This window comes from Myotis daubentonii, chromosome 18, assembly GCF_963259705.1.
Source record: "Myotis daubentonii chromosome 18, mMyoDau2.1, whole genome shotgun sequence".
In the NCBI taxonomy this organism is placed as follows: Eukaryota; Metazoa; Chordata; class Mammalia; order Chiroptera; family Vespertilionidae; genus Myotis; species Myotis daubentonii.
Window position 1 is genome coordinate 43100156 of NC_081857.1, and position 216589 is coordinate 43316744.

Below are 216589 nucleotides of genomic sequence, written 5' to 3' on the forward strand. Positions count from 1 at the left end.
TGTGGTGCAGAAGCTGACCGTGGTGCACTGTGAAACCCAGGTCCCAGCGGGCTGCGCGCCTGCACGGTCCGCGACCCACCACTTCCTGGCCGTGTCAGCGTCCGAGGCACCTTCAGAGTCGGCACCATGGAGCCGAGCCCTCCTCCCACGGCACCCCGGGCCCTGTCCTCTGCCCCCCTCTCCCACTCTCACGGCCTCTCGGATGACACGGGCCTCACCTGGATGACCTCCTGAGTGTGAGGTCAGCTGACCACCTGCAGGCTCCATCCTCTGCCAGGGAACCTGACCTGTGCCCGGGCTGCAGGGTGGGACATGGGCCTCCTGGGAGACGGTTTCCTCCCTGCTGCAGGGCACGTCCCTAACGGGGACTCACAAGTCGTCGGCACCTGTGGGGACAGTGTCACTCGGGAAACGTAAATTGAAGCCACAAATATGTGCCACTGTCCCCCCACCAGAATGGCTGATCCTGGAAAGCCTGGTGAGGAGGTCGAAACCATCATCTGGGACAGTGCTGGTGACCTCCATGCTCACGTACCAGCAACCTCACCCCTAGGCCTGCCCTCCTGAGAGCGGTTTGTTTCTATCTGTTTGCACCAAATGACGGACATGCACACAGCTGTTCAAAGCAGCATTAATTTTGACAGCCGCAGACAAAAACCACCGCCGCGCCTACATTAAGTGGCACGAATCTATACTAATAATAGAGGAATATGCAAATTGTCCAGGACGCCGTCACAGTAACGACTGAACAGCAGGCTGTGTGGGGTGACTAGGCCAGCAGGGGGAGGGGGGGGAGTTGGGGGAGGGCAGTTGGGGGTGACCAGGCCAGCAAGGGGGCAGTTAAGGGCAATCAGGCCAGCAGGCAGATGCAGTTAGGGGTGATCAGGCAGGCAGGGGGGCAGTTAGGGGCGATCAGGCAGGCAGGCAGGTGAGCAGTTAGGAGCCAGTGGTCCCCGATTGTGAGAGGGATGTCCAACTGCCGTCAGACATCCCCCAAGGGGTACCAGATTGGAGAAGGTGCAGGCCGGGCTGTGGGAAACCACCCCCCCCCACACACACACACACACACACATGAATTTCATGCACCAGGCCTCTAGTTAAGAAATAAATTGTGTCTATTCAAATGACGGAGAAACAAATCGTGGTCTATTCAAACGATGGACTATTCCACAGCCCACAGGTGAACCTCACGTCCGTGGAGTAACGGAGCCAGCCCCCAAAGGCACCTGTCACAGGATCCTGCTGCCGTTCGCATGAAGGTCAAAAGCAAATGAGACTGATCCCTTTTCATAGAAATCCGAGCGGCGGACCCCTCTGTGCCTGGCGAACGTGAGAGACAGGCGAACGAGGCTGCGGGGCCCGCGTAATGACCTGTTTTGTAAAAATACACTTAAAATCCTGCAATCTCCCCTGACATGTCTCAGCGAGAGTTCCAGGAACGCTGTCGAAATGGCCTGTGTGCTTTGCGCCAGGACCTGGGGGCTGGCTTGGCCTCCGAGGACACGTGGAGACAGTTCCGTCCGGGCAGACGCTCCCGTCAGAGGAGCCAAACGCCAAAGGGCAGGAGGTCAAACCGCATTCAAACGCTGCCGCCCTCGAACCCGAGGAAACGTTCAGCCCCGGGGACTGCTCTTCACCGGGACTTTCCCGTGACCTGCGCGTCGCCCTTTGAAAGTAGTTCAGTCACATTAGACTCAACCTTTGGAAACGGGAGGTTTTGCCTTTTTGTGAGAAATTGGCCTTTTCCTCATCTGGGAGGCACACGACCTCCTGACACAGCGATTCCCTGACGAAGCCATTTCCTTTTTTAAAAAGATGATGTGCTTATCAGGAGCCCCACCAGGTTCACAGACAGAAAACGGGAGCGGGGGGGGGGATACCTCCCCAAACCAGGGCTGTGCCGCGTGCCGAGAGCTCCCCTCCGTACAGCCAAATGCCTCCCAGGACTCGAAAACAGGGGTCCCGGCCTGTTTTCACAGCACCATCCGCAGATACGGGTAACAGTGGCAGTAAATAAAATTTCTATTGATCTTTCTGTTTGTCAAGAACTTTACTATCACCAAGCCAGTGTGGCTCAGTGGTTGAGCGCCGACCTATGAACCAGGAGGTCACAGTTCGATTCCTGGTCAGGGCACGTGCCCAGGTTGTGGCTGGATCCCCCATGTGGAGCATGCAGGAGGCAGCCAATCCATGATTCTCTCATCATGGATGTTTCTCTCTCTCCCTCTCCCTTCCTCTCTGAAATCATGAAAAAAAACATATATTTTTAAAAAGAACTTTTGTATGGGTGGCCATTGCACCCTTCCAGGGGTGAGTAAACGTGACCTTCACTTTGACCTGGGGGCCCAGGGAGGCAGCCCAGAGCCCACGTGCGCCCAGCCCACCCAGAGGCCCGTCAGCGACCTGCAGACAACTTGGAAATCTGCATGTCTGTGCAAAGGTATAAAATATTCATGCCTCGGATTAAAATATTTTATTGAATTCATATTGGTTTACGATGAATTTTTAAATAGATTCATATTTCATAATGCGCTCAAGGCGGACCCGCCGATCAGGCCTCCGTGAGTGAAACCAAGGACAGGAATCACGGGGATCGGCCAGGAGAGCACGCTCAGCACCGGGAGAGCCGGGAGAAAGCGGCATCGCGTCAGGACGACAGGTGCAGCGCCCCACCTGACCGCACCCGCTCCTGCTCTGTGACGGCGCCCACGGCGTCCTGGTTTTGGGGTCTTTTTAGGGTGATTTCCGCGTTTGGCCTCGCGTTTGCAAACTTCACTAAAGCGACTTTTTTCCCGAGATTGCAACTCATTCTCCCCTCCCCAGGGGAGGCTGTGACAACATCCCAGCTGCGGGAGCACCACTTCCTGCGGGTCCTCTCGGCCGGGACTGGCCAGAGCAGCTCACAACGTGCTGGGAGCAAAAGGCATTGATGGCGAGCCTACAACCCGGGCCTGTGCCCTGACCAGGACTCGAACCATGACCTCCTGGTTCATAGGTCGACACTCAACCCCTGAGCCACGCCGGCCGGGGCTGGGCTTTAGTAAAAGTGTGGCTCAGCACCTGTGTCTACAACCCGTGCTCAGGACGTCGTCCTATATCCACACCTAACCTCAAGGGGGAAATTTGACGTCGCTAAATTGCCAAGGAAGGTGGGGAAAACGGGTTTAGCGAGCCGATAGCCAGATCGCCACAACTAGGGGACTCGTCAGAGGTGTGAGGACAAAGACTATGACATGTTTGCCCTGTGGCCAGGCCCTGGCTCAGCCCCCTCGCCCTGTGTAGTTTGCAAGGAGCTGGAAATGAGGCTTTGACATCTCTGCTTCCTGGCCGTCCCTTGCGTGGGAGGTGTTGGAGGAAACCTGGGGAAGTTAATTTACTTACTTAGCTTCCAGGGGCAAAGGCAGAGGAATGCCGCGACCAGCATGAGCCACAGCCTCCTTCCTCAATGAGGGGACCAGGCCGCGTGCTGCTGAACCGAGGGTATGTTTCTTAAAATGCCCACAACGCGGCGGACCCGCCACCGGTTAGTCCAAATACCAGCTGCGTTGGTGAGCTTCAGCATCTGCTTGGTTGTCGGGGTGCAAACCCCGGGTTTTCCTCAGGGCGAGCCACACCCCCAGGAAGTGGTCCCCGACACCGTGGGCGGCTGATTTCCTAATGGGCTGCCAAGAAGAAGCATTTGCCAGGTGGTGTCATGGCCCCATCGCACGGCTCAGTGGCTGAGCGTCGACCTATGAACCAGGAGGTCACGGTTCCATTCCCGGTCAGGGCACAGGCCTGGGTTGCAGGCTTGATCCTCAGTGTGGGGCGTGCAGGAGGCAGCCGGTCCATGATTCTCTCTCGTCATTGATGTTTCTCTCTCTCTCTCTCCCTCTTCCTTCCTTTCTGAAATCAATAAAAATACATTTTTTTAAAAAAAATGTCGTGAAGAGAAGTGGGCTTCCTTTAAAGGCACCGGAAGATATAAATATTGCTTCAAACTTAAGTCCAACACACGGGGAATGAGGAGGGGTTCTGGGTCAGAGTTAATAATGAGGCACGGGCCCTGACCGGTGTGGCTCAATGGATAGAGCGTCGGCCTGCAGACTGAAGGGTCCCAGGTTCGATTCCAGTCAAGGGCATGTACCTTGGTTGCAGGCACATCCCCAGTAGGGGGTGTGCAGGAGGCAGCTGATCAATGTTTCTAACTCTCTATCCTTCTCCCTTCCTCTCTGTAAAAATAAATAAATAAAATATATTTTTTTAAACAAATAGCCAGACACAGGGGGCCTGTTTGTACCTCTCCTTTTCCCCTCTCCTTCAATGCAAAGATATTGTAACAAATAAAAGTTTAATAAGTAAAAAAAAAAAAATCACATTTTAAATGAAAAACCCATGATTAACTTATTAGGAACCATTAAGTACATAATTACCAGGATCCTATTACATGAAGATGCCCATTTCTTTAAAGCCAGAAATAATACCTCCTGAAACTTTAATTATTTAAATGAGAAGACAGGGCGGCCTGTTATCTTCTCTGACGAAGATGAAAATCAATTTAATTGCTTCTCTGTGGCCCTGACGCGCCTCTTGCTGGGAGTCAAGCAACCAGAAAGGGAAATTAATACCTCGGCGGTGAACCAAGTGAGGCCCGCACCCCGGGTGGGGCTGCGCGGGCTGAGGCTGGCTCGCGGGAGGGGCGGCCCCCTCCGTGTTGCGGGAAGCAGGGAGCCGGGGACATGCTGGGGCGGGAGTTCGTCTTCAGGGCCTGGGCTGGGGGGCGAGGCTGGGCCCCCGGAAACCGCAGGCGCTGTGTTTGCGCCCCGGCCAAGGCGGGTCCACCTGCTCCATCTCAGCCCACCCCCTGCGCCTGCTCTGCTGCCTGCGGTGAGAGTACAAGGAGACACGAGGTTCCCGGCCAGGGTGGCTCAGTGGTTGAGCATCGACCTATGAACCAGGAGGTCAGGGTTCGATTCCTGGTCAGGGCACAGGCCCCAGGTTGTGGGCTTGATCCCCAGTCGGGGGGGCGTGCAGGAGGCGGCCGATCCATGATTCTCTCTCATCATTGATGTTTGCATCTCTCTCCCTCTCCTTCCTCTCTGAGACCAATAAAAATATGTAAGAAGGAAGGAAGGCAGGAAAAAGGAAAGAAAGAAAGAAAAGAAGGAAAGGAAGGAAGGAGGGAGGGAGGGAAGGAAGGAGACAGAGAAAGAAAGAAAGAAAGAAAGAGAGAGAGAGAGGGAGGGAGGGAGGGAGGGAGGGAGGGAGGGAGGGAGGGAGAGAGAGAGAAAGAAAGAAAGAAAGAAAGAAAGAAAGAAAGAAAGAAAGAAAGAAAGAAAGAAAGAAAAGAAGAAAGGAAGAAAGAAGAGAAAAAAAGAAGAAAGAAAGACTAGGGCGCCACAGGGCTGGCGAGGGAGGCGGGAGGTGGGTGGGGACGCGGGGGCTGAGACGGAGCTTTGGGGCCGTGGCGCATTACACGGCCGTTACCAGCAGCAGTTTCTATAGGTCAGAGGGCAGCTCACTCATCCGAGTCAGGCCTGCGTTGGGAAGCAGGTGCAGTCGGAAGCCACGTGCTCCCCCGCCCCCCAAAGGCCCCCCAAGGCCCCAGGCTGCTGCCGGGAGGCTGGGCTTTTGTTAAACACAGGGCTGGAGGCATATCAAAGCCCTGGCCCTCAGGCACATGGCGACCATGACCGCAGTGTCCTCGAGGTCTCTCTTCCAAGAGTTCTCACCCCCCCCCCCACTTCCTTCCTGTCCCCCTTCTCTGACTGGAGACAGCGCTGGATTTTTTAAATATATATTTTTTTATTTTAGAGAGAGAAAGGGAGAGGGAGAGAGATAGAAACATTGATTTGGTTGGCTGCCCCTCACACCCTCCCCTGGGGATTGAGCCCCAAACCTGGCCTGTGCCCCGACTGGGACTTGAACCTGCGACCTCCTGGTGCCCAGGCTGAGGCCCCCCCAGCCGGGCTGTGCTGGCTGCTGGCAGTCTCAGGCGTCTCCACTGAGAGGAGAAAATCCTCCCGAGACCTCCCCTCCCCGGAAGGAGGGGCCTTGGGTGGGAAGTTGGGGGGCTGGGGTTTAAGGCCCTCGTGTGACCTGGGATGACCCTGGGGGAAGCGTCCAGCCAGGCCGGGGAGAGGAGAAGCTTTTACTGAGCAGGGTTTGCAGAAAACCTCGCAAGGTAACTGAACAATGTTTATGTTTCAAAACAAGAACCGTTGGCTGGAGCCTTGCCCCGGGCCAGGGTCCGACTCCCGCCAGCTGTGACTGTCCGAGCCGCCACCTGTCCCCGGGACCCGCGCACGACCTCGCCTGGCTGTTTCATCAAAGACCCGCATCCTGCGGTGTGGAACCGCTGCTGTGCGCCAGGCCCTGGCCGTCCCCCCCCACTCTCCATCGGACCCAATGGAGACATGCCCGAGGCCGGCCGACCGAGGCGGCGTGACCCGACGCAGAGCCCGTGTCCGGCTCCATCAACACGGAACGGCGCGCTGCCCTCTTCCCCCGCTTCCCGGCAGGCTTCCCTGCACACCCGCTGGCCCCGGAGCCAGGAGCCTTCACCAGCAGGGCCGCCCGGCTGTCTTCTGAAGGAACAGCCACTCCTTAGACAAGACGACCTGGAGCTTAAGGAATGGCGGCCCCGGGAGAAAGGCGAGAGGGGTGCAGCTCCTCTCAGCTGCAGGGTGTTTAACTGCCGGCCTCAGGCAGCAGAGACGTTCAGGCGGGAGGGAAAGCCGGCGCTGCCCGGACCCCAGGCCCACGCCCGAGACGCTGTGCCCAAGACACAAGGCTGCCCGCTGTGCCCGAGACATAAGGCTGCCCGCTGTGCCCGAGACACAAGGCTGCCCGCTGTGCCCGAGAGGAACACCGTGAGGGTCCTGAGATGCGGATTCAGACAGAGCTGAGTTCCGATTCAGCCCCATCACTCATCCGCTGCATGCGCTTCATCAACTCGGCCCTGGGCCTCAACTTTCTAGTCTGTGAAATGGGCATAACTATAACAATAGCCTGAGGGGATATGTGGGCTTGAAGGCCGAGTTTGTTCAGGGGCCGGCCCACAGTGAGATGGCACTTGTCACTGTTACTATGTTTGTTCCTTGAGCTGAACTGTCGGGCAGGGCCCTTTGAGGAATGAGACTCCCTCCTATAAAGAGAGGACCATTCATCAGGGCATCCCAGCCCGGGGGCCGGCCCTGGGTGTGAACACAGGCGTTTTCCGGAGGCCCAGCCGGCCCGGCTCAGTGGCTGAGCGTCGACCTATGAACCAGGCGGTCAGGGTTCCATTCCTGGTCAAGGGCACAGGCCGGGGTTGCGGGCTCCATCCCCAGGGGACGTGCAGGAGGCAGGTGATCAATGATTCTCTCTCATCGTTGATGTTTCTCTCTCTCCCCCTCTCCCTTCCTCTCTCTGAAATCAATAGAAATATATTTAAATAATAATAATAAAGAAAGTGATCCGATGAGGGCAATGCCGCTCCAGAGCCACCTCAGAGCAGCTGCCATGGGCGCCCGCTGTCGGTTTCTCGTTTTCTTAGGGGACTTTTTTCTCACTTGAAAGTTTTCCGTTTTAAAGCTCTAACTTGACTACCAGCGTCTTCAAAGATTAGAGACTCTTCAGACTTCCCAGATTGTGTGAAACGTGGTGGGAGTGTTTCACGTGCCTGTGGAAGGGAGAGAAAGAAATCGCAGCTGAGACGCGCTCCCGCGAGACTGGCAAACAGGCTGGGAAGTTGGCTTGATGGGCAGAGCCAGGCATCCAGGGGTGCGGAGTGCGGAGTGCGGAGTTGGCCGGGGAAGGGGGGAGCAGGCGGAGTCCTGCTTCTGCGGGGCGAACCCCTGTGCTCTGGGCAGGGCTGAGCGTGACCAGCACCCTGGACAGCTCACACTGCAGCCCGCAGTCTTGGCGGGGGATCCAGCTCCCAGGAAGGCTGGGCAGAGAGCCCAGCAGGCTTGTTGGGGGAGAGGGGCCTCCACTGTGCCCGCCACAAGCCTTCTGCACCCTCTGCCCAGCTCACCGCCAGCTGCCTGGCTGCACTCTCACAACGTCTCCATTGGGGGCTCAGGATCTACAGGGGCCCCACAGACATGCCCCCACCTTCCTCCCGCTCCCAGAAAGACAAGTATGTGGGGGGATCCCCGCCCTGAGCAGCCCTGGGTGCTCCATCACCGATGAAGAAGACGTGAAACTGCACTTCTCAGAGAGCCCACTTCTCTGGAAAGAGCAGGGGTCCCCCGAGCACCTCGGCACCATCAATGGTCCGGGGCACCCCAAGTTTACTGCTCAGCCCTCCGCCCATCGTGGCGGGAGCAGCTGTCTCTCTCCCTCCCCCGGGAGAAACCTCGGGCGCAGCGTCCCAGGCTCAGACCCCCAGGGCGGGAACGTGAGCTGAGGTGCAGATGTTCCATGAAACCTGCCAGGGAGCACGAGGCGCGCGGGGCTGCGAAGGGGCCGGGAGGGCGGGGCGCGCGGCCAGCTCCTTGCACGGGGGCTGCGTGCGGGAGCGAAGGGGGCTGCTCCGGCCCGTGGGTCACAGGGGCGGAGAGCAGCTTCCCCACCCGGCGCGGTCGGTCGGTCTCTGAACCTCAGAGTTAAGCAGCTCGCGCAGCTGCAGGTGGACAGCTGTCTGTCTGCCCAGGAGCCGCACCAGCTGGAGCCGCCGCCGGGAGGGCCGGGCACGCGTGGCCGCGTCTCTCCGTGGCCGTGTGGACACATCTGTCGGCAGCTGCCCTTCACTCCCGAGCTCAGCAGATGGCTGCGCGGCCGGCCGTGCCCCTTCAGATGTGGGGGGCCCAGTGCCCCAGCAGCTGGGCTCTCAGCTGCAGAGCAGAGCGGCCCGGGGGCGAGGCCTTGGAGGGGGTGTGGGAGGCGCTGCTGCTCGGAGCAGCCCCAGGCCCCCAGCCGGAGGGACCGCAAACAGCCCCGCCCGGGCATTGCTCCTTCCTCCCCCGCGTGGGGCTCACACACAGAGCAGGCGGCACGGATGCCCAGCTCACACTCACTGCAGGAGGGCATGTAGGTGAATTCCTTTCTCACATACAGGCGCACGCGCACGCACACGCACACGCGCGCGCACACACACACAGGCGCACACACACGCACAGGCGCATGCACACACAGGCATGCACACAGGGGCACACACACAGGCCCACGCATACACACACACGCACACAGGCGCCATGCGGTCACGGGCTCCTCTCTAAGTGTTTACTCACGGGCTGAAAAGAGGTGTAAATGAGCATCAGATAGAAGCGAGAGGCGCTGGCTCCGTGCATGACTCATGGTTCCCCAAACCTACGTTCCGGGGAAGCACCAGGTGTTTGTAGAGCGTCACGCTTGGTCTCCCCGCGGGGGCCGGGCAGCCTCAGGGACACTGCGAGGCCAGGGCCCGGGCTGCGGGCTCCCCTGGTTGCGCCCGTAACTGGGAGACGCTGGGGGGACCCGCGGTTTCCTGAGCCCAGGGTCGGCCTCCGCCCGCGGCCCTGCCAGGTCGCTAGTCACAGGGCCTGGCTGGGGGCCGGGCAAGGGATGGCACCTTGTCGGTGGCTCGTCTGCTGCCTGTAAAGTGCGAGGGACGGGGGAGCCCTGGGGCCTCCTGCACTGAGTCCCCAGATGTGTGAGCGTCCACCACGCTCCCGAGGGCCTGCAGCCCCGTGATGCAGGGGCCGCCCTCCGGCCGAGGGGGTGACGGTCACTGTGAGTAACATACCGGCCGCCCGCAGCCACCACTGTGGTTGTGCCCATCCCCCCTCGGACACTGGCTGCTCGGACCCGGGGAGGAGCCCAGCCCGCACGGCTGGGGCCCAGCAGGCGACCCCGGGGGGCCCGGGGGAAATGGGGAGGCAGGTGCCCCCACTCACCTCACTCCCAGGAAGTCGGGCGCCTGGCCCGCCCTCATCGCCTCCGGCCGCATCCTCTGATTGCGCCAGGGCTTGCTCTTAGGGGTCATTAGGGATGGGAATGGGGGCCCCGGCCTGAACCCGGCCCATTTCTGACCCTTCTTCTAACCGACCTGAAGATCGGCTCGCCTTGGCCTTAACAGTGTTTAAAAACAGCCACGGGGCTCAGTGGTGAGCGTTGACCTATGACCCAGGAGGTCAGGGTTCGATTCCTGGGGAACAGGCGCTGACGCTGGGGAAGAGGCCTCCTGTTCGGCGAAGTCCTGCTGGACGGGCGGGTCCGGGCCGCGGCCGGTGGAGCGGCGCCCACTGCCCCGCGAGAGGCAGGTTCAAGCCCTGGCCTCCGTCCAGGTGCGTGCACGAGGCAACCGATCGATGAGTTTCTCTCACATCGATGTCTCTCTCTCTCTCTCTCTCTAAAAATGAATCAGTGGGAAACAAATGCCCTCTGGCGAGGATGAACAAAACACGCTGACCTCTGCCCCCAAAGCCCAGGCTCCTGCCTTCCAGAACCTTCCTCGTGGAGGCAGCACCTGTGTGTCCTTCTTGTCACCTGCAGCCTGGCCAGGGGGCCGAGACGCCCGCACAGGAGCCTGTCCCCCACCCCAGGCCCTCCTGCCTGCTCCCCAGCCCACAGATAAGATTCATCTTCTTACCTGACGACCACTGTTTTCCTGGCTGCCTGATTGACACGCTAATAATCTTTCCTTGGAACAATCAAATTGTTGTAATTTTTTAATATAAAATGATTTTGTTCCAGGGGCTCTGATCAAATTAAACAGAATCCTAATTAACTCGTCATCAAGTTGCACGGCCGGCAATGTTCCGTGACAGCGGGGAGTATTAGTAAACACGTGGCTCTCGGGGGACCGGCGGCCGGGAGGTCGAGGGACAGGAGCGGGAGAAAAGCAAACGGACAGAACAACCAAGAACAGAGCAGAGGCGCCCGCGGGGAAGGGTGGGGCGAGCGGGTGAGTCCAGAGTGAGTATCAGGTGCTGACGTGGAAGTAGGGATTTTATAGGACCGGAGAGGGAACCGGACACAAAGGGGCAAATGGCATCTGAGGCCCCGGCCGGGCGGGGCGACACGGATTAGAAAGGTGAGCGCACCGGCCCCGGTCAGAGCGGCGTCTGTCTGTACACACGGCCTCCCGCAGGGAGGACACGGGGACGGAGAAGGGGCTCCGTGGGGACGTGCCCCACCCCCGCGGTGGGTGGGGGGCTCTGGCTGCCGTGTTTTAGAGGAACAGGTCAGTGTCCGCTGGAAAATGAGACATTTTTTTGCCACTGAGCCAGGAGGTCCCGGTTCGATTCCCGGTCAGGGCACAGGCCCGGGTTGCGGGCTCCATCCCCAGTGGGGGGCGTGCAGGAGGCAGCCGACCCGTGATCCTCTCTCATCATTGATGCTTCTCTCTCTCTCTCTCCCTCTTGCTTCCTCCCTCTCTAAAAATCAATACTTTCAAACACGTATTGATAAAAACTTGAAGACTCGGGTGGGACCTGGCTGTCCCTGGGGCGTGGACTGGCACGGGGGTGTGCATGGACAGAATGTTGTGCTCGGGGCCTCCCGCGGTCCTTCTCCCTGAGCCTAACGCAGGGGCTCACGTCAGCTGAACAAAGGAGAGGAGCAGGCCGGCGTGACTTTCTTACCGATCCGCGGCCGTATTTCCTTGCGAGACATTCATTTCCTGGATTAGACGCGGGGACTTACGCTGCCGCCCTGTGTTATTTATTCTGCGCATCTGTGGGGGGCAGGGGTAGATTGGGGTTCGGTATGAGGCTCGGGAAGGGCCCTTCGGAGGAAGTACTAAATGAATCCCCATCCCTCTTCATCTCCCCGCTGCATGCAGACGGCAACCGGGGCACCAAGAGCGATTATTTTTAATGTCAAATGCCTAACTCGCCCGGTGGAAGGGGGAGAGATATTAAACTTCTTATACAAGAACCAGATAGGGCATATCTTCCAGAAACACATCTTCATCAGAGCGAACATAGGAAATTAAAAAGCGGCGGCTGAGTGAAGGCATCCATCCTCAGTTAATTTAAAAGTTTCTGAAGAGCCCTGGCAACTCTTATGAACAAGACAGCGTGTAGCTCTCCCCTTATTCCTCTCAGAGGGACAGTGGGGATTCATTCTGGTTCAGAAGGTTCGGAAAAGAACACCTGGAAATCAATCCTAGTTCTCCAGTGACAGGGGACGGTCCCACCCGGCCCGCATGGCTCAGCGGTTGAGCATCGACCTATGAACCAGGAGGTCACGGTTCGATTCCGGTCAGGGCACAGGCCCAGGTTGGGGGCTCGATCCCCGTGGGGAGCGTGCAGGAGCAGCCAGCCGATCTATGATTCTCTCTCATCACGGATGTTTCTATCTCTCCCTCTCCCTTCCTCTCTGAAATCAATAAAATATATTAAAAACGGGAAACGCCTCCTGCACTGTGGTTCCGACGGCCCGTGCTCTCCTAACAGACAACGCTCTGCCGGCCCTGTGAGTGCCCCCCCTCCCCCTTAGGGCTCCGCACAGGTTCCCTTCCTCCTGGCTCTGCCCCCTGGTGGCCACTGGGTACCGACTGCAGGGTGCCTGCAGGTAGGAAGGGCCAGGGCGGAGCCTGCAGCCTCACCTGGTTCCCAGGCCCCCTCCCATCCCCTGACACAACCTGGGCCCCCAACCAGCTTCTTCGTGGACAAACGTGTTGATCTCAATACACAGAAAGTCTCCTCATTTTTAGTATCTATTTCTATTGACTTCAGAGAGGAAAGGAGAGAGAGAGAGAAACATCAATAATGAGGGAGAATCATGGATCGGCTGCCTCCTGCTCGCCCCACACTGGAGATCGAGCCCACAACCCGGGCCTGTGCCCTGACCGGGAACTGAACCCTGACCTCCTGGTTCATAGGTCGACGCTCCACCCCTGAGCCAGGCCACCGGGCCTTCCCGTCTCTTTTACATTTACTGGAATGCTGCTCTGAAGATCATAATTCTAGTTCGCAGTGTCCTGGCTGGAGCAAAAGTTCTGTCAAGTTCACGTGAAGCAGAAATTCACACAAGTCAGCGCTGCCCATCGACGCCGCAAATGACCCAGATGGAGAAGGCGATGAGACTGCGAGAGGGCGGGGGCCGGGCTGAGGGCCCCTCCCCACCCCTCTGGGTACAGGACTCTCGGGCACCGGCCTCTAGTTTAAGAATAACAATGGTCCTGGTTTTCTGAGCCGACACACCCAGCCTGGAGCCCACTCGCTTCTCGGCTGTGGTGTGCCGGGCTGATCACCGAGAACGGCTGCTCTGTGGCTGCGTGGAGCCCGTAATGCAATTAAACCCTATTAGCACGTCAACAAGAAAGCCCTTGAACGGGCACCCACGGCTTCCGAGAGGCGGCTCTTCCCGGGCAGATCTAATCGCCTTAAACTACGCAAGTGCGAGTGGGGAGATGAATCTTATTAGAAGCGTAAATCTGATTATATTTGAAAATGATGGGTGTCTTAATGGGATAAATGACCCAGGACACACCAGGACGAATAATACGTCCTCACGTCCCATCACTCCTCTCAATAACGAGGGGCCAAAGAAATGAGGTGCAAACGACGGTGGGCAAAAAGGAAAGGTCTTCCTGTGAACGTCGCTTTGCGTAAGCAAATATCTAACTCATGGTCATACACGGTGGGGGGAGGGGGGAGCACAAACGCTGCTGGAGAGAGACTCGTCAGGCTCTTGAGGAAGGGGTGCGCGGACAGGGATGCGAGCGTGTGTGTGTGCGCGCACGTGTGTGTGTATGTGTGTGCGTGCATGTGTGCGCGTGCATGTGTGTGTGTGCGTGTGTGTGTGCGCGTGCGTGTGCGTGCGTGTAAGTGTGTGTGTGTGCTTGTGTGTGTGTGCGTGTGTGTGCGCGTGCGTGTGCGTGTGTGTGCGTGTAAGTGTGTGTGTGCTTGTGTGTGCGTGTGTGTGCGTGTAAGTGTGTGTGTGCGCGCGTAAGTGTATGTGTGTGTATGTGTGTGTGTGTGCGCGTGCGTGTGTGTGCGTGTACGTGTGTGTGTGTGCTCGTGTGTGTGCGCGTGCGTGCATGTTTCGGTTGCCATCCTGGCCCATTGCGGGGAAGTTCTGAAGACAAAGCTTCGGTTTCTGTGGTTGGGCCGCGAGCCTTCCCCAGGAGGCGATGCCAGTGCCCGCCAGCTGCCCGCGGAGGAAGCCGGTGGCACGCAGCAGGCCGACCAGCTCTGATGCCAACGCGCCCTCCACGGGCAGCGGCCTGGACGCCTTCCCCACAGGTGCACGGGCCTCGCCTCCTGGCCGTGGCCTTGGGGACGGAGGGCACCTCCCGCCCAGGCCAGCTGGCCCCGGGCACCTCAGCGAGGAGAGCCCCCCGGGGGAGGCCTTTCTGTTGAAGCAACTGAAGGAGGAATGCCGGGCCTGCTCAGTTACCGGCGATGCTTCCCGCGGGCGTGCCCTGACGGCAGCCTCTTCCAGCAGAGCCTGGCCTGGCCCGCGGCCCTGCGCCGGGCGCAGCGTGGGGCTTTCTCCTTCAATGGCGCACCTGGCAGGGCCTGGGCACAGTCCTCGGCTCCCGTCAGGGCCTCGGGGTCACCCGTGCAGACACAGTTAACGTTGGCCGTTGCCTCCCGTTTCCCTGTCGCATCTCTAATTAGTGGACCAGCCGGAGGACCGAGCCGGGTGGGGCAATAGTTTCTCCTCGGCGGCCCCGTAAGGCACAGCGAGGGGCTGTCCGCGGGGAAAGGGCTTCCGGGTGTGGACGGGACGCGGAGCAACTGGACCTGTTCGTGCGCCGGGAGGCACATCGCCTCGCTGACCGCGGAGAACCACTTTGCAAGATCAAGTACAGCCAAGCCCCCGCCTGCCCCGTGGCCCAGGGACCCACTGTTTCATATGGAGCCACGGAACAGGCATGATTATACTCACACCAGGACGTGGGAGCAATGTTCACAGACCCTGACGCGGAACAGCCTCACCCCTGAACCCACAAATACCCGCAGGAAAGGGTCAGAGAGGTGCCTGGACATTCGCCACTGAAATCCTCCCCTCCAGCTCTGGACGGTGCAGGTTTGCTTTTCTCAATCACGAGGTCAAACGTGCATCGCAGATCGAGGCCTTTCCGTGGTCGTGGGTCCTCACTCGGGGATATTTTTCCACTGATGTTTAGAGAGAGTGGGAGGGAGGGGGGAGAGAAAGAGAGAGAAGCATCGACGTGAGAGAGACACATGGATTGGCTGCCGCCCACATGCGCCGGGACCAGGGCCAGGGAGGGAGCCTGCAACCAAGACGAGACTCATGCCCTTGACCAGAATCAAACCTGAGACCCTTCAGTCCACAGGTCGATGCTCTATCCACTGAGCCACACCGGTCAGGGCAAATGGGAGCCTTTTCTAAGGCGGAAACCTGGGAATTCCACCGAGGGGTTCAGGTTCTCTGGTCTCACTCCTCTCCCACTTACTCTCCCCGCCCCCCACACTCAGGGTGGGGGCCCAGGATTGGCCCCTCCCACGGAAGGAACCACAGTGCGATCTGCGTTATTGAGAAACCCGGTCTGGAGACACTGACTCCCGGGAGGGTTCCGCATGAGGCGCGGCCACGGGGCCTCATTCATGAGGCAGGAGGAGATGAAGCGGGGTCTCAGGGAGCGGAGGCGGCTCCCACCGCGCACCCCGAAGGCAGAGCGACCGGGTTCCGGTGCAGACACCCTGAAGGGCCCGCCTGCCCGTGCACACCGCGTGCAGAGAAACCCCACGGCTGCGTCTTCATCGTGAACCAGCCTTGGACCCGATGGCCACCGGGGTGCTCCTTGTCCGTCCTCACACCCAGACGGAATCGCTCGACTCTCAGCGAAACCAGCGCAGAAACAAAACGGGCTCTCTGGCCGGCACAGCTCAGGGGTTGAGCGTCAGCCTGTGAACCAGGTCAGGGCACAGGCCCGGGTTGTGGGCTCCATCCCCAGTAGGGGGCGTGCAGGAGGCAGCCGGTCCATGATTCTCTCTCATCATTGATGTTTCTCTCTCTCCCCGTCTCCCTTCTTCTGTGAAATCAATAGCAATCGATTTGTTTAGCAATGGGAGCTTTCGAACATGGACCAAGTCCCACCTCGAGAAACCTCACGGCCGCCCCCCACCCCACGCTGTGCTCCTTGTTGATGATCAGAAACGACTCGCCCCGGATGCTTGCACAGTCTCGTGGAAACAAGCAAACACGGTGCATATGTATTTTTTAATTTTGCCCACATCTGCCGTTTCCCTCGGAAGCAGAGAGGGCGAGAGAGAGTCCTCGTGGCGTGTATGATGGATGACAGATCTCGATCTAATTAATCCAGAGCCCTGTGTACGGAGTGACTGCAAAGCAAACATGTTTATTAACCAAAAGCAGTGATTACGGTTGGCGCCGGGCCAGGCGCTCTGCAGCCGCGAGGAGCCGCCGCCCACGCTGCTCCCAGCCATATGGGCTCCTCGCAGGACGCGCCTGTCCCAGGGAGGGGAGGAGGGGGCAGGTGTGACGGGGCTTAATTGATATCCGCACGAGTTTCCAAAGGAAGAAGCGGTGTGTGCCCCGCCCGAGCCCGGCCACGGCCCAGCTCTCTCCTCACAGCCAGGCGCTCAGATCCGCTTCCAAACTCGACTTTTTCAAAGGCTGTGTATTTTTTAAAATATGTTTCTATCGATTTCAGAGAGGAAGGGAGAGGGAGAGAGAGAGAAGCATCCACGATGAGAGAGAATCATGGATCGGCTGCCTCCTGCACGCCCCCCACTGGGGATGGAGCCCGCAACCGGGGCCTGTGCCCTGGCCGGGAATGGAACCCTGACCTCCTAGTTCATAGTTAGATGCTCAACCCGTGAGCCACCTCACATGGGGCCCTGCTTCCCACCTCCAGTGCCCCGCCGGCCGCAGTGGGACGGGACGGGGCAGGTCCATTCCTGGAGGATGGCACGGGGTGGGGGGGGCATCCCTTCGAACCCTGAGCCCCACTGCTCCGTGCCTTCCAGGGAAGCTGCCCTCCTCCCCAGCGTCCCTTGTTCTTATTCCAACAAACGATCAGACAAAGCCCCGCCCTCACACACCCGCCTGTGGAAAACCAAGGCCCAGCCAGTATGCTCAGTGGTTGAGCCTCGACCTACGACAGGGGGCCGTGGGTAAGAGGTGTCAGATTTAACATCCCCAGCAGGGGGCGTGCGGCAGGCAGCGGATCCATGATTCTCTCTCATCAGCAATGTTTCGATCTCTCTCTCCCTCTCCCTTCCTCTCTCTCTAAAAATCAATAGGGATATATTTAAAGAGGAGGAAAGAAGAACTAACTAAGGGCGTGCAGTGGAAAACGGAGAAGAAAGTCCCGCGTCTCCTTGCACCCGGCAGCCCCGGCCGTCCGGCCGTCCAGCTGACTTTCAAATCACAGCCCGGACGAGCCGGAAGCGCTCCCTGCTGCTCGGCAATTGTCACATTTTCTGTGTTTCAGAGCCTGCAATTTTGAGGCCAGGCCTGTCACACAGTCCTATCAGGTCCAGGGGGAGGGAGGCGAACCTGTTGGAAAATAAATCGAGTTCTCAGCGAGCAGCCGCCTCCGCCGTGCGGCAGCCAGCGCGCGGGTAGTTTAAGCTCTGCGGGCGCAGTCTGTCCCAGGGGCGACCATCCGGGTCAGCCTCCTGCCGGGGGCGCGGTGTTCCCTGGGAGGCGAGCAGGAGGGCAGCGGGGAGCGGGGAGCCGGCTCCAGGTCCGGAGGTCGGCCTCGCGGCGTCTGTGAATCCGGCCTTTCCACTAAACAGCAGGGCAGGGAGAGGTCACACGCACACGGACTTGACCATGACCACGGCGCTGACAGGGGCATTAGCTCACTTGGTCCTTGGAAAAAGCCTGGGGAGACAAATGGAGCGGAGTAGCCGCGTGTCACAGCAGCAGGCCGGCCGGGGCATCAGCATGCAAACCTCCGGCCGTCGCAGCCCCGCCCTCCGGGTCCGGGGCAGGTGCGGGAGGGGCCGGTCGGTCGGGAGGCGCGGTCCTGGGTCCCACGTAGGCACATGGGACGGCAACGGGTTTCCTGTGTCTTTGATTTTTTTCTTTGCTTACAAATAGGCCAGTTTATTAAGTTAATTTTTTAAACACATTTTTATTGATTTCAGAGGGAAAGGAAGAGGGAGATAGAAACATCAGTGATGAGAGAGAATCATGGACCGGCTGCCTCCTGCAGGCCCCCCACTGGGGATCGAGCCCACAACCCGGGGCCTGTGCCTTTGACCGGGAATCAAACCGTGACCTCCTGGTTCCTAGGTCAACGCTCAGCCACTGAGCTATACACCGACTTCTTGTTCCAAGGGGCCAGGTGTGTGTACAACCAATGCTTCTTTCACTCTCGGCTAATGTTCCCTACGTGGCTTCCTCAAGTGGCGTCTTCACCGAAAACGGAAAACCCACGGTTTCTGTTTGCGGAGCGGTTGGAAACGCAGGACGCGGAGCACAGGGTCGCACGCCGCCTCCTGTCCCTGCTCCCTGTGGTCGGCTCACCCCCCACAGCAGGGCTGCGGGGCCCACGTCCCCGGCGTCCAGGGGCCTGGGACTCCCAGCCCTAGTCTGTCCGTCTGTCTGCCTTCCCCGTCTCTGCGTGGTCTGTTCACAAACCGTCTGCAGGACCTTGTCCCCGAAGCGTGTCCCTTCTCCGCCACCACCTCCCAGCCTCCGCGCACCCCGAGGCCGGCGAACCGCCCAGGCCCAGGCCCGCAGCCCAGCCCGGTTCAGCTGCAGGAAGCTGCCGTGGGCGCCCCCATCCCGTGCGGGTGAGCGGGCGCTGTAATCTGAGGCGCATGTGAGTCGCACAGCCGGGAGGTCGCAATCGCACAGTCACAGTCAAAGGGGAGAAGGGAACCACCAACGTTCAACGGAACTGAGCGGTTCCCACACGCTCCTGGGGCGCCCCCTCCCCGCCGGCGTCCCTTTGTCGGAATCTCGGAGGTGAATTCACCCCCGAACCCCAACCACCGGTCGCCAGCACGGAGCACCCGAGATCCAAGGCCCTGACTGTTTTCTAAGCGGTTTCCACCTCCTCGACGACGGGCGGTTCACGAACATTGGCCTCTTCCCGTGTTTCTGAGAACGAGGCGGCACCCGTGGTCGCTGTGTCGCCCTCGGGCGGCTGAGCCTGCGACGGTCACTAGTTTCTCTCCCTTTCTCTCAGGTCCGAGGCCTTTGGCTACCTCCCGGACCTCGTGTCCCTCGGGGCACAGTCTCTGGAAGGGCTCTCCCTCCTTCACTACACGTCTTATTCTGGTCACGCCCCCCAGGCCCCGGCTGGGCGAGGTGCCCGCGCACCTGGCCCGTGTTTGCTTGTTTGGGGGATTTCTTTGTCCAAGAAGCAAAGGAATCCTTTGCTTAACCCTCAAATGTGAGCATCAAAATGTTCATAGAACACCTTGTCCAGCATGTGTACCTGACACCTGCTTCCCCGAGGGAGGGAGCTGCCATCGCCTGGCGACGTGCTTCCTGTCCCCTCAGTGAGTTTGAGAACAAGGGGAAATGATTTCATTCAATCTTTCTCAGGAAAAAAAAGGCAATATGCTAGCCATACAGCAGGTACCTGCCTCTACGTGACATTTCGACGTGTGTAGGGAGTTAAAACCACCATGGCTGTGCGAGACGACGCTGTGACACCCTAGAGGGCCAGCTCACACCTCCACGTCCCGTGTTCCCAGGCACATCGCCCGGTGTGCTCACGGCAGCTGCAGCTGTCCTCGCCACACGCAAGTTGCTACAGCAAAAGAAATCAACTAGAGCCCTGGCCTGGGTGGCTCAGTGGATAGAGTGCCGGCCCGCGGACTAAAGGGTCCCGGGTTCGATTCTGGTCAAGGACACGTCCCTTGGTTGCAGGCTCCTCCTTGGCCTGGACCCTGGTCAGGGCTCGTGCAGGAGGCAACCAATCGATGTGTTTCTCTCACATCAATGTTTCTCTCTGTCTTTCCCTCTCTTTCCCACCCTCTCTGAAGAACAATGGAAAAATATCCTCGGGTGAGGATTAAAAAATAATAAAAATAAATCAACCAGCATTTGTTTAAAATGAACAAGATAAGACTGGGTGAGGACTTACCCAGGCTTATCAGCAGAGCAGACACACTCTGAAGCTATGAGGACCAAAAAATAAAGAATATCCTATATCATAAAAGCTTAATATGCTAAGTGTCCGGTCATCTGGTCGGCCATTCAACCAATCAAAGCATAATATGCTAATGATATGCTAAGGCCGCTCAACTGCTCTCTATGACATGCACTGACCACCAGGGGGCAGATACTCTGACTGGTAGGTGAGCTTGCTGCTGGGGTCCGGACGATTGGGACTGAGCAGGATGGGCCAGACACACCCTGGAGCCCTCCCACGGTCCCTTCTGGGCTGGCCAGCCTCCCATGTCCCTCCCCAGCCCCGGTTGTGCACTGGTGGGGTCCCTTGGCCTGGCCTGCACCCTCTTGTAATCCAGGCTGAGGGACCCCCCCCCTTGAGTGCATGGATTTTGTGCACTGAGCCTTTAGTATCCTATCTAATAAAAGAGTAATATGCAAATTAACTGTCACTTCACGATAAAGATGGTGGCGCCCACAGCAATAAGGAGGGAATATGCAAATTGATGTGACAACGATGGCAGCACTGGCCAGAGCAATGGAGCCAAGCCGGCCAGAGAGTGGGTGCGGGAGGCTTGGTTTCCTTGGTCGCCACAGCCGGCTCCGTGGCTGCCACCCAGACAAAGCCATAGTGGCAGGGCCGAGGCAGAGGCGGTTGGGGTGGTCAGGCCAGCAGGGGGCGCAGTTGGGGTGGTCAGGCCAGCAGGGGGGGCAGTTGGGGGTGAGCAGGCTGGAAGGCAGAGTGGTTAGGGGCAATCAGGCAGGCAGGCAGGTGAGCGGTTAGGAGCCAGTGGTCCGGGATTGCGAGAGGGATGTCCGGCTGCCAACTTAGGCCCAATCCCTGTGGGACATCCCCACAGGGGGCAGTCGGACATCCCCCAAGGGGTCCCAAATTGGAGAGGGTGCAGGCCGGGCTGAGGGTACCGGGCCACTAGTTTAAAATAATAGAACATTGAAGAGAATCCCTTAGAATGGCAAAGAAAAGGTAGAATGTACAAATCCTTGAAACAGCAGAGCACAGCCATGGGGAGGGAGTTTGTGTGTATATGTGTGTATATGTGGTATGGTGTGTGTGTGGTGTGTGTGTGTGTGTGTGTGGTATGTGTATGTGTGTGTGTGTGTGGTGTGTGTGGGTGTGTGTGTTTTAACATAAAGCCTGGCATCTCACAAACAACGTGTGTTTCATAGTCGGTGGCAGTTGCTATGGTAACAACCTTTATTTGCTGAAACCGTACGCAGCTGTGGACCACATACTAACTCACTGGTTATAAATGCCGGCTTTTCCCCCGCACAGGTCAGGGACTTAGGAATTCCACGTCTGGGAATCTCGGAAGTTCTGTTGCTATTACGGTTCCTTACGAGATGGTTCCGTGCACTTTCACAGGGAGCGTGTCCCCGGAGAGGCCGGGAGAGAGGAGGGCGAGGCCGGGGCACCCACAGCAGCGGCCAAGCGCGGCTCTCGCCGGGTCTGGAAGGGACCATGGAGGGGGGAAAGGGCGTCACGGCCAGGCGTGAGGCGGCACGTGCAATGGCGAGAAGCAGCCGCCGGTGAAACGCTGCTGAGATAAAGCCGCACACTGGCTGCTGGCTGCGAGGGCCCTGCTTGCAGTTTTAAAAATGCGGGAAGACCCGTTCTCAGGAGCTGCGAGCATGGATACCGAGTTACAGGCGGCAACGGGGCGGGGGGCGGGGGTGAGCTGGCCCGGTTACAGGCTTCCGGCGACGTTCGTGACGTCCTGAAGGCTGGGCCCGGGGGACGCTGCCGTGACGGCATTTCATGAGGGTGAGCATCCCCGGGCAGGAGGGTTCTATGATTGGGGTGTTTCCCTTCTGATACTTTAACCTTTTAAAATATATTATTAACTTCTGAGAGGGAGAGAGGGAGAGAGATAGAAGCATCAATGATGAGAGGGACCCATCAGCACCCAGAGTCAGGCTCCGAGAAAGCTGTGGTTTTACGTCTGGAAAACAGCCTCGGATGCCGAGTCCGGGAAGTCAGGATGGAGGGCAAGCGAAGAGCCGCCGGAGAGCCGTTCCGTGAGGACGCGGTTCCAGGCCGTGCTCGGGAGTCACGGGGGCACACCCGTCGGGACCCCTGGGGGGGCACAGCCTCGAGGACAGAAAACATGCCCATGACCGACAGCCGGGGACCTGCCCTCCTTCCTCATGGATGGGTGTTGGGTGTGAGACTTCCCGCCTGGGTCTGGGGGGCCGGGGGGGGGGAAGGGGGGCCATGTGGACGGCGGGGGGCGGGGGGAGGAAGACCCCTCAGGCAGAATGCAACGTCACAACGTCACAGGCGGCGGCGCCTCGGGAACCTGACGCTCGAGGCCACGGGAAAGGCTGGGAGGAGGCCGAGGGCCTGCCTTGCCTGCCCTGGTGTCCGCACGTCCTTCCCGGGGAGATAACGATCCCTCCAGCGACTGCCCGCCGCCATCAAACCCTTAAGGTGAATCGCGAAGGGAAGTCTGTGACATCTGAGGGAAGCTTTCCGCTCAGAGCACAGTATGCAGGAAACGTAAGCCTTGCCCAAGACCCATGAAACGCTCCCAACGTGCCCCCTTGTCGTGGAGACACACGGTCGCTTCCACCCATTTTAAAAATGTGCCGTTTTATACACAGACGTCGTCACTCCGACCGACCCCGCCGTGGGCTTCGGTGACGTGATGCCTCCCGTCCCACCGTCCGCTGAGGGGGTGCTGGGCCGGGAGAGAGGGGGGCTCCATCGCCGCCCCCCCCATTCCGATGTTTTAGGAAAGGCCCCTCAATGGGCCACTTCTGGTCCCTTTATCGGAGAAACGAGGCGAGTTTCTTCGAAGGGGACACTTAGAGAGTGACCCGCCCTCCTCGTCACCAGCACGGGTCTGAGGCCAGTCTCCCAGGAGAAGAGGGAGCGGCCGGAGCACTGCCCGTCAGGGAGGAACCCAGCCCAAGCCGCTCAGCGGTTCCCCACGGACTGCACGGGGGCCTCTGCCGAGACGGACAGGGGGCGGCGCGACGTCATCGCCCCGAAACCCAGGAGCTGCAGCTCATCGAGGCCACGGAACACCCCGGAGCCTCCCCTGCTCGTCAGCCACCAGCCTGCCTCTGCGGCAGGTTTAAGTCGTATTGATGTACTGGAGGCCCCGGGCACGATGCGTGCATGGGGGGGGGGGGGGGGGGCGGGGGCAGGGCCGGCCGGCCCACCCCCTGGTCGAACTCCCAGTCGAGGGGACAATTTGCATATTAGCCTTTTATTCTATAGGATGGGGGGGCGATATTATCATGAGAGACCCTGGGAAATTAATTAAAGACCCTGCCCTCGGTCAGTTTGGGAAAGAAGAGAAACATCACACTTGGGAACAGCCGCCCGACAGCCGCCCTGGTTTTCGGTCCAAACTCAGACCCACGGCCCTGTCTCTGTGGGGCCGTCTGGGTGGGGCGGCCGCGGGGAGGGCAGGCAGGTTTCCCACGCGGCGGCAGCCATGCCCGCTCCAGGCCCGCCCAGCCTCGGGCGCCAGCCTTCTCCCCGTGTGCCCGTCCTCTTCCCTCCCCATCCACCCCCTTCGCCTCCAAACATTTTTTTTTTTGGCAGTTCAACAGCAGCCCCTGGTGGAACTCCGCTGCCGGTTCAGCCTGAGCACAACTGTTCCAGAAACTCCATCCAGCCGGTCGGTGAAGGAAAAGGGGTCCAGGTGGAGGACCCGCAGGGGCTGTCCCCCAGGTCAGAGGGCGGGGCCAGCCGCACAGACAGACGCTGGGGGGGGGGGGTCATTCCCGCCAGTCTCAGTGGCTGGAGGTTTTGTTGTTGTTCGTTTTGTATATTTTATTGATTTCAGAAGCATCATTGATAGAGAGAATCATGGATTAGCCGCCTCCTGCACGCCCCCACTGGGGATGGAGCCCACAACCTGGGCCTGTGCCCTGACAGGGAATCGAACCCTGACCTCCTGGTCCATGGGATGATGCTCAGTCCATTGAGCCACGCAGGCTGGGCTGCGTGTGTGTGTGTGTGTGTGTGTGTGTGCATGTGTGTATACACAGAAATCATAAACCTCTGTCTCCAACGTCCCTTCGCTTTGTGCATGAAGACCCATCACAAACTGCTCGCGAGCAATGCTCACCAGGACCCACTGCGCCAAAACGCACGCGCCGCAGTCACCAATTCCACACACAGAGGGTAGCGCCTGCTGTCTGACCCCACGGAACCGGCAACAGCTTCGCAGGGAGGCCGCCCTCCTGTTCTCCCACGAGCGCGTGGCTGGCCCCTCCCTGCGGGGTGCGCGGCCTCAGTGACCACTGGGAGGCCGTGTGGCCCTGCACCAGGCCGGGCAACTGCGTGGAGAAGTGGGAATCCGGCCCCATCCTGTGGCCTGTGCCTGGGGATGGCCCCTTCTCCTAGCACCAGGCACAGGCCACAGGGAGGGAGTGGGGAGGGGTGGGGAGGGGGCGCTGGGCATGGAGAACTGGGTGTGGCTGGGAAACACCAGGGGGCAGGGCGCAGAGCCTCAGGGGCAAGGCTGTTAAAAGAGCCCAAACCAACCCGGCCAGTGTGGCTCACTGGCTAGAGCGTGGGCCTGTGCGCCGAAGGGTCTCAGGTTCGATTCCCAGTCAAGGGCACGTGCCTGGGTTGCAAAGTCCATCCCTGGCCCCGGTCAGGGCAGGATGGGGAGGTAACCGATTGCTGCGTCTCCTCTGTGTCCCTCTCTCCCCCTCCCTCCACTCTCTAAAATCAGTGGGAAAATGTCCTCTAGGGAGGGTTTTTTAAAAATATTTTATTCTAAATTGAAAAATCATCTGCTTACAGTCTTTGCTTCTACGAAGTTGCGCCTCCTTCGTGGAGATAGAGCTGTCCCTCCTGTCACTTAACTCTCGCTCCACGTCGACCAATTCCCCCGAAGACTTCACAGCAGGGACGTCTCAGAAGCCGGTGCCAACGCGCTGCCCAACCTGCGCCCGTGAGGGAGTCGGGGGCGGGGGGGGGGGGGCGGCGGGCGGTGCTGCCAAGCTGCCTCCTGGTCCAGGAGAGCAAAGGGCGGTGTCACCCCTGCCGCCCTCCGTGCGGTCAGCCCGGCCCCGCGCTGGCTCCCAGGGTCCCGGCAGCGCCGCTGACACCCGGGGTCCGACTTGGGGGCGCGTTCGTGGGGCTCGCTTCGCCAACGGGCTTTTAGAAACCGATGACCCTGCTACACACCTGTGCCCTGGAGAGATGGGCCGTGGAGATCGGGGGCTACGGCGCGGGCCCCAGGCGCCCACTGGACGGTCTCGCACGGACAGCCGAGGCTGTGGAGGGGCCACAGCATGAGCCGCCCCCCTGTGGACGGCGGAGCCAGCCAGGCGACGAGCAGTCCATCACCCGGCGGGACAGTGCCTCCTGGACCGTGTCTGTGGCATCGCCGGCCCCAGTGAAGCTGAAATCATCCCACAGGACCAGCCGGGTGGCTCAGTGGGTGATGAACTCTGCGTCGACCTATGAACCAGAGGTCATGGTTCAATTCCGGTCCAGGGCACAGGCCTGGGTTTCGGGCTCCATCCCCAGTGTGGGGTGTGCAGGGGGCAGCTAATCCATGATTCTCTCTCATCATGAATGTTTCTCTCTCTCTCTCGCTCCCTCTCCCTTCCTCTCTGAAATCAATAAACATATTTTTTTTTTAAAAAAAGAAAAGAAAAGAGAAGGCTGAGCTGCCGCTAACAGCCCTGATGCCGGATGGCTGGGCGGCACTGGCCGGTGGAGGAGTCAGGGAGGAAGGAGGCGCAGAGAGAGCAGCGCCTTTCGGTGCAGAGAACCCCAGGAAACCCGGATGTCGCCCCAAATCTACTCACACCAACAACAGAGCTCCAAAGAAGAGCAAGCCAGGAAAGCAATGGTTTTCACTGATACCAACAGCAATCCGATGGAAACTGTAATAGGAAAAAATAGCCCACTCTTAATAGGAATTTAAAAGAGGGGGGAAGCATGCAAAAGAAAAGTAGGCAAATAAGCAATTAAGAGAAATATGCAAATAGCCAATTAACATAGGAACAGATGTTCAAACTCAATAATAAACAGAAAACTATAAATTAAAACAAGAGGCCGTTTTCCCCTTTCTGAGCCTGGAAATATAAAAACATGGAGTAACGTGTGCACATTGAGATAAAATAAAACGTAATGCCTTGCCCGGCCGGCGTGGCTCAGTGGCTGAGCTTTGACCTATGAATAGGGAGGTTAGGGTTCGATTCCCGGTCAGGGCACAGGCCCAGATTGTGGGCTCCATCCCCAGTGTGGGGCGCACAGGAGGCAGTCAATCCATAATTCTCTCTCATCATTGATGTTTCTATCTCTCTCTCCCTCTCCCTTCCTCTCTGAAATCAATAAAAACATATTTTTAAAAAGCATAACCTTCCACATCGCCACGTGTCTGTTACGCTGCCCTCCCCATGAGACAGGCCAGTGAGCCCGGACGAGTGGAACAGGGAAACTGAGGCAGAGATCTGAACGAACTGGCAGAACAACTGACAGCCAACGCAGAGGTCCCCTCCTGGAGAGAACACCCAGGCCCCGTCCGGTGACACCGGCAGAGGCGGAGAAGCACATGGCGCCGTGCTTCTCGCTGGGGTAAATGTCGTCGAGTTAGGCGCACAGTAGGCCAGCGACTCCTCCTGCTGAGAAGGTGTTTTCTGTTCAGAATCAGCTCCGGAATCAGCCCTCCTGCCTTCCCATGAACTGTGGCATCGAGAGAGGAAGCGATTCTTAAAAGAGAAAGGTGGCCCGTAGCCTAGAACCCTGAGTGTGAGTCCCTGCCTGCAGCGGGTGTCTCCATTCACTCACCAGCCGTGGGAATAGAGGTTTACAAGGCAGCGCCCACAGGCCTGACTATCGATCGGGAAGCCGTCCGCCAGGCTCTGCCCATGCTGGGGCGGATTATCTGCATGAAATTATCTTCAGGAAAACAAACAACACAAAGGAAAATGTAAAGCTTGTTGCATTATTAGCATAAAATTAAACTCCTTGAATGCATAACGTTCCATACCCAAAGCATGAACGGATTTTATCCTTAGAGTTCAAAGACCTCCTAATTAATATGCAAAACGGCCTCATTTTACAAGCAAGTGTGTTGGGGTTTTTTCTTCTCAGAAAAGAGACAGTTCTTTGCTGCAAGAAAACGCTAGGAAGTTTAGAAACATGAACTCATCTATAATAATAAAAGGGTAATATGAATATGCTAATTAGACCGGACAGCCGGCTGTCCTTCCAGACGAAGCCGTGGTGGAGGGGGCTGAGGCAGAGGTGGTTGGGGTGATCAGTCAGGCAGGTAAGCATTTAAGGGCAATCAGACAGGCAGGCAGAGTGGTTAGGGGTGATCAGGCAGGCAGGTAAGCATTTAAGGGCGATCAGACAGGCAGGCAGAGTGGTTAGGGGTGATCAGGCAGGCAGGTAAGCATTTAGGGGCGATCAGACAGGCAGGCAGAGTGGTTAGGGGTGATCAGGCAGGCAGGCAAGCATTTAGGGGCGATCAGACAGGCAGGCAGAGTGGTTAGGGGTGATCAGGCAGGCAGGCGAAGCCGCGGTGGCGGGGGCAGAGGCAGAGGCAGTTAGGAGCCAGCGGGCCTGCATTGCGAGAGGGATTTCTGACTGCCAGTTTAGGCCCGATCCCCTAAACCGGCAGTCGGACATCCCCCAAAGGGGCCCGGAATGTGAGAGGGTGCAGGCCAGGCTGAGGGACTCCCCCACCCCACCCCACCCCTGTGCATGAATTTCGTGCACCGGGCCTCTAGTATTGATGTAAAAGCCAACACGTCCACATAGCCCAAAACAGCAACGACTAGGCACTGTGAGAATGTGTCTGTCTCTTCAGGCTGCACAGCTGCGAGCTGTATGTTTAGCCAAACAACGCCTAGCTTAGGGAGGTTAAGTTTACAAACTGTAAAGAGAAAGCACGCACAGCCCTTCTCTAGAAAGGTTTACCTAAGAGTTTAACTACTAAAAAGAAAGAAAACCCAATAGGAAAAGAAACTCTATGCCTCCAACTTTAATTTTAAAAGCAGGCTCCTACCCAGCCGTGTCCCAGACCTATGAACCAGGAGGTCACGGTTCGATTCCCAGTCATGAGTACATGCCCAGGTTGGGGGCTCGATCCCAGTAGGGGGTATGCAGGAGGCAGCCAATAAGTGATTCCCTCTCATCCTTGATGTTTCTACCTCTCTCTCCCTCTCCCTTCCTCTCTGACATCAATACAAATGTATTTTTAAGAAAGATGTATCTAGTGCAGGTCCACCAACCCTTTCCATAATTCTAAAATCCGAACATTCTAAAAACCAAAATATGGGTGGTGGTTTGGGGTTTTTTTTATCATTTACTTGGAGACAACGGCAATCTGATCTGAACTCATCTGGCATTAAAGTTTAATGTGAAAAATAAGAGACCATTTATATTCTTTATCTTAATGGCGAATATTCATCCATTTCACAGCAAAATAATGACGTTTGATTACAGGATGCTGCCCCCCATGGGGGTGGGGGGAAATGTAATATCACAGTGTTTTCTCTTTATTACCTTTCTGAAACTCTAAGAACTCAAAGAGAGACCCTCTAGGACACCTCTGGGCCGGGAGTTTTAAATGAGAGAGTGTGACCTGCAGCCAAGTGTAGGGCGCGGCGGGGACAGAGGTGAGAGACCCTCCGGGGCCTCCCAGGAGTCCCGGCCGGAAAGAATGAGGATCTGAGGAACAGTGGCCGCGCTGACAGCGGGGAAATGGGTGGAAGAACCGCCGGGAATTAGGGAATTAGACGTGGCAGCTCCCCGGAGGCCGGCGAGAGGGTCGGGTCGGAGGAAGGTCCACGGTGAACCGGGGAGCCTGGGGATGGTTCTGGTGACAGCGCGACAGCGGAACTGGGATGGATGGCACTGAGTCTGCTCCGCGGCACTGGCAACGGGGGGTTGGCGGAACCCCTGGGCGTGGCCTCGGGTGGAGCGTGAGAACAGGCCGAGTCTGGACCGGCCAGCACCGGAGCCATAAGTGGAGGCCCAGTGACAGGCAGATCCGAGGAGGGGCTGGCGGCGGGGAAGCAGCAGCTCTTTGCAGCAGCGCGTGCGCACGTGCACCTACGGCCCAGCGCTGAGGCCAGCGGGTGGGCTGACACCTCCAAGGGCCCAGCTGGGGTTCACCTCGGAGGGAGCACCATTCCAGAACCCCCTCCTGGCCTCACTTCGGGGTGTCACTTGCCAACACTGAGCTGAGAAAACGCCAGCTTAGGGCTCTGGAAAGATGCCCCAAAGCAAGGGAGTTCACTTTAAAAAAAAGAAAAAAATCAATATATGTCCTCGGGCCCATGTTTACCCTCCTGCGCCAGCGGAACGTAACCTTCTAGCACGATCTATCGCTGCGGCCCGTCCGACTCGACTCGAGAGAAACCACACGGGCCAGCGAACCGCCGTGTGCCGAGCTGCTGAGGTTCGGAAGCGGTGCTTTCTTCCCGGTGCCGCCGCGTTCCCGTGGCGTTTGCTGTTCTGCGGGCGGAGCCTGGGAGGACGGCCCCGGACTGCGGCAGCTGCGACCTGCCAGGCACACGCCTCACCCCTAACGGTGACCCTGCAGGCGGGACGTGTCCTGAGAGATGGCGGCGACCTTTGTGTCCACTCGGCCGGGCCGCACGTGGTCTCGCATCCTTCCGGATGCTCCCGGAGGGCGCGCTGGGGTGAGATGCACGTGTCAGTCAGTGGACTTGGAGGAAAGCAGATTGCCCTCCCCGTAGGGTGGGCCTCGTCCAATCAGGCGTGACCAGAACCAGAGGCCCATCTCCTGCAAAGGAGAGCATTCTGCCAGCGCAGAGCCCTCCGGCCTCCGGGGCAGCCCCGTTCCAGTCTCCAGCCTCCTGCCCACTCTGAAGTCTGGGATGTGCCGGCCTCCATCACCACTAACGCCAATTCCTTAGTGGGAATAAATGCACATCCTGTTGGCTGCTTCTCTGGGAAACCTAGGCTGCACCAGAGGGGCGAGGAGTAAAGCTACACCCCTTCAGTGACCTAAGGAGCTGAGACCTACGATCCTGATTGTTGGGGAAAAGCAATTTAGTAAAAAAAAAATTTTTTTTAAAAAAGGGAGGCAGCCAAAACCGGTTTGGCTCAGTGGATAGAGCGTCGGCCTGCGGACTGAGAGGTCCCAGGTTCGATTCCGGTCAAGGGCATGTACCTGGGTTGCGGGCATATCCCCAGTAGGAGATGTGCAGGAGGCAGCTGATCGATGATTCTCTCTCATCGATGTTTCTAACTCTCTATCTCTCTCCCTTCCTCTCTGTAAAAAATCAATAAAATATATATATATATTAAATAAATAAATAAATAAATAAATAAATAAATAAATAAATAAATAAGGGAGGCAAACTGACTGAGTGAGGCTTTATGAGCTGAAAGGACAAAACACTTTTTATCTCAAAGGACTGTGTAGTCCTTGGTTGGTTAGCAAGTGCCGCGATGGTCTGGGCCCCACAGAAGCCACCGTAACTCAATCCCACGCGCTCTGGTTGGTGTTTAACCTCACGACGGAGGCAACGCAGCAAAGGAGTCCGTGTGACGTGTCCTTACCGTTCACCTGGGAGCATCAGATGGAACGAGGTAAACGGGGGAAACCATGAGCAAATGCTGACAATGTGAACGTGAGAGAAGGAAGCGACGAAACACATTTCTTTTCAAGCATCATTTCATCACAGGAACATTGCCGGCGGCAAACACCCTCCCTGTGAGCTCAGGGCTCATTTACATCGGCTGCTCATCGTCTCACAAAGAATATCCCCTCCCCGGAACCCAGCCTTTACTGTCACAAATTAGCGCGCACAGCCCGGCCGGCGGGGCTCAGTGGTTGAGTGTCGACCTGTGAACCAGGAGGTCAGGGTTCGGTTCCCAGTCGGGGCACAGGCCGGGTTTGCGGGCTTGATCCCCAGTGAGGGGCGTGCAGGAGGCAACCAATCGATGATTCTCTTGCATCATGGATGTTTTTTTCTCTCTCTCTCCCTCTCTCTTCCTCTCTGAAACCAATGAAAACATATTATTTAAAAAAAAAAAAGAACAGCATGGGTGTGTTTACTGTGTATTATTCCACAAACAGAATCGGCTTTTGTTCCTGAAGACAGGATGGTACCTCCCATCTTGCCTCACAGACACTTTAAAATCATTCCTTTATGAGTTCTTCCAGTTGTCCACCCCCAAAATCCAATGCAAATCCAACAACAGAAATGAACAAACTCAGCTGTTTAACAACAAAAAAAACCCGTCTCCCATTTCACTTCACCAGCCCGAGGACGAACTCGGGGAACAGCGCCTCCAGTCCCGCAGTTTCAAACTCCTTCCGCAGCTCGTCCAGCGATGAAAACTCTTTGACTTCAAATGCCAGGAACCTGCGTGGCACGGGAGAAACCGGGGTAAGCCGGACGCCGGAGGGAAGCCCCGGCCGGTGGCGCGGGTGCCGCGATGGCGCTGCCATACCTGGCGTGTCCCGGCGGCGCCCTGGCCTCCCACAGCACGCTGGCCATCCTCTCGCGGCACTTCTTCCCACTCGAGTCCACGTCGACCTTGGAGGTTTTCTGAAGCACCAGGTACTCCTGAGGGACAAGCAGGAAGTTATCCGCAGGCGTCCTGAGCTCTGGGTCCCAAATTTTCTCTTTTTTTGTTTAAAAAATACAGAGGAAGAGAGAGATAGAAGCATCAAAGATCAGAGAGAACCATGGATCAGCTGCCTCCTGCACGCCCCCCACTGGGGATCAAGCCCACCACCCGGGCCTGTGCCCTGACTGGGAACCGAACCGTAACCTCCTGGTTCATAGATCAACGCTCAACCGCTGAGCCCCGCCGGCCGGGCACCGGGCTCATGTCTGCAAGTAGCCAGGCACCTGCAGGCCGAGCTTTCTGCCTCGTCTCCGTGGGAGTCGGTGGTGGGAGAGCGCGCGTTTTTGCTCGCTGGGTGGTGTGACGGGCCGGCCGGGGACCAGGTCAGAGGGAGGCCATCTCGGGCTTCGTCCTGGCCTGGGGGGCTGGTTCCCCACGCCCTCTGGGCCTCAGGAGCTGCCCCTGCTGTACGGGGGGATCTCCGGACTCAGTGAGTCCGCACAGGCCACGCGCTGACGGCAGGAGCCACGGGCACTGCTGCTGCTGCTCCAGCGTCTGCGTGGCGTCCCGGCGCACAGCGCCCACTTCTGCACGCGGGCGGCGTCTGTGACGAGCTGCACCCGCTCTGAGCTGGGTGACCAGCTCCTGCGACTCTCAGTCCTCACCTGCGACCCGTGACGACCCAGCAGGCATGTTGACATTGGACGGCCTTTCAGGGACAGGTGGTAAACAAGGAAGAACTCCTGCCCCGGCCGGTGTGGCTCAGGTCAAGGGCATGTCCCTCGGTTGCAGGTTCATCCCTGGCCATTCAGGGCAGGCGCAGGAGACAACCAATCCATGTGCCTCTCTCACACTGGCCTCTCTCTCTCTCTCTCTCTCTCTCTCTCTCTCTCTCTCTCTCTCTCTCTCTCTATCTTTCTGTCTCTCTCTCTCTCAAAGTCAATGGGAAAAATACCCTCAGGTGAGGATTTTAAGAGAAGGAACTCCTTAAAAAGTGCAGTTTCTCTGCAGCAGCCAAGCTCCAGCCACAAGAACAAACACTTGTTAATGAACTGACGTCCCGTCTCACATCCGAAAAGCAGCCGCCTCCCCGAGCGCCTTCCGAAGCCGGAGCCGCTGGGGAAGCACGAGCCGGGAGCGTGCCCTGCGTGCCTCCTGCCGCCGGGTCTGCCCGGAAGGCTCGGCGTCTCCATAAACCGCCTTCGCGGCGTGTTCCTAGGTCAGGCCCCAGTCCAGGGCCTGCATGAAACTGGATGACTCGTCGTCGCTACGTGCTACGCCTGGCACGGAGCTGGGTAACCAGACGCCAGACAAGCTTGGAGGCGAGAGCCCTCGTAGGAAAGGCTCGCAGTCAGTGCCCCGATCTTTAGGATGACAGGCTGCGCGTTTGATTGCAATGACCAACCCACCTGGACGCACAAAGCCTAACGGTGGCCTGCGGCTCCCCGGAGAGGTGAGCTGTGACAGGCACTTCCCTCGCCGGGTCCCACGGGAAACACGTCAGACAAGTCCAGGATGAGAACCTGAAAACTCGGAAGGCGGGAAGCTGACCGCCTAAGGCTCCCCCACTCACAGGACCTCGAGGTTGGGAGGTCGGGCTCCTCCTTCCAGGCGCTACAGGAGCAAAGCAAAGTGTGAGCTGGCCCGGCCCGCATGGCTCAGTGGTTAAGCGTCCACCTAGGAGCCAGGAGGTCCCGGTTCGATTCCCGGTCAGGGCACAGGCCCGGATTGTGGGCTCCATCCCCAGTGTGGGGTGTGCAGGAGGCAGCTGGTCCATGATGCTCTCTCATCATGGATGTTTCTGTCTCCCTTCCTCTCTGAAATCATTAAAACTATAAATATATTTTTTTAAAAAAAACAACTGGTGGCACCTTGACGCGGTCCCTGTGCCCTTGCAGTAGGAGCAGGATGATGCTACCCATGAACAGGAGCCTCCCCGTCAGCCCCAGGGCGGACGCCCACTGCCGCACCGTCCGCACGTATCTGGTCTTCGCTCTCATGTGGTCCAAGTGCAGGAGGGTCATCCACGGCCCCTCGGCCTCCGTGGCGCTCGCCGCAGGGCACGTGCCAGGGCCAGCTCCCGACCCCGGTGCGGCGAGGAGGTGCCGGAGGTTCTGCTGGACCCAGACGACCAGCTGGTGGACCATCGGTTCCGGCAGGAAGCCCTGTGCCTGCTCCAGCAGCTTGTCCCTCACGGCCGCGCACTGGGCCCTGGTCAGGCGCTCGGAGCTGATGGAGACGCCCGGCAGGCACGCGGGGTAGCCGGCCGGTAAGTGGAACACCAGCTCCAGGGGGGTGTCCGCCCCCGACGGGCCTTCGGCTTTGGTGAGGACTCTGCACACGGCGCCCTGGGTCCCTGGAAGGCACCGAAGACACCCGTTAGCCGCACGGCACCCATCGCAACGCAACACCGGCCGGGGAGCACCTGTTTCCCGTGTCGGTGCTTTTCAGGTGAAAACTGGGTTCTGTTCGGAAGAGACACATGGAAGTGGGGTCACACCCGTCTCTGTCCGTCCCCCTCTCCCTGCCCGGCCTCTTAGGGAGCGCGACGCAGGGCCCACATGCTCCGGAGCTGGCGGCTGCCGGTCCAGCTGAGCCCCCGTCATCTCCTCTGCAGGACGAAGCTAAGGGGCATCTAAAGTTTCGGGCACCAAGCAGGTGACCCCTGAAACCTGGCACCTGGGCGGCCTGGATGGCGACAGGAGGGCCGAGATCAGACTCGGTCTCCCCACGGACCCCCCGGTGCGCGCGCGGCTCACGTAACTGTGCCCAGGAGTGGTGGTTACTCACCTTGTACGCCGCCGCTGTAAAGAGGCCAAAATGCACGGACGCCCCCAGACATCCCCAGCACCAACCAGCCCGGCTGAGCTGATGCCAACCCTTGGGTGGCAGCCTGGGCCACCTCCTACCTGAAGGGCCCGCGTCACGGTGCCCTCCTGGCTGCAGGCAGCAAGGGGCCAGGAGGAACCGGTGGCGTCAGAATGTCCCGGCAGCCCCTGGCCAGGCTTCCGGGGGCCGTGGGGGCCAGCAGCCCAGCGGCGGTGAACGAGTCCTCACCTCACCCTCCGCCCCAGCTGGGACCACCCCACGGCCCCTTTCAATCCCTGGATTGTTCTCTTCTCGCAGCAACACAATGTCCTGAGCAGCTACACTGCATGCCTTTATAATTCAATTACCCATTGATGGGAGAACACAGAATTAAATTAATTAGGAGGCCTGGCTTCAGAGTCACGCTTAATTAAACAGCAGACAGAGGGCCACGGTGTTCCGGAAGTCAAGAAGCGGCGCCTCCTTCTACACTTACTTTCTCGGGTTTTCTCGGACCCCTCGGCCGTGGCTTTGGCTCAGCCAGGCAGTCACAACCAGCGCTGCCCCTGGGCCTGTTTCAGGGGTGGTTGAAATCACGGGTTCCTTTTTCCGGCATATTCCCAGCTGAGCCAGAGGATCCCACCGGCCAGAAGGCAGGAACCGGGGAAATCCAATGGCCTCTGAGCCCGGCCGGCGTGGTGCAGCGATTGAGCATCCGACCCAGGAACTAAGGGGGTGGGTTCGAGTCCAGGTCAGGGCACGTACCTGGGTGCAGGCTCGATCCCCAGTGGGGGCATGTGCAGGAGGCAGCCGATCCATGATGTTTCTCTCTCATTGATGTTTCCATCTCTCTCTCCCTCTCCCTTCCTCTCACTCTAAAGACCAATAAAAACATTTTAAAAAAAGAAATCCGATGGCTGCCTCCAGTGAAGTGACTGCCATGGAGACAGGGAGTGAGGATGAACTGGGGGTGCCGCCCATCAGAACAGGGGTGACCAGGACACACGGGAGGGACCAAGCCTTGCGTGTGGACTGTAAACGACTGTGTGCAGAAGACGCAGGCAGGCTCGCTCTGCAGAGAAGCAGGTCCGTGACACCGACGGGTCCCCGTGCCTGGGACACGGGTGCCGGTGAGCCCGAGTGGTGGGGGACGACGGAACCGTGAGGAGCCAAGCACAGGCCCCGTGGAGGCGGGAAGCAGGCGGCTCCTCACCACCCAGCACATCCTGCATGGCCTTGGGGTCAGCGGTGTGCAGCCGGGAAGCCAACTGGCCTAGGAGCTGCCGCGGAAAAGCAGGCCGAATCCACAGAAAACGTCCGCGATGCGTCTGCCAGTGCAGCGAGAACGGGCGTTCCTGCAGCCGGCTCCCTTTCCGCGCCCTTTCCTGCTGCAGAGGCCGCGGGCGGGACAGAGGAAGTCTCGCGCCACCACACCGGCCGCCAGAATTTTCTAGGCCGTAAGCTCAGAGGACGCGCTGTGTGCACCCAGGGAACCAACACGTGTGGGCTGAACAAGGCACACGCCCCGGAGCCACGACGGACACCTACCTTTCCGGGGACCAGACAAAGCAATCAGCTTGGAAACGTAACAGGGAAAAGTTCAGGGCGAGCCCTGCCCGAATTCAAAAACTAAGCAAACAGCCCTGGCCGGGTGGCTCAGTGGATAGAGCGTCAGCCTGCGGACTGAAGGGTTCCGGGTTCGATTCCGGTCAAGGGCACGTACCTCATACCTCAGTTGCAGGCTCCTCCCCGGCCTGGGCCCTGGCCGGGGCGCATGCAGGAGGCAACCCATCGATGTGTTTCTCTAACATCAATGTTTCTCTCGGTCATTCCCTCTCTCTTCCCCTCTCCCTGAAAATCAATGGGAAAAATATTATCGGGTGAGAATTAACAAAGAAAAAGAAAATTAAGCAAACATTTATTGACCACCTACTGTGTGCAGGTGATTACAAAGCCAGAGTCCCTGCCCTCAAGCTCCGGGAGAGGACCACGCACCATACAGAGCGCACCCGGCAATTGACTGGGGCGCCGATTCAGACAAGGGCACGCGCCCCCCAGCCCCGCGGGGCAATGTGATGTTTAAGGGGGCAACTCGAGAATGAGTTATTCGCCGTGAGTTTTTTGCATTTCTGATGGTTCTAGGGGCCTCATACAGGATGTAAATATATATTGTGACACATTTATGCATTTCAGCTCTCTATGGTATGTTTCGGAACTTTGTTATATTTTCATAGCACTTCCTATTATTACTTTTTTAACGAGTTCACGGCCCTCTAGGCTTCCTCCACGTGGACAGTTCACTTTCTGAATGAGAAGTCTGGGGGGAGGGGCAGCAGGACGTTGGCGACGCTCAGCGGGGCGGGGCCGTGAAAGGCTGGGAGCCCGGGACCAGGGCTCAGGTCGGCCCCTTTGTAAGGCGGGAGCTGGAGTAAGTGCGGGGAGCGCCCTCCAGGAGGGACCCCCCCAGCACCGGGCTGGGCGCTTCCCGAGTTTGGGGAGCAGAGCGGGCGCGTGGGACGCGGGTGGCCGGGACCCGCCGGAGGGGGCGCCCGAGCCGGGCCTCCGATTCCCCACTCGCAGCCGGGGAGAGACCCTGGCCGCTCCGGCGTGACCCCCGCTCCCGCTGCCCCGCGGCTCCCCTCCCCGGCGGGGCCCCCTCCGCGCGCGGTCACCTGAGCGGCTGAGCACCTCCCACTCGCCGGGGCCGCAGAAGATCGCCGCCAGCGCCTCCAGCTCCTCCTGCGCCGGCGCCGCCATCCCCTCCGCCAGCTCCTCCTGCGCCGGCCCCGCCCTCCCCCCGCCGGCCCCGCCCCCTCCGCCGGCCCCGCCCCCCTCCGCCAGCTCCTCCTGCGCTGGCACCGCCCCCCTCCGCCGGCCCCGCCTTCCCCTCCGCCGGCCCCGCCTTCCCCTCCGCCGGCCCCGCCCTCCCCTCCGCTGGCGCCGCCAACCACCGCCCCTTCCGCCCCGCGACCACCGGGGGGCGCGTGTCTTCGCCGCGTGGCGGGCGGGACGGGCCCGAGGTTCCCCCCCCCGCCCCGCTCCTGCGCCCGGGAGGCCGCGTCTGGTCTGGGCGGGACGTCCCTGGAGGCGGAGGCCCGGACCTTGCGCGCTCGCGGCCTCGGGGGGCGGGGGCCCTGCGCGAGGGAGCTCGGTCGCGAGGAGCGGGAGCGGGAGGTGCCGGCGGCGGCCGCGTGGGGCTCGGTCGAGCTGCGCGTGGGGGGACGGGACCCCGCGCCCTCCCTCCCGGCCGCCGGGGCTGCAGCGGACCCTCCCGCGTCCCCGCGGAAGGCGGGCTGGGCCTCAGGCCTGGCACCCGGGGGTCCCTGCGGCGCCCGGCCGTGGGCAGCTCCGCGCCAGGTGCCCGCTTGCCCCTCCCCCGGGGACCCCTCGGCCTTGGGGGGCAGTCCCGGGTGTGAGCGCGGCCGCCGCCGGCTTCCCTTCATCGACTGATCGACTGTGAGATCCGAGGACGAGCAGGGGCTGGGGCCCGGGAAGGACGTGGATTCCAGAACCTGCGCTTCGGGGTGGGGATGGGAGCGCTCCGACCCCCCTCCAGCTCGGCCTCACGCAGGAGGTTAGGGACCCGCCCTGACAACTCCCTCTGCCACCTGCTCGGCCAGGACCTTTGGTTTGTTTTTTTTTAGTTTGTTTTGTTGTAATTGATTTTTAGAGAAACTTCCGTGAGAGCCTGCCATCCATCTGCCTCCTGCAGGCCCCCTGCCGCCCTGGGATGGAGCCCCCCCAACCCCCCACCCACACAGACAGACAGACACGCACACACAGAGACACACACAGACAGACACAGAGACACAGACAGACACACAGAGACACAGACAGACACAGACACACACACAGACACAGACAGACACACACGCACGTGTCCTGATGGGAGTGGAATCGGCAAGCTTTTCAGGAGCCCAACCAACTGAGCCACACCTGCCCCGCAAAACCTTTTGGGTTTGTTTTGTTGTTGTTTTAGAGTTTATTTTTTTTAAAAGAATAAACCGTTTTGAGAGGTGAGCGGAGGAGTTTGGACGGCTGCACGGTGACCCTGTCACTGGCCCGCACAGGTCAGCACAGCGGCCGCTGTGAAGCTGAACCCGTGTTCCGCCCTGAGAGGGACTGAGGGAGGGCGAGGCTGCGTCCAGAGCAGGGGGACTCGCCGGAGGCCTGGAGACGCCCCCGCCGCTGGGCTTCCGCGACCGAGCCCCTGGGAGCCCGGCGGTGCCCATCTTGGAAAGCGGTTTATTCACTCGCGGAGCCGCCTGGGACCCTTTGTTTCTAAACGCCTTTGAGTTGTTTCCGTCAGCAGCAGTGACGTGGGTTCGAATTAGCTGCTAAGGAGCCGGGTGAACAAAATAATACATTTTCCATTTAAGATATCACTAGGTGCCCTGGCTGGCGTGGCTCCGTGGCTAAAGCGTCGGCCGCCCACCCAAGGGTGTCTGTTCGATTCCCCATCAGGGCACAGGCCCGGGTCGCGGGCTCGATCCCAGTGTGGAGCGAGCAGGAGGCAACTGATCCATGATTCTCGCTCATCATTGATGTCTCTCTCCCTCTCCCTTCCTCTCTGAGATCAATGAAAACATGTTGTTTTTTAAAAGAAGCATTATCCCCGGACCAGAACCGAACCCAGGACCCTCCAGTCCAGGGGCAGATGCTCTATCCACTGAGCCACACTGGCCAGGGCAACTTTGTGCATGTTTCAGGGACCCCCTCGCAAGTGAGGGAACCACAGTGAGCTCTGGTGAGGACCAGGGGTGGGCTGAAGGTGAGGCATCGGGGAGACAGCGGGGTCTCTGGTCGGTTCACCTGTGCCCGCTCCCCGCGGCTGGGCTGCTATTTTAATTGAGGCTCAGCCTCTCCTTGCCAGGCCTCGCGCAGCCTTCCCATGTCCCCGGCGCGGTCTCCGCGTGACTCAGGCTCCCTGCTCTCCAAAGGGCAAACCACTTCCCACTCTGCTTCGATCGCTGCTGCTCTCATCACTGGACGTTCTGGGACAGTCCGGCCGGGCGAGGACCAGGCCACCTGAGAAGCCAGGAGCCTCGGCCAAGCCTGGCAGACAGCACCCGAGACCACGTGAGGTCCAGGGCGAGGAGACGAAAGATGGGGCTGCCAAGGTTTTACTTAATCTGCCAGGCCTGTGACTAGAGAGCACCATTCCTCCTGATGGAGGGCTGAAAGGAGGCCGGCGCGGTGCCAGGCTGGGCTGAGGGGAGGGCAGGGGGGAGGGGAGGAGAGGGGAGGGCAGGGGGCTGACAAGCTCTAAAGGGCCTTGAAGGGTAAACACTGACTTTGGGATCAGGGACTAGGACATTACCTTGATTTGAGTAAAGTCACTTTTCCCATCGTCTGTTTATTAAATGCTATTAAGATGTGCAGACTCAGACTTTTGCACTAAAGAACTGACTTTTCTCCCACAAAATACAAAGCTTTGCACCATGTCCGCACCCTAACACAGGAAACCCACGGCTTCATGGGGGGGGGGGGGGTATGTCCTTCATGAGAACATTAAGTGAAATTCCTGGGCAGAGTCGTGCCCTCTGTGTAGTGTGCAGATTCCTGCTGGGAGCTCCCGGGCGCTTTCACGCGGCCCACGTCCCAGTAAAGACCACACGCGTTTCAGACACCGAGGGGCCCAGAGACCTCGCCCATCCCTCCGCGGCGAGCACCGGGGCCCAGGACAGAGACCTGCAGCGCGGTCAGCGCTGACTCAGCGGGGTGACGCTGGCCTGTCAGCACCAGCTCACCAGTTCGGAAGGAAAGCACAGGTTCTGCTGGGATCGAGGAGAAGGCGTGGTCTCAAATGCTAGATTTATTCTGAAAGACTCCCAAACGCTTTCTGATCATTAAATATTAACGACGCACATTCTCTGTGACTCTCGTCCTGGCTACTGCACTGACTGCGGTTTTCAAGTAGCTTTTGCAGATGAGATCACATCTACAATCATGACAGTGCTCATTATTGCCCCAAATTTCACCTCATCCTCAACGAGAAGCCAGCTGAGCAGGGAATGAAAACACAGCACATCCTGTGCATGTCCTTAGGCTCCATCAACCACGACATAGCCAACCCCTCCACGCACAGAAGGAATTACATAAATACAGAAAGACTGACAGGCAGGAGAGAGACGAGCTGCAGCCAGAGGTCCTGGAGCTGCGCCTCTGAGTCAGAAACACCCCTCGTTGCGTTTGGCCTTAAACGTGGAGCCTGGTGTGAAAGCTGTCCTGTTCTCCACGATCCACAACACGTCCCGGCACCGGGAGGGGCGGCTGCGGCCTGGCACGGACAGGACCGGCTCAGCTCCGCGGGCCTCGTACTCGGGGAAACCCCGGGTGAGCCGTTTGCTGGCAAGTGTGTTTTGAAAAGAAATGGGGAGTCAGTAAGTTGGCAGATGAAAGAGCAGGGCTCCCCGAGGCTGCCGGCCCCCCCCCCCCCCGCAACCACAGCCAGCTCACCCGGGTCCCAGGGAGACGCGCAGGAACGCCCACAGCGGCTCCCCCCACCCCCCCAGCCGGGTCGGACGCTCTGATCGCTAAACCGGTTTAGGGACAAAGAGAAGCTACAGATGTGGCCCAATAAAACCATAACATGCGCTTTGCTCCGTGTTGTAAACGGGTTAGTAAATGCCTTCCTACCGCCTCTTCATGCAGTGCAGTTTGTCTGATCGCTGTTTAAACTTCTGCAATGCTTTCTTTTTTAAAAAAATATTTTTATTGATCAAAGAGGAAGGGAGAGGGAGAGAAACATCAATGATGAGAGAATCACTGATAAGCTGACTCCTGCACACCCCACACTGGGGATCAAGCCCTCAACCCAGGCCTGTGCCCTGACCAGGAATCGAACTGTGACCTGGTTCCTAGGTTGATGCTCAACCACTGAGCCACACCGGCCGGGCTGAACATGTGTTTTAATCGTGTCTTTTGGGACGTGTTTATTTCCCTTAAAAAGGAAACAACAAACATGAATAGTGCAACACTCTCCCCCAGATCTCCACGCAGACTGTTTCTGAGCGTGGGACGGGGTGGGCAGCATGGAGCAGAGGGGCGGTGGGCGAGAACTGCTCTGAGCAAGTGCACGGCTTCAGGCCGCCGTGGAAAGCAAAACCCAACCGCACCCTCGAGGCAGGAGCTGAGGGTTCGGCGGATACCCGACCCCGCTCTGAGTTTGGAACAAATGCAAACAATCCTGATGTAGAAGCTTCGAGACACAAGAACGCAAACTCTAGAAACTCACGCTCACCATCACTACATTCTCCCCACGAAGCCCGACCTCCTCAGGCAGAGCGGACGCAGCCGTGTGCTTTAGTTGGTTTTCGTTCATTCTCAACGTTTTGTAAGAATTTTTCGTTTTTCTCGACGACCACGCATGCACAGAGCAGGCTGCGACGCGTCGTGTTCCACAGAAACAGAGCTGCTTAAAAATGTGTGCCAAGCGGCTTTTTATTTTCTGTAAACATTTTAACAGGAGTTAACGTCGACTGCCCAATAGACTCGCTGGAATTGATCCATGCTGTCAAAATACTTCACATGTCAAATTCTAGCAGGAAAGTCCGTCACTTCGGCCACGAAGCGCCCGTTTAGTCACTGTCGTGCTCTGTCTCTAGAGCTTCGGGGGTGGCGACCGTGGCTGCACAGCAAGGCCTGAAGCAGCAGCGAGCAGCGAGCAGGGAGCGGCGTCCCCTCCCTCCAGGCCTCCTGCCCGCAGACACACAGCGTCCGCGTCATCGGATGCGAGGGATCCCAGACGGCAGTTCGAAGCACTTACGTCCTAACTGCGCCGGCCCTGGCGCTGCCCCGCGAGCGAACGGGGTTTTCAGCCGGTGGAGACCTGCGCTTCGTGCGCCCGCCCGCGGGGTGACAACCTGCGTCTGGAAACTGCAGGGACATTCAGAGTCAAAAATATGTATTTCAAGTTTTAGTTCTTTCTAAAGGAACTCATTTCCAACACAGTTCTCTCATATAAGTGTTTTCCTTTAAAAAAAAAAAAAAAAGCCAGTTTCCTTGCCAAAGAGCAAGAAAAGAGTAAGAGAAACCGCTGTTTTCGCTCCCCCGTACTTAGTGCCTGGGACTTGGTAACACGCATTCCTGTCACACGAGCAGCTTTCAAGACAAGCGCCTAGAGTTCGCCTTCCTTTACGTCTTTCAAAAATAAGCCAGACAACCTCATGTTATCATGTGGTTATGACTGAGATTTCAATTACCTTCTTCAAACGTTCACACACTTGAGCCCAAGCCAGCCCAGCCCAACCCAACCCAACCCCAAGCCTCCCCCTCTCCAGCCGCCTCCCTCCGCCACAGACGCACGAAAAGGAGGCCGACGGAGGAAGGGACTGGAGCTTTGGGTTTGGGTTCGATTAAATGCGAGTATTCGCCCCTGTGACGTCGAGTTTCCGCTGCTCTCAGGTAGGAACACGCGTGACAGGCAAGTCCTGGAGGAGAACCCGGAAAGGCCACGAGAGGGGCCATCGTCCTTCTATGTCTGTGCTGCCAGGACCAAAGCAAACTCATCCTGAGAGGAACACAGCGGGAAGCCACGGCCCAGCCCTGGCCAGGCCTCGCCCGCTTGGTCAGGAGGGAGCGGGAGGAGCCTCTGGGTCCCTGCCCTCAGGAGAGGGGCGTCCAGGACCCACCCATTCCGGGCCGAGGCTGCATGCGGACTTTTCCGTCACGTCCGTCACATCAGAACGAGGCCCGCTTTGGTGCGGGACACACGTCACCTCGGACGTCGGTACTGCTGCTCATGGGCTCTGAACGCTGGGCTCGTTGTGCCAATAAAAACAGTCTGGTTTTCAGAGAGACACGCAAGGGGAGCCGAGAGACAGCAGGGCGGGAGCTGCTTCTCGGGGTGCCTCCCGCGGGTTTCGGGGCGTCTGGCCGAGCATCTGGGAGGAGGCATTCACAGCAAAGGAGCTCGGTAAGACCTGCCTTACACCCACTGCGCAACGGAAAAGGCAGTGATTTGATAAAATGCTAAAAATAGAAATGAAGTGACGTCGAGGAACCTACACATGCAGAGGGACTGCCCACGCCTGAACTCACCCACGGCCCGAAGGAGTAGACGGCTCCGTCGGGAGTCAGTGTCGCGTCCACGGGAAGCAGGAGGAGCAGCCTCCGGAAGGGGACACGGCCGCTCAGGAACCGCCGCGCAGCCGCAGCGGGCAGGGCGCGGTGCAGACGCTGAGCCGCACACGCTCACAGGCGGCTCCCCTCCCCCCGCAGAGCTGTGGCGGGAAAGCAAGCGGGTGGCGGCCCGCCAGCCTCGCGGGGGAGATGCGAGGCAGGTCTCGGAGCCCTGGAAAGACCCACACTCCGTGTGTAACCTTTTATTTAAACCTTCACGCTTCGTCCATGCTTAGGATGCACAAGAAAATCAAGAAAGAAATCTCAGGATTAAAAACAAAATTTTAGTTTCTCTTTCCTACAGGTAAAAATTTAGAGAGAGAGAGAGAGAGAGGGAGAGAGAGGCTGGAACCCTGGATAACGTGTAACTGATACGGAAGCGGGAGAACATGCCAGGAGCGCACCCGCCGGCCCCGCTGTCCACCTCAGTCCAGCTTCCCGTTCCGAAGGCTGCTGCTGGCTTTCTCGCGCCTCATGAGCGCAATGACTTTGAGGCAGCCCTTGGAGATCTTGACCATCCATATGACGTTCATCACGTCCAGCACCACGCACGAGAGGGCCCAGGAGCACTGCGTCAGCAGCCCCAGGCGGGCGTAGGCCTCGGTGCCCGTCACGGAGAGCATGAAGCTGTAGAAGGACGGGATGGGCGCGATCCGCACCACGAAGAAGACCAGCGTCATGAGCAGGCCGTTGAGGACGTTGGCCGTGGAAAACTTGGAGTACTGCAGGGCTTCCAGGAACCACCTGGAAGACGTAAGAACATCACATTGTCCGGGCTGGTGTGGCTCAGTGGACAGAGCGTCGGCCTGCGGACGGAAGGGTCCTGGGTTCGATTCCCAGGCAGGGCCTGGGCCTCGGCTGTGGGCTCAATTCCCAGTGGGGGGGCGTGCAGGAGGCAGCCGATCCATGATTCTCTCTCATCACTGATGTTTCTCCCGCTCCCTTCCTCTCTGACATCAATAAAAATACATTAAAAAAAGAAAAAAAATAAGAAATGTCTTTTAAAAATAAGATGCATTGCTTTGCATCCCTGGGGAGTAACTGTTTTAATTTCAGTTCTTACAGTTCAGTGAACACACCCCTAAGCTGTACATCAGGCCAAGGGCAGATGTAGAAACAATGACAGATGCGTGTGCGTGCCCACGGGGTAGTACACGTCCAGCTGTCAGTGGGGAGGGTGCGGGACACAGCTGCCCAGCGGCCCCGGGCCATGGTCTCTAACTCCCTTCTCCCACGAAAGGGACCAGGGGGCCGGAGGAGTCGCTGGTCCTGGGGCTGGGACACAGAGCTCACAACACAACACACCCTATAGGTGTGTCGTCTTTTAACAAACATGTCTTTTATCAAAAGACAAAAGGATGAGGTTGTGTCAAAGGGACATAAAGACCAACTTAAATTGCCCCCAAAGGCAGAAACGGTAACAATTCAACTGCCACGTAGATCATGTCAGATCATGTCGCACTGGCTTGTTCCTGGGGGTTAACTGTGGGGGGCAGGCGTGCCGCTATTTACAAACAGAAACACTTTGTGAGTGTTTTTGTTTTTTTGTGTGTTTGTTTTTTTAATATATTTTTATTGATTTCAGAGAGAAAGGAGAGGGAGAGAGAGAGAAACATCCATGATGAGAAAGAATCACTGATCAGCTGCCTCCTGCCCGCCTCCCACTGGGAATGGAGCCCGCCACCCGGGCCTGTGCCCTGACTGGGAATCGAACTGTGTCAATGTTCAACCCCTGAGCCGCCGGCCAGGCTCTGTGGGTTTCTTTAATTTTCCAGCCTAATTTGTTGGTATTAGCTCAGCGGTTCTCAACCTGTGGGTCGCGAGCCTTTTGGCGGTCGAACAACCCTTTCACAGGGGTCGCCTAAGACCATCCTGCATATCAGATATTTACATGGCGATTCATAACAGTAGCAACATGACAGTTATGAAGTAGCAACGAAAATAATGTTATGGTTGGGTCACAACATGCACAACTGTATTGAAAGGGCCAGAAGGTGGAGAACCGCTGTATTAGCTGCTCTAATTCCCATTTGGGGAGGGGTGAGGCTCACTTGCAGGGAGAGAAAGAAGGGAAGTGAGGGACAAGGACCAAGGACGGGAGAGGAAACAGGCCCGGAGCTGGGGGCTGGCCAGGGGCTGTGGGCTGGACACTGTGAGCTGATGAGCCAATGGGTGGGGAGAGCTGCACTGAGGGGGGAGGGGGAGAGAGCTGCACTGAGGGGCAGGGAGCAGCCGCTGTGAGCCGCCAATGGGTGGGGGGAGCTGCACCGAGGGGGGAGGGGGCGGCCGCTGTGAGCACAAGCGGGACCTTTGTTGGGACCCTGGAGAGCGTCCAGCAAGACTCTGGGGCTGAGCTGTGCCTGGGCCGGACCCAGAGGAGCATTAACACCGGAGGCGCGGGAGCGGGGCCACGTAGAGCAGGTCTCCCCGCAGCCGTGTTGGTTGAAACACAGAGACCAACAAGCACCAGAGCAAAGGAGACCGAGCTGCAGGAGGAGACGTGTCCGTCCCAGTGGGGGCGTGGGGGGGGGGGGGGTGCAGGCAGCGGGGGGCGGGGGGGGGCTGTCGCTCTGATGAGCAGGGCGAGGGGCCGAGCCCAGAAAGGCAGCCCCGCCCGGAGGGGCTGTCCTGGGGGGAACACCCAGGGCTGCGTCCTGAGCAATGAGCCAGGAGGCCTCCGGCCGGCCGGACGCGCTGGGTGAGAAGAGGCCTGGGAGGGAAGAAGCCGCAGAAGGAGAGGACGGCGCTGCCCGCCCGGCTCTGTGCCCGAGGCGCCCACGGGCTGTGCCTGAGCGCTGGAGCCGCGGGGGCTGAGCAGGCGCACGCATTAGTCTGTGTTCCGAGGACAACGGGGAAGAGAGAGGGAGGACCCACAGCCGGCGGGGAGGCCGCCCTGGGCGCGGGCAGCCTGGTGCCCCCGGGACTTCCCTGTGAGAGAGGGCGGTGCGCGGCAATTGCACGCCCGCCCACACGCTCGTTTCACCCGAGCTCTGGGGCCCGGGAACGAATCCCCGGCTGCAAATCCAAGCTCAACCTCACAACACCCGCGCGGTCAGTCACCTACCGCTGGTTCACGCAGGGGCTGGAGAGCTCGGCCAGCAGGCGGAAGTTGGCAATGTACTGCAGCGGGCCGTCTTTCTGGGTGAGGAACACGAGACGCGGTCAGGCGTGACGTTCTCGCAGTCTCCCGCACGGAGACGCACTGGCGAGCCCGCAGCGGACGTCACCCCCACCTCCGCGCCGGGTCTGCTAACGCATCTCTTCCTGATGGGCCTTAGCGGTCACCAGGGGCCGAAATATTGTAAAAGACAAAAGTGGCCCGGCCGGCGCTCCTCAGGGGCTGAGCCTTGACCTATGAACCAGGAGGTCACGGTGCGATTCCCGGTCAGGGCACAGGCCCGGGTTGTGGGCTCCATCCCCAGTGTGGGGCGTGCAGGCGGCAGCCGATCCATGATTCTCTCTCATCACTGATGTGTCTCTCTCCCTCTCCCTTCCTCTCTGACATCAGTGAGAATATAATCACATAAAGTCACGGCTCACTCTGGCCAACGTGGTGCAGCCACGTGCCTTTGAGAGCTCTGCGGAGGAGACTCCGAGTTGCCAGGGTGAGGGGTGGATTAACCTACCCTGCATCTAGGAAGATGGGCAAACACCAAGAGCTGCACAGTCCCGAAGGTTTTCAGTGAAAATTCAAGAAATGGGGGCCATCTGCCTTCCTCAGAGTGTGTGAATCCACGCCCGTGCCCTGCAGACCCCGCGTGAAGGTGTGGCTTTGTGCACGGACGAGCTGACACATCGCGGGCAGGACCCCGATGCGGCTGGAGTTGGTCTGCAGGGCCTGAGGGCCGGGGGTTCGCCTGGGTGCCCCTGGGCGCCTCCCGCCCGCCCGTGGCCAGGCAGCCTGCACTCACCAGCACTAAGAAGAAGGCGTACAGCGAGGCACAGTGGTGAATCAGGAAGTACTTGTCGCCGATCACCTCCCAGTGCAGAACGATGATCAGCAGGTCTGCGAGGAGGAGAGAAGGCGGAGGTCGCACAGGACAGCGCTGCCCAGTGCGTGTACAGGTCACTCCCGCGCACGGAGCCCACACGCTCTGCTCCCGCCTCCGCGGCTCCCACATCGCTGTGCCCCACACCTGGGGCTGCCCGGCATGAGGACCCCGAGTGTGCGCACTGTTAAAGCGTGAGTGAGCCCTGGCCCGTGTGGCTCAGTGGGCAGAGCCTTGGCCTGTGGACTGAAGGGTCCCGGGTTCTCGTCCAGTCGGGCTTCGACGGCCAGGGCACGAGCCAGCTCCCGCTGGCCTCAGGGTCCGGGGCCACTCCAGTCCCGCCCGGCACAGGAAGTGGGACCAGGAAGATCCAGAAGGGAAGGAGCCAGGATCCTCCCTGGTGGCAGCGCTCGTAGCCAGACTTTTGCAAATGTCCCCTCACCCCACACCACGGCCTTGGGCGCCCGCTTCGGGCCCGTGCAGGCGACTCGGAGGACAAAACTGCAGGAATTCTCTAACCCCACCCGGGAGCTCTGCAGGCCACAGAGGGACCCTGACTAACCCGACGCGCCCAGGTCTCGGGGGGCCCCTCCCGCAGCTCTGCTCCCCTCGGGGCCGATAGGAAACGCTCTCCGCTGTGTGGGTCCTAAAGCTGCTTCTCAGATCAGCCATCAGCCCGAAGCGCAGACCACGGACGCCGGGTACAGCCCCACGGGGAGCTCCTCAAGGACGCGAGGAACACGGCACGTACCAGAGATGAGGTAGCCGGAAGCAATAGCCACGTTCACCTTCGCCAGCAGCGAGTCGCCCCTAAGACAGTTTTGGAAGAAAGTTCCTTTTTAGCGCACGGGCTACGGACGACACGGCTTCTTCCTACTGGGACAGAAAGACGATCAAGGTGCTCCCCACAGTCTCGACCGGTAGCTTCCTCTGCACAAAGCACCGTGTTAGCGTGATAACACCCCTGCCTGCACGAGTAGTCATGATTTCCCCTACGATCAGCTCCGTTTCAGGAAAACAGTTTTACCAAAAGACAGCTTTTCATACGTGTGTCCTCGTGCGAGTTGTTTGAGAAAGGGTTCGAATGGGACTCGGACGCTGATTGTGATGATGTTTGGGTCCTTACTGTGAATCAGAGACTCAGACAACCTCAGGAAATGGTCTCGCCCGCCGCCTGGAGGCGGCCCGTCAGCGCCTGGTGGGAACAGGACAGGGCCCTCCTCCTAGCGAGACCCTACCCGCCCCGTTAATGCTCCTCACTCCCATCAGCAAGCACCAGGGACCAGTCCTCCGCCCTCTGGTTTGTAACGTGAATGGCGACATGCACACAGCGAAGTGAGGAACCGCGAAGCCAGCGTGGGAAAGACTGGGCAGTGCCGACGTCCGGCCGGCCGCACACAGGACCCAGGGAAGCCGGGCCGGGCGCGAGGCAGCAAAGAAAATGCAGACACGCCAGCCGTTATGATGGCGGAAGTCTGATGAGGACAAAAGCTGCCCATGAATCGATTCTTTGTTATGAGATTCCTGGTGCTGTGGACAAGCGTGTTTATAAAATTAAAAATATGAAAAGAAAAAGCACTGGACTTTGTTGCGGCAGATTCCACGGGAACCTGGTCAGGGAACTGATTCACTAAACGGACTTGCTTCCGAGAACACCTTCCCAGGGAAAGTGTGGGTGGTGGGGTGGCTCTGATGGGCGTCATTTCGTATCGATGAATTTTCTTAAAAGCCGAGCCTTGGCTGGTGTGCTCAGTGGTTAGAGTGCTGGGTGACCCACACACCACAGGGTCCTGGGCACGGACCTGGTTGCAGGTTCAGTCCCGGGCCCTGGTCGGGGCAGGTGCGGGAGGCAACCAGTCCACGTGTCTCTCTGATCAATGTTTCTCACTCTTCCCCCACTTCCTTCCACTCTCTCTCAAAATCAATGGGGAAAGACCCTCGGATGAGGATTAACAAACATGAAAAACAAAAACCCAGCGAGATAGAAGTTGAAGGAGCTGCCCCGGTGGCCGCAGCCCGTGCAGTGCTCTCTCAGAACACGCCTGCGCCCTCACCCTGCGCGGGAGGGACGTGCACCTCCCAGGGGAGCCGCCTGCCAATGGCCGTCAGCGCCGGGCACGTCCCCATCGGGTGGCACAGCCTCGCTGTGGAACCGCCTCCCCGCAGGGACGGCCGGTCCTCCTGGCGCAGCTGTGGTGTCGGGTGAGCGGTCAGAAGTCACTCTGAGGACTGTCCTGCCTCAGAGACGACTCGTGGCTGCTCAGCGCAGTGGCTCCGGACGTGGCTCCGCTCCCTGGCACAGACCGCACCGCTCCGCACGCTCCCTGCTCAGCACGCACCGCTCAGCGCGCTCCCCGCCCTCCGTGGGGAGAGCCCGGCGACGCACAGGCCAACTCCCCTCTGGCTGAAGCCAGACCAAGCCCAGCCCCAAGGCGCGTTCCGTGTCAGTGTCAGCGACGCCGACTGACCGTCAACCCCGAACCACGGCACCGCGGCGGGAGGAGGCTTACCAGAGTGGGTCCGCGATGGCAGCCTCGTCGAACAAGGACACGGACAGGCTCAGAGCCCCGACCACCAGGGAATGGCAGGTGGAGACCACCCTGAAACGAAAGGAACGGACCACGTGAGGAGCCGTCCCACGGCGGCAGCGGCGCGAGGCTGGCAGCACGTGGACGCGGGCGAAGAGGCGTCCGGACCAGCTCGGCCTGATTCACAGTTTCCTCCTGGACGTTCGCAAGTCACCTGCTGGGGGGGCTCTGACGCAGGAGCGGAGCCGGGTGCACCCAGTGCCGAGAGGGGTGCCCCCAGGGCCGAGGGGGCCGCCCGCCCTGCGTGTCCGGGTTCTGGACTCCTTCCTGCCCCAACAGCTGGAATGACTCCAAGTCCACTGGCGACGACGCGGATCCTGAATCAGAATTCGCACGGCCCCAGGGGCACTCGGATTCCTGGGCTGTGTCTGTGGGAACCTGTCACCGATACGAAAGCGCTTCTGGGCAGAAAACCGGCCCCGAGAACTTACACAGAAAACCTGTGTTTGAAGGAAACGAACGCCCACGGGAGAGCTCACAGCTCCAGGTCTCCTTCGGTGGAAGGAATCAGGTCTAGAGGGAAAACTCAGTGTCCAGGAGCGAGTCTCGCTGAGAATGGAGCGACTCAACCCACAGCCACGCTCCAGGGCGTGCGAACAAGAAATGTCGATTGTTTTATTCTCCGTCAGAACAAAGGGCGGAAGGAACAGCACAGTCATCTCTTTAGAGGTTCACGGCGGGCAACGGCTTGCTCTCCACCCGGCCCCCCATCCGTAAAGGTGAGTGAGACAGACCAGCCAACACACGTCTCGATGTTAGAAAAGACCATTGTAGCCCGAGAAACCAGTGTGCCAGACCGAGCAGAGAACGTGGTCCTGAACAGACACGTCACGTGGAACCCAATCGCGCGTCCAGTGCTCCAAGGGTCACACCCACGTAAGACAGCGACCAGGAAGCCTGCGTGAGAAATGCCGAAGGGGCATTCTGAAGTGAGATCCACCTGCCCAGCCCGTCTGGGGACTGGCGCGCCCCGCGCCCCTGTATTCCACGTGGACACAGCAGGATGAAAGGGTTAAGATGCTAACGTCCGAGAAGCCCTCGTCTAAACAAGCATCGTGCAGCCAAAACCGAAATAAAAAACAATCGCGCGGCCAGCTTTCTGTCGCCGTGTGAAAATTCTGTGAAAAGGAAAAAACGAACATCAAGAAAGTGTCTTTCAGACAAATTGTAACATTTTGTCCCCGAGGCCAGGCGGCGGGCCCGGCTTCGCTGAGCAGCCTGTGCGGGGGAGGAACTGGCAGACACGTCGGGGAAAGTTCAGCGTCACCGGCCCGGTGCTCCGGCCGCGCAGGGCAGGGCCCGCGGACAGCCTGGGCCGCTGCGTGTGGGTCCACAGCCCGTGTGCTCAGAGCTGCTGCGGGTCAGACTTCACAGTTAACTCTTTAGGGCAAAGCAAGACGGAGGCTCCTCCGTGTCTACAAAGAAACGCCAAAATGCCACCCGGTAAGACATTGCCATTTTCTCCGGGAGAGGGGCGAGGCGTGGCGTTGAGACGGCGCTCTGCTTTCCAGGAGACAGTGACCGCAGTGACCGTGTTAGAACAGCAGCTGGCGTTCCCGACGGGGTCGCCCACCAGCCCTGTGCGTGCTGGAAGGAACCGTGCGGCTCAGACAGAAGGGCTCGGCCCTGCAGAAGCCGGGTTACCTCCAGGAGCACAAACACAAGAGGCCCGTCTCCCCCAGGAGCCGCGTGGATGGACGAGGACAGACATGGCAGCTCTCGGCATGTTTTCAGAAAGAGCCACAACTGAGTACAGCCATGCCCCTCGCACTAATGAAACGCGCTCTCTCCGCGAGAATGGCCTGGCGTTTCTCCGCCTGCCCCTCGGCGGACGGCCCAGACCCGGTTCCTCGGAGACTATCCCCATCGGCAGGGAGGGGCAGGGCGCGGTCACCTGTCTGCGTCCAGACGGGACGCTGGGTGTCAGGACGTGCGTGTGTGCACTTTACTCAAAACACAGCCATTTTTTCTCCTCCTCTGCACTCTCCGCCTCTCAGCGTTAAGCCGTGTAAACCCAGCGCAGGTGGGGACGGACGGACAGAGAGCGGGAGCAGGGGGCGCGGGAGCAGGGGGCGTGCACCTGAACAGCACGCTGAGCCGAGTCATTATCCCGACTCCTCTTTCCCGCAGAAACCGAGGGGCGGGCGGTGCCCAGAAGGGCCAGGGTAACGCTGACCAGACAAGTGCTGTCAATTGCGTCGCACGTTCATCCATCTCTGCTCTCCTGGCCTGGCCCTCCCCTCGCTCTTGGGCTAGCAGCTCGCCAAGGTTCCTGGCCTGTGGCTCCTCTAACCGTGGAGAAAGGGAACGAAGACAGACACACAGCCGCGCTCTCTCTCCCCGTCCGTCTTCCTGTCAGTAGAGTCTGGAAACGGCTACTACCTCCTGGTTCCTCGCTGTCCTTCAGACAAGCCACAGTCATTTTTCCGAAAGCCCCGGGGAAGAGTGCTCACCTGGGGGAAGAGCTGCAGCATGGAGGAGCCAGACCAGCCTCTGCGTTTGTGCCGATAATTCGGCCGTTTCAGAGACCTGCTGGCTGTTTGACAGTTAGCGTTCACTCCAGCTGAACAACAACAGAAAGCGTCCGTCACGCACACCCAACCTCGCAACTGATAAAACTGACACAACTTTCTATCTTCTTAGATGTCTGTTCACTTTCCACTTATTTTTGTTTAAAAAAAAACCTAAAAGCAGCTTTTACTTTAGAATTATATAACAACAGGGTAGATGCTGGAGGGCTCTGGGTCGCAACCAAGAGTTCACCGAGGGAGACAGCCTGTTCCCCGGGCCGGCGGTCAGCTGCCGCGGGCGGAGCGGCCAGGACTATATATAGGCTCTGTCGGCCGGCTCGTGTTTGCTGCTGCTCGCGTCTCGCTGCCAGGACTTGGGCTGGTTATCGTAAACGTTTCAGAGAGGAATGCAAGACCGTCCTCTCCACCGCCAGCTGCCGGCGGCTCCCCCGCACGAACCCGGGAAGCTGATGCGTTTTCCGACCATCTCTCAGCGTTGGAAATGGTTCAACGTTCCTTGTATGAGAGCCAGCAACTTGTCTCCTCTCTTTGTCCTACAGTCACAATTTTGAGCTTAGATTTTCTTAGATCCGAAACGAAAGATTATTCTTTCATTGGTTTTCAGAGGGACAGGAAGGGAAAGGGGGTGAGAGAGAGAGAGAGACATCGATGGGAGAGAGAGAAATGCCGGTGGGCTGCCTCCCCCACGCACCCCAACCAGGGATCAAACCTGCAACCTGGGCGTGTGCCCCGACTGGGAATCGAACCGGCGACCTGGTGGGTGCACGGACGGTGCTCAACCAACCGAGACCCACACAGGCCGGGGCTAAGTGAAAGGCTTTTGAGAAACATTTTAAATAATTTTATTTCACAAAACTAGCTTTCGGGAGAAAGCCCCTGACGGCTTGTAAGCGTTACCTTGAGTTCCATTCGATCTTCTTCTCGGAGCTGAGGCTGTTGAAGCCAGGAGACACCCTCCTGGAGAACCAGTAGCTGACGAAGTGGAAGAGGAGCTGGAAGGCGCACAGGCTGGCGAGGACGGTGCCCAGGACCAGCGCGTCGCCCGCATCCATGGCTCCCCCGCCTGCGGAGGGAAGCGAGGGCTCTCAGTGGCTTTCGGCAGCTCACGGAGAACCTACATTAACGCTTTAATTTTAAAAGCGTGTGACTGCCCTTTTAGCCATTGATTTTAATTTGGCGCAAGTGTGGGGCTACCAAGAAACGGTAAGAGTTTGAAGCTTTTGCCAGCGATCGGGCGTATAACCTTATGTTTACATTTAAAATAAAAGAGGGGCAGCCCCGTGTCTCAAGGAGCTCAACCATCCTTCCTACAATCTTTCCATGTCAGGAGACAAATGTAACCTGGCGACGTGAAAAAACTTCCAAGTCTTGGCGTTTACCATTAAACGGGAATTTCAAGGGCTATCGCTAAAGTATTCTTTTAGTAATATTTTCAATTCAACTTAGGACAAATCACCTGATTTCTCCATGCCTCAGTTTCCTCGTTTATAAAATGAGAGTTGGTTAGATGATTTCTAAGAAACAATTAAACCCCCCAAAATCATAACAGAACCAACATTACCTACCACAGCAAAACAACAAAGTAATTGCATAATCAAAACTAATTTTACAGTAGGACAAACAACATTGAAAACAAAATATAAATCCTAAGAAGAAGACGACCATCTGGGAAATTAACCAGACCACTGCTGCTACCTAAATTAGTATTGAACTTGAAAAAAAACAAAATCCTGCAATCACACATATCCCCGGACCAAAAACCCTCCGCGCACAGCTTTTCATCACTAAAATAACGGGGTTTTCGTGAAAGAGCTCCGGGTTTTAAGGGGAGGGTTAGGGGAAAGAACGCAGGAAGCACTTTCAAAGTATGTTTTCTGTCTCATCGAGCTGACCTATTTTGGCTCCTAAAAATCTTAGGAACATTTAGACAAAAAAAAGGAGACGGGAGCATTTGTTCGCGTCCAGCAAACCAGCCTCCCCCCCCCCCCCCCCCGGGAGAGAGGGCTGACCCAACAGTGAAAAGGGAATGAATCAACAGAAGCCAGCTCAGCCTCCCCTCATCCCCTTCCAACCAGGGCGTCTGGGCAGCATCACCCCCCCCGTCCCCCCCCCCCCGCCCCCGGGTCCCTGACGAACTCCCTCCTCTCTCTAGTGTGCGCTCGGCAAAAAGGCTGACGCTACAACGCTCTCTGCGATTCACTGACGTGACTGCTCATCCACCTTTTTAAAAAATGTGTTTGTTGTGTATTAGAAGTTTCATTGGTGGTCTTTCAGTTGAATATTAACCCAATGACACATAAAAGTAGGTTTTGTGGATACATCACACACCGCTATGACTTTCTCAGTGAGACAGAAAAGGGAGAATGTTTTTCTAAGATCCAAGCAAACAGGGGCCAAGTGGGCAGGTAAGTGAAGAAAATGACGCCAGGAACCGGGAGAGACTGCAACGTCCGGCTTCACCGCGATCCGATGAGTAACGTGAATAACCTTAGACAGGAAGGAGGTTTACCCGGGGGTCTGTGCCCTCCCGCTGGCCCTGGAGGGTGGCCGGGCCCTGGCCACGCGGGTGCTTTGGTTACGATGCAGCGGGTACGAAGAGCATCCGTCTCACGCATGTCGGCCGGTTACACCATAGAGCACGCCGGGAACCAGGCGGCATGACCCAGCTGGTGAGCTGTTGGCGCGCTGACCCGTCTTTCAAACACGCCATTAAGGAGTCATCGTTCCTTAAAAAGCTGCTTTGGATTAAGAGTGCGTCCTACTGGGCAGTGGTGTTTCCCGCAGGCACTCCCGCTCACTGGGAGGTGGGGTGTGTGTTGCGTCCCCTTTGCAAACATGCTGCGTGGAAACGGACAGCGCCACAGCCACGCGCCGGCTGCCACGGAAGGCGGGACAGACACGTCGAATGAAACCCTCCTCCCAGCTTTGCCTCCGAGCCGGGAGGTTAGATTCCCCGGGAAAGCCAGGCTCCTCGGAGGACGCCATCACCCTGTCCGTTCACTGAGTCGGGGGAACGTCAAGAAACGTCAAGAAACATCAAGATGGATACAACCAGACGATGCTCATGACTCAGAGAGACGGAGGCCTTGGGAGTTTGGTCGTTGTTAAGCCCCGGAGCGCACAGCAAAGGCAGGGAAGTGAGGCCGCATTCACACACCGTGGCTCACAGCACAGTCGCACATTTTATTTACTTGATAAACGTTGCTTCCTAGCTTCTCACCCCACAGAAAACTTGTATAAAAGCGTCTTTGTTTTCAAACCCTCTGAGCTCCGAGGACAGCCGCTGGGTGCCGGACAGACCAGGCGCCGGGAGCCGGGAGACCACAGCCACCGGAAGTCACACACACAGAACCGGACACGCTCGTGGGGAAGGGGTCGGACGCCTGCAGGATCCGAGAGCCCGTCGCTAAGAAAGTGAACATTTCAAACACAGCGCCTGCCCCGCGCCCCAGGAGGTGCCCTCCCTGCAAATGAGGGCCCTGGACTGAGGCCCAGTGGGACCCGGCGACCGGGCACCTGTCACCTGGGGGCCCGGGGAGGGAAGGGGTTCTGCGGCCACCCGCCCCGACGCCCGCGGCCCTGTCCTCGCTGGAGGGGCACAGAGGAGCCTCTTGGCTGGGACAGGCCTGGCTTCCCGCCAACACTGCAAAATCAAGGAAAACCTGGACAGGGCAAGGCTTTCCCAAATGTGTTTTGTTCTTTTTTTTAAGGAATCACTGGGACGCCTGCCAAGCAGCCCGGGAAGCCAGAACCTAAGGAGTCAGAGGCCTTCTCGCCTCCACACCGTCCGTCCGAGAAGCCCCAGGACGCAGGGACGTGTCTGAGGAACGCCCTGCCGGCCGCCTCTTCTCTCTCGTCCGCCTGCTCGCCACACGAACCAGAGGCAGTGGCGAGAGGGACCGAGGGACTGAGAACAGCTGAGCACGTCTCTGTGTCCTGTCGACTTTGCAGGACAAATTCCACTCGGCTGGAGAGAGACCTGGCGTCAGATCCTGGTCCCAGGCCTCAGAGCGGCGTGGGCTCCGGAGGCCCGCGTGCAGCTGGTCCCGTGATCAGTGAGATGGTCAGTGCCCCGGGCCAGCTGTCACCGGCATAAATCTCAGAGCGGCCGTGAACGTCTGCAACAGGACAGCGCCCCTGCCACCACCTCAGGTGCGGTCCCCGTCTCCCCCAGGGGTCGGGGTGGCCCTGCGCCTGCTGATGGATAGCCCCCGGGGAAGCGAGGCTGGGAGGGTTCTGGGCCCAGGTGGGCCCGAAAGACCTTCAGCACCTGCCTCTCGCTCCTGGGGCGCTGCCCAGGAGACCGCCAACTGTCTGGTCTATGGGAGGACGCAAGGCCACGCGGAGAGCCGGCTGTCCAGCTGACAGGTGACACTGCCAGCTCCCAGCGCTGCTGACAGGCCATCGGGACTGTCCGGCCAGCTGACTGGCCAGCTGGAGGCAGCTCGAGGGAGCCCAGGACCAGCTGAGCAACTGCCCGCCACCCACAGAGGCAGGAGGAAGAATCAGCCATTGTCCTGAGCCACTGGGTTTTGGGGGCGGTTTGTTATTGAGCAAGAGATCAAAACAACCGTCAGCAGAGGACAGCGCTTGCTATCACACCCTTTCCTCGCCCAGAAACGCGCCCCTCTCCAGGCAGCCAGTCTCGGACGGACGGACAGTCTGAGCCAGGGGACCGCTCCTCCCTGCCTGACCTGTGGCCTAAGGCCCGCAGCTCGCCTCCACCTGGGACCTGATGGGGAGTCGGCGGCTCTGACGTGGCTCCTCGCCTGACCTCCTCGCAGGCGGCGGCCACTGCCCCACACTGTCTGCCTGCACAGGCACTGCCCAGGCGGGCTTCCGACCGCACGGTCTGCCCATGCACTTGGGACCTCTGCCCGATTCGGTGCCGGGCTGGACACCATCGCATAGCCGGTATCTGCTGCAAGCCTCGTGCTCCAGCTCGGGGGAGGGCTCCACAGGGCCTGAGCGTGGCCTCGGACGTGACGACACGGGTCAGCCGGGCCGTGTTCCCGAGGCAAGACGCCGACAGATGCGATCACGGGCACGCGGCCCCACATGGCTCAGTCTCCCCGGCTTCCTGCCATTGGGACGAGCTGCCCAACTGGAAGGTCCCACGTCCTGCTCACACGTCCACCACCTATTAGCACGTCCGCTCTGACCTTCCACCTGGGACCCACATGGGGCGAGTCCCTGTTCTCTGCGTGGACCAAGGGCGAGGGCTTTCTGATTTTGCTTTTTCTTTATTCAAAAAAATATGTCTATTGATGTCAGAGAGGAAGGGAGAGGGAGAGAGAGACATCAATGATGAGAGGGGAACGTCCTAGATCAGCTGCCTCCAGCATGCCCCCTACTGATTGAGCCCGCAACCCGGGCCTGTGCCCTGACCGGGAATTGAACCGTGACCTCCTGGTTCACAGGTCGATGCTCAACCCCCGAGCCAGGCTGGGCGGCAGGTTTTCTGTTTGTAAAGGACAATATTCTGTCGTCGTTATAGTTCCAACGCAGCGACACCCCTAAAGCACCCCCATGTCTCGGCGGGTGCACTGCGAGCCCAGGCTCACAGAGAGCCTCTGGAGGCACGTCCCCCCCTGCCCCCCGCCCCCCGCCCCCCAGAGGCATCAGGAACGGCCCTGGGTGCTGCTGTCATCCGTCAGGCATCCCGTTAGGTCCTTGTGAAGCTATTTCTGGATTAAACCCGTGAACCTGATCCTCGGCCCAGTCCACTTTTCGCTGAGAGGCGGACACCTGGCCAGCACTGGGGAGCAGGTGGGAAGCGGCCGCAGAAGCAAGGGCACAGGTTCCCCGGCTCGACACGGGGTGGGGGTTCGGGGGGGGGATGCAGCCACGCACAGGCAGTGCCTTCTTCTTTTTTTAAATATATTTTTATTGATTTCAGAGAGGGGGAGAGAGAGAAAAACATCAATGATGAGAGAGAGTCATGGATCGGCTGCCTCCTGCACGCCCCATACTAGGGACCAAGCCCACAACCCGGTCCTGTGCCCTGACCAGGAATCAAACCCGGGACCCTTCAGTCCGCAGGCCAACGCTCTATCCACTGAGCCACACCGGCTAGAGCTGGGCAGTGCCTTCTTGATGACCATCCAGGGGCAGTTCTCTCGCCTCCTAGAATCAGGACTGCGGCTTCTCCTCCTAGTCTCGGTCCCCTCGAGGCCCGTGTGGCCGCCGGCCTCCTCCCGCCGGGGCGGGCAGGTTGTGGCCAGGCGTCGGAGGCAGCGGCGCACACTAGCCGACCCCGCCGCCTCCTGCTTCCCTTGGACACACCGTCCCCTTCCTCCCCTGCACTCACTCCGGCCTCAGTCTCCTCTGCACACCGTCCCGGGTTGGTTCTGGAGCAAGGCCAGGCGTGAGTCACCCTGAAGCCCCTGCTCCGGACGGGTCCCCGACACGAGCGGGGCTGCACGCGGCCCACGCTGACATCCCTCTGGTGCCTCGCTCTGTGCTTACAGCTGAACACACATTTGGGGAATTAAATGGCCAAAGATGCAAATTTTAATAGCGCTATGTTCCCCGAACAGTAACACAAGCAGCACGCTCTTTTCTCTTTTACCCTCCAAGCAAGGGTGCGTGGCCGGGGGCTCCCGCGGCTGCCGAAGAAGCGGTGACAAGGACGTGATCAAATATACGGGCAGGGCCACCCTACCACAGGCGTGAGGGCGTCGACATGCACAGGACCATACGGGAGAGGGCCCCTCGCTCCAGATACTGTCTGGGGGGGGGGGGGGGGAAGGGAGCAGGCAGCGAGATGCTAACCGTTTACAGCACCTCACGGGGCACGTCTTGGCGCCTAGAGAGAAAGACGGGAAGGGCTCTGCCCGCGAGGCTGGTGCCCCGTTGTGTCTGGGGGTGAGAACTGGGGAGGGGGCCGTGGGGCAGGAGCAGGCGCGGACCCTCGGGCCGCGAGGACGGGCTGCTCGCAGTGTGTCCCATAGTGAGCAAGTCTCCCTTTTGTGATTAAAAAAACGCTAAAGGGAAGTTTGACAGACATGAGACCATCAGCATGTCGGGTCCTCAAACCGCCTAAAGCCCTGCCGGCTCGGCCGCGGAGCTGGGACCCCGATCCCGCTGCCCGGCCCCCCAGCCTCCCTGCTCCCTGGTCCTCCTGGACTCGGCAGACAAGGACTGCGGAGCTGGGACCCCGATCCCGCTGCCCGGCCCCCAGCCTCCCTGCTCCCTGGTCCTCCTGAGGTCGGGAGACAGGGACCGCGGAGCTGGGACCCCGATCCCGCTGCCCGGCCCCCCAGCCTCCCTGCTCCCTGGTCCTCCTGGACTCGGCAGACAAGGACCGCGGAGCTGGGACCCCGATCCCGCTGCCCGGCCCCCAGCCTCCCTGCTCCCTGGTCCTCCTGGGGTCGGCAGACAGGGACTGCGGAGCTGGGACCCCCGATCACGCTGCCCGGGCCGGGCCCCCCAGCCTCCCTGCTCCCTGGTCCTCTTGGAGTCGGCAGACAGGGACTGCGGAGCTGGGACCCCGATCACGCTGCCCGGGCTGGGCCCCCCAGCCTCCCTGCTCCCTGGTCCTCTTGGAGTCGGCAGACAGGGACTGCGGAGCTGGGACCCCCGATCACGCTGCCCGGGCTGGGCCCCCCAGCCTCCCTGCTCCCTGGTCCTCTTGGAGTCGGCAGACAGGGACTGCGGAGCTGGGACCCCGATCACGCTGCCCGGGCTGGGCCCCCCAGCCTCCCCCAGCCTCCCTGCTCCCTGGTCCTCTTGGAGTCGGCAGACAGGGACCGCGGAGCAGATCCGCTCGCTACACACGTGCGGGGTTTTAACACGTGAAGCGCCCCGTCAGTCCCCGGTGCCTGACACCACACTTTCCATCCGGAAGACAAAACAGGCTGGGCGCTGAGCGTGCTAACCACGGACCGGCCAGGGCTGCTCCGTCGGAGCACAGCTGTGTCTCTAAGTCCTCGGAACAGCATGTGACAGACGACAAGCACCGCGGTTCACGCTGTCCCACTGCCTCACCGGCTGAGAGCGAGACAACTGGCTGAGGGGACGGGTTCGGAGAACTGGGTCCCTAACGTGTAACACTTTGCAAAGACCATTGATTCATCATTTTTTCTAAATTTTTCATCAAATGAAAAGTCCTTCTCTCTCCTATTCCACCAAGGAAATCCGGACCAAACGGAGATGTTTTCTGTGCCTTCAGATTATACTTTGTAAAGGTTTTAAAGTCTCTTTGGAGAAAGCAAATTACATTAACTTGACAAGACAGTTCCTCCACGTCCAGCCGGCGGGGCTCAGTGGCTGAGCATCGACCTATGAACCTGGAGGTCACGGTTCAATTCCCGGCCAGGGCACAGGCCCGGGTTGCAGGCTCGATCCCCAGTGTGGGGCGCGCAGGAGGCAGCCGATCCATGATTCTCTCTCATCATGGATGTTTCTATCTCTCTCCTTCTCCCGTCCTCTCTGAAATCAACAGAAACATATTTTAAATAACAAAATAAAATTGAGATCAAACCCAGTGGGTAAACCCACCATGTCGTTACGTCCAGGGCGGCCAGAGCAGGACACAGTGGACACCACTGGGCCCGGCCAGGCGCCAGGCCAGCCTCCCGAGGACTCGACAGCAGCTCCGCTGAGAAGTCGAGGCAGGGGGTCCGGGAGGCCCCCACGACGTCGCATGTGGGCAGGAGCCGGGGTAACCGAGCAACCGGGGGGGGGGGGGGGGGGCAGCACGTGCGCGTCCTGTCTTCCTGCGGCTCCGCGGGAGCCGGGCTGACGGTGATAACGGGAAACCTGAGGCCTGCGGGGACGCGGCCATTGATCCGGTCCAGCTGCAGAGGCTGCGAGGCGCTCACTCGGCGATGCTGGCGCCGCCTCACCCGTTTCTCCAAAAAGCTTTTTTGGCAGCCCCGAAGCCAGGAGTGACGGCTCCATTTGCTGTCAGTCCTGGACGAGAGCCTGAGGCAGTCCGGTCGCCGCCCTCTCAGGAGCCGCGATGAGGACCCTGCCCCAGTCCGGTGAGCCAGCAGCCAGCTTCCCAGTGTCTGGTCAGCGAAAGGCCTTTGGAAGCCGCACTCTGCCTCAGCTTCCCACGAACTCCTCGGAGCGAGACGGGGGCCGGCCGCCCCCACCCTGCTCCAGCCCTCGGTCCGGCCGACAGCCTCGCTCAGCGCCGGGTGGGCGGCTCTGCTGTCTGACCGGCTGCTCTGGGACCTGCTCTCCAGCGAGAGGTGCTCCCTGCACACGGCCCCTTGGCTTCGAGGCGGGGAGAACGGGCGGGAAGTCCCCTTTCCCATCCGCCTGGCCAGTGGCCTTTCAGGACTGTGGGTCCTGCCCCCCAACACAAGATGAGACCCACCGATGGGTGGGTGCAGGCAGCTCCCCATGCTCCCCCGTGCCCCCAGCGGCTCCCCACAACCCCTACTCCCATCCCCTGGGCACACGGCTTCGGAGACTGGGCTGTGGCCGCCGGCCGGTGGTGAGCTTTTCCGAGCCCAGAACAGAAACGGACCAGGGTGCGACCGGAGGCAGGCGCGGCCTGTTCTCACCCGCAGGCGCTGTGTGCGCCCTGGTCTCCGCATCGAAACGCACTGCTCTGTGTTGTTCTCCAAAGCCGCCTGCCCCGCTGGTCCCCTGTGCACAGCACACCCTTCCCCGCGGCCCGGGCTCTGACCCGCTCCAGGCCTGGCCTCTCCCAGGGACTCAGAGCCCCCCCCCACGGCCTGCTCCCTGCACAGACCAAGGCTCTGGGGAACACGCTTGGGCCCCTCCCAGGTCCTGGAAGGGTGAGCACACGGCCTCCCAACCAGCACCTCCGGCAGGACCGGCCTCCTGGGAGCTGCCTCTCGCTTCCGTCCAGAACAAACACGGCGAAGCCACTCAGAAATGCCGCTGGCCTTACGAAACTCCCTCCCTCGGGATGCGACGCCCCCGGGGGCACACCTGGTGCCTGACGCCCGGTGGCCACTCCTGGTCCACAGTCCTGTCTCCTCTCTCGGGGAGATGGGCAAGAGGGTGGGCACAGCCAGGTGGCCGGCGCCGGCGGCCTCGCTCTCCCAGGGCCAGCACGGCTGTCCAGCACGGCTTCGCCCCCCGCCCTGCCCTCCCTTGTCCAATGCCACGGTCCCCACCCAGACCCCGAGTGCATCCTCCCCCTGGACAGAAGGACGTTCCGCGTCCCCCTGTAGCCTTCTCCGCTGACTTTCCTCGGCGGCTGAGAGTCCAGTGAAATGAATCCCGTCTGTAGGGGGGGACAGTCATCTGAGAAGAGGGGGCGGAGACGCTGAGGTCTGAGGTTTCTTAGGGAGCCAGCTGCTCGGCTCCCGCCCTCCAGGGGTGGTGGCTTGGGGGTGCGGGTGGGGGGACAACACTGGGCTCCTCTGGAGACTCAGCAGGGGCAGGGGGGCAGGGCTAGGGCTGCGGGGCAGCTGGGCGAGGACTGAAGGGCAGGGCGCACAGGGTGCCAGCTCCACGCAGCCGGGGCTCCTGCCGCCCGGCACCTGGTCACTGGGACGCCGCCCTCCGTCCCCTCCCAGGTCCCGCTTGCTCCTCCCCACGCTTCGCTGGGCCCCCACGCTCTGGTCCAGCTCTGGGGCAGCCCGCTCCGAGGCCTCTGCTCACCTGGGGAACAGGGGGGATCCCTCGTGGAAGGAGATCCCAGAAACGAGGAGAGAGCAGCCCACCCTCCATCCACACCCGGGCTCAGAGGCCCCGCTTCTCCGGAGTTTGCTATAAAGTCTCGGCCCCGTGACCACGGCCACGCCTGGGCAGCTGGCCGGCTTTTGTTAAAAAGAGCCACCATTCGGCCCTGGCCAGTTTGGCCCAGTGGACAGAGCATCAGACTGGACTGAAGGGTCCCGGGTTCGATTCCGGTCAAGGGCATGGACTTCGGTTGCAGGCTCCTTCCTGGCCGGGGCCCTGCTCAGGGCGTGTGCAGGAGGCAACCAATAGATGTGCCTCTCACGTGGATGTTTCTCTCTCTTTCCCTCTCCTCCACTCTCTAAAAATATCCTCAGGTGAGGATTCAGAGAAAGAGCCCCCTGGCTAGGCGAGAGCAGCGGGGAGGAGGAGCACCTGTGACTGACGAGCAGGGGGAGCCGCCTCCAGGCGGGGAGCAGGGGGAGCAGGTGGCAGGGCAGGAGGGGCGCCAGGAGGAGAGGTGGCCCAGGGCTGCTGGGCGGAACCGGCACAGCACAGAGCGCCCATGCGCCGCCCGCCCGGATGCCAACGCACTGGCCGCTCCTGTCTCCGAGGGGCAGGCATACACTCCCCGTGGGCACCCTGACAAGACAAACGGGGAGTTCTCTATTGGGCACAGCGCCTCTGAAAGAGAAGTGGGGTTCCCTCCTCCCGGCCAGCTGCTGGGGGGGAGGGGGGAGCTCACTCTGACCCTTGCCCGCTGCCGTATCACTTACGCGCGCCCAGGACCCAGGGTCCCAGCTCCGTGTGGGGCCGGGGAGCCGGTGAAGTGGCAGCGCCCCCCTCCCCAGCGCTCCGCACCCACACACTTCCACAGGCAAACGTGCGCCCATGGGCGCGGGTGTGCTCGGCCAGGACCACGGCGCACCCGACCCTTCCGTGAACTTGGGTGGCCCCGTCCCTGGGCCGCGGGAAAGGCGGGTGTCGGATCCCATTTCCCGGCTGGGTAAACCGAGGCCCTCGCTTGGTGGAACCGACCTGCCCGGGCGCAATGGCAGCGCCGTAAACAGAACCCAAACAGAACCCGTGTCAGCCCCTCTGCACCAGGCTCTTCAGACTCTAAACGGGACCCACCTCCGCGTCGCCAGAGTCCAAGCAGTTTCTTGTGTTATAATGGGGGGGGGGCTGGAGGGGACACGCACCCACTTGACGCGCCTGCGCCAGCCTCCCGCGCGGCTCTCCCTGATGAGACCCAGAGCGCGAGCGGGACGCGGAGACGCGGGGACGCGGGGGGGGGGGGAGAAGGGGGGACCCACCTGCGGGGCCCGCGGGCCACGATGCTGCGCACCTGCCGGACCCGCTGCCCCGCGCTCAGGACGCCCGGTCTCCGGAGCCCTGACCCCCCCGTCCCCCCGCAAACTCGTCACCTGTGCCACGTCCGGAGCCCCTCCGAGTGCGCGCGGCCGCGCGAGGCGCCTGGTGCTCGGCCGGCCCGGAGGCTGGCCCCCGCCTGGGCCGAGAGACGCTGGCGGGCGGGGCGGGCGGGGCGGGGCGGGAGTCCCCGGGCAGCGGCCTGGAGTGCGGGTCGGGTTCCCGCAGCGCCGCTCCTTAAAGGCGCCGCGGCCGCGCGCCCCGCTCCTCGCGGCTGCGACCCGGCCCGAGTGGGCGGGGCCGACCTTCGCGGCTGGGACCCAGGCCGAGCGGGGCTGCGAGCCGCCGCACCCACGCGGGGAGGAGGACCGGGCGGGCGGCGCCAGGCTGTCCGAAGAGTCACCGACCCTGCCCGGGCCGCCTGCAGCGGGCAGTACCTGGGCGCCACGTCGCCAAAATCCCGCTCAGGTTGGGAGTTTACATTCGCCTTCAGTGCCCAGATTCTGCCCAGACGAAGCGCAGGGTTTCGTCATCACAAAGCAGAGAGCAGCCAGTCATTGATACAACTTGGGGCTCTGGCCTGGGGCCCAGGTGGTGTAGACCCGGCGGGGGGCGGGGGGCAGGGGCCGGGGGACAGGGGCGCGGGCGCCACCCCCGCGGTCTCTCCTCGAGGCAGACACCCTGGAGCGCGCTCTCCCCCAGTCCCGGAGGCGGTGGGCATTGGGGTGCCAGCTCGGAATTCCAAGCTGCCGGGGCAGGAAGTTTGCCATTCAAGTCGCTCTCCTGACCTGCGAAATGCGCGCTCAGACACTCCAGCGTCTGGCTCAACAGATGGGGCTGCTTTGAATAAAGCAAAACAAGGAAGAGGCGCTCAGGCTGCGCGGGTCGCCGACACATTACAAACCCTGCTTGCAGGAGGCTAGGTCTGCTGGTTAATGAACCGTCAACACCGGCCGGAGCAGGACAGCGAGTCCCAGGACATGTCTACGGATGCGGCTGATCGTTTTACCTCCACACACAGACCTGCCCACAGACACACCCACTTTCACTAACGGCCTCGCTGGGCCCAGGTTCTTCCTCTGTGAAGTGGGGGTGCGGATGCAGTTACTCTGCAGACGGGGAAAGGGCCGGCGCTCAGCAGGGAGGCCTCCCAGCGCGAGGCCCTGTTCTCCCAGAGCTTCTCCGGGCGGGCGGCAGGGCCCCGTGTCCTTGGACCAAGACCTGTCCCGGCCCTGGCCGGTTTGGCTCAGTGGATAAAGCATCTCTAGACTCTGAAATCAATAATAATTTTTTAAAAATTAAAAACACACACACACCTGTCCCATCAGAGGTGTTCACTGTGGTCTGGCCCACACCTGCCTTAGGCACGCGGGCAGCCGCTGCATCGCCCTCCCGCCTGCGACCTGCACGGAGGGGTCAGCTCTGACCTCGGGACTCCGCCTCCTCCAGACTCGCCCTGCTTCTCCCGCAGGACAGCTGTTCTGCTCTCCCCGATTGCACCGTCCTTATCTGTGCTCTGCACATCCTCCCACACCCACCGCAGCGGGCAAGGCCAAACACTCCCACAGAAGCCCAGCCAACTCTCCGACCCGCTCCGCTCCTCCGGCTGGGCCGCTAGAAACGCATCGCCGGGTCCTGCGATTACAGAGCACGTGCATGACTGCACCAAGGAACGTGGGCAGGCCTGCCAGGCCCGGACGGAACTCGGGAAATAGGAGTTGAATCTTGAAACTTGTAAAGTCATCGGAACTCAATGACCTCAGGAAGTAGAAGAATATATCCACTGCCTTTTCCCCTCGATACTGTAAGGCAGCTTAATTTCTTTCAAAGTATCCCTTTCAATATTCACGTTTTTAAATCTTTAATTATTCTTAACTTCCTTCTGACCAATACTCCCCGATTTAAATGGGGATATCACAGTGAACTGCACTTGAAAAATGTGTTTTTGTTCTTGAAAACAGTTCAAAGAAACAGGTCACAGAAAATGAAATTACCCATCCACACTTAAAAAGAGGGAAAAAATACAAAAATTCTTTTGAGGCAAGTTCCTCTGATAAATGTGTGTTTCCACAAATTCCTGAACTTCTCAGCAGAGCCAGTGGTTGGGACCCAGAGACCCAGCGCCGCCTCTTCCTGGAACAGCAGGACAGTGAGAGCGGCCGTGCTCCGGGAGCTGCCTCGGTTCTCATCTTGGTGACGATGGCACCAAAATGACCTGGGCGTGTTGGTAAAAAAGGGCAGTTTGGTAAAAAATGTGTAACCCCAAGCAGTAGCTTCAGTGTAGCAAGCATGTTTGAGTATTTAAAAGTACTGTCATTTGTTTTTCAGAGTTTTCCAAATAAGAAACTATATTAACAGTGGTTTATCTCTGGGCGGGTAAGATTCTATGTCTTCTGGGTTCTTTTTGCTTATCTTATGTGATTTTTTCCTATAATATATTATAAACTAGAGGCCCGGTGCACAAAATTCATGCACAGGGGTGGGGGGGGTGGTGTCCCTCAGCCCAGCCTGCACCCTCTCCAATCCAAGACCTCTGGCTCCTAACCACTCATCTGCCTGCCTGCCTGCCTGCCTGATCGCCCCAAACCACCTCTGCCTGCCTGCCTGATGCCTCTAACTGCTCTCCCCTGCCAGCCTGGTCACCTCTAACTGCCTCTGCCTGCCAGCCTGATCACCCCTAACCTCTCTACCTGCCTGCCTGGTCACCACCTCTGCCTCGGCACCCACCACTGTGGCTTTGTCCGAAAGGGTGTCTGGTCTAATTAGCATATTACCCTTTTATTAGCATAGATTATTTAAAAGTTATGATTAACCTAAGTCATTATAAAGTAATGTAAATTATAAAAATATAGATGATTTTTATTTTAAACTTGACCTTAGCCAAAAGGCTGAGAAGCAATAAATTTTTAGTTTTAATTAAAGGAATACATATAAGTAAAAAATTCAAATGGGCATATGAACTATCCTAAAAATAGCTAAAAAGAAAAAAATAGATGGCATTATTTTTTTTCACATACAAACATCTTATCTCCCTTCTATGTCCCAGTCGAACTGGTCTCCCGAAGCCACTAGACTATAGTTCATGCAGTCGAGTTACTATCCTCACCTGCTGTGACGCCAGGCCCTCCGCTCTGCAGTGCCTGCCGCCCACTCTCTGTGGGAGGTGAGCCGCATCAAGAATGACACCTTTCTGTATATAGAAGACGCACATGCTGCCTTCGGATCTCCCACCTAAAGCCCTAGTTGTTTGCACGTCAGTAAAAATAAAACATTTTTGGCCCTGGCCGGTCTGGCTCAGTACGTACAGCGTCAAGCCTGCAGACTGAAGGGTCCCGGGTTGATTCCAGTCAAGGGCACATACTCCCGGCTGCAGGCTCCCAGCCCGTCGGGCGCATTTGAGAGGTTACCAATTGATCATCGATGTTGCTCTCTCTGTGTCTCTCCCGCTCCCTTCTACTCTCTCTAAAAATCAATGGGAAAAATATCCTTGGGTGAGGATTGAAAAATAAAAATAAAACATTTTTGCCCTCCAATAGGTAACAAGTTTTGAAAAATTACCATCTCTTTTCAAAATAATTGTTATATTTGGCAATATGCAATACACAGAAATGAACAATGCATACGTGACAAACAGCAGGCCATTCTGAGCGCCTGATGCAGCCCCGCCATGTCCAGCTCTGTCCCGCCCGGGGCCAGCACCGGCCCTTTTCCAGCCTCCCTGGTGGGCACTCCACCCGCCCGCCAGCCACAGTCCCAGTTATCAGATCGACTGCTCAGGTATCGCGGTGCCTGGGTTCAAGTGACCCATGTCTTATTAACAAGGGTCTCATTCCCCTCCCTTCTCCCCTCACGTAGGCTGTGCACCACCTCACACCGTCGCAAGAAGGGTGAGTCCAGAACCGTGAGGCATTTTGAAAGAGCGATCACATTCCCATCACTTTCATTACGGCCTGTCATATTATTGTTATAACTGTTCTTAGTATTATTGTTGTTGCTCTCCCACTGTGCCTAATTTATAAATTAAACTTTACCATAGGCTTGTACATACAGGAAAACACGTCGTATTTACAGGGTTCGGCACTATCTGTGGTTTCAGGTATCTGCTGGGGTTTAATGTACCCCCGCCCTGGATAAAGGGGGGCTGCTATAGAACCAAGGTCCCAAAGCAGGCCTCCTAAGTAATCCAGGGTGTCGTAGGTCTGCCCTTCTTTGGGTGTAATGACCGTGACCACAATAAAACCAGGCTTTACCTTGGGAAATCCACATAAAAATGCAGGATAGACTGACATCCCTGTGATGGCGCCATCACCCCGAGCCCAGAACTCACCCTCCCACTACTTCCCAGAGGACAGTGATCTCCGAGAATTCCCCGCTTCCCCAACTTCCCCGGGATGACAGAGTCCTGAGGAGCTGACTGGCTGCCCCCCCCCCCCGCCCCGCCCTGCGTCCCCCTCGCCTCCCTCCACGGGGTGAGTCCCTGCTGCTTCCACTCCTGGGAGTGCCGCCGCCTGACCAGTTCTTTCAAGGAAACGCAGCTGGAGGCCTCGTCCCGCCCCGCCCCGCCCTCCGCCCCAGTTTCCCAGGGAGCCCTGTGTCCGGGATCCCTGCACCTGACCCGCGGGGGATGCTCCGCCTTAACTCTGACCTCCACCTTGTGCAACTGGCCTGTGTTCCACCCACTCCAGCTGGCGGCCTCGCCCGTTTGCCAGGACGGAACCTGCCCCCTTTCTCCAGCCCACAGAGGTGCAGCTGAGGTCAAGGCCACTTCCACTGAAATGCTCTTTCTTGAGCTCCAACACCGGGACCCGACCACTCCAGTGTGTTCCCAGGTTCCTGAAACGCAATCAGACTGAACTCACTGCCTCCACGCACCCTCTTCCTCCTCTTTCTCCGTTACGGGGTCACCCAGCCCCCCACCCGGCAGCCTCCATCCCCTGCACGCCTCCCGCCCCCTTCGCCCTCGGCGCCCAGTGGAGACGGAATCCTGCCCATCCCACTCCCAGAGGCCGTTCCTCCTCCCCCGCCCCGTCCACTCCCAGGTTCAGGCCCACCGACCTCCTTCAGCCTCCGAAGTCTCTCCAGCACATTCAGTCCTGACACAACCTGCAGGATGCTCACCGCCTTCCACCTCCCCCGGCTCGGCACCGCGTGTCTCGCACGCCACCGCCCCGGTCAGCGCTCATCGGCCACCGCCCGGGTCAGCGCTCATCGGCCACCGCCCCGGTCAGCGCTCATCGGCCACCGCCCCGGTCAGCGCTCATCGGCCACCGCCCGGGTCAGCGCTCATCGGTCAGCGCTCATAGGCCACCGCCCCGGTCAGCGCTCATCGGTCAGCGCTCAGGAGAGGATCTGAGGAGAGACTCCGAGGCCTGGGTCTCAGCTCCTCCTGGTCACTGACGGCCTCCCTCCAGCCTCACGGTGCTGAGGGGCCTCCTAACCTGCGGCACCTGCCCCTCCTCCGCCGCCCGGCACACGGCACACGGCACACGGCACACGCATGCCTTCTGGCTCAGACCCCCCTTCCCGCCGTTCCCACGCTCCCTCTCACACTCCGCTCTCCGGAGCCAGCTGGGCCCCGCCCCTCCCGCTTCTGCTCCAGCTGCTCCCAGCCTGGATGTCTTTCCTGCACACGTTTCCCCGTCAAAAGGCCCCGAATGCCCTAACTGGTTTGGCTCAGTGGGTAGAGCGTAAGCCTGCGGACTGAAGGGTCCCGGGTTCGATTCCGGTCAAGGGCATGTACCTTGGTTGCGGGCACATCCCCAGTAGGGGGTGTACAGGAGGCAGCTGATCGATGTTTGTTTCTAACTCTATCCCTCTCCCTTCTTCTCTGTAAAAAATCAATAAAATGTATTTTTTTTTTAAAAAGCACCCCTGGTTGTAAGGCCCAGTTCTCCCTATGAGTGACAGCTCTCTCTCCTTTGACGCTGAGTTTGCGGCTTGCTTTGTGCAAGTCTTTTATTTCTACTAAAAAGCTCGCACCAGGCCCTGGCCGGTGTGGTTCAGTGGATAGAGCATCGCCCGCGGACTCAACTCCGGTCAAGGGCACATGCCCAGGTTGTGGACTCGATCCCCAGTAGGGGGCGTGCAGGAGGTAGCCGATCCATGATTCTCTCTCATCATTGATGTTTCTATCTCTCTCTCCCTCGCCCTTCTTCTCTGAAATCAATAAAAATCTTTTAAAAATAAAATAATAAGTAGCCACCATGATCTTATCTGATGGAGAGGAGAGTCCCAGAGGCTTAGGGAAACCAACCAGCCCCCAAACGACACACCAGCCAGGGGCTCAGCCGCGATGCGCCTTCCCAGCATGGGGAGGGGGGGGCGTGGGGGAGCGTGGGGAGCGTGGGGGGGCGTGGGGGAGCGTGGGGAGCGTGGGGGAGCGTGGGGAGCGTGGGGGGGCGTGGGGAGCGTGGGGAGCGTGGGGGGGCGTGGGGGAGCGTGGCGAGCATGGCGAGCCCCCGGGAACCGGAAACACTCCGAACTCAATATGCATTTGTGGGAACAGGAACAGAAGTCGAGGCCACTGAGCAGGCGGGGATGTGAAAGCACATGGTGCCAAGGCAAACAGTGGCACCTGCCCCGAGGCCGGAGAGGACAATGAAGGGTTTGGCAAGAGAAGGAGATCAAAGGGTAGGAAGTGGTGGCGGGGCCGGCCTTGCTGAGATCAAGAGCCGGAGTGAGGCGACCTGCCACTGCGCGGCCTGAGCCTTCTCGCGTGAAACAGGGATAATGACCGGCCGCGAGGCTGCAAGGAGGGCCCGGCTGCCTGGGCAGTGTCCAGTACGGGTGGCGGCGTGAGCCGTGCGCTGCGATGCCTGTTGTAACACAGACACACTGGGCCTGGCTGAGTCCTCCTGACGGAGGCCCGGGCTCTCACCGGGGCTGCCAGTCCGACGCAGTAGACTGACCTGCATGAAAACAGCCAATCCCAGCCCCTAGCTGGTGTGGCTCAATGGACAGAGCGTCGGCCTGCGGACTGAAGGGTCCCAGGTTCAATTCCAGTCAAGGGCACGTCCCTTGGTTGCAGGCTCCTCCCCGGCCCAGGGCCCTCATCGGGGCGTGTACAGGAGGCAACCAATCGATGTGTTGCTCTCACGTGGGTGCTTCTCTGTCTCTCCCTCTCCCTCCCACTCTCTCTCTAAGAATCAGTGGGGAAAAACCCTCGGGTGAGGATCAATAAAACAAGGAAAACAGCCAGTCCCCGGACCACAGAAGCAGGTCTCGGACGGTGTGAGGTGAAGGGTTCCGTTGACCACACGTTTCTGTGTCCCCCCTCTGCACTAACACTGCAGCACACGCCTAACCCTGCAGCACACGGCTAACCCTGAGGCACACACCTAACCCTGCGGCACACGGCTAACCCTGCGGCACACCGCTAACCCTGCGGCACACGGCTAACCCTGCGGCACACCGCTAACCCTGCGGCACACGCCTAACCCTGAGGCACACGCCTAACCCTGCAGCACATGGCTAACCCTACGGCACACGCCTAACCCTTCAGTACACGCCTAACCCTGCGGCACACGCCTAACCCTGCGGCACACGGCTAACCCTGCGGCACACGGCTAACCCTGCGGCACACCGCTAACCCTGCGGCACACGCCTAACCCTGCGGCACACGGCTAACCCTGTGGCACACGCCTAACCCTGCGGCACACGGCTAACCCTGAAGCACACGCCTAACCCTGTGGCACACACCTGACCCTGCAGTACACGCACATGCATGCAAGTCGCCGAGACACGCTCTCCTTTCCTGAGGACCTTCCTTGTCTACACGCCTCCTCTCCCTGTAGCCTCACCCCCTCGGGCTGACGCTGGCCCTGCCCTGTGGCCATGACCGTGGCCCCCCCGCCCCCCCTCCCCTGCCCTGTGGCCGTGACCGTGGCCCCCCCTCCCCCCCTGCCCTGCCCTGTGGCCGTGACCGTGGCCCCCCCCCTCCCCTGCCCTGTGGCCGTGACCGTGGCCCCCCCTCCCCCCCTGCCCTGCCCTGTGGCCGTGACCGTGGCCCCCCTCCCCCCTCCCCCCTCCTCCTGCCCTTGGACCACCTCCTTTCCTGGCCCCGGCCTCTGGGGAACCCGATGACCTTGTCTGATCCAAACTCACCCGCAGGACCCCACCCGGTTCCAGCACCCGCCGCCCGACAGCCGGTTCTAGAACTCTCCTCGGAGGACAGAGCCTGCAGCGTTATGAGCAGACGGTGTGCCTGAGAGCAGGGTCGGCAAGAAACGGGCGGTGAGAGAGCCGGCTGCACATGAGCAGTTCTCCTGCAGGCGTTGGGGGGGGGGGGGGTGAAGAGGAGAGAGGGAAGGGACAAGAGGCAGAGCACCTGGATAGCACACCTCCATACTGTTAAATTTATAAAATATTTTTATTGATTTCAGAGAGGAAGGGGGAGAGAGAGAGAAAGATCAATGATGAGAGAGAGTCATGGATCGGCTGCCTCCTGCACGCCCCACCCTGGGGATCAAGCCCACAACCCGGGCATGTGCCCTGACCGGGAATGACCTGTGACCTCCTGGATCCTAGGTCGACGCTCGACCCCTGAGCCCCGCCAGGCAAGCCCTCCATACGGTTTAAATGGTACAACTCCCCTCGTGTCGTCCAAAGCTTCAGCCAGCCTCTGCTCCCCAACCCTCCCACATACACCCCGAGGGTGAGGGTGAGGCTGTACATACGAGAGGAGGCCAGGGATCTGGAGTCGGGAGGATCAACCGGAAGTGGGGGGTCAGGCAGCAGAGGGGAGACAGCACCCCCAGGACGAGGACGCAGCCAGAACCCCAGCCCCCCGCACAGCGCCCCGGAATGCCCAGCTCGGCTGCGACGCCGGCGGGACCCTGAGGAGGCGGCCGTGGCTGCGGTTGTGTAATGGGGCTTGGGAAACAGACTCCTCTGGTTAAACACAAGCGCGTGATCCCACCCACACCTGCGTCACGGTGCTCCCGGCTCCTGCCTTCGACGGCACCAGCTCCCAACGCGCTCCCCTCGCCCGCGGCCACGCACGGCTCCCGCCCACCGTTCCCCGCAGGCCCCCGGGGGCGCCTCAGCCCTGTGGGCCAGCGGCCGCTGCAGTGGAGGGGCCCGGCTGGGTCCCAGGAAAACTTCAGGCACAAACGCAGCGCTGGCCGCCTGCTGTCCACGCGACAGCCTCTGTCTGAACGCCTCTCCCTGTCTGAACACTGGAGCGGCTTCCCACTGGCCCGGGGGCGACATGAAATTCCTTACGAGAGGACAGGCTGCGCCCACAGCCTCCTCTCCAGCGTGTCTGGCTCCTCGCTCAGTTTTCAGCATCACTTCACTCCTTTAAGTCCCTGGTTCTCTCTTCCTCCCAGGCGTTCGCATGGGCCGGTGTGGCTCAGTGGTTGCGCATCGACCTCTGAACCAGGAGGTCAGAGTTCCATTCCCAGTCAGGGCACAGGCCGGGGTTGCGGGCTCGATCCCCAGGGTGGGGCGTGCGGGAGGCAGCCGGTCCATGATGCTCTCTCATCATTGATGTTTCTCTCTCTCCCTCTCCCTTCCTCTCGGAAATCAATAAAAGCCTCTGTCAGGAAGTCGCTCGAACAGCGTTTCGGACGTTGCTGCTGCTGCGGGCAGAGAAGATGCAGGAAGCGCAGGATGGATACCCAGACCTGCTCCTGCGCGTTCCCTCCGCCCCGGCTCCCGTCCCTCGCTCCCTGCCCGACCCTCACACATGGTGCCCTTGGCCTTGGGGCCGTCCTGCCCGTAGTGGGCGTGCTCCAGGCTCCCGGTGCCAGGCCGGGGACTTCCTCACCGGGTCTCCCTCACGCCTGCAGTGAGGTCAGGCAAGATGGCCCCTCCTTACTGACCCCCGCCACGGCGGATGGAATTGAGACCTAAAGAGGTCAAGTGACTCGGAAGGAACAGCGAAGGGCGGGCTGGGACCAAAGGCTGACCTCAGTGGCTCCGGGACCCTGTCCCGTCTGCCTCTGCGCACGGTTCCGTCCAGGCCCACCCGGTCCTCCTGCCAGGCTCCTGGGCCTCCCGGGCAGGCGGCCGAACCGAGGGACCCGGACACCTGAGACCCTCACCCTCTGGAGTCCGCCCCTAAGAGGGAAGGCTCACCACTCAGGTGGGCGGAGGCACTGCCTACAGAGGGGAGGCCCACGGTGGCACCTCCTGGGCGAGAGGCGGCTGAGTCCTTCTGCAGGGAGGAGTGAGGCCACCCCGGAGAGGCAGGAGGGCAGGAGGGGAGGGAGGGAGGGAGGGAGGGAGGGAGGAGAATGGGGCAAGGGGCATCGGGCCCAGGGGAGGGTCTCCTACGAGGCCTGAGCCTAAAGGGCCCTCTGGTTGGCTTCTCGGGCCCTTGCAGATGGTTCTGGAGAGCCAGGCGGTGGTGGCTGCCCGGAAGGCTGCCTGCGGCGGACGTGGGGGGGGGGGGGGGAGCAGCCTCCCGGCCCCTGGAGCCGAAAGCCGTCAGGGAAGGGTCTGCTTGCATTGGTAGGAACAAGCCAGGCGGCAGGAACTCAGCCGCTCAGACACCCAGGCACCCTTGGGCGGCGAAGAGGAGGGGACCCAGTGTCCGCCGGACGGTGTCATCCTACGCACGGCCTGTGTCCCTCAGCCCCTGGCCCTGCAGGGCTGGGGCCACGCCGCCTCCTGCACTGAGGGTCCCCCTGTGCCCGGCTGCAGGGTCAGGGCCGGGGGACCAGCCGTCAGCATCTGAGACGGAGCTTTGCTCTGCGCCCCAGAAGCCGTCGGTCCCACGAAGCAGCCGCTGGCAGAGGAGCGGCCGGGCGTGGAAAAGCACCGGCCCGGGAGGAAGGAGCGGCCGGCCGTGCGGAGCCAGCGGGCGGGCGGGGGAGGTTGCATTGATCTCCTCGGACTTTAATGGGGAGCCTGGAGCTTATGGGCTCGGGATAAAGACACAAGGAGAGTCGGCGGCGAACGCCTCAGGAAAGAGAGGCCAAGCTGGAGGAGGGAGCCGACCACAGAAGGCCGTGTGGGTTCCCAGCACCTTTTCAGGCAGGGACGCTGCGATCCTCCCACGTGTCGGAGGCGGACGCCCATGCCGTTCCCTGGGAAAATGTGAACCGGGCGTTTCAAAGAGGTGCCTTTCCCAGGTCGGCCTTTGGCTCCCTCCCACTCGGTCGGGGTCAGCACAGGGCCCACGGGGGTCAGAGGCGGAGACGGGGCTGCTAAGGGCGGCTGCGTCGCCTGAGACTTCTGGCAGAAGTGTCTGTTGGGAAGTTAACAAATGGAGGAGGGACGCCCGGCCGGCAGGGCTCAGTGGCTGAGCGTCGACCTAGGAACCAGGAGGCCAGGGTTCGATTCCCAGTCAGGGCACAGGCCCTGTTTGTGGGCTGATCCCCAGTGGGGGGCGTGCGGGAGGCAGCCGGTCCATGACTCTCTCTCATCACTGACGTTTCTATCCCCCTCCCTCTCCCTTCCTCTCTGACATCAATAAAAATATATTTTAAAATAGAAACAAACCAACCGAGGAGGACCACCGACGGACAGAGGGCACCCACGTTGGCGAAAGAGGAGCCGGATGTTACGGAGACGCTGAGAGGACGGCCCGCTGCCCGAGGGCACCCACCTGCCCTTACACACGACTCCCCGGGGCGTCGACACTGACCTGGCAGGGGCACATCTGCGCGCTCCATCGGCCTCACCCCTCGTTCTCGCTGTGCTTTCCGCCCGAGGTACCTTCTTCCCTGAGTAACATCCCCGGGTCCTCGAAGCCACGCGAGGGCCGCAGCGTCCACGGGGCGTCCGGTCACAGCGCCCGCGGGGCGGGGTCCACGCGGCAGAGCCTGGGCCTCCTCACCTGCGGGGGGGGGGGGGTGGGCAGGAGAGGTCGCTGAGAAAGGGCACCGACGCCTCCCGGGAGGCGGGGGCTGCCTCGCACGTGGGTGCCGCGGGTTTGCCGGGGGCTTGCGTCACACGAAGCCAAGGGGGATGTCTGGGCATCCTGTCCTGGCCACAATGTGTGCGCTTCTTCCTCTTTTTTTAATTACACTTTTATTGACCTCCTGGCTCTTAAGTCAGTGCCCAACCACTGAGCCACCAGCCAGGCGACGATCCGTGTGAGTCCGTGGAGGACAGAGAGCTCTGTGGCCGCAGGAGAGGATTTGAGAACCAGAACGAAAAGGGGCAGAGGTGCCTGCCATGAGGAAGAAACTCGGGCTGGGCCGCGCTGCCGGGTGGGGCTTGGGGGCAGGGCTGGCTGGGGGAGCAGAAGTCAAGCCCACAGCTTCCCGAGCCGGGCCGTGCTGGGCAGACGTGGAACTGCTCCTGATGCGTTCTAGGCCAGCGATGGCGAACCCTTTGAGCTCGGCGTGTCAGCATTTTGGAAAACCCTAACCTAACTCTGGTGCCGTGTCACATATAGAAATTTTTTGGTCTTTGCAACCATAGTAAAACAAAGACTTATATTTTTGATATTTATTTTATATATTTAAATGCCATTTAACACAGAAAAATCAACCAAAAAAATGAGCTCACGTGTCCCCTCTGCCACGCGTGTCACGGGTTCGCCATCACTGCGCTAGGTCTGAAGGGAAATGCAGCCACCGCCGTCACGGGGGTGGCCGCGGCGGGGCTGGCGTTAGGAACCAGGGTGACGGGGAATGGCATGGGCCACGATCGGCTGGGAACGTGCTTTAAGATGAGACTCTAACGTCCTGTCGAGTTCGAAGCTGATGAGGCCGGTGTGGCTCACAGGCCTGAGGCCAGGGCTTCGGGAACACGTCTGGAAGGGTGGGTCCGAGGCCACGGACACAGTGAGAGAGTTCGTGCCGGGCAATGTCCCCGTCGTTTATCGTGAGCAGGGCCTCAGTCAAGAGCAGCCGAGCCCTGGCCGGGCGGCTCGGTTGGTGGGGGCACCGTCCCATGCACCAAAAGGCTGCCGGTTCGAGTCCCGGTCGGGGCACATTCCTAGGTGGTGGGCTCGATCCCTGTGTCCAGGAGGCAACCGACTGATGATGTGTGTGCGTCTCTCTCTCTTTCCCTCTCTCTAGAGTCGGTGCAGCATGTCCTCGGGTGAGGACAGAAAAAGAGCAGCATACATGTCTGTAGAGACACACAGACACACGTCTGCCTGTACATCTAATCTGGTGCCCTTGTCGAACGCACTTGGAGAAAAAGCCAGAAAACAGAAAAGCTTTCTTGACCAGCGTGTGAAAAAGCCACTTTTCCAAAACCCTTTTCCTCCCGCTTGGCTTTAGCTTCGTAAGCGAGAAGTCAGCCCAGCGCCGCTCGCCCCGTCTCGCTTCCTGTGCACGTGCGGCCTGGCCGCCGCGTGAACGTCTGCGGACACCTCCGAGGGCGCAGGCAGGCGGGACAGGAGCGGGGCTGGGACCTGCCTCCCGTTGCTGGCCCGCGACCCCGAGCAATGACACGCCCTCCCCGACCCACGATGTCCTCGTTCACAGGGTGTGGTCTCTACGAGGCCGCCTCTCGGCTGCCGTCAGAACTGGTCACCCACGGCTGTCCCGGGGGCCTGCGCAGAGCGAGCTCCCCGTAAACGCCGACGCAGCATCAAACAACCGCCTGGCCTGCGGGGAAGCGCCCCAGAGTCCCGGGAAGGGGCTCGCCCGGGAAAACGCCGCGACTTAAACATCTGCTAGCACCTCTGACCAGGAGAGAAGTCTTGGCAGCCACTAGGGTGACCGTCTGTCCCCGCCTGCTGGCCCTGCAGACCCCCAGGCAGCCAGTGGACCCAGGGCCGCGACCTCCCTCCCAGCTCGCCCCTACCGTGTCCTCGGCCAGCTCAGCGCCGATCACGGAGGCCTCCCTGGCGCTCAGAGAAGAGCCTGGGTCGTCTTCACCCGCCCCTGGCTGCCCTTGTGAAGACGGAAGGCAGCCGGGCTCCGGCGGGAAGGGGCCAGCGGCCGGGTCCCCAGCGGCCCAGCCTCCGGGGCAGCCCATGCAGGCGGGTGGGTGCTTCCTCCAGGGGCCCTGCAGGAGCGTGCGGCTCCCACAGGCAGGCTCATTGTTAAGTCACTGCTGGGTGGTGGCTGTGGCTGCCTCGCCCTGCACCCAGGGCCGGCCCAGTGAGCGACCAGGGTGCCGGTGGGCCTGGGCGGAAACGGGTCGTCCCTATCACTTCAGTCCCCACGGACCTCCAGGTCGCCATTATCCTCCTAGTCCTGAGCTCTGTGGGTCCTTGTAAACCGCCCCCATCTGACCCACTCCCAGCCCTCACCACCCTTCAAACCCTCTCACGGCACCCTCAGGACCTCCCTACCCATGACTTCCGTACACCTCGCTCCTCCCTGCAGGCCTCAACTTTCTTGTCAGGAACACTGAACATTCTGCTCCAGCCTCAATCCACACAACCCAGGACTGCTCACAGGCCTGCTGCGCCACCCTGCTGCGTCTCTGCATCTACTGGCACCTCCTAGTGCCTGGTCACCCCCGTGACCCAGCTGCAAGCCGTCTGGTCACGCCGATTCCCCTACACAGGCAATGGCAGTGGCAAGGGAATGGGGCAATGGGGAACGCAAGGCCTCGAGCCTAGTGATCTGTAACATGCCTGGCATGGGTACTGCCTGGGTTGGTTTACTAAGCCACCTCGCACACACACCCTCCACAGCAATCCACACTCTCATCTGCCTACCTGCCCATCACCTCCCTCCCACCCTCCTCCAGCTTCCTCCTCTCCAAGAGGATGCCCCTTCTGCTCAGCACCCGCCCTCCGGCACAGTCCAGGTAAGACAGGTGAGCGGTCTGTCATCCTCCACCCGACCCCAGCCAGCTCCAGGCCACAGTCCGTGACGCACGGGTGGTATCAGCAATGCCAGAAGGACAGAAAGAAAGGCTGCTGTGGGGCTTCTGGGAAAGGTCTCCTCGCCCTTCAGAAGAGAACCAGTGGCAAGACAACCCCCTTTTTGGCTCTGGAGACGGCCTTGTCTGGATGTAGTTTCTGAGGCCGCTAGCATCTCCCTTGAAGGAAGAGGGGAGAGGCTTCCGTTGGAGCCATTGCTGGGTGGGCAGATGGAAGAAAACTACATCCCGTGTAATAGACTGTTACGTTGGTTTTCATCCTGTGCCCGGGGCCCTACCTACCTCTGCGCTTCCAACCATGTGTGTGTAAGCCCAGGGCAGTGGTCGGCAAACTGCGGCCCCTTGAGTGTGGCTCTTCCACAAAATGCCACGTGTGGGTGCACACGTACAGTGCGATTGAAACTTCGTGGCCACACTCAAGGGGCCAAAGAGCCGCATGTGGCTCGCGAGCCGCAGTTTGCCGACCACTGGCCCAGGGGATTCTGATTCCATCAAAACCTAAGAGGCACTAGCTTGAAAGCCCACAACTATAAACGTTCTCCACCTCTACCTCATCTTAGGAAAATCATTTAAATGTTATAGAATCCACCTCTTTGTCTGTGAAGAGGGGTGTTTGCCCGATGGCCTTATGGGAGGATGTAGGGGTGAGGATTAACGATGAAGACTGAATATGGGCGTTCCGGAAAACGATACTCCCTATCTCGCCTCCAGGTTTATAGGAGACGAAGGACCAGTGACACGTGGGGCGAAGGGGCTCCTGCAATCTCAGTCTTTTTCTGTTGCTGCCTGTGGCTTAATCAGACATGAAGGTAAGCACAGGGGGGTGGGGGAGGGGCCGGCTGGCTTCGTGTGAAGATTAACTGAATATTAATTGTAGGTCGATGCCTTCTCTCTCGGGCTACCGGGAGCCACTGAGCTTCCACTCGTCTCAGGATGGTGGCATTACTTGAATTGATTGCCCTCAGTTACCATGGTCACAGGGCTTGTTACCAGGTTAACGGTTACCAGGTTACTGGTTACCAGGTCACCTCGTTACTGGTTACCAGCTTACTGGTTACTTGATACCAGGTTTAACGGTTTTTAGCAGGTTACTGGTTACCAGGTTACCTCGTTACTGGTTAACAGGTTAACGGTTACCATGTTACTGGTTACCAGGTTACCTCGTTACCTGTTACCAGATCACAGGTTACTAGTTACCTGTGGAACGCCTAGAAAAGTTAAAAGCAATCGTGCTGAGAAAAACGCGACTTAGACTGCTGACCCTGAGAAGGCATAGAGCCATGCCAAGGACTCCTTGAGGTTCGTTTGGGCCCAAATTCGACTTCAGAGTCTAGCGGCCACTGTTTGCAAAGGCCCCCCACGCAGGATGCTGGGGGAGGGGAAGCTGGACTGGGCGGCCAGCCTCTCCACTGTGTCCTGCTGAGCCCACCTTCTGCAGGAGGCCCGGAACCGCGCTTCCACCAATGGGCTGAGACCTGCCCCACCATCGGAGCCAAACAACTGTGTCTGCATTTGCATCTTTACTGAGCAGACCAATCAGAGCAGCTCCATAACCACCATGATCCCAACCAGTCGGGACAGTGCTAACTTGACCAATCACGGTGTACAAATGTGAGTTCCTCATTTGCATGAAAATGGACCAATCAGGAACCGGGGCAGGACTTTCTCTGTGAAAGGCGGCCTCCCCTTTGCCTCCGGGGAGCACACTATGGTTGCCATTGGAGGCCGTTTCCCGGCTTGCAAGCTGTTTACCTGCATAAGGTCTCTCCTTTTTACTGCACCCAGGCTGGGGCCTCCTGTTAGCACTGGGGTGGTGTCAGGATGAGAGCCCCGAGTCCTTCGTACCAAAATGCCTTTCACTGGCGAACACTCCCAGGAAATGCCTGCACGTGCAGCAGCAGCACTTCCCCTGGCATTTAAAAAAGAAAAACAGAAGCGCGTGTGCCACTGGGGCTCACGTGGGCTCACTAAGCTGGTACAGCTGGAAGCCCTGGCTCCCTCGGGAGTTCCCAGGCCTTCGGGCACGCAGGTGTCCTGACCTCACCACGGGCGGAAATGCAACTTCAGCGCTTAACTTCCGGAATGTGAGCTTCCGCTCCGGCGGTGGCCACGCCGCAGCCACAGTCCAGAGGCCGGACTTCCGCCTCCGGCCCGGAACCCCGCCCAGCATGACGTTGCACAGGCCAGTTTGAGTCTCCTCAGCGCCCGTAGTTCCTGAACTTTGACCGCTCCTCTGGGCTGGCCGGAGGGCAGTACGCATGCGTAGTTCCGTTGAATGGGGTGCGTCCTTATCCTCGCGGCGGCCGCAGGAGCGGCGGCAGTGGTCCTAGCCCTGCGGCTGTGGCTCGTGCTTCATTCCCGGGTTGTTGTTCCCCGGGAATCTGTCAGTCTTATGGCGGTGGCCGGGTCCGGTAAGTACGGGGCGGGACCACAAAACCCAGAGTGCACTGCGACGCCGTCCCTGGGTCTCCTTCGCGCTTTGTGCGCACAGCATACTGGGAGTTGTAGTTTCGTTGCGTCACCGGAACCAGCTCCCAGCCAGGCAATTAGCAGCTGGGCTGACGCTTCCGCGCTGCGACTTTAATGACAAATGAGTACCTCGCACCGGTCAGTAATTAAGCCTCTCCGCAGCGTGTAGCCTTCTAATAAATAATTAGTGAACAGAGAGGACGCCGAAGCCTTTTGATGCTGACCTGCAATTTCCCTGAGGAATAAACTGCTGGTTTGCGTGATTAATCTAGGCATTTGGTGTTTCCATTAGGAATCATGATAGATGAGACGCGGTGAATTGTCATTTTTATAAACATACCAACCCCACGAGGAGGGAACAGTTGCGTGGCACCCGTGGGGCAGCCGTCACAGCCACCGGCCGTCCTGCCCGGGGACACATGTAAATGGGCCCCGGCCCCGCCAGGCGCTGACGATTCTGAATGACAGCTCCGCAGAGAGGCGCCTCACACACTGTGCATTTAGGAGTAGAATCTGCGAGAGCTGGTTTTATTTTCATACACTTGTTCTCCGCCCCATGACAGTCGTATTCACACCACAAAGGCTCCGGTTCCCGTTTCCAGTGGTTCCTCCTGCTGTTGAGAGCGCCCAGGCTGTCACGTTAGTGTCCCACTGTCCAACGGGCGCGTCCCTCGCGGCCTCTCACCCCAAGGCCTCCCCCCTTTGCAGGCGGGCACACCACCGAGCTGCTGCGGCTGCTGGGGCACCTGTCCGCCGCTTACTCTCCCCGACACTACGTCATCGCCGACACGGACGAGATCAGCGCCCGGAAGATACATGCTTTTGAACTCGGTCGCGCCGATAGGGACCCCAGTGGCATGGTAAGTGATCAGGTCTCTTTCTAAGGCAGTTTCAAATGGCACATGGAGTTTAGTTTTTTAACAATCAGGGCACGCCAGTTACGGTGCAGATGGGGGAGGAGGAGGAGGGGCAAAGGGTGACATGCAGACTCTCGCCTGAGCTGCCAGAATAATGGAGCTGCCCTCCTGTCCGTGCGGAGGGGCAGGACGGCCGCGACCACCCCTGCAGGACGGGGATCCAGGCCTGACGTTCAGGCGGGGAGCCCGGTCTGGGATGTGAATGTTGGAGTCGTGGGCGTGTATGAGACGGTCCTTAAAATGAGGAGGCGGGTGAGCTCACCCAGGGACGCGAGTGTGAAAGCAGAAGAGCAGGCAGCCGGAGCCCCGGGCACTGCCTCTCCCGGAGGGACGGGTGACCAACGGTCAGGTCAGCCGTCACCTCCGAGCCTGCAGGGCAGTGAGGCCCTCCGGTCGGGCACCTCTTCTCCCCCGGCCTCCGGGCAGAGGCGGGCCCCTCCCTTCTCAGGTTCCTCCTGTCCGGGCCAGGAGGGCTTCCCTTCTTCCCAGTTCAGACAAACACACACACGCACACACGTGTGTTTCTTATAGCAGCTAGTCTGTCTGTGGCAGGAGGGTGTTCAGGTTTGTCTATGTCACCAATCCAGACCAAAGTGGAAAGGTGGGATCCCCTGTCACCCCCAGCCCCGCTCCCTGACACACACGGCCTTGGAACTCAGCGCTGGGGATTCTGTGCGCGCATCACTGCATGGACGGGGAGGGCAGGTGGCCAGTGTCCAGGTCAGGGGTTTGGGGGGCTGGCTTCCGGGGGCGGCATGGGCCACCTGCCCTTTTAAACAGACCATGGGTTGCTGTGTTGCAAGGAGGCTGGGGGCCAAGGGGGAGACGGTGGGGGCCGTGGGAGCCTTCCCGGCAGAGCTAGCGCGGCCCCGTGGGGACGGCGCGGGGCAGTGGGCGGGTTTGCAAGGAGAGGAAATGGAATTTCCCACAGACAGACCAGGTGTGGGATGGGAAGGGGAGAGACGGAGCAGAGCTCCCGGGCCTGTGGTCGGAGCGGCCGTGAGGACGCGGTGCCCTCCCTGACGGGGCGCCCCTGCACGCTCTCCCCATGTTCCGCGCCCCTCCCCACCGGAAAGGCCCTCGGCTCCGGGGATGCCCCCCGCCCGCCCCCAGGCCCTGCAGGTGAGGACCTCCCGGGGGCTCTGCTCCCGGCCTCCCCGCCGTGGCCGGCATCCCCGCCGGCCGCCACCAGGGGGCGCGCGCAGCGAGCGGGAGGCCGGGCAGCCCTGGACGCGGGCGGCGTGGAGACCTCTGCGCACAGTAGGTTTACAGGTTCCGATGGAGAATGACACGGACATTAACAAACATGAAGGACACGCTCTGTTCCGTGTGCTCACCACTGAGACGCGCTTTGGCCACGTGCGCTTGCAGGCGGCCCTGGCGGGGAGGTGTGGGGCCGTCTCCACGCCTTTCCTTTCGGAGGCAGCCTGGTCCCTGCGGGGCTTCCTCTCCGGGCCGGAAAGGCTCCCTCTGCGGCCGGTCAGCTGGGAGAGGCGGGGCCCTCAGCCAGGGGCTCGGGAAGGGACAGGACCCGCCTCCACCGGCAGCACCCGCTGTCGCCACCGGGGGGCGCGCGGACCCCGCATATCGACCCGAGCGCAGGCACCTCCTCCCCCAGGCTCTTCCTCCCCCAGGCACCTCCCCACTCAGGCACCTTCTCCCCCAGGCACCCCTCCCCCAGGCACCCTCTCACCCAGGCACCCCTCCCCCAGGCACCCTCTCACCCAGGCACCCCTCCCCTAGGCACCTCCCCACCCAGGCACCCCCTCCCCCAGGTACCCCTTCCCCAGGCCTCCTGTGCGGGGAGGAGTCCTGCAGGGGGTGCTGCGCTCAGGCTCCCCGTTGCCTGAGGTCTGACAGAAGCACATGGTGAGAGGGGACTGACCTGTCGCACTTTCCCTCTGATAATGGAGCGCAGCATATTCAGCTTTAGGTCCAGGTAAAGCAACAACACAACGAACAACCAGCCCACCTCTGATCGGAAGCTCTTTCTCCTGCGTGAACATCTGAGTCAGAGCTTTGCGCCCGCAGCAGTGAGATCCTGGGGGGCATTTCAGGGGAGCCGTGGCAGTGTCCTCACGCCCCCACCTGAGCGCCCCCTCTCCCTCCAGGGGGCAGGGGGTGAGGCTTCCCCAGGATCCAAATCCGAGTGGATGGAACCTAATGGCCGTGAATGCCCTGTCCTGTCCTTCTCACCAGGACGGTGGATGGTGGACAGACAGGTGCTAGATGATGGATGGATAGAGTGCTTCATAGATAGATGGATAGATAGATGGATGGATGGATAGATAGATGGGGTGCTTCCCTGATATAGATGGATAGATGATAGATAGGTAGATAGATAGATACATACATAGATACATAGATGATAGAGTGCTTCATAGATAGATGGATGGATGGATGGATAGATAGATAGATAGATAGATAGATAGATAGATAGGGTGCTTCCCTGATATAGATGGATAGATGATAGAGTGCTTCATAGATAGATAGAGTGTTTCATAGATAGATGGATAGATGGATGGATGGATGGATGGATGGATGGATAGATAGATAGATAGATAGATAGATAGATAGATAGGGTGCTTCCCTGATATAGATGGATAGATGATTGATAGATAGATAGATAGATACATACATAGATGATAGAGTGCTTCATAGATAGATGGATGGATAGATGGGGTGCTTCACTGATATAGGTAAATAGATAGAGTGCTTCATAGATGGATGGATGGATGCATAGATGATAGATAGAACGGGTGCCTCACGGACTGTGTGGGAGAGCAGGAATCTCTCGTGCACCCCTGCCCCTCCTCTCTGTCCCTGGCTGTGGGGGAGCCTGGGGGAAGGCCTGGCGTGGAGGGAAGGGTGGGGAGTGACACTCGCCCTCCTGCAGCGCAGCCTCCGCTGCTCCCAAATGCAAACACTCAGGCCGTGTGTGCCCTCACCATCTCCTCTCCAGGAGCAGGCTGCCCGAGGCTGAGAGGCATCCAACACGTACCCTTCACCCCAGACCGCCTGTGTGGGAGCCGGGCCCCCGCCAGGCCCAGGCCTCTCCTGCCACTCAGGCCCGCCCTCCGCCCGGGCCCTTCCGCTCAGGACAGGCTGGCCGTGAACAGCAGGACCTTGTGGAAGTGGGAGTGACCTTGAGGGTGGTGCCGCCCTCTCGGGCCACCTGCTCCGGGCGGGACGGGAGCTGCTGTGTGACGAGAAGGGCGCCTGTGCGAGGGCCCAGGGCAGAGGGAGGCCTCCTGCCAACCCCGCGCACCGCCCTCCGGTCCCACCAGGAGGCCCCCCCAGAGCGCCCGCGGGCCTCCTGTCCGCACCCCAGGACCGAGGGCCGTGTCGGGAGCTGTCGCCCAGCAGAAGCTATCGAGCACCTGGAACTCTGACTCGGGAAGGGGCGTTGGTTTCCCTGGTTACAGGCGTCATCATTCACGTTTGCTGCAAATCTCCAACGTTGATATAGAGGGTGTCCCCCCAGGAATCGCACACACACTTTGGTGGTGGAGGCGGGCATGCACTTCCGCTGCGTCTCCAGCGCCCGCAGCCCTTGAGGGTGACCTTCCCTGCGCAGAGCGTCGTCTGGCTGGAGAGAGAGTCACTGAGCGGACGCGGTCTGTGCTCCTCCTCAGGTGCCGCGGTACTTCCTCCACCGCATCCCCCGGAGCCGCGAGGTCCGGCAGTCCTGGCTGTCCACCGTGGCCACCACCCTGCACTCCGCCTGCCTCTCCTTGCCCCTCACCTACCGCGTGAGGCCGGACCTGGTACGTACGCTGCTCTCTCCCCCCACCGTCCGCCTGCCCGCAAGGTGCTGGCCTGTGTGGACACGGACCGCCGGAGGCGGGCAGGGCCCTCCGTGTCCAGCCACCCGTGAACTCCACGTGTACCCTTCCCCCAGGTCCATGGTGCTAGCGTGCGTGTCTTTAACAAGCCCAGGCCCTGCCCGCCTGTGGCTCCTGGGCCGCGCCATGGGCTTGGCGGCCAGTGGAGAGCCAGGCTCTGTGCCTCTTCCACGGTCTGGTGTTTGCCGAGACGGTGGCCGAACGTGGTGTGCAGCCAGCAGGTCACACAGGCGAGTTCCATGGGAACCGATGCGGAGAGCAGACATGGGCCGTGCAGTGAGGGCCTGTGCGCAGACCACCCGCCGGCCGGGGCAGGCCGGGCTCTGTGGTCTTCGGAGGAAGCGCCCTTCAGTGGGCAGCGCCGGGCAGCGCGGGGCAGGGGACAAGCCATCCCAGGAGAGGCAACTCCCGAGCATTCCCGTCCGGTGCCGGCGGAGCGCGCTGGTGCGGGAGCGGAGCCCTGCTTAGCCGAGGCAGGAGCTCCGAGCAGGCCTTGGGGTTTCCGTGCTGTCCGCTCCCTCGCCGCTGGACGGGGCCCGCCCCTCCCTGGGTGGGGTGGGGGTCCTAGAGTCCGCGTGTAGGTTGACCGTAAACCTGGTCTCCGAGCCGTGAGACCCACAGGCCTCAGGTGGCGTCGGGTCCCATCCCGTGAAGGTACCGACGCTCCCGGCCCCGAAGGGTCTCGGCCCCCGGCGGCCGCTCCTGGTTTCCGTCACCGCAGGCTCCTGCTGCTTGTGTCTGTTTTTAAGTTTCACAGCGTAAGTTTATTTCTCAGCTCCAAACACATGGCCAGTGTGTGCAGCTCAGGTACTGCCCACAGCGGGGTGGGGAGCCTTCTGCCCGGGCCAGCCAGAGGTTCACCCGTCACGCTCGGTCACACAGAACCACCGTGTAGACACGAGCTGCTCTGCTTGTCAGGCGTGTAGTTAACTCACCGCAGCGCCCGTAGGCCGGACGGTCCCCACCCCGCCTGAAAGGATCAGTGTCGCCCTGAGAGGTTTAATGAACTGATTTCTAAAACTCAAGAGACAAAATGAAAGGGAGCAAAAGGGTGTCCAGGTTTTAAGCTGGAAGTTTGGGGTTTATATTAATAACTTCCTGGAGGCACAGCCCCTGTCCCAGGCAGGGCTGCGTGGAGCGCGCGACCGCAGGGCTCAGAGGGACGCGGCGTGAGGGCCGGTGTCTGCGGCGGACACGCATCGCCTGACCTCTCGGCCCCGGGAGACTGGCAACCAGGGGAGCCACAGGCAGCAGCAGCTCGTCCCGGGCTGCCCCCCCGCGCCTGTCTGCGAGGCCCCTTTCCTCTCCGTTCCCAGGGAGCCTGGGCTCTGCGGTGCTTCGCCCGTCGGAGCCCTTCCTGGTTTCACGGTCCCCGGCTTCCGTCAGCGTGTCCCCGGTGAAACAACAACCACAAACAAAAGGACTGGCCTGGCTGTCGCCGCAGCCTCCTCGCGAGTCTGAAGTCTTAGGAGCACCAAGGACTGGCTGTAACGAGGAGGGATTTCTCTAAAGAAATGAGAGGGGACAGCGAGACCATGACACACTTTCATTTAAGATGAGTCAGATTAAAAAATCATCTCAAACCTGAACACGATCCCATCAGCAGCTCTGCCGCTGCCGGCTCCACAGGAGAGAGTCCCACTCAGTGAATACAGCCCCGCCCACCGGAGTGAAGTCCACGCCGAGGACCATCTACTCCCGCAACAGCCAGGCCCCCCACGGGGTGAAGTCCACGGCCGAGGACCACCTACTCCCCCCAGAACCAGGCCCCCACGGGGTGAAGTCCACGGCCGAGGACCACCTACTCCCCCCAGAACCAGGCCCCCACGGGGTGAAGTCCACGGCCGAGGACCACCTACTCCCCCCAGAACCAGGCCCCCTCGGGGTGAAGTCCACGGCCGAGGACCACCTACTCCACCAGAACCAGGCCCTCCACGGGGTGAAGTCCACGGCCCAGGACCATCTGCTCCCGTGAGAGCCAGGCCCTCCACGGGGTGAAGTCCACGGCTGAGGACCACCTGCTCCCGCCAGAACCAGGCCCCCACGGGGTGAAGTCCACAGTGAGGGCTCTGCTGACAGCAGCGGGAGACCTGGACGCGTGTGAGCCCTCCGGAAACCATGTCTGCATCGTCCCACCGACCTTGCCCATCATCCTCTGTGCTTCATGGCTCACTGCTGTGCACTCAGAACCCAGCTCCCTCGCTGTGTCTGTAGCGTCTCCGGAAGTGGGGTCTGGGCGAGTCTCTGAGTAGGCGGAGCTCACACTTTCTGGAAAATGCGCTCCCGGAGAACACCGTTCGGTTCAAGCAGAGCCGGTGCGTGGTGAGGCGGCGTCCCTGAGCCGCGCTCCGGGCTGCCGAGCTCTGGAGGAGGGAGGCCCTGTGTCTCGGTTCCCACGGGTTTTCCTAGAAAAGCGCCTCCCGCATGCCTGTGGGGTGACTTGAAAGTAAGTGAATGAACATGCGGTGAGTCACCACGGAACAAAGACGCTGACGCCCACGGGGCTGGCCCTGCTGGGGGGCGGGGGGGGGCGGGGCGGACGGAAGAGCTGAAGAGCTGGCCGGGCCTCCCGGGCTGTGGGCGGGCGCCTGGCCGGGGCTGAGGGAACACTCAGCAGAGAGCTCTGCACACGAGAATGAAACTGACCTGATCTTCCCCCAAGTGAGAGGTGCACTCAGATGCGACGGGTATAGCAGATAGGGGGGGGGCGGGGGGCTCTGCCTGGGGGCCCGGCCAAGCCGGCCTCGGTGCCTCCCTCACACTCGGGCCTCGTGAAAGACGCCCATTATGTCACTGCCCCTGTTCTCCACGTCTCCTTCCCAGGGTGAGCTGGGAAAGGGCTAAGTTCACGCAGCGGCCGGTCCACGTGGGGAGTGGTTACTGTCCGCACCTGGGAGACTGGTTTTTGTAAAATATATTTTTATTGATTTCAGAGAGGAAGGGAGAGGGAGAGAGGGAGAGAAACATCAATGGTGAGAGAGAATCACGGACCGGCTGCCTCTTGCACGCCCCCCACTGGGGATCAATCGCGCAACCCGGGCCTGTGCCCTGATGGGGAATTGAACCGTGACCTCCAACACTCAACCCCTGAGCCACGCAGGAAAAGGGCGTTTTCTGTGGTGAGCCACCAGCAAGCGGGCAGCACGGGTTGCCCTATTTGCACAGTTCATCGCGTTTTTATCCGCCGGTTGATTGGCACGTGCTGGGAACGTTAACGAGAGTCGATTCACTTCGGGGTGATAAGCCAGAGCCTGGTGGCACTCCCTCCGCCCGAGTTGGCGTGATGCTCTGGAGAATGGCCTGCATCTGGGGATCACCTCTGCCGCCTGCAGAGGACCCTCGGCGACGGAGAACGGCCGCTGACCGGTGCCCACCAGCAGGCACACCCGGTGGGGATGAGGGCCGAGCCAGTCAGCAGGAACAACTAGGCCACCGCCGCCCCCTGGCTCCAAGGAGGGCCCCCGCCTGGCGGCCATGGGCTTGCCGGGCTCAGCCCGTGTGACCGGCCCTGCGCACCCAGGTCACGCCAGGATCGCGTCTCCCCGCGGGTCCCTGCGCACTCACACACTCGCCGTCCAGCAGCCTGCGTGAACGAGCGTGTCGCATGTCCCATGAGATCAGTCCACGGGAGACACGGTTCTGTGCCAGTCCCACGTCCCTGGTTCCCCGCTGCCCTGACCCGGGGTGACGCCCTCCATTCACACTGTGGCCCTGCTTCCCGCTCTCCGTGGCCTCCGAGCGCAGCCCAGCCGAGCTCAGGCTGTCGGTCCGGGGGGAGCGCTTTGAATGGCTTTTTGTTTCTCCACGTGGAGGACCCTCCCAAGCTTGCAAATGGATGTTCCCCCCTCTCCCACTGGCGCCTCCTGGGAGGCCAGTGGGGCTCTGCCCTCGGCCCGTCTTCCGCTTTCCCTGCTGTGGCCGTGCCAGGTGGGCACGGGCCTCTCCCTCCGGTGGTGTGGGAGGTGAGCGGGCGGAAGGGCGGCCTGCGAACAAGGCTGCTTTCAGAGGGCGGGCGTGTGGTCAGCAGGGAGCTGGGGAGGCGGCCCTGGGCGGGCGGCCGGGCTGAGGCGGAGCCGGAGAGAAGGGAGGCTTTGAGCGGCTCTGAAGTTCAAAGGCCCAGCCGCCCAGGGCCGCCCAGCCTGAGGCTCGCGCCCAAGGCCCTGTGAGGGTCTGGCTCTGCTTTCACAGCCTCTGAAATCAATGCAGGGCATTTGGTTGGCGTTTTTCAAGCCCCATTTGGTCTGATGGTGGAAAGGAATGAAGGGGCTCCCACAGGGAGCTGGGGGGGTTCCCCGCGGCCGGAGGGATCGGGTGGCGTGGGAGCTCGGGAACCGGGTGCCCGCCATGAGCCCGGGCCTCACCCTGCAGTCCTGGCACCGATGAGCGGATGAGAGCGCTGGGGCTGGGCACGGAGGGAGGTCCATGTGGGGGGAGAGGCGGGGGGGGGGGGGGGCGGCAGAGGCCGCCAGATCCCAGGTGGCGGCTTTGAGGTGGTGGAAGGAACCCCGAGGAAAGCAAGTTGCGCAACTGCCCAGTTACCTCTTCACCCCGACGGGCCCTGGGGTCTAGCCGGGGGCGCTGCTGGCAGCAGGTTCTGAGTGAACACGTCTCGGCAGAGGTGACCTGTGTCTCCCTCCTGAGCAGGCGCCGTGGCCTGGTTTCTATGGAGACGAACTGACCGGTCGGCCCCCACCTGAGCCCGGGCCCCAACACCGTTCTTCTCTACTTTCTTTTAAAAAGGTTGCAGCGCAGTGTTTCCTAACAGCCTCTGGGGACCAAGCCGTCATCTTCATCGTCTGTCCGTCTTTCCGGTCCCCCCAGCCTTGGGGAACGATCCTGTTTAGGCCGGGGGTCCTCTGGGGCCTGCCTTCGGGGCGTGTCTGCCCCGCCTCCTGCTGGGACTCCCCGCAGTCACGGTCACGGTCATGGCTCCTTCTCAGTCAGCTGCAGGGAGGCGGCCCTTCTCTGCAGGGAGCACGGGGTAGGGGTCCCAGTGCCACCGGGACCCGCAGGCCGGTGGGCAAACTCCATGTCCTCCAAGACATGTGGCAAATCCTGCAAAACGACCCCTGCCCCCAGCCCCCGCGGTGACCAGGACGAGGGCGCATCTGCAGGCCACGCCGTGGCTCTCAGACCGGGTCAGCGTCTCGCTTGGAGGGGAGGAGGTTCGGTGGGAAGCAGGTAAGAGCCTGGACTGCGTTGCCCACGTGCGAGGTAGCACACGCTCCCAGCTGCTAAGACCTCGGGACAGAGAGAGCCCGTGAGCCTGGGCCCGCAGCCGGACTCACCCTGAGGAAGGTCGGGGGGGGGGGGGGGGGGGGCAAGGGCGGCCCAGGGCGGCCCGTCCCACTGGTTAGCAAATAGCATCGGCTCCTGGCCGCCCTGATGGCGCTCGCGGACGCCAGAACGGGCTCTGACGAAGCAGTTTTGAAGTGTTTACGGCCGACAGCCTGCGGAACAGGTTTGCTCTGGCCTAAGTGGGCATGTTCCCTGCAGCCAGGTGTCCCTGCAGCCAGGTGTCCCTGCAGCCAGGTGTCCGTGCGGGTCAGGTGGCCCGGCGCGGCGGCAGGTCCAGGTGCTGTTTTCCTAAGGGTTTGCTGACCCGACAGGGATCTGCGGACGAGTCGTGGATGAGTCGTGTCAGCGGGGGCGGTGCCAGCTCGAGGCCCGGCCTGCTGCTGCTCCAGCCTCCTCAGGCCATGCCCCTCGCTCAGCGGCCCTCGCTCAGGGAGCGCGAAGTCGGGAGACCTGGGCGGGCGGGCGGGTGCGGGAGCCGGGCGGCGAGGCTGTGCACACCCGTCCAGGCTTCCGGTTATGTCGTTTCACCAAGACCCCCCCACACCCCCCCCCCTCCGCCCGTTTTACATTTTTTCCTACAAGTTCCGCAGTGTTGTTCCCCGTGTTTGCACCAGGCACTCGCTGTGGCGGCTGGGAGGTTGGCAGGTTGGATTTCTGAGAGAGTCTGAGCACAAAGTGACAGAAGTTGGTGACAGTCGGCAAAACCATTGCTTCATCATCGAGTTGCGTCATTAATGGGAGAATCTGAAAGTTAGCAATGCTGTTTGTTTCTCTTTGTTTAAGGAAAATGGCCTCAAGGCGACGCTATAGAAAAAGAGAACTTGTGGCTAAAGACATGGTGGGCAGCGTGTCTCCCCTGGGGACGCACGGGCAGCGTCCGCAGGAGCCTGTCCGTCCGACACTGTCTGGGACCCGGGAGGAGTGGTTCGTGCTCTCGCCCTCGCGGCTTGAGCAGACCTGGGGGCCGTGCGCTTGTGCTGGTTGCCGATGGAACACCGAGCAGAGGCGAGGAAGGGGCGTCCCTCCTGGGCGTCCTGTGGGGGCCCTGGCGTCTCCCGTCGGGGTGCCGTGCGCCGCGGGCTTGCAGGTGGTCACCCAGGGAGGAAGCGCCGGCCCAGCTCCCCGAGGCTGCCCTGGGGGCGCTGGCTTCTGCCCTGCGTTTCTGCTCGAGCGATGGGGTCGTGGGGTTTTCCTCCAATGCCATGGATGCGGTGGCGTGTGAATGGGAACCGAAGGACACACACACTTCGTGAGAGTCTGGTTGTGTGTGTGAGACAGACAGACAGACAGACAGACAGGAAGAGAGACAGACCCGGGAACAGAGGCCAGAAGACGGAATTCACCGAGTGCAGCTGCACTGAGGTGCCCTCCTGGTTGAGGACGGGGCCGCCTGGTGCCCAGGGAGGGACCACGTGCTCGGGCACTCGCCTCGGAGCTGCTGCCCTTCACGCCCCCCGCCCCCCCGCCCCCCCGCACTCCCTGGGACCCCAGCACCGCGCTCCCTCCCGTGGCCCCGGCGGAGGCCGGCCCTCCTGTCCGAGCCGCGTGCTGTCTAGGCCTCCTTGCCCCGGCCTCCTGGGCTGTAGGGTGTGCGGCCGCACTGACTCCCCTCCTGTTACAGGAAAACAGGAGCCGGCTCTGACCAACAGGAGAGAATCTGGTGGGTGTGACGTGGGCGAGGAAGCCCCACTGCCCCGGCCGCCTGGCGCAGAGGGCCTCCGTGGACTGGGGGACGCGGCTCCCTCCGCCCCGGCCCCGCTCCTGGGCAGTGGACAGGCCCTCTGGCAGCTGGCACAGACCCCGTTGCATGGCCCGCAGGCCCCTCGCCTCTCTGTGCCTCCTCGTCTCTGGGAGGGTGGCCACGGCCACTGGGAGGACAGTGCAGGGTGGGAGGGAGGTGGTTGTGCAAAATGCCACCTTAGGTCTGTGCCTGGGGCGTAGCAGTGACCTGTCAAAGTCAGGTGCTTCCCTGGCGGCGGGCTGGAGGCTCCAAGACTGCACCTGCCCTGGGCCTGGGTCTGGGGGTGGGGGGCCTCAGCTTGGGCTCAGTGAGGGCTCGGCGTGGACTTGGGGGCTCAGCGTGGGCTCAGGGGGCTCAGCGAGGGCGAGCGCTGGGCACAGGACTCAGGCCTTCCTGAAGACGGTGCCAGGGTTGGAAGCACAATGGAAACGATGAAAGACCGAGAAGACAGGAAAAGGCACCTTGACCGTTTGCCCAGGACAGGAAAGCCAGAGTTCCGTTTCCTGCGAGCGCAGCAGCCGCAGCGGCCGGTCGGGAAGCAGAGGTCGCTGAGTGCCCTTCCCGGGACGCAGGGCAGCCGCTGTGCCGCCCAGACAGTGAAGATGAAGCTCCGAGTCCATCTCGTGTGACCTCCCACGGAAGGCGCGGCGGCAGTCGTGACCTCCTCGCCGTGCCTGGCGCCCACACGGACCCCAGTGAGGCCGCGGCCTGCGGGGAGCTGCGCCTGGTGTGGGGCCTGCTGGGCGTGTCCTGTCCTCTCCACGGGCAGCCCCTGCTGTTGCTGCTCGGTAGGCCCCTAACATCCCGTCCTCCTGCCACCCCCCCACAGCGCCCGACCCCACAGGCCCCGGTGCAGTGTGGGCCACATGCCCTCCAACGGCGCTCCCTTCCTTGTGGCCTTGATCACACTTCCCGTCCGGATCTCAGAGGCTCCGTCTCCACTCCCCCCGCCCCAGTCTCCCGGCTCCTGGTCCGCACAGGCTCCCCAGCTGGAGGTCCATCGGCTCCCGGGGCTCCCACCTGCCCGAGGGCAGCCACACCCGTCCTGGACCAGGACCACTAGGACCCTCGGTCGCAAACCACCACAGCCACTCCGCGTGCCGGACTCGGAAGGGAGGCCCGGAGGCTTCTGAGAGCGGAGGGCGAGGGACTCAGCAGCAGGACCAGCAGGCGCGGAGCAGGGCCGGCGGTGGGCTGAGCAGCCAGAACAGGGCCCCTCCCTCCCGTGGCCGCACAGCTGGTGGGGGCAGGGCTGCCACCCCGCTGGACAGGGCCCGCTGCAGCTGGTGCCGCCCGTCTGGGCGCTGGGCTCTGCCAGGCCGGGCAGACCTGGGCCCAGCAGCACAGGCCCGGGGAAGGGGGCCCAGCGGGGTCCTCTGGGCTCGGCTGCTGCCGCAGCTCGCACCAGGGCATCACTCGGACCAGTTCCAGGCGGGGCAGAGGCAGCACAGCGACGTGGCCCGTCCGTGCGGGACAGTGAGTCTCTGTCAACTCCGCGGCCTCCTCGTCAGACAGAAGCACGTACAAGTCCCTCCTTCGGTGTCGCCGCCTGTAACGCAAACGCCGCGTGTAGAACAGTCGCTGGTCCTGGCGGGGTGCGTGGTTGGAGCGTCTGCCTGCTCACCAAAGGGTTCGATAGGGTCAAGGACACCTATGGGTTGTGGGGTCATCACCCTGTCGGGGTGCATGCGGGAGGCAACCAGTCACCATGTCTCTCTCACACCCTTGTCTCTCTCCCACCCACTCCCTTCCACTCGCCCCCTCTGTTCGCAGGTGCTGTGTAACGGGCCCGGGACCTGCGTGCCCATCTGCGCGGCGGCCGTCCTCCTGGGCGTGCTGGGCGTGAAGCGCGTGACCGTGGTCTACGTGGAGAGCCTCTGCCGGGCGGAGCACCTGTCGCTGACGGGGCGCATCCTGCGCCCTTTCGCCGACTACTTCCTGGTGCAGTGGCCCGCCCTGAAGAGGAAGTACCCCACGTCCGTGTACCTGGGGCGGATCGTGTGACAGGTGCCTGCTCCGGTTACACGCAGCCAACACGCTTACACGTGGGGGTGAGACTGCGCCTCTGTTATAGAGCAAGCATGTCAAACTCACGGCCCGCGGGCCGCATGAGGCCCACAACCGGTATAACGGTATGTAAGAAACATTTTAATAAAAATTCTTTAACTGGCCCTGGCCGGTTTGGCTCAGTGGATAGAGCGTCAGCCTGCGAACTGAAGGACCCCAGGTTCGATTCCAGTCAAAGACACGTGCCAGGGGTGGTGGGCACATCCCTAGTAGGGGGCGTGCAGGAGGCAGCCGATCAATGATTCTCTCTCATCATGAATGTTTCTCTCTCTCCCTCTTCCTTCCCCTCTGAAATCAATAAAAATATATTTTAAAAAAATATTCATAACTTAATTTTTATAATATCCTGTTATACATAATTATAACGAACTACAACGTTCGCTGATGACTGATTACTATAATTGTGTCGCATTCATTTCCCTTACACGCCTTACTCGCAGGCACACCATTTCTCCCCACTAATACCAGCAGCAAATATTTTAGCAGCCGATGGCCATGTCATTAGTCTTGGACTGACTTGTTTGGTGTGCACAACAGGAAATATTTCGCTTTCGGAGAACAAGAAAAATAGGTTTATTTGCGTGACGCTTATTAATTTGTGCAGCTATTCAGTGTCTGGAAAGTTAAAGTTCAAGAAAAAAATGTTAATTTCTATTAAAATGTTCTATTATTTTATGTTAACGGTGACTCATTTATTTCAGCCCATGTGTTCAGCATGTCTCTATCGAAATAAACCTACGTTTCTATGACAGTTGAAGCTTTTGGTTTTTTGCAGCCACATCCACATAAACCTTGTTCATTTGGGCCGTGTGAGCCTGTGAGTCCGACGTGCTTGCTTTAGAGAAAAGACGTAGACGGTGCTGCTCCGCCCGCCCACTCCCGGCCTCGATCCCGTGGGGAGCCTCAGGCGGGGCTGCTTCCAGGCAGGCTGCTCGTGGCTCCGGCCTCAGCACAACCGGTGTCTGAGTTCAGCTTCGCTTCCTGGGCACTTGGCCTCCAGCCTGAAGATCTTTTGAAATCTCTCCTGTAATCGGCGGCCTCCCGCACGCCCCCTACAGGGGATGGAGCCCGCAACCCGGGCCTGTGCCCTGACCGGGAATCGAACCCTGACCTCCTGGTTCCTAGGCCGACACTCAGCCACGGAGCCACGGCCGGGCTGGGTTTCTGTTTGACCGAGTGAAGAGCCTTTCCATTAAGCGTAGAAGTCAAAAGGCTCCAGGTTTGGGTGAAGTGGGGCCTTGGAGAGCCTCCCCTCTGGCCCCGTCTCGCTGCCTGTGGGGACGAGCCTGCCGGTCGTGACCTCGTGTCTGTCCGTGGAAACCGCCCCGGCGCCTCTCGGGGGCCTGGTGACCTGGACGGGTTCACTCAGGCTGCTGGTCTGCTCTGGCGGCCCCAGCCCCAGCCCCACCGCCCGGGGATGTGACTGGCGCCTCCGCTGTCCTCGGGCCTGGGCGCCCGCCAGCTCCCTCTCAGCACAGCCGGGAGTCCCGGGGAGCGCGCCTGGCGGGAGGGGCACCGTGGGCGGGAGGGAGGGCGAACCCAGGCTGGAGGGGGACCCTGAGGAGCTCCACGTGGGGCTGTCCTGCCCACGTGGGCCCCATGAGGGACGAACAGAAACGCCCTAAGCAGCCCCTCACCATCCCGCAGTGGGGCCATCCCCCGGCCTGGGGCTCCCAGACCCTGCAGCCGGCAAGCGGCGAGCAGGCGGGGAGAGGCCTTGCGGCCCCTGAAGAGACCTGGCCAGGCGCCGGGCTGGGCTGGGAGGAGAGAAACCCATCGGGGGGCGGCAGCCTTCCTGTCCCCCCAGCCGAGGCTCAGCCGCGACAGGGAGACCCTCCCCACCGAGCCCCTGAATCTGACCACGGAGTCCACGCGCAGAGCCACGCGCCCTTCCACCGCGTTCTGGGGAGTGTGTTACGAAGCAGCGGTGGTCGGGCCGCCACCTTCCCGTGGAGCCGCCTGTGCAGCCACGTTGGCTCAGTGTCAGGAGTGGCCGGAAGGAGAGATTCCGCCGGCAGCTCTGGCTCCTCCAGCCGCAGCCCCTGGTGAGAGCCGCTGGGCCCATCTCTCCCTGGGACCCGGCTTTGCCTCGGTAACGCGCGTCTGAACAGAGGCCAGGCTGACCCCAGGCGCTGGCAGGAGACGGGGCGCCTTCTGTCTCACCGCCCCCCTCCCCCCCCTCCAGTCTATTCAGGGGGATGATCGGGAATTCAATGGTCACAACAAGAACTGGGTAAGCTTTTGGCTGATCATACGAGGATCTCTCAGCAACGGGGAGGCCACCCTCCCACCCGGGCCCTGGAGTCGCAGCCGCAGCCGCAGGGGCTGGCATGAGGCTCCTCCTCTCAACAGTGAAAGGGGAAAGACGTGTCCTTCTTCAGAGAGAAGGGGGACAGCAGGGCTTCGTGGGGGCGCCGTCTCCACCGGCGGCAGCAAGACGGGTCAGAGCCCCTCCAGCCGCCCCAGCTGCCCGGCCCAGTGCCTGGACGCCCCAAGCCAACAGCCGGGTCCAAACAGCCACATGCCGGCGGAGCCTAAACTGTCCTTCAAAATCTTAGAGAAACTGTCTGGCCGTGTGGCTCAGTGGTTGAGCGACCCCATGCACCAGGAGGTCACGGTTCGGTTCCCGGTCAGGGCACATGCCCAGGTTGCGGGCTCCATCCCTAGTGTGGGGCGTGCAGGAGGCAGCTGATCGATGTCTCTCTCAAATCAATAAAAACATTTAAAAAATAAAAACGTATAGAAGGTGTGAGGTTTGGTTCTGCTTGTACTGCTGGGGGGAGGGGGGTGCAGGTGAGTCAGGACCGCTGTGGGGACCTCTGTGGGGACCGCTGGGGACTGCGTGGGCTTGGAGACAGTGGGTGCTTGGGGCGCCTCACCCCAGCCCTGTCTCCCGCCCCTCCACTGCGCACGTGTGTCCGTCCCCACAGTTAGAAGCTTTAAACCGCCGGCGTGTGAGGGCCCTGCAGACGCTCACCAGCCAGAGAAGGTGAGGTCCCTCCTACAAGGAGGCCACCAGGCTTTCCCATGGGAACAAGGACGGGAACCGTGGCCACTTCTGCTCGTGTCTGACCCTGGAGAGCCATGGGGGCTGCAGCCGGCTCCTGGCTGGGCGCTTCCCGGGCTGAGCCCTCGCCCCCTCCCGCCCCGCTGGCAGGTCCGAGTGTCGCCTTCTCCAGGCAGCGCTGGGCTCCCCTCGCTCGGTCAATATTTGAGGGGTCCAGCCTGACCCAGCCAAGAGCGTCACGGGCTCAAGGGCACTGCCTCCCCCAAGGGCACGCCCGCCCTCGGGTGCCGATAGCACAGGTCACGGGGGTGATGTGGACGGCGGTGCCAGAGCTGAGGCCCCTGCAGCAGCCGGAGGCCTGCGCCCCCCTCACGGCACTGCCCTGCCCCCCAGCACAGCAGCAGGAGCGGAAACGGCAGAAACTGAGCAAAATGAAGAATTCCGCCCAGAACTGGCTGTGCTTCCTCTGCCGCATAAACACGCGCATTGGAACCCGCAGACCCGGGAGCCGGCGCGCCTCTCGGGGTGTCGGTCTCACCCTCCACCAGCGACGGCGGGGCGGGTGCTGGTCGTGCCTGGCCCGGCATCTGGTGACCGTCTGCCCCGTGTCTTCTAGAACAAGCCTCCGTGTAAATGCCTTTGGCGTCTTTTCATGGAAAGAGACGAGCAGGCAGGGGAGAAAGCGGCCAGGCCTCTGGCGGGAGTTCCGTGCCCCCTCACTTCCCGTCGCCTCAGCTGCCGGCCCCTCAGTGATGACCCCCAGGACCTGGCCCCCCAGGACCTGCGAGCCCCTGGGAGCGTCCCTGCTTCACCTGATGGGCTGTCAACACTTCTCAGAGACGGTGGCAGGTCCCACCCCAGCCCGTCCGGCGGGTGCGGGAGGCCACCAGTCGCTGTGTCTCTCTGTGATGTTTTCCTCCCCGCCCCCTTCATTCTCTCTAAAGAAAATCCACGGAAAAATGTCCCTGGGTGAGGATCAACACGAAGAAAACAGGGAGGAAAAACCCGGTGCTGAAGCCAGGAGTGGCTCTAGAAATGTCTCTAATGGACACCTTTCCGCTGAACTCTAAACACGGGGTGTGCACGTGGACGCCCCAATCAGGCTCTTATCCTCCGGCGGGATCTTAGTCCCGCCGCCCAGCGCTCCGGCCTCCCGGCCCCGCGGCTACTGCGTGACCGAGCAGAAAGGTCGGCAAAGGGCAGCCTCCAACCTGCATTCTTTGCATTCTGTTCCCAGCCTGGTTTTTCCCATCCCTTCCCCAGGCCAGGCTTGGGGAATGGCGGCTGGTGCCACGTGCGGGGAGACAGCGTTGCACAGAGTCCGCCCTGCCCTCCCCGGTTTACATCCCAACTAGAAAAACGAGAACAATCCCGCTGGCTCCGCTCTCCGCTCACTGTGCTGACGCTGTTAGTCCTGCCGCAGGGAACGCCTGTCCGCCAGATGTGTCTCCGTTGCCAGTTCAAGAAAGAGGCGGGGCAGCCGCTTTTCAGCACCATCTAGAGGTTCTGTCCTTCGTGGGGACAGGGCCGTGTGCTGAGAAAATGACTCCTCGGCGAGAAAGTACCGCGTGTCCGTGGGGAGCTGGGCCTTGGCGTTTCACAGGGAACCAGCCGCAAAGGAACTGGGCTGCGCCCGGATGACACCATCTTAGGTGTCCCAGGTCCCGGGTAAGCAGCAAAGTTGGAATGTGAGGCTGGAGTGCGTCCTGGTGTCACCCCGCCCTCCCCGACAGCAGCCTTCACACCCGTCCTTCCCCAGATCAAGGACCCGCGCGACTGTGGAGCCACAACTAAGCAGCCGGTGGCCTAGGGGACAGGCGGCGAGCCCGGACACTGCCTGCCCCTCTCTTCCCGAGCCTGGAGGAAGCAGTGGGACCCTCTCCCAAGGGGTGCCCAGCCCACATCAACGTCCTGCGAAGGTCACGAACCCCACTGAGGCCTCTCCCCTCTTCCCAGCCACCCTCTCGGGACGGTTTCCCTTTAATATATATATATTTACTGATGCCAGAGAGGAAGGGAGAGGGAGCGAGAGAGAGAAACATCAATGATGAGGGAGAATCACCGATCGGCTGCCTCCTGCACGGTCCCTGCTGAGGATGGAGCCCACAATGACCAGGAATCATTGACGCACAACCACTGAGCCATGCCAGCCGGCTCAGGCCGGTTTGTCTTGAACATGGTGAGTATGGTAGCAACCATCTCAGGTAGAAACTCGATTACCTTTAACCCTGCTGTTTGGCGTATGTACCTGGTTATTTTGATTTTCTGAATTATATAAATCACCCCATTCGATTGAATACCCTATTGATTATGTGAATATCCCCTGGGTTGTGGTCATACTGGTCTTAGAAAGCACAATTTCCCTTCCCTGGGAAGGACAGCATGGTTATCCCAAGGTCAGAGGGCTCCGGTTAACGTGTGCCTGTGGACTCAGTGTTCCGGAGACCCAAAACAAAAACTGTGCTTTAGATAACAGGCTAAGTCTGACCAGGTTCCTCATGCCAGACCCGAGGGCTCTAGATAATGTGTTTCTGTCAATTCAGGGATCCAGAGACCCAAAACTGTAATTTAGACAACATGCTGCTTCTGCTTCTGTAAACTGCTTTTTTGCAAACCAGGTTCTTCATTCCAAACCTTGGGATGTAATCAATACCTTTGTGATCTTTGCCTGTATCAGTCGGGTGTTGCGCCCATCTTATTAGTATGAGATCTGGGAAAGCAGAATGGCCCCTCATAGTCCCGGATTGCAATCAACGTGACTGTTCAATTCGACTTCTTGAGGCATCCTTCTGTGATTCGCGGGGTACATTACAACCATGGAACCTCAACTGTGGCAACCTCTTTGACCCTGAATGACAGCAGATGAACCTCCTGGGGTGTCACTCACTGCTTCCAGCAGGAGGAAGGCGAGAGAGGGTGGAAGCAGAGAGGACGGGGTGGCGGCAGGAAGGCCAGGGTGAGAAGGGGAGACGGAGGCAGGAGGGGTGAGGGAGAGGAGGCCTCCCTTCCCAGTCCCTCCGCCCTGTGGCCCCTCCATCTGTTCCCTCCCAGCAGCCAGCCTCCGGTGCCTCCCTGGCCCCCCTTGCTGCACGGAGCGGGGTGCATTGTGAGGGGACGGCCCCACTATCTTTCCAGAACTTGTTCATCATCCAAAACTGAGGCCCTGGACCCATCGAACAATAACCCCCTGAAACCAGACTCGCGCTTTGTCTGTTGGCTTTTCATGACGAGACTGAATAGAACTCGAACATTCTAGACTAGAGGGGTGACCTTTAAGTAGGTTAAGTCCGGGCGGGGCTGGAGCAGGGCTTCCAGGGGGGCAGGTGAGAGGCCGGGAGCTGCTCCAGCCGCTGTTCCCACCGCCCGGGGGTCCCACGCGCCGGGGTGAGGCCGCGACACCCTCCGCAGGCGCCTGCGCGCAGCGGGCCCAGCACGCGGGGCAGGAGGGAGGTAAGGATGCTGAGCTCCCGGCCGCGGGCAAAGTGCAAACCTCCTCCCTGCGCTCCGCCGCCCCTCCCGCCGCCCCTCCCGCCGCGGCGCACGGGGTCCTGGTGAGGCTGCCGCGCGTGGCTCCTCTGGCCTCACCTGGCTCCGTGGGCGCGTCCGGCCCCCAGACTCACCCCGGACCCCGGACGACAGGCCCCAGCTGTGCGGGGCGGGGGCGCGGGCGGGGCGGGGGCCGGAGGCGCAGCTTTGGCGGCGGGGTTCCGGCGCCTGATCTTCGGTCCTGACCCGCTCCCTCAGCTGCACGAGGCAGAGTGGCTGGGGGCTGAGCACATGGGTGTCGGGGTGCGCTGCAGTGCCCGCGCCCCGGGGAAACGGGGTTCTGGCCCCTCCAGATCAGAGGGGAGAGAGTGGGGGTGGCCGTGGGGGTGGAGGCGGCCGGCGAACGGGCGCCGTCTCCGTGCGAGGCGCTGCCGGGCCGCCCGGGCCGGGTCACCTCCATCCGGACCGAGGCGAGTCCGGAGGAGGACGCGCCCCCCGCGGGCTGTGCGGGCCCGACCTTCAAGGCGACGGCGGGGAGTCAGACCCACGGGTGCGGGCGGGACGGGCGGGCAGGACGGGCGGGCGGGCGCGGAGGGGCCTTTCCCGGCGGCGCGGCTGCTCCCGGGCGTCCTCCCGCGGGAGGGGTCCTCGCTCCGGGGGCCTGGAGCGCGCCCTGGGGGCGGCCCTGCCCGGCGCGGGGACTGGAATTCCAGGCTCGGCGGCCCGGTCGCTCCCGTTCCCCACCCCCCAGCCCCCACCCCCCACACACCCTCCCGCCCCGCCGTCCTGCCCGGAGGAGGGGCGCCCGGCCGCGGTGGCGTGAGCGGGGCCGGGCCGGGGGAGCAGCGCCGCCCCTCGCCGGCGGGGCGGGAGCGGGCGGCTCATTGGTCGGCGGGCGGCGGCCCAGCCCTCGGGCGGGCGGAGGCGGGGGCCGGGCGTGCGGGGCTGCGGGCGGACGGGGCTCCGGGACCAGTCGGATCGCGCCGCCCAGGGAGCGAGCTCGGAGCGTGTGCGCGGCGGCCACTCCCGGGCCCGGAGCCGAGAGCCAGACCCGAGCAGCGCCCGCCATGACCCACTTCAACAAGGGCCCGTCCTACGGGCTCTCGGCCGAGGTCAAGAACAAGGTGCGCGGGCCGGCGGGTGGGGTCCCCGGGCCGGGCGGTGCCCCGCGCCCGGGCTTCGCGGAGTCGGACGTCGAGCGGCGGGAGTGACGGCGCCCCCTCCCGCCCCGGCACCTCCTCCCGCCCCGGCACCTCCTCCCGCCCCGGCGCCTCCGGGGTTTGTTCCCGCCGCGGCCGGACGGTCGGCGGGCGGGTCCGGGCCGCTGGATCCTGCGCGCGGGCCTGGGTCCCGGGCCCTCCCTCCGGCCGGGGTGCACCCCGCGCGGCCACCCGCCTGAGGGGGACCGGGGACAGCCCCCGCCGGGCGCCGCCGACCCCGCGCCCTCGGCCCCCCCTCTGCTGAGCGCGCCGCGGGCCAAGTTGGGGGGTGCGCGGCCGCCGGGCCCTTTGTTCCCGGGGAGGGACCGCCGAGCGCCCCCCGCCCCCCCCCCCCACGAGGCCCCGGACGCGGACCCGCGGGACCTGGCTTCCCGGACCTCGCGCCTCGGGACAAAGCGCGCGCCGCTCTGCGCTGCCATCGGCGGGGACCTGAGGGCTTTTTGTGCCTTTTTCTCTTTCTTTCTTTTTTGATGAAAACTGAGCAGTTTGTGTCCCGGAGGCCGTAACGGTCTCGGGTTGCTCCGCGGCTGCTTTTGTTCGGGGCGGCCGGCGGGGTGCGCGCGCGGCGGCCGGGCGGTGGGCGCTGGCTTCGCCGCGGCCGGGCTGCGGCCGGGATGGGGGCCCCCTCCCCAAATCCTCTCCTTCCTGCCGCCGCGCATTCCTGGCCCGTGACATCAGGGCTCGGGGCGCAGCCAATCGGCGCGGCGCTGCGCACAGACCGCTCATTGTCTGGCCGCGCCGCTGGCCGGAGCCACAAAGGGCCGCCGCGGGCGGGGGCCGCCTCCGGAGCCGCGTCCGAGTGCCCGGCCGGCGGAGCGGGGCGCCCAGCGCGGGGCCGGCCCGGGGCGTCTCGTCTCCCCCGCCCGGCGGACCGAGGGGCTGGGCCGGCCCGCCCGCCGGTCCCCGCATCCGGTCGCGTTCAGCCCTGAGATCACGGCGGGGCCACGGCAGCCCCCGCTCTGACACAGCCTGTGCGTCGCCCTCCCTGGGAAAGTTTCCTGAACTTTTTAAAGAGCAGAAAAGTGAGGGCTTGGGTCTGACGGATCCCAGTCCCCGCCCACGGCAGACCTTGCAGACAGCCCCCCGGGTTCAGGGGTGGGGATGCACCCTGGGCCTGGGGGTCCATCCTGGGCCTGGGGGTGCAGTGGCTCTGGTTCTTGGCGGCAGCGGCCAGCCCAAACCCCTATTGTGAACGCGCGCTCACACTGGCCGTCTGTGGTCTGTCCCGGACCGGCCTTTCTCCGAGTGAGCACCCAGCTCGTTTCTCTTTGTGAAGATGAGCAGCTGCTCCTCACCCTGCAGGGAGGCTCCCCGCGGCCGAGGCTGTGATGGTTGGTCAGACTCGGGGGTTCGGACACTGGACACTCAGGACCCGGCCTCTGCCAGCAGCCCTCCCCCACTCGCCCGAGCAGCCCGGGGCTGGGTGGCCGTCACCATAAAGACCAGGAGGGTGCGAGGCTCGGGGTTAAAGAGCCACACAGCTCAGCCGCTGAGCCTCAACCCTGAACCCCGGTGGCCGGCTCGGTCCCCAGTCGGGGGGCGCGCAGGAGGCAGCCGACCCATGATTCTCTCACCATGGATGTGTCTGTCTCCCTCTCCCTTCCTCTCTGAAATCAATAAAACATTGTTTGTTAAAGGTTCAAGAAGAAAGTTGGAACACGCTAAGCACGTTAACTCTAAGCAGGATTCTGAGGGCGGGCTCGGGTATTCTCCTTCTCACCTGGTCCCCCCCCCCCCCCCCGGCTTTTTCTTCATGTGCTGCGTAGGGTCTCTTCTCTGCAAGGGTTTTGCTTTTTCCTTAAAACCTCATTTAACTGAATGGAAAAAGCAAAGCCCCCTGGGGCGGGGGCGTGGACGGGCCTCGGGTCCAGCCCACGGGGTCCTCACGTGTGGACGGGCCTCGGGGTCCAGCCCACGGGGTCCTCACGTGTGGACGGGCCTCGGGTCCAGCCCACGGGGTCCTCACGTGTGGACGGGCCTCGGGGTCCAGCCCACGGGGTCCTCACGTGTGGACGGGCCTCGGGGTCCAGCCCACGGGGTCCTCACGTGTGGACGGGCCTCGGGTCCAGCCCACGGGGTCCTCACGTGTGGACGGGCCTCGGGGTCCAGCCCACGGGGTCCTCACGTGTGGACGGGCCTCGGGTCCAGCCCACGGGGTCCTCACGTGTGGACGGGCCTCGGGGTCCAGCCCACGGGGTCCTCACGTGTGGACGGGCCTCGGGGTCCAGCCCACGGGGTCCTCACGTGTGGACGGGCCTCGGGTCCAGCCCACGGGGTCCTCACGTGTGGACGGGCCTTGGGGTCCAGCCCACGGGGTCCTCACGTGTGGACGGGCCTTGGGGTCCAGCCCACGGGGTCCTCACGTGTGGACGGGCCTCGGGGTCCAGCCCACGGGGTCCTCACGTGTGGACGGGCCTCGGGTCCAGCCCACGGGGTCCTCACGTGTGGACGGGCCTCGGGTCCAGCCCACGGGGTCCTCGTCCGCTCCCTCCACTTCTGCCTTGAGTGACGCCGGCAGGTGATGTTGCTGATCCGAGAGGCTGAGATGTGGGCTTGTAGTAAGTGCTCCATGTCTACGCCGCTCGTAAGAGAACATGCCTGTCGGGCTGTGTTTCTCAGACGCGTGAGCCGCCTCTGGAAGTTTCCCGGCTCTTTAAAGCCTTTGGTCTTTTCTATCTGACCTGTGAAAGCATCTGGACAGTCTTTGATCTCAGGGACTTTTCATCAGTAAGACCTCAGGGCGAGGGGTAGCCTGTAAACGTAAGATACTTGCTTGCCAAGATGATCCTGCTTGGTAGAAACACAAAGTTACTCTTTTTTAAATAAATGGGCAAGAAGATGTTTGAAAAACGGCCTAAAAGGTCGGATCTTTCAGCCTGGCTTATGATCAGTGTCTCTTTAATAGCAGTAAAAGGGTCAATAACCTGCAATCCCCAGAGACCTGTCTAGAGCCGATGGGGCAGTGTAGCAGCTGGGCAGGTAGTTCCAGGAGCCGTGGGATTAGCAAGGTCCCAGGTGGCTCACCCAGCCCTCCGGGGCGGCAGGAAGAGGGGGGCACCGCGTGTCTGAGAAGCGGGGCGAAGCCTGGAGGAAGCAGCCTTTCCTGGCACGTGGCGTGAACGGGGCGTCGGTCCGGGGGTTCCTGGTGTGGCCGAGGCTGCCGGGACACAGTCCTAGCGAATGACATGGGGCACTTTCGGGGCGGGGGGGGGGGGGCGGGGGGAGGAGGTGCTCTGGGAGGAGCTAATGGGGATGTTCAGCCTGGAATCGCAGGCACAGCCTCACAGCTCTGCCCCAGGGAATGTGGGCTCGAGCTCACAGCATCTCCGTGGTTACAGCCGGGTACCCGTCCCTCAGTCCCTCAGCAGCGAAAAGCCACAGGGAAGACTGCTGCCAGCCGGGAGGTCCCTGAGAAGTGGCAGAGCCCCCGGCGATGGCTCCGGAGGCCCACCTGTGCCCGGGCACACGCGGTCGCTCCGAGGGGGCCCTGGTTGGAGTGACCCCGCGACTCAGCGCTCAGTCACGCCCGGAGGTGTCTGCCCTGTTTTGCTGCCAGAGCCCCAGCTTCATGGTCAGATGCACCCACGGTTATCTACAGCTTCCCCCCACTTCCCGGCTCAGAAACGGGCTTCTCATTTAGGGCCTTCTCCTTGTCTGTCTCCCCACCAGCCACAGGCTCTCTTGTTCGCGGACGAGGTCGTCCGTTGGGATCTGTGTTTTACACCAGAACTGGGCGCAGGCGGAAGCTCAGTGAGCATCGCTGCGTCTGATGAGCTGGCCCCTCGGATGGGGATTGTTGCGCTGTGGGCGGCGTCTGCAAGGGGATTCCGGGGTGAGGGGGATGTTTTTGACGGCCATCGTGGTTTTATAGCTTATTTTTCTTCAGCACGTTTATTAGTTAATATGACACTGAAAATGCATCACTGAGGTTCCTTCTTTCTCACTGGGGTTCTCTCTGAGGCCCCAAATGGGGGGGGGGGGGCAGCACGGCCGCGTGGGGGCAGGCGGGTGAGGAAGGCGCATCCGGCCCATCTGCAGAGCCAGCGGCCCTGAAGCTCGGTGGCCGGCTCGGGCAGCCCTGACGCCCCGGACCTGCGAGGGGACCGTGCGCCTCTCCCCATTCCCTTAGGGGCCAGCAGTCGCCCCCTGGAGGCCTTGCTGGAACTGCCCCCTGTTGGGGGAGGCGGGGAGGCCATTGACTTCCCAGCGTGTCCTGAGCCACCATGACAATGATCTGTGACATCAACACAGATCACACCACTGGATGCTCTCGGGTCCCAGCCAGTCCTTCCCCTTCCCACCCAGGGAGCGGGCAGCTGCTTCTGGGGGGGAGGGGGGCGCGGGGCAGCGGACTAGGGGCCGAGGGGCAGGTGCCTGCGGCTCCAGGCCTGGCTCCGGGCTCTAGGCCCAGGCACTCGGTGTCCTCAGGCCTGGAGAAGCCCGGGCACCGACCGCTGCACCGTCAGCCTGAGCTCAGGGTGGAAACCCCGGGGCTGGTGGGGCTGGGCAGCTGACTGCGGGGCCGGAGCTGGACTTTGGGGCCGTCGTTACGCAGAAATACAAGCACGTCTCTCCATTTTCTAAAACCTGGCCCTGGGGACTCGGAGGCTGTCGGCGAGAAGGGGGAGCCTGGTGGCTGAGGATGGACCGTGGGGACTGACTGGGTCGGAACCTCGGTTCTAGCTCTGACTCTGGCCGAGGAACCTGTGTCTCACCTGTGACGTGGGCGGGGGGGGGGTCACCTGCCTTCCCAGGGCTGTGGGGAGACACGGGTGTGTCTGTGGGCAGCTGCCGCCTGGCACCCGGGCACCCGGGCGGCCCTGACCCGGCGCTGTCCTTCCCCTCCCCTCGCGGCGGGATGCGCGCCCCGGCCCCTGTCCGGGCCCAGCCCTGGAAGCAGGTCCCTGAGCAGAGACTAACCCTGAGTCTCCCTCCGTGCGTGGGGGCATTTCTCCTGCGGGTTCTGCCCCCGCCCGGCCATGCGGGCGCGAGGGGCTGCAGAAGGCGCCCGGTGGACATTGGACGGAGCGGGCCTGGTGCCCGACGTGGAAGGAAGCGGGGGACTATCAGTTCACACCCATGGCTCCGCTTTGGATGCGGGACTAGCACCAGCCGCCCCATTTCCAACCCAGTGCGGGGCCGCGAGCCCGTCAGACGCCCACCAAGCCACCGCTGAGCTGGGACCCCCCCCCCCCCAGGGCACCCTCTGCCCACAGGGCGCCCCCTGCCCTGCCTGCCGGTCACTGCCTTCTGTCTCCAGAGGCCTGTGTGCTGCATGCGTCCCCCCCCCCTCCCCGGGCCAGGCTTTGGGTTCTGAAACTTCTTCCCCCTTCGGTGGGTTCTGCCACCTTCCAGCACCTTCTAAAGCCCGGGTGGGCAGCTGCCTCCTGGAGGGGGCGGAGCTTCTTGGTCTGAGGCGCATCGCCAGCCCCACGAGGGGCTCAGCCCGGACTAAGTGGTTCAGGGCATCTCTCTCGCTTACTGATCATCGAAACCCTTTCCTGCAAATGGAAAGTGCAGGCGGCGATGGCGCCATCTCAGCAGGGCGGCTGGGAAGCAGTCGAGGGGTCGGCTTTTGTGATGTCGGAAGGAGGAAGGAGGAAACCCTCCTGGGACCTGACCGGGGCTGGCGCGGCTGAGGCCCCGGCTCCTACACGGGACTGAGGCCAGCGCCTGGGGAGAGGGCAGGGCAGCCCGGGAGCTCCAGGCCGCGGCCCTCTGCAGACCCGCCAACGGAGGCCTGGACCGGCCCTGCCTCCGGCTGCTGCGGCTCAGGGGACCGCTGAGCGGGTCTCCGGGAGGCACCTTCCCAGGAGACTGGCAGGAAGGAGGAAGCGGCGATGCTTGTCTCCAGGTGGAGAATGGCACAGTGTCTGAGCCGCAGGCTCCATCAAAGGTGCTCTTGTTCAGACAGGGGTGCCCGCGCTGGGCCGGGCGCAGGGAAGGTGCTGGGGGGTGGGGGGGCCAGGGGAGGGGCAACCTGCCGAGGGAGGAGGTTCCCAGAGACAAGCTGGCAGGAGTGGGGGACCCATGGCTCAGCCCCTCTCCGTGGCGAAGTGGTGCCGGATGGAGGCGGGGCCGGGAGGAGCCTCGGGCCGGGGCTGCTCTGCCCTGGGCCTGGGCCGAGGCCTCTGGGCCTGTGGCTCTGCTGGTGGCTGTCAGCAGCCCTCGCAGCCTCCCCTCCGGAGACCTGGCCCGGTGCTTCCGCCCTCCGGGTCGGTGCCCAGGGAGCCCTCCAGCCAGGGCGACAGCAGCTCCGTGGGGAGAGGGAGGCCGGCCTGCCTGGCGAGTCCACCTCCCCATCTGTAAGGAGGGGCAGGGACGGTTGCCCAGGGTCTCCCAGCTCAGTCCCCACCCCTGTCTCGAAGGGACCCCTCCCTGAGGCTGCTGCAGTCAAACCAGATGCCCGGGCGGCCTGGCTCAGTGGTGAGCGTCGACCTAGGAACCAGGAGGTCACAGTTCCATTCCCAGTCATGGGTCATTGCCGGCTCCATCCCCAGCGGGGGCGTGCAGGAGGCAGCCGACCCATGATTCTCTCTCATCACTGATGCTTCTCTCTCTCTCTCTCTCTCTCTCTCTGAAATCAGTACAAATATATTTTTTAAAATAATGTTTTATAAAGACTTGCGCAGACCAAGGCAGCCTGGCTCTCTGGCTCACCGAGTGCGCGTGGCCAGTAGTTGCCCCTGAGGCTCCGGGGCAGGGCTTGCGCGCACCTTGAATAACTTGTCATTAAGCCGGGATCTTTCGGACCCGGATTTTCTTAACTGCCCCACTTTCACCTTCTGTAAGGGCAGCACGTGTGCCACTCGCTTCCAAATCGTCAGCGACCAGAGAGAGCAGACCTGAATCTGAGTCGCCAGGTGCCCCTGGCTGACGTCCGGGCCCAGCGGGCGTGGCTGGCCCTCCCGGCGGCGGCGGCGGCTCCGGTTACTCCTCCGCGGACTCCCGGAGCCGAGGACAGAGGGCCCTTTATCAGAAGCAAAACAAACCCGCGCCGGCTCCATCGGAGACGACTAGAGGGGAGATGAAGGCGATGGCTGCCCAGCGCACAGGCATCAGGTGCGACGCCTCGTGACCAGGGACGCTCTGCGCCTGGCGTTTTCCTGGTCTGGTCTCACCTCCGGCGCAGGGAAGCCACTCACTGGGCGCCCACTGCACCCGGCGTGGGCTCGGGCTGGAGGACGATACAGCCGGCCGCCCGCAGGAAGACACGGGCAGGTGGTCTCAGGGATGCAGGCCCGGCCCCCAGGGGCCCACACCTCCCAGGAGTCACTGGCGGGGCTGTGAGCCGGCGAGTGGGGGTGAGGACGGAGCGGGGCCCCTCGGGTTCTGCGTGTGCCGAGGCCGCGCGCACCCACGGGCTGTGCAGTGCGTGAACCCTGAGTCGGTACCTCCTGGTTCTTCTGGAAAAACCTGCCCGCTCCCTCCCTGTGTCAGTGTGAGCGTCACACCCCGGCAGCTGCTCCGAGCTCCGCCGTCCGGCCCGCACAGAGGGCAGGCCCCGAGGGCCGCGTCGCCCTGTCCCGCGTCAGTGACGCTGTCTGCGCGAGGCCTGGGTCCCGACCTCGAGCTGTGTAATGGCGTCTGCTTTCACGGTGGCCGCGCGCCGGCCTCAGGGCTTGGTGCCCATCGGCACCGTTTGGAGGGAGGAAGTGGTGCCCGGCCTGGTCCGAGGACGGCTGCACCTGAGGGGCGGCCGGCCGCCTGTCTCTCCGAGCAGAGACCCCGACCTCCGTCCTCAGGACCAAGGCCGCGTGGGTGACGGTCACCCCTCCCCCCGGGTCCTGGCGGAGCCGGGAACCAGATGAGCAGGAGACAGGTTCGCAGGAGCGTGACCAGACGTGTGCGTCTGTGCGGACAGGCCGCCACCAGAGCAGGGGCCCCAGGACAGTCGGCCCGGAGGCTCAGGTGCCCCGTGAGCGGAGGACACGGGTGGGGCTCGGGGCTTTGAAGGGGAGGAAGGCAGGTCACGTGGAGACAGCAGAGCAGCTGTTGGGTACGTGAGTGCCGGCCGGGCCGCCGGGAGAGTGGACTTTGCTCACACAGGCCTCCCTGCCCCCCACACCGGCCCCAGTGAACCGCAGTGGCCTTCTGGGAGGGGAGGCCGGGAGGGGGAGGCCAGAGGCTGAGGTTTTGGGGGCGGGGGTAGACTTTTGTTTCTTAAAAATAACCAGCTTAAAACAGTCACATCCCGGCAGCCCTGCCCCGGTGGCCCCGGGAGGACAGCGACTCCTGGGAGAACGGGCGGGTTAGGTTACTGCCTCAGGTCACACGTTAGAGTGTTTGACGTCTCCTTCAGGGCATGTGACCTGGCCGGTGGCATCCCTGTGGACGCGGGTGCGATGCAGGGGCTCCAGGGGGCAGGTCCCAGGTGGGGGCGATGCTAGGCCTGACCCTCATCCTGTGCCAGGTCTCCAGGCAGCGAGGGGGCGGGGGGAGGGCGGTGGCCAGTGCCCGTCTCTCTGGTCTCCCGTCCTGTTCGACACCTGACTTCATTCTCTTTGGGGCAGATACCTCCCCACACCCACTTCCTCTTCGTCTCTCGCTTTCGGGGGGACTTCCTGCAGGGGCCTCCCTCAGGCTCTGTACAGGGGTGTCTGCCGGGGGGCGGGGGACAGGTGGGAGGCCCACTCCGGGCACCTGAGGACGGGGAAGCACCAGCTGGGCTCTGAAGGTCGCCAGGGAAGGTCACGTGAAATAAACCCCGAGGCAGCGTAAAGAAATGAGGCTGATGAAGGACTGGGGGGGGCGGCGCTGAGACGGTCGGGCTGCGCGTGGCCAGGAAGGACATGACGCCTGGAAATGACAGCTTTTGGGTGGAAATGGTGGGTGAGCTCCACCGGCCGAAGCTTCCTTTCTACACGGACTTGCTCGAGGGCCGGGCCAGACCCCCGGAAGCGGCGTGGTGGGTGGTGGGTGAGTGTCCCGCCTGCCTGGCTGGCTGGCTCCGACCGCTGCGCCCGAGAGGAGAGACCCTGTGAAATAGATTCCTTTTCCCAGATGGTCTCGTGAGAATGTTCTTTCCATTTTCAAATTGTTTGTAAGAGAAGAGCACACGTTCCTGAATCGTGAATTCTCCGTAGCTGGCGTGGCTGCAGGAAGCTCACTTCTTTTCAAAGTATCAACAGTATTTGGGCGTAAAAGCCAAAACCCAGTCACGTGACGTGGGCGACACCTCGTGGTTCGCTCACCCGGCGTGGGCGCCTCCTGCTCCCAGCCCTGCCGATGGTGGAACCTCCATCCTCCGTCCAGGCGCCCACGGGAGGCCCGGCTCTGCTGCCCTGGAGCCTGAGTGTCTCCGAGAGGCCAGCCTCCAGGCCGAGGCTGGGCCTGGGACGCGTGGAGACGCAGCTCTGTTCACAGAATCTCTGTTCCGTGTCGTAAGGCCCTACGGGCCGCCTCTCCCTGCGTGTCGCGAGCGGGGTGCTGTGGGGTCGGGCGTGTTTTCCCCTCCTCGGTCCCAGCTCCTCCCCACGCTGCCCCGTTTCCCCGCTCACCCAGGGCAGGTTATTCGTCCTGAAGCGCCAGGGGTGCGTTGGGTCGGCCAGTGAGCGCGTGTCCCGCCGTGGTCCCCACGGAGACCGGCAGCCGAGGGGTGTGAGGCCGGGGGACGGGGATGCTCACACCGGCCCTGTGTTCCAGATCGCGTCCAAGTACGACCCGCAGGCCGAGGAGGACCTGCGCGGCTGGATCGAGGAGGTGACCGGCATGAGCATCGGCACCAGCTTCCAGCTGGGCCTGAAGGACGGCATCATCCTCTGCGAGTGAGTCCGCCCGGGCCGAGCCCCTCGGGGCCCACGCCTCCCCCACCCCCACCCCCACCCCCACCCTGGCCAGGGCACCGCCCGACCCCACTGGTGCCAGGACCTACGCTGCCTGCATGGGGGCTGTGGGGGCGCAGCCGCCGCCTCCTGGGACCCGCAGCGAGCTGTCCTCTCCCCCCAGGCTCATCAACAAGCTCCAGCCGGGCTCCGTGAAGAAAGTCAACGAGTCCTCGCTGAACTGGCCGCAGGTAACACCCCCTCCGGGCAGGTAACACCCCCTCCCGGCAGGTAACACCCCCTCAGGGGCCATTTTTTAAGATAAATCAAGTGGGGAGCTTGTAGGTGTTTCCTACTTCACAATTTCCTTTTTATATATATATATATTTATTCACTTCAGAGAGGAAGGGAGAGAGAGAGAGAAACATCAGTGATGAGAGAGAATCATGGATCGGCTGCCTCCTGCACGCCCCACACTGGGGATGGAGCCCACAACCTGGGCCCGGGCCCTGACTGGGAATCGAACCGTGACCTCCTGGTTCATAGGTCGATGTGCACCCACTGAGCCCTGCTGGCGGGGCCAGGTGGTCACTCTTTAGGCAGCGAAACCTGATTATGTTTTCAAAATAGACATTTTAGCAGAAGTCTGTGCACGGTGGCTGTGTTTTGGTTTTTTGTACCATGTTGTTTTCAACGTTCCCGTGATTCCTTAGGATTAGCTCTGTGATTATTAGATGTTTCGTCTAGAGGTTTCTTTATATTTAGTCTCTTCTCAGAGAAGACTTGACAAGTTTACACAGAGCAATGCCACCTAGACTAGGGGAGAAACAGGAGGAAAGCGGGGAATTTAACGACTATCGGGCGACCACAGCACGAACTCTGCGACACACAGGAATGCGTGCGATTCAGTAAAACTGCACAGTTGAGTCTTCAGGGTGTGTTTTGATAGAGAAGAGAATAAGGATTTAGCAGCCACAAATTTATAGGTAAGTTAAAACCAAACACGATGAGTGGATTATGTGCCTTTTGACAAAGAGAACGTCAGCCCTGGAAAACACGGGCACGGAATTCTTAAAAGCACGTAAGGAAGAGCATGGTTTTGCAAAACTAAAAAAAATATCCTTTAAAATTCCTAAAAAGGCCCGGCCGGCGTGCTCAGTGGTGAGCATCGGCCTGTGACCCAGGAGGTCAGGGTTCCATTCCCGGTCAGGGCACAGGCCCGGGGAGCGGGCCGGGTCCCAGGAAAGACCCGCGCATCTCCCCCTGGGAAGGGCTCTTCTGCACTCGCTCCTCTCCCGGGGGAGCCGTGCCCCGAGGGAGTGGCCAGAGGCCAGAGCCTCGCCGAGCAGCGGCCACGAGGACGCAGAGGCCCAGGTAACGGGGTCCCTCTCGCTGCCGGTGCCATGTGACCCTCTCCTTCCAGTTGGAGAACATCGGCAACTTCATCAAAGCCATCCAGGCGTACGGCATGAAGCCCCACGACATCTTCGAGGCCAACGACCTGTTCGAGAACGGGAACATGACCCAGGTGCAGACGACGCTGGTGGCGCTGGCCGGCCTGGTACGTCCGCGCCGTGTGCAGGGTCCACCGCGCGCGGGGAACGGGGACGAGCTGCTTCTTCGCTCCCCCCGCCCCGGGGGTTCAGACGGGCAGGGAGGGCCTGTCCCCTCCGTAAGCCTTGGCTCTGTGGGAGGCTGCTGATGCTGAGCCCGTCAGACGCTCACACGCCTGGGGTCCCAAGTGTGGCAGCGCCGGAGCCCTTCGCCTGTGGGTGGACCTTTGGCCGAGCTCGGCCGGCGGGGCTCAGGGCTGTGTGCGCTCCCGTCCAGGCTAAAACCAAAGGCTTCCACACCACCATCGACATTGGCGTGAAGTACGCCGAGAAGCAGACGCGGCGCTTCGACGAAGGGAAGCTGAAGGCCGGCCAGAGCGTCATTGGTCTGCAGGTGAGGCGGGGGGGGGGGGGGGCTCGGTCCCCGTTCAACCGCACGCACCCCCGCCAGCGAGGTGGCCGCCGTCGCAGGAACACAGACCTCGTGCAGGTTGGGGGGGATGTGGGTTACAGTCCGTGTCCACGTAAAGCCGCGAGATGCTGGTGACGGCTGAGAGGAGACCCTGGCACATCATCCGACCACAGACGTGGCCGCGGGCGACGACCCTTCCCTACCTGCACTGCTTCTCTGAAGGGGATGCACTTTTTGAACTCCCAGGCACCATGGGCCCATGAGGCAGTCTCACTGGATCTCAAGGCCGAGACGTCTACCCGGGGCAAGCGCTCGGGGTGCTGGCTCCGCTCCTGGGGAACCCCCAGCCGGGGTGTCTTCCCTTCCGCGGGGCCCTGGAGGGTGTCTTGGGGACACCCGGCTCGGGGCCCGGGGTGGGCTTGGCCCCAGCACTGTCTGCCGCACGCCCCCTCCAGACGGTCGATGTGAGGTGGGCCCGTAGCTGCAGGCACACAGGGTACCCAGGGAGAGACTGGAAACCTGTTTCCCAGGAGTCGGCTGGTTACGTGATGGCAGCTCCATCGGAGACAGCGGTAATGTTAGCACGACAGGCGTCGGGGACGAGGCAAACACGTCTCTGGTCAGTTCATCCCTTTATATTAGGAGCTGCACGTGCGTGTTGGGGCGTTTCCACGCATGTGGGTTCACAGACAGGCGCACGCCCCAGGGGAAGCTGGGAGGGGGCACCATGCTCACGGCAAACACCCGAGGGCGGGGTGTGACCGTCCCTTCCTCTCTGCTTGTGCGCCTGAATCTTTTCCAATGAACAGGCTTCACTTTTGGTAATAAAAATGTTTCCTTTAATCGGGCTTTTTAAGGAAAAAAAGACCCAAGTGTAGAAACACGCCCATCCCCGCTGACTGTCGCCCCTCGGCCACGCGGCCCTCGCGGGGAAGGGGAGGGAAGCTCGTTCCTGCGGCTCGGACCGCGGCGGTGCCCGCCCTCCGGGCTCTGTCCCGTGGACACAGGGTGGCAGGACAGCCCTGCGGCTCGGACCGTGGCGGTGCCCGCCCTCCGGGCTCTGTCCCGTGGACGCGGGGTGGCAGGACTGCCCTGCGGCTCGGACCGCGGCGGTGCCCGCCCTCCGGGCTCTGTCCCGTGGACGCGGGGTGGCAGGACTGCCCTGCGGCTCGGACCGCGGCGGTGCCCGCCCTCCGGGCTCTGTCCCGTGGACACAGGGTGGCAGGACAGCCCTGCGGCTCGGACCGTGGCGGTGCCCGCCCTCCGGGCTCTGTCCCGTGGACGCGGGGTGGCAGGACAGCCCTGCGGCTCTGACCGCGGCGGTGCCCGCCCTCCGGGCTCTGTCCCGTGGACGCGGGGTGGCAGGACAGCCCTGCGGCTCGGACCGCGGCGGTGCCCGCCCTCCGGGCTCTGTCCCGTGGACGCGGGGTGGCAGGACAGCCCTGCGGCTCGGACCGTGGCGGTGCCCGCCCTCCGGGCTCTGTCCCGTGGACGCGGGGTGGCAGGACAGCCCTGCGGCTCGGACCGTGGCGGTGCCCGCCCTCCGGCTCTGTCCCGTGGACGCGGGGTGGCAGGACAGCCCTGCGGCTCTTTCCCCGTGAAAATGGGCCGTGGGGGAGGTTGAAGCTGCAGAGAGGACCCCTGGCGGCTGCTGCCTATTTTATGCCAAACGCACCGGGGGCGAAAGCTGCTGCCCCTCCCCTCCCCTCCGGTCCGGAGGCGGCCCCTGGCCTGTGGGGAGGGAGGCGGCGGGGGAGTTAATTTCTCAGAATCCCGCCCCTATGGCAGCTCTGCGTCCGTCTGTCCGTCCCTCCTGCTGCGGTTTCTGTGCAGTTAACGACGAGGCCTTTCTAGCCAGTGAGTTGTTGGAATGCTTCCTGTCGACACGCCCTTCAGAGGGCGGAGGAGACGGCGCCCTGAAGGCTGCGGCGTCCGGGAACTGATGCCGGTTTATTTTGTAACTTAAAGATGGGGACCAACAAGTGCGCCAGCCAGGCGGGGATGACCGCCTACGGGACCAGGAGGCACCTGTACGACCCCAAAATGCAGACGGACAAGCCCTTTGACCAGACCACGATCAGCCTGCAGATGGGGACCAACAAAGGGGCCAGCCAGGTAGGCGCCCCGCCGGGCCCGCAGAGCAGCCGCCGCGGGCGTGGGACACGGACGGGGGTCCTTCCAGGAGGAGGTTTTGCTGGGAAAGCGCAAGAGTGACAGGACCCTTCTGCAGCCGCACTGCGCGGCTCCTGCGTGGCTGGCGGTTAGGACAGCCAGCCTTCCTCCCTTCCCGGCGGGAAGCTGAAAGGCGACCAACTCCAACGCCAAGCGCACTGCTCCTTCCAGAGCTCCGCCACGCACGTGTGTGTGTTGTTGTTTTCATTGATTTCAGAGAGAGGAAGGGGGAGAGAGAGAGAGAGAGGTAGAAGCATCAGTGATGAGAGAGAATCTTACTGGGGATGGAGCCCGCACCCCGCGCCTCTGCCCTGAGCGGGAATCGAGCCGTGACCTCCGGGCTCAGAGGTTGACGCTCAGCCAGGAGCCCCGCCGGCCCGGCCGCTGTTGTCCCTCCCGCCCCCGCCCATCACCTGTACCTGCTCCCGAGAGCGCAGCCCTGAGCCGCGGTAACGTCTGTCCTTGCCCCTCCCAGGCGGGGATGCTGGCGCCGGGCACCCGGAGAGACATCTACGACCAGAAGCTCACGCTGCAGCCCGTGGACAGCTCGACCATCTCCCTGCAGATGGGCACCAACAAGGTCGCCTCGCAGAAGGGCATGAGCGTGTACGGGCTCGGGCGGCAGGTCTACGACCCCAAGTACTGCGCCGCCCCCACCGAGCCCGTCATCCGCAACGGCAGCCAGGGCACGGGCACCAACGGCTCCGAGGTCAGCGACAGCGACTCCCAGGCCGAGTACCCCGACGAGTACCACGGCGGGTACCCCGACGACGACCCCCGCGAGTACCAGTACGGCGACCCCGGCCTCGGCCTCGATTACTAGGCGCGGAGCCGCCGTCCCCGTCGCGGTCACTCGTGGGCGCCCGGCCAGCCTGGAGTGACGCTCCTCCGCCCTCTGAACCCTAGTGCGCTTCCTGTCCCTGAAGGAGAGGCTGCCTCGCACCCCTCCTCCTCCGCCCGCTCTCCCTCCGCAGCTCCTTTCCGGCTGGGCAGGCCAGCCTGCAGCGACGTGACCCCCGGCGCTGGAGCGAAGGGAGCCTGAGGGGCGCGGGTTCCCCCCGACATCTCTGCATCCTCACACTCTTTACGGAACTGGTGTTCGCAAGCAGTAGGAGGCTTTTCTCTTACATTAGTGTCTGGCTCCTCCGTGGGAGACTAAACCCGTGCTTAGCGCTCAGGCGCCCGCCAGCTAAACCGAGAAGACGCAGCGTGTCAGCCGCTCGCGACCGATGCCCGCGGTGTGGGTCGCGGATGGAAATGCAGGCGCGGCCCGCGCTCTGGGGACGCCCGAGTCGCTCCCACCTGCGCGGGGGTCTGACGGCGCAGGCCCTTCCTGTTGTGCCAACGTATCGGTGTAGACTTGCTCTGTTTCAACTGTATTTATTGCTGCATTTCTCAGCATAAACTTATCCCAGTGTATTTTTTATAAATAAATATTTTTTTTGAACATTCACATGAGCCAGCAGCTGGTTATGTTAAGGACCCCTCCCCAGGGTCTGTGGTCAGTCGCTGCCGTAACATTTCTCTCCTCAACCCTCACCACGGCGCACTCTGCTTGGGAGGGGCCGGCAGGATGGGGGGCCCGGCAGGGTGGGGAGCCCAGCAGGATGGGGCACCAGCAGAATTGGGGGACCTGCCGTTGCACATGGGGACCCACAGCCAGGACTCAAACTGCTCCTGGGCTCCTGCCTAGCCTGGTGGCTCAGCTGCCCAATGTGCCTCACGTCCAGCTCTGGGTCACCTTAATCCTCAGGAACATGGTGGGGGTGGGGGTGGGGAGGGAGTCTACGTTCATGCTCTCGGGTGGAGTCAAGATGACGGAGTAAATACACAGCTCCCCTCCTCCCGCGACCACATCACTTACAAAAATGAGCCCTGGGAGACCAGCCGAGCAGAACGCCCGAAACTCGGAACTCGAGTAGAAAGAGGCCACGGGACACCCCAGAGGGGCGGGGCCACACCATGTGACAGCCATGTCTGGGCTGCAGGGGCCCGCCCCCTTCCCGAGGAGCAGGGCTCCCAGCCCAGGACACCAATTCCGGGAAGAGTAGGCCCACCCCTGGCTGGGAAGGCCCACCCCTGCCTGGCCCCACTCTCAGACCCACCCCTGGCAGGGCCCCACTCTCGGACCCACCCCTGGTAGGGCCCCACTCTCAGGCCCACCCCTGGCAGGGCCCCACTCTCGGACCCACCCCTGGCAGGGCCCCACTCTCGGACCCACCCCTGGCAGGGCCCCACTCTCAGGCCCAGCAAGGGGAGTGGCTGGAGCGGCACCAGGGACTCCAGCGGGGGAGCCCGGGTGCCCAGGTCCAGGGTGAGGGCTGGGACGAGGGCCGGGAACCTTCCCCAGGACGAAGTGTGGGCACCGCTGCTCCTCTGTGCCACTCTCCTCCCCCGCTGCCCCGTGCAGGTGGACACAAACTCGTGCTCCCCCTTAGCCTGGCGACCACCCAGTGCCGGCCCCGGGGATTCCCTAAGGCCACCCCATCCCTCTCGCACCCCGAGCCTCTGGCAGAAGCTCCCGCTGCAGGCTCCCTCAGAGGGAGGGCAGCAAGCCCCACACAGCGGCAGCCAGTCTTGGGGGGCACTGCAGCTCCCACCAGGCAGCCCCTCCCACGCCAGGGCCCTCCCAGGACTCCAGACCCCACGCACCTGGAGGCTGGCTCAGGCCACACCAGATGCCCACCCAACCAGCCCTTCTGAAGGAACGCCTCCGGGGGCCGGTCCCCACACAGTGCTCCTCTGCGACAGCTACAGCCCGCGCGGCCAGTCAGCCGGGGTGAGCCACCACCACAGTGCCTGCAGCGGCAAAGCCCAGCTCCAGCAGGAAGGCACGTGACACCCTACAAGGACACCCCTGGAGAACCGGCCCGGGTGGCTAAGGGGGCTGCTCCGCTGGCCCACAGGACACTTGTAAGACTGAGAGACACAGCACATCTGCCTACTACATGGAGGTCCACCCAAATGAGATTAGCTCATGTCCCAGATGAAGAACAGGACAAACCTCAAGGACAGAACCAAACAAAATGGACAAGCAACCTGCCCGCTACAGAGCTCAAAACACTGGTTATGAGGCTCCTCGGTGAACATGGGAGAAGGAGGAAGGAATTCTGAAAATTTCAACAAAGAGATGGGAAATATTAAAAAGAACCAACCAGCTAAAGAATGCAATAGCTGAGATGAAGAATACACTGGAGGGAATCAACAGCAGATCAGCTGGAGCAGAGGATGGAATCAGTGACCCAGAAGACAGGGTAGCAGCTAACACCCAATCAGAGCAGCAAAGGAAAAGAGAATTTTTAAAGAAAAGAACAGTTTGCCCTGGCCAAGTTGGCTCAGTGGATAGAGCATTGGCCTGCGGACCAAAGGGTCACGGGTTTGATTCCAGTCAAGTGCACACGCCCGGGTTGTGGGCTCAATCCCCAGTAGGGAGCATGCAGGAGGCAGCCGATCAATAATTCTCTCTCATCATTGATGTTTCTATCTCTCTCCCTTCCTCTCTGAAATCAATAAAAATATATATTTTTAAAAAGGATCGTTTAAGGGACCTCTGGGACATCAAGCATAACAACTTTCACAAGATAGGGGTCCCAGAGGAGAAGAGAGAGAGAAAAGGATTAAAAACCTATTTTAAAAAATAATGACTGAAACTTCCCTAACCTAGCAAAGAAAATAGACTTACAAGTCCAGGCAGCACAGAGAGTCCCAAACAAGAGGAAACCAAAGAGGCTGCACCAAGACACAACGTATTTAAAATGCCGAAGGTTAGAGACAGACAGAACCGTGAAGGGGAGCAAAAGCCAGCAGTCAGTTACCTGCGAGGGAGCTCCCATACCACTGTCAGCTGGTTTCTCCGCAGGGACTTTGCAGGCCAGAAGGGCCTGGCAGGTGGCATTCAGTGATGAACAGCAAGGCCCCACAGCCGAGGTTACCCTGCAAGGGCATCGTTTGGAATCGAAGGAGAGAGAGCGTTTCCTAGATAGGAAAAAGCTAAGAGTTCATCACCACTAACAAGCATTACAAAAGATGTTAAAGGAGCTTGTTTAGGCAGAAAAAAAAAAAGATCAAAATATATGAATAAGAAAATATAGGAGCGGGAAAAAACCTCATGACAAAGGCAAACACTTGGTAAGAGTCGGGAATCAAGCACTTAAAGCTAGTGCAAAGACTAAAGTAGAAAGATCCTGTATAAATACAATAAATAATAAGAAATAAAAAAGATCAATAAAACCAAGAGCTGGTTCTATGAAAAGTTAAACAAAATTGATAAATGTTTAGCCAGACACATCAAGAAAAAAGAGAGAGCCCCCACCCCTGACCCTGCCGCTGAAAAATAAAGTCAGAAATGAAAGAGGAGAAGTGGCAGAAATCCAAAGGATTATAAGAAACTATTACAAACAGGTATATGCCAACAAACTGGACAACCCAGAACAAATGGATCAGTTCCTGGAAATATACATACAATCTTCCAAGACTGACTCAAGAAGAAACAGGAAACCTGAACAGATTACTAGTCATGAAACCAAATCGGTAATAAAAAACAAACCAGATGTCTTCACCGGTGAATTCCACCGAACGTTCAAGGAACACCGTCCTCCAACTCTCCCAAAAAAACAGAAGAGGAGGGAACATCACAGATTCATGTCACGAGGCCACCATCACCCTGACTCCCCAGCCAGACAGACTACACAGCAATAAAGCCACATGCCAACATCCCTGATGAACACAGATGCAAAACCCTCCACAAAATATCAGCAAACCAAATCCAGCAACACACTGATAGGATAATACACCGTGACCAAGCGGGGTTTATTCTCGAGATACAAAGTTGGTTCAATATTCAGATATCAATGAACGTGATACACCACATAAATAAAATGACGGATAAGCATTATATGATCGTTATCACTAGATGCGGAGAAAGCCATGTGGCAAAACCCATCATCCATGATGATAAAAGCTCTCAGCACAGTGGGGGTAGAGGGAACGTACGTCGACATAATAAAGGCATCTATGACAAACCCACATATGTGGGTCTGGTAATTTTTTTATACGGGCAAAGACAACAGATGAAAAACACACAAATGAGACTACATCAAATTAAAAAGCTTTCGCATCACAAAGAAAAACATCACCGAAGGAGGAGATATTTGCAAATGGTGTATCTGATAATGGGTCAATATCCAAGTTTATCCAGAACTCGCATAGTTCAACATAAAAACAAAAACAAACCCAAACAATGCAATTTAAAAAAGGGCAGAGGACCCGTGTAGACACTTCTCCGAAGAGGACACACAGGTGGCCAACGGACGCATGAAAAGACGCTCCAAGTCTGTAACCATCAGAGAGATTCCAATCAAAACCACACGCAACACCACCTCACGCCTGTCAGAACAGCTGCCGTCAGTAACCCGCAGACAAGTGCGGGCGAGGGCGTGGAGAAAGGGACCCCACGGCTGCTGGTGGGAGGCAGGCCGTGCAGCCGCGGTGGGAAACAGTGTGGAGATTCCTCAGAAAATTAAAAATAGAACTGCCATGTTCTATTCCATTCCCAGCCATTCCACTTCTGGGAATATGTCTGAAGAAAACCTAAATGCTGCTTTGAAAAGATATACGCACCCCTCTGTTCACTGCGCAAAATTCACAACAGCCGAGATACGGAGGCGACCGGGTGTCCGTGGGCAGACGAGTGGCTAAAACAGCGGAGGTGCATGAACACGACGGATTAACTCCCCGTGAAAAGGAATGGAGTCTTGCCATCTGTGACAACAGGGATGGGCCTAGAGCAGCGGTTCTCAACCTTCCTAACGCCGCGACCCTTTAATACAGTTCCTCATGTTGTGGTGACCCCCAACCATAAAATTATTTTCGTTGCTACTTCATAACTGTCATGTTGCTACTGTTATGAATCGTCATGTAAATATCTGATATGCAGGATGGATTTAGGCGGACCCTGTGAAACGGTCGTTTGACCCCCAAAGGGGTCGCGACCCACAGGTTGAGAACCGCTGGCCTAGAGGGTAATGTGAAGTGAAATAAGTCAGACACTGCACGATATCGCTTATATGCAGAATGTAAAAAGTAACATGAATGAACAAAACAGACACAAACTCAGACACAGAGAACAAGCTGTTAGTTGCACGATGGGAGGGAGCTGGGGGGGATGAGTGCAAAGGGAAGGGATTTAAAAGTACAAATGGCGGTGGTGAGGCCAGTGGCTGGTGAGGCCAGTGGCGGATGTGAGCTCAGCAGGGAGCACGGTGAGCGACCCCGCAGCAGCTGTGTGTGCCCGAGGTGCTGCGCTTACGGGGCGACCGCTTCGTAGTTACATAGGAGCCTGACCACATGCAGTACGCCTGCCGCTCCGTGACACTGTACGTCACCTCCGCTTGAAAAGTAAATTCTGAGAAAGAATACGTTACCTAGGAATGAACCACACAAAACGTTCAGGTGAGTAACTTTAAAATCACTTATAATGCTGTTACTTTAAGACAATCTATTCAGCTCTAATCTCTGGGTCAGGAACAGGACCTTTGATAGTAAGCTGGGGTGGATGATATGAGGTGGCAGCAAATCCAGCCTTCACTCGAGACACACAGAGGGTCAAGGGGCTGAGTGGTTACGATGATGACAAAGTCCACTCGCTAACAGGCCCGGCGACACACACACTCTAACGTTTTCCCGGCCACCTGCTTCCTCCCGAGGGACTGGCTCTGGTGTTGGCTGAGGCGGGGGGGGGGGGGGGGAGGATGTGCCCGGGTGCCACGTGCCCTTAAAAGCCCCGTCCACTTGCCTATCGGCACAGTGACTGTTTCCGGAGCCCGCTCCGTGACCCCTTTGCAAATCTGACGGGGCATCTGCGTTGGCTGGAGCCCAGGGCCACAGCCTCTGCCCCGCTCGCCCTGCGGGAGCCACCCGGTCCCTCAGGACGGTGGTGCCTGCTCGCCGCTCACCGAGCTGAGGGGAGGCACCAGCGGCACGTGGAGCGTTGCACCCCGTTCGAAGCTTTCAGGGGGGAAAAGCGGCCCCACCCCCCTCTGCCCTGGTCGCTGCCGTGGCTCTGGGGCGGGGCTGGCCCCGACGTTTGCTGGCTGTGAGCGGGGGGGGGGGGGGGGCTGGGCCCACCAGCCTCATCACATCTGGTGCCCCTGCCCGGCCCACGTCACGGCGGCCGCCAAGGGGGAGCGGTGGCGCTGATGCTCACGGTCACGTGGGAGAACTGCACACGCAGCTGTGACAGCTGAGCCGCTCCAGGACGGCCCATGGCGGGGCCCTGCTCTGGGCGCGGCGGCAGCCTTTCCGCCGAGGTGCCGACTGCTGCCCGGAGCGCGAGTGTGACTGCGCCCAAGCGGGGGCGCAAACGTGGTCCTAGAGGAGTGTGAGAAGCTGGGAGGGGCCAGCAGCAAGGACCACGCGTGGAGGACGGGCTGGGAGGGGCCGGCGGCAAGGACCACGCATGGAGGACGGGCTGGGAGGGGCCAGCAGCAAGGACCACGCGTGGAGGACGGGCTGGGAGGGGCCGGCGGCAAGGACCACGCGTGGAGGACGGGCTGGGAGGGGCCAGCAGCAAGGACCACGCGTGGAGGACGGGCTGGGAGGGGCCAGCAGCAAGGACCACGCGTGGAGGATGGGCTGGGAGGGGCCGGCGGCAAGGACCACGCGTGGAGGACGGCTGGCCTGTGTTTATTGGGTGAAGGGCTGGGAGGAGGAGGCCGCTCCCCGGTACCTAGCAGGTGGAGCGGACCACGGGCCGGAGTTCCGTTCCCTCTCGGTTCCTCGTGGAGCCCGCGGCGCCCTGCGGCCCCTCGCGGTGCCATCTGTTCATCCTCTTCACAAAACTCTGCAAGCAGGAGGGCGCGTGGCCAAGGCTGGGGCCTGCGTACGCTTGGCAGCCGTGTGCCTGGCCACATCACTTTGGGGAACTGAATTCTTAGAAAGTCCCCCCAGCCCTGGCCGGGTGGCTCAGTTGGGTGGGCACCGTCCCATGCGCTGAGGATCACAGGTTCGCTCTCCTGTCGGGCACAGGCCTGGGACTGTGGGCTCGATCCCCGGGGGCGGGGGGCAGGGGCAGCCAATCGAAATTCTGTTCTCACAGGGCGTTCCCCTCACATCAATGTCTCTCCCCCCTTCTTCCTTCCCTCCCTCTCCCTTCCTCTCTCTAAAAATCTTTTTTAAAAAGTGTCCCCTATTGAATTAAAATACTGGGGGGAGGGGGGAGATTTCCAAGTGGATTTTAAGTCAGAAAAGTGGGAACCAGAACAAGAAGCGCTGTCCGCGTCCTGCCGCCTCCGGGGCATCTCCCGCGACTGCGGACACATGGCTCCGCGACTCCGCGGGCGCCTCCTGTTCGCGTGGAGGCTGAGGACACGTCGTTACAGACGCGGAGGGGCCGCGCCTGCTGCTCTTAGAAGCGAAGGGGCTTTAACGCCTACGTTTTATGGCGATAACGAACGAGGATTATCCGGACGCCACTGGCCCCGACAGCGGGGAGATGAGATGCCCCAGCTGTCCAAAGGCCGTCTGCAGGGATGAGCGGGGACAGCTGCCGGGGCTGCCCGGTGAGCAAAGGGCCCGCGATGGCAGACCCGCCGCCACCCGGCCAGACGGCGCCTTCACTGCAGCGACGGCCCCTGACCGACTGTGGGGGTGGCGGGTGCTTGGGTGCCAAATGCTTTGGGAAAAGATCAACTGCTAAACCCCAAACGTCAGAGAGGCCAGACCGAGCCATGAGCACCCACGGGGCTCAGACATGAGGCGTCCCCCCCTGCAGCCAGGGCCGTGGGTCAGTGTTCATGTGCGGCCTCCCTCCTCTCCAGGGGTCTCAACTGGCCGGCCGAGTGGGAGCTCAGAGAACACCACCCCCCTGCCCCACCCCGGCAGAGGAGGCGCAGGCTGCCTGTCCCGGTGGAGGCCGAGGCTCCCCCCCGGGAGCGTGCAGGTCGCCGCAGAAGCGTGGTGTGTGCTCACCAATAGCTCGTGGTCCATGAAGTAGGGCTTTCCGGGCGAGCCGTCGTTGGTGTGCAGGTCAGCAGCCAAGCACAGCAGCAGGGCGCCCAGCACGGTCTCGAACACGGACAGGAAACAGTGCGCCACCAGGTAGGCGAGGGCGGCGGCCAGGAGCAGCGGCACGGCCCACACCTGCAGCGTGCGGTGGTAGTTAAAGGCCATCAGCCCTCCGAACACGGTCAGACACGCCACCAGCACCTGTCGAAGCAAGAGTGCGCTCACATCCTCAGACGCCGTGGGAGCACGTCAGAAAATGTCTGTTACTGCAGTTTCACACGTGTGCGTGCGTGTGGGACTGTGTGAGTGTGTGAGGGAGTGTGTGCGTGCGTGGCTATGTGTGGGAGGGGAGGCCGTGTGTGTGTGTGTGTGACTGTGTGCGCGCGACTGTGTGTGTGCGTGTGGGACTGCGTGTGTATGTGTGCGTAGGACTGTGTGTGTGCATGTGACTGTGTGTGCGTGTGGGACTGCGTATGTGTGTGTGTGGGGGGGGGGACTGCAGGTGCCCTGCGGCCAAGCACGCACATCAGAACCGCTGGGACAATGAAAGGGGACGAGAACACGAAGCTGTGACAGGGAGCAGCCGTGGAGGAGGGGGAGGCGCTGTACTCCCATCCCATCGGCGCCTCGTCCTCATTTATCTGGGGCCCTGGGGCCTCACTCTCACCCCGCAGGGCGCCCCACGGTAAACTCTTCATAAGCGCCCCTTGCACGTGCAGCAACGGTCCCGACGGGCACTGCCCTTAGCACGCAGTCACTTGTGCCCGAGGACTGGGCGGAGGGCTCCCCGTGCAGCGGGGGGGGACGGGTCATCGGCTCTGTCCACAGGCAGAGGTTCCATCTCCCGGGCGGGACGAGGCCAGGTGGCACCCAATTCTTCAACAGCCACAGCGCGGCCGGCTGGAGTCCGCGGCCCTCGGCGCCTGCGAGGCGGACATGACGTCGGAGCGGCACTTGGTTGAACACACACACGGTCACCGGTGTCCACGGGCGCGGGAGGCTCTGGGCAGCTACGGGCTCGTCATGGGAGACGAGGGAAACGGCTGCTCCCGAGTTAAATGAAAGGCACGTCTGTCTCAGAGGTCAAGCCTCGGCCCAGAGAACGCCTGGGAACACGGTCAGGAGGGAGCAGGCCGCCCGCCGGCACGCCCGTCAGGGCCACCTCCGCCTCAGTGGCCGGCGGCTCTCAAGGCGGCACCGGCCGCAGTGGTGCTTCTGCAGCGACCGCCACACGGAGCCTCTCGGCCGGCGGAGCCTAACGTATGTGCACCCACCGGCCGGGCCCAGGCATGTCGTGTCGTGTCATGGCATGTCGTGGCATGTCACTGACCACAGCTCACCAGGACAGCAATGTGGAGAGACCAATGCTAGACCCTCGAACATCAGAGAGGCCAGACGGAGCCATCGGCGCCCACGGGCTCACACCGGGATGCGGCCTCCTCGCAGCCAGGGCCTGGGTCAGGGCTAATGTGCGGCCACCACGGAGGTAGACACGCTACAGGAGCAGCCACGGGCCCCACAAGGGAGCCGAAGCCTTGTTCAGAGTCGGCCCTGGGGCTGGGGATCCAACGCAAAGAGGAGGCAGGCGTCCGCCTTCGGGGGAGCCAGAGAGGCGCCCGCACGCCCAGCCCGCTGCAGGGCTGCGTGTCGGCCCCCACCCCGTGCCTGTTTATTCCGGGACACGCCTCACCTTGCCTAGGAAGACAACGAAGTCCCCGAAGCAGCTGACCGACGTGAAACGACTGGAGTTCTCGGACAAGAGCCTGAGCGTGTCCTTCGCGGACGTACAGAACTCGGTCCCGTTGATGGCCGTGGCCGCGTACGCGTTCTGGAACGACAGGCGGCGGTCAGAAAGGTGATGCGCCTCGTGCCGGTCTCAGGACAATGTGACGTCGGCTACGAGCGTCCCGGAAGAAAACCAGTCGCGAGGCGCCCGTAGCACATCCTGCCGCTGCGGCGTCTCAGATTTCAGTTCTCGCCGAGCGGCAGTAAACGGAGATACATAAGCACCTGCGGTCGGTAGGGTGGCTAGAGCATCGCACGACACGCACCTCGGCCCAGCTAGTGTGGCTCGATGGCTGAGCCTCAGCCTATGAACCAGGAGGTGAGGGTTTGATTCCCATCAGGGCACAGGCCCGGGTTGCGGGCTCCATCCCCCGTGTGGGGCGTGCAGGAGGCAGCCGATCCATGACTCTCTCTCATCACTGATGTTTCTCTCTCTCTCTCTCCCTCTCCCTTCCTCTCTGAAATCAATACAAATATATTTTTTAAAAGCATACGGGGACGAGGGCCGAGGAATGATGCTGTGACGCCCTGCAGAGTCTGAGGGCAGGAGAGGAAGTTGGGTGCCGGACTCAAAGCAGCCCCCGGTGGCTGGTGAGCTGCCCCCAAGGCCGGTGGGCTGGAATCAGAGAGGCTGGGCCAGGGCGGCACCCCTTCCCGGGAGACCACGCCCTGGGAGGGAACTGAGCGCCCTGCAGACTCAGGAGTCACACCCATTCTAGTGGTCATTTTAATCTGCAACGAATGGAATTTCCATGGTGGGGGACTGGTACACATCATACTATTTCTAATATTTTGCTGTTATAAATAACTATGCAATGGACATCTTCACTTCCCAATTTTGGACCATTTCTTTAAGATAAACTTCCAGAAGTGGGATCACTAAGTCAAAGAGAGAGAGAGAGAGAGAGAGAGAGAGAGAGAGAGAGAGAGAGAGAGAGCTGCATGTGTGCACATGTGTGTTGTGTATGTGTGTGCTACATGTGTGTTGTGTGTGCGCACGTGCACTGCATGTGTGTAAGTGTGTTGTGTGTGGTGCATGTGTGCACATGTGTGTTGGGTATGTGTGTTGCGTGTGTGCACATGTGTGTTGTGTATGTGTGCACATTCACATAGGCGGTTTCTTGGGTCATTTTCCCAAGCACCTTCCCTTGTGACGACATGATCATCTCAAAAGCACCCGTTCCTACATCTCCCTTCAAACCTCCACCAGCACCGCGTGCGCGGCCGCTCCAGCGAGGGAGGAGCCGGTCGCTTTCCGGGGACCACACGACCTGCTTGGTGTCGGCCGCGCTCTGGGCTTGGACGAAGGATGAGAGTTTCCTCTCCTGACACAGGAGCCCGTCACACGGCCCCTTAGCAACGTCGCCAGGAGGCCACCACGGGGTCCCCCACAGCCACTCAGCCCACAGCCTGCAGCCTGTGGGACGGTAACAGCGGTAACAGGTGAAGCCAGGGGCGGACCTGCCCCCCTCCTCAGCGAACTCCCCCCTCAGCACAGCGGCGGGAGCCTGGCCCGCCCACCGGCACCTGCTGTCGGAGGGACGTTCTCAGTCAGACGGCCGGGGAGGCCCCAGGAAACACCTTGGAGGGCCCACCCCCTCCTGGGCCGACGTAGAGGGAACCTGTGCATCGCTGGCCTGTGAAACCCCACTGGTGGCCGGTGGGAGCTGACGGGGGGGGGGGGGGGGGACCCGCGCCTGGCGCAGGGAGGCCCAAACCCACTCGCTCGCCACTTAACGAAGCAGCTTCAATCACCCCCAGTTCCCACAGCCTCTGACCAGGTCATCACTCCTGAGAACAGGTGTGTGTGTGGGGGGAGGGGGAGCAGCATAACCGTCCTTTTATGGACAGAAACCAGGATCAAGCACCTCCGCAGGCACCCCCTCTCCGCCCCCCCCCCCCCCCCCGTGAGCCCGAGCTCTCCCCCTGGACGCCGGGACGTCACTGCCCATCTTCACCGGAACAGAGGAGTCTAAAGGCTGGTGGTTCCGGAGGCACCGGCTCCGCAGCCAGTCTCTGGGCTCAGATCCCAGCCCCGCAGCGGACCTGCTGGCTGCCTTGGGGGGGTGGGGGGGCAATGATCTCACCCCTCAGACCTCAGCCCCCTCCCCCAGGGAGTTACAGCACCTGCCGCCCAGGGAGCTGGGAGGATGAAAGCCGAGTCCCCATAAAACAGCCAGCAAAGCACCCAGCGTGGGAAGCGCGTCTCAGGGGGCGTCAGTCACCAGCCTCGCAACACGACCTCACTTACCACTGGGAAAGGGGCAGCTCTGCCCACACCCAGGACAGGGAGGCCCCAGTCCCCCCACAGGGCCAGGAGGGGCAGGGCTTGCTCCCAGGCCACCCCCGGCTAGCGGCCCCGCTGCCCTCGGCCGCCACTGCCCGGCTAGTGGCCCTGGGCCAGAGCATGACCCGTGGGGAGGTGGCAGGCGGAGGGAGGCCCGTCCCCCGCGAGGAGGAGCGGTGCTAAGGCCGCTTGGGGAAGAGGCCGTAGGGCCCCTCCTGAGCCCTGACCCTGGGACCCCAGTGCCCAGCAGGTGGGAGCGGGCGCCTGAGGGGCTGCTGAGTGGCGGCAGGAAACACCCCCCCCCCCCCGCCCCCGGTCTGGGGCCGGACAAGCAGGCGTCTCCATTCCTTTCTATCTAAAGCGGCAGCAGCGCCCTGGGCGACAGCTGCTGTGGCCATGTGCCTGCCCAGGAAGACGCCTCCACGCACACCATCCAGCAGGGCCCGGTGAGCTTCCTCCTCGGACCCCCGCACGTGGGCGTCCCAGCTCTCGGCGCCGGCCATCCGCCGCCGGCCCAGAATAGCACTGGGCGGGGGGGGGGGGGGGGGGGGGACTGCGGACGCGGAGCCACTGCGTCCCCAGAGGCGGCCGCACAGAGGCCCTGGGACGAGGCCACCTCTGTGGCACGTCCGTTACCAGAAGAGCGGTGTCCCCCTGAGCACGGTCACCCCCTTCCAGGACCCAGCCAGAGACGGCACCGCGGTCGCCTCTTCCCCTGGGAGGCCCCTGTGGCCTCGGGGAGCGGACAGGAGAGGAGCCGCTGGGACCGGCCAGGTGGCGTGGGATGAGCCCAATCCTGGCACAGAGAACACCGAGCCTTTGCCACTGATGGGGGTGGGGGGGACCCCATGGGGGGCAGGGAGAGGCTTGAAGACAGACCCGCCTGAGGTGCAGCGAACAGCACGGCCCTGGAGGGTCAAATCACCCGGCTCCCCTCACACGCCCGCCCCTTGAGCCGCCTTTAGGCTCCGGGAGAACAGGGGTGGAGGGCGCAGGGCTCACGCGGTAGGAGCGGAGCGGCAGCGTGAGGTGCAGGTGAGGGCAGCGCAGCCGCTGGCAGGGCCCAGGGCCCCCCCTGAGCGGAGTGGGGTCCTCAGGACACGGAGGAAAACACCCACGTGGGGTCCTGCACCGCCCTCTCCTGAGCTTGGCGACGCCCTGAGCTTTGCGGTGGGCCACAGCCCTCAGCCGCGGGCGAGAGGACGTTCCAGGGGCTTCGGCACTGCCTGAGAGCTGGGGAGGGCACCCTGGCCCGTCCAGCACCTTGGAGCCCCCGGGAAGTGTCCTGTGCGCCGCCCCCCCCCCCCCGCCTCCCACCGTGGGTTTCCGGCATCGGAGCAGACAGGGAGAATTCCCACGAGGCCTGGCCCTGCTCTGGAGTCCCGGCTGCTCGCATCCCCGCCCCCATCGCGCCCGAGTTCAAAGGCTGGACAGAGCATGACTAAGTGGTGGCTGGGTAGACAGATGTGTGAGGCGCACACCTGTAATTTCTCCAGGGAGACACACATCTGGTATTTACGATGCAGACAGGAGCGGGGAGCGATGTAGGGTTGCATCCCCTCCTCCCCCCCTGCAAGGGAATGACTGCCGGCCTCAGTCTGGGTGTCCCCAAAATGCAGCAGCTGCCGCGGCCCCCCTCCCAGGACCAGGGAGGGCAGGTGAGGCTCCTCGATGTTCCCTCAAGAAGACTGTCTGGGGCCCGGCCGTGTGGCTCAGTGGTGGAGGGTGGACCTGTGAGCCAGGAGGGCCCAGCCAGGGCACACGCCCCATTTCAGGCTCGATCCCCCGTCGGGGTGTGCAGGAGGCAGCCGGTCCATGTTGATGCGTTGATGTTTCTCTCTCTCAAATCGATTGAAGAAGAAGAAGAAGAGTGCTGGGTTCTGGTGAGAAGTGGGTCTCTCTCCTTGGCAATGCCCAGTGCCTGCTGCACAAAACAAGAAAAGCAAAATGGGCCCCTGCTCTTTTCATCTGGTTTCCAGAGAAATCTTCCCCTAGCAACTCGCTCCAGTGCCAGGAAACTTTTCAAAAGGCCACATTCCTGGCCTCCCTTTCAGCTCACTTTCCTTCCCCACTGCCAAGCGAGGCGGACGCAGCGCTGACCACCAGCACCCGGCACCGCCCGGGAGCCTGAAGTCTTCCTCCCGTCCTGCTTCCCAGCATTCATTCCCACTGCAGGTGCTCTCGCCGGCCATGTTCACGTCAGTTCTTTTTCTTCTTCCTCCTATGCTTTCCCAATCACTTAACCCTCAGGCTGCCCAGCTGTGCCCAATCAGAAGGCACAAACCTGACCAATCAGACTGTGCAAATTTGGATTCCTCATTTGCATAGAAATGGACCCATCAGGGACCAGGCAGGACCATTCTCTAGGAGAGCCCACCTCTCTGGTCTCCAGGTTTCCTACGGGCCTCGGTTCCCCCGTTTGCGCTGGTCGCTGGCAGTGATGTTTTGTTGATGGCGAAGGCCTCCTGCCCCAGCACCACGATCAGGCTCCAAGGCGGTGCCTGCTGGCAGCGCGGATGCTCTGCAGCTGGGTGGGCGAGCTGAGCGGCCTCCCCTTCACACAGGGAACAACGGGGTGGCTGACGCTCAGCTACTTGGGATCTTGGACACCTTTGAACTCCCCAGGGGAACGGGCCTGGGTTGCTGTGAGGCGGTGAAGTGAAGGAACGCTGACAACACGGGACAGTGGGCAGAGACCCGAGGGTGGACGTGCCTGAGAGGGTGGCTTTCCAGTGCGTTTTGGCCGCTGAGCCCGCTTCAAAGGAAACCTTGGGTGGAACTCCACTCCCCACCCAGATGGGGGGGGAGCTGCTCGGGGGGGGGGGGCGGGGGAGAGGCAGGGAAGGCAGGGGAGGCGCAGGGCCAGGGCCACCTCTCCTCGCTCCTCTCTCTCCCCTCACCGTCCACAGGGAGCTCTAGGCTTCCCAGGGGCAGTTCCCACACTCAAGGGACAGAGGGTCACGGAGAGGCCCTGTGTTTACACACCACAGCCAGGGGCGGGCAACTCCACTCAGGCCCAAGAGCCACAGGCCAATGTATTTGTCTTTTTTGTTAAAAAATATATTTTTATTGATTTCAGAGAGGAAGCGAGAGGGAGAGAGACACATCAATGATGAGAGAGAATCATGGATCGACTACCTCCTGCACGCCCACACTGGGGATCGAGCCCGCGACCCGGGCCTGTGCCCTGACCGGGATGGAACCTGGTTCACAGGCCGATACCCACTGAGCCCCGCCGGCTGGGCCATATTTGCCTATTGGTGGTCCTGCTACTGTTGTCTTTCTAGTCCGCCCCCGGCTTCTCAGCCTTGCTTTTCCTGCACGCATGTCCCTCATCCCGGTACGTTTTCATGACACATCGCGGGTCTCTGTGGAGTAAGCGGTGTCTGGATGGTGCACAGCTCAGAGGAGGGAGGCGGGCTTAGTCCACGGTGACAGGCAGCCCCAGGCCCGGCTCCGCCCACTCCTCTGAAAGGTGCAGGTGTCTCACTGAGTCATACCTGCTGGCTCGCAGCAGCCCCAGTGGAAACGAAAGGCACTCCAGGTCCTTAGGAAGAGCCTTAAAGATAGGGCTTGAGCACAGGAAGACCCCCCTCTCCCCCAACAAGGAGAGGCGCTGTCGTGCCACTTAGGAGCCGCAAACACGGACGTCCAATCAGTGCTCACGTCTTTAGCGCAGAGGAGCTTGGCTAAGTGAGATTCCGTGGAGGCTTAAGTGAAAACAGCCTGCTCCCTCACAAAAACACAGCTTTGCATACACGTGGCAAAGGGCTATTAAAATCTCCTAGATTAGTGACAGAAACATAAAACATATGCAGATTTCCTCAGTTTGAGAGACTCCAGAGAGAGAAAAAAAACATCAGAAATTCAAACCATCACAGTGTGCAGCTTTCCTGACTTTTACAGGAATATATTTACAGCTTGAGCGGGAAAGGCAGGGAAACATATGAAGTAAGGGAGGCAGCTCTCCCTACTTCAGGGAAATGACAGTCGTGGAGAAGACGCTGAGAACGAGCTGTCGCTGACGGACTGCACTCGCTGATCTCTGCCCCTTCCGCTTAGCTCTGAGAAGAGCGGCACCTTTCTTTCCAGATTTGAAGAATGGCGCCAACGAGCTGTCCCCGTTAGGCCTGCGCGCCCAGCCCACGGCTGCCAGCAGCCCACTCGCCCCCGCCGGAGGGAAGCCCACTCTTCACATGGTTTAAACGGTTGGGAAAACACAGGTTTCTGGACACGGGAAGATTCTATGGGATTCAAACGTCAGTGCCCACAGGAACGCTTCCCTGAACACAAGCGGGCCGGCCACTTCCCTCCGTGCGTGGCTGCTCGCCCACGACCACGGCAGAGCAGAGCGGGTGTGACCACGACTGCAGGGACCAGAAGCCGAAAACAGTTACACGACCCGGCGCTGACAGACCCTGATCTCCAGGACGAGCCCTGACCTCCGAGACGAGCCCACCCGCAGCCCCGCTGCGCGTCCCGGGCCGCGTGGAGACCTACCTGGTGGAGATGGCGCAGGTGTGTGTCCAGGCAGCAGAGGCAGCAGCAGCAGCACCTGAGCAGGCACCTGGACCAGGCACTCCGCTGCGGGACAGGACAGAAGCAAAGGACGGAGTCAGGACCACCGGAGGGGAGGGGAGGCGAGCGCAGGCTCTGCGACACTTCTCCCGGAGCTCACACGCCCAGGGCGCCCTGCAGCGGCGCTCAGAGCGCGAGAGATCCCCTGCTGCACACGCCACGGCCACGAGTTGTTATTATTATTATTATTATTATTATTATTATTATTATTACTGACGACCGAGGTGTCTCCCTCGGGGGCTCACCTGTTACCCCGCTGTCGCCTTCAACAGAAGGGAAGTGGGTTCGCTCGTATGTGCTACCAAAGGTAACGCCTAGCCCCGACTTCGCGTAAAAGCCTCTCCCTTCACCTCCCTCCAGTGTCTTCAATGAGAGACTTTGCTTTTTCAAACCAGCTCAGCGTCATGACAAATTCGCACCCCGAAGTCAGTAAAACAAAGTATGCTCTGCAGACACTCGTCCTGTGGTCGCACGGAAAAAAGATTCAAGTCTAACTTTTTGGGGAAATGAATCCGATAGTGAGACGTTCAGGGCTGCATTTTAAGAGAGAAGTTAGTCCTGTGAGATGTCGCCTGGACTTGTGTGCAAGGCGAGCGGGAACCATTACAGAATCGCCCCCGGGGCCTGACACGAGCCCGACACAGGCCTCTGGGAGGCCCAGGAGCCCCGGCCTCCGGTGGACATGCTCTCCTCCCAACGGCGATTCACGGGCAGGAAACTTGGAGACCTCCCAGCCTGGCCGCTGTGGCTGTGCCACTCACCCAGCGAGGACCACGCAGGGCAGCCTGCAAGGCCGAGGAGCACGTCCTCCGGAGCCTGAGAAGGGACACGCTTCCCGCAGGCACATGGCTCAGAGGGGGTGCGGCCCTCGGTCCCGGGCCTGGGGGGTGAGTGACCTTTCAGTCCTCTGCCCGAGGGACCGGCCTGACTTCTTACAGTGCGGGAGGCTGCTGCCCCGGAGGGTAAGATGCTAGCAGCACAGGGAGGGGAGGCGAGGTGCCCGACTGCTCACTGACTCATGATTACACACACACACACACACACTCGGCACAGGCCTCCCGGCACTGCCCCCCCCCCCCCCCCGCATGTGAAATATTCGGAGCGGAAGGCAGGCGAGACCCTGTGGGCTCACAAGAAACGCTTCCTCTCCCTTAAAGAATTTGGATGCGGGCCTTGTCCATAGAGCGGCCACCAGAAATAACATTCTCCGACCTATTTATACGGCAGGACAGACGTCTAATTACTGAACATCTGTTCCTCGCGTTGGCTGGCAGTGACCTCATCCCCAGCTCAGAGGTCCTCTCCCCTCACTTCCCTGTCTCTCTCTGAACCTCGCATGTGCGTGGAGCTCCCAGACACACACATGTGATTAAATGGGGCCATTTTCTCTTGTTAGTCTGTCTCATGTCTATTTTTTTAAATTATTTTAGAATTTTAAAATATTTTTTATTGATTTCAGAGAGAAAGGGAGAGAGAGAGAAACATTAATGATGAGAGAGAATCACGGATCGGCTGCCTCCTGCAGGCCCTCCACTGGGGATCGAGCCCACAACCCGGGCCTGTGCCCTGACCGGGAATCGAACCGTGACCTCCTGGCTCACAGGTTGACGCTCAGCCACTGAGCCACCCGGCCGGGCTCTGTCTATTTTCACTATGAGATCAGCAGCAGATGGAAGAATGTTTCCTCCCCCATAAATACACACGGGGCTGCACATAGATTCTGTTCAAGACTTCCTCCTCCAAGGCCCCTAAACTGAAGGATCAACTTCAAACGCAGGAGCCAGAGCCGCCAGATCCACCTGGAGGTGGAAACGCCCCTTTAATTCCCAAAATGGATGCATTCTTTCATCCCTCGAAATTCGGCCCTGAAAGTCTCACCATAGGATTTATTTCCCCTCAAAAAGGTTCACAAAACTCTTTTCTAACGCGGGCACATAACCAGTGCTCACAAAGCACCACTTCAACGGGGACACAAGGGGACACTGGCCAGGGCCGCGCCGCCCGCAGTTCCAGACCAGAGCCTGGGCCACCTGACCTGGGACTGCCCGACTCCCCTCACGGGCGCCGACCTCGGGTCGTGAGTGTGGACTTGACACACGGACAGGTCAGGTGGCTGCCTGGAAGGGCACAGAGGGTGACACTTCCCCACTTGGCCAGCACGAGTCCCCAGGCCCAGCGGCCGGAGTCAGGTGTGTGAACTCTGACCCTGGCGGAGGCTGCGGTGGGGGTGGGGGTGGGGGAGCAGAGCTGGGAAAGGCCCACCTGCCCTGCCTGTCGGCCAGGAACAGCCCGGGCACAGCTGTCCCCAGAAGCTCGGGTTCCACCGCCATTCACAGCCAACGGCACGGAAACGCAGCCGGGGCAGCCGCACAGAGGCCCACCGTTCTCCGCTCTGGAGCCGAGATGTGGGTCATCCTGCCCTTTTCTCTCTCTCTCTCTCTCTCTCTCTCTCTCTCTCTCTCTCTCTCTCTTTCTCTCACACACACACACACACACACACACACACACACACACCAGTGACTCCCCACGGCGCCTTTTAGGAAACGCAAAAGGCAAGAAATACTTTAGCATTAAAACACAAACAAATATTATTCTAATCTTGTAGATCTTGTAGCGTATTTTTTTCCCTTTAAAAAAAAAGCATCTAAACGTCCTTAAAAAATGGTTTAAATTTTCCTCCGAAGAATTCCTCCCATTTGTTCAGCATTTAAACAAGAAGGGAAGTGCCCACTCAGAACTCCTCCTCCCCACCCCACCCCCGCCCCTGCCGTGTGGGTGGAAAAGCACAAACAGCCGATTGGGAGAGCCCGCAGGGGGTGGGGTGGGGGAGGGCCCTCCGGGAGGCCCTGCTGCCCTTGGCCTCACCTTGTCCTTCAGGGCCCTGGAAATGAACATGAGGGCGGCTCGTGGCACCCTCACCACGGTGATCAAAAGCGACCCTTTCGCCACTGTCCCTTGGTGGTAGCAGAAAAGGATGGAGAGAGACGACAGGATGGGGCGATGGGGAGGGTCCTGTTCATTCCTGGGGACAGGAGAAGAGGACAGTATTTTAAACCACTGCTGAGAGAACCACCAACTCTGGTTCAGATGGGCGATGGCACTAATGGTGCCCGGCCCGGCGTGGGTGCCCGGCCCGGAGTGGGTGCCCAGCCTGGATGTAGGTGCCCAGCCTGGAGTGGGTGCCCGGCCTGGATTGGGTGCCCGCCTGGAGTGGGTGCCCAGCCAGGATGCGGGTGGCCAGCAGCGATGCAGAGCATGTGGCGACGTGTCCCTACACATCAGCTGCTGAGGGAAAAGCATTTCCTGGGCTAAGATAATTCCTGTTGGTGGCACTCAATGCCCTAAACCAGTGGTTCTCAACCTTCTGGCCCTTTAAATACAGTTCCTCATGTTGTGACCCAACCATAAAATTATTTTCGTTGCTACTTCATAACTGTAATGTTCTACTGTTATGAATCATAATGTAAGTATCTGATATGCAGGATGGTCTTAGGCAACTCCTGTGAAAGGGTCATTCGACCGCCAAAGGGGTCGTGAGCCACAGGTTGAGAACCGCTGCTAAACAAACGTAGAACAGAAAACTTTTTAAAACACTAGTGGGGCCCTGGCTAGTTTAGCTCAGTGGACAGAGCATTGGCCTGTGGACCAAAGGGTCCCGGGTTCGATTCCGGTCAAGGGTACATGCCTGGGTTGCGGGCTCCATCCCCAGTAGGGGACGTGCAGGAGGCAGCCGATCCATGATTCTCTCTCATCATTGATGTGTCTCTCTCTCTCCCTCTCCCTTCCTCTCTGCAGTCAATAAAAATATATTAAATAAATAAATAAAACACTGGTGGGTAAAAGAAACCAGGTTCCCTCTTTGCAGCAGCCACCCCTTCTACCCGCCCTTTAAGCTGCCTGGTAATCTCGTCTTCACGTTCAGAAGTTCCACTGTAATCGTCTGCCAGGTATAATCGCACAGGGAACGCTGCCCGCCTGGCTGGGTGGTTAGAATCACTCCGGAATCCGGGGACCGGGACCGTGGCCAGGGAGGGACGGGCGCTCCCCTGGCTGGCCGGGAAGTCTGGCTTCCACACAGCCCCAGGCTCCTGACACCCAGCTGATCCCTCCCGCTCCCAGGGCTCCCCATGGAGTCATTTCCTGGACGGACTGGTCCTGACAGGGCTCCCAGCAGGCGGAGCCCAGCTGCACAGGCAGGGGAAGGAGAGGGGGGGGGCAGAGCCGCCCCCAGCCCTGAGGGTGAGACCAAGGCCAGCGCTGGGCGGCCCTCCCTGACCCTCTGGATTCCGCCAGGCCGGTTCCCGAGCCCGAGGCCCTTCCCAGAAGCCGCTGCTCCGCCCGGGGAGGGGAGCCGCTGCCAGAGGCCTGCGGAGCCCAGGTTTTGAGGGCGCCTAGGCCTGCGAGAGGAAGGGGCGCGGCCGCGGTTTCCGGAGCTGGCAGAGGCGTGCTTTGCGGTCAGTCTTCCAGGAGGGAGAAGAGAGCGTGTTTAACTCCGTGTCCGGCCGGAGGAGGAAATGCCAGAGAGCGACAGCTGATGGGAGCGTGGGGATCTGACCAGAGAGCCAGGCCAGGGGAGTCTGACACATTGCTCCCTGTCCTCGTTTTTGTTTTTTTTAAAGAATGTTTATGTTCCCATTTAGGAGGTCTGTGTGCCTCAGGACTTCTCAGGAGGGGGCGCTAGGGGCAGAGGACACCCCTGCTTCCCGGCCGGGAGGGGCCCGGGGCCCAGCCGTTGTGTGCAGGCTTCCTGCCATTTCCTGATCCTCAGCCACGGACGCCACGCCGAGTACGCCGCCCTGCCGTGAAATGCAGACTCAGCTCTCACAGGGCCTTATTCTCCCACGCCCTCCGCTCAGCACAATCACACTGAAGCTTCCAGTTAGAGTCCTTTTCCAGCTTCAGTGAGATTTAACCGACGTGCAACACTGTGGTTGAGCGTCAACCTATGGACCAGGAGGTCACAGTTCCACTCCCGGTCAGGGCACATGCCTGTGTTGCAGGCTCGATCCCCAGTGTGGGCATGCAGGAGGCAGCTGACCCATGATTCTCTCTCATCACTGATGTTTCTATCTCTCTCACCCTCTCCCTTCCTTTTTGAAATCAATAAAAAAAATATTTTTAAAACAAACACACAAAACAAAAGAAACCCCAGCTGCTCTTTGTGGGCAGGAAGGAGGTGCCTGCTCAGGACACGGGCCGTCCCCACTCCACTCTCCTCCCCCAGGAGCTCCCTGCTATCTGCTCGCGTGGTCTCGAGATTAGAGGGGGCTGGCCCAGCGGGGACTGAGCTTCCTGTCAGCGTCCTGGCCTGTGCCTGTCCTGGCCGGTCCTCTTTAGCCCGAGGTGTTACCATTGCCCCACGTGGAGAGTCGCCAGACAGGTCGGGTGAAGGTGCGTGGGTGTGCATGTCCTCGGGCACCGTGAGGTCATGGGTGTGAACACTGCAGAGTCACGGGAAGCACAGGCAGGAAGCCACGCGCTAGCACACACGGGAACAGGAGCTTTAGGTCAGCCCTGCCTTCCAGCTCTCTCCCCTCCCTCCACGCAGCCTGTATTTCCCCGTCTGGCTTCCTGCGGGATTTTCTATCTTAAAGAGCTTGGACCTGTGGCGGACGGAAGGGACACCATTTCTTTTCCCACCAAATAAGCACCCAGAGTTTTGGCTTCGTGTAGCTCTGGCCAGTCCCTTTGAAGGGGTCACGTCCACACTGCAAAATTCCTCTGAGTCGCACAATGTGACGACACAAGCCAGCCAGCGGGGGCAGCGGGGGCAGCGGGGGGCAGCGGGGGCGGCGGGGCGGCTGGACCTACCTGTTGAAGTAGCAGGCGGCCACGGCCCCCGCCACCGCCATCTGCTGGCAGGCGAGGATGAAGTCGCTGGTCCAGAGGAGGCCCAGGAGGTGGTACCCCCACAGGTAGCGGAGGCCGGAGAGAGGCTGGTACTCCACCCGTCCCCCGGCGGTGACCTGGGCCGCTCCTAAGGTTAGAGCACAGACATGCTCACGCCAGCGCCGTCCGAGCACCGACCCACAGGCCCCCCTCCGCCCCCCGCCCCCGGCCTCTGGCATCCATGAAACACAAACGCCCCAGTAACGTGTCAAGTGCCCGCCCATCCTAATCTAAGATCCCCACGGCAAAACGCAGCCTTCCGATCACATTTAACTGACGGACACAGTGAACCATAATCGCAGTGACGGGTGGCGGGCAATGAGCAGGACAGATGGCGTCCACCTTCCTATTCACCCCACTTTGCGGGGGTGGACACGGAGGTTCGGAAGGGCCACGACCCTTTCGGACTCGAGATTAGCGGGAGGAGAACGGGAAGCCACGCCCACTGGGCGCCGAAACCCATCTTCCTCCAAACCGCCTTGTGAGACAACAGACCTCCTGCGGCCGAGCCCCCCGAACCTGCGGGGGCCCCGGGACAGAACCCCGAGTCACCAAAAATGTAGCCTTGGTAAAAGCGACGAGGTGCAGGCACGGCGACAGGCGGCGGCGGCGGCGGCTAACGGGACAAGCCGGGCCGCAGGCCCTCACACCCGGGCAGCCCCACGCCACCGGACGCCGCTGGATCTGAACGTCTGGGGAGCCGTCCCCGACTTGCTCTTCGCTCTGGTCACCCGGCAGCTCACAGCCTTTCCTCTGGGCCCGTGGTCGGCAAACTGCGGCTCGCGAGCCACGTGCGGCTCTTTGGCCCCTTGAGTGTGGCTCTTCCTAAGCCTTAGGAGGACCCTAATTAAGTTAATAACAATGTACCTACCTATATAGTTTAAGTTAAAACAATTTGGCTCTCAAAGGAAATTTCAATCGTTGTACCGTTGGTATTTGGTTCTGTTGACTAATGAGTTTGCCGACCACTGCTCCAGGCCGGCTTTCTCAGCTCTGCACGTACTAACGGGCACTGTGGACCATTTAACTCGTTGTTGGGGGTGGGGGCAGGCCTGTGCCTTGCAGGGTGTCCAGCAGGGTTCGAGGCCTCTACCCATCCGATGCCAGCAGCATCCTCCTGCCCCTACCCGAGTCCTGCCAGCCCCCAATGTCTCCAGACTGCCCAACGCCACCTGCGGGACAAAACCAGTGCCCGGGAACCAGGGCTGTAAGCGAACCCCGGGTTAGGGTTAGGGTTAGGCTCCTTCCGTGAAAGCCCAGGGAAGTCCCAGGCAGGCGGGCGGTCCCCAGCACGTGGCTGCCCTCTCCTGGGCGGCCGTGGCCCTGCAGTCAGGAGCCCTGCCAGCACCGGCTATTTTGTTGCTGAGCTTTGTTACAATGTAGCAATAGGAAGTGTCGGGAAGTTCAAGGACCAGACCCAGGATGCGATGGGTCTTGGGGGACCTAAGAAAGGACTTGGCTCCAGGCTCAGCTTGGACACGTGTCAGAAGCCCCCGGCGGGCAGTGGCCACGGGCCTGGGCTGGATGGTCACCTCTCTGCCCTGAGCCTAAGGCCACCCCCCAACATCCTCTTTCTCACCCACTTGAAGGCATCTTCTCCCCAAGAACCTCACACGTCTTTCCAAGAATCTCCCGGGACCCTCCCCCCCCGCCTTCCCTGCCGTTTCTCTCGTGAAACAAAACCAGCTGCTCTCCAACCCACAGAGGAGAGAATTTCCCGCCTCCCCAAGGCCCAGCCCGGGCCCGTCACCCTCACCAGGCACCTGGCTGCCGGGAGGCTCGGCCCCACAAACCGTCCCACAACACGGCACGGCCCCAACACGCGGCCCTGTCACCCTCACCAGGCACCTGGCTGCCGGGAGGCTCGGCCCCACAAACCGTCCCACAACATGGCACAGCCTCGACACACGGCCCCGACACGCGGCCCCAACACGCGGCCCTGACACGCGGCCCTTACACATGGCTCTGACACGCGGCCCTGACACGCGGCCCCGACACATGGCTCTGACACGCGGCCCTGACACATGGCTCTGACATGCGGCCCTGACACGCGGCCCCGACACATGGCTCTGACACGCGGCCCCAACACGCGGCCCTTACACATGGCTCTGACATGCGGCCCTGACACGCGGCCCCGACACATGGCTCTGACACGCGGCCCTGACACGCGGCTCTGACACGCGGCCCTGACACACGGCCCCGACATGGCAGCCCTGACACGCAGCCCTGACACGGCGGCACCCACCTCACCTGCGGTGCCCAGGCTCAGCAGCACGGCCACCCAAAGCGCCCAGAAGAGGAGGAGGACGGCGCACGTCCACAGCGGCTGGAGCAGCAGGAAGGGGCAGCGGCTGATGGCCTTGTTGGTGACCTGCAGAAGCTCGACTGCCAACTTCGTTCTCCTTCTCAGGATAAAGATCAGCACCAGCAGAACGGCCTGGCGAGAAAGGGGTTAAACTGTTCAAAGTGCGGCAGAGGGAGAGGCTGGGACACCCCACCCTTCCCCCCCCCACCCCCCCCCCCGACCCCGCACCGCAGCCAGCAGCCCTGCTAGGACAGCTTCTCCCGCTTTCGCTGTCCGGGACACGTTCTAAAAAGCGAACTGAGCACCTAGTGCGCGCTGGTCCCCGCGAGGCCCTGCCGCCGTGGCATGAGCAGGACACACTCCCGGCCCTGAGGAGCCTGTGGCCGGTTGGGGAGCAAGAGAACATGAGAGTGAGGCCCTGGGCTGGGGACTGCCCCCGCCTCCCCCGGCACCCGCAGCACGGAACACAAGGGCTGCGAAGGGCAGGGAACACGCGTGACGCAGACGGTCTAACTGCTGCAAGCATCTCGCGCCGCCTCCGCCTTGCTCCCTGCACAGGAGCCTCACGTAGGGACAGAGCCCCCTCCCCCCACACCCTGGCCCAGGGTCTCACAGCGGCTCTGAGCCCCTGCAGGTGGGTCTCGTGTGTGCGGGTCCCTGGTTACTTCCTTTCATGTCTGAGCGACAGACCAGCTGGGAGACCCTGAGGGGGAGGCCAGTGCCCCTCCCCGCGCAGGGAGCAGGGACGAAGCGGGCAGACGGGCGGTGGATTCCTGGGCTCTGCCATGCCCTGCTCCCCAGCAGCCCACTCCCAGCCTCAGTCTCCCCATGACACTGGGGGCCCTGCAGGGAGGAGGGACGGCCACACCTGACAGCCTGTCAGTGCTCCCACGTGACCAATGAGGCGACAGGCAGAGGGCACACCGTGTGGGCGGGGTCTTGAACTAGACCTGAGGCTGGTCCTGCACTTGCCGTGGGACACACTGTGTGTGTAGGGGAGGCAGGGGGTCATGCACAGCAGGCCCCGTGGATTCCTGCCCCTGGGGAGTGGCCCACACCCTCCGTGTCTGCCTGTTGCCACAGGGGCGGTCTGGGAGAGGTGGTGAGTTCTCTGATCGCCAGAGCCAGGGGGAGGGAGCAGAGGGCTCTGCTGGGCGGCGTGAGCATCGTCCTCACACGGGGAACAGTGGGCCCCGCAGCGCCCACCCTTCAGCCACCGGGAACTTGGCTCCACTGCGCTCAAGGCCAACGAAAGCACGGCAGCAGGGCGGCCTCGGGGAGAGGGAAGACGCGTCCCTAGTGCCGGAAGGTCCCGGCGTGGCCCTGCGTGGGGACCGCAGGTAAACACACAACCAGTGTCCTCGCTCACTAGGCGAAGACACAGAAGCTCTCCCTGTTCCGGCTAAAACCAGGCACTTGGATTCAGAGCTGCGGCCGGCGCACCCCCTCCCCCCTGCCCACACGCATTTCTTACCGTGAGAACCATGGCCACCACAGCAAAGCCCAGCAAGCAGGTCACGTTGTCCCGTTCCGTGTCCAGCGCCACGCTGAGGTCAGTGCTGTAGTCGTAATACAGCCACCACAGAACGCCACAGACAACTGGGAGGCCAGGCACGGCTCAGCACCTGCCCCAGGTGCCCATGCACCTCCACCTGCACTCAGCTCGTGGGGCCACACGTTCCTGGGCGCCCTGAAGGCTGGCAGGCCAGGGCCACCCAGACATGGTGTGGATGCGTATCTTTGGGAGATGGAGAGGGTGAGCAGGGGAGAGACTGTGCCAATAGGACGGTGAGAGGAACAACATTCGACCCAAAGTCTAAAACCTCCCGGCAGGCTCTGCTGGTGACGAGCCCGCAGGAGCCAGGGCACTGCAGACACTCTGCCACCTTCGCCACATCCACAGTGACAGGAAGGTCACAGTCCCTCGCCAGCCCCTGGCACGTGTCCCCCGGGGACCCACTGTGTACCTGGGCCGAGGGCGCCGCATGGCGGAGGGCACGGCGGTTCTCCCGGGAAGGACACTGGCTGCACCCGGGACTGGAAGCTCAGATCCCTGGACCCTGGGTGTGGCTGCTGCCCCGAGCCTCCTGCCCGCCCTGCCTCTGGGGCCCCTCCCCCAGCCCAGCAATGAAGAGGGAAGCAGTGGGGCCCTTTTCCAGGACGGACACGAGGTCACGACCGGCAGGCTCGTCCCCACGTGCAGCGAGACGGGGTCAGAGGGGAGGCTCTCCAAGGCCCCACTTCACCCAAAACCTGGAGCCTTTTGACTTCCACACTTAACGGAAAGGCTCTTCACTTGGTCAAAGAGAAACCCAGCCTGGCCGCGTGGCTCCGTGGCTGAGCGTCGGCCTAGGAACCAGGAGGTCAGGGTTCAGTTCCCGGTCAGGGCACCGGCCTGGGTTGTGGGCTCGATCCCCAGTAGGGGGCGTGCGGGAGGCAGCCGATGGATGAGTCTCCTCTTTGATGTTTCTATCTCACTCCCTCTTCCCTCTCCCTTCTTTTCTGAAATCAATTTAAAAAAATAACTTATTATTCTTTTTAAAGGAAAACCAAGTGGAAATACTCACACAGCAGCCCCACAATAACCAACGCGACCAAAGTGTGGACCAGAAGGCGGGTGACGATGCGGAAGGTGAGCATCACGGCCAACGACAAGGCTGGAAGGAAGCGAAACGCGGAGTTCAGCGACCGCCGCGGTGTGAGGGCCCAGAGGCTCCGCCCCCAGAGGGAGGGTGACATACAGAGCGAGGCTCTACATTTAATCAAGAGGCTAATTTTCATCGTCCGATATCCGTAAGTGGGAGGAACCCTGGCAGCCCCGCGCGGAGGGTCATGAGTGAAAGTGAAGACTACCGAGTGCGAGGGCACACAGGCCCAGGATCGTGTTTCTTCCCGACATGATCCCGCCGAGCACGCGATGGAGGGCGTCAGCGTCGTTGATCAGGACAGACGTGAACAGGGAGTAGCACTCCGGCGTCTGGGGGACGCAGCGGCTAAACAGGGGGAAAGACTTGCTAAAAATAAAAGGTGGGAAATGGTGGAGAGGTTTGTTTAATTACTTTTATTTTTTTAAGATGTTTAGAATCCTCAAGCAGTGGTTCTCAACCTTCTGGCCCTTTAAATACAGTTCCTCATGTTGTGACCCAACCATCAAATTATTTTCGTTGCTACTTCATAACTGTAATGTTGTTACTGTTATGAATCGTCATGTGAATATCTGATATGCAGGATGGTCTTAGGCAGCCCTGGGCAAACTACGGCCCGCGGGCCGGATCCGGCCCGTTTGAAATGAATAAAACTAAAAAAAAAAAAAGACCGTACCCTTTTATGTAATGATGTTTACTTTGAATTTATATTAGTTCACACAAACACTCCATCCATGCTTTTGTTCCGGCCCTCCGGTCCAGTTTAAGAACCCATTGTGGCCCTCGAGTCAAAAAGTTTGCCCACCCCTGGTAGGTGACCCCTGTGAAAGGGTAGTTCAACCCCCAAAGGGGGCGCGACCCACAGGTTGAGAACCGCTGCTCAACAACCAAGGGAGCATAAGAGAGGCAGTAATAAGAAGAGGCGGAGTACCCTGCGAGCAGAGGCCCTCAGAGAGCCTGCCCTCAATCCCTGTCGCCATGGTGACAGCCGATTGATGCCTCTGGATGGGGAATGACCAAGGGAACTCTGGGAAGCAGGCACCCAGAGATCATTGGGAAAGGCGGCCTTGCAAACTCAGAGACCTCAGTGACCCCAAAGGGTGGTCTGAACTGAAAGCGTTTTAATGAAAAGCCGTCCATGGTGGGTGGTCACGTCCGAGGCCAGCAGGTAACCGGTAACTTCCCTTTCCCCGGCGCCTCAGGGCATAGCCAGTGCAGCAGGCGGGGACCACAATCCCCTCCTTGTTGCTGTTATCACATTCATTGTTGACTGTTAACCACCCTGCACCCACCCGTGTAAAGGAACATTGGGGCCATGGTTTAACTTTTTATCCAACCCCAGGGGTTCCCCCCCTTTGCTGTCTCCCGCCCCCCTCATCATCACCAATGGGTTTCCCGTGCCGCACACGTCTCCTCCTTTGACTGCAATGTATAGAACAAGGGGAAAACGCCATTCTCCGGAGCACTGTCCCGATACACCGAGAGTCTGCTTCCGGCAACTGCCCACAGTTTGGCTCAAATAAACTCACAAAAATTCTTTACAGGTTTGCATGCTTCTTACGTTAACAGAATTCATCCGAGCAAATGACGCGGTGACTGGACGGGCAGGGAGGAGGGAGACTGGAACCAGAATTCGCCGGAGGGAGACCTAAGCCTTTCAGATTTCAAAGGCACGCGGGGCTCAAGGTCCTACATGGCCTTGGACTCCAGAGGGGGAGGGCCTGCTGGTCAGGGACCGGCCGCAGCCTTTCCTCACTGCTCCTGAGGGCTCTTACCTGGGCACCACACCTTCCGGGCACCCAGCCGCCGCTCTGAGAGGGCACCTGAGCCTCACGTGACCAGCGGGGAGGAACAATGGCGGTCACAGGGAGGCGTTCAGGAAATGTGCTTGGCCCCGCGGCCACACTTCTCGGGTTGCCAGCCTTCACTCCTGGCGGGCTCTCCCGGGATAAACCCGACTGCCCCACCTCAGGACAGACGCTGGCTTGTGCGGGAGGAGGAGATGGAGCCTCCGTGTCCCCAACTCTGTCCGAGGAAAGCCGCCAGCAGGGCTTGTCTTCACTTGGAAAGCTGGTATTGGAAGGGTCGCATTTGAGGGTGAAAGGGCTGGTCTGGTGACCCTAGGTCACATGGTACGCGCCCCCTTCGGTGTGAGCCCAAGGGGGCCTCTGCCAGGCCACGCCCCCGAGGAGCCCTGCCTGCTCGCGTGGTCACAGAAACAGCGTGGGAGAGCTGAGCCTGACGGAGACGCCTGTTCACATGGCTCTTGGGAGGACGGGGACGGGGCCGACACGGCTACAGAATGGAAAGGCGAGGTGCGAGGGGGGCCTGTGTGTACTCACTCCCTGCTATACTGTGTTCCCCGCTTTAGCCACCACGCCGGGCACAGGGCTCTTGCTCCGTAAACTGCTTTGAATGAGTGAGTGATGGGAGTATGAGGATTTCCCCACGTGGTGAAGGAGGAAACTAGAAGGTAGAGGTAGAGAATCTGTTCAAGATTACCTAAGTAGCTAAAAATAAAAACTAACACCCACACCGTGGCAGCCCGACACCAGGGCTCGGTATCCTAATAGGTTACAAATGCATCCAGAAGGGGCATGTGATGGTCAAGGGAAATAGAAAAGACATCTGTGTGACGGTGCAGAATATCACAGTGTGAATGAATATGCAAATTCTAAAAAAGCCCCAGGAATGCCTGGTTGCAATAAAAAGGCAAAAGTCAGCGGATTCTACTTTGTGACAGAGGTGGTGCTCTCCAGGCGCACCCACGCTGCTGCAGAGGGTCCGCGTTCTTTCACGGCTGCGCAGGGTTCCGTGGTGCAGATGGACCACAGCTTTACCCTCTCATCTGATGATGGACTTTCCAGATCTCAGCTATTGTAAACTGTGCTGCTATGAACATGGGGGCGCATACACTCTTTCTGGTTTCTTAGGATATATTCCTAGAAGTGGGATCACTGGGTCCCATGGGAGTTCCATTGGAAATTAAAACTCTTTAAATAAGAAAGCAGTCTATGGTGGGTAGTCATGTCCTAGGCCAGTGTCCTCCCTGACAAAGACCACTTCCGTCTTTCCTGAGCCCGTTGTCCTTTTGCATCTAAGATAACACACCTCGGGAAAGTCAGGGTAACTAGTAACTTCCCTTTCCCCACCCCTCAGGGCACAGCTAGCCACCAGGGCAGAGACCACAGGTTCCCTCACTGTGACTGTTATCGAGTTAGTTGCTGACTGTAACTACCCTGCACCCACCTGCGTAAAGGCAGCCTGTGTCCATCATTTCACTTTTACCCAATCCCAGGTTTCCCCCCTTTGCCTTCTCCCGCCCCCTAATCCATCACCAATGGATTCAAGTGCCCACTTGCGTCCCCTCCTTGGATTGTGATGTTTACAACAAGGTGAAACCCGCCACTCTCAGGGCACTGTCCCAATCCACTGAGATCCTGCTTCCTGGCCTATGTCAACAATTTGGCTCAAACTCACAAAAACTCTTTCCGGGTCTGAATGTTTCTTACGTTAACACGTGCACGCATCGCTCTTGCTGGCTCCAGGTGCCGTGTGAGGGCCACATGCACCTTATTGCTGTTTCCTCCTGCTCGGCCTGCTTCCCACCCCGCTGTCCTTAACAAACGCTGCAAACAGCCCCACCTGGTTGGTCCCTGGCCTCTGGCGGACCTGCTCCCTGCAGACAGCTCCACGCTCTCTCCTTTGCCCCTCCCACAGTGCCTAGAAGAGTGACAGACAGGGCCAGGCACCCAATCACCTTTGTTGACAGACAGGGGACGTATGGGCTTTTACCTGGGAGGCACTGGGAGCCTGGGGCACAGTGAGGCTGCACCGGGATTCCGGGTGTAGTTGGCGGGACTCAAGCTGTACACACACAGGAAGGACCCTGGGAGCAGGAGATACGCAGACTGTAGGACCTGTCCCTGTCCCTGGGGGAGCCAGCACAGCAACCCGTCCTTGTACAAAACTGTGCGGAGACGGGATGGATCCCTGGGATCTAGAAAGGGCCTGTGGGGGACCTAGAGACAGAGAGCACACGTGCCCCCTGAGGTCAAGGGGGGCCCTCAGGGCAGGTTGTCTCCGGCAGGTGTACACAGGTGACCCCACTGCGGCCCCCCCTGGGGAAGGGCCCGCCCTCGGGGCCCCTCGGCACCCACCAGTGTTGTTGGCGAAGAGCTGCACTTCTTCCAGGGTGTGGAGCTGCTCCTCGGGGCAGCTGGCCACGCAGAGGGCAGTGGAGCTGAGCAGGCCATCCCTGACGTCCAGGTGGCAGGAATCCATGAAGAACACGTGTCTGGGAGACAGGAGACAGGAGGGGACCGCCTCAGAGCAGGTCTTCTCCTGGGGGTCAGCGTGGGCCTTAAAAAATAGCCACAAGCTACCAGATGCGGGTGTAACGAGCAAAGCCTCATGACAAATGCCTCCGCGGAAGTCAGTGCGCGCCATGCCCGGGCCATCGCAGCGGGAGCCACACTCAACTGCTAACCAGCGGGCGGGGCTCAGTGGTTGAGCTGTGACCCATGAGCCGGGTCACCGGTTAGATTCCCGGTCAGGGCCCATGCCCGGGTGGTGGGCTCGATCCCAGGTAGGGGTGTAGGAGGCAGCGATCGATGTCTCCCTCTCATCATTGATGTTTCTCTCTCTCCCTGTCCCTTCCTCTCTCTCTAAAATCAATAAAGACATACTTTAAAAATAAATAATAATGAAGCTAGACTTGTCTCTACGGACTTTGCTAGTAGCATGCACAAATGTACACGAAACATTTTTACTAACATCCCTGTCCAGCTCCGCGTTTTCTGGGGGACAACAGCAGGAGCCGCCTGAGGTGGGAAGGGGCTGCCTGGACCTCCCAGGGGGCTCGAGGCGGGCAGCACACAGTCCGCTCTAGGAAACCCGCAGGAAGCACCTCTGCCCCAAGTCCATCTACTTCAGAGTAGCTGGACCCAGAGCCGCAGGACGGGAGGCTGTGAACCTGAGGCCTGCCTCTCCCTGCGCCCCGGGCCACGGAGGAGAGTGCAGACAGGGGCGGGGGAGGGACAGCCCCGGCGCTCCCAGTCGGACGCGGGTGTTTCTCCATGGAAACAGCACTGGGGATGGTGTGCCCGTGCTCACATGCCAATGGACTGACACACGAGGACGGCAACAGCCAGCGTTCAGTGAGCCGTAGCTCGGGCAGTGTCTCGGGATCCTGGCCACAGCCTGGCCAGGGGGATAATGAACCAGGCTTCACCGGACGGAAACTCAGCTCAGAGAGGTGACGGGCTCTGCCCGAGGGCGCACGGCCGACAGGCAGCAGAGCCGAGTCTGATCCGAGGGCTGTTGATTCTGAAGCCGTGGCCTCAGAGTTTTAACGGGAAAACAGTCCCAGGCTCAGAATGACCAATGGAAGCAAAGTGTGACATGGAGCCCCCTGCAGGTTGGAGGCTCACTGGACACTTACTTTTTTAGGGTCATGTCCTGCCCGGAAAGAGGGGCCCCCTCCACGGGGGAGTTCTTCCTGCCGCACACGTTGCCGAAGCTGTCGTGGCCGAAGAGGAGCCTCCCCGTGGCTCCGGCCGCCACCGCGGAGCCCGTGATGAACATCTGGGAAAGCCCAGGTGGTACATGAGAGCCTGGCCAGGGGCTCCGGGGCACTCCCCCCCCCCCAGTGTTGACACGAATGAAACCAAACAAACTGGGGGGCATCAAAGTGCTCCCCTCACACGTTCACCAGGTCATCCAGCTTTTATCCAAGGGCCAGGGCTCTGCCACTTCTTTCCCCGAGTTTTCAGACATCTGTCCGTCCACCCGTCCACCCCTTCTTCTCTCCTTCCTTCCTACTTTTCCCAGGTTTCCTTCCTTCCTCCCCTCCCTTCCTCCTCCTCTCCTTCTCGCCCCCTTTCTGTTCTTGTCTTACAAAAACTGGCCCTCCAGGGTTGAGGCGACACAGCTGATGTACACCAATTCTGCCGGACGAGAACACCTGGCAGTTGATAGTCACTTTTATCCGATTTCACAGTGAATGTGGAATATTTGAAATCCCACCTCAAAAGTTCAGTCCCAGTGACAAGCACTGACGGGCCTGGCAGACTGTCAGATCTTCCGCGAACACAAACACGGGGCGTGAGTTTCCCAGCCGCGCCCGCTGCACAGAGCACCACCCGGGACTCAGGACGCAGCGCGCCTCCGGGGACGTGCCCCGTGACACCATGCGTTTCCCAGGCGCACGGTCCCAGCCAAATGCTGCAGGGGGTCCGCACCGCACTCGTTCACTTAGAAACCAGAACGACAGCCTGCAGGGCCCAGCGTGGGCCGGGGACCGAGCCGGGGACAGACAGAGGCCGCCCCGCAGAGGCAGGAGGAACAGGCCCCGTGCTGTTTTCCGCCTGCGGTTTAACAATGTGGCAGCAGCTCCTAAAAGCCGGTCCGTCCGCTCAGGAAGGGCTCGGATCTGATGGAGGAAGGGCACGGGCACAGGGAAGCCTCCGGTTACTTGGCAAATGGCCTGCTCTGAGGGCCCCTCTCAGATGGCCCGTCACTGTGCAGGCTGTGCTGACCCAGCGGCCGCCGGGCCGGGAGCGCGGCGGTGCCATCTAGGTTTGAACCGCGCAGGGGCTGGGGAAGACCGTTAAGTAACACAGGAGCCCCAGGTCCAAGCTGCCTGGTGCCGGCGGGACAGGGGCCCCGGCAGAAACACCAGCCACCTGTGGGCAGCCCAGGGCCCCGGCAGAAACACCAGCCACCTGTGGGCAGCCCCAGGGCCGTGATACGGGCAACACAGACGTCCGGTTACACCTGTACGGCCCAGCCTGTCTATGTGGAACCAGTTGGGAAAGTCAACAACCAACACTTTTCTAAGGAGAGAGGAATGGGGAAGAGAAACATGGCGTCTTAGAATCTATTCCACTTTATCGCTTCTCAGCACAGGCACTCCTCGCTGGTGCTAACAGCGGGCTTTGTGGGTTAACCACCCGCCAGGCAGCAAATGCAGCCTCCATCGCCATGGACGGTTTCACCCGGCCGCCTGGGGGGGTGAGGGAGGCTCTCCCTGCTGCTCCCACAACTCTAAGGCAGTGCAGAGCCGCAAGATCCTGCTTCCACGGGACACACCCAGGACCAAGCAGCGCAGCCTGGGGAGGTCTGCCAGCAACCACATACCTGGAAACCGGAAAGAAACTGGGGGTGGGGGGTGGGGGCAGTGATCAGCTACCGCACTAGCGGGTTCGTGGCACAGGCCTGCTTCCCTCGGCTAAGAGTCATCTATGTCCAGGCTCACCTTGGGCTGTCCTGTGTTAAAGGAACAGCAAACGCCTGAGGGACATTTTAACCTGGGGGCTGAGGTGGTATGAGCACCTCCACGAAGTGAGTGTGGAAGAGAGACGGCACGCGGGCTAAGAAATGATCCCATCTCCCCGCTCCTACCCCACAGCCTCTCCTCCTACCCCATGGCCTTGGCCCCTAACGAAGCCTTCTGTTCGGAAGCCCTGCAGGACCAGGCAGCTGTCCAGGTGAGCACGCACCTGGCCAGCGTTCCGGGATAGCGCTCATCCTGCCCTAGGCAGGTGCCTCCCATGGTGGCACCAGCTTTCACCTGGACCGACCCCACACACACACCTAGGCTCCCCCAGGAAAGGCCTAGCCGTGCGATTTACAGGCGGGGCACAGTTCTGTGGGGACCCGCACACCGGTCTCCTCCCCGCCAGGCGGCCACGCTCACCAATCCCGCCCAGAAGAGGAAGAACAGGAGCAGCCAGGCCTTGTCGGTGCATTTCCTGTAAATCTGAGGCCGCCACTCTCTTCGCCGGGGGGTTCTCTCTGCAGAAACCTGCCAGGAAAAGAGGGGAGCGCGGAAGAAAGGGCGCGGTCACCTGTGGGTCCCACCTGGGGCGGCCCAAACTTGCTGGAGGACTGCGCTGAGGAACGTCCTTTGTGTGTGTGTTTGTTCTGGGAGCTCGCAAACACCTGCTCCTCGCCGCTAAGTCCCGACCTGACGGTGCACCTGGGGGCCACCCGAAGTCGCACCCCTAGGCCAGCCTCCCCCCGCCAGAGCCCCAGCAGAGTGGGGTCCGAGGCGCCCGCCATGGGTCCCAGGGCTCGGCGTGCAGGCAGGGCTCTATCGGCGCAGAGCGGGGCAGGTGTGCGCAGGTGGGGCCCTCCTCCCCTCCCCTCCCCCGAGCGGCACTCACCGGGCTCTGGGCGCCAAGGCACCGCATCCTGCGCTCCAGGCGGGACTGGGGGCCACGCAGTGCCCGCAGCGGGCAAACCTGGGGCAAGTGGTGGGCAGAGGCGCAGCGCCCCCGGCGGCGGCCTCCGAGCGCGGGAGGCTCCAGGGAACCGGCCCCTTCGGGAAGGAGAGGCGCCGCCCCCCGCCGCAGGCGGGAAGCAGGAGGCTTCGGCCAGTCCGTCTGTCGGTCCGCCCTGAGGGCCCGGGGCAGGTGCGGCGGGTCCCCCTCCGACAGGTGAGCGGCACTGGCCGGGCAGGTGCTGTGCGAACTGCTTCGCGGGCATCACAGAGCGCCCACGGCAGACAGACCGTCTCCCTGTCGGCAGTGAGGGGAGCCCAGGGGACGGAGCCGGCAAACTGGGGGCGAGGGGCTGAACCCCGACACTCCAGGGACGCCCTCAAGGCGGGTGTCTGCGGACCCCACCAGGGCCCCCACAGTCTGTCCTGAGAAACCGAAGCCACCAGTCAAAGGCGGTGCAGGAAGTATGTGAAGAAGGAAACCCTGGGGTGCGGGGCTGAAGGAGGCCTCCAGGTGTGGGGGCGGGAGGTGCTGGGCGCGCTGGAAGAATTCGGGGTCTGCGCCTCCCTCGCCTGGTCGGGGGACAGTCCTATCCCTCCCTTTACGACTGAGATGTTAGCGGAATTGAAGCAACAGCAGAGGTGTCTCCCGTCAGGGCACATGCTGGGGTGCGGCTCATCCCCAGAGGGGGGCGTGCAGGTTTTATTGATTTCAGAGAGGAAGGGGGAGAGGAGAGAGAAACATCAATGATGAGAATCATCCATCCGCTGCCTCCTGCACGCCCCCCTCTGGGGATGAGCCGCACCCCAGCATGTGCCCTGACCAGAATCGAACCAGAATCGAACCTGGAGCCCTGTAGTCCGCAGGCTGATGCTCTATCCACTGACCAAAACCAGCGAGGGCTAAAAAATATTTTTAAAATAAAAATTTTGTTGTTAATCCTCACCTGAGGATCCTTTTCCATTGATTTGTAGAGAGAGTGGAAGGGAGGGGGAGACAGAGAGAGACACATCGATTGGTTGCGCCGCGGCCACGGGCCGGGATCAACCCTCACCCAAAGCACCTGCTCTTGACCGGAATCGAACCTGGGACCCTGCAGTCGACAGGCCAGCGCTCTATCCACGGAGCCACACCTGCTAGGCTCTAAAATGAATTTTTAACAAAGCACTGGCTAGTCCCAAATGGTTATCTAAAAAAAAAAGACCTGTCTTATACCAGACCCTAAAAAACCCCTAGAATATACATACCCTGTTCTTGAAACACACCAAATATGTTTATATTAATAAACTCACAATAACATAGAAATAAAGCCTCATCGATTGATTGCCTTTAGAAGATTCTAGGGGCAAAGTCATTACTTCGGGAACTGGTAATAAATGAAAGGACAGGACGGAGCACAGGCCCCGCCTCCCCAGTGGACCGCACTCCTGGGAACCGCAGAACTAACGGGGTCCCGGCGCAGCGGTGCGGAAGCAACGACAGGATTTAGGGTGTCACTGTTACCACGAAGGGGCACCCCGACATCAGCTCCTCCCAGTGCAGAGCACCTGCACCTGCACCTGAGACCCCGGCCTGGCCGCCAGCTGAGCTACGCGGGGAGGAGACGGACAAGTCCAGTGACACCCGGGCCGCCACCCGCGCAACCAAGCACGGAGCTCTCCCGCTGGTCCACGGAAACCGGCGGCGCCAGGGCCGCAGCGTCCCGCCTGGGCTCCTCCGCTCGCCTCCGGCAGGTAAAACGCCCCACCTGGCCGAGCCCGCCCCTCCTCCCGCACCGGGGCGGGACGCGCGCACTCCCACGGCCCCTTCCGAGCATGCGCAGGAAGTGAGGCGCCGGCGCAGCGCGCACGGCACTGGCGCGGCAGGCAGGGCCGTCCCGCGTGCGCGTGCGCGGCGGGGAGGGCGGGACCTCGGGAGCGTGCGCGTGCGCGTGTGCGGCGGGGAGGGCGGGACCTCGGGCGCGTGCGCGGGGTCGCAAAGTGCCGCTGACCCGCCAGCGACCGGCATGAGGGGCTGGGCGCTCGCTGCCGCCCCCGCCTCACTGCCGCGCCATGGAATGCCTGCGGGGCCTGCCCCGGCTCCTGCCGCGCGCGCTGCGGCTGCCCCCGCGCGTCCTGTGCGCCCCGGCCTGGGGCCTGACCCCCGCGCGCGCCGCCGGACCCCTCGGAGGGAGCTGGGCCGCGCTGCCCGGCGCACCGCGCGGGCCCCGCCTGGCAGGTACGGCCCCGCCCGCAGCCCCGGACGCCGCGGTGACCTCGGGCCTCTGGCCGGCCCGTCCTCCTCGCGGTCCCTGGGCAGAGCTCCCGCCCGAAGCGCCCGGGGCACCCGTGGTTTTTGAATCCAGCGTCGCCCTTACTCATGGTGACAGCTGGGAAGTCAGGATCGGGCCCCGCCGCCAGAAATGCTTTGATAGGTGTCCTCGCTGGCGCCGCCCCGCTTGTCCCGGGAACGGGGTGGGTCGCCCTGGGGAGACTTGGGTAAGAACCGCGCCGAGCAAGGGCGGACTGTGGTGTCAAGTGCGGCCGACCGCCGGCGGGTCGGTGCGGCCAGAGGGACCGGAGCGGTGTGTCTTCGCCGGATGATGAAGCGCGACGATCGCCGGCATTTCCACCAACCGGAGCGCGCGGTGCTCATGTGGCCCAGCAGCCCGCGGCCTTGGAGCGTCAGGCTTCCCCATTCGCGCTGCCGGCAGTCGGCTGCGCTCCCAACGCAACCCGGCGCCTCCACCCCCTTCCCAGCCACGCTCCCCGGGTTCAGCCCGTCCGATGTTTTGTTGTTATTATTTTGTTTATAATTTAATAGGCAGAGGTCTCTTTTTAAAAAATTCTCACCCAAGGACATTTTTTCCATTGATTTCTAGAGAGAGGGCGGGGGCGGGGGGGAGACATCGATTGGTTGCCTCTTGCTCGCACCCCTCCCAGGGTTGGGGAACCTACAGCTGGGGTCCCTGCACTGGACTGGGACTTGAACCCCGCCCGGCCTGCAGGCCCACCTCTGAGCACTGAGCCAAAGCAGCCAGGCCCGGCTGGTGTTTTAGGGCAAACACTGAGATGCAGAATCTCCGCCCTGGGAAATGCTGATCCTTAAAATGCGGTCTGCACTTTGCAAACTGTAACAACAGGCCTGGGGGCTAAGAAACGACAGCATGTAGACTGTAGGCCGCGTGTAAGTGGGAGGCGGGGATCAGAGCTGAGCGTCTGCTTGGGACGCATCGGATAACGGGAAGTGTTTTCCCACCTCCGCCCGCTCCCCGCGGGTTCATGGCTTTGAACAGTGCTTTTTGTTAGATGCTGAATGGACCTGGTGATACTTCAGAGCTCCCGTCAGCGCAGTCGAGTCACACGGTTTAAATTGATTTTCAAGCAGCGTTGCCTTCATTCCAGTTCCGTTGGTATTTTGCATGTAGCCACAGTAAAGTGTCTGTGGAAACGGAGTTAATACAAGGAAGTCAAGTCTGTAGGTTCCCTAGTGTGTAGGTCAAGCAGCCCACCTGATCCTGGAGTGCTGAGAGGTCGGGGCACTTGGGACCTGCTTCCTGAAATACACCTCCCGACACCGTGCGCATGAGGAGCCTTTTAAATTATGCAGAAAAGATGGGCCCTTCCTTTTCGTCTCAACACCGCGTTGAACATTTGTTCACCCAGCTCGGAGGTGATTAGGAAGGACGGTGGTGGGAACCCACCATAATTCTGCCTCACCGAAGCCGTCTGAAAACCTTTCCCCGTTAAACCGAACATACGCACCTGCAAACTGCACACGAGTGTTTTCTCCTCCAGGAAAAGATTTTAAAAAATAGCAGAATAGTCTGCAGAGCACGTTCCTGAGAGTTGTCTCTAGGCCACATGTGACAGCCGGTCGTGGGCTGACGGAATTCTCTCATTCATTCTCCAGGTGAAATGCACCTGCTGAGAACGTCCGATGTCGCTCAGGCCACGCTCGCCAGCGTAGCCCCCGTGTTTACTGTGGTGAGTACGCGCCAGGCGCCTGATAACTTAGAGAGAGCACTTCTCCTGCGTCGTCTCGTCCTGGGGTTGTGCTCAGCCAGTGGGACTTCACTGACGACTCCAGAGCCCCCGGTCAGCGTGTCCAGCAAAGGAAAAGGGAGTTTTAACCCTTCACTCAGAACCGACTTTAACCCAAACAAGGGCAGTGGGGTTTCCATGTGTATTTCAGTGTGGGATATAGTACCATATGGTATGATACCAGAGAGTTTACTGATTTGGGAGAAAAAATATTTTGTTTTTATTATCTCTCTTCAGACAAAATTTGACAAAGGAGGAAATGTGACGTCTTTTGGTGAGTATCTTCAAGTTTCTTCTGCATCGTCTCTTTTTAATCATTGAATGCGTGAGTCTGACGGCAATCAAGGAATGGCAGGCGGTGCTGTGAACAGAGCACCCTTAGCGGGGATGGGTGCGTGCAGGGAGCGGTCTTTGTGCAGCGTGTCCGTCTGTCCTCATTGGGGCTGCGGTGCCTGGACTGACCTCAGGGCCACTCGTGCTCTGCCCGGACGTTAAAGGCACAGGAACACTCTTCCCTCCATCGCTTCTTCACTCCTGGTCCGCAGCCGTGCCCCCCGCGTTCTGGGGGAGGCGGAGTCACGGGCCTCCACCAACAGTGGGTGACAGGAGACCAGGGGCCTCCACCAACAGTGGGTGACAGGAGGCGAGGGGCCTCCACCAACAGTGGGTGGCAGGAGACGAGGGGCCTCCACCAACAGTGGGTGGCAGGAGACCAGGGGCCTCCACCAACAGTGGGTGACAGGAGACCAGGGGCCTCCACCAACAGTGGGTGGCAGGAGACCAGGGGCCTCCACCAACAGTGGGTGACAGGAGACCAGGGGCCTCCACCAACAGTGGGTGGCAGGAAACCAGGGGCCTCCACCAACAGTGGGTGGCAGGAGATGAGGGGCCTCCACCAACAGTGGGTGACAGGAGACCAGGGGCCTCCACCAACAGTGGGTGGCAGGAAACCAGGGGCCTCCACCAACAGTGGGTGACAGGAGGCGAGGGGCCTCCACCAACAGTGGGTGACAGGAGACGAGGGGCGGGTGGGCGCTGGGCTCTGCTGGTCACTCTGTTTCTAAAGTGAAACAGATCCCTTCACGGTCTGACCTCGGAGGCAGGCTCGGGTCTCCCACGCACCCCTCCATGACCCCTCCTGCTGTTCGTGAGGTCCTCGGGAACATTTCGGCGTTTTTGCTCAGTAGCTCCTCCGAAGGCTGTTCTGCCTGGAGCGCTGCCACACCTGTGGTTCGACTGGACAGGTGCAGACAGTAGTGTCGCCAGTACCACCGCTTGGGACCTGTCACCGATTCTGCTTCCTGTTGGGGAATACATTGAGTTTTCAGGCAGAGAGTCTAGTCTGAGGACGGACTTTTTCTCATTTTGTGTTAGTCCAAGAAGAAAGATTTAAGGAAAGATTTCCCAGATTTAAAATATCGAAGGTGATAAGGGAGTGAGAATAACAGAACGCAGGTCCTGTTAAAGGTGCCGCGCCAGCGCCGGACGAGGCTGAGCCCCTCTGACAGGCGCGCGTGGTTCTGTTTCCGCCCCGGGCAGCGCCTGCGCACAGAGGCTTCATGAAGTGGGGAAGGAGGAGGAAGAATACTAGAGTCAGACTAGCGTTAGCCTGAGTGTGTCCTTGAGGTGAAAACAGGCATTTAAAACGCTCCTGTTATCTTTGGCTTCCGGTAATAACAAAACTATCTTGGGGGGGGGGGGGGTGCTCTGATACGAAGATTAAGCTCTTTGCTGGATTAGACCAGCCACTTCTTTTTCTGGAAAACATTTCTTTTTCAGAAAGGAAGAAAACGGACTTGTACCAAGAGTTAGGCCTTCAGGCCAGAGATCTGCGCTTCCAGCACCTCGTGAGCATCTCCACCAGAAACAACAGGATCATCCTGAGGATGGAGGTGAGGCCCTCCCGGCGCGGCGCGTCAGCCTCGGGTCAAAGTGGCTCTGGAACAAACGCAGCCTGAGGCGGGTAGGGAAGCACGCGGCAAAACAAAGCCGGCCGCCATTTCATTGTGTAGGTGGCACGGACGTGGGTGTTCACTCTGTACTTTTTCTGTATAAACATTTTCATAATAAAACGTTGGAAAAGGTGTGAAGAGACCACCCTCTAGGCTTCATATCACTGACACAGTGGCACAGGCTCCTTCCTGTGTTGCTCTTCTAGCATAACGGACACCGTCTTTGTAGAACCCTCGCCTGTCACACCCTCTTTCCCCGCAGTACCTGAAAGCGGTGATCACCCCCGAGTGTCTCCTGATCCTGGATTATCGTCACTTAAACCTGGAGCAGTGGCTGTTCCGGGAGCTCCCCGCGCAGCTGGCCGGAGAGGGCCAGCTGGTCACGTACCCTCTGCCCTTTGAGTTCAGAGCCATGGAAGCACTCCTGCAGTACCGGGTAAGCCCGTCCATGCAGCTGGCTGCATTGGTCCTGGTCCAAATGCTGCCGAGGAGGAAGACACGTTAGGCCAGGACAGCGCAGGCGAGGGCGAGGAGAGGAGCTGCCATGGGCACAGCTGCCCGGCGGGAGGCGCATCTGCTGGAATGTGTGCCGTCGGTCTCACTGCGGTTCCCGCGGCAGGGGCGGGTCCCGGCGCCCTCGCCGCTGGCACCGCTGTCTCAGTGCGGACCCGCCGGGCGCCCCATGCCGCGGGCCTGGATAAGAAGAGCACTTCTGACTTCACACCGATTTATTTTTAAGTCCAAGTTGTGTTTTAGTTTCCAAAGAGTTTTGTTCATAGGAGTTTGGACTGTACTCTGTTTACAAAGAGCAGAAGTATTTACCAAATGGAAGTTCGAGTTGTAACTACGGAAGGGCGGATTTCCTTCCACCTAATCGATCCTCCCGCCTTTTGTGACAGGAGTTAGTCCCCCTCAGGTGCGAGCCTGGTAACAGCATGTGCCTGGTCCTCTGTCCCCAGCAGACGGGTGTTTGGGCCACCGGGACAGCCGTTCCTGCAGGCCGCACTCTGCAGCGTTACGCACTGCCCCAGCTGTTCCAGACGGTGTCTGACCCCAGGGCTCACTGGCCCTGAGCGTTCTGAGAAGGTTGGCTTCTCACGCGAGGTCGTGTTGCTCTAGATCAGCAAGCTGCAGGGGAAGCTGCGCCTGCTGGAGCCCCGGATCCTCGACACCCTGGAGGCGTTAGTGGACCCCAAACACTCCTCTGTGGACAGAAGCAAACTGCACATCCTGCTGCAAAACGGCAAGAGGTGAGCAGGTGTCCGGCACTTCCCCTTCCTGGTTCTCAGTGACGTGTGTAGCATCAGCCCAGACACACAATCCGTGGGGTCATCACTGGTCTTTAAAGTGCCAGCGAGTGCTGCTGATGGTGACTTCCTGTCGGGGCGCCGAGTGGAGGGAAGGGTGATGGGGCAGGAAGGCTGCGTCCGGCTCTGTCCGGGGCCCTGCTTGGGGGCTCAGTTCTCAGTCTGCGTGTAGACAGCAGAGCACCGCTGACACATCCCTGTCCACCGCCTGTGTGTGAGGGGGGACACTGTCCTCGTGGTGACACGGATCCGTAGTCCATGGCGCCATCACGCCCGTGCACCTGCCCTCCAGCCTGTCCGAGCTGGAGACGGACGTGCGGATGTTCAAGGAGGCGATCCTGGAGATCCTGGACGACGAGGAGCGGCTGGAGGAGCTCTGCCTCAGCAAGTGGAGCGACCCCGAGGTCTTGTGAGTGGCCTTCCTGCCCCGACTCCCAGGGCGAGCTCCTTCTTCTCGGGGCCCTTAGCCTCCCTCGGGGGCCCTTAGCCTTCCTCGGGGGCCCTTAGCCATCCCTCGGGGGCACTGGTCCTCCCTCAGGGCCCTTGGGCTCGGAGCTTGGGGCTCCTGCACTCGTGTTCCACTGTTGTCTGTAGATCGGGGTCAGAAGCTCACACAGACGCTTTGTAATGTGCACAGAGGACGGTCTGCAGGTTTAAGCGTCACCTCTCTCCCATAAGGAAGCTGGGATGACAAGAGCTGGGCCCAGCAAGGCCTAGCAGCAGAAATGGGGACATGCTGTTGCCCTTTGCTGCGTCCTGGGCGGGTCTCCTCTGCCGGGCAGCAGCGTGGCTGGTGGAGCTCGCCCTGCCTCCTGGGGGCGGACAGCTGTGTCGCATCCTCATAACATCGCTCTGTGCGGGGCCAGGGCCTGGGGCAGGGAATCTCTGTGCCTTTGTGCTCGGCCTGTGGTTTTGGTTCACTGGTTTGTACTAACTTGTACCCGTCCGTCCGCGTCACAAGTCTGGACATCGCTGTCACGGGTAGTGGGGCTCCCTCCCTGTGCAGCAGGGGCCTGTGCGGGGACTTCCCTGTGTGGTGCTCGGGGTCAGGGGACGGCCCTCAGACGGCCGTGACAGACAGGGCAGGCGAGTGGGCTCACGCGGGGGTTGGGTGTGTGGCGCGTGGCGCTGCTTACGTGGCGCTTGTGATTGGAGTGAGCAGAGCAGCGCGGGCATCGACCACGCGGAGGAGATGGAGCTGCTGCTGGAGAACTGCCACCGGCTGGCCGAGGACCTGGCGCACGCGGCCCGCGAGCTGCGGGCGCTGATCGACGACTCGCAGAGCGTCATCTTCCTCAACCTGGACAGGTGGGCGCGGCGGAGGGGCCGCTCAGGGAGAGGTGCGCCTGCCGCGGCCGGCGTGGGCCTGGCTCCTGGGGCGGGCAGTGCCTGTAGGCCCCGGGGACCCTCACCGTGGGCCGGCTGACCCACGCTGTCCCGCAGCCACCGCAACGTCATGATGCGGCTGAACCTGCAGCTGACCATGGGCACCTTCTCGCTCTCGCTCTTCGGCCTGATCGGAGTCGCCTTTGGGATGAATTTGGAGTCGTCCCTTGAGGAGGTGAGGGTGTTGTTTCAGTGAGCCAGGGGTGGTTTTTTCATGTTTTGAAGGTCTGTTTTTAAAACAGACTTTAAAAAAGAAAGTCTTCATTGTCCACTCTCCTCGGGACAGGAAATGTGCTCTCTGGCCCGTCCACAGCCAGGCAGGCTCCAGACCTTGTCTCCATGGCACAGACAGCAGGCTTCCTGCTTCTCAGACGGAGTCACGCTGGCCGTGCGGGAGGCAGGCAGCGCCCTGGCCGGCGGCACAGCGTGTGGCTCAGCCGTCATAGCTCTGAAAGTGGGCGTGATTGTTCCCACTTCACAGATGAGAACAGTGAGGCCCAGAAAATGTCAGTAACTTGCCCAGGGCAGAGCTTGAGTGTCACAGTCGCATTTGAACCCAGAGATCTGCAGTCCCTCTGCTCTGCGCCTGGCATAGGAACGTGGCGTGGCGCTGGCCGAGCTCAGCTCGTCCCTGTCAGACTCCTAGGCATGAACCCGACCCTGCGCTCAGCACGCTCTGGCTCGGGTTCTGTGTCCTGGCGAGTCCAACGGGCCGTGTCTCTGGCTGCCAGCCTGCGCTGCCCATGGTCTCCATCGGGACCCCTGTTCACCTTGAAAAGTGGTCGTTAAGAGACATGAACCTGAGGCCACTCCAGCCTCCAGTGGTTCAGTAGCCCTGGATGCCCTCAAGGTCAAAGCCATACGAACCTCCCCCAGGGCCTCCGTGATCCACACGCACGCTGCTCTCTTCCAGGACCACAGGGTGTTCTGGCTGGTCACCGGGATCATGTTCATGGGCAGTGGCCTGATCTGGAGGCGGCTGCTGTCCTTCCTCGGGCGGCAGCTGGAGGCTCCCGTGCCTCCGATGGTACGTAGTGCGGGTCCCGGCCGGAGGCCGAGCGGTCACAGCCATGGCTGTCACGCCACAGCCGGTGTGGGTCAGGCAGACTCCTGGACCCTGAGCAGTTATTTAATGCCTCAAAGCCAGTCAGTTCCCCACCGCCAGTCACGTCAGCACCACCTGCCTCGCGGGGTTAGGGGAGCTGAGTAAGACAATGTGTGTGAAGCACTTAGGAGCCCGGAACACCGAGGACTGCTTGCTGGGGGGAGGGGGGACCTGGGGACGGGGGGACAAGCACTACAGCCCAGGAGACGGCAGTGACCTGCTGCGGCTTCATTACGAAACGGAAACGCAGGAGCCAGCGCTGTCACTGGGAAAAGAGAGGTTGCCGCCCTTTCTCCGTCCCACGTGACATGCTGGTCCATGGGCGGGTCCCCTCAGCGGTGATGGGATGGCCTGCCTTGTAGGAAAGATGCCACTAACACGCCGCTTCCTGCTCTCCTCAGGTGGCCTCCTTACCGAGGAAGACGCTGCGGGCAGACGGGCGGCTGGACACGAAGCCCAGCCTCAGGCCGGACGGGCTGGGGTCCAGCAGGAGCGTCCTCACGCCCCGGTGAGCGCGGCTCGCACAGCGGTCGCTGGTGAGACTGAGCCAAGCACAGAGCGACGTTGTCGTCCGAGGGAGGCCGGCGAGCGACCGACCAGGACGTGACCACGCTTTCCAGGCTCCAAGGAGACCCAGGGCTTCTTGGTCAGAGGCCAGGACTCTGCTCTGCAGCCTGCAGAGCTGCCTTCACAGCCGGAGGCCGGCAGGGGCTGACGGAACCGCGGTGCGGCCTGGACCTGACTCCATGCGCATCGAGAAAAGGAGTGTCCAGCAGCCGCGGTGCTGAGACGGGCCCGTCCGCAAACAGCCTGACCAGGCGGCCGAGGGCTGGCAGCGCACACCAGCCGTACACTCCGCAGTCCATGCTGGGAGCCGCTGGCAGCGCCTTAGTTTCTTCCATTCGCTCCCTTCATGGACGGTGAATAAAAGGGGGCACGATCCTCTCACGTCAGCTTTATGTGGATTCCAATTCATCACAATTTCAGCTTTCAACCCCAAACTGCCCTGTTTGCTTGGCTGCAACTATGCCTTTGGAAGTAGAGCTGAAAGAGTGTCCTCAGTTCCTGGCTCTTAGCTGGTTCCTGGTGGGGGGAGGGGAGGCACCCCCAGGCTGCAGGAGGGGAGATGCCTAGCTCTGCCTTCCCCTTCGCTTTCAACCAGAGCTTGGGTCAGAGCAGTGGCTGATGGCTGTTCGCCTCAGAGCTCGCCCAACCTTTCCTGTTTCTGGAGGTTCAAGGCAGGGGTCCCCTAGCCCTAACATTAGCCCTAGGTGACGACGTAACCCTACCCTAGCCCTAGACTTAACCCTACCCTAACCCTAACCCTAACCCTGACCTTCGTTTTGTGGCCTAGCCCTCTGCCCAGAGCTTAAGGCAGCCACTCACGCACCTCTGTCTCCTCCCCCGACAGCCCAGCCTCGGGCTCACGAGGACAGAGAGGCTCCCTGGGCTCTAGGGACCGCCTCACCTCTCAGGTCCCACCTTCCCTTGGCCTGAGCCAACATTCACCCACATGGCAGTGCCCGGGGGGAGGTGACCTCGAGCCTCCCCCACCCGCTCCAGCCTTCCCAGGCCCCCATGTTTTCAGCGATTCCCAGGACATGCTCCTCACCTACCTGGGTGGGTGTTTAAAACGCACTTCCTAGGGCACAACCCCTGATCTTCTGGGGGCCAGGGAGACCAGATCCCCAGGGCGGGCTCAGCTGGCCCCTCCTGTGTCCCTCAAAACAGTCACAGGCTTCACCCTCTTCTCCATCAGCACCCCTGTGCCAGGCCATCTGAGCCGCTCAGCTCCTTGTGCCTTAACCATTCCCTTAACCCTCACCCCAGCCCTAAGCCTGACCATAGCCTTGCCCTAGCCCTAACCATACCCCTTAGCCCTAGCCCTGAGCCTAATCATAGCCTTGCCCTAGCCCTAACCATACCCCTTAGCCCTAGCCCTGAGCCTAATCATAGCCTTGCCCTAGCCCTAACCATACCCCTTAACCCTAGCCCTGAGCCTAATCATAGCCTTGCCCTAGCCCTAACCATACCCCTCATCCAGAGCAGCCCTGCAGGCAGCACGGGCGGGCGTCACAAAGGCACCCGGCTCCAGAGGACACTGGGAGGCGGTGGCTCAGGCCCCTGTACGGGGCTTGGCGATCGGAATAAAACTGCTATCCCCCGGCTGATGTGAAGGGCACAGGTGAAGTTTCTTGCGCTCCACACTCGGCCGTGGCTGAAAGCCCTGTGGTCACCAGGGCCACGTGCAGTCCCCGTGGGCAGGGCTCCCTGTGCCGGGTTTGGTCCTGTTCTTGTAAAACGGGTCATAACCCTCAATTGTGACAGGAGTGGGTCGCCCAGAGAGCAGGGTTCCGTTTGACTGACCAGGCGTAGAATCGATTGGTGTTGCCTTCCGGTGTGCCCTTGTGGCTTTGGGGAGAGTCGTGTCCGCGGATAAAAGGGAAAATAGTGCACCTACCTCGGCTGGTAAGGGGCTTCCTGGTGGGCGATGAGCAGGGTCCGGGTGTCAGCCCGGCGCAGAGACAGCGGGGCCCTTACACCCACATCTCCAGCGGGACAGCCTGCGCCCACACGCACAGCGCTCAGCGGTTTTCAGTTTTGAGTTGAAATGGACTGAGCGCAAACGATTCTTTGGAAGTAGGTGCTACAGCACCAAATGCGCGGCAGCGTGAGGCAGTGAGCACGCTGCGCCGCTCACCGAGCACCCGCGCCAGGACCCCGGTGCCAGGACCGCGGACCGCCGTCGGGGAGGCCGGCCTCTGAGGGAGCTCCACCCCCCCCCCACCCCCCCACCCCCACCCCCGCACAGGCCGCAGCCCACAGAGCCCCCGAGAGGCTGTCCTGCTGAGGCCCCCAGAGCTGTGCAGCCTCGGTTGGGGAACTGCCATGTTTCAGTCCCAGCTCAGTGTCGGGTTTACTTGCGTGACCCCGGGGAGGAGGTCTAATGGTGGAGCCCGCGTTCACCCCACTCTTCCCATCAGAGCTGGGCTGTTAGGCACCAAGCGCTCCCGCCCCTTCGCTCTGAAGAAAGTTGTCGCACAGACAAACGTTGCAAAAAACATGTAAACCAACAACTGCCAATATATGGGAATGTGTTCTGAGATCTTGAAATAAAGGTAATTTTCAGTTAAACTTGTAAGTTCAGGTGTGTGTTAATGAGACTAGAACTCTAGACGGTATTTCCATTCAGAATCACGCCGTGAGCATTTAATTCGTCGGTCGCGGGTGTTAGTTTCCCGCGCACCGGTGTCCACTGCTGTCTTAGGGGTTAACTTAGGCAGGAGAGCGGCCGGTGCCCACGATGCCGCGTGCTTGTGGCGCAGTCGGACGCACTGTTTCGTTTCCAGACAGTCTGGCTGCGCGTGTCTCCACTCCCAGGAGCCTCACCTCCTTCCATCAGGTTCTCCCGGTGTCCGCGGGGCGGCGGGCACACGGGCAGGGCTCCAGTCTGAGTCCAGGCTGTAGACGTGAAGCGCCCCGGCCAGTCGGGCTCCCAGAGAGCTCCTTCCCGCGGCCACGACCACTTGGTTCTGGAGAGACAGAGCGTTAGTCATCAGAGGACCTGGAGACATGGGCCGGGACCTCGGCTGCCTTGCCAGCCTGGGGCCCAGAGGGCCCACTCCTCACCCACGCCCGTGCCCGTCCCAGCCCACCAGAGGGCCCGCTCCTCACCCATGCCCGTGCCCGTCCCAGCCCACCAGAGGCAGCAGAAACAGCTCAGGTGGGGCCTCACCTGGTTCCGGCTCCCTGTCCTCAGCCCCGCGCTCCCCGGGCGCCGAAGGGACCGAGCTGTGAGCCCACCTGTCCTCGGGGACCTCTCCCATGGGGGGGGGTGAGGGGTGTTCCTCTCTTTCCCAAGTGAAAACAACCCGTCTGAATGAGGCCACCCCAAACCCCAGCCCGGGGACAGCATGCCGAGCCCAGCCCTGGCCCCACCTTGTCCTGGGACCGCACGGTGACCAGGCCGCTCCCGAACCGCGAGCTCGCCTGCGGAGAGAGCGGTGACAGGCCCTGGGAGACGCGCCCCCGCGGACAGCTCCCAGGAGGGGCAGGGCCCCCGCAGCTCCCCTCACTCCCGCGGTACTTACTTCCGGGGAAATCAGGACGTGCTGGGCCTGAAAGACACGGTGAGGGAGGGGGACTCAGTTCCTCTCAAGCCAGAAAAAGCACATGTGGCCCAGCTGGCGTGATCGATGAACCAGGAGGTCACGGTTCGATTCCCGGTCAGGGCACATGCCCGGGTTTCGGGCTCCATCCCCGGGGTGGGTGTATAGAGGAGGCAGCCGATCCATGATTCTCTCTCTTTATTGATGTTTCTATCTCTCTCTCCCTCTCCCTCCCTCTCTGAAATCAATAAAAATATACTTAAAAAAAGAAAAATACGTGCGTAAAAAGTGTCTATATGTGAATATTACATATAACGGTGGCTAAATGAACTACGGCTCGCCTCCAGATGAAATACGCGACACCCGCTAAACATAAATGAGACGCTGGGGAGGCACTGGAACGTGTTGCACGTTGGCAGGTAAAGCAAACACGGGCAGCGCAGTGTGTGGTGCGGAGCGCAGTGGGGCCGGCGGGGGAGATGCGCGCAGTGTGGCCTGCGGGGGAGATGCGCGCAGTGTGGCCTGCGGGGGAGATGCGCGCAGTGTGGCCAGCGGGGGAGATGCGCGCAGTGTGGCCTGCGGGGGAGATGCGCGCAGTGTGGCCAGCGGGGGAGATGCGCGCAGTGTGGCTGCGGGGGGAGATGCATGCAGTGTGGCCGGCGGGGGAGATGCATGCAGTGTGGCCGGCGGGGGAGATGCGCGCAGTGGGGCCGGCGGGGGAGATGCGCGCAGTGTGGCTGCGGGGGGAGATGCATGCAGTGGGGCCTGCGGGGGAGATGCGCGCAGTGTGGCTGCGGGGGGAGATGCATGCAGTGTGGCCGGCGGGGGAGATGCATGCAGTGGGGCCTGCGGGGGAGATGCGCGCAGTGTGGCTGCGGGGGAGATGCATGCAGTGTGGCTGCGGGGGAGATGCATGCAGTGTGGCTGCGGGGGAGATGCGCACAGTGGGGCCGGCGGGGGAGATGCGCGCAGTGTGGCTGCGGGGGGAGATGCGCGCAGTGGGGCCGGCGGGGGAGATGCGCGCAGTGTGGCCGGCGGGGGAGATGCGCGCAGTGTGGCTGCGGGGGAGATGTGCGCAGTGGGGCCGGCGGGGGAGATGCGCGCAGTGTGGCCGGCGGGGGAGATGCGCGCAGTGGGGCCGGCGGGGGAGATGCACGCAGTGGGGCCGGCGGGGGAGATGCACGCAGTGTGGCCGGCGGGGGAGATGCATGCAGTGGGGCCGGCGGGGGAGATGCATGCAGTGGGGCCGGCGGGGGAGATGCGCGCAGTGGGGCCGGCGGGGGAGATGCGCGCAGTGGGGCCGGCGGGGGAGATGCGCGCAGTGTGGCCGGCGGGGGAGATGCATGCAGTGTGGCTGCGGGGGAGATGCATGCAGTGGGGCCGGCGGGGGAGATGCGCGCAGTGGGGCCGGCGGGGGAGATGCGCGCAGTGGGGCCGGCGGGGGAGATGCATGCAGTGTGGCTGCGGGGGAGATGCATGCAGTGTGGCTGCGGGGGAGATGCGCACAGTGGGGCCGGCGGGGGAGATGCGCGCAGTGTGGCTGCGGGGGAGATGCATGCAGTGTGGCTGCGGGGGAGATGCATACAGTGTGGCTGCGGGGGAGATGCGCACAGTGGGGCCGGCGGGGGAGATGCGCACAGTGGGGCCGGCGGGGGAGATGCGCGCAGTGTGGCTGCGGGGGAGATGCATGCAGTGTGGCTGCGGGGGAGATGCATGCAGTGGGGCTGCGGGGGAGATGCATGCAGTGTGGCCGGCGGGGGAGATGCATGCAGTGTGGCTGCGGGGGAGATGCGCACAGTGGGGCCGGCGGGGGAGATGCGCGCAGTGTGGCCGGCGGGGGAGATGCGCGCAGTGTGGCCAGCGGGGGAGATGCGCGCAGTGTGGCCGGCGGGGGAGATGCATGCAGTGTGGCTGCGGGGGAGATGCGCACAGTGGGGCCGGCGGGGGAGATGCGCGCAGTGGGGCCGGCGGGGGAGATGCGCGCAGTGTGGCCGGCGGGGGAGATGCGCGCAGTGTGGCCAGCGGGGGAGATGCGCGCAGTGTGGCCGGCGGGGGAGATGCATGCAGTGTGGCTGCGGGGGAGATGCGCACAGTGGGGCCGGCGGGGGAGATGCGCGCAGTGGGGCCGGCGGGGGAGATGCATGCAGTGGGGCCGGCGGGGGAGATGCGCGCAGTGGGGCCGGCGGGGGAGATGCGCGCAGTGTGGCCGGCGGGGGAGATGCGCGCAGTGGGGCCGGCGGGGGAGATGCGCGCAGTGTGGCCGGCGGGGGAGATGCGCGCAGTGGGGCCGGCGGGGGAGATGCGCGCAGTGTGGCTGCGGGGGGAGATGCGCGCAGTGTGGCCGGCGGGGGAGATTCGCGCAGTGGGGCCTGCGGGGGAGATGCATGCAGTGTGGCTGCGGGGGGAGATGTATGCAGTGTGGCCGGCGGGTAGGGCTGTGCTCCTATCTGCTCTGGGCTCCCCGCAGGTGCCGGGAGCCTCCCTGCTCTCCTTTCTCCACATAAAGGGGCCTGACACCAACCCAGTAGCTTTGATGTGGATTCGATGTATCATCAAGTTCTAGAGAAAAATCCTAGAAGGTTCTCAGGCCTTATCTCTGCAGAGTGGAATTCGAGGTAGATGGTCTTTCATTTTTCTTTGTACCATTTTGTGTAAATTTTTACAATAAACTTTCATTAACTTTTTCAAGTTAAAAAATAACTTTTAAATTGGAAAATAAGTATGGCCAGGAGCTGTAGGCCCAGGAAACGAGGCAGGGGACCAGGACGCGGGGGGGGGGGGGGGGGGGGGGGACAGGCGCAGTGGGCGGAGTGGCGAACTGCGGGGCAAGAACAAGGCGGCTGGGCCTTTAAAACGCAGCCGAGGGCTGTATCCTGCCTGACCAGAACTCGGTTCCGATAAAGACGGTGTGTGCCAGGGTGGACGCGACCCCGCAAGGCCGCAGAGCCGCCTGGGACCTGGGTCGCGCTCTGCCCGAGAACCCTACCTTCTCCTCTGGACACGGGGACGTCCAGGACTTGCATTTGCCTGTCATGTCGCCGAAGAAGGTGTGCCTGCCGTTGTAGACGTAGACGCGGCCGTCCTCTCCCCCGATGAGCCCCGAGGTCATGTCCGCGATCCTCAGGGGGGCGGCCAAGAGGACCTCGTCTGTGACGGTGAGACCAGCGGGAAGCGCCCACTCCCCGGCCCCCCCACTGCCCCTGCTCCTGGCCGACCGACCGACCGCCCGCCCGCCTCCCACAGGCGCCCAGGCCGCCTTCCCGCAGCCGAGACCCCGGCTTCCTGCTGGTCATTCAACACTGATGTGCGGCTCTGACATCACCCGCCACCACCTTCCAACGGGACAGCTCACTCTCACTGATGTTTCTCTCTCTCCCTCACCCTTCCTCTCTGGAATCAATACAAATACACACGTACATATAAAAAAGTGCAGCTCAGCCCGGCCGGCGTGGCTCAGTGGCTGAGCATCGGCCTAGGAACCAGGAGGTCACGGTTCGATTCCCGGTCAGGGCACAGGCCCAGGTTGTGGGTTCAATCCCCAGTGTGGGGCGTGCAGGCAGCCGATCAGTGATTCTGTCTCATCATTGGTGTTTCTCTCTCTCTCTCTCCCTCCCTCTCCCTTCCTCTGAAATCAATAAAAATACGTGTGTGTGTTTTTAAAGGTACAGCTGCAGCTTTGCGCAGTGGCGGTATCGTAGCCACTGGTTTATCTGAGGCGCGATTCTCGCTAATTGAAAAAGTGCAGCTCCCCCTGTACACCTGGTGCTGGTTGAACCTGACTCGGACCTAACGGCCAGGGTCGCCGGGGGTCAGGGGGGAGGGGCCGTGCTGGGAAGGAGGCTACCTAAGCCGTCACCGTCCAGGTCGCTCAAGTGCAGGGCTCCCCCGAAGCGGGAGAAGCGGCGGTCCCCGCTGAAGGTGCTGAGCAGGGCGGGCCGGGCGGCCGGGCTCAGCCGGTACATGCGGGCGGCCCCGCCCTGGTGCAAGGTCATGGTCAGGAAGGCCATCTTCGACACGTCGTCTGGAACGAACCACACCGTCAGGGCCGGGCTCTCCACACGGCACAACATCGAGCCCCGAGTGGACTCCTAGCCGGCGTCGGCTCCTGCCCGCGGGACCTACCGTGCGTGGGGGCGCCCACCAGCAGCACCGGCGTCCGCGCCCCATTCACCATCACGTGGCCACTGGACAGGGAGGTGCCCAGCTTCCCCATGGCCTGTGGAGGGTCACGAGTCAAAGGCCGGCTGGGACAGCGTTCCCCGCGGTGCCCGTCCTGGGCGAGGGCGCCCTACCTTGTCCCCCGAGATGGAGAACGCGCTCTGGCGGCCGGGCGGGAAGTAGCCGTCCACCCGGCCCAGGCTCTGCTTCTCGTCCCGCGAGTGGAACAACTGGCCCAGACTGGAAGGGAGCACACGGGGCGCAGGGGGCCCGGGGCGGGAGCTGGCCCGGTGCTCAGGTCCCCCGCCAGGTCCCCCCGCGCACCTGGGTCCGTCTGGGTGACCACGGCACAGAGCGGGCGTCGGGGAGGGAGGCCCGGTGTTGGGACCCTCCGATACCAGGCCCACCCTCTGCCCAACTGACAGCAAGGACAGGGGTGCCCGCCAGTACGGGCTGACCTGTCCCCCAGATCCGCAGCTGAAGCCCTGACCCCCGCCCCTCCGACTGTGATGGGATTTGGAGGCGGAGTCTTTAAGGAGAAGATTCAGTTAAAACGAGGCCGTCGGGTGCCGGCTCCAGCCCCAGCCCTGGTCGGGGGCGTGCGGGAGGCACATGGATGTGTCTCTGTGTCGCTGTCTCTCCCCCTCCCTTCCACTCTCTCTAAAAATCAGTGGGGAAATGTCCCCGGGTGAGGATGAGCAAAACAAATAAATGAGGCGGTCAGCGTGGGCGGGCCTAACGCCACGTGACTGGCGTCTGTGGGAGGGAAGGACAGGAAGACGGCGGAGAGGGAAGGCCAGGCCAGGGGCCTGTGATGGGGAGGGGGGCCTGGAGACACCAGCCCGGCAGTGCAACACCCAGAGCCCAGAGGACAAGTCCCGCGGAGCCCAGAGGCCATGGCCCTTCACAGGGGCAGCCCTGGCCCCGAGCACCACTTCTCATGGCTACGGAGAACTCGCGGCCTCGCCCAGCCTCCGGGTCTCCCCAGCTGAGCACTTAGCTGTCTCCCGAGCCGACGAGGGGAGGGGACGAGGGGCCCAGCAGCGCCCGCTCACCCGCTGCTGTTCTTCCAGGTGGGGCTCCCGGCCAGCAGCAGCGTCCTGTTGTCCAGGCGGACGGCGTGGAGCGAGTAGCCCAGCCACGCGAAGTCCTCCTCGCCCCCCACCCGCCAGTCGGCCGCCTCCACCTTCAGCTGGTCTGCAAGACAGGCAGCCCCTGGCTTTACCCCGGGAGGCCGGGAGGGAGGGAGGCCGGGAGGGAGGGAGGGAGGTCTGGAGGGAGGGAGGTTAGGAGGGAGGGAGGTCTGGAGGGAGGGAGGTTAGGAGGGAGGGAGGTCTGGAGGGAGGGAGGGAGGCCTGGGGGGAGGGAGGCCGGAGGGAGGAGGACAGGCGGCCCTGTGTAGGTAATGATGGGACTCAGTCACTGGGGACTCAGGCTCAGCCACTGGCCCTGGGGCCTGGGCCCAGAGGCGGGGCTCCCTGTCCTCGGGGCGCCGCGTACCCTTCCTGAGCGCCTGTAAGGGGGCGGCTGCGGGACTGACGCGGGAGGATGTGGAGTGAGGAGGAGAGGCCCGGGACGGAGCAGGGACTACCTCCGTGGCGTCGGCCGGGGTCCGAGTGGAAGGCAGCCACCATGCCCCGCTGCTTCCCGCCGCCCGGCGCGAAGGGGGAGCCCAGCACCAGGTCGGGCGCGCCGTCTCCGTCCACGTCGGCCGCCAGGAGCCGCCAGCCCAGGTTGCAGTACGTGTCCTGGGGACGGAGGCCACGTGTCCTCACCTGGGGGGGACGCCCAGCCCCAGGCCCCACCGGCCGAGGGGACGTACCTGGCAGGAGATGGTGACGTCGGGGGCCTGGGACAGTTTCCCGCTCTTGGAGCCGAAGTAGACGTACACCGTGCCCTGGCGAGGACAGGCCGGGCGGCCGTGAGGTCGGGAGAGCGGGAGGACCAGGCAGTCCCGTCCGTCCCACCGGCAGGCTCCCGTGACGGACACGGGCCTGGGCCCCGCTGGCTGCCGGGGCGGGTGGGAGGCGCCGACCGCCTGGCATTTCTCTGCCTCGAGGCTGTTGCAGCCCCAGAGCGGGCGTGGCCTTGGCTCTGCCGCCCCAGGGTCCCTGGCGGAATGGGATGACCCCGCCCCCGTGTGCGAGGCCCAGCGGTTAGGACGGCAGCCTGGCCCGGCCGGGTCTGTGCCCCACGGGAGCCCCCCATGGCCTGGACTGTGTCACCTTCCCACCTCCCCCTGCACCTCGGGGAGCAAAGCATTTGCTGGAGGCCAGGAGGCCAGGAGGCAGGAGGCCAGGAGGCAGGAACAGGTGCGCCAGGGGCCGAGGCCTCCTCAGGGACCGAAGGGGGCGCCCAGGTCACCCACCCAGAGGCTGGGCCGGCTCGTCCGACTGTCTGCTGCTGCCAGCAGCTTGGCCCCCCTCTGTCCACCCCCTCCCCCACCCCCAGCCTGACCTGGTAGGTGAGCCGCTCGGAGCCCGCGGAGGGGGCGCCCACGGCCAGGTCGGGCAGCCCGTCCCTGTTGAAGTCCAGCACGGCCAGGGCGGAGCCGAAGCGGCCTGCGGGCTGGGGCAGCGAGTCCTGGGCTCAGCTCGGCTCAGGCAGCCCCGAGACAGCCACGCGTCCCACGCACAACACGCCGCGCCCGCGACACGGGAAGATGGGGAGCCCGGGATGGAAGGGTCTGGAAACCCCGGGGCCCATGTGAACACCAACGAACCACAAACCCCCCCTTCACCCGGGACCTGCGGGAACGCGGCCTCACCTGGGAGCCCTCCAGGACCCCGTGGGCCTCGGCCTCCAGGTCCAGGTCGAGGGGGGGCAGCCCCAGGTCGTTGCCGTAAATGAGGTACACGCGCCCCACGTGCATGTGGCCGGGGCGGCTGTAGCCCGGGGCGCCCACCACCAGGTCGCCGTGCCCGTCCTGGTTGAGGTCGGCCGAGGTCATCGCCCTGTGGGGACGAGAGAGCCCGCCTGGTGTCTGCTACCAGCTACGCTGTTGCCTGGCCGGTGGGCTCAGCGACTGAGCGGCGACCTCTGAACCAGGAGGTCAGGGTTTGATTCCCGGGCAGGGCACAGGCCCAGGGTGCAGGCTCGATCCCCAGTGGGGGGCGTGTAGGAACAGCTGATCCATGATTCTCTCTCATCATGGATGTTTCTCTCTCTCCCTCTCCCTTCCTCTCTGAAATCATTAAAAATATATATTTTTTAAAAAATAAAAGCTACACTGTTCCCGTCACCACACCACTGTCTGCGCTTCTCCTTCTAACGCCGTCACTCCCCAAACCTGTGGCCACCTGTCCCCGCGCACAGGGACCCCAGCAGCACCCCGTGGTCCCCAGCCCTGCAGGTGGGGCACTCCGCGAGGTCGGCACACACGTCCTGACCGACGTGAAGGAGACATCTTAGCGTTACAACCACGTAACCAAGGTAACGCTGATGATGACGAACAGACGGACAGCAGGGGCCACTCACTCCATCGGTCAAACGACAGGGACAGGCACACGGAGCCAGACACACGCGCACCCACCAGCCCAGCCTCGCGTAGGGACAGGACAGGAAGTACGACGCCAGGGGGCTGGACACGTGCTTCCGCGGCCGCTGGGAGCTGCCCGTGAAGAGCGTCCGCAGGTTCCTCTCCAGGGTCTGGTACATGAAGGACATCGAGTCCTGGAACGAGAGTCGTGGCGATGGGGGAGGCCTTCTGTGCGAACCGGGCACAAGGAACCCCCCCCCCCCCCCGTGGGAGGCCGACCGTCCCTGACGCGGGCCCTGCAGACACAGACGCAGACGGGAGAGGCCTGGAGTGACCAAGCGCTAGCTAGACCCTCGCGAGTTCAGGGACACAATTGAGCCCGTGAGTTCGGGGACACAAGGGAGACCGAGGCCAAACGAGGGCCCAGGCAGCCCAGAGCAGCCGCTGGGGGTCTCTGTCCATTACCCCGAGCCAGCGGCCCTCCCGCCTGCGGCTCGCCCTCCCGCCTGAGGCTCTGGCACAGACCAGACTGGCGGCCCAGGGCCTGGGGCCTGGCATGTGCGAGTGCCTCGCAGGGAGCGTCCGTCACACAGCCCGTGACGCCGCGGGACAGGCCCGCAGGGGCCCCTCTCCTCGCAGAGCGGACACTCCTCACCGAGGTCCAGGAGTCCACGCTGAAGACGGCGCCCCTCGCCGTGTAGTTTATGTTCTTCCCGGCGTCCGTGGGGAGGGAGGCAGTCAGGTTTCTGTGGGCGTCGCTTTTCTGCACTTGGGAGCTGGAGAGCGGGACAGACCAGAACCGCCCTGAGCCTCAGTCACAGGTTCAGAGCCCATTTTGTGTTTGTTTTTTAATCCTCACCCGAGGATAGTTTTCCATTGATTTGTAGGGAGAGGGGAAGACAGAAATATCAATGTGAGAGGGACACATCGATGGGTTGCCCCCTGCCCGCGGCCTGACCAGGGGCCGGGCCGGGGAGGAGCCTGCAACCAAGGTATGTGCCCTTGACCCAAATCAAACCCGGGACCCTTCTGTCCACAGGCTGACGTGCTGTCCGCTGAGCCACACGGGCCATGGAGTCCCTGACAGCCCCCCTCTCGTCCCCGTGCTGAGCGAGCGCCTGCCTAAAGCTACAGGTTCCTCACAAGGCACCACCGTCCGTGTCGCGCTTCTCTGTCTCATGTCCTCGTTCCCCAAACGCACAACGATGTGGCCCCAGGAACCCGGACCCTGACGAGCACCTGGGGCCCATGGTCCCACCCAACGAGGAGGAATGTGCCACCTGCACTATTCACTGCACAGCCCTGAATGAAATGTGCAGCCTGGGCACCCAGTCCCACACCCGATCAGGCCCGGCCTCGTCCTCAGACACGGCCTCACTGGCCACTGCTCCTCCAGGTGAGGCCTGGGTCAAGGTTAAGGGTGAGGCCTGGGTCAAGGTTAAGGTCGAGGCCTGGGTCAAGGTTAAGGGTGAGGCCTGGGTCAAGGTTAAGGGTGAGGCCTGGGTCAAGGTTAAAGGTGAGGCCTGGGTCAAGGTTAAGGTCGAGGCCTGGGTCAAGGTTAAGGGTGAGGCCTGGGTCAAGGTTAAGGGTGAGGCCTGGGTCAAGGTTAAGGGTGAGGCCTGGGTCAAGGTTAAGGGTGAGGACAGCAGTAGCGGCATCACTAACACCACCCGCTCCCACGTGATGGTGACTGAGCAGCAGGCTGGCGTGTGCCTCGCTGAGCGCCTACTCGTGCCCAGCCTGTCCCGTGATTCCGCTCTGAACCCACCGGCTGGGAGGGCACACCCCGGTGAGCATGTCGCTGGGAGCCAGGCTGGGACACTTACCCCTGGGGGCCGGTCCGCTGGCCGCCGCAGGCGATGAACAGCGGGTTCTCGGGCAGGCTGCAGTCCCTGCGGGGCAGCACGGGGTCAGGCCTCCTCCAGGGGCGGGGGAGCGACTGAGGAGCCTCCACAGCTACCCAGGCCCAGCCGCCCGCCCTGCCTGCACCGCTGAGCTGCCCTGAGCCCAGGCACCCGCTCAGACCCCGTGAGGGCTAAGTCTGCTTTTTTAAATCTTTGTTGTTGTTGTGTTTTATTTCAGAGAGGAAGGGAGAGGGAGAGAGAAACATCAGTGATGAGAGAGAATCAGGGGCTGGCTGCCTCCTGCACACCCCACACTGGGGATCAAGCCTGCAACCCAGGCCTGTGCCCTGACCGGGAATCAAACTGTGACCTCCTGGGTCATAGGTCGATGCTCAACCACGTGAGCCACGTGAACTTTATAAAACAGACACGTGCAGGCCATCCCCCTGTGGCCACGTGTTCAAACCCCGCCCGTCAAACTGAACTCCCTTCCGACCGCAGCAGCAGAGCCCAGGCTCGAGTGCGCACCAGGCGCCGGGCCACCAGGGCCACCTCCGCCCCTCCCTCCCAGCAGCCCCGGCGGGACCCTGCCTGCCATTCACGGAGGAGGAGGCGGAGCTCAGGGAGCGCAGGCGTGTGCTCACAGGAACCCGCGAGGCTGTGGGACGCAGGGGCGGGGCGTGGGGAGGACAGGCCGCTCACCAGGTCCCGTGGGCCAGCATGTGGCTGGTGAGGCGGTAGATGTTGGTGGACCAGAAGGCCATGTCGTCCAGGCCCCCGAGGAAGTAGTCCTGGAACTGCTCCACCAGGAACGGGGACTTCCGGGAGTAGGTGGGGTAGAGCTGGGGGGGACACGGGGAGGAGACGGCATCGGGCGCTGCCCGGGCCCGCGGAGCCTCTCACGGGGCGGTTCCGGGGAAGGAGGCTGTACCTTGGAGACAGCCAGCACCTCGCCGTACCTGCAACACACAGTGAGCGTGGCCGTGAGCTGTGGCCCCACAGAGAGCAAAGCAAGTAACGAAGAAAGAGCTGCATCCACTATCGTGTAAGCACCCAGGGCCAGCTAAATCCACCCACCAGCCCGCACTGAAGACACCGAGCCACCAGGATGGACACGGGGGCCCCCAGATGGACACAGGGTCACCAGGACGGACACAGGACCCCCCCAGACGGACACAGGGCCACCAAGACGGACACAGGGCCCCCCAGGCGGACACAGGGCCACCAGGACGGACACAGGGCCCCCCAGACGGACACAGGGCCACCAGGATGGACACAGGGCCCCCCAGGCGGACACAGAGCCACCAGGATGGACACAGGGCCACCAGGATGGACACAGGGCCCCCCAGGCGGACACAGGGCCACCAGGACAGACACAGGGCCCCCCAGACGGACACAGAGCCACCAGGATGGACACAGAGCCACCAGGATGGACACAGGGCCACCAGGATGGACACAGGGCCCCCAGACAGACACAGAGCCACCAGGATGGACACAGGGCCCCCAGACAGACACAGGACCATGCAGATGGATACAGCGCCCCCCAGACGGACACAGGGCCTCCAGGACAGACACAGAGTCACCAGGACGTGGGCCAGGAGGCGGCGACACGCTCCTGTGCGATTCTCCGGCCGCACTTACATCTCCAAGAACTGAAGGTAGGTGCACTCGACGATGGCGTGCTTGGTGATGACGTCCTTGCCGTAGAGCTTCCTGTAGATGCCCAGCAGGTCCTCGACGGGCACGTACCTGGGGGAGCGGCAGGATCAGGGCCGAGTGTGGACTCGGAAGGTGAAGACGATAGCGGAGGAGACGCCACCTGCCCGCCATCCCTCGCCTGCCGTGTGGGGCCACCAGAAGGCCTGCAGGGCGGTGCCTGGTCCCAGGCGCTGTCGGTCCCTCCACTCACAGGGCCCGGCCCAGCGCCGCGGAGCAGGCACCGGAGCCGGCACCTAACACGTCTGAGGCACGCCCTGGGACGGAGGGTGTTTGGTTTTGTGGGTTCAGAGTCCCAGGAGCAGAGCAGCCTTTTGACTCTTTTCAGTTGAAATGGTCTCAAGATCATTGTTGAAAGACAATGGCTGCCACCCGAGCCCCGGCTCCCCGGCCCGTGAGGAGGGGGGAGAACTGGGTCAGGTCACAGACATGAGCTGTTTCCCGTTTCTCGGGGGGACGGGCAGCGCCTCCACTCTGTGCTGGGTGCCCCTCCGCTCCTCCCCGCCCCCTGCTTTCTCCCGGAGGCCCCAGCTCTCCAGACGTCAGTGTCTGTGAGAAAGAATCTGTGGGGCCCAGTTTCTATTTTCACAAGAACCCAGGATGGTCCTTCCAATGGAAATAGCCTAAAAGGCTAGGTTTTTGTTGAAAATAACAAAAATAATTTCTTACGTCAATCACCAGGCAAGCAAGAAAGTGAAAATTTTCCAAAGGCCCCAAACCAATGGACACTGAGAGGCGGCCGCGCGGTGCGGACGCCCCCGTGTCCCCCCTCTCCCTGGGCGCCGGCCACCGGTCACCTGAGTGACTCGCTGGTTCTGGCGCCCTTAGCTCTGAGGCAGCTGGACCAGGGACAGGGCGGGCACTGCCGGGACACCTGCCATGCCCCCCCCCCCGTGCCTCCCTTCTCTTTGGTCTGCAGGCGTCCTCCCCACCCAGCCCTCCCCCCTCAGGGGCTGGGACTGGGGACAGACTCCGCCACCTCCGACAGCTTCTTAAACATTCAGAGAAAAAGCCTGTGACCGGGGCGTGGCTGCAGCAGCACCCGGTCAGGCCACGGGGGCAGGCAACAGCGTTACGGGCAATGGAGGCCACAGCTTCGTGACCCAGGCTCCGCGTGCCAGGCAGGTGCCAGGCAGGGGCCAGGCGGGGGCCAGGAAGGGGCCAGGCGGGGGCCAGGCAGGGGCCAGGAAGGTGCCAGGCGGGTGCCAGGCGGATGCCAGGCAGGGGCCAGGTTTTGAAACCTGAATGCTCCTAACAACGTCCTTTCAAGCACGTGGACAGCAAAAGGGCAGGAGGAACGAAGCCACCCACAGGGGACTCTAAGCCGCCCCCTCGGGGACCGCGAGGCGGCCGGCTAAAAGGAAACGGGGGCTCCTTCCGGCCGCGGCACAGGGCGCCCTGCCGCTCAGGGAAGGCGCCCTCTCTCCTCTTGGCCGCGACCCTCAGACCCGTGAGGAGCCCGCTGTGCCGTCTGTGCTGTCTGTGCGTCTGGTCTGCGGCTCTGCTTTCTGCATCCACACAGCACAGGCCCGAGGATGGTGAGCTCCGCCTCCCGGGGGACAGGGTCGCGCTCCGCAGACGCGTGTACACGGCGCCTGTCTGCCGCTCCCGCTCTCACCAGTGCCGCGCGAGGTAATTAAAGTTGAACTCGAACTGGCTCAGCACGTCTCCGCCTGCGGGAGCAAAACACGACACGGGGGTCAGAGACCACGGGGGCAGCGCTGCCCACAGGCTCCCGCAACCCGAACTGTGAGCCCTCGACACTGTTACACGCGTCTGCTCAGCTGTTACATGCTGTTACATGTGTCTGTTCAGCTGTTACACGCGTCTGCTCAGCTGTTACACACGTCTGCTCAGCTGTTACATGCTTTTGTTTGTTGTTTTAGGTGCAGGCATGTCTTTATGGAAGTTGATCTTTTAATTTTTTATTTATTTATTTTTAATATATATTTTATTGATTTTTTTTACAGAGAGGAAGGGAGAGGGATAGAGAGTTAGAAACATCGATGAGAGAGAAACATTGATCAGCTGCTTCCTGCACACCCCCCTACTGGGGATGTGTTCGCAACCCAGGTACATGCCCTTGACCGGAATCAAACCTGGGACCCTTCAGTCCGCAGGCCGACGCTCTATCCACTGAGCCAAACCGGTCAGGGCTATGGAAGTTGATCTTTTAAAATCTTAGCGAGCGAAGCATGAATCGAGGGGGAAAGTGACCCCGGAACCAAAGTGCTTTTCGCGCTAAGGAAAGATGGACGGGCCGCGACGTTCCTTCAGACGCCGCCGCTCACCATCCTGGTTGGATAGTTACAGGTGATTGCCTACAGAGAGGGGACGGCTGCCGACTAAGAGCTGGTGCGTTAGCAGACACGAGGTCATGAACGTCCACCTGATATAAAAGAAAAGTGTTTCTAAAACTATAACGCAAGTCAATAAAATGTGATTTTTTTTTTTTTTCAAAAGTACACATGTACACAACTGCTCGGAAGTGCATGGCTGTTAAACGAGTGTGCCCATGCGCTGGGTAAACCACAACATGAAAGCAGAAAGCAGTCAGTATGTGCTGCTGGCAAGATATGACAAAAAGAACATATATATATACACAGCCCGGCTGGCGTGGCTCAGTGGGTGGGCGTCCACCTCTGAACCAGGAGGTCAGGGTTTCGATTCCCGGTCAGGGCACAGGCCCGGGTTGCGGGCTTGATCCCCAGTGGGGGGCGTGCAAGAGGCAGCCGATCCATGATTCTCTCTCATCATGGATGTTTCTAACTCTCTCTTCCTCTCTGAAATCAATAAAAACGTATTTAAAAATACACTTTTAAATAATGGTTTCATTACACATGAAATCTACCGCAGAAGAAACCTTGGCAAGTGAGAAACTTACCAAAATCCCCAGCCGGGTGCGCCTCGGAGTAGGAGCCGTGAAAGTCCATCTGAGGAGCAGAGAACCATGTCTCAGGCATCGCCGAGCGGCCGCTCCTTCCCACCGAGGGTGTGGGCAGCCGCCGAGGGTGCGGGCGGCGGCTCAGGGTCCAGGGAAGCCCTTGGCTTTCCTCCTTATTCCCATTGATCTGCTGGAGGAGTCACACTGGCCGCTGAGCTGCCAGATGAACCTGCGGGGACGGGTGCGCCTGTACGGCAGCCACAGGTCTCCCCGAGTCCTCGCCGCCTCACAGAACCCTGTCCCCACCGATGGACGGGGCTCTGGAGGCTGAGGCCCCGGGTGAGACCACAGTGCCCCTGGGAAATGGCATTTCCACTCAGGAAACTAAAAAGGAAATAAAGCCCAGAATAACCGGCCGGCGTGGCTCCATGGGAACCAGGAGGTCACGGTCTGATTCAGGTCAGGGCACAGGCCCGGGTTGCGGGCTCATCCCCAGTGCGGGGCGTGCAGGAGGCAGCGATGCATGACTCTCTCTCATTGACGTCTCTCTCTCTCCCTCTCCCTCCCTCTCTGAAATCAGCACAGATACGTTTTTTAAAAAGAGGAAACCTACTAACTGCGCTTTGGGCAGGAAGCCTATCCCCGCGGTGTGAGCGCCGGACGTGTCCCTTTCCCTGGGGGGGCCCCTCCTGACCTCGGGCGGCGGGTCCCCGGGAAGGCTGGCGGGCGGCACTCACGGCGGCCATGGTCCTCAGGAAGCCCTGCTCGATGCCCAGGCTGTGCCAGCTGACGTCGGCCACCATGTGGGACGTGATGCCGAACAGGAAGGCCACCAGCTTCTCCGTGTCCTGCCCGCACACACACCGGCCTTGAGCCTGGGCTCCTCCATGACACCCCGTGGGGCGTTTCAATAAGCGTGAACTCAAGGGGGTCAACGGGGGGAGGGGGGGCATGTGTAATACTTTCAACAATAAAGATTTAAATAGAAATAAAAATAAATGTGAGTTCATTTCCGTTACTGACGCTTAACGGAAAATCCAAGTCTAGCCCTGGCTGGTGTGGCTCAGTGGATAGTGCATCGGCCCACAGACTGAAGGGTCCTGGGTTCGATTCTGGTCGAGGGCACATACCTTGGTTGCAGGTGCCCCGACCCTGGTCGGGGTGCGTGCAGGAGGCAACCGGTGATGTTTCTGTCTCTCCCTCTCCCTTCTACTCCCTAAAAACCAATGGAAACATCCTCGGGTGAGGATTAACAACAAAAACCCCTGTCTCGTTACCAAAACCACGGAGGACCTGTGCCGTGTTTCAGGTGCTTCCCGATGAATTAGCGTTGGAGCAAAACGGCCCCGTGACCTGCCCCAAACTCGCAAGGTAATTCCACGTGTGAACCAGCGCCTGCCGGTCCCCGGTGCTGTGCTGGGCGTTGAGGGCAGAGCGGGGTGGGGGCAAGGAGGCCAAGGACGAGGGCCCACCTTCTCCCAGGGCGGGGGGTAGCGCTCCCGGATGTAGTGGACGCTGGCGTTGAGGAAGGGGGTCCAGTGGGTGCTCTCGGACACCTCGTGAAAGCGCCCTGACAGACAGAGCCAGGGCTCAGGACCTGCCTGGAGCAGCAGGAGGCCCCCAGCACCCCCACCCCTCCCCCCGCACCGCCTCCCTCCACCTGCCCTCCAGGCCTGAGGGCGCGCCTGTGGGCCCCAAGGAAGAGGGGAAGGGCAAGGGACCCCAGCTCACGGGAACGCAACTCTGAACTCAGCCCAGGGCAGGTGGGAGACGGGGGGTGGGGTGGGGGGGCCCTCACCTCTCTGGCAGATGCCCGGGTAGAAGGCGTCGGGAAACACGGCCCCGGCCTGGTACGCGTCCCGGTGCTCGAGCAGCAGCTGGGGGCGAAGCAGAGGTCAGGGCAGGGTCCGCAGATGGAGGTGGGTCCGGGTGGAGGGAAAATGAAATTCACGTGGAGGCCAGCGCGAATCCCCAGCCTGCAGAGCCCCACTCTCGCCTGCGGACACAGCCTCACGGAGAGCCCATCCCCGAGGGAACGGCACCCCTCATCTCTGTCCCCCCGGAGCGGGCTTGCCCCCGGCTCCCCCGGGACTGGTGTGCGAGGCGCTCAGGCCGCAGTGAGTCAGTGACACGGGAACAGCGAGGAAGGGAGAGGGAGAGAGAGAAACATCAGTGATGAGAGAGAATCCTGGACCCGCTGCCTCCTGCACGGCCCCCACTGGGGATGGAGCCCACAACCCGGGCCTGTGTCCTGACCGGGAATTGAACCCTGACCTCCTGGTTCACAGGTTGATGCTCAACCACTGAGCCACGCTGGGCGAATGGAAATTTAGGACTAAAAATGCAACCATGGCAACAAAAATGATTACCCCAAATGGTGCACGTCAGCCCCGTGTGCCTGCCGATACGATGCAATGAGAAGAATCTAGCATCCCTCTGATGTGTTACCATATTTCTGCCAAAATATACCCACAGCAGAATCTAATGATAGGGAACCAGCAGGCAAAGCTGAAAGTTACTGGACTGCCCTTTTCCAAAAAGTCAAGGTCGCTGCGGGTCTGTCCCCGGTTGGAGGGTGTCGCTGGGAACCCACACCCGAGCACCGACGGGGCCCGGGTCCTGGAACCCCGGCGGGAGCCTGAGGCCCCGGAGGAGCCGGACGGAGGCCGGGGCGCGGGCAGCAGTGTTACGTCAGCGTCGATTTCCTGAACGAGAGGATGACGCTGTGGTCACAGGGCAATGGCCTCGTTTCCGGGAATCACACCACGAAGAGTGAAAGGGCAATCAGGACCACGTCGGAAAAATCAATGTGCGGAGGGAGGACGAAAAGGCAACCGCGACGTTGCCAACAACTGGGGACACCGGGCAAAGGGCACTCGGGAGTGACTCGTCTGTTCCAACTGCCACGGGTTTTGCAACTTTTCAAAACGAAGAGTAAAGCGAGGAACTGGCTGAACACGTGCTGGTGCGCTCCGGGGAACAGGAGACATGTGCCTGTTAAAACTTACTCTGCAGCCCTCCAGTGACATGGAAAGATGCCTGCCACCTTAAATGCAAAGAGCAAGCTATAAAATAATGTGGAGACTGTCGTCACTTTGGGGGAAAAGTACTAATAAATGCAGGAAAACGCCTGGAGACATAAAGCAAAATGTCAGCGTTGGTATCTGAGGGTTCCTTTGCTGCAGGGAGTTACCACTTTCACAGTCGGGAGATGGAACCTGTTCCGGGCTGGCGGGGCCAGCTCCTGGTCACACACCACATTCCATTTCCTCCGCAGAAAGCGCAGCCACGACGGCCACGAGGGAGGCGCAGTGGCCTCACAGTCTCGCCAACGGGTGCCCGGTTTCTCCGCGTTAGGCGTTGCTCCCGATTCATCTGGTCGGCGCCAGTCTTTACGGAGCAGGCGCCTCCGGATGTTTCACCAAAAGACAACCCAGAGCCAACCCAGCGCGGACCGGGAGCACGCAGGCTGGCCCAGCCCGTGGGGATCTGCCCGTGTGCCGGCCAGCCAGCCCCCGGCCACGCCCTCTGCAGCCTCGCACCAACTGGACCGGGGAGCCGCGTTCCACCCTCCCCCGAGAGCAGGCTGTGGGAGGGAGGAGAATCTGCAAGGGTCCACATATGCAGATAAAACAATAAATCAGCCCTCCGTGTTTGGAAGGGATCGGAGGGTGTCATTAGAAAAGGCCTCTGTGAGTTAAAAGGGAGGGGCGAGCACGCGGGCACTCAGGGATTTCCAGCGACATGTCTGCGTGCGTTAGCACCAGTGCCGGGGGAATGTGCCTCTTAGCCCAAAATATTACTAATGGTTCATAAAGATATGAAAAGGCTCTGAAAGTTACTGGTTAAGTCTGCAAGGACCTTTGGCACCTGGAATCAGAGAAAAATCAGACGATACCTGTCTATAGTTGATGCTTCCATCCTGAAGGTGGAGAAATTCGAGAGCTCTGTGTCCTGAGAAAGAGACACACACATCGATCAAGTTCAACCACATGCTGAAAACAGACGCCCCGGACTCATTTTAAAAGGCAAATATAACCCGACTAGCGTGGCTCAGTTGGTGAATGTCGGCCTATGAACCAGGAGGTCACAGTTGGATTCCCGGTCAGGGCACATGCCTGGGTTGTGGGCTTGATCCCCAGTAGGGGCTGTGCAGGAGGCAGCCGATCCATGATTCTCTCTCATCACTGATGTTTCTCTCTCCCTCTCCCTTCCAATCTGAAATCAATAAAAACATATATTTAAAAAGAAACGGAAAACATAATTTTACTAGAGGCCCAGCGCACAGATTCGTGCACCGTTGGGGTCCCTCGGCCTGGCCTGAACCCTCTTGCAATCTGGGACCCCTTGAAGGATGTTGGACTGCCGGTTTCGGCCCAATTCCCAAAGGCCAAGCTGAGGCACCCCACCGGTGCACGGATCCATGCACCGGGCCTCTAGTATGCATATAAGATCTTTGGTTAATCTCTTCCTGCCCTCCCCCGCTTCCCTCTAAGATTCATCAGTCTGTTCCATGTCTCCATGCCTGTGTGTTGAGCGTCTGCCCCCTGGTGGTCATTGCGCATCATAGCTACCAGTCGAACGGTCAGACGGTCACTTAGGCTTTTATATATATAGATGGTTGTAACTGTGAAGGTAGTGGGAAGTGAAAATGAAGTTTGTTCTCACTGGTCATTTTCATCAGCCATAGTTAGAGCCATGCACTGTTTACGTGATATAAGTTCATATGAATACCAGGACAGTACTCCACGTCTGCATGATGATTTACATTTCCTGCTGCACCCGCTCCACTCCCCGGGCTAAGCTAACCGCTGAGGCCTCAGCCCCCTCCTGTGGGAAAGTAAGTGATACCCACCTGCAGCCCATGGAGAGAACGAGAGGAAACCAGTGCTGCGACGAGCATGGCTGGCACCTGGCAGGAGCTCAGCAGACAGAAGTCAGCCCGTCCCAGAACCTACCATCGCCACACCCCCGAGCATAAGCCAGCGGGAGAGGCGATGCCGGCCCCACGGGGCTGAGCCGGAGGGAGCCCGGGTGTGTCCTTATCGCAGGACAACTTTACTCGGACAACCAGTCTCAGAGGCCACCTGCACCACCCACACGCCCACAGGGGACACCACACCCGACCTCCTTAGAGTCAACATTCCTCCAAAGAGACGCTCGAGGGTGATTCATGCCTCATTTCTATTGGGAATCACCTCCAGTTTTTCTTTTTTGTTGTTAATCCTCACCCGAGGATAATTTCCCATTGACTTTTAGGGAGAGTGGAAGAGAGAGGGAGAGACAGAGAGAAACATAGATGTGGGAGAAACGCATCGATGGGTTGCCCCGTGAACGAGCCCCAACCAGGGCCCAGGCTGGGGAGGAGCCTGCAACTGAAGTAGGTGCCCTTGACTGGAATCGAACCCGGGACCCTTTGGTCTGCAGGCTGACGCTCTATCCACTGAGCCACACCGGCCAGGGCCACATCCAATTTTTAAATTCATACAAGAAAACAGCCACCGCTGTAGACATCGGTGCCGTAAGAGACTCGGCCGGGCACAGCCCACGCAGGCAGCCGGGACCAGGACTCTGCGATTTACGGACTCAGACCCCTGGAAGAGGCGGACTCTGACGCACTGACTCACAGCCATGTCCGCACTCCACACAGCCCCTCTGTGAGGCGAGGGAACGTGAGCCGCCATCTTCATGAAACCTTCCAACCTAGTCACTAAGTGAGGTTACAGCTCCCTCTTATGTAAAACATCTTCAACGTCGCAGGCTAGGCGCTGCCTTCAGTTACGTCCACGTGAACATGTTTATACATACTTAATCTATCTCATGTTGTTAACGTGTATTCCCCTGTGAGGACCTTTGCTTGGCACCTGCTCGAGAAAGGCAAGCCAGGATCTGATTTTGTTGGCATTTTGGATTTCATCCATCTTGCTAATTGCTGAGCTCTGAGGATTAAAAACGTGAGAACTCCCATTGATGTTGGTTCCACATCGGCGCACTTCTATAGTTTGAGCAATTTCACTTTCCTAGAACTGTACAATTCATTAAGGAGGCCAACTCCCTCCTGCTTTCATATAAAAATATGTATTTAGTTGATTTCAGAGAGGAAGGGAGAGGGAGAGAGAGAAACGTCAACAATGAGAGAGTCACTGACTGGCTGCCTCCCGCACGCCCCCTCCTGGGGATGGAGCCTTCAACCCGGGCATGTTTCCTGACTGGGAGTCGAACCCGTGACCTCCTGGTTCGTAGGTCGATGTTCAACCACTGAGCCACGCTGGCCGGGCCTGAAGCCGACCCCTTAAAGCCACCTGACCCCGGGACCCGCTCCGGTGGCCGCACATGTACCTGCCGTGGACTTGCCTGCGGGAAGCATTCCTCACACCCACACTGCACCCCTGCCCTCCCTCCTGGAGCCTCTATCCCCCAGCGCCTCACTCTCCCCCACAGGAGCTCCAGACCCCCTAGCTTCCTAGCTCTCCTCCAAGCCCACCCACAGCCCCCAAGCCTGGAGGCCTCAGCCCTGGCCTCTCGGCTCCCGGTGGGCGGCCAGCACAGCAGGACACCGTCCCCCACACAGGGCCGGACTGCCGGCCTCTCCACCTCCCTGACACACTTGGCGTCCTCCGCACCACGACCCGCCCTGCCGGCACTCACCTATTTCTATGTGGGTCGAAATGCCGCACGGCGAGCCTCCAGGGCACAGGGCGCCCAGCGCGAGGAGCAGGCAGCACCAGACCCTGCAGGCAGACAGGGCCCGCGGCTCAGGGCTCCCGGGGCTGGGACAGACCCCACCCCGCCCCCCACCTGCCCCCAGTCCGGCCCGACCCTCCGCTCTCCCGTGAGCAAGTCGCTGGCACGGAAACCAAGCCTCGTTTCCAGAGAATATCCTTGGCCGGGAGTTAGCTGTTTACTGTTAACTTCCCTCGAACAGCAAACACCTGCAGGGAGACCCACGTGTCCGCCCGTGGGAGCAGCGGCTCCTGGGAGGCCCCCGGCTTCCCCTCTAACGTGGAGTTATAGGGAGTCACGGGCAAAGCGGCCTCCAAGCATTTGCCTTCTCTCAAAAGCAGCCTCCCTGTCGCCCGGGGCGTCCCTGGCCCGGCCCCTCACCTTCCCAGGGCCGCCGGCCCGAGCATCCTGTCCCGGCCGCGGCTCCTCGGGCTCCGCCGCCTGCGCTGGGACGGCCGGAGGACCAGCCGGGGTGGCTTCTCCCTCCGTGTTTGGCAACAGATACTGACACTCGTGTGGGTTACACAAGAGCAGCCAGTCCTGCTCTCTCCCCTGCGTTCCCAGAGCTCCCTGCTGTGGGGCCGGATTCCTGCAGCCCCAGCCAAGACGCCCGTCCCACGTGGGGCGGGGGCAGGGGACAGAGGCAGGACCCAGGCTCAGGGCTCCCCAAACCCTGGGCTCAGAACGCACCTGCCCTGTGCTGTCCGGGCTGCAGCCCCTCATTGTGGGGACAGTTAGGCGAGTCTTCGTGGGGGTGACGGTGAGCTTAGAGCTGAGCGGGTTGCGCATTAAGAGCCAGAAGGGAGCCGGCCAGCCGGCCTGGCTCAGGGGTTCAGCATCGACCTATGAACCAGGAGGTCACGGTTCAATTCTGGTCAAGGGCACACACCCGGGTTGTGGGCTCCATCCCCAGTGTGAGGTGTGCAGGAGGCAGCTGATCTGTGAGTCTCTCATCTTTGATGTTTCTCTCTCTCCTCTCCCCTCCGCTCTGAAATAATAATAATAATAAAAATATATCTATCTATATAATAAATGAATGAATAAAATAAAAATTATTTTTTAAAAAGCCAGAAGGGAGACCCTCAGGGGGAGGAAAGGACGCCCGCCTCAGCGGGGCGGCTGGGAGAAGAGCCTGGAAGATGGGGTGATCCTCGCTCCTCAGCCGGCTGCCAAGTTTCCCTGTAACCTAACTCAGCCTCCAGGCTCCTCTGGGCCTCGGGCCGCTGCTGGAGGCCGAGACCATGGCTGGTTGTTTTGTTTGGCTGACAGGGTGTTTTACAAACATGGGCCAACTTTCTTGAAGTGGAAACATTCACATAGAAATTCAGATTTTTAGCTCTTTGGAAAAAACAAAACACACAAACAAGCACCGGCCTGGAAGGAAGGCCCCTGTGAAGGGGGGTGGGCTGAAGCCACTCTGAGTCAGCGCACAGAGGCCCCCACCCCCACCCCCACCCCAGGGCCCCTCCGTTCCTTCATGCTCATTAAGGTGCTGCTTCCGGCTGCCCCTGAGCTGGGGGCCAAGTCCCACCCATCGCACCCCCTTGACTGGTTCTGGTTCTGGTTCTGACACGGGTCCTCGTGACTGGTTGGGGACCTACCAGTCTAAGTGGCTAGACCTGGGCAGCCAGTATGACCTTGAATTCTGACCCGAATTTTACTTTAATTTTAATATATTTTTATTGATTTCACAGAGGAAGGGAGAGGGGGATAGAAACAGCAATAATGAGAGAGAGTGATCTCTAGCCCCCTGCACGCCCCATCCTGGGGATCCAGCCTGCAACCGGGGCATGTGCCCTGACCTGGAATCGAACCCGGGACCGTTCAGTCCGCAGGCCGCGGTCGCTCTATCCACTGAGCCACACCACCCAGGGCTCGGCCCTGAATCTCCGGTGGTGGCAACGGTCACTGCTGTGAGTTCTCCCACAACCGGCCTCGGCCCCACGCCACACGCAGGGAGCCCCAGGTGAGCAATGTCCAAGGGCGCCCAGCCTGTCCGCCGGAGTCCGAACTTGGATCCTGGCTGGTCTGTCGCCAAAGGCTGTTCCGTAACAAGGGCTGCTCCCCACCGAAGGGGCGAGCACCGGGCAGCCCGTCCCAGGCACGTCCCGGCGGCCCCGCAGCTCAGAGCCCGCGCGCGTCCCTGCGAGCAGCTGGGCGGGGACCAAGGCGCGCGACGGCGGCCTGGCAGCTGGGCTCGCTCCGCGCATCCCTGGACACGGAGATGCGGGCTGGGGACGGGAGACGGGAGACGGAGACGGGTGGTGGGCGAGGGGAGACGGGAGGGGGAGACGGGAGACGGGCGACGGGAGACGGGAGGGGGAGAGGGGAGAGGCAGCGGTCTGGGCGCCGGGGATGGTTAGGGACACAGCACCGAGGGGAAGGGGACGCGGCCCGCAGGGCACGCCCACCTGACCCTCCCCCGGCCGCGGGGAGGCGGCAGCGCGGCGCTCCGTCAGGTCCCGCCTGGAGCGCCAGGGGGCGCTGCTCCGCGTCCGCCACCCGCCTCCGCGCCCGGCTCTCCGCTCCGCTCCGCGCGCCCGGGCCATGGCGACCTGCGTGCGGCTGCCGCGCTGCGGGGCCCCGCGCCTCCGACCCGCGCTCCTCGGCCCCCGCGCCGGCGGCGGGGCGCCCCAGCCGGGCCCGCTCCGGACCTACGCGCCCCGCCCGGGCGGCCTCCCCGCGGCGCTGCTGCGCACCGACTCCTTCGTGGGCGGCCGCTGGGTCCCCGCCGCCGCCGCCTTCCCCGTGCGCGACCCGGCCAGCGGCGCCGAGCTGGGCCGGGTGGCCGACTGCGGGGCGCCCGAGGCCCGCGCCGCCGTGCGCGCCGCCCACGACGCCTTCCGCGGCTGGAAGGGCGCCCTGGCCAAGGTGAGTGCGCCCGCCCCGGCCGTGGGCGCGCACCCCGGCCTTCACCGGATGAGAACGCGGGGCTGCGCAGTCCGGTCCAGAGCGCGGGCCTCGCGCCGAGCCCGGTGCAGCTGGACGCCGCCGCGGGTGTCCGGGTCTCCGGGCCCTCGCAGCACCGGAGCCCGCCCCAGGCTGCGGGGAGACCCGCGGACGCCGCCCCCTGGCGTCGGGAGGCGGGGGAGCGCCCTGGGGGGGCCATGCCCTGGGGAAGGGCCCAGGACCCTTTCCGCCTGAAGAGGGAAACACAGCTGAGAACTGACCTCTTAGAGTCGCTGGGGAAGTGGGGGTGCGGTGAGAGGGGAACTGGAGGAAGAAAACTGGGAGACGCATCTTCCTCCTCCCCCTCCTCCTCCCCCTCCTCCTGCACCAAGTAGCACCTGTCCTCCGGCACCTGCCCTGCAGACCCCCACCGCACAGGGAGCGCAGCCCAGGTTCACCTGCCCTGAGCTGTTGAAAGACGGAGCTGTAGCCCGGCCGCGTGGCTCAGTGGTCGAGCGTGGACCTATGACCCTCCTAGGAGGTCACGGTCAGATTCCTGGCCAGGGTCGCGGGCTCGATCCCCATTGTGGGGCATGCAGTGCAGGAGGCGGCCGGTCCATGATTCTCTCTCATCACTGAGTCTCTCTCGCTCTCTCTCCCTCTCCCTTCCTATCTGAAATCAATAAAAAAAATGTATTATTTAAAAAGGGGGCTGCACTGGAGGACGTATGCCAGGGGAACGGGCCACACAGGGCAAGTGCTGTGTGACTCCAGTGCGGGAGGCCCTGGAGTGGGACGTCACAGGGACCGAGAGGGGGTGTGGGGAGGGGCGATGTTCAATGGGGTCAGAGTTCAATGGGGTCGAGCTCCTGCAGCCCCGAGGGGGGTCTGTGCTGCTCCTCCCAGGACGGGCGCTGTGGCTCCCCAGGAAGGGCGCTGCGGCTCCCCAGGAAGGAGCCGTGGCTGAGGCTGTCGGAGCTGAAGATTGTCTGGTGTCTCTTACGCTTGGCGTTTCACTCTTTCTCTACCGTTTCATCTCTTTTCCAGGAACGGAGCGCGTTGCTTCGGAAATGGTATGACCTGATGATGCAACACAAGGACGACCTGGCCAGGATCATCACAGCCGAGAGCGTGAGTCCCGGCGGGCGCTGCCTGGGAGCTGGTGGACCCGACCTCCACGGGGTGGCTGCAAAAGGGGTTCCCTGCCTGGTGATCAGATGTCAGCGAATCTCAGTGCCAGGCACAGACTGTTCCTCATTAAAGCCCGGCCCTGGTTTTCTGAGACGACGTACGTGTGTGTGTGTGTGTGTGTGTGTGTGTGTGTGTCTGTGTCTGTGTCTGTGTCTGTGTCTGTCTGTGTTCTAACGTCCTCTTCAGTCGTGTGCGGGAGGTGGGTTTCGGGTGTAACTGTGAACACTGCTCTTCCTGTCCCGTCTGTTCCGTGCGACTGTTTTGGTTGGTTTTCCTGTTGTGTCTGTGCATTTAAAGACGTACCACTGGCATCTCCGTAGCTGTCATCAGCTCCTTGCACCCCGGCCACCACTTGGAGGTGAGGTGCGAAGGAGAAAAAAACTCAGCAGGTGCGGTTCTGTCTCTAACTCGGGAACACACTGAAGGGCAGGTGCCGGCCGTGGCCCGAGCGCACTCTGTCGCTGCCGGATCCTGCTTATTACCCCCCCTCCCCCGCCCCGCGGGGTTGGTGATGGGGCTCCCCCTGCTCGCAGCCTCGGGGGAGGTCCGAGCACAGTCCTGCTGTTGTGACGCAAGGTGATGGGGTCCTTTCCTGCCTGGATTCAGGGGAAGCCGCTGAAGGAGGCGCAGGGGGAGGTTCTGTACTCCGCCCAGTTCCTGGAGTGGTTTTCCGAGGAAGCGCGCCGCATCTACGGGGACGTCATCAGCACCGCCTCCCGGGAGAAGCGGGCCCTGGTGCTCAAGCAGCCGGTCGGAGTGGCTGCCGTCATCACCCCGGTATGTGGGGGCATCGGCCCGGGGATCAGGTGCACACTGGGGCGGCGCCCCCTCTAACGGCCTCTGCCCCTCTGTCCCCAGTGGAACTTCCCCAGTGCCATGATCACCCGCAAGGTGGGGGCCGCCCTGGCCGCCGGCTGCACCGTCGTGGTCAAACCTGCCGAAGACACGCCCTTCTCAGCCCTGGCGCTGGCCGAGGTGAGCCTGCCCTGCCAACGAGGACGCTGGCCCCGGGACGAAGACGCAGGTGGGAGCCTCCGCTCGGCCCGCGCCTCTCGCTGGATGGCGTTGCTCGAACGTCTCTGCCATTCTCTTAAGTCAGATGTGCCCTTTTTAGACAAAACAATGGTGAGGATTTCCTGACGTCTGTGGGCTGCCCTAAAAATGCCATCTGCCATCGTTTTTATCAAAGGGGCAGACCTAGTCAGACGGCGACACCTGGGCGTTTGCTCGCGCCCCCTCCCTTCTCCAGGTCAGTCTGCGGCAGGTCAGGTCTGGTCATTCTGTGCGTGAAGCCCCCCGGCTTCTGTCACTCAGAGTAAAGTTCAAGCTTCCGGCAGTGCCTTCAGGCCCTGACAGATGCCACCTGCCCAGCTTCGCTCCCCCCCCCACCCCCCCCACCCCCGTCCCTCCAGAGCCCCTGACCCATCGGCCCCGCCACCCCCCCCCCCCACCACCACCTCTTGGCTGAAAGGGCCTCCCGTGTTTAAAGCAGCGCCCGACTGCAGGCTGTAGCCACCCGTCCTTCAGCTCTCCTGCTGCTCCCGCCAGGCCTGTCCTGGCGACTCCTCATTTTAAAGGAGTGACAACACGCATATCCCAGCGGCACGATGAGGCGCCCGTTTCACTCCCAAATATATTCTGATCCTGTCCCCAAAGGCAGCTGAGTCTCCCCCGTTTCTTCTTAGAGGAAAACGTCAGTTTATTTCTCTTTTCTGTTTTCTCGCTCGCTCCCGTGCTTGCTGGTCCCTCCACAGCTCGCCAGCCAGGCTGGGATCCCCCCCGGGGCCTACAACGTGGTGCCCTGCTCCCGGAGGAGGGCCCAGGAGGTGGGGGAGGCGCTTTGCACCGACCCGCTCGTGTCCAAGATTTCCTTCACCGGCTCCACGGCCACCGGGAAGGTCCGTCGTTTGTTCTCGTGTTTTCCCTTTACTACGTTTAACAATGGCCCCGGCCGCCGCGTAGGAAGGTGCCGGCAGGGGCTCAGGCTCTCAGGCACAGGGCCTGCTTGTCTAGGACGCGCCTGGGTCTCAGTGCTGGAATGCAGGTTTCATTCATAACCTAGAACCAAGCTCCCAGAAACACACCGTGGGTGTTGAAATGCACGTCTCAGACTTGAATGAAAATTGTGTTTAGTATAAAGGTACTTACAGAAACTAAGGGGACTTTTTTAAAAATTGATTTCAGAGAGGAAGGAAGAGAAGAGAGAGAAACATCAATGATGAGAGAGAGTCGTGGATCGGCTGCCTCCACGCCCCTCAGTGGGGATCGAGCCCGCAACCTGGGCCTGTGCCCTGACGGGGAATCGAACCGTGACCTCCTGGTTCATAGGTCGATGCTCAACCACTGAGCCACGCCGCTGGGCACTCCCCCCCCCCCTTTTTTTCTAAATATTTTTATTGATTTCAGAGAGGAAGGGAGAAGGGGAGAGAAATAGAAACATCAGTGATGACAGAGAATCATGGATCGGCTGCCTCCTGCATCCCCCCTACTGAGGATCGAGCCTGCAACCCGGGCCTGTGTGGGACCCTTCAGTCCGCAGGCCGACACTCAATCCACTGAGCCAGGCCGCCGGGCACTCGCCCTTTTCTTATGCGAAGTGTCATCACATCCCCCCCCCCCCCCCGGGCGCCTGGCACCCTCGCTGTTGGGTCACTTGGAAAGGGCTGGCGGGTCCTGGTGGCGGAGGCCTCGCGCACCCACGGCCCCTTCCCCTCGGCCCCAGGCGCTGCTGCACCATGCGGCCAACTCCGTGAAGAGGGTGTCCATGGAGCTGGGCGGCCTCGCCCCGTTCATCGTGTTTGACAGCGCCAACGTGGACCAGGCCGTGGCGGGGGCCATGGCCTCGAAATTCAGGAACTCGGGACAGGTGAGTCCCGGGCGTGTCCCGGGTCGTGCGTGTCTGTGTTTTACGAAGGTCCTTCCACCTCCTGCGTCTCCTGGGAGGAAACTTGGGCTCCTTCCATGGTCCGTTCTTTCTTCTTTCACCTTCTCAGCAAACAGTAAGGCCCTCTCTTTACCAGGGGCCGGAGGCTGGGAGGCACGGAGAGAAAGAAGGGGTCCCTGGCTTCACGGAAGTTCTTTTCATCAAACCGTCCTCTCTTCCCGCGGCGGGCACGGCGGCCGCGCGGGCCTGGTTCTGGGCTGGGTCAGCGGCCGCTGACACACACGTCCACCCGCTCGTTCTTCTCTCTCTAGACCTGTGTGTGCTCCAACCGGTTCCTGGTGCAGAGCGGGATCCACGACGCCTTCGTGAGCAAGCTGGCGGAGGCGATGCGGGCCAGCCTGCGCGTGGGGAACGGGCTTGAGGAGGGGACGACGCAAGGCCCGCTGATCAACGAGAAGGCGGTGGAAAAGGTAGCTCATTGGTCGCCTGTTCAGTGTCCCGGTGTTGGCATCAGAAGGTTCCCTGGCAAAAGGCACTTGGGTAAGGTGCCCGGCAAGGCTGTTTCGGAAACGGCAGAGACGTCGGAAAAAACAGAATTCCTGCCAACGTGTGTGCGTCGTGGGGCGTCACCTGGCCACAGCCCTTCCGGCTGTCCTGGCGCCGCGTCCCCTGAGCGCCCCTGTAGTCCTGCTGCGCTCCCTGCCTTTCCTCTGCGGGCGGTGGACTCCACCCCTGGCTGCCTCAGGGCCTCGCAACACAAAGTTCTTTAATTTTCCCAACGCGTGAAAGGGAAGGAAGAAGGGCTTTGTTGTCTTGTGGGTTTTTTAAAAAAATATATTTTTTTATTGATTTCAGAGAGGAAGGGAGAGGGAGAGAGAGTGAACCATCAATGATGAGAGGGAATCATGGATTGGCTGCCTCCTGCACGCCCCCCGCTTGCTGTGTGGGTCGATGCTCCACTGCTGAGCCGTCGGATCTCAGAGGCCGGGGCCCACGTGGAGTGAGGGTGGGGGAGGGGCAGGGACCGGGCTGCGTGGGTTCCAGCCGAACTGAGAAAGCAGGTCACAGAGCTCCGCCCGCTCGAGGGGGGGTCTGTGGTGGCGAGGTGTCCAAACCAGCTCCCGGCCCGGCCTCTCCTCTCCCAGGTGGAGACGCACGTGAGCGACGCGCTGGCCAAAGGGGCCACCCTCGTGACCGGAGGGAAGCGGCACCAACTTGGGAACAACTTCTTTGAGCCCACGCTGCTCAGCAACGTCACCCGGGACATGCTCTGCGCGCGGGAGGAGACCTTCGGGCCCCTGGCCCCGGTCATCAAGTAAGACCCCGCCGCCAAGGTCGCGGGAAGGTCGGAGGCCTGGCTGTGGGAAGGCAGAGGGAGGGGCTCTGTTGGACAGGGTGGCACCGGTGGTCCTCGCAGCCCAGCCCGGGTGCCTTCCCCTCCGCCCGCTCTGGGTCCCTGCAGACCTGTCTCTCTCGCCATTGCTGGGGAGATGAGTCGGGAGGCAGCCGGCGTTTCCTCCCTGAGCTCACACTCTGCTGCCCGCTCACCTGGCAGGTTCCACACGGAGGAGGAGGCGCTGGCGATCGCAAACGCGGCCGACGTGGGGTTAGCAGGTGGGTGTCCGTCCTGCCTCGGGGCCGTGGGCGCGTCTCAAGCGGAGGCTGACCTTTGCCCGCGAGATGCCAGCTGGGTCGGAGGACACTTGTCTGGTGCTCGCTGAGGGCGGGCGGGCGTGTGCTCCCGTCCTTCTGCCTCGCCGCGAGCTCGGGTGGGAGCGGGGGCAGGGGAGAGGCGGAACGGGTGGCTCCCGGTGGGGACTCACACACCACGAGTCCCTGTCCTCCTGGGCTGACTGCCTGGAAATCCAAGTGCTGCTCCCGCCCCGCTGGGCCTGGGCTGAACGGAGAGGAAGCGCGGGCTGGGCAGAGGGCGTCATGACCATTTCCAAGTAAAAGGACAGTGGCCACACCGTCGCCAGGAAGGGACCGGGACCACGGGCCTGCCCTTGCACAGCCCGGAATGTGTGGGTCCCTGACTTCGAGGGGGAAGATTTCACAGCCAAGGCCGGTGACTTGAGAGGACATTTATTAAGGACGGAAGGACGGGGACAGTGAGACAGGAGGAGGGTCACAGAGTGAGCCTAGGGGAGGCTGCCTTGGTTCTTTTTAAAAACATACATTTTTGTTGATGTCAGAGAGGAAAGGGGAGGGGGAGAGAGAGAGAGAAAGAAACAGCAATGATGAGAGAGAATCATGGATCGGCTGCCTCCTGCACGCCCCCTACTGGGGATCGAGCCTACAACCTGGGCCTGTGCCCTGATGGGAATCGAACTGTGACCTCCTGGTTCCTAGGTTGATGCTTAACCACTGAGCCACGCCGGCCGGGCAGGCCTTGGTCCTTTAGAAAGAACGTCCAGGGTCTGAGAGGACGAATCGGACAGGCCCGGCTTAGGGTCTCCCTGGGAGCCGGTGCTGCCAGGCCTGAGGGAGGAGGCTGGGTCAGTGCCCCTCAGCTTGGACAGGACGCCCCCGTGACGTCCTGCACGCCCCTTGTCCTTCCTCCCGCACAGGCTACTTCTACTCCCAGGACCCCGCCCAGATCTGGCGGGTGGCGGAGCAGCTGGAGGTGGGCATGGTGGGCGTCAACGAAGGGCTGCTCTCGGCCGTGGAGTGCCCGTTCGGCGGCGTGAAGCAGTCAGGCCTCGGGCGCGAGGGCTCCAAGTACGGCATCGACGAGTACCTGGAGGTCAAGTACGTGTGCCTCGGCGGCCTGTAGGGTCCGCGTGCTTTAGGAAATAAAGGAGCTCGCCTGCGCCCGTGGCACACGCCACCTGTCAATGCACCCACAGGCGTCTGCACTACAGTAGCTTCTCTAGTCTCCTCACCCGAGGGTGTTGCCCATTGAGTTTTAGAGAGTGGAAGGGGGAGAAACATTGATGTGAGAGAGACTGATTGGTTGCCTCCCGCGCGAGCCCTCACCTGGGCTGGGGATCAACCTGCAACCCAGGGGCAGGCCCTGGACCTGAATCAAACCCTTGACCCTTTGGTCCGCTGGCGGGCACCCTAACCACCGAGCCAAACCCTAACCACTGAGCCAAACCCTAACCACTGAGCCAAACCCTAACCACTGAGCCAAACCCTAACCACTGAGCCAAACCCCAACCACTGAACCAAACCCTAACCACTGAGCCAAACCCTAACCACCGAGCCAAACCCTAACCACTGAACCAAACCCTAACCACCGAGCCAAACCCTAACCACCGAGCCAAACCCTAACCACTGAACCAAACCCTAACCACCGAGCCAAACCCTAACCACCGAGCCAAACCCTAACCACTGAGCCAAACCCCAACCACCGAGCCAAACCCTAACCACTGAACCAAACCCTAACCACTGAGCCAAACCCTAACCACCGAGCCAAACCCTAACCACTGAACCAAACCCTAACCACTGAGCCGAACCCGCTTTTAAAACTTGACCAAGTTTTTAAAGCTCATCCAGACCTCCTCATCTTAAACTGGTAGGACTCCTACCCCTCCCCTTACCTAACTAGGGACATCAGGTGCCACATGCCGTGGCTGCAGACTCCCCGCGACCCGCCTCGGACTGCCTGCCTCGAGCAAAGGGCAGCAGGCAGCAAGCTGGCCCAGTGGCCCCTCCCAAGGCTGGTGCCCTCTGGGCGTGACTCCACCCCCCGCACGTGGCTCAGAGCTTAGACCAGAGAGGGGCCCGGTGTCACCCGCCGTGTGTGTGTGTGTGTGTGTGTGTGTGTGTGTGTGTGTGTGTGTGTGAGCGCGCGCGCACGTACGTGTTCACAGCCCAGCGCTAAGAACGGTTTTCATATTCCCAAATGGGGGAGGGAACAATACTGTTTCATGACACGAAAATTATATGAAACTCAGACTTAGCGTCTGTAAATACAAGGTTATTGGAACACGGCCACGGCCCTGCACCTGCCAGAGGGGCTGTGGCTACTCTCCTGGCCGAGCCGAGGGCCTGTCACAGGGACAGTGCGGCCCCGAAGCCTGAGACACAAACCGGCTCTTAGAGAACGTCCTGCCCTGACCTGGGCCCGGAGGGAGGGACCCAGCCCCTGACTGACCTCGACCCCGAGTGGGCGGGCGAGGGACCGACCTACCTGCGATTGTCGGTTATCGGTTACTCGTGGCGAGCGCCCGCCTGTAACGGTATCCTCTGGGCTGTGCCCAGTGAGTTCTCCCGAGAACTCCTCCCCGCAGTTATCACGTAACTCAAAGGAAAAGTAAACGGAAATACAAACGGCCCCAAATCCTTAAAAAAGCAGCATGTGTCCCCGACACGTAAGCCCTGCGGCTGGAGGCCTGCCCTCGTCCACTGCCCTCCCAAGGCCTTTCTCTCGTGTGACTCCTGAGGTGAGGACGCCGGAGCCGGGCAAACGGTCTCCCACGTTCGCCACGCGCACGAGGCCTTCGTGCGATTGACGGGTGTTTCCGGAGCCCGGGGTTGAAGGTAAATTATTTCCCACGTTCCAGTGTCCACAAGGCCCTTATCCAGTGTGAATTCTCCGGTGTTTAATGCGGCTGGAGCTACGGCTAAAAGATTGCCCGTCTCCCCGGCCACAGGGTCCTGTATAAATGTGGTTCGCAGGTTTACACGTCCCCACAGTTCTCAGCCTTGAGGACGCACATTCCCCACTGAGCTCCCCCCCCCCCCCCACCTCCATGCAGAGTCCTCACCTGGAGAGCTCAGCTGCTTCTTGATCCTCACCCCTGTGCGTGGCTTTTAACTACGAATTTGTGCCAACTGTTCATTCTCCTTCCCTGCCCCTTTCCTGGTGGGGAGACCCGTGAGGGCAGAAGCACAGCAGCTCAGCCGGCCTCACTGTGAACGCACTGTCCGTGCAGTAACCGGCCATCGTGGTAACGACGTGCGCGTGGCCGGGGCAGCCTTTTACTGGCTCATGTCTGTGCTGGGACTTCCTCGTGCTCTGTGTTGTGGGATGAAACGGGAGTTCGTGGGAAGTGTGCGGACGGTCTGTTTTTCAGCTCCTGTCTCCCGGTTTGTGCAGCTGTCATTAATAAACGTGAATTAACAACTTCCTGTGTCCGTGTTCAAGTTTGCGGTGATGGTTTTTCTTGCCAGTGCATCATCTGAGCATGCTCTGACAGGAAGGGAGAGGACCAGAAGGTGGGGTGTTGGCATGAGGACCCCCGGGAGCTGGAGGAGGCCAGTGATGAGCCACACAGGAAAGCTCTGCCTGAGGTTTTAGGGGATCAACACGTAACACCCCACTCTTCTCCCCCAGGAGCTGAGGAGGTGACAGGATTTATGCAGGTGGGACACAAGTATCACCGAGAGAAACCAGATTAGGGGCTGGTGAGGAAGGTGAAGGGATTGAGAAAAAACAAAACAAAAACAGACACAGGCAACAGTATGGCATCACCAGAGGGAGAGGGGAGGCAGGTGGTGGCGGTGGAAGGAGACCCGGCTTGGGCGGCCTGCGCCCGAGGCAGCGTGCAGATGTGTTGAGCTGTACACTGGAAACGTGTATCATTTTATTAACCAATGTCACCCCAATATATTCAGTTACAAAATTAATAACTTCAGTTTTGAAATTCTTGTCAGAGATCCACGTAGAACGCAATCTAGTCCAGGTGTTGGCACACTGGCCTACAGGACAACTTGGGCTCGCTGCGTGTATTTAAAAAGTTATTTTAATTAAATATAAGTAACAAAATTCACCATCCGAATCAAAATGAGAGGAGGAGGAGAAGGAGGGGGCAGTAGCAGGTGCTATTGCTTTTTTTGGTTTGTTAATACTTTTCCATGTATTTATTTACTTATATATTTTTTGTTAACCCTCACCCGAGGGTATTTTCCATTGATTTTGGAGAGAGGGAAAGAGAAATATGGATGTGAGAGAAACATCGATTGGTTGCCTCCTGCACGCGCCCCAGCCAGGGCCCGGGCCGGGGAGGAGCCTGCAACTGAGTACGTGCCCTTGAAGGACCCAGGACCCTTCAGTGGGCAGGTGGACATGCTACCCATTGGCCACTCCGGCCAGGGCAGCTGCCATTGCGTTTTAACAGCGGGATCGCCTGCGCCTGTGCACATGCCGCCCCTCCTCGCACCCACAGCCGTCCTGCAGGTCGTCCACCCGGAACTAAGATGCGTGTGCAGAGCTCACCACGCACCTGATGACCTGCATGTCTACGACATAAACCAGAGATGCCCCCGAGAACTCCCCATTTCTCCTTTAAAAGGGAGCAAACGGGGTGCCCACAGGAAGGCCATGGACATTTAGGCCCATAGGGGAGCTGGCTGACGGCCCGCGGGCGTGGCTCAGAGGTTGAGCATCAACCTATGAACCAAGAGGTCACGGTTCAAGTCCCGGTCCAGGCCAGGTTGCGGGCTCCATCCCCTTTCCCTCTTCCTTCCTCTTTAAAGTTGTTAAAAAATTATATAAACATTTAAAAAATAAAAACAAGTTGGTGGTACAGATTCGAATCCCACCCAGCTTCTTCTAACTAAACCACAGACCCGGCCCGCGCCCCGCGCACTCGCCGCCGCCACCCTCGCCTCCTCCTCCTCAGGCCGCGGCTCTCAGTCTGGGGTCCCGTCACGCTCTCTGGGGTCCCGTCATGCTCTCTGGGGTCCAGACCGAGGATGGAAAGGATGCTGGGAGCAGCCCAGACCACCGCTCGCATCTCCACCGCAGAAACCCAGGAGCAAGGCGCAAGGCCGGCATTTATGCTGCTGCCTGCAATGGAGGTGCTAGAGCCCAGCTGGGGCAGAGGGCAGGGCAGGCCTCGGAGGAGTGCCGCCAGCCTGCGGGGCCCCCTGCCCCAGGATAAAATGGAGATAACAGCACTCATATGGGAAGGCTGGGGGGCGGGGGGACAGAAGAAATGTCTCCTGGTACAGCTTTCCACACTTGGCTCTGGTTTATGTGGTTACTGAACTGCACAACAAAAGACAAGAAACTTCCGGTTTGAAGGTGGGAGGAACTGAGGTCTGGAAGGTCCAAGTGCACCCCATCCGGGCAAAAGGGCGCTTCAGCCGCTGAAATCAGATTCCGAGTTGCAACTCCACCCAGGAGGGAGGTCAAGTACCTGAAGCCACTGTCCTGGGAAAACTTGGGATTCAAAGTAAAAAACTCAAGGCACTGCACATCATAGGTTCTCAATTCTCGCACTGAGAACCACTGCCCATGAAAGCAGGTGCGGCTTCAGTGCCCCAGCCACTTCCTTCTTTGTTGCTTAGGTTTGTCACCAACAACCCCCAAGCCTGCAGGGTTTTCTCCCACAAGGTGAAGTAGCAGGGATGCAGCCAGAAACAGGCGTTAAAATTCAATCCCCTCCCTGGCTCCCCCCCCACACAAAAACAAACTACAAGCAAGTACATTTCTTTATTTAAAGTATCTTTCTCTTATGGGAAAAAAATGTTCCCTTAAAGCACATTTAAAGGTGCTCCTCACCTCTTGTAAAATAATTCCATTTAGCGTAGCAAAACTAAAAGGCTGTTTCTCTTCACACATTATTCTGCTCTCGAAAACCAGTCCAGAACTGCTGTAAACGGACTTTCAACCCCATCACGCCCAACTTGGCTCTCTTGGTTGCACAACTACAGATATGAATTTAAAAGTTAAGGAATGTCAAGTCATGAGTTCAGGTACAGCTCACCAGTGAGGCAAGGTTGGCTGACACAGGGCAGCTGTCATCTGCTCCAACGCTGATGACCTGGTACCAAAGATCCAGTGCCAAGGACTCAGTAGCCTCCAGTTTGTTTCTCTTGAAGACTTACCTAAACATTCACTACTTTGGTTCCTGATTCTACAATAAATCAACGATAAAGGCTGGCCCAGAGGCAGTGCAATCTAGCAGCAGCTCTCAGCACTACTGACAGCTGACAGCCTTCATGTACTCTCACCAGGAGACCTCATATTCTGAACACAGATATCCCCTCGAAATAAACATTAATACTTTGTTCTGAAACCTAAGGACACAAAACACAAAATAGAATCAGTTTTTCCTTCTCTTCTGGTGGTCCAATATATTCCTTCCATATGAAACCTGACTTTCCAGATGGCAGGAATTCTATGTGCAAATCTCCAGCACAAAACTACTCAGAACATGTGACTTCTACTTGAAAAGCTCTTCACAATATGACGTCCAAGGTGCACAGAAGGCCCCAGTGATCGCTGGGAAACCGGCCACACTCCAGTTTCTCCAGCCCAAGGAGGTCCAAACTCTGGGGAATGATGTGGTCGCCTCCCGCCGCCGCTCGGAAAAATATCCGATCAAAGCGATGCTTACAGGTGGCACGGATGCCAAGGTTAGAGTTCATCTGTGTATCCCACGTGTACTGGCAGTGCTTAGGTTTGCCCAAAAACTCCCAGACATCCGAGATGTTGCTGGGTAAACCACCGCATTTGGTAACCTGAAAAGACAGAAAACTCTGTAAGATTCCAGTGTTTTCCCCCTAAATTAAAAAGGTGCCTTTGGAAATATTAAAAGTCTGCAAGTAACAGGATTACTTCTATTATAGTCTAAAATATGTTTTTCTCTGGCTCTATTTTTGTTCATCAGTTTGTTGTTTATTATATATATAAATGTAGAAGATGCCATTTATATGATCCAATGATGTCAACTGCCTTCAGTTTTATTTGAAATTTACTAACAATATTAAGTCTTCCTTTTTTCCACTCACACTTGTGTTTTTATACATTATTATAAATTATACGTAAAATTTACCATTTAAAAATATACATTTATCAACGGCATTAAGTAAACCCACATAATTGTGCAGCCAGGCCTTTTTGGCTCATTTTTAATCAGGTTGTCTTTTTTGAAGAGTTTCTAACATTTTAATGCAGATCAGCATGTCCGGTTCATTCCAGCTTCAGAGCCAAACCTGGGACAGGCACTGCTTCAGCTTCTCCTTCTGCCGTGGCCAAGATAAAAGGTACCGGCTGCTTGGACTTTGGACTTCACACTATGCTTGTTTTTCTTGATCCTGACATATGTGGCACCCTTTGGCCTGGCTGTGGGCAGCAAATCCTTGATTTCCTCAATTTTGTGAGGCACGCAGCCAGCACAGTAAGTGGCAAGAAGCGAAGAGGATGAAAAAATAATAATCAGGTTCTTACTGTTGGCTTTTCCTTGTAAGAGTTCTTTATATATTCTGAACACGAACTGCTTGTGGGATATATGATTTGCAAGTATTTCCCCCCATTCCATAGGTCGCCTTTTCACTCCACTGATGCACACAGTTTATTTTCATGACATCCGCCTCCTCTGTTTATTCTGTGTCGTCTGAGCTGTTGGTGTCATACCCAAGAAGTCACTCCCAATCCAGGGCCATGAAGCTTCCCTATGCTCTTGCTCTGATTTTAGGTCTTTGGTCCACGCTGAAGAACTCTGATATGGGATGTAAAGACCCAACTTCATATTCTTGCATGTGGTATCAGTTTCAAACACTACTTGTTGAAAAGCGCGGTTTAAAAGTCACTCAACCAGACACCCAGAAACCGCTGCCATAAACAAGTCAATCTGCGAGCAGCCGACAGAAAGGCCCGTTCTTAACGGCTGTGCCCGTGCCGACACCGCGCCCAGGAGGCTGAGCCGCCTCCTTCCTGGGAAACTGCCTTCCCCGGGGCAGAGTCCTGACCGCTCTCCTTCCCTGCTCAGTCGTCCTGCCCCTGGAGCTGTGGCAGGGACCTGAGCAGAATCTCCATCTCCATCGGCTCTCAGTCTGACGGGGCTGGGCCACAGCGGCGAAGGCAGGTTCTGGGTCTATAAGGGCCCTGGAAACCTCACGTCTCAACGGAACGAAGGAAAGAGAGACATCGTTCAGACCTGGACACGTGGTGCCAGGAAAGGGGACAACCATGACGCTCCACTCTTTGTTCTCCTCACCTCGCACCTAGACCCACGTTGAACGTGACTTTCCTAAGCTCCCTCACCGGCTTCCCGCGAGCCCTCGTTCCCCACTGCCCTGCGTGTCTCACACGCCCCGTCTCCCCGGCACACAGCAGGCCGCCTGCCTCTGCTGCCGCCATGCTGGCCAGGGCACAGCTGAGTCACTATTGCTGGGCTTTCACCGACAAGGGCAAGCGCCCCTTTACCAGCGTTATTCACAAGGAACCGGAATCAGCTTCCACGCCAACAGCCCGCCCGAAGCAGTGAACGGCCGTGTCACTCACCTCGTGATCCCTTAAATTTGTGTCTCCTGCAAATATGACGGTGGCTGACTCGGGAGCCTCCTGCATCTTCTTCAGAACCATTTTAAACTGATTCGCGCGTTCCTTCGCGTGCCCCCGGGTGCTCTCCAGGTGGGAAGTCATGAGGCACAGCTCGTTTCCCGACACGCTCGCCTGACACGGGACCAAGAGCACAGCTGTTACGTCAGCCCCGATGCTGGCCTCTGACCCCAGAATCAGCAGATCAGCCCACTGACTGGCACACCCGCGGAAGCGAAGGGAATATTAACAAATTCTTAGGAAAGAATTCCTTTCACATTCTTAGGAAAACATCTAACAAATCAAGGATTTTATTTTTACAAGTTTTTGTCTATGTTTGAAATTTATATAAAAACTTAACTCATAAAGTTCTTTATGACTAATAGAAGAATCTCTAAGTGAGGAGCAAATTCTTTCTAAAGAAACAGTAAGAAGAAAAAAAAAGGACAACACCATGGAACTATGAAGAAGAAACTATTCTTTTTTTAAAAAGCCGTTGATTTTTAACAATTACTCACATGCACACACAAAAGGTTTCTCATCATTTGTGTATTTGGAAAAGGGATAATCTCTTGGCTTTTCAATTTCACTCTTGATTTCTTCAACATTATGGCTGTGAAATACCCGTCGTCCTGACCTTCAAAAGTTTGTAGAAAAGAATTTCAGTTGAGAAGACAAGAGTGTAACAGGTTCCCCTACGGAAGATTTTACAGCAAACAAGTACAGACACTCAAATGGATCTCAATCTTAAAACTATTATTTCAAAATAGTTGAAGATGGCCAACCATGCCCCATGTTTACCTGCCCCCTCCCACAATGTCACAGGAGTATGGACGAAATATAAAAATAAACATGACTTCACATAGGTGCCAAAACAGTTAATGGTGCCAACAGGAAACAAATGTACTTCTCACTCGGAAGCCCCGGGGATTATGATAAATGAACAGAAAATACAGAAGGTGGAAAGCTGCACGAAGAACAGGACAGAAGGGGCAGGGAGGGAGGCTCCAACAGTTCAATAAAAACAAGCGAGTAGATGGAGGAGTGGTGACTGGTTTATTGGAACAAAGGATCCAAAGAAGAGAAAGGAAGATAAGGAAGGAAAAAGGAGAAAAGAAGGAAAAGAGACTGGAAGGGAAGGAAGAGGTGGGTGGAAGGCTAGAGAGGTGGCGGGGGCCGGAGAGGGACAGAGAGAGGGACGAATTTTCCAGAACTGAAGGTCACAAACCTCCAGACTGAAAGTTCCTTCCAAGTGTTCAGAATGTATGAGAAAAAAACCCAAAAAACAAAAACCACCAAAGAACACCAGGATGGAAAAGAAGACGCTCAAGGCTTAGGGAGAGGGGAGGCCAGGAATTAGTACGGCTTCAAACTTATAATCAACAATGGAAACCGGGCAACACTGATCAATACCTTTCTACCCAGAAATCTATGTGTAGCCAAACAATCAACCAATTCTGGGGACGAATCACAGGGATTCAGAAACCCCCCTCCCCACACACTCTTTCTTAGAAAGTGATTACAGAATCTGCGCCAATAACATGCGGAAGTACAGCGGGGAGGAGGCAGGCACCGGTTCAGAAAACAAGAAATCCAAGCCAGGAGCGAGAAAAAGAATCCCCAGGAGGCAGGAAAGCCGCCCCACAGACAGAGCAGGAAAGAGACGGCGGCCCAGCGGGAGCCCTCTCCTTAGCAGTCTGGGCTAGACAGCAAGCCAGGAGCAAACCTCGTCCTGTGGACAAGGGAACGGCAACGGAGACGGGGTTGAGCCAAAGTGGTAAACACAAAACAGGTGGAAAATAAAGAGACCATCTTATTTAGAGTAAAAAGCTAGAAAAAAGTACTTCTGAAAAAGCATAACCACGTGAAGCTAATATAGCATGTGAATTGTAACTGAAAAATTAAGAATTTGGAAAAAAGCGTAACTATAATGCAATTATCACTTAAAATTTTTAATGACTTAATGTCCCCAAATAGCTACTCACTGTCTCAAATTTTGACAATTTACATTTTCCTGCGATATCATTCATTTCAACCACTTTCTCACTTCAAAGCTTTATAAAATGTTCTCCTATAGTTCTCTCAGTATTTTGTGTCTGGCTTGTTTTGCTTAAACTTATTGTGTTTGTACTTTTTATTTTTGCCTAAGCTCCAATAGGCTAACTGATTTATTTCTTTCATTGACACATTTTTTGAAGAAAAAGACAAGGTAAATGACAGGAAAGCTGTTACCTGTAATAATTTCATAACTACTTGCTCTCTTCTTTAGCAAGCTGTAATATGGGGGAATAACTTCCTGCAGAAATATCACATCCGGGCTGTACCTATTTGAAAACATCAGTTTATGGTGAACAGCAGGTCTGTACCATTTCATTTGCAGAACCTAGATTAGGAAATACCACAACATAAAAGCAACACAAAACTGACCGTCGCAGACACCCAATATTCCATGTTCATGCTGCTCTCTGGTAACTATAAAATGAGAGATCTGTGCTATTTCACACATAACACTGCAAAGACTAATTTTAAAAAACATATACGTGACACCACACTGTAAAATTAATGAGAATCATTGACAACAGGAAGCAGTAATCTGAGAGGCACCACAGTCCTGCACCCCGCGGGACACTTCATGGGTGATCACCCCTTTCCGCCCTCGTCCTCTGGAAACAATGATCCCTGACGAAGAAAACAGCCCCGGAGGGCGACGTGGCTCACCAGTGACCCCACAGGTGACGGCGGCGTGACAGACTCAGAGCTGTCTGGTAATTCTCGTAGCGATGATTACATACATGGTCAGTAAGTCAAAGAGCACGAGAAGGCTTCTAACAAAAACCTGTGTTCCTGCCCCTCCCCTCCCTCCACCCTGGGAGCTGGACCTGAATTCCAGTCTCAGCGGCTGCCTCCTGCCCCACGACCGCCCCCTCCCACAGGCGGGCAAGCACTCACAGCGCGAGGGAGGCACACACCCCTTGAGCCCGCTCCCACAGGTTGTTCAGATCCAGCCCGTCCACGTTCCAGGAGACGAGAGAGAACATGCTGCCGTCTTCCTGCTGGGGGGGTCCAGCTGAGCCGCTTCTAGAGCCGACGGGGTCAGGCGCTTCCTCATTGGTTAGGTCCACACTGGCAAGATCAGAGTGAAACACAACTTGGCAAATCGCCCACAAACAGCTTAATTGAAAAAGTGCTTCGTCACAGTTAAAGGCATTTTCCAGACTCCAAAGTCCCTGCCAGCAGAGCAAAAGTCACGACTGAGGGAGTGACTTTTCCTGTTACAGACTCTTCCTGTTATCCGGACGCTTGCTCCTTACAGTTAAGAGTGAACGCAGGGCCCTTCCATGGCATGACTTTATAAACGAGGCCCCCATGTCAGACCAAGACCTTTCCAAACGTATTTGGGTTCTTGTTTCTAAAAGTGCAGAACTGAGCCCTGGCCGGTGTGGCTCAGCGGGCTGGGCGTCGTGCCCTGCACCAAGGCTGCTGCTTCGACACCAGGTCTCACACAGGTGTTTCTCTCTCCCCGCCCCCTTCCTTTTTCTCTCTAAAAATCAATAAAAAATCTTTTCTCTCTTGTTTTTTAAATTAAAGGCCTATTCAGATTTTGCCAACGGTGCTACTAGATCCTACTCCAGGACCTGGCACGTTTCTCTCGGTCTCCTTTAACCCAGAATCGTCCTCCAGTCCTTGCCTCTCGTGACCTGGGTGTGGGGAAGCACACGGGCCCGGGAGTTTGTAGAATGTGCCTCCTTAGGGCCTGATGTTTTCTGAGGATCAGATTCGGATTATGCACTTTTGGGGGGAACGACACGGAGGTGCTAGAGTGTCTTCCTCAGTGGGTTTCGTCCCCAGCACTGGCCATGCTGCCTCTGACCGCCTGGTCTTGGCTGGGGTGATGTCTACCCCACTGCTCCCCGCCCAGTGCCGACTCACCCGTGGGGAGCCTTTGGTGGGCAGGCCTTTGGGACTATGCCACCCCGTGTCTCTCCCCCACCGCTGGTTTCAGCAGCCCCGGTGATTTCTGTCCGAAATCATTACCGCCCGGTGGTTCCCACGGGTGCTTTTTTCTAAGTCCATCAGCCTCTCCATTCACATCTGCTCTTAGGGCAACCGTGCTTCCCCGGATGCGTCTTTCATTCTGCAGGTGAAGCCGGGCGGTCAGAGTTCACAGGCGGGGGTGCGTTCGGCAGAAAACCACTGGTTGCCGCGGAGGGTAAACAACAAAGAGCCCAGCGACGAGCATGGACCCAGGAACCAGAGGTCACCGGTTCATTGCGGGTCAGGGCGCAGGCCCGGGTGGTGCGCTTGACCCCCAGCAGCGGGCGTGCGGGAGGCAGCTGATCGAGGGTGTTTCTCTCTCTTTGAAAATCAATAAAAACCATGAAGAACAAACTAAAAACAGTCAATACAAGTTACCATGTTTCCATGGAGGCGTTTGCCTCACCCATTCGTTTGGAACCTCTCGCTGGCATGTTTCCTGAACTTGGGAGTGAGGAACAGTCCAGAGGGGGCCTCCCGGACCCCCCTCCACCGGGGCTCCACCCAGCTCCGCCCGCCCCGCCGCCCACTCACCAGGACACCGGCGCTGGCGGGGACGCGGGGCGGCGCGGGAGGGCGCCCTCCTCCGCTCGCGGCTCGAAGTAGGCGTTCAGCGCCCTCTGAAAAGACAGGCACAGGGTGGGCTCCTGCGCACGGCCCTGCACCCCCTCCCGGGCCCTGTACCCCTCCGCGCCGCACTCTCTCCGGGCCCTGTATCCCCCCCCGGCCCTGCACCCGCTCCCGGGCCCTGCACCCACCCCAGCCCTGCACCCTCTCCGGGCCCTGCATCCCCCCCGGCCCTGCACCCGCTCCCGGGCCCTGCACCCCCCCCAGCCCTGCACCCCCTCCCGGGCCCTGTACCCCCCCCGGCCCTGCCCCCCCTCCCGGGCCCTGTACCCCCCCCGGTCCTGCACCCCCTCCCGGGCCCTGTACCCCTCCGCGCCGCACCCTCTCCGGGCCCTGTATCCCCCCCGGCCCTGCACCCGCTCCCGGGCCCTGTACCCCCCCCCGGTCCTGCACCCCCTCCCGGGCCCTGTACCCCTCCGCGCCGCACCCTCTCCGGGCCCTGCATCCCCCCCGGCCCTGCACCCGCTCCCGGGCCCTGCACCCCCCCCAGCCCTGCACCCTCTCCGGGCCCTGTACCCCCCCGGCCCTGCCCCCCCTCCCGGGCCCTGTACCCCCCCCGGCCCTGCACCCCCTCCCGGGCCCTGTACCCCTCCGCGCCGCACTCTCTCCGGGCCCTGTATACCCCCCGGCCCTGTACCCCCCCCCGCGCCGCACCCTCTCCGGGCCCTGTATCCCCCCCGGCCCTGCACCCGCTCCCGGGCCCTGCACCCCCCCCCCAGCCCTGCACCCTCTCCGGGCCCTGCATCCCCCCCGGCCCTGCACCCGCTCCCGGGCCCTGCACCCCCCCCCAGCCCTGCACCCTCTCCGGGCCCTGTACCCCCCCCAGCCCTGCACCCCCTCCCGGGCCCTGTACCCCCCCCGGCCCTGCCCCCCCTCCCGGGCCCTGTACCCCCCCCGGCCCTGCACCCCGAGCCGGCGCGCACCTCCACTTCCCAAGCCCTGTACCCCCAGGCCCTGTACCCCCCGGGTCCTGCACACACACACACACACACACACACACACACACCCCGGGCCCTGCACCCCGGGCCGGCGCGCACCTCCACCTCCCAGGCGTTCTCCGCCAGGTAGCGCCGCGCCACATCGACATGGCAGCCGGCGACGGAGGCGAAGTCCGCACACAGCAGGCGCTTCTTTCCCGCGGGGTCCCCGTCGTCCGGCCCCGCATCCGGGCTGCGCTTCTGCTCCATCGCCGCGGCTCCTCACCGCCGCCCGCCGCCGCGCCCACCGCCCGGCGGGGGAAGGGGCGGCCCTCGGAGGCAGCGGCGGCTGCGCAGTGGAGGCAGGAACGGCCGGCGCAGGGGAGGGCGTCACCGCGCATGCGCGCGCGGTCTACGGGGCGCGGAACGTCAGTGCGCGAGCGCGGGAGGAGCCCCGCGGACGGATGGCGACCCGTGCGCGTCCTCTGCGTCCTTGTGCGTTTGCCAGCGCCTGGCTGCCCGGCGCCTCCAAGGTCCAGTGTTTCTCGGCGCCCGGAAGCCCGCGGACGTGTCACGATGAGCCTGACCCAGAACCTGCGGGAGGTGATGAAGGCCATCAGCGGGGTCCCCGGCTTTGACAAAGTTTTGGAAAAGGTATTGGAGGCGCAGCCGCGGGTGGTGATGCCGGGAGAGGGGCACCGCGCTCATCTCGCCCGGTCCTGTCGCTGCGCCCGCAGCTCAGCGTAGCGATCGCGGTGCCTTAACGGAGCGCCGTTGGGCGCCAGGTCTAGGGCGCAGGGGAGCTCAAGTGATGGTTCGTGACTGAGTATGGTTGTCGTTCGTGGAGACCGCACTGCGCGGCTCCAGAGCCGGAAAGGACGGTTGCGCGACCCTTCCGGGAGCGCCCGCAGCCCGCGGGTATCGGTGCCAGGAGCTGCGGCGGGGGCAGCAAACTCAGGTGCTAAGCGGAGGGTTTGCACCTAAAATGAGCTTATTGCATAACTTTATTAACTCTAGTAACTCCTTGAATTACGGAATTTCTTCGTTTGTTTTTAAAATTGTTTTAAACCATTGGTTACTAAGTAATTTTAAAAATGACCCTGTGCAAAATCTAGGGAACATCCAAATTAAACCTCTAATGGACTAGCAGATCCCAGGGGCCAGCTGGCTTCGCTGGTGCAGAATTTCCCAGGAGACAGGAAGAGGTGCCAGGCCGCTGTGCATAACACGGAATGTTGATTTCTGCCAGGAGTGGAAACTAGCCAAGACTACAATTGTTTTTCCCTGTATGTTCCTTTTTCTTTAAAGTTTCCGTAAGGGTTAACTTCTGTCCGAGAGAGATGGGTAAGATTGACTTTCTGGGGCACCTTTTTTGGGGTGACTCAGGTTAGTCCAGCCTTTCCTTTTGCATTCAGGTGACGCTGGTCTCCGCGGCTCCTGGGAAGGTGACCTGTGAGCTGAGAGTCGAGGAGGAGCACACCAACAAGCTGGGCACGCTCCATGGGGGGCTGACGGCCACCCTGGTGGACAGCATCTCGACCATGGCCCTGCTCTGCACGGAGAGGGCCCTGCCGGGCGTCAGCGTGGACATGAACATCACGTAGGTAGCCGCGCTGCGCTGATGGGAGATTTGCCCAACAGTGTTCTCGGCCTTGAGTCTAGAAGTAAAGGAACTAATTTCCAGGTCCAGTGTGTACCAGTAGTAAAGGAAGGGACCTAAACATTTGAAAAAGCAGCCCTAGCAGGTTTGGCTCAGTGGAGAGAGTGTCGGACGACCGACTGAGGGGGTTCTGGGTTCGATTCCTGTCTAGGGCATATACCGCCATTGCAGGCTCAATCCCTGGGCCGTATGGGGGGGAGCCAATAGATGTGTCTCTCTCACATGGATGTTTCTCTCTCTGTCTCTCCCTCTCCCTTCCACTCTCTCTAAAAAAAAGGAAAATACCCTCGGGTGAGATTAACAACAACAAAATTTTTGAAAAAGCGAACATTCGGCCCCTAACACAGATGCTGGTGGGAAAACCACCACAGACTCATGGCTTCTGTTTCACAGTCCTGACGGGTGTTCAGGACACGTACAGGTTGAAGGGAACACAGAAAAAATGGAGACACCTCCATAGAGACAAGGTGACCACAGATAGGGTGTCTCCGAGGCGCACAGACAGGCTCTGCGGGTTTGCCTGCCCGGTGTGCGAGCAGCACCCGAGGGCAGGCTGCCACTCCCTGGGGAGCGTGCCCGCAGGGGTCACACGTTCCCAAATGTACCCGACTCAGCTCCAGCGCTAACCAGCGAGGCTGCCCCGTCCTGCCCAACGGAAGTGCAGGGGCCAGGGGTGGAGTTTCCAGACAATTGCTTTTGCCTCCAAACTAACAGATGATTTTTTCCCCAGGGGACTGGCAGGGGTTAGTGTGGGAAAGCCAGTGTCACGGGACTTGAGGGCGATGGAAATGTAGTTATTAGGCGTGTAAGCAATCCAAGTCTTTTTATCAGGCCAGCGCGGCGTTCCGTCCCTTTTCACTATGGAAAGACCCTAACGTGAGGGTGCAGTAAGCAGATCCAGGGTGAGAGGCACGTGTTCTTTTGAGATGAAGATTACGGAGATGTCTGCCTCTCGTGCCAACGGCTCTGCCTTCAGAGTCCGGATCAGAGGCCTGGTTCTGGGCAAATCTTCTACCGTAAGACCAGGCTGCTTTCACAGCCATGGCGAGTTTCTGGTGAGACGGTCTTGGCCTTTCAGAGTCTATGTTGACAAAAGTTTTGGCCTGAGCTTCAAATACTGGTGACTTCCTGCCCCCCTGGCACAGCTCAGTGGTTGAGCGTCGACCTATGAACCAGGTTATGGTTCGGTTCACAGGCCTGGGTTGCAGGCTCGCTCCCCAGTGGGGGCAGTGCAGGAGGCAGCTGATCAATGGTTCTCTAATCATTCATGTTTCTCTCCCCGTCTCCCTTCCTCTCAAATCAGTAAAAACATTTTTTTAAGTGAGTCCCTTGAACAGAAACTAGGACATAGTCTCGAAGATACACTATAGATATTTCAAAAATAAATGACAATTTGTGAGTACAGGTGGGTTGGAAGTGTCTCTTAAAATAATATGTACACACAATTCATCACCAGGACTGTAAGGGCCTTGTATTAATTCTAGCCCTTATATAGTCATCTTAGAGTTGAGTAAATGCTTAACAGCGATATGACACGATATAGACACCAAGTGATACTTCACTTAGCAAGTTCTGCAGAAACCTTCCACCGGCTCCCAGCCCATTTGAAGTGGGAAACAATGAAAAAGGGGCGGTGGAGGCAGAGACCCTTCCTCTCTTTATGGGAAAAGCAGCCAGTGTGGGTGAGGACCAGCCACTCACATTGAAGGACAGGCTACTTTCCTCCTAGAAATAGTTCAGCACAGGAAGGCCCTTCTGCGTGCACACGGCTTTCCCTTTAAGAACTGCTGTTAACTGTATGCCAACTTGCTTCCTTTCCAGGTACATGTCACCGGCGAAAATAGGCGAAGTGGTGGTGATCACAGCACAGATCCTGAAGCAAGGGAGGACGCTGGCCTTCGCCTCCGTGGACCTGACCAACAAGACGACGGGGAAGCTGGTGGCTCAGGGCAGACACACCAAGCACCTGGGGAGCTGAGGACAGAGGCCTCCCCCACCCGGCGGGGTGGAGTGGGACAACTTCATGGACCTCCCTAATAAATCTGCGCAACCAGCAGCAGCGAGAAATAGTGTTTTTAGGGGAAAGAGCAGAGACCATGTGGGATAGTGGGTGGCTCCTTTTTTTCTTTCTTTCTTAAATTACAAGCCTCTTCAGTGTTAGCTTCTAACCATATGTATGCTACTGGGATGAAAAGTTCTTAGCTCAGTGTTTTGAAAATGTCGGCAAAGAAATGAACAGGGCCACTTTGAGATAGGATTGCCTTAAAACTGACTTCTAATATTAATCTAAAGGAGAAACAGAAATTAATGGTTAATCCTTCTCAGCTTTAAAATGCCATCTTACATTTCATTTTTTAATTTCAGTTTCAAGATTATGGAATTTCAGCCCTGGCCCGGTAGCTCCTTTAGTTAGAGCATTGTTTCAACACGACAAGGTTGTGGGTTCGATTCCAGTCAGGGCACATACAAGAATCAGCCAGTGAATGCATAAGTGAGTGGGACCAGTCAGTCTCTCCCTTCCTCTCACTCTAAAAATAAAGATGATGGAACTTCAAAGCTGATTGAGTGATGAGGCCTAGACTATCCCCAAGAAAGCTGGAGGCAAAGCAGATGATACAAGAGCGGGGCGTGCTGCCCTTCCGACGGCGTGTCAGGGGGCTGGCTTGTTGCCCTTTGGGGACGGGCATCCGTTAGCCACTTTTCTGGTACCTAGAATAAAACCCTGCAGGTTTCCAGTCTCCCAGACTGCACCGCCTCAAAAAGATCAAGTTCACAAACTGCTCAGTCCATCTTGCAGTCCCACTGTCTATGCCATGCTTAGCATTTTAGACTTAACGTTGAGACTGAGCCGAACGGCTTAGGCAGGTTACTGATCAGTACCCGACGGGAGGGCTCTTCCTGGCCACAGAAGGCTGGCCCCTGTGAAGGGAGAAGATACGGAAATCACTCCCCACAGCCATGACGGTCAGGGCAGGTTATGGCAAAAGGCGCCCACACCCTCCTGATGAGCAGAAACGGGACACCACCTCGGACCTCAGAACCCACATCAGCACAGCCAGCTGGCAGCCTCCGGGAAGGGTGTAAGGTCACTGGCCGGAATGCAAAAGCCACACCTCACCAGGAAGAAACTTCACCAGATCAAGATGAGAAACTGGCCTTAAAAATTGGCCTGTAATTGCCTGGCTGGGTGGATTCCAGTCAGGGCACATGCCCTGGGGACGTGCAGAAGGCCGCCAATGATTTTCACGTTTCTCTCTCTCCCTCTCTGTCATCAGTAAAAGAAAAATAAGTTTTTAAAAAGTTGACCTGTATTCTTCAGCAATGCCAAGGTTGGTTACGGTTGAAGAACTGTCCCAGTCAAAGGTGACCAGAGACCCAACAGCCCAATGCAACGATCCTGGACGGCAGGGGGTTAAACACACCACCAAGGGCATCCTTAGGACAACGGGCCGAAGATGGCACATTCAGGTGTGTCACCTTCACACTCCCTGAGCTTCATCACTTTCCTGGGGGACCTACGCCTAAGCCCT

At 60.6% G+C, this 216589-nt stretch overlaps 10 protein-coding genes across 25 annotated transcripts; 5 read left to right on the top strand and 5 right to left on the bottom strand.

Annotated features, from left to right (window-relative positions):
* Positions 1 to 30976: 30976 nt before the first annotated feature.
* On the bottom strand, positions 30977 to 37121 carry RWDD3 (RWD domain containing 3). 3 transcript variants are annotated; one of them, XM_059673289.1, is made up of 4 exons: positions 37003 to 37121; positions 33493 to 33878; positions 31403 to 31518; positions 30977 to 31314 (listed from the first exon to the last, which is right to left on the bottom strand). In XM_059673289.1, the coding sequence occupies exons 1-4, from the start codon at positions 37085 to 37087 to the stop codon at positions 31200 to 31202; spliced, it is 702 nt and encodes a 233-aa protein (XP_059529272.1). In that variant the 5' UTR covers positions 37088 to 37121; the 3' UTR covers positions 30977 to 31199. The 3 variants fall into 3 exon arrangements, with proteins under 3 accessions (XP_059529272.1, XP_059529271.1, XP_059529270.1); XM_059673288.1 differs by having other exon boundaries at positions 33394 to 33878; XM_059673287.1 differs by having other exon boundaries at positions 31403 to 31575; positions 33394 to 33878.
* A 4627-nt stretch (positions 37122 to 41748) lies between these two features.
* Positions 41749 to 84120, bottom strand: TLCD4 (TLC domain containing 4). Of its 6 annotated transcripts, none has more exons than XM_059674959.1 (8): positions 84009 to 84120; positions 76134 to 76325; positions 53459 to 53624; positions 49953 to 50042; positions 48194 to 48252; positions 47365 to 47459; positions 46518 to 46591; positions 41749 to 44197 (listed from the first exon to the last, which is right to left on the bottom strand). In XM_059674959.1, exons 2-8 carry the CDS (start codon positions 76159 to 76161, stop codon positions 43879 to 43881), a joined length of 831 nt encoding a protein of 276 aa, XP_059530942.1. In that variant the 5' UTR covers positions 76162 to 76325; positions 84009 to 84120; the 3' UTR covers positions 41749 to 43878. The 6 variants fall into 6 exon arrangements, with proteins under 6 accessions (XP_059530942.1, XP_059530941.1, XP_059530945.1 ...); XM_059674958.1 differs by lacking the exon at positions 84009 to 84120 and adding an exon at positions 81038 to 81281; XM_059674962.1 differs by lacking the exons at positions 76134 to 76325; positions 84009 to 84120 and adding an exon at positions 73216 to 73398.
* Positions 81359 to 96373, top strand: ALG14 (ALG14 UDP-N-acetylglucosaminyltransferase subunit). Its single transcript, XM_059674964.1, has 4 exons — positions 81359 to 81696; positions 82463 to 82614; positions 86307 to 86438; positions 95329 to 96373. The coding sequence occupies exons 1-4, from the start codon at positions 81561 to 81563 to the stop codon at positions 95557 to 95559; spliced, it is 651 nt and encodes a 216-aa protein (XP_059530947.1). The 5' UTR covers positions 81359 to 81560; the 3' UTR covers positions 95560 to 96373.
* Positions 96374 to 103069: 6696 nt separating this feature from the next.
* CNN3 (calponin 3) lies at positions 103070 to 118687 on the top strand. Its single transcript, XM_059675320.1, has 7 exons — positions 103070 to 103239; positions 112981 to 113102; positions 113284 to 113350; positions 114523 to 114660; positions 114930 to 115046; positions 117033 to 117179; positions 117712 to 118687. Exons 1-7 carry the CDS (start codon positions 103183 to 103185, stop codon positions 118057 to 118059), a joined length of 996 nt encoding a protein of 331 aa, XP_059531303.1. The 5' UTR covers positions 103070 to 103182; the 3' UTR covers positions 118060 to 118687.
* Positions 118688 to 124895: 6208 nt separating this feature from the next.
* On the bottom strand, positions 124896 to 154617 carry SLC44A3 (solute carrier family 44 member 3). 3 transcript variants are annotated; one of them, XM_059674243.1, is made up of 15 exons: positions 153897 to 154617; positions 153428 to 153535; positions 151172 to 151314; positions 149889 to 150025; positions 149524 to 149617; positions 145937 to 146097; positions 145651 to 145740; positions 144558 to 144682; positions 143029 to 143215; positions 140701 to 140866; positions 137755 to 137911; positions 134812 to 134895; positions 127930 to 128067; positions 126204 to 126440; positions 124896 to 125076 (listed from the first exon to the last, which is right to left on the bottom strand). In XM_059674243.1, the coding sequence occupies exons 1-15, from the start codon at positions 153921 to 153923 to the stop codon at positions 124963 to 124965; spliced, it is 1968 nt and encodes a 655-aa protein (XP_059530226.1). In that variant the 5' UTR covers positions 153924 to 154617; the 3' UTR covers positions 124896 to 124962. The 3 variants fall into 3 exon arrangements, with proteins under 3 accessions (XP_059530226.1, XP_059530228.1, XP_059530227.1); XM_059674245.1 differs by lacking the exons at positions 153428 to 153535; positions 153897 to 154617 and adding an exon at positions 153153 to 153174; XM_059674244.1 differs by lacking the exons at positions 153428 to 153535; positions 153897 to 154617 and adding an exon at positions 152869 to 153096.
* A 1276-nt stretch (positions 154618 to 155893) lies between these two features.
* Positions 155894 to 166860, top strand: MRS2 (magnesium transporter MRS2). Of its 3 annotated transcripts, XM_059674246.1 has the most exons (11): positions 155895 to 156170; positions 157845 to 157918; positions 158213 to 158249; positions 159755 to 159867; positions 160190 to 160363; positions 161047 to 161177; positions 161527 to 161643; positions 162390 to 162542; positions 162678 to 162795; positions 163534 to 163647; positions 164127 to 166860. In XM_059674246.1, the coding sequence occupies exons 1-11, from the start codon at positions 156005 to 156007 to the stop codon at positions 164235 to 164237; spliced, it is 1308 nt and encodes a 435-aa protein (XP_059530229.1). In that variant the 5' UTR covers positions 155895 to 156004; the 3' UTR covers positions 164238 to 166860. The 3 variants fall into 3 exon arrangements, with proteins under 3 accessions (XP_059530230.1, XP_059530231.1, XP_059530229.1); XM_059674247.1 differs by lacking the exon at positions 163534 to 163647 and having other exon boundaries at positions 155894 to 156170; XM_059674248.1 differs by lacking the exons at positions 163534 to 163647; positions 164127 to 166860 and adding an exon at positions 163102 to 163516 and having other exon boundaries at positions 155894 to 156170.
* On the bottom strand, positions 166804 to 189258 carry GPLD1 (glycosylphosphatidylinositol specific phospholipase D1). Of its 2 annotated transcripts, none has more exons than XM_059674241.1 (26): positions 189019 to 189258; positions 188563 to 188645; positions 185813 to 185868; positions 183713 to 183791; positions 183387 to 183484; positions 182652 to 182762; positions 181915 to 181963; positions 180649 to 180703; positions 178956 to 179063; positions 178246 to 178273; positions 178017 to 178156; positions 177297 to 177362; positions 176126 to 176246; positions 175525 to 175664; positions 174760 to 174946; positions 174450 to 174560; positions 173815 to 173889; positions 173584 to 173740; positions 173048 to 173189; positions 172127 to 172232; positions 171957 to 172050; positions 171679 to 171855; positions 170821 to 170981; positions 167817 to 167843; positions 167665 to 167715; positions 166804 to 167258 (listed from the first exon to the last, which is right to left on the bottom strand). In XM_059674241.1, exons 1-26 carry the CDS (start codon positions 189042 to 189044, stop codon positions 167112 to 167114), a joined length of 2595 nt encoding a protein of 864 aa, XP_059530224.1. In that variant the 5' UTR covers positions 189045 to 189258; the 3' UTR covers positions 166804 to 167111. The 2 variants fall into 2 exon arrangements, with proteins under 2 accessions (XP_059530224.1, XP_059530223.1); XM_059674240.1 differs by having other exon boundaries at positions 176126 to 176249.
* Positions 189259 to 191129: 1871 nt separating this feature from the next.
* ALDH5A1 (aldehyde dehydrogenase 5 family member A1) lies at positions 191130 to 200676 on the top strand. 2 transcript variants are annotated; one of them, XR_009449828.1, is made up of 11 exons: positions 191130 to 191508; positions 192574 to 192657; positions 193324 to 193494; positions 193576 to 193692; positions 194472 to 194615; positions 195440 to 195583; positions 195913 to 196071; positions 196747 to 196916; positions 197157 to 197215; positions 198172 to 199387; positions 199420 to 200676. XR_009449828.1 is itself a non-coding variant. In XM_059673924.1 (10 exons), the coding sequence occupies exons 1-10, from the start codon at positions 191185 to 191187 to the stop codon at positions 198375 to 198377; spliced, it is 1578 nt and encodes a 525-aa protein (XP_059529907.1). In that variant the 5' UTR covers positions 191130 to 191184; the 3' UTR covers positions 198378 to 200676. The 2 variants fall into 2 exon arrangements, 1 of the variants encoding a protein (XP_059529907.1); XM_059673924.1 differs by having other exon boundaries at positions 198172 to 200676.
* Positions 200677 to 202969: 2293 nt separating this feature from the next.
* Positions 202970 to 212076, bottom strand: TDP2 (tyrosyl-DNA phosphodiesterase 2). Of its 3 annotated transcripts, none has more exons than XM_059673925.1 (7): positions 211520 to 211766; positions 210390 to 210475; positions 208770 to 208943; positions 208053 to 208144; positions 206339 to 206457; positions 205785 to 205955; positions 202970 to 204019 (listed from the first exon to the last, which is right to left on the bottom strand). In XM_059673925.1, the coding sequence occupies exons 1-7, from the start codon at positions 211667 to 211669 to the stop codon at positions 203738 to 203740; spliced, it is 1074 nt and encodes a 357-aa protein (XP_059529908.1). In that variant the 5' UTR covers positions 211670 to 211766; the 3' UTR covers positions 202970 to 203737. The 3 variants fall into 3 exon arrangements, with proteins under 3 accessions (XP_059529908.1, XP_059529910.1, XP_059529909.1); XM_059673926.1 differs by lacking the exon at positions 202970 to 204019 and adding an exon at positions 204381 to 204999 and having other exon boundaries at positions 211520 to 212076; XM_059673927.1 differs by lacking the exon at positions 208770 to 208943.
* Positions 211976 to 215037, top strand: ACOT13 (acyl-CoA thioesterase 13). Its single transcript, XM_059675090.1, has 3 exons — positions 211976 to 212053; positions 212815 to 212999; positions 214881 to 215037. Exons 1-3 carry the CDS (start codon positions 211976 to 211978, stop codon positions 215035 to 215037), a joined length of 420 nt encoding a protein of 139 aa, XP_059531073.1.
* Positions 215038 to 216589: the final 1552 nt, after the last annotated feature.

Bases quoted from the DNA above. Each gene is read 5' to 3' on its own strand.
- CNN3 (XM_059675320.1), top strand. From the start codon at position 103,183: ATGACCCACTTCAACAAGGGCCCGTCCTACGGGCTCTCGGCCGAGGTC. The intron at 114,661-114,929 runs GTACGTCCGCGC...GCTCCCGTCCAG, and splicing joins TGGTGGCGCTGGCCGGCCTG to GCTAAAACCAAAGGCTTCCA. The intron at 117,180-117,711 runs GTAGGCGCCCCG...TGCCCCTCCCAG, and splicing joins CCAACAAAGGGGCCAGCCAG to GCGGGGATGCTGGCGCCGGG.
- ACOT13 (XM_059675090.1), top strand. From the start codon at position 211,976: ATGAGCCTGACCCAGAACCTGCGGGAGGTGATGAAGGCCATCAGCGGG. The intron at 212,054-212,814 runs GTATTGGAGGCG...TTTTGCATTCAG, and splicing joins TTGACAAAGTTTTGGAAAAG to GTGACGCTGGTCTCCGCGGC. The intron at 213,000-214,880 runs GTAGGTAGCCGC...CTTCCTTTCCAG, and splicing joins AGCGTGGACATGAACATCAC to GTACATGTCACCGGCGAAAA.
- ALG14 (XM_059674964.1), top strand. From the start codon at position 81,561: ATGGGGTGCGTCCTTATCCTCGCGGCGGCCGCAGGAGCGGCGGCAGTG. The intron at 82,615-86,306 runs GTAAGTGATCAG...GCTCCTCCTCAG, and splicing joins ATAGGGACCCCAGTGGCATG to GTGCCGCGGTACTTCCTCCA. The intron at 86,439-95,328 runs GTACGTACGCTG...CTCTGTTCGCAG, and splicing joins ACCGCGTGAGGCCGGACCTG to GTGCTGTGTAACGGGCCCGG.
- GPLD1 (XM_059674240.1), bottom strand. From the start codon at position 189,044: ATGCTCGGGCCGGCGGCCCTGGGAAG. The intron at 173,890-174,449 runs GTCAGGCTGGGG...TGTCCTCGCCAG, and splicing joins CCGAGCGGCTCACCTACCAG to GGCACGGTGTACGTCTACTT. The intron at 167,844-170,820 runs GTAGGGTTCTCG...CGTGTCTTTCAG, and splicing joins CCCCGTGTCCAGAGGAGAAG to GCCCAGCACGTCCTGATTTC.
- RWDD3 (XM_059673287.1), bottom strand. From the start codon at position 37,087: ATGGCGGCGCCGGCGCAGGAGGAGCTGGAGGCGCTGGCGGCGATCTTC. The intron at 31,576-33,393 runs GTGCCACCAGTT...ACAAAAAAAGAG, and splicing joins GGCACAGGGACCGCGTCAAG to AAAATTTGGGACCCAGAGCT. The intron at 31,315-31,402 runs GTATGGCAGCGC...CGTGCCACGCAG, and splicing joins GCGCCGCCGGGACACGCCAG to GTTCCTGGCATTTGAAGTCA.
- TDP2 (XM_059673925.1), bottom strand. From the start codon at position 211,669: ATGGAGCAGAAGCGCAGCCCGGATGCGGGGCCGGACGACGGGGACCCC. The intron at 208,145-208,769 runs GTGAGTGCTTGC...GTTTTCAAATAG, and splicing joins GTGTGTGCCTCCCTCGCGCT to GTACAGCCCGGATGTGATAT. The intron at 206,458-208,052 runs GTAACAGCTTTC...AAACTTTTGAAG, and splicing joins TAGTTATGAAATTATTACAG to GTCAGGACGACGGGTATTTC.
- MRS2 (XM_059674246.1), top strand. From the start codon at position 156,005: ATGGAATGCCTGCGGGGCCTGCCCCGGCTCCTGCCGCGCGCGCTGCGG. The intron at 156,171-157,844 runs GTACGGCCCCGC...TTCATTCTCCAG, and splicing joins GCGCGGGCCCCGCCTGGCAG to GTGAAATGCACCTGCTGAGA. The intron at 162,796-163,533 runs GTGAGGGTGTTG...GCTCTCTTCCAG, and splicing joins TGGAGTCGTCCCTTGAGGAG to GACCACAGGGTGTTCTGGCT.
- SLC44A3 (XM_059674243.1), bottom strand. From the start codon at position 153,923: ATGCGGTGCCTTGGCGCCCAGAGCCCG. The intron at 145,741-145,936 runs GTAGTCTTCACT...GCTTCCTTCCAG, and splicing joins CCTGTGTGCCCTCGCACTCG to CCTTGTCGTTGGCCGTGATG. The intron at 128,068-134,811 runs GTAGGTCTCCAC...CTGTCGTTCCAG, and splicing joins ACCTGCGCCATCTCCACCAG to AACGCGTACGCGGCCACGGC.
- ALDH5A1 (XM_059673924.1), top strand. From the start codon at position 191,185: ATGGCGACCTGCGTGCGGCTGCCGCGCTGCGGGGCCCCGCGCCTCCGA. The intron at 193,693-194,471 runs GTGAGCCTGCCC...GTCCCTCCACAG, and splicing joins CAGCCCTGGCGCTGGCCGAG to CTCGCCAGCCAGGCTGGGAT. The intron at 195,584-195,912 runs GTGAGTCCCGGG...TTCTCTCTCTAG, and splicing joins AATTCAGGAACTCGGGACAG to ACCTGTGTGTGCTCCAACCG.
- TLCD4 (XM_059674959.1), bottom strand. From the start codon at position 76,161: ATGGAGCGCGCAGATGTGCCCCTGCCAG. The intron at 53,625-76,133 runs GTCAGTGTCGAC...TTCCCTCCGCAG, and splicing joins CGCAGATGTGCCCCTGCCAG to GCGGGGGAGCCATGGATGCG. The intron at 44,198-46,517 runs GTAGGTGACTGA...TACGTCTTCCAG, and splicing joins AGCCCCTGCGTGAACCAGCG to GTGGTTCCTGGAAGCCCTGC.